Here is a 288358-nt window from a genome sequence, read left to right as displayed (position 1 = left end):
ATGCAGTAAGGCTTACAGGACTAACTGCACAAAACCTGTAGATTTGATCTGCATAAAACTGGTAGAAATTTCTTTGGCTTTTCTTCTTGGCAGACAGTCCAGGCAGAGCTGTACTACTGCACTAACTAGGCATCTGGACATCTCCGGGCAGAAAGAAAGGACACACCTGGGAAGACACGGAAGTATGGAACTCCTAAAACATAGATATCTAAGTTAGATGTATACACACGTGTTGTTAGGAAGCCTCCAGAGCATAACTGAGTGTGCCAACATTACTTCTCTGCATTGGTTGCATAATTGCTTACCTCTGTACACCCTCTGGGTGTCTGCATGAGGAAACTGTACCAAGTTTTTCATTAGCTAACTATATGATGATAATGAGAAAAATATCTACCATGTAGGCAAGCACTTAGGCAAGTAGTTATCTACACTTAAATTAGCCACTAATATTCTGAAATAGGAGTATCTACATAACCTTATATCTTGGTTTAAAATGTCTTTAATTTACATGAGAGTAGCTTTCCCTTGCAGAGAAACCATGAGTTTCATGTTGCTGTGTAGATGAGTTGCTTTGCGCAATCTTTTACTGTCACTGATTTGACCTTTTTTCCTTTTCCAGGACCTGAAAACTGCTGTTATTTCCTGATTTAGATTTTAAGCTCTTTGGGGCAGAAATCATGTTTGTGTGTGTTTGTACACCAGAAGCAGGTCTTGCTGTATACGTGTGGTTTGTAAACATTACCACAATATAAATAGTGCGTTAATCATTAATTATATTGTTGATACATTGCTATGTCTTAAGTGGTGGCACTGTCTATGAGTCTTTGGTTCCTCACAGAGATAAGGTCAAGACGTTTCCATAATCAAAACAGTTGTCAGAGTCATGGTTGACCCAGATTTTCCTGGAACAGATTCAGAAACAGAGATTGACATTGTATTGTAAACTTTAGTTGCCTAAAGTAGCATCCATATCACAGATTGGCAGATTTTGTGAAACTTCAGAAGATTAAAAATTATTAGCTAAGGTATGTGCATTGTCACGTGCATCTATACACAATTTGATGCATCTGAGAATCTCAAACTGCTTTGAAAACGTTATTTGGCTTTCTATAATGTACAAAAATGTTATAATCTCAGTTTAACTCCAGGATAAACCAGCATGTTTGGTCAGCACATTCACAAAATGTAACAAAGTGAGTATACTTGTTTGCTTGAGGTATGTAAGAAATGGGTAAATGCTGGACTCCACAAATTAGGTGCAGGTATATTCCAATTTCTTGTGATAGTCAATGTCTAAAACATTGAGTTCACTGTTATTTGACCTGAATTGATTTGATTGCCAAGGTCATACTGGAAATCTGTGGCAAAGCAAAAAAAATAAACCAGATCTCCTAACTCTCACTAAATTGCAGTTTCTGAATTACAGCAACTGATGGTGTGATCCATAACAGCATTTAACCACATAAGGAGCAATTTAAGACCATTTCCCAGTTACTTGAGGCAAATAACTCAAATCCCATCTAAACTGCCTAGGGACACATAGCTCGGACTGAGAAGCTGAGTTTTACTCTTCTATCCGTAGAATAGATCAGCAATACAAAATACCTAACCAACCGTGGCTTAGGAGACGCAGGTCCCCCCGCCTCCTTCCTGAGTCCCCAGACACTGTGGTGCATACTGTGAGTCTCTCTTGCCCTGTCACTCCTTGCCATGCGAGTTTTGTAGTCCTGGCCCCTTATCCTCAAAAGGAGAGTAGGAGGTGTCCACCAGGAATGGCTAATGCCTGGTGACTGACTGTCCTGCAGAAAGGGAGCCCTGGGTTCAATGCCCCTGAGGCTGAGGAGGGCCAGAAAGTGACTGTGCAAGAAGGAGCCACTGGAACAGGCTGTTCTTCTACCTCATTTGTCTGCGTTCAAGTGCATGACTGAGATGTTGAAGCTCAAGAGCTGGTTTCGGGTTCTGCCTCACAAAAGCACCTAACTCCATAACTGAGTTAAACTACTAAATGGAGGCAAGAGAGAGAACTTCAGACACATCAGCATTTCCTGTTGCCTGGCTGAGTATTCTGAATATTGGGATGTGTGTTGTCAACCTCAACTTTAAACATCTGCCCCTGCTTGCTTGTTGTGTGGGACACCTCAGTCAGCACCAGGGGTTCCCTTCCTGGAGGTGGGCACACACAGTTTAGGTACTGAGTATCACAGCTCTCTAAACCTTTTTAGAGAGGGTCTTCTGAGATTCCTCAGTAACTGGGCACTGTATTTCAGGTGCCCACAATCCTGCTTTGATATAGGCCATGTAAGAAGGACTTAAATACACAGAGAAGATGCAGCACTTAATCATTGGGGGAAGCAGGAAGTTGCTGTGGAAGAAATGGCTGGACTACTGATCAATGACTTGGAAAATCTTGATTCATGTTATTACTTCTTGCACAGTGAAGCTATGTGCAAATGATGTCCCAATGCCTCAGTTCCTCCTCTGCAAAAGGAAGAAGAGTACTGGCATGTCCTACATGAGTGCTGTGAGGGTAAACTGAAGTGTGGAGATGGGATAGGAACAAAGGTCAAAGGCAGAAGTGATTGAGTGATTATAAGTCAAGTTACAAGACCTGCTCACATGCATAGGGAAAAATTACTGTGAACAAGCCCCACCTTGGAAGAGGCTTTTTAATTTGTCCAGGCATTGTCATGGTGCATCAATTTATCTGCTTCTGGGGACACACTTAGCAAAATCGTGAGTAAATTCTTTGAGCTTTACAGGGAATAAGAATCCCCACTCTCGAGCTGTGCCTGCCTGAGCCTTTCCTTTCTGACTGTCATGATCACCTGCTACTATTTGAGTCCCAGTAATCCTACATGTCTTTACATGTAAACTACAGTTCTGACCCACATAACCCTCAGGTTGCCTCCATGTCAGGTGTCTCTAGAGCAGAGAGGTCCAGGCTTTGTCAGGTATAGCCATTTCACAGGCGATGTCAAAATGTCGATCAGCAGAACAGTAGGATCTGTATGAGTGCTTATTTTCTTTTCCACCCTTATCAGGCACATGTTTCCAAGTCTCTTGAAATCAAAGCATAAATGCAATTTCATTATTTGCTCATTATTAGAAATAACACTCATCATTCAGTAGACGTGTTGATGTTTCTCAGAAGAGATCAAGTGCAGCCATGTGTCTGGAAGGGATATACCTAAAGGTTAGATGTCAGACAACCAGTGAAAGCAACAAAGTAAATGAAGGGAAGGGAAAGGTAGGACAAAGGTGACATTTTTCAGCTGGACAGATAGAGAAAGTGAATACCCAAGTACTTTTCTACCAATTTAAAAGCTTGTATTTGGTAGATAATGTTACAGAAACAAGGTTCTGGGAGAGGTCTGGAAGGAGCGACAACAGTCTTAGGAAGCAGAGAGAAGGGGAGGTGTTTCATGGTAGAAAAGGAAACAGAAAGGTGAGATCAGCAGGGACTTTTCACCAGAGAGAATTCATTGACTTCATTCACGGCATGCAGACTACTGGCCTGCTTTTGCTACTCATTTAGAGGAAACCACCAAATTTTTCTTTAATAGCAGTCATCCATTTTATAGGGGTGTCTTAAATTCACATGCTTATCATATCCTACAAATGTACTGGAAGATAATTAACCAACTCTAATGAACCTTGGCACAGTCAAGTAGTCTCTTTCAAGATTCAGCTGGGTAAAGGTCACCAATTCTGAAAAATTAACTGCTTGATCTAATAAGGCCCTGCATCACCTCTCATTTTGAAGTAGAACTTGAGTGATTCTCAGATATTTTTCACCTATCATTTGTGTAAGATCAATTCTACCCTGTTGTTTCTAGCACCCCACTTCAGTTAAGCTCTTTTGCAGCATAGTTTTCTATACAGTATTCACCTTATTCCTCCAGATAAGTATTAAGAATATTCTCTCTTTCTGCCACCATAAAATTGGAACATTCAGCATTGAAGTCATGGAAGAATAAGGTGCTCATGCTTGTTATTATTGGAAATCACAGTGGCATTACAGTAGTAGTAGAGCAGCCGCAGCATGCTGGGTGCCCAAGAGATAATTCCTACTGCTATGGAGGCTGGAATACACCCAAAAGCAGTGTGCTACACTATGCAATCCAATTTCACATGCAGTCTAACTCTCTAGCCAGTACAGAGAGATATAGGATCAAATGGGAGAAGTCTATGGTTTTAGGGCACTTGAAAGAAAGAGAGGATTTAAGCATAGTTGGAATGAAGGGGATGAAGCATGTGATTAGCACATTAATGGCAAAAAACTGGAAGACCAGAATAGCACAGGCACAAAAGAAGTGCATGAAGAGAGAGCAGACTAGGATTAGGTGTATGAGAATAACATGTGTTAACCTGTTTTAAAGATGTTCAGACTTGAATTCTTCATCTGAGCTACTGGTGGACAGTCCAGGGTTCTTTGATACATACCCAGTTGGAAACCCTGATTAGTTCTGCCTGTCCCTGACAGGAGCCCTGAAACCCAGACAGACACAGCAGTTATGGGAGGCCCACAACCACTGGAGTAATCCTACGGGAACTAGAGGCACACCTGCATGAGCTGCAGGGTGTGGCTCAAACGTTTCAAATCATACGATAGTTATCACAGCTAGTGCATATCACTGTCCCTTTAAGGGAATCAATATCAGCAACCCCAAGTATTTCAGCCCACACTCCTATAAATAACAGAAGAATCACTTGCAGATCGCATAGCTTCCTTTATATGTAACTGGTTGCCATAGCATCTCTACTGTAAAACTGTGATAGCTATGGCTACCTAAAAGATGTCTAACCTTTATCAATCATGTTTCTCTCTCTGCTTAGAGAAAAGAAACAAGGATAGGAAATTACGCTTCAAATAATTTTCTTGAAGCATAGCTAAGGCTGTCTGATCAGGTCCTATGCCTTTTTGGAAAGTATCAAGTAAGAAAAATTCAAGTTTATGAACACTAGGAATGAAGAATTAAAGTACATGTTCAGGCAACCTTTACCCTGCCTCACTTGTGCAGCCCCTGCTCTGGGAATAGCTCCCATACTGGAGGGTGTCTTTGAACTGTGCAGGGGGGGTGGCTACACTTGCCCTGCAGCTGAATTCCTGGCACACGTCACTCCCAGAACACCAGATCTCTCACATTTGATAAGCCCTTTGCTTCTTTTTTATAGTCTCTTTGCCTTTACGCACTTGACGCAATCTAACCCTACGCTCACCTGTCATTAAACTCATCATGCACAGACAGCTACAGACAAACTGTTGACATCCTTATTTATAGGACCAATTCAATGCAGTGCTTAAGTGAGGTGTGTAGGAGCTCTTGAAGATACACAAAGTCCTCCTTTGATCAAATGAGGGTCCTGTCATGGAATTGGCTTCCCAGATTCACAGATGGGAATGGTCCATCCAGATCACCTTTTAACATGAATCACACCTCTGTTGAACTGCTGTGACTAATCCTTCTGGCTAATCACACCTCAACAGGCAAGGCAGATAGATGATTTGCACGTAATTCCAGTGATATTGACAGGGAAGGGTGAGTGTCAAGGGTTTCGCAGATATGTCCTATAATCTTTTATTTCCCTTTTTTTTGTCAGATGTGGGAGCTAGACCTGAAACATGCTAGAAGGCCATGAAATGCCAGTGGACAGCTTTAACTCTGCATTAATGATGCTTTCTCCCAGTGAATGTAAAATCTGTCAATGAATTTATGAACATCCCTGATGTGGGAGCTGGCCGAGGATCATGTCTCCCACTCCAGAAGTACTAAAATGAAGCAGAAAGCTGAGCTGAGAGATGCTAAATCATCAAATCTTCATCCTTGTGATGCAAGGATTAGAAGACCAGGGGAACTCAGAACGCTCTTTGAACTAGATGTACACAGAAATTCAAATTAGCATGATCTGAGGTCAGAAAGATTCTTTTCCTGCTATTATTTTTTTAATGAAAAGACTTAATCCCCAATAAGTCTATGGCAAACAATTTCTCAGCACTGTTGTCTGGAAATGACTGTTTAACCATTTGTCTCTTAAAAGTATGCATAGGTTTTTATCTAAAAATGAATCTTTGGATGGGTTTCATGATTCAAAAGAGGATGAAATACAGAAAAGGATGAAATGTACCTCTAGTTATGACAGTCCTTCACTATTTTAGAGCTCACCCTGCTTCAGAAGAAATTGCTTTTAAACCATATGAGTGGTAGTTTGGGTTTCCTCTGTAGTACCTCAGTGAGCACTTTGGAAGCTCTGTGGGTTAAAGAAATTAAAAGTGAAACCAACTGTTCAGAACAATAAGAATAGCCTCTTGCTCTGCTGTGTTTCCATCACCTGGCTGCTTGCTGTAGGCCTCTTTCTTATGAATCACTGTGAGCAGGACAGTTTGCTCCACTGAATAATATACCAGAGCTCAGGCTTTGTTGAGAGCAATGCGTGTTATAAATGAAGTTATAGGCAATGTGATGCAACCAAATATTTGCATACCTCTGAGGTATGTGCTCTATAAATACATAAAAGCAAACAGACACGATGTTTTCCCTGTGGCCACATTGGTTATTTACTGTAGCAGGTGTCAGCCTCTTGAACAATTAAGATACCAACTAAGTTTAGAAATGGCTTGTATTTATTTATGTCTGTCAGGTATGTGGGTAATATTGAGAAGTACCTGCCATTAAAGGGCATTAACCAGCATCGTCTTTTCCAACCTAAGTCTTCTATATGACAGGAATAGTCCTCCTGAGCTGTTCTCCTGATACTTCAGTTTTTTCATTAGCACATAAGAGAACATTCAGGTGCTGTTATTTGTTTTCCAGCTTTTGTGGGCACACAACAAAAAGTGTGAGGAAAACTAAGATTATCATGTGGAAATTGCTAATGAGGTAATATGAATGCCTTTTCAGTAAATATGTAAGTTTGAGGTTAGAACAAAAGACTAAGAGCAAGGCCTCCTGGCCTTTGTTCTCTGGCCTGCTGCTAATGCCGAGCATCTTTGGGCAAACCCCTTGCCAAGCTCCTAGAGTGAGCTCCTGAAAGCACAGCCTGGCATTTACATCCTCCTCTCTTCTGCCACCAAGGGTGCATCTCAGAGACATGGAAAAGATTAGTCCTGGTATAGTGCTATGAGAATATCTGAAGAAAAGGACTGGACAAATGCAGTGTATTGTTAGAAGAGAAATATGCGCATATGCTCACAACTTTGCTTCTTTGCCCACTCCCCCTCCAACACAATGAAGAGGCAACAAACACAACAGAACACTACAGACACTAAAATTATCCAAGGCAACTCTGAACACACTACAGGTTATCAGAACTCACGGTTTCTTTCTATTTATCACATTCCAAAGCAGAATCACATTTTAAAGCACTGCATGGAGTTGGTAAGCAGCTGAAGTACTCCAAATGATTAAGTTCTAATTGCATATTAACTATCTAAAAGACATTTTAATATCATAAAGGCTGACTATGGACTTCATTTTAAGGACCCTCCAGCTAGTATCAGAACAGAAAGTACAGCTGTTCTCCCAGCTCTCTCCATGGTAAGTAGAGGACAGTAAGAGCCTGTTTGACTGCTGTAAACTTTTCATCTGAGACTTTGAGGTCATCTGGATGCCAGGCAATCCAAAACTTTTTTCAAAGCTGGATTGGTCCAACTTCTGTTCAGTCAAACTGACAAAAAAAGGGAGGAAGTGAAAAAAAAAATTGGTCAGTTTGGCTGTTTTGAATTATAATATGTGTTTTCCTCTTTGCTCCCCAGCTAAGCTGCAGAGGTAATGTGCTGCAGAAATAATTCACTACCAGGTTGGATCTGCCCTGGGAAAGATTTAAACTTCTCTTTTCGGAAGGATGCATGCCAGCACTTTGTGTTATTACAGTATAGAAAGAGCTCCATAGGCTTAAGCAGGAGATAAATTGGTTGTGCTAAGATGAAATTCTTCAACTGGATTTTACAGAAGTTAATCAAGGGAATTGTTACAATCTCTTCTGCCATCATTATCTATTAATTTATAAATGTGTATTCCTTAAAACATTTTATCTAACACTTTCCAGCAGCAAACATTTGAATCCAAGGGAAGATGAAGCCTTTTGTGAAGGAAGTGGGCAAAGAGAGATTCAGGCAGCAAAAGGTGTACTGAAATAACTTTCCAGCCCATTAGCTGGAGCACAAAACCTTCATGAATGAGTCAAAAGGGAATAAATGTGGGCTTCCTAACATCTCGCAGTCACATCCCTTCACAAGCTCTGTTGTGGCTGACATCTGTCCCTCTTCCCTCAGGTTTCCTCCTGTACTACTTCATTAGGCCATACACTGATTTCCAAGCTATGATCTACTATTCATGACACTTTGACCAACACTTGGATTATCAGACGTAACTTCAATGATATATAAATTAATTATATCTATTTTGTGTGTTTAATAAAGGGGCATACCTAAACCAAGAAAGATCATCAGTGCCTTTCCATTAATAGTACGTGTTTGATCAAAGGTCACAAAGCCTACATGACAGAGTAAGTGTGGTCTCTGCATTCCCAGTGAGTTGAAGTTCAAAGCAGTCCATCAAGAGCAATATAGTTTGCAGGGTTGCTTTGGGCTCTGCAGTCAGTGGCTTCATCTCTGACTGTGACTTCACTTGCAAACAAATTTTAACTTACCTCAAGCACAGTGGTTTCCTAATCACAGTATAAATTGCACATGGCAGTTTTAGAAAGCTTTACAGAGTAGCTTTCACTTTTAGATATCTTTTAGATCCTCATTCTCTTCCAAAACAGAGGAAAGAGGACAATTATCTTCTTTAACTAGAAGCAAGACAGAGCCTGTGATTAAACTAGGCACGCTCTGGTAGACGGAAAGAGTTAACAAAGCAGGTCCTCATTTCCTACCAAGGCTAACCTGATGCCTGAAGCGATGGTGGTATGTGGGGAAGGGGACTGCTAGGAAGTCTGCAGTGGCGGAGGCAGTGTTGGTGATGCAGGGAGTCTGCAACACAGGAGAAACTTTGGATTTTTTACTACAGATGTGCAGTTTCCAGCTGTGAATGCCATCCATATATGAATGTCAGTATATTGCCTGCATTTCTGCTTCAGAATATTTAAAAAGCTTTTTTCCTTCTGTTTCAAAAATACCTATAAAACTTCCTTCAGCTCCTCTCCGTCTGTGTTGGGCTGGAGCAATATGCTCCTATCCCCGCAGCCCAGAGCTGTGGCTCTGACCGAGATAGGGCTGGAGCTGCCAGACCTACTTCAGAGCTCCAGGATCAGGAGCCAGCAGAGAAGTGTCTGGCAGTGACAGCGCAGCATTCAGCTGTGCAACACTCCTATCCTCCTAATGCATTTCACACTCAGCAGATTGAATTGCTTTGGTCTTCTCGTTTATTTTTCTTCCAGCAAACAAAACAACTTTTTCCCTTCTTTTCCTTGACAAAGAGTTTTGCCATATGCTCCAAATCAATTGCAACCTTTTTGATGCTTTGTTACCGCCCACATCTTGGGCTGCATTCAAAAAAAAAATGGCAGCTTAAGCATTTGTGTTTCTGCTCCAACCAAACTAAAATTGAAACATTCTGTTCATTAATTCAAGGGTTAATGTGTCTTATCACTCCTCTCTTACTCTGTATATGAGCAAATTCTTAACTAGAACTGAACCAATTCCTTGCTGTAAATAATATTCCTATCTGACACATTTTTGTCTTTCCACGTGGATAGTTGTCATGAATAGAAAGGAATTTGCTCATATACATTCACCAATCAACATTATTTATTGACTTAAGATATACTTCCCCGATTATCTTAATTTGATTTAATGCTGCAATTCATGCAGTTTTGTCCCTTCCTATGTGCTGCCATTAGTCCTTTGTGTACCCACACAGTCAGCTGGGCCAGGGGGCTGATCTAGAAAGAAATAAAACTTTTTTATTGGTAAAACTCATGTTGAGCAGGGGCAGTTCCCATGTCTGCCTAGTGAGCACTGCTGTGGCCCAAAGGATGGGCAGAGGTAGGGGTGCCCTCTGCTTTCAGCGGCAGTGGGGTCTTAGATGTGCTTCAGCTTCTGCCTGATTCTGGTGGGCTATGTTATTCTAGGAGTTACTTAGGGCATAAGGCATCCATATACCATACTAACTCCTAGTGAGGACATATTTATAGCAGTAGAACATTCGGATATGGTGAACTAGCTATTAACTAACTGCACTGACAAAAGCACTTTGTTTGGGGAATAATTGGGTCAACCCTAGGATATGTGCTGGCACAGCACATATTGGTGAGGAATCATGCCACTTTCCTCCTCCCCATAAAAGTAAACCTACAGAAATCTGTTGGGTACTTCAGGATGTGATTTATTTAGAGGGATAGGAATAAGGCGGCAAATATTGAGAGCGTGAAAACATCATTGCTTAGGTTTAACCAAAGATTTGTACCTCCACTACCTCACTTCATTCCTTCCCCCCCTTCTTCCAAGGGTACAGGCCACTGGGGAGGTCACTCTGTACCTGGGGATGGGAAGAAGTGATGCCAGTGCAGTCCCCCACACTGTATGTCCAGCCTTGGTGTACCATGGGTATTGCTTTCTGTTCCCCAGCTGAAATGTGTTTTACAGGTACCTGGCTACTACTTTTCTAACTGGTTTCATTGAAATCTTCCAGTTATTTGATACGTTTGGGTTTTTTCAGTCCCTGCATGCAGTTGTTGTTCCAGGAATGGAGAATTGATTTTCAAGTTCTATATTAATTTCTTATTTATCTGATATTTGCTGCAAATTGACTTTGTTTCTATTAAACCGCTTGAATTTGCTGGTGAGAATTTTCATGGAATGACCAAGAGAAGGAATGCAAGTCCAGAAGAAAGAATGAAAGATAAAATCACACCTCTACTGATATAGATGCAGTTAAAACAGAATAAGAAAAAGTAAGGGGAGAAAAAAGAAAATTAATCCTTTGGGTCTTCTAGTTTATTTAATTCAGCTAATTAGTTTACACCCGTAAGGTATGTCTCCATTAGGAAGACTGTCAGTATAGCTATCCTGGTATAATCATATTCATGGACAAAATCAATTTAAATGTTGAAATGAAAAGCCAAAGAACATTTTTCCTCTACTACTCCAGGTCTGCTTTTGCATTATAACAGCATAAGCAGCCAAAGTAACCTAACTTAGTTCAATTTACATCATGTGATAGAAAAGTGTTTCTGTCACCTTTTAAATCACAGAAGTTTTTTAATAGCCTTAGTACTTGCCTTAGGTAAAATACATTAACTACTTTTCTTATGTTAGTCCTCAAAGACACCGTAGGAATGTTATATGACTGCAAATAGAAGAAAGCAGTTCTTCTGAAAGGAAGGAAAAAGTGAGCCATTCACTGGAAAATTAGAGAACAGCTGAATATGATAGATAACACTTCAGGAGGAGATGCAAATTCTCCCCACCTCTTCTCTTCAGCTCAACCCCCATCTTAGCCCAGCTGATCTGGTGGAGCTAAAGCCTATGAAACAGACTCTGATTATCTCTCCCTTGCTATCTGGAGCATTAGGAGTTAAGTTATTGATGTTTGTGTAGAAAATTGGCTTCTGGAGACACAGGCCCCACAGAAGTATTACCACTTCAAAGAGGTCAGCAGCTCAAAAAAGGATGAGCTGAAATGACATGAGGCAGTGGGGTGAATCTGCACTCATTTGGATGAGCAAAGGCAGAGGTTATTTGGATTCACTTCAGATTATTACATTTATAAGGGAGCATTTATGAGGAAGCAAAGCCCCGAGTAGCCATACTCATTCACTTCAGTTCAGTCTTTGTTTCCAACGGCTGTTTCCATAAATTTGTGCTTTACAGAAGCTAAGGACTAAATATTCAACTGGATTACCTGGCTTGAGGTTTAACTCAGTCCTGGAGCTCAGTCTCCTAAGGGCTTTGTTCCACAAATGTCTCAAGAATTCACTATTCCTTAAGGCAATTTACACATTGTAATTACAGATGCACTGCACAAGTGTAAAGAGAGATCTACACCAGTGTTGATCATGCTAGCAACTTTCTAAATTAAAATTTTAAAATTTTGGTCTATGCTAGACAGGTTGTAAATATGTTGATCAGAGGTGCAAGACCTTGTTTTTTACCAGACAAATGCTTATGCCAGTAGAAGCCCTAGATAAAGTTGCCTAACACTAATATAAACTATATTGCTTCTCAAGCCAAAACTAACTGTGCAGCACTTTCAGTTGATATCTTTATATTTGTGATAAAGTGTGGAGAAATGTTCCTTGCTTTGACTATACAAATACAGTAAAATCTCCAAAACTTCCTAGCACTAAGAAGCCTTTGGTCATCGAACCTCCTTTTTCTCAATGCAATGCTTGTTATTCTGGTGAGATTTTTTTTCTTCAGTGTAGATAAGGTCTATCATCCTTCTCTTGAGTGCCAAATGGAGGGGCAGTTGCTATTAACCCTTTGTTGTCTGAAGGCAGCTGCAGGATGTGTCCCTACAATTTCCAATTTTTCATAAGCATCAAAGCCGGAGAAGGAAATGGGTCTCTGCCTGCTCTGTAAGCAATAACAAACATGGAAGAGGAATGCTGTTTATTTGGTGCAGCTGGAAAGAATGAAGATGATCTTCTTCCTTTATCCCTTTCAGGAATTCAGACCACTGTTAGGTAACAAGAAAACTATGCTAATAATTTTCCACCTAAGTAAGCAAGCGTTTCACAACTGATGCTGCAACTGGCTTCTCTACTGCTGCCAAGTTGCACAGGTAGTGGATGAAGCTCCTATAGTGATCCAAGATCCACGGAGAAACTTTTCTGCCTAACTGCACTATAGAGATTAAGGCATTTGAAGATGCTGAGCAGAGGAACAGTCAATTCTCTCTCTTTTTTGTTTTTTTTTTGTTTGTTTGTTTGGTTGTTTTTTAACAGGGCTAACATAATTTAAGTGTTTAGCTTTAGGACAAGATCCATTGCTAGACTGTATTCCTTCCCTTGCTTAGACTACATTCCTTTTTACACCATTAGATATAAAACTTGGGTTTCTCCTCTTCAGGATGTGATTCTCAGAAGTAATGTTTTTAGGTTCTTTACTCAATTCTCCAGTTGCATTGGACTTGGGGTTGGATATTGCTCCCAGTGTCAGGACAGCTGGACATTAGAGTCTGCAGTATGAAGTAGCATTCTGCTTTGTACATTTAGCCCTTGCCTGCTAGTGATGATGAGGGTGTCTCTAGACAGAGAGGTGCAGATAGTCCCAGGGCTGCTCTGCTTGCTCCCCAAGCTGCCTGGACATGAGTCAGTTCTGATACAGAAGTAATGGCCTCAGCGTGGCACTTTCATCTGAGCTCAGATCCTCTGCCTCTCAGCAAGACTTATGTGCTCAGGGGCAGGACCATGGTAACATGACTGCATGGTTTCTGGTTTGGATCTGGCAGCCAGGAGAGACCATGGGGATAGCAGATGTGTGGAGGTTTGCACTGGACTGAAGCTGTGCTTTAGTTTCATCACTAATACTAAAGGATTCAGTTTCAGAGAGACCTGGGAAGACTGACAGAGATCTTTTGGTTTTGGGCAGGTAGTGTTTTACTCCAAACTACAATGTGAAGACCACGTGAAGGAGTGGTGTGGGGTAATGCACTCAGTAGACTAACCCATGAACTAGTCACGTGGGCACCACTATCAGAATACCGAGGCATGGAAGGAAGAGTCATAGTGAGCTATGTGAGTGCCAGTGGAATTTCCAAAGGGATTTTAATGGAGGTCCTGAAGAGAAGGATCATTTTAGGCAGGAAACAGTGCTAATCATGAAAGGTTCTTTGTCACTCCAGAAGATAAAACAGCAATAAAGTTTCAGGAACCTGAGATATTCCTTATAGCTGTGTTGTGAATGGCTAAGGATGGAAGAAAGAAGCTGCAAGGGGAAATGTTGAGGGGCTCTGTCATTCCCTTTAACATGCAAAAAAAGCTTGGTTTGTGGCTAACAACTTTGGTTCAGTACTTCTGCAGTTGCAGGCAGCCCTGTAAGATTTCTCTCCTCCAAGAGACTCCACATGCCATCTGCTCCAGACCTTACCAGAGACCACAAATCTCTCTACTGTACCCTACAGCAAAATTCTGTAGGGAAGGCTACAACACAAACTGTGCCACAGGAAGACATCAGGGTATCAAAGGGTATTACTAGTGCCCTACATTATTGCCCTATAAAGGATATATTAGATAAATAATATGCAGAAGATCTAGGAGTGTGGCGCTACATTACAGGAGAAGACAAAATAGATAGATAGATAGATAGATAGATAGATAGATAGATAGATAGATACATACATACATACATACATACATAGATAAAACAGTTCTTGGCAGGTTGAAATCAGGGAAAGTTCCTTCCAGACCTCACATTTGGTAATTGATAGTCCTTACACACTGGTGGCATTTGTGTTTTCCAGTGCCAGTATCACTGGGAGTAACAGTGCATGCCAGCAGCCATCTGGCCAACCTGGGGGTCACCAGTAGATGCAGAGGCCTCCCCCAGCCAAGTGATAGAAAAGGGGAAAATTCTGAAATGGGAAAACCGAGCTATTATGTTTCATCCTTCAGGAGATGGCTTACCTCTCTGACATATGGGGATAATTAAGGGCAAACATAGTATTTTCCATAATTTCCTGCTGACTTTTGAAGCATTTGAAACAGGGCCCGTCTTACTCTCTGCATATAGCTGTTCGGCAAAATGGCACTCTGCTGTTAGTGCTACTGTAACACAACTCTATCACAGTGCAGCCCATAAAATAAAAGTCATATTTTCCCCTCAGGACCTTTGCCTGATAGATGGTCTCACCACCACAGGAATAGCCCACATCTTTGCCTTTTCTCTCCTGAGTCAGCACAGCCAGCCACTAATTCAGCACGGACCCACCAGACCTCACCTTCAGCTGGGACTGGGGGTTGGTTCACTGGCACTGACTGCCCAGGCTGCACTGCCACGATATGGGGATTTCAGCAATGAACCCATCTGGGGAGCTCCTGCCCCCATCCCATCCATCTCCAGCTGCTCGTTCATACCAGCCCATCCACTGCGTCAACACAACTGTTCATGGGGATGTGCTGGGAACCACAGCACTGAAATGAACCTCAGTAAAAATAGCTCTGGGGGGGAAGGGAGAGATACACCTATTTGCAACTCATCTCCACTCAGTGGTCTAGCTCGTGGCATGGCCCCCACGAATAGTTATGTCAGCATGAGTGAGGGACCAGTCTGCGGCCCCCACGAATAGTTATGTCAGCATGAGTGAGGGACCAGTCTGCGGAGGTGTGGGGATGGTGCTGCCCAAACCATGATAGGGCAGGGCCACCTTCACCTGGCACTGTTGCCAGAGTGCTTATGCTGCTGTATGACAGCCTCTGTTTGTGCTCCCATTTCTTCCAAATACAAGAGGAAGAGGAGGAAGGAAATTGCTAATGGTCATCTTGTCAGCATGTGCAAATTTGTAAGAAAGAGGGAAAGACTTATCAGGGAACTCTTACATGCTGTTAATTACTTCTTTTTGACTGACAATAAATAACCCAAACTCCCATTACCAGGTTGAGAATGATCTTGCATTTTGTTATAAGCGGAATGGCTTTGCTCATAGTTTTATGTGGAGGGTTTCATTAAACATGGGCCGAAGTAGAACACAAGAAAAAATAATTAAGCATATCTGGGTGTGAGAGTGGGAAGGGAATAGCAAGCTCTAAACAGGCAGGTGTGTCAGTTTAACAAATTGTACGATGCTGCACAGATTTAGTTAAACAGTGCAATTCTGCATAAGGACATTCTGACATTGGCTTATATCTTGTTTTCACTGGATGTATGCCACAGAAGACAGATATAAACTAAAACTACATGTGCCAGTACTGGGGGTTGGAATGATCTAAGACACAACATAATAACTTCAATTTAAATACAGCAAAACCTTTGAAAGATCTATGCTTTAATTCTCATGTATATCATGAAACTGTATCTTCTTGCAGGATCTGATTAGTTCTTGATATGGCTAGGACATAGCTTGATCTTTCATGAAATACTTTTAAGAAGTACATTTTAACCAGGTACTTGTATCTTAGCGCAGCCATTGCATAATCTACCTCTATAGAAGTCTGGGAACTTAACTAAAATAAATCTGCAATCTGATTTGTGCTATAACCATGTTTAGTGTGGTGTGTGTGAATTGTATGCCTGTCAGCTGAAGAATGCCAAAAAATAGACCTACAGTATGGTAGATTTCTTGGTCTGTAATTCACAGAGAGAATTCACAATTTGCTTTGTGAATGTAATTCACAAAGTGAAGCAAGACAGAAAGTCACAGCATGCTATTCAGTGGTCAGTTAACATGCAAAATCATTTTGCTTGGTTGATGGCTGCTGACAGCTGTGTGGTCATAATAGCTGGGTGGTCCTTTTTCAACTTATGTAAATAAACACTGCAAATTCTGATATGGCTGGACCAGAGTGTCTGTGAGTATAAATCCCACCCTCACAAGAGAAAATACAGGACACTTGCTTTGCTGGCAGACATTTCTCAGGCTGGGCTTCCCTGAGATGGTAATTCCACATGCAGGGTAGATTGTCATGGATGAAAATCCTTGTGGTTTCAGGATGCAAGGTGCTGAACTAATACTTACTCTCTTTGCTGGCTCAAAGATGTTCACAATGTTTTGAAGGAGTAGCTCGGCAGGTAAGGTCTGCTCCTCTGCAACTAATCTGTGCAAAATAGCATCCTGACTTCATGACTCATCCATATCAAATGTGCACTGCTACATGATCCTGCAGAGCACAGAAACTGGTATTCATGGACAGGGAACTGCAGCCTCCTTGTTCCAGCTCAGCTAGAAGATGGTATAGCACAGAGTTTCCCCTCCTTTTTAGCCCAGAATCCATTTAAATAAATGAAGGAGCATTTTGCAGCACAGTTCAGGGCAGAGTGGGAGCTGAGTAAGCAATCTATTGCTTGTAGCACTGTCCTGGTTTCGGCTGGGATAGAGTTAATTTTCTTCCTAGTAGCAGGCATAGTGATGTGTTTTGGATTTAGGATGAGAAGAATGTTGATAACACGCTGCTGTTTTTAGTTGTTGCTAAGTACTGCTTATGCCAGTCAAGGACTTTTCAGCTTCCCATGCTCTGCCAGGTGCACAAGAAACTGGGAGGGGGCACAGCCAGAGTAGTTGATCCAAACTGACCAAAGGGCTATTCCATACCATATGACATCATGCTCAGTATAGAAACTGGGGGGGGTTGGCTGGGGAGCAGCGATTGCTGCTCGAGAATTGTCTGGGTATCAGTCGGCAGGTGGTGAGCAATCGCATTGTGCATCACTTGCTTTGTATATTGTTATTATCATTATTATATTGTTGTTATTATTTTTTTTTTTTTTTACCTTATTTCAATTATTAAACTGTTCTTATCTCAACCCAGGAGTGTTTTTTCACTCTTACTCCTCTGATTCTCTCCCCCATCCCATCGGGGTAGGGGGAGTGAGCGAGTGGCTGTGTGGTGCTGAGTTGCTGGCTGGAGCTAAACCACGACAAGCACCTCAGAGATAAATGTGGCTCACAGACTAAGAAAAGCTTATGGAAAGGAAGAAAAAAAAAAAAAAAGTCATCAAGGCAGACTAAAAGATTGTCTGTAGTAGGTAGGTATGGGGATAGGCCCCTATCTTAAACATTGTATAATTTCTGAAAATGAAAAACACCTGGAGATGAGGGCTGTCAGGGCTGGTAGTTGGAGTTAGGATTCAGATTCCTGTTTGTTGGCTGATCAGAATTACAAAATAGTTTTACACTCAGGAGCATGGTTCTGCTATTTTGGCAGGCTCTTGGCACAAGAATGAAAGTTATTTCCTTAATATGAAGACAGCATGAGGACAAATGCCTGAGATGGTGGAGGTTTGGCTTCACTGCTTGCTCTGGGGGTATTTGTATCATGTAACATTAAGCACTTCACTGTCTGGGGTCTCTCTATAATCAATGGAGAGAGATAAGGACTCCTGCTCTCCATCACTCTGAAAGAGCTTATCTCTCCCTAGCGACCACAGAGAAAAGCCCAAGAAGATGAGCTAACTGACTTCGGCTGCAGTTTTACATTACAGAGAGTTTCATAGCTATTCTGTGTTAAAGTATCACCTCCTTCCTCTCCTTACAGACCCCTCCCCAGAGATGCCTTCTCTCATTTACACCCCATCCAGTTGTAGTTATCCCTCAGTTGTGCAGCTGTGCTGTGAACAGCCTTGCACAACCATTCCAGTGAGAAAATAACACAAAGAAAATTATTTTTCGGATGGAGTCTTCCAATGTGGTTCACACAGCGACCACACAAGCAGCTCTATCAGCACAACTGGTGCACCCTTGTCAGGGGCAGGATAAAGCAGCAGAGGGAAGAAGAAACAGCACTGGCTTAGGGTAGTTGTAATGTCCCAGAGTGCCTTAATCTGCCTCTGTGCTTCTGGAAAACACATTCATATTCCTGGGGCTGGGACATGTCCCAGCTATGTCCAAGGCCCTTAACAGGGTAAAGCTTGAGTATGCACCAGGCTCTCTCCTCTGTCCTCTTCCCATTGTCCCTGTGTTCATGGGAAAGAAACCCAGAAGCATGGGTGAGACCGGAGCAGTGGTGTGCTCCTGCATAATGGTGCAAGAGCAAGATCCTCTGGCATCTGTTGTTAAATCTACAGGTATCTACCGTGAGCCAAGACAAGTGCCTAAAAATTAAGTTGAGCAATTTCAATCCCTGCACTGGTGTGTCACCTTGGGTAGGCATTCATTTGAGAAACTCCTTTTCCCATATCAAACTGGAACAATAACATTTTTCCAACTTTCCAACTCATAGCAAGAGCTGCTATGAGGACAGAGGCCACCAGATCAGTGAGGTTCAGGCAAGCTCAGAAAATCTAGAAGGAGTCTATAGTTCCTTTGATGCCAAATTTGTTGATAAGAGAATTCAGTGTAAGTGGGAGCCAAATTCTGCTGGCTGCTTATTAAAGGCAGCCTCATGACAGAGCTTTCTTGCAATGTGGCTTTACTCTGAAACTGCTGATTGTCAGCCTCTATTGTAACATCATTCTGCAATAAGGCATCCATTCCTTGGGGGCAAAAGAAGGATGCTTCATACCAGTAATGAAAGTGCCATTGATTTTGCTGAGAGTTGTTATTACAATTATAAAAATGTCCCTTCAGACTTGCACACTGACACATGAGGCAGTGAAATTCAAAATCACCCTCTCAACTGCAAACAAGCAGTGTACTGGAAAGGGAAGCATAGTAGTGGGAGTCAACTAAAACAACTATGCAGTCATATTCTGAGATATTGCCAGAAGCAAAATTTACAGGGGCTTTCAGGAAAAGAAGGGGAGTGATGGCCTGAGTTTGATGGTAGGCTGAAAACCTATCAGAACAAAAGCATCAACTTATAGCAGAATTTTTAACTCACTCAATGGAAAGGAGCAGAAACAGTATTCAGAGGCAAAGTTTTAAACAACAACAACAAAGCCAACCTGGTTAGAGCGTGGTGCTAATAATGCCAAGGTCACGGGTTCAATCCCTGCTCACTGCAGGGGGGTTGGGCTAGATGACCTCTCAAGGTCCCTTCCAACCCAAAGCATTCTATGATTCTATGAAAGCCCCTTGCATTCAAATCAGTCTGCAATTCAACAGCCAGCAAATATGGATGTGGAGTTCTATGATGGGTGGAAAACTCTGGCAACAGAGTTCTTCAGAACGGGTGCTATGATGTGCACCTTCTCTGCTGCTTAAAACGGTCACAGGATAAATAGTCATGTAGCAGGTGCTAGTTCTCACCTCACAACAGCTTATGAAGACGTAGTAAAACGCATATGGAGAGTGGGGGGAAAGGGTGAGTGAGCTGCAATTACCTTTGTGGGTCTGTGTCACTTGACCAGGAACTTGTGTACCAGACTGGACTACGCTTATGGAGAGAGTATGGACCTGCACCCTGCTACAGCTGAACAACTCTCCACCAGTAGACATAAAAGAAGAGCAAACCACTTAAAGCAGTCTCTATTCAATAGCTGGATTTCTATTTTCTAAGGCTGAAAGGTGAGCTAGCACAAATGCATCAAGCACCACTGGTATTGTAAACACACTGGCAGAGAGTACAAGAGTATATCCTGTGTGAACATTGGTTTAGAAGCCATTCACAGTTTGTAGGAATCCTTGATGCAGCAATGCAGAATTGTCCCCCAACATTGGTTGGCCTTTTTTTTTTTTAATGTATATGGGAAGCAAAAGGCAGATCTAGTCACAGAAGCATCAGCATTTAAACAACCCCACTTATTGCTTCTTTTTATTTAGTTCTGAAACACAGCCAAATTTACCCCAGAGAGACAGGTCATTGCCACACTGCTGTGCAGAGCTGCTGCAGATATGCGTTGCCTACCTGGAAGTGACCACCTGAGTGTAGAGGACTGGAAAAGTTATTGCATCCCTGCTGATTTCTCTTTTTTTCCAACTGAACTTCTGCTTATGATGTCTAGCTGCCATTTTAACCTTATTTAATCTTAAGTAATATATTGGATCTTTTGCCTTAATTTCTTATGATACCATTTTCTCATACAGACCTGTAATCTAGACATCATATTCAATGTGATTGTTTATCTCCTTAGGCCAGTTGAGTCTACATCTTGCAGCTTCTCACAAATATCTCCACTTATACAGCTGAAGTTCTCTGCTAGGCTATTGTTATCTCACACCTTGATGACTCCCATTTCCTGTTTTCCTTCCTCCTTTACTCTAAAAGCAATTTTTGTTGAGCCCTGTTTAATTCTACACTACTGGCTTCATCCCTGTTTAACGCTATAAGGGTTTCCTGGCTTCCTACAGCATGGTGCCTCATAAGGAATATATCTTAGGGTAGAAGTGCTCAAAGGACCCATCTCTTACTAGCACTCCAATCCTGAGAGATGAGTTTTGCATATTATTATGTTTGCATCCATCCAAGCCTGTGGACTCTACCTGATTATGGGGCTTGCTGCCAGTGTTAGAGTGCAGACTCAGTGCTTGAGAAGTGACTGTTACAAACAGTATCCACAGTGGTATCAAGGACTGAAAATAATGGTAAGATATGGGAGAGTTTAGAAGGATGATGCATAAGATCTGATGCTTTTGCTTCTTTCAAGATACAAAAGCTCACTGTGAGCTTAAGTGCTCACAGGTTTATGCAAGGAATACAGGCACATACTGTCCAGCACAGCTCCCTTTGCTTATGGCCTTGTTAGAGCACAAGAATGTCCGCACAGAATACTAGCAGAGTTACTGCAGTTGTGTCAGTACGTTGATAAGCAAATAGCAGTATATTTTTGCATAGACAACTCCTACAGTAACCAAATAACAAATGTTCAATCTGGAAAGAACCCCAGACTGTGAATGCCATTGAACACAAGAAATTGCTGCATATATTGTTGCTTCAGCTTCTTGAAAATTTGGCTTTAGTATTGCTTTCTACATCTGTGTCCTCAACTATGTAAGCTGATGTCTTACCTTTTTTTATTAAACCCCATACAGTAGTGTAGAAGAGAGAATCGAGTCAGTCCTTTGGTTGAAAAAGAAGTGCAAGGCTGGAGAGGCTGTCCGTGTGCAATGCACAGCAGGCTGTCAGCTGGAACACTAACAGGGGTGGGACTTGCACTCTCACTCATGAGTAATGAAGCTGTTACCTAGTTATGTAAAGGGTGATGACAGTTTGATATTGATAAATGCCAAGAAGTAGTATGAAGCATTAAAGGTATGTGGGGGAGGAGGAAGAAGAAGTAGTAAGACATGGTATTTTCTATAAATCAAAGGGAAAAAAAAAAAGCTTGCAAAGAATGGGAATTTTTAAGCTGCAGGACATGTAGTGTCAAGGCGACCATCAGAGATGCTGAGGACATTGCAAGTGAACTGACAGGTCTTGTTTGTAGCATGAAGTTAATTACAGAAGGAAGCCTCTGCCCTAAAATGGATGAAACTTTCCTGTTGGCAGATGTACCTGTATGCAAGTATCTCCCTTGAACAGCTTTCTTTTCAGGGCTGCAGGGCATCCCCAGATCAGGTGCATGGCAACGAAGTCACTAAAACTCTGATGACCCAATCGGAGCCAAAGCAGAGATCTCACTGCCATGTGCGAACTTGCAGGTTCAAGGGTCTGTGTAATCAAAGCTGTGCTGCAGCCAGGAGGGGAGGAAACTGGGCTCTGCTCTAGCATTGCACTGCCAGCCAGCTAAGGACAAAGTCCTAAGCAGCTGCTCTTGTGTAAGACATCTGGGTTTTGGCAGCTTTATAAGCAAAAAATGTTTGTAGCTTCTTTCTGGGCCAAGAGATAAGATGAACAAGAAAAAATGGAATTAACCTTTTATTAGAGAGATGAATCATTACTAGTCCATGAGGCTGCTAAAAGGGCTTTTCTGGACTCAAAGTCTGTGTATTAATATAAGGTGGACTACACAGCATCACACCATCAGGCACGCTAGGTGGGGAGGATGCATCAAGCATGAATTAGGGTGTGTCTAAGGGTCTCAAGGGAGGTGCATGGGAGTGGCTTTTAACATGACAGAAAAGAATGACAACATTTTGGGAGCAGATTTTTTCATGGGAAGACATGGGAGCTGAGGCTGCTCAGTGAGGAGTGAATTTGGATTTTTCCAACAGGAGGAAGTTTGGGGTTGTGAAAAATCAGCCTTGCAAGCAGGATGCTGGTGTTCAGACACCACTGAGGAACTGAGGTGAGCTGGCTGCTGCAAGGACTCTGTGTATGGCACTGCTTTGCAGAAGGTGCAGAAGACAGACCTGGCCTGGGACATCACACAGATCTGCCCTGTCGTAACAGAGTGTCCTAAGGCCGTTATTGTGCTTTGCGGAGTGCTAGCTGTGAGTGACACAGGGCATTCAAAACTCTTGGGAATATGCCTGCTGCATGTTCAGTTCACCATTTCCTCCAAGTATGGAAGATGAGCCGAAACACAGGCAAAACTCACGGAGATGCATGAAGGAGTTTGGTCCCATTTCACATTCAGAATAAACAAGATAGTTAGCTTTACCTTCAGATACTCGGGCTGTTTCTAGAGAGGTAACCTCACTTTTGCACTAGCACTGGTGCAAATGTCTGCTGAGGGAATACCTGTGTGGCAACACTTGTGCTGCCCCTGTGTTAACCAGGTTGGTCATCCTAGCTGGAAAACCTGCGACTGTAAATGTGAGACCAAACAGCGTATGAATAACAACCGTTAATGGACTATTTTACACTGTGCATGTGTATGCATGTGTTTGTGTGGGTGGTGAATGCATACAAGATGTTCCTACAGATTCTTGTAGAACGGAAATTTGAAAGTGGAATTGAAAGTGGTGAAATTACTGTGTGCTGCATGAAAGTAATAGAAATGTCGTGCAACCAGATGGTTTTTCCATAAGCCTTTGCTATAGACTGGTATTGGCCTCGCTATATTAGTAAGATTATGCTTGCTGGTAAATGTCCATACCAAACTGATGATGCATTAAGGAGCAGTGTTTTTAATCAATAAGTGTTTTTCTGTCTATCATGTTGATATTATACTCCCCAGCCTATTCACTCTCCTAGTGGAAAGATCCTAAAATGAATGAGCTCCAGCATCAAAAGATGTCAGAGGAATCTTTAGAGGTTAGCATCTTTTATGTGGATTTGGAGTTTTAGACACTTGTTAAATTTAGGAGTTAAAAGAGAACAGCTTTGACTGATGATGCGATGCAATGCAATGTTGGGATTGCAGGAAAAGAAGATCCCAGCAGAAGGCCAGCACACAGATGTGTCAGATGATACTGCATTCCACACACTAGAAGTCACGATCTCCTCACTGAGCTATCAGCAGCATTGCTTCGGACTTCCTTACATTTGAAAGCATTCAGATACACTGGAAGAAATTCCAGTCCTTGCAAATAAATTTAGTGTACTGCTAAAAAAGCCAGAAGATGCCTTGCAAAACACTCTCACTTTTATAGTAAGTGATAGTACCCATGTTCTTCAACTGGAATCATAACCCTCCAAACAACAGTAAGCTAAGAACAGAATAATCTGGTCCATTTAAATAAGTAAGTATTTTACTTTCCTGATTTGTTCTAATGGGGTAAGGGAATTAAAATAATAGACTTAAGTTATATATACTCTCCTGACTGTCTTGTTCTCTTTTACTCTGTGGGAATACACACAGGAAAGAGCCCATGAAAGACTCTCTAGCCCTAACACTTAAGAGTCACAGCACCACAGACTAATTCAGGCTGGAAGGCATCCCTGAGGCCATCTGACCAGACTACACTTCAAAGCTAGGTGAGGTTGCTCAAGGCTTTGACCAGCTGAATTTTGAAAATTTCCCAGGACTGAGACACCACAGCCTCTCTGGGCACCTGTTCCAGCCCACAGTCACTTTCAGGACGAAATTTTCTTTCCTTATATTCAGTCAGAGTTTGCCTTACTGCAAACTGCGTACATTGCCTCTTGTACATTTCCTGGTGCATCTCTGAGAAGAATCTGGCTCTGTCTCCTCTGTAGCCCACCTCTAGGTAGTGTAAGATGGCAATTAGCTTTCCTACTCTCCTTCTCTTTTTGAGGTTAAACAAACCTTGTTGTCTCAGTATCTCCTCCCATGTCATGTGCCTCCAGTCATCCTTGTGGTCCTCGCTGGACTCCCTCCTATGAGCTGGACACAAAATGCAGCCTCATGAATACCAATGTGCGGTAATTGTCCTGCTGGCAAGGTTCTTTCTAAGAAAGATCCTCCTTCTTGCCTTTCTTGGAGGTGGGTGTAACATTTGTCTTTCTTCTTGACATTGGGGACCTCATCCAATTACCATAATCTTTCAAATATGATAGAGCGTGGCCTTGCACAATGACACCAGCCAGCTCCCTCATAACCCTTGGATCCATGCCAACCTGTCCCAAGGACTTGTGCACATCCCCATGTTTATGCTGATGCATTTGTTTACGCAGCCTCTGACTTAATCTTCCCCTACCATTAGCAATATTTGTCTCCTTCAAACTCTGCCACAAGGCACACAGCTCTGGGAGGCTGAAGGCAGACTTTAACGGTGAAGACTGAGGAAAAGAAGGAAATAATGAGATCTTCAGCCTTTTCTGGGTCGCCCATTATCAGGTCTCCTGCTCTATTAGGGATTGTTCTGAGCTGGCAATGCTTTCTCCAGGGGAGGTTTGGGTGTCCAAGTTCTGTGATGAATTTTCACTTTTGAAAATCTGGACTGTTACTGGCATAATTTCAATAAAAAAGTTTTGTGAGAGAAAAGAAAGCAGAAGGCTGTGAACGTGAATGTTTGCAGAAAAAGAGAGCTATGGACCCAAACAGACAGTCTCTTGCTTGGCTGTTACTGGTCAGATTATTCCTCACATAATGGCAAATATTTCCCATTTTTTAAATTCAGTTCATAAAAAAAGTCATTATACAGGGGAAAAAAATACACAAACCCAACAACTCTTAATTCATTCCCCAGACTGTAGCTCAACACAAAAAGAAAACACAGATGTTTCATAACACAGCTGTAGAGTGAGCTTTTCCAGGTTTGTGCATTTGGCACCCTCCTGCTTCTTTGGGACTCAAATTAATGGCTCAGGGCAGATGGCCCTACTCTGGATGTGACAAGCAGGTTTCTCAGTGCAGCCCTGACTGTGCTGCTGCAATAGGGATCTGGAGGTAAGCACAAGCTCCACCAGCACAAGCTCTCAGGACTCAGTGGAGACTGATCCTGAGGTAATTTGTGCCATGGGTTTTAATGTTTAGCTAATCCCACAAAGTTATAAGTCATTTGCAGCTACATAAACAATAAACACTGACTTCACAGCCTTATGCAGGCTACCCAGATTAGAAATACGACATGGGAATTTGTAGGGTTTGCCACCAGTTTAAGCCATTTGTAGAATATATATGGTAGAAAACGGGTGTAGCTTTTGCTCAATCCTTTGTGCATTAGTTGGAGTTGTAATCCAGTTGCCTGAGGGCTGCAGTGACTGTTGTTGGTGTAGCTGTAAATTATTACTTGCTTCAAGTGAAGAGAGGGTGAGAAGGCTACTATTGTCCAAAAGGGTGTTCCTGAGGCACACTGGAGGCAAACTGCCTTGATCGTTCCTGTTAACAGTGATGATAACAGTGCTGTTAACATATATTCCTTGCTGGAGGCAGGTATACCTCGTCACAGTGTGACTGCCCAACAAAGGGTTGCTTCCTACACACATTCAGTGACAAGGCTGAGAATCTCACTACTTCGCACATCATTACTTTCCAAATCTCTGCCATTCCACAACTACATCATGTAACCTCCTTCATTTCCCTGTTCCTGCAGCCAATTCCTTCTGGATGCAAAGCCTGCATTCCCACTTCCCACCTCTCCCAAACCCCATACAGAATCAAACACCTCATTTCAAATTCGCCTGCACTTCAATACACTTTTTCATAGCTAAAAGGACTAGAATTCTATGTCTAATAACAAAAAAAAAAAAAAAAAAAGAAAGAAGACGATGCTTCGATGCTGAGGGGACAAATTATAATTGTTGGAATGAATTCTCTGCAGTCTGATCCTGCAAAGTAATCAGGACTATCAGTTCCCATTGCCCCTGGTGAGAGTGAAGGATCATCAGTGTTTCATGGGTTCAGCTATACTACATTACAGAACCAAAGTACTAATAAGATTACTTGTTGGACTACCGAAAAAAGATTTCATCTGTGAAGAATTAAGATTAATAAGAGAAATGATTTGTAGAAAGGAAGAAACTCTGGGTACCAGGCAGATCCCCTGTTCCATAGTCACTACAGTTTATGCAAGGAAGCACAGCAATGCACTAAGCTTTCTCCCTTTGGGACCACGGAAATGGATCAATCTTATCTTTTTGATGTGTTTTATCCAGATTTGTTTGGCACAGCAGCAAGTGGACACTTATTGATTTCTTCTGAGCTTACAGTTCTGTGATAATAGGGTCAGATTTTTCACAAGGGATTACTTAGTCTCGAGGGACAGAAGGGGACAGGAAAACAACACAACATTTTTAAGAATTAGACATTGCTCTTCTGCTAATAGAGTGCACAATGAAAGCATCTTTGATTTGCTTCTAGAATAAATGGAAAAAAAAAAAAAGGTTTGGATCAAGCAGAAAAGAATGGGATTTGTTGGTAACAAATAGACAGCATTTTTCCCCTCCTGAAATACCTAACATGCTATTTGAAGTAGATATGATAATTATGAGCACTATGTCAGTGCCCATAGAGATAGAAGAAAGGAGTCATACTGTCTCTCACTGGATAATTAACCTTCCATTACCATCCAAGAGGGTGGGGTGAGCTAAGCTGTGTATGTGACAGGTGGGAGGAGCAAAGCAGAGCAAAGAGGATCAGAGATGTGTGAAGGAAAGAAGCTAATCAGTACACAAAAATGAGAAATAAGTGTCCAGTAAGAAGAAGTGCTTCAACTCACTGCCTCCCCTTTTCCCTACGGCAAGAGACACAACATCAGAAACTAGGATGTTGTCAGCTCGCTCAGCTCTACTTAACCTTCTTTAGTAATGCTCACGTTCCAGACCTCTATTCCCTAGCAAAATCTTGTAATTGTCCCCTGGCAAAGAGGCAGCTATGGGGTAACAGAGCCCAAAGATGTAAATGCATTCAGCTACAGAAATCTACTTGCTAGGATTTTTCAAAGCATTAAGCCACCTGACTGTTGTTTGATTCAATACAAGTTAGATATGAAAGGACTTCTGAAACAGCCACTAACCACTTACCTGCCTTTTTAGGCACATATGTGCCTTTAAAAAAGAGACATAAGTGCCTCCTTTCTAAAAATTATATAGAAGCTTAAGGTATGCCTTCTGGTAGGTCTCCAGGGAGACAGGTCATAGGAGTTAGGCTTTAAGCATTCTTAGATACCTGGGTCTTTGTAAACCCTTTGTGGGCCCTGACTTTCAGTTTGCCTGCTAGTTCAAGCTAGTTGCTCAGCAAGAAACCTGAACTTGACTGTTCATAGATGGAAAGAAAAAAATGTCTGGCTGGTATAAGGATGACTGCGTAACACCCTCAACTCAAGGCCCCTGCTTTGTCTAGAGAATGGCTGTGCCACCTCTGACATGGAGTGCACTACCTTCTCAAACTCCTTAAAGGTTTATTAAGTGGAGGACCAAATGTCATTACAAGGCCCAGTTTATAAATAGAAGATGCTACACGCAGGAGGGTTGATTCATTTTTTCTGGCTAACTCTGTGGACCAAGGAGGGAGGCCTTTCACAAGGACTCACTTGGCTTGGTCTCGTGTCTTCAGTTTCCTGGGTCTGCTTCGTAACAATAAATTCAGGGTCTATAAAATAACTCTGGTGCATTCAATATATTAATCTTGTTGAAAGCACAGATGTCCATTTCTTCAATGGAATAATAATAATAATAATAATGGCTTGTCTTCCTTAGAGACTGGAGTGGTGTGAATAAAAGAGCTCTGCTAGACAGCAAAGTATGCCAAATGGGCATATTTTACTAGATGAGAAAAACAGCTTGTCAATTCTAATTGTTCAAATTATGTGTGATTCAGTTCTTCCTGCAGTTATTTTTAAAATGTTGTTAAGAGGGTATAATGTGCAGCTAAGAATAAAAAGGGTGTGAAATTGTTAGCTCCCCTGGTAGGTAGGTGGTAATAACGAACATTTCATAAAGTTCTTGTTAACAGACAAATCTCTCTAGTGCTCAGGAAGTCTCTCATAGCGTTAACAGTCTCTCACTAAAGTAATGGTTTTTAAGGAATACACAAGGGTTTTGATCTGCTGCTTTTCTTTTTTTTCCCCTCTTCTTTTCTTAATTATGACTTACAGAAACGAGCTAAAAACAGAGTGAGGGGTCAGAACTCCAGGATAGCAAGCATTGTGTCAGTGTCCCAAAATGGCATCCGACACTGCTGATTGGGACCCCCAGTGCATGGTCTGCAGCTGGCTCACAAGTTGCATAGTGTGCTCGGCACTGTGCCCGTCTCTCTCCAGGAGAATAGCTGCAGCAGACACTCCTCTGCTTGCATGGCAGATCTTGTAATAGGTCTCACTTTCACAGCACGGCCCACAAGTCCGGCATTTAGGAACTATTGGCTTAGACCTTTTCTGGCCTGTTAACTACTCTTGTCCTTATGCGGATATATAAAAGACCTGCTAAAGTAGCTAGGTTTCTCTGGAAAATCGGAGGAACTCAGCTCACACTGGTAATGAAGACATTGGGCAAGATTATTTCGGTTACTGAGCCACTGCGATTAACAGCCAGATCTCAAGCCCTACACCTCTGCCTAGTGTGGCAAGGCTGGGAGAGCAGTTGTCCCTGCTCCAGGGACCAGATGGCCATGCCAGCAGAAGTCTCTTGTGCTGATGCAGTTTTAGCAGCAGAGCTGTGCTTCACCAGTACTCGTCCCTGTGACTTCACCTGCTGCTGTTTCACCAGGCCATGGCTGCGCCTACAACATCTGCAAACCTACGGGCAGCAACCTATTGCACACGCCTGAGCTGTAGTCACTGAAACTCATGTAGCAGTGCTTGAACTAACTTCAGACTCGTTAACATGGGTGCAGGCAGATACTAGCTTGGATGCCAGCAGTGCAGCTGTGGCATGAAAGAGCTCAGCACGAGCTAGCTGCACTAGCACCTATCCAGCCTCACAGCAAGTGTTACAGCCATTGCTGTCTGCAGGGCTATGGTGACTACAAATGAGGTCTTTCTGTTCTCCAGGGAGAAAGTGCAGGAGCTTCCTTTTAGATGAAATATTTGCTACTCATCTGTTCCTTCTGGGACACGGAAATCACTGTATGGAGCAGAGACTGAAAGCTGGGATATGGAGGGGATAGAGAGACTGAAATGGCAGTCTGGAGCGCAAGAATCAATGGGAACCTCAAATCCCATTCAGGCTGTCCAGGCGGCCTTGGAATAAGACTAACTCATAGCATGGACAGGGAGCAAAAACTGTCACTGCTACAGGGAACATCACATCCTCACACATGCAAGAAATTGCTCACAGGTCTCTCCTGCCTGTACCTCTGACATGGAGGCATTTACAGGCTGGCTGTATCAGTCTCGTAAACATGCCCTAGTCTGACTGACTAAAGGGCTTTTTTTGCTAGGCTCCTGCATGGCCTTATCCTGCTGACCTTTGTTCTTGTTCAATTAACCAATCTGGTGGATAACCAGAGCCCCTTCAGCTTATGCCATAGCTTGCTTTTCTGGCAAGGATCTTGCAAATCTTGTTATTGGCATTTTAAGTGCAAACATCCTGCAGGCACTACAACTTCTGACTGTGGGTCTTGCAAGTGGCAACTTCTCCAGCATCCTGCAAACATAATTTCTTTTCTGACTGTGGGCTCTGGCACTACAGAGTTCACTTCACAGGGTGACCTGCACATTTGTACTTACCTTATCTCGTCAACTTTAGATATTTATGATGTGAATCTCTAAGGTAGTCATGCTAAGCTCACTTTATAGCTAATGGAAATAGATACTTTCATAGTGAGATTTATCTGCTGTCTTTTCACGATCAACTTAGAATTAAATTAATCACGCCCTAGCCACATCTTTTTTCTCTCCATTAATTAAGAGAGGCACTTAGTACCTTGTTCAGATGTGCGTGTCTACATTGGGCGAATCTCACCCCATGCACCTCCCTCTGCCAGGTGTTTGTAACATGACCTGATTGTAATTTAGTTTTCATTGACATAATTGTAACTAAAAATCTCATCAGTTAGGTTTAGTTTGAGGTTAATGAGTTATTTTCTTCCCATGACCAACTAGTCTGGGTATTGGAATTGATCTGACCTACAAAGCAGAATGAAAAGGGTTCCAAAAGCCTGAAAGTAGGCTAACATTTAAAAAAAAAAGTCATATCTCTTTAAAGAATTCTGGATCACATGTGTTTGAAAAACACATTGCTGAGTAAGCAATATTTTAAGACTGGAAGAACTGTCAGACAGACAGGACTTCTGAGTCTACTCCTACCTGTAGCATTGATTTTGTGGCCTTCTGTTCACTTACAGCCTGCCAGTCTCCCAGGAGATAATGTGGACTTGCAGCAGAGACAATAAAGAAATAAAATGAATTCTCAGTATCTTGAAAATTAGTTTAACAATAGTCTCGGACTCAGTGCATAACTGTGATGAAAAACAATTGAGAGAACTGATCTGAGGCTTAATTATCACAGCCATAAAAGGTTCTGTGACCTAGAAGAAGACAAGAAATAGCAACCTCAGTCCTAATCCCACTGATGTCAACAGGATTACAGCTAGTATGATCTGAGTTCCCAGACTTTGTTTTTAACCATTAGTTATTCCAAGCACCCACAAAATGCAAGGCACCTGACAGACAGTTCAATAGATATGTTTCTTTCTTGGAAGAACTTAGCAACCCAATCCATGTGCAATTTTCCATGCTCTGCCAATGCACCATTCAGGAGCAAGTTACCTCCAAAGGATTTTAGCTCTCCATCCTTTTCTGTAGAAGCAGTCCTTCTTGGATGCTGTAATTTTTAATGGTGTAAAACACAAACTCTGGTTGGGAACAGGAAAGGGAGAGGGGGTTTATGAAGACACAAGCTGAACAAATGCTACAGTATCAATCTTCTGCACAACCACTTGGGAGGAATGAGGAAACAACACAATTTCCTTAACTGTCTGGTCATCACTCAGGTTCCTGGTTCACATTCTAGATAAGGGTTAAATTATAATCCAATGGGCAAATGATTTTGAAAAGAGTGATTCATTTACTATGGTGAATAACAGACATTTGTTTCACTGGTCAGATTCCTATCTTGAATTGTTGAGGCCCCTACTTAATGGTGTCAGGAAACAGCAACGTTTGTGGACAGATAAAGGGATTCAGGTGGGTCTTCCTACATTTCAGCCATTCAGCAAAATTGTCATCAACAATCACAGCTTTGCAGCAGGCAAAGTGAGTAACCTCACACACTAGCTGAGAAATTAGGGGCAGCAAAAATGTTAATTTTCAGATATGAAATACTTGGTATTTGCCAGCAATAATTATTGACAAAAAACACACAGTAGTGAGAGTAGTGAATCTTAATCTCTTAACTATTATTGGAGTGTTAAGAAATTTATGGAAGAACAGCAACCCCTGTCCTGCCTTGCCAAGAGATGAGACTCAAAGCAGCACCAGTCATGGATTAGACAGGGTGTGAAAGACTTAACTTTCGCAACACTCAGCTATCACAAAGTCTGAGAGATAAAAGACCTTTATATCAAACCAGTAGATTTCTTTGCTAGTGATTGAAGCCATTCATATTAGATAACACATGTGGGCTACAAATTAGGAAAAGACTCTCTTTGGGGTGGGTCCCAGTCTGATGGGTTTTAGAAGGACTCTGCAGGCTTCCCACCCTGGTGCAGCACCTCTACTGTTCCTGAGAGTGAGAGAGGGCAGGAGAAAGGGAGACAGCTTGGAAATTCCTAGAGCCAGTCACACTGGGACTTTTAACTTTGGTACATGAGTGAGGTACACTGGCCAATAACTGGATGACGAAGGTTGTGTGGCTTGCAGGGAAATGGGAGATTGCTATGTATCTTACAAATAATTTTGGTGCCTACTGTGCTTACCTGGCTCCTGCTTGGATGCAACCAGCAGCTACTGTGTTCCCCTGAAGGGTGGGGATGGTGGTGGTTGTGTGTGGGAGCTCTGGGATACAAATTATTTTAGTCATTAGTTCTTGTCAACCCAAGAATACATAACAAAAAGCATTCTCAGGACTCCACTGATTAGCATCTGGGAATAGCTTGAGCTTTATCTCTTAATCCAATTCACGCAAGCAAGACTTTTGTGCAGACAGTAGTGGGTTTAGGCAAGTGCACAGGCAGGAGCACAGTTCAAGACTGTAATGCAGACATACCCCGAAACCCTGATTCTCTTTACTTGAGTACTTATATCCAGTACAGACTATGAGTGAAACCCAGCAATCTGAATAGACAAGATGAACAAAGAGAGGTCCCACAGTCAAGCAGCAGGTCAAAAGGAAAACAGAGAACAGAATCCAGACTTCTGAACTACCAGCTAACCACCCAGTTCACTGGCTTGCAGTCATCTTCCTACAACTCATCTCTGTGGTTAACGTATGTTCTGCCTCAAGTCATGCAGGCAAAGAAAAAGCTGAGTTTTAGTGTATGAATGCAGACCTTTTTGGTGTAGGTTTACATATAGGCATGTGTGCTTTTACAACAGAAAGTATGATCCAAATTGATATCTGGCTTGCCTGTGCAAGGGTGCATGAGTGACCCAGGAACAATAAACTAACCCATGCATAATTCCATGTTCACAAACAACAGTACAATACAAAATGTCATACCAGCCAGTTCTTGCGGGCAGCTCTGTAATAATGAAAGGGCAGGCATAGCCCAGCATTCACAAATCACCTTAGTAATAAACCCGAATACCTAGTACGTGTGACTTCCCCAACAACAGCAAGACAGCTTGTACAGCTCCTGACTCTCATAAGCACCCCTCTCATCCCAGAGTATCAAGAAATTCCCACCAGAGATGGGGAAAACCCTGGATCAGGTAACCTTTCTGCTGCAAGGCTGTGAAAGATTATATATAAAGAGAGGGGAAAGACAATGATATTGAAGGCAATGGAAAATCGAAAATTCTTTTCCAGATGCCTGCTCTAATGAACAGGGTGTTTTGTCCTTGTTTCAGAGCCGCTGAGACCAGGAACAATAAGCAGTGGGATAACAGCGGGCCTGAGCCTGGCAGCAATAAACAGGGCACTGGGGAAAGAGCAGCATTTTTATGGCTGTTGAATGGAAGCCATTCAAAGGAAAATGAAGGATTTTATAGCCTGGATAACCTACATCATTTAAAGCTGGACAAGGCTGCCACACACCCTCACTTCATATCACTTGTAAATTCTGCAAGAAGACAGGGTGAATTAGATTTCACCACTGCCTCTTCAATGCACTTTGCCACTGGTGTTACTTTGCCTCGCCTCTGACTAGCTGCTCTGCCATTACCAGACTCCCATTACACAAAGCATCCTGGGCACGGCCTTCAGGAGGTCAGCTGCTGTATGGATCTGTAATGGGAGAGGTCTTCCCCCACAAAGCAGAGCATGTGTTGAGTGTGGGAGCTCTCAGCATTTCCCATAGCTGAAATCTCAGGAGAGGGACTGGGACCCATCTCAGGCCCTAGGGAGATCTCTTGTATTTTGGTGGCTGATCAAAAGAAGAGGGCTGGGCCTAAAAACACCACTGCCCATTGTGGTTTAATTTGCATCCCTGCATCCAGCAGCTCGCTCCTTTTGTGCTCTCTTCTGTTCAGGTAACCATGACTTCTGTGCTATGCTCACGTCTCACCCGCTAACCTGCTCATTCATCTGTCTGTCTGCTTCCCAATCTATCCACCTTAAAAATCTCTTAGAAACTAACACAAGAGCATTCACTCAGACACTGATGTTAATTTAAATGAATCAATCTGGATCATCCCCTTGGGTCTGACTCTCATTTATATTTAAAATCACATTTCACAGATCCAGGAAATGGAAAATTAGATCTTTCCAATTAAATTGGCACTTTCCATTAATGCCAGAGGTCTGCTGTTTAGTGTGGCGGCAATCAAACCAGCCCACCATGTTGATTTCTACATTCTCCAACACTGTGAAGAAAATGATCTTTAAAGAAAAAAGACAGAAAACATTTTAGCTGAAGAAATAGAAGAGGCTAAACCATTTAATGCATCTATTAAAAAAAAAAATTAGTCCCTGCAGATGACATTATTTGCTTTTGGTGTCTGATGGTGTTGTCTTTGAGCTGATTCTTTCTCACCTGCTTTCTTCATCTCTGGTGACACTAGAATTGCTATGTCTTTCTTATCCATAGGGAGACATCCAGCAGGCCTTATTCTCCTAAGTCTTGATTATCCTATACAGGAGAAGTCCATGCTCAAAAGATATAGGGTAGTAAAACCTTTCAACAGTGTCTATATGGAACATAGAAAACTAAGAAAGAATCAGAACAGATATATTCCTGTAACTCATATCTCTCCCCTCAGAGAGACTAGAGAAACCAACATTACAAGTCAGGTTTGTCCAGCTTCTTAACAGCTGGGTACTGAATTACATGGTCAGATAAACAGACAATTTAAAACCATGTGATTAAAAAAGAGAAACTGCTCAGGGTACAGATGGACTCATCAATGGCTTGGAAGTGGCTCTTGGACTGCCTACGAGCACCCCTATATTTAGGTTATACTGTGCAAATGAGAATGTGCACATTCCACCAACAACAGCATAGACTGACCAAACTATTTCAAACAGGTAAGTGGTCTTGTCCAGATCCAGTGCCTGCTTTGTGTCACAGGGAGCCTCTTTTGTTTCAAGGGATGTAGCAGCTGCTGCATCCACAAAGGAGAAGGAAAAGTGGGAGTGAAAATCAGAGGTGTCCCTCCTGCACCAGGAACATATAAGACACCACTATTCTTTACTTGGGGCTTAAGTGGAAGGAGCCCAGAGCTCCTACCTGGCCTCCAGTACGAGAAAGACTGGACAACCCTGACTGATCTGCTATCTAAATCTCTTGCGATTATCAGTTAACTTTCCATTCCAGCTAAAAATGTGACTGTGGGCCTACATTCCTGGCTGAGATAAGTTTGCACAAATCTACATTGTTTGAAGATATGTTCCACTGCCTTTAATCACAATATGCTCATTTATCCCATCGAGTATCTGGCGTGTATTTAGTGTTCTTCCATTATCTTGATCTCTCTAGACTTTTATGAGGGGGAGGAAGCATGCAGATTGGATCTGCAGTTTAACTGAGAACTTCTCAATGGGAAAATGGCTGAAGTGAGACTTGGCTTTTATAAACAATTTATTCAGTGCTGGCTTTAAACACTCCCTATGATTCCTCTTTGGAGGCTCCTAAGAACATACTAAGGCTCCTAAGAACAGCACTCTCCACTGAATGGTAATGAAGTGGGTGACAGCAAGGTCAAGTGATGGCTGCTGGTGTGTCTGCATCACACAGCAGAGCATGGACGCAGAGACAGCAGCACCACAGCTAGCAGCACAAGCATGATAGATGCAGTGTAGCACAGCACCTGGGAGGGAGGGTCTTTCCAAGGAAACCTGCTGCTTTTAAACCAAAGTTAGTTTCTCCAAAGACAGCTACTGTGCATCATTCAGATGTACCACCCTAGGCAGGAACAGGTCAGCGTTAGTGCATGTACCTGTGTTGCACAGGGTAGACATGTACGTGCCTTTTCCAGCTCCCGAAATGACTGAGTTGTTAAAGAAGAGCTTTAAAAAAACTTCCACCTCCATCAAAACCCAGCACAGAACCACACAAAAATCTTGGGTCAAGTGTGGAAAGAGGAGATCTTTAAATTTATGAAGGGTACAGGAATAAGTAGTTTGAGCCTGGAGCTTAGATTTTGGCATAGAAAACCAAAAAACTGTTTTACAAAATGTGAGAGTAAAGAAAAATGTTTGAGTTTTTCTTTCTTTGTAAAGAAAATAATTGGCTTGGATTAAGCCCTTCCCTGGGAGTGTTTGCAAACCAAACATTACACAGCTGCCAAGTGCCTGAAAACCAAAATGTGAAACTGGCCTAAAAAAAAAAGCAAAAGTGATTACTTTATTTCCATCAACACAGAGGAAGACTAATCAGAGGCCTAGAGGCAGGGCAAGTAAAGGCCTTTAGGATGCGGTTCATCCGACATCTTAATGTGCTCAATGCCAAGGCTTCCCATACAAGCAACTGAAAGACATACACACTGTTCAGGTGAAATTCATCTTACCCTAAAAGTGGGTCAGAAAAATCATACCCTTGAAGTGCCTTTGATTAAATTATATATAGATGCCTAACATTGGGTGAGATAAGTTCTTTGCCTAATCTTTAACGTAAATCAATCTGCAACATTACAGTAGCCTTTTCAGTCAAACTAAGCATTTTAAAGAACAGTTGAAGCAGAAACAAGAACAAGATTTTAAAGATGGACGAGACAAGGGAAGGCTGGAAGCGCCCTGTGGTATCTGTGCAGTGACAGCAATTCCCCAGGTTTCTTGTACACCAAAAGATTTTACCAAAGCTACCTTTTGCTTGCCATTCTGCACTGCATGCCCACAGCCATATGCGCTAGCTAGAGCTTGGCGTGATGTGCCTGATGTAGCTTCAGGTGCGCTCATACATTTTTTTCCCCACAGAAATGGGAACTAGATTACCTCTGAGAAACTGGCAGCCACGCAGACCATGTCTCATATTCCTCAACAGCTGTGTGGATGCTGCCACCAGCTAGAGGTACCACCTAGTGTAAGGGATTGTGGGGATGCTCACAGCATGCTAACAGCACTCTGCTGCATTAGTGGAGTGCATTAGAGATCTTATTTCTGAAAATATTGTACAAATCTTAAGTAGTGACTTCTCTCAGTATTTCTGGGAGCCACAGAATAAGGATTATTAATTCCATTTTATGATTGGCAAAGTTGATTTACAGAGAAGTGAAAGGCTAAAGAGAGGTCTTACTCCTCCTTCCAAGATTTGCCAGCCTAACTGTGTTGGTCCAGAGAGTGAATACAGCAGTTATTCCAACAAGATAAGCCTTTATTTCCCTGGGGAAAGTAATATGAGCTTTATGCTTGTTAGGAGGGTTTCCTGGTATAGCAATACCAATTGAAGTTAACTGGCAAATACTTCCTTGTGCAGATAAGGTTGGAATTACTCCAGAAACACATGCTCCTACAACATGATCCTATATTTCCCCCCACTGTACTTCACTGTTTCTCATGTACATAACCTATTGTATTCAAAAACCTGTTGCTACCTTATTGTGTACCACTGTGTGTGTCTGTGCACGTTTCAGCATCCCTCATGTCTCAGGTCAGAAGTGCCCTGACTCACAGCAAATTGCTGAACTGTACAGTGAGTTAACAGACATCTAAACCAAGACCTGAAGTAACTCTCCCATGCCTGTCTGAGCAAAGGTACCTAGGGCTGCAAACTTGAAAGTTAGTACCTGTGTTTGTCAGTAAGAGTGAATCAACAGATTGCTATGCAGGTCCCAAAGCAGATGTAAGGTCAGTCACACCAGACCCTGCTTAATCAGCTGGCTTTGCTTGGAAATATGATAAGGGAGGGCAAGGCTGGGAGCTGTAGCTCCTATTGGCAGTTTCTGACAGCTCCCTTTTATTGCAAAGCAAATGGTGTGGAAGATTATAGGTGAGAACCTTGCTCACCCACCCACAGTTTGACTTTCTTTCTGCACGTCATTTATTTGTGTAATGGCATTGCAGTTGTTCCAGCTGTATGTACAGCTACATCCTTTAAAACACATCATTCAGGACTGATGTAACTTAACTGAGCTCAGCAGAGCTTAACCATGCTCTGTAGTTCTGCATTGTAGCTGGTATCCTCAGGGCTCTCCAGTGGCAGTTGCTCTGTAGGTGCCTCAGCCCCCCTATTTAGGGGCTAGTGACCTTCTCAAAATTGCTACTAGCTACTCAGGAGGTGCTCACTTGGGATTTGGGGCCAGGATTTGAAGCCTCTGCCCCTCCTGAACTGGAGCTGCTAGGTACCTTGAGTTGAATCTTTTTCAGCCTCTGCAGGCACACTTCTCCCACTTGGTGTAACTATTTAACATTCACTGGAATGGATCCTAAACATCACATCTTCACATCCCCCATACCTTCACAAGTGAGCTATAGAGTCAACCACTGGCTCTCTCTTTACTATTCCTGCAACAAATATTTAGCTCAGGAGGCTGAGAAAGACTAACTTGTTTAGCCTTGGGCCTTTGCTGCGATACAGATTTAAATCCCTTGATTTTAATCACACAGAAATATGAACCTGCATTGCTTTGACCTAAATGACTTCCCTAACCATTTGGCTGCTGGCTATTTCAAGGTGTCTCTGTTGGGTTTCCACAAGCAGAAAAGTCACATGTAGGTGTCTGTCTCTGCCAAAGGAATCATGGCCAAGTGCTGGGTGGAAACATGTGCCTGTCTGAGCCAGTCAGACACTTCTGCATCTGTCCTTTGCTCTTTACATTTCTGTTTGTTTTTGCAAGCTTACATGGACAATTCCTTGTCAACGAACAAGGGAGGTCTCCCAGTTATGTATCTAAGCATTCCCATACATTATATGGGGAACATGCTTATCTTTCCCTGGCTCCACGGGACAAGTCCATCTAATACCAAGATGTTATAGCGCCTGAGAACCAGCAAGCATCTAGACCCATGAGAACTAACTCGATGACATCTGTGACGGCAATTCTTCACACCACTGGCTACTGCTATCCAAGTACTGGACTATTCTTTCTCTTCTTATTGCAGTCATTCCCTAAAGGCTAAATCCACATCAAGATTTACACATGTAGTGATTCATCAAGCAAGAGAGAGGGTAGGTAATAGTTCCACACCTCATGGCCAAGTCAGTAATTTATGAACAATGAAACAGCTTCAAGAGTGGCTGAGATGGCCTGCCCATGAACCTTAGGTAGATGGTATTCATGTCATACTGCTGGCCTGCCCTACCTGAGTCAGAGTTGAGACTTGAAAATGGGTCCCTCCTTCCCAGATAGGAGCCCCAAGCACTTTATTTCATTTTTTTCAAGACAAAGCACTGGCTTTATATCTAACATCTGGACATAGTCCAGACAAAGGCACTTCACTATGCTTGAGTAAGACAGGTCCTGTCCACCTGTTTGGCATTTTTTGTACTGGCTTGGTTAGCTCCTTTCATTATTTTCTGGATCCACTGAATCCCATTGTTAGCTCATCCATGCACAGCAGGGAATATTGTACTGTTACCCTGAGAATTAGAGGTTATATAGGGGGTCACGCAGATAGAGTGGTAAATATCCTTATTTGTGAAGTCATGCAGAAATTCTGTGGCAGGTCCCAAACTTTCCAAAGTTTTAGTCCAGTGTCATAACAAGAACACTGTACGGTACATTCTTTTGTGGCTACTGGTTGTCATCATTATCTTTTATGTCACATCAAAAGATATGCTCATATTTAATCCTTATGCCTTCAACTCATTACTCAGCTGAAACATTCTGTTCTGAGCTCAAAAGGCAACAGTATCATGGAACAAATAGCAATAACATCCAGGGTTGCTGGATCTCAAGAGAGATCCCCAGGGAAGACTACTCCCTGCTCAGTTCCCTACATCACTCATTGCAGCATGGTGCTTCCTGGATTAGTGCAGTTAATGCTGTCTCAAAAGGAAGACAAACTTGTTGGAAGCCATCACCACCTTCCTTCAGCCTTTTCCTGAAGATCTACAGTGTTGCCAATTCCTTCAAATTCTCTGCAAGCCAAATAAGTTTGGAGCATGGCTGCAGCTGACACCAAAAGCTTCAGCTTTCCAGTGAATTACAACCAACCTAAAAGCAAGCCATCCGAGACTCTGGACCCCCTTGCTCCCCTCATGGTGAAGACCAGCAGATCAGAACTGGTGCAGGTATCAGGGAGATCTCAACAGTCTCCAGAGTTGGGATCTTAAAAGTTAACATCATTAAGAGAAAGTGGGAACAGGAAAAGCAGTCCCTGCAAATTCTCTGCTCCTCCCCCTTCTCTTTGCTTTTTATATAATGCTGGCCCTAGCACAGCAGAGGACTCTGCTGCACACACTTCTTCCTGGCACAGGAGAAGGGTTTGAGCATACAGAGGAAAGCAAGAGCAGCAGAGCTGATTTTGGCCCAGGAGTAGTGAGGGAACTCATGCGAGAGCAAGACTGATGAGGCAGAAGCAAGACCAGAAGAAAGGATGGGAAAGAAATTTTTATGATGAAGAAATCACAAGAGGTTGTTTTATTTGCTGGGAAAGGGGTTGGAGCCATGTGGAGAATGTGCTGTAGGAATTAATGTGACCTTAATATACTTGGAACACTGGCAGCACCATTTCTTTCTCTTTCTTTCACACAAGCACAGAGACACAATCTGTTGCTGTGCATTGCAATAACAGTTCAAAATTCAAAGGGCAAACACTGAAAAGCATGACTCAAGCTTTTTTTGGATCTCTGGGCTTGATAGGGCTGTAAGACTTCAAAAGTCCTCTCATCCAAATGGTGATGATGCTTGAGTCTCCTTATTACGGAAGATCTGAGACGGGGCATTATTTTGGGTGCACCCAAACTAGTTATGTTCCGTTACAGTCTTGAATTATGTTAATTGCTTATTAAGGAGTAATTCTCCATTATTTTGAAGCCTGTAACTAAACTCCTCACTGTGCTTTGTTGACAGCAAAACCATGTAAGACCAAGCTGCCAGGCACCATCTATGATAGTTCCAGTACATCAAGAAGTCATCCACCCCATTTGCCTTCTAGGATTATATTTTTCTGTGCTATACCTTATAGAATTAGTATTTTAACATTTTTACCTAAAGCTTATTGATTTAAACTTGCATTTGGAAGGCATCACGTTTATCTATTTGAGGTGCAGGGGATCTTCAATACCAGGATAATGTTCTAACTGGGAGGATCCAAAAGAGTAGTGGGAAAAGGGATTAACCACAGCATTGATCTGGAGGAGAACTGAAATGCTTTAAAAACACTATCTTGCAACTTCAACCTGTAACAGAATTACACCTAGAGTAATAGCAGTTATGGTACAATCATGCCCTTTTGATCAGTAGTTACCCGAATTAGGTTAATCCTAATTCTTTATTATATTGAAAGCTCCCTCAGTTATCCATTCTTCATTTATCATAGCCAGCTGGGCAAATGCTGCCTCACTGGATTTCTGCTTGCTTCAACTTATCCTTTCTTTTTGACCCTATCCTTACTGTGTGCCTCCCTGTTCTGTTTCCACATCTGTGTTGTCTTCAGTTTTGCCTCTGGTGGCAGATTTGTACAACCCTGACTTTATGCATTGGCCCTTTTTATTCACTCAGATACATGGCTGTCTGAAGTCTTTCCATAATCACTGACTAAATACAGACCGATTCATTTATTTACACATGTTTTTTAAAGGCATTACAAAAAAAAAAAAAAAAAAAAAAAAAAGTATGAACCTAATCAAGTTTGATAAGCAAGTTCCTTAGGAATGAGTAACAAACTCCACAGGCTTCTCTCCTTCTCCACATTTTATTTCTTATTATTTTCCCTCCCTTTCTGTTTTCATCTGTTGTGGCTTGCTTTGGTAAGCATGCTCTTGTTTTAATTTAGAGATTTGGGAAACTTGTGTTACTCAAGAACTAAATCTTATGTTCCAGTGAATTTAAGTCAGTAGCAGGGAACATGGAAGAAACAGGTAACATATTACCATAAAAATTAAAATGGTTTCAAAGCCTTTCTAACTTACACTGCATTGCTTCTGCCCCAAGAGGTAGCTCTAGCACCTAGACTCAAGCACTCTGGATCTATCAATTTTTTACTGGGAACGTCTTCTTGTACAACTTCCCTTAAAAATAAAGGTATCTTACCTCAAAACTTGAAAAGGAATAAAAAGTTTTGGAGACCATATCTGCACATATATTAACATCAGCAGCTTTAGAATACAACAATCCTTTGAAACTTTGTTCAGTGTTGAAGATCTTCAAATAGTTTTCATGTATTTTCTTGAAGTTCATTTTGTCCTATGCCAGTATGCAGTTTCTGGATGCCACATTGCTGATGTCTCCTCCAACAACAGTGACAGCTTTTCAGCAGCTCTTACTGGAACATGCATTGACCTCAGAGATCCCCTCTACCTGCTTAGTGCTAGCTTAAAACACATATATCAGTTTCTCTCTGAAAAAAACCAAACCAAAACAAAACAGCTGTTTGAGTCTCAGTCCTGAGAGATGAGAATTTTTAAGGGCACAGATAGTGTTCCATTGTAATCAGTCATCTTTCTCAGAAACCTCTGTATCTCTGCCCATAACTGTGCGGCATGAAAGATAGTTGCCTAGATATTCAGACTCAACTCCATTTCAACTGTTTCCACATCCTTATATGAGATATTAAAAAAAAAAAAAAAAAGGTTAAAGAAAAAAGAAACCTTCTAAAACCAAAAAGGGGCTCAATAGCAACTGCAAAAATGATCTGCCCTGATGCTACCTTACACACAGCCAGGACTACTGGAAAGGGACACACTACCAAGCACATGGTTCCCTAAGCCATAGTATAACAGTACTGAAAAAGACCATTTTTTTATTGCATTCCCCTCTTCCATTAGCCAGAATATTTATTTACAGAGATGGCAAGTACCAATCTCATATTATAAGGCCTAATTACATTAAAATTTTGCCCTGATTCAACTGGTAAGTAGTCAATTAGTACCAATATAAGCCTCTAATTTAGAAAGGGTAAACTAAAGCGAGGTACAATTTGCCTTAGCTGAAGTGTGTCAGTGATGAAGCGTTGAATCCTTTTGCTGGAACTTGTAGGCAGCTATATAACAACGACAGGAGGCTACACCAAGCTGAACATTACTGCACATTTTTGGAACAGCACAATGCACTCTAAACATCTGGAGGAGACACCCCAACCCCTGCAACTAATTGTATCTCTCTGTATCATCCTTTCTATAAAGCTGTTCTCTGATTGTGAGATCTCTGAAAAAGAATTCATGTCTACAAATTGCCCAGTGCAATGGAACCTAAATCTTGGTTGATATCTGCACAGATAAAGGAACATTCTGTATTTTTTTTTATAAAAAGCATACACAAATAGACCACCCCATTGAGCTCACCCAGACTGGAATGTCTTCTCTGGGAAGAATCATGTCTACCAGGCCTGCTGTGAGTACAAACTGAATGTTTACGGAGATAGTTTGGAGACAGTGGCAGACTGTGGACTATGAGGAGGAGGATGGCTTGACCTTGAAATGCAGAATCATAGAATGGTTGAGGTTGGGAGGGACTTTTGGAGGTCATCTGCTCAAGCAGGGTCACCTAGAGATGACCCTGGACCTAGAGCCCAGGACCATGTCCAAATGGCTTTTGAATACCTCCAAGGATGGAGACTCTACCACCTCTCTGGACAACCTGTGCCAGTGCTTGGTCATCCTCATAGTGAAAAAAGCGTTTCCTGGTGTTTAGAAGGAACCTCTTGTGTTTCAGTTTGTTCTCACTGCCTCTTGTCCTGTCATGGAGCACCACTGAAAAGAGCCTGGCTCTGTCCTCTTTACACCTTCCCTTCAGGTATTTATATACTCTGTCCTCTTTACACCTTCCCTGCAGGTATTTATATACATTGATGAAATCCCCCTGAGCCTTCTCTTCTCTAGGCTAAACAGTCCCAGCTCTAAACTGAGCTGGGATATCAGTTGTAAGATAAGATCTCATCAGCCCACCACTGTGAGAAAAATGGCATCCTGGATTTTTTGACTCGGAGACCACTATGGAAAAAGGGCTTTTTTGTTCTAGCCTAGGGATCTTAAAATACTGTAGTCAACTAGACTATTAAAAACTGTGCAGTTCTGAGCAGTCTGTACTATGTTGCTGTAACATCTTATTACATATTTCTGGACATATCTCTCCCCAAGGGGTAAACATCTCTTTCAGACTAGCTGAAAGAGCCAGCATGAGAAACACTGAGGCTGAAGCCAGGACTTGTCCTTGGAGTAGGGGAGCTAGAGAGAGGCCTATTTTCTTGCTTTAAGGGATTGATTTCCTGGGAAACTGTATAAAGGTCAGAAGCACATTATGCTCTATGCGATTGTGAAAAAGCCTCTGGACACTGGTGTTACATAAATATTTACAACTACCATTACTAACCAAACCTGCTTCCAGCTCCTGCTCCTCCCAAGGAAGAAAATAGGGTAATAGGGAAGAATTGACTTGGAAGAATAATAGCAGTGACAGTCTAACCTGAAATCACTAATGGAAACTGCACGCTTATCTGAACAGGAAGAGACAATATGAAAAAAAAAAAAAAAAATCAAGGAGCATCTGTAATTTTCCAATGCAGATTACAGAAGACTGAAAGTCAGCTGTGACAAGAATGGTAACAGCACCATGCTTTTGTTTTCTTTATTTTACCCTTGAGCAGATAACCTTTCATATTTTGGTGGAGTAGACATATCAGTGATGATGTTTTCGTGATGTTGCAAAACTCCACTTTCTTCTCATCCTTCTGGGAACAAATTCATCCATGTCATTTAACCACAGCACAGCTTTATGAAGAACAGAAAGACTAGAGGCACAGCAGTTTGTGGGGAGACAATAATATCTATTGTCCGTATCAAAAGCTAGCTGAGGAACTGTCAATAAAATGATATTCATAAGTGACAACACACTAATTTGGTGTCAGAGAACCCAAGCAGAAATGGTATTTGACTCACTTATTTCATATGTTTTTAGGTGATCCAGGACGCAAGCAGGCAACTTGCAGCTCTGGGGTTATGTGTGGCTTGCTAGCAGTTCAGATGTGCCTCCTGTAAGTGTGCTGTATCAGACAGTCAGTGGCAGGACTACACTGGTGGTGAACAGCTGGGTAATACAACAGCACAGCTGCAGAAGGAAGTGAATAAGCAAGGATTGCTGGGGCAGATACTGAGTGTCCTTGAGATGCAGCCACATGCTTAGGTTTGTGGCTGAACCCTGACATATGGTGGAAGCACTGAGATCTATGAAGAAATATTGTTTTTTCCTTTTTTGGGGACTACTCCTAGAGTTCCTCTTCCTTTTAGCTCTCAGAAGTGTGTATTAGCTGTCCTAAGGCATGCGACCCTCCACTTCAGTGGGACCAGGGTGCCCAAACCTCTAAGGCACTTTTGAAAAACCTCATCCACAAACTGCAAATACATGGGAGTATGAATTAGTTGTGATTAATATAATAGACATTCAAACTGAAAAGAAGAAACTCTTCTTAAGCCTTCTCATTGAAGAGCAGGGCTTGAAAGAATCCCCAGAGCCTGTGACATTTCAAGTAAAAGTTGAAATAGATTTAGTGTAGTCATTCCCATGCTTTGACAGTAGAAACTCCTACTACCTTCTGGGCTTTCAGATGTTACGATACTGTTATATTTACTGTTTTGCACCTGGAAGAAGGTGCAAAGGATATGCATAAAAGGGTATCACATTTTATGCTGTGGAATTGTGATTCACTTAGGTTTAAAGAAATACACTTTGGTCTTATTGTATTGTAGGCCAGCCCATTATGAACATTAGCAAAACCTACATTGTGTATCCATCAGTGAAAATAAACAAGACAAAACATAGAAGAAACAGAAAAGTTTATGCTAAAGGCCATTAAAGAAATTACCCAATGTTCAAAAAATTGAAATGTATTTATTTTGCATCAGTTTCCCAAGTATGACCTGAGATTTCCACTACGTCCCTTTCTTATCTCTGCTGCCCATTGAAACAGTATTTGAGAGAACATTTATTACTATGGAGTCAGCAAAAGGCCAATGACAAAAAAGCTGACAGAAGGTTGACAGACTAAATTTCATCCAGCAGATTCGTTTCCTGCATTTTCTCCTGTAATCATTTCCACCACACATCAACACTCGGACTGGCCTACTCTGGAAATACTTTTTTCATGATACATGTTCCAGAACTTGTGTTCCTGAAGACTGTAAACTTTTCACTCACTGCATTTCTGTTAATTGAGCTACGGATATTTCTAATTCCTGAGTCCTATACTCCAACAGACTGTTTTCAGTCTTTTCTCCACCATCCATGTGGAATCTTGATTCAATGCAGAAGCTGAAAGGGTCACCCAAATGCTTCGTTCTGGTGTACTGCTATGGTCAAGCTTCCAAAGTTAATGTTCTAGGATGCACATAGCACAACAGAAATAAGAAAATGAGATTAGATATGGGTATATAAATGGCAGCAGGAGTTTGACTCTGTTGGGCCTTTATAAATGGCAAAATTTATCAAAAGATTTCTGAGAATTTAATGGAATTTAAAAAAAAAAAACCAAAACAACAAAACCCAAACCAGTTCTGTTTCATGATTGACACAAAGGCCAAATAAGCAGGTTTGGCATTCCACAGATCAAAAGACAGTTGTGCTTATATAAAAGATGTTAACTAGAACAGGTACACTATTCATTTGTGACATGAGAAGATAATCAGAATAGCATCTCTTGATCACAGTTGAAGATACTTCAGTCTCTTTCTAGATTAAAGCAGCCCTTGTTAACATTGGCCACGGGATAATGTTGGAACCACTGGCACTTAAAAGCGCCTCTAGTCCTCCTTTTCTGGTTTGCAAGATGTGGCAAAATAAAAATCTTTCTAAATGAACTGTCACATTTAGCTGATGACATTTGGTCTACATAATACTTTACAAACGCTGATCCTGTGTAAGTTCTGGAGTAAGGAACAGCCTACCTACCTAGTCTCTTTTTCATATTAGTGGACTTCTGATGTAGAAATTTCTTTTAAAAAAATTGAATGATCTGTTTCTGTTAGGCACCTCTACAAGCTCTGCCTCATTGCCATCCAGGTACTAATAATCAGAGAGCAAAAGTATGTTACCACCTTTGGCAAGCACAAGCATATAGGTGATGGAGCACATTTGCAGTGACTGCCAGGTGTCTTTAAATAGTGCTTTTCATTAAGTCTTTTAGCAACAGGCAATTTGTTTCCTGCATTAAATGGCACTTGCATTTCTAGTTGTCGTATTTGCAAAATGCCATATGTACAATTAGAGGCTACAAGAACTTTGCATGCAAAGAAAAGGACAACAGCTAGTGTGGTGTACGAATGTCGAAGTTTATCTCATATATTGAGGTGGGAGGGTAGATAATATCTCTACAAATCTAATTTTGGCTAAGAATCCTGCTGGTAACTCTTGGTGTTGCTGCAAATGAAACAATTTTGTTGTCATTGCTCAATTCAGAATAGAAGCATTTCAAGCTCAATAAGCTAGCTTTCACCTCACGTGAAGCTCAGGGCAGCTCCATTCCCACATTTCTAAGTGGTGCATCTCCAGTGCACTAAAACCTAAGAAACACCAAGGGTATGCTTCTTCCCTAGAGTGCTTCTGTAGGAGCTGTGTAGGTGTGAGATTCATCCGGTCCTTTTGGTTTTGTGTCTTTGTCATTGCAGATCTCCACCTCGTGAAGTCCCGTCATACTATTTTTGTTGCCATCCATTAGGTCTTCTGCCATCTCTGTGCTGCTCTTGTTGCACTGACAGAAGTCACTGGAGCTCTCTAGAAAGTTGATGCAAAGTTTGATAACCAGTGCTAGCCAGGCCATCCCAAAGAGGATCCACAGAGAGATTACATTCTTGTACCAGCCTGGATATGTGCGGTCTGGGTTCATCCCTACAAAAGAATCGCCCAAAACATTTCTAGACTGGATCAGGAGTGCCTCAAAGGAGACATTACATGTAAAGCAAAGGCAGTGGAAATATGACCTAATATTAGCAATTTCTATATAAAACATGAGTATGCCATCTACTTAGCATGTGAACAGATGTTGTAAGCAAGTACATTTCACGACATGTCAGCAACAGCCTAGAACTCCCTAAGAATTGCAAAGATTACCCATAAGAAAGAAAAATAAATCTCAAATTACATCTATGTCAAAGTGAGATTATTCATATTTAAGCGCACAGTTTCATTTCTCTACTTATCACTCAACATCACAATACTGTAGTAGTATGTAACAGGGGTCCCCTGCAGGCAGAGAGGTAAGCAGATTTTATGTACTGGTGTATGTATCTTGTTAAGCCAGATAAATGAGTCTCTAAGAGCAGATGGGAAGGGGCCTGAGCAGTCCTAAAATCTCTAAGAACAACCAAGACTTAGAAGACACCTTGAAATTATGCTACCTGTCTGGTTGCTCAGCTAGGTACTTTGTGATCCCTTTGGAGCAAAGCCGTATTTTTGATTGTGTTTCCACAATATTTAGAGCAAAGAGGCTGCTACATGCTAAGTTAGTGTCAGTAGTATTTTAATAATAATAATATGGGCAAAACAAAGACATGAGCTCAGCCCTATGAAGTGACTAGGCTGTATCTGTAAAGCAGGCTGGGGTACCCTTACAAACACAGGTAAGGAACAGGATACAAATCAGTGACAGCAAACATTTGCATGGGCTTTTCCTCTACCGCTTCTCAGGTCTCATTATTTTCCTTACCTTAGGAAGGTTTGTCACTTTATAACTGAATACCTACAGCACAGCAGATACTACAGAACACCTGATACTTCCATGACAGTGTGTGAGGAGTTAAGATGTATGAGGTGGTACCTCCATGAACCTGGAGACCACTCTCCATACCACATTCCAATGAAAAGAACACATAGGGCTGGGTTGAAATGGGACATCCACAAAGGCAGGTGTTTAGGTATTTATAACCTGTGACTGGTTGTAGGTAGGAATACTGTCCTGTGATTACCTGCACAGACCAGCAGTTCCCAAATCCTGGTCCATGAACTGTTATCATCTACAAGATTGTGATAAGTAGTAACTGGTCAGTGGAGCCATACTAAACAGCCAACCCTTTACATCCATTTACTTGATATTACTACATATTATATAATACACATTGTATGTGTTTTCAATGTAATGGGACCACAAGACATTTTGAGGTTGTCAGTAAGCCACTGGTGAATGTTTGGGAGCTACCAGCCACTTCTGTGGTAACTACTCTTTGGGCTGGCTTTCTCCATCAAGGTGAACTTCAGCCAGGAAGAGTATTATATTCATCCTTCAAACAAGCACCTTTCTCTGATACTAAATTCAAAGGCTTAAAAATTGTTTACTTCTACACAATAAATGAAAACAAGAGGGAAGGGCTATCTGAGGCTTCCAAGGAGAATGCTTTATCCATATAGACCATCTGATAGATGTAGTCTTGGGGATGAGAAGATCAGAAGCAGTTTAGGACCTACATGGCACCCTGTGTCCAACAGAAGGGCTTAACTGAGTGTATAAATTAACAGATTTCAGGGCCAGTAAGAGAAGCTACATCAATATTACTAAATAAAACTGGCTAGGACCACTCTATGACTTCAAACCCAAGTGCCACAGCCTGGCTTATATTTCCCCCAAAACAGAGTAGCTGTGTCCAAAGTGAACATCGGGCATCACTCCTGGCATGTGGTATCCCCCAGAATTTACCTGGTCCAGAACAGTGCCAGAGATCTCACTAGTGGGCAAACAGAGTGACACTCACTTGAAGCCATGCCCTGGCCCTGCTTATTTTTAAGTTGAGACATAAACTACAAAGACAGGATTGTATTGACAAAATGATTTGTCCTCTACATACCACAGGTCACCAATATATTCAGTTATTCCCATACTGAACCTAGCATACCTTTGGTGGTATGCCAGTTACAAAGGTACCACAGAGGTGAAGGTACGCCTGGAAGTGGGAGGTATACTAGTGAAGAGCTTCAAAATAAGTTATCAGGAACTGAGAGAAGTAAAGCTGCTGCAGCACAGAGTTCAGCATCAACCATAAAATCAGCGTAGGAAAATGCTGAACTAGCTAGCTTTTGTTAAACTCCATCTGGCTACCCTTACCCAAGCTAACTTGCTTCCAACTCATTTAAGTGTACCTACACAAGCTCTAGTCATAACTTTGATGCATTATAGACAAGTCCTAAGGTAACTGCCACCAAGTTGTCTAAGCATCAAGCAAGCACTACGAAGAAAAGAAAACAAAGAATCCGTAATAAGATGTTTTAGTCCTTCTGTCTCCCAGGGATTCAAGGGTGCATGTGTTTCTATAATCAATTTTTTTTTTTAATGAGAAAGTCTTTATCAAAAAGGTGCGTCCTGTGTTTCAGCAAATGCATCGGGCGTGGGTCCAAACCCATTTCCTCTGGCAAAGGGTTTTGGCAACCAAAACTAGGCTGTGCCTGGTGCCTGACAGTCTACACCTAAGTGACTTAAGCTGCCTTTTAGAAAGCAGTTGTCTGGGGTTTTGACAGAGGAAATGGTCACTGTCTGTTAATGGTGATGCAGAATAGCATCTGATTAAAACTAATTGCTGCCGACACACTGGAGTGAACCAAGTGCGCCATCAGTGACTGCTGTGATTAAAAATGTAGCACTCCAGTTTGGTGTTGCAGTCATTCAAGGGACAGACCACCTGAATGCTGGAAGATTACTCATTGACTGGGAAACGATTTCTTTGCTCTTCCACAGGTAGCATTGCTATCTCAGAAATTACATCTTCTCCAACCTGTCAAATGCCTACCACAACATATTTATCATCAGGTCTGTGGATTGCTAGTGGTGTAAAACCGCCAAGTTGGGAGCTTCATAGGCCACATATTTGGCTTTGATGTTTAGTAGGTGAAAGCAATGAAATGTGAACTACTCACCAATCACATAATCTCCAAACCCTATAGTGCTAAGGGTAATGAAGGAATAGTAGAAGCCTTCTTCGTAAGACCATCCTTCTTTGTCAGAGAACAAAAAGGGAGGTAGCAGGAGGAACAATAACAAGCCCGTTACCAGCGCACAGGTCTTAATCAGGAGGGAAGCTTTTTTCTAGCAAAACATAAGAAAAAGAAGAGACTGTCACAAGAAGGGTGGCAGAGAAAGTCCAGCTCAGTTTCTGGTTGAAGATGATGCTGGACTCCATAAAAACACACAAACATTCATGACATTCCACTAGAATAAACAGTGTGGCTCTCCCAGTCAACACAAACTGGGCATCACCTTCATGAGTCCTAAATTCATGCCACTTTAAAGCCTGTTCCACAAATGTTCCCATGTAACTTACACATGCAATTCTAACTATGACTGATGATAAACAGACCAGATATTCTAGGACTGTGCATGGCTCTAAGGCTCTGAATGCTTCTGTTGCTGTAGGGGAAGCCATTCATCACAGAAGTTCCCTCAATTAATAAACAACCTTATCTGACACCTCATAGGGCTGTCATAAACTAAATTTATTTGCTTCCAGTTTTTCCTGAGTATTATTACCTTTTTGGCCAAATAGGTAGGCAGACTGTCCTTGTTAGTCAGAGGATCCCACATACCAGACAATGCTCTTTCTGTCTCTTCTTTCCTGAACTTGAGGGTGAGGCATACCTGTCCACATTGCTTACCTGCCAGTGAAACACCTCCTCTAGGCGATGGGTGCAATTCTGAACCCCCTGCAGCATCAGCTGCCCAATTTCGTTCAGGAGTACAAGGTTCAAGGGGATCCCAAAGAGTGCAAACAAGATGCAGAAGACTCGACCAGCCACAGTGCTGGGGCTCAGGTTCCCATAGCCTAGGCAGGGAAGGAATGAGGTGTTAAATCTAAAATATTCTCTGCTTGCCCTCCTCCCCTGGTGGGGTGAACCTCTGTCTTCTACAAAAGTTAGACAAGAAGGTCACTGCTCCAAAAGGACCTTTTTTTTATAAATAACTGTAAGTTACATCCATTGTTTGTCATATCCTATTGTAGCCTGGAAAATAACATTTCTTTCCCTGCCAATTTTGTTTAGTTCCTTTTCCATTTACCAGTGAGTTTCCTCTCCCCTACCCACTGTCCTGGCTGGGGTCTGACGTAAATGCAAAACTTCCGTTTGGTTCAGTTTTTGTAAGCATTGTTGGCATGGGGTTTGCTGGTAAATGATCCTGCATGGCTGTCAGATGGTCTCTGAATCACAACAATAGTGTTTTAATTATAACAACAACCTTTTTCTACCTTTGTTCCACAGGACTAGTGAACTTAACACTGCCTCCTTGCTTATAATCCTCTTTTGTGCCACAAGCACCAAACACACTGTAAGCTTAAATTGTCAAAATGTTTGCCTAGAGTCAATAAAAAATACATTTAACCTGAGTAAAATACTTCAATTTCAGACCTAAAGAAAAAAAAAATATTTGAAATTTTGTCTTTTTCTTCTAATCATATGAACTGGTCTAATAAAAGTTACTGCCCTGCAAGCACAGCCTTGCTTGTATCCTTAGACCACCATAGCCTCAACATCACTACTGTAATATTTGTCTTTATTCCCCACATTTTCTTTTAAAAATGTCCTGTAAATTTGCACTTCTGTAGTTTCAAGTGGTTTATACTACAGGAAAGTCAGATTTAACTTTGGTTTATTTCACAGGATGCATTTTAAGACAGGGGAAGGACTAGCACACAACAAGCATTTCAACAGTGACTTAGCCAGAAACCTACAGCCTTAACTACGTTTCAAAATCACCTCTGCTTATTAGAGATTTCTGTATGCCCATATACAAGAGTGACATAACCTGGCAAAGCTTATCTTTTCACGACAAATAATGCTATCCCCTCCCAGCGACACCCAACTGTTGGCACAGTGCAAGCACAGAGGTGATCCCGCCACTGACGCCTTGCTACCATGCTTGTAGGTGGTATAGCCCCAGGGCAAGTGCGCAGCCCCCAGGAAAGAGAGAGAGGTCCAAGGGTTGGGCTCTGTACATGAAACAAGTGAGAGTGCAAACATCCACAGTTGACTAGATGGAGTCACTTTCCTTCACTAACCTCTGTCCCACGCCAGCTGCAGTAAGCCACTGACCAACAATGTAGAAAGGTGTGTGACTATGAGCTTGGGATATCTACACGTTCAGTGCCAAGTTCTGTGCTGAAAAAAAATCTCTCACCATGGACAACTCTGCAAACAGTTAATTGTGCACGTGCACTGGCAAACTACCCCCAGAAAAAGGTCTGGCAGCAAACTTCCACAGTATCTATACAGGCTGTCTTTTTTGCTCATTTCTACCCCCCCAAATTCAAAATTTTACTATCTGGAGGACTTCCCTTCTAATAATTTTTAGGCTTCAATGATTTGCGAACCCCTGGGTTTAACACATGCGGTAACACGTAATATACCTCCAAAGCGATGGCCCCAGCAGCCTGCCCCTAGGAAGGGGCAGAGCATCCCCCGGAAAGAATGAGATGCTGTTATGTAACTAGAGGTTGTTTTGAAATACAGTCAAACAAAGGGGCTAAATTAAGACTGTACATCAGCCTTAATTCCAGTACTATGCTCTTTGCTTATGAGCAGCTCTGCGATGTTTATGCACTTTTTTCCCCCACGTGTTATTGCTGACTGCTGCCAGCTTTCACCATTTCTAGACTAAAAGGTGTGATAAATGAGACACACGCAGGCAAGTACATCTGGTAGATGATCCCATCTAAGTAAATGTAAGGGATATGTGCCTGGTGTTATCTGTTTCACTCTGGCTGTGCCACATTTCAGCAGATTGGTTCCAGTTTTTTTCTTTTATGGAATGAGGGTGTTTTGTGGGCTGGTCTGGACCCAGGAGAAAGAGCTGGGGGCATTTACTGTAAGGTTGGAGTCTGAACATGAGTCACATACATTTATGGCTAGCCATTCCCAAGGGTGGGGTTTTTTTCTTCCTTCTTTCCCTTCTATATCAAGTTTAAAAAGACTGTGTCATGGCTTGGGCAGTTCTTTTTACCATAGCTTTCCAAGTTACTCAGTCTCTGGAGAAGGACATCAGATAAGAGAGAAAGAAAGGTCCATGATCTCAGGTCACTATGTGAACCACAGCAGACTTCAGGATTTTGGGGATGCCATATAGTGGTGACTGGAGAGCATCTAAGGTTAAGCTGTACATTACATTTACTTTGGAGCAGCAAATTCAATGATGTAAGAAGGTCCAATGTGTACAGTAAGCCCAGCACACCAAATACCAAATGTGCTTTGCATATGATTTATCTGGCTCCCTTCTCCCTCCAGCTCAGCAGCTCAAGACAGTTTCCTGAAGACTTGGTGAGCAGTTACTGTAAATATGCCAAAAAGCCATGTCCCATTAGCTTTTTATACAGGATACAAAGTTTGATCAAACAGCACAGGACACTTAAGATTATGCAAAAATGGCCAGCAATTTATGTCTGACTGATGACATCTTTGCCTTTGGACTACACAAATAGATGCCAACCTAGTCATGTATAAACCTCAATTGTTATAAAACTCAAGCAGGAATGAGTAAATGGGGCTTACCCGCTTCAGTAAATGGAATGAGGGTAATCAGTCTTACACCGTTGTGGACTATACATTAGAAGATCTGAACCAAGTTCAAAGACTAAAACTACACTGGCAGCTCTATCACATCCCTCATGAACCTGCTACTGGGATGTCACCTGGTACACACATGCACCAAGAGACACTGAGGGATGCTCACCAAAAACTACACAGAGGTAGTTTTTGTGCACAATGCAGTGTGTTTTCACTGAAGCAGCTGGATTAAACACTTGTATACCTTTTCTCATTTTGAAATAAAGTGCAACGTAACTTAATCTTCCTTAGAAGCAGCAAAATTAGAGTGGTTTTGATTCTAAATATTCATACCCACATGCTTTAACTGATGTGCTTGTTACACATATTAAGTAAATTCAGTTTTGTTTTCCTGCTTGCCCATTACATTCCTGTACATAAGGGATTCAGAGGCTCTGCAGACTTGCTAAGAGGAGACTGATGTGTGATTATTATTAAAAGATTAAATAAATATATTAAATATAATAAATATTAACAGATTATTAGTAAAAGACCTCTTCATTTGCAAGACAGTATCCTACTTGCAGTGACCCCGGTTCAGCCCAGGCAACCACGACTTCCTGCTACCCACAATGGGAGGTTTGTTTGGCTCCTGTTCTCATTGCCCAGACATAAAAGAGTATTTTAAGCAAAAAGTGCTTAGAATGAAAAAATGTCTTTCATAGGCTGAAAAACATCTGCAAATTCACCAAATAATTTCAGCTGTAGGAAAACACAGAATTAGATTTTCAAAAGAGCTGGAAGAAGAGTTGCTTCTTTAACCAGTAACTTTATCAGTGGTTTAAGCATTCAAACACATTTTTGGGAAGATTTGGTTTAATTCTTTCTCCTGAGTGGATACAAGCCATCACTTCCCATTGGAATGACCTAATCCCAAATTTACAGAATGTTGTTGACTGTATTTTGTTTTGAACACCCAGACACTCAGCAAAGCCTGGGAGGCCAGGTGTCTCCCCTGAGTGTCTGATGCACAGGGCAGTTCAACAAGGGGTGCCAGCGCTGGAATTACTTTATTTTGCATTACACATTTAAATACTCAGAGAAAGATGCTCCACTTGGCAGTTGGGGTGATATCCAGTGATCCACAATCCTGTTCACCCAGGCACAGGAGGAAATTGCACACTGGTCTCCTACACCCTCAGGGAGTGTTGGAACCACCCGGCTGCTCCCACCACCAGCTCCTCCTATAACACTTTTCAGAAGATCTAAACTTTTCTTTCCCTTGTGCTCCTTACAAATGACCTGAATGTTTTAATCTGAGCTAAATGAAAGTTTTTGTTCATGATGAATTCAAAGGTTGCACTGAGAAAAAAATAAAAATACTCAAATTCAGTTTAGATGGAAAAGATGTCGTCTTATAATTCTGCAGACAAAGTGGGGGAAAAACCCCAAACAAACTTATTGATTACTCACACAGCCTTAAGATATGTTTGTCTGGTTCCTGAAAATGTGAGTATGGCCCCAGCTTAGCTGGAAGGTGTCCCTGATAAAACCCTCAGTAATCTGGTCTGACCTCACAGCTAATTGCTTTAAGCAGAAGGTTGCACTAGAGAGCTTCTGATGTACCAGGAAACCTGAATTATCCTATGATCCTTACAAGCATTAGGATTTTCAAAGGTCACTTGGTACCACCTACATTCAACTGAATATCAGCAAGTCTGGGGTTCCTATGCTCCCTCATACTTTTGAATGTCTCCACAAGCACTAGCTACACAAAACAAATGAATGTACTTGGCTTCTCAAGCTTCTTCTGAGATTTCACATTATATCCACCAAGTCTGCTCTAAGTGCAGGAACACTTGTCAGCTGGACACAGCCACTGAGCTCAGAACATCTGATATGGGAAGTCACAGGTATTTCCAATTCATCCATCCATGGAGGATGACTTAGCTAAGGCCTCCCCATTATGGGGGAGACATAAACAGGACTCAAGCCCCAAGTAGCCCCAGTACTTGCATTGGCATCTCAGTTTTATGATTATACCAAAAAATTAAACAATTTGATTTTAAAAGCTAGCGGTGGCAGAATCTCAGGAACTGTGTCTTATATGGGGAAGCTTATTGAGACCAGGGTGTGTGTGGGAGGTGCCCATCACTACTGATTTTAGCTAGTGCTGTGATGAAGTAGAGACCAATAACTAAGGCTGGGAGGCTAAAACCTGCATTTGAACAGTTATTTAACAGTTCTAGCCCTGTGAAGTTCCAGGCAACAGCAAAATTTAGTTGCACACTCCTTCAGTGAGAGGCTAGAAAAATGCTTGGGATGAGTACTGCAGTCTTCTTCTATTTGTTATATTTGTACTGCGTATACACTGGAAGCTGTATAGGGGGCTTAGTCTCAACAGGACAAGATGGCATGCAGTCAGGAAAGCAGACCAAACTTGCCAGTGCTCAGAAGACAGCCCAGAGGATGTTGCCATGAGTGCTATCCTACATCCACCAGTGACCTCCCACAGACCGCTGTGCCACATCCCACTTGGCCAAGCCTGTAGAGCAGTTCTGCCAGCTGCCACAGGGCAGGGAAAAGACCAACAAAAAGGTGTGTGGCCCTTCAGCAGAGAACTCCCCTACACAAACCTGAGGTTCACAGAGGATTCAAATGTGGAAGTGGCCCTAGGCTGTTATTCCATGTTTTGGCTACTTCGAGACATCAAGTTGCTTCAACTGGATTTCCCAATGGATCTTCAGCCAGTAACAGGCAGAAGCCTGGCCATTTCTCAGGAGCTCCACCACATGCTGGGCAGCACTACAGAGGGTCAAAGTCTTACAGAAACTCTTGCTGGCCCAAAGCCCTACACTGCCAGGACTTCACAGCCCTGAACTGGCTGTTGTTTTTTCCCCATGGGAATCTGTGGCAACATACTAAATGTTCATGACAGTGTACTAAATACCACCCTTCACTGGAAAGCCTGCTCCTTGTCTTTTCACTGCTCCCCAGTCCTCTGGGGGGTTGCCATTAGGAGCTATTATACTGTGTTAACCAGAGAAGGGAAGGACAGGAGGAAGGTCTTCCCCTTCATTTCTTCATGGTGAGTTTGTTTACTTGCCCTATTTTATGTTTAAAAAAGGGCCTTTGAAATTCATACAAATGAGTACTTAGCTTTGCCACGAGAAAATGGTAAGGCAGCACTAGGTAATGGTATCCACCCACACCAAATAAAGGGAGACATTCAGGCTAGAGAGGACAATACTCTTCTTTCTACTCTTAGCCTAGCACAGACCTCAGTCTCATCACAAATCCTTTCCCTAGCACCTTCTCTGAAATTACACCACCCTGTGGTCATTTGACTTCAGGAACTTTCATCTTGTGCCCCTCTCTGAGCTTGGTTTGACCTCTGCTCTGTTAGTCCAAACTAACTAGGAGGAGAGTTAACACAGAAAGTAGAGACTTTGTGTTGGCAAGGGATAAAGATGTCCAAGACAGAAAACCAGCAGCAAGTTACCTTCTCTTTCTTTAATCATGTTTAGTACTACAGCTCTAAAGGAACTCTGAAGATGATTCTTCAAGGCATTGAAGAGAGAAGGTTCCTATGGAAACATCTGCAGAAAGTGAGATAACATACAAGATCTGGGATGACATGACATGTAAAAGACAGCAAAGAAAGCACAGAAGCTTAACAGTTGGGAGAAGGAATCAGCAGAAGGTCAGGGCTGCCCATCCCACAAGATCAAAAGTTCTAAGTGCAGTTCCATTCAAATGATAGGATTGGCCAAAAAACACATAGGTTTTGGGGCACTTTAAACAACAGATTTTGGTTCATACACATCTGTTCTTTAAACCTTTGTGATTAGGGTACCAAGTATGTCTAGCCTGCAGGTTAGAACTTAACTTTGCTTTTTAGGCAAAATTTGCATACTGCTTTTAATCAATAGTGGAAATAGATGAGGCTCCCATTTAAATGGAAGAAGGGTACAACACAGAAGATGCTGGAACAGGATTCAGGTGGCATCAGTGGGGAAGAAGCTAATATCCCTCGGTGTTAATAGGGAAAGAAGCTAACGTCCCTTCCCATATCCCAGTGAGAGAGTGTTCTGGTAAGGACTTGAGAAATACACCAAGCCTTCTGAAGGGGGTTAAAGCACCTAAAGCAGAAAACAGAAGCTGACAGAGTGGAAAGAGCATCTCATAAAGAAGAGTGAAGAAGGTAAGTGATAATGGCTTCAGCAGTGCTGTTTGAGAGGACTAAGGAAAAAATAGCTGATGCAAAAGCCACAAAGACACTATGTCACCTAAGAGGCCAGCAAGGCATGAATAGCATTAGCTGCAGAAAAAGAACATGGGAGACACAAACAGGACAGAAGGACTTGCAGCAGCCTGAACACATGGAGTAGAGTCCACCCAGATTCTTCATCAAAATCTTTATGTAGTACTCCTAAATTCCTGAGAATCTCTCTTCTCCATTACCATTTTAACTCTACCCTTTCTGAACTCATTTGCCAGAATGCCTTGGGTTTTAACTCCTATACATTAGTCTTGTGAAGCCGGACCTGCTTTCAATGGTTCCACAGTCACAGCCTGGGATAAGCTCTTCCTTGCCACGTAAGGACACAAAAACCTCAACAAGCCCTGCTCAGAAAACCTTCTCAACTGTGTCATTTACCCATAGCCATACCTTGTTGTCATGGTTTAGCCTCAGCCAGCAGCTAAGCACCATGCAGCCGCTCGCTCACTCCCCCTACCCCGATGGGATGGGGGAGAGAATCGGAGGAGTAAGAGTGAAAAACACTCCTGGGTTGAGAGAAGAACAGTTTAATAATTGAAATAAAGTAAGATAGTAGTAGTAATAATAACAATATAATAATGATGATAATAATAATAATATACAAAGCAAGTGATGCACAATGCAATTGCTCACCACCCACCAACTGATACCCAGCCAGTTCCCGAGCAGCGACCGCTGCTCCCCAGCCAACCCCCCCAGTTTCTATACTGAGCATGATGCCATATAGTATGGAATAGCCCTTTGGCCAGTTTGGGTCAGCTGTCCTGGCTGTGCCCTCTCCCAGCTTCTTGTGCACCTGGCAGAGCATGGGAAGCTGAAAAGTCCTTGACTAGCACAAGCAGTACTTAGCAACAACTAAAACATCAGTGTGTTATCAACATTATTCTCATGCTAAATCCAAAACACGGCACTGTGCCTGCTAATAGGAAGAAAACTAACTCTATCCCAGCCAAAACCAGGACACTTGTACATGAAGCTTCCTACTGTGAAACACTCCTCTGAACTTAATGCATTGAGTTCTTTGGAAAGGACCTTGTCTCTTTAGTTGACATCATCAATTGTCCTTCTCAGTCATGCAGTGATGTCTGGGTGAATGAGGTTGCACCAGCCACTATCAAAAATTTGCATAAAGAAAGAGGATGGGTAACAGACTCAAGGTGAAGCTCTGTGAGGCCATCTGTATTTTCCTCTTCTACAACATACTGTTATCTACAGAGTGTTAAAACACTAACCTGTATGCAATTAACAATTTAACTTGAAAAAGCAAAATCAGGGGCCTAGTTGTCTAAAGTTCTCTGCATAGAGGTGACGTGTACAGCATTCTCAACTCCACAATTGATAAATCATGAACAAGTCCTTAGAGTCACAGTGTCAGCTTTAAAACAATGATACAGAGTGTAATATTTGGTTCTTTTTATTTGCCAACTGCTATCAAGTGATTCCCTGCCTCCCCAGTGCCCAGCCATCAGGGCAAGGAGTTTACCTAAAGAAAAAAGTAAGAAGAGTAGTTTAGGCTTTCATGGAGTAGTAGCCAGAAATATTTAGTCTAGATCTCTGCCAACATCACAAAACCCCCTTATATTTTAACAGAACAAATGTGATTCTTCCTGAATGTCATTAACTTAAATTGGTTGTGGTAAAACAGAGTCACTCTGACAGCTTAGAAACTCATCAGGATTAAGTACTGAGGCAAGCAAAGCAGCTCTGAGCAGATGCTGCTTTGTACCAAAGGCTGGAAGGAACTGCCCAGGCTCTACACTGGAAACCCACAGCCTGTGTAGCCCTGTCTAATGAGCCTCCACTGCCATCATCTGGTACAACCCGCACCTGGTAGTACAACACACCAAATGTAGTTCCCAACCAGAATAACACATGTGCAAAAGAGCAGGGCAGAAAGATGTACCAAGTCACAGGAAGGTGACATCACCTCCCCCAGTGCAAAAAAAAAAACAACCAACCCTCCCTCTGAGCTCTTGTTTGCAGGCTTATGTTCTGAAGTCAATGTATCTTCAATAATGACCAGAGAAATCAAAAGATGCTCCACCTGGGTGCACAAAAAAATTCTCGATCTAAAAATGTACTTGAAATTGAAGAGGCCTGACAGATTCAACTCAAATCAGGAAACCCATGAGGGTTTTTTTGATATTCAACAACCATCTCTCCACATACTCTTCTGCCATAGTTTTTATAATACTGGGTCACACAGTAAGAAAAAGACATCAGAGCAAGTTACTAATGGTTTTGGGGACTGGGGACATGCACTGACATTAATTGATAGCATCTGCCTTAAGTAACACTGTATCTAAATACATTTTTTTGTTTTCATTCTCTGCCCCCCACCACTCATTTCCATCATTCCTTCATGGCTTTTGTGCTGGTTTTGGCTGGAGTAGAGTTAATTTTCTTCATAGTAGCTAGTATGGGGCTATGTTTTGGATTTGTGCTGAAAACAGTGTTAATAATACAGGGATATTTTCATTACTGCTGAGCAGTGCTTACACAGTCAAGGCCTTCTCTGCTTCTCACCTCACCCCACCAGGGAGTAGGCAGGCTGGGGGTGCAGAAGAAGCTGGGAGGGGAAATGGCCAGGACAGCTGACCCCAACTGACCAAAGGGATATTCCATACCTTATGGCATCATGCTCAGCAGACAAAACTGGGGGAAGAATTACGAAGGGGGCGACATTCAGGGCAATGGCATTTTGTCTTCCCAAGTAACCATTACACATGACAGAGCCCTGCTTTCCTGGAGATGGCTGAACACCTGCCTGCCGATGGGAACTAGTGAATGAATTCCTTGCGCGCACAGCTTTTGCTTTACCTATTAAATTGTCTTTAGCATCTCAACCCACGAGTTCTCACTCTTATCCTTCCAATTCTTTCCCCCATCCCACCAGGGGGAGTGAGCAAGCAGCTGTGTGGTGCTTAGCTGCCAGCTGGGGTTAAGCCACAACAGCTTTGCATTACTCATTTGCTGAAACCTGACTCAACTGAATTGTTTCATTTATCCAGCTATTTGACTTTCACCTAAACAAGCTGGTCCTTACACAATACACGTAGCAATAAGAAAGAATAATTCATAGATATAGCCTCCGAAGATTCAACAGCCAATATTAAGAGTTTTTCAAAATCATTCCCTCTCCTTGTGACAGGAAAAGCTCATTTCGAAGCACAACTTACCTCAGACCTCTCAGAGAGCACCAGGCTTGGGAAAGTACAGGCAGTGCAGCACAATGAAAGTTAAGGCCCCAAAAGTGTGTAACTTAGTAGGGATATGCACAGAACTAATTATCCCTGTATCTAATTAGTTAGAAATCATTACTGTGCTGGCACTGACAAAGCATTTCTAGGGCTAGGTTCATGGGTCCTTACCTATTGCATGACACAGACAAACTAGACAAAGCCCCATAGGGCTGGAGCAGCATCTGATAGTACAGGTCCTCACTTCCACTCCTTTCCCACCTATGAGGCAGCCCTGTGAGCAGGGAACTCTTACCAATGGTTGTTATTGCAGAGATGGAGAAGAAGAAAGACCCACTGAAGTCCCACCTGCCCAGGCTAGTGGTGTTTCCCTGGAGGGTTATGCCACTCTTGTAGGCTTGGACGATACCCTGCAAAGAGACAATAACATGAGATCCCACAACCACCCTTATGGCAAGTTCATGTGACTGGCATTTCCAGTGCTGGCTGGTAAAGTCACAAACTACAACTACTTCCAACTGTTGTTTCCCTCTTAATAGAGGATATCTGGTGCCTTAGAGAGACCAAAGAGCTGGGAGGTCAGAAAAGCCAAAAGCCAGCATATTGGTTCTAAGGAAAGGGCATTTACAGAAAAAAAAATGAAAGTTGCACCTGCACATGGTAGATCATACAGGTAAATGTGGAAGAGATTGGAGGGCAAGAACTACCTAGAGAAAGCCTAGCCAGACAATTAAGACTGTCTTATGACATATTCATAAGGATAAGTGTTTCCAGATGGGATATTCTGACAGCAGAAGTCCCAGAGCAGCAAATATTACATACACATGTAAATGATACAGATCCCTTGCCTATAGTGGGGGGGAATGTATATTGTGTGATGTAGGAGACAGACTACACAGGATGGCCAGTCTACTAGTATTGGGCAATATGTCCCCACATCAGGACTATAAATATGAATAAATGGATTAGATCAGCATGATGCCCAATTCTGTTCGGCCCACCTGGGAAAGACTCAGAAGTCACCATGATGAAACGTGCTGTTATGCCAAAATAAGATTATGAGATGTCTTAACAGTGCCCGCATCTGACTATACCTTCTCATGTCAATAAAGTTAATGACATTGAACTGAGTTGTGTCCAAAACATTAATCACAGCACTAAACACTAAACATTTCACACCCACTGACCAAGAATCCTTGAGAGTTGATTATCCTTGAATGCAAAGTGTAGCCAAGAATACATAAAATTCATCACCCCTGAGAAAGACATGCAGATACCAGATAACACTGTTCCTATCCTAACAATAAAGCTGCTGATAAAGCTTTCACCATTGATAATAAAAGGAATCACTCTCAGGTTAGATTTGCATCAGTTGCGAGTTTTACAAAGAAGTTGTAATTTCTACATCTATCAGGCAAACCAACACTTCAACCCTGCAAAGCAAGGAAGCTTTGACCCGTTTTACTGATGTAACATGCTGTTAATTTATACAGTACTATACAGGGCTGCAAATTAAAAACTGTTTCCAGAGACCCAAGCAGCAGCTTAACTACAATGACCAGTATCTCTCTGCTCCAAAGGTACTAGTTCTCATACTAAGAGCAAGGAGCAGCTCAGAGATCAACACATTTTTCCAAGTAAGAAACACCATTTGATAGTTGCATTCAGACATATCTTCATTTACTCAAGGCAATTTAAACCATTCAGGGTCACATGACAATCTATTAAAGTCTGACAACATGCTTTTCTCTGCACAAGACAGAGCAGGGAGCCCTTGCTCTGAAAAGGGCTAAGTACCAGATGCTGTACTACGTTATGCTTCCTTCTGTGAATTGTTGCCATAACTTGAGTGGGGCAAATCACAGAAAGAATTAGTATACAGCATAAGTGACATGAAAGAATTAAGTGCTCCCCCCCCCGCCCCCCCCCCCCCCCCCAAAAAAAAGAGAGAAAAGGTTGTATCAGGAAGCCTCCATCGGGATTTGTTTTGAATAGTTTGTGTGTAATTTCCCACACACACACTTCTTCCAAAGCTGGTATCTACATTGGGGTCTGTCAGGTTGTATGGGATGCAGGCTCTGACCTTTCTCTGTTCTCCTTGATCTCTGACAATACTTGACCTCAGGATTAAAAAGTGTAAGAAGTTCTGCAGACAATAGCCTAGACAGGAATCACAGTCCCCATGAACATAAAGTAATTCCCAACCTAAACCATATGGCAAGGGAGACACTGGAAATTTATACAGATGACCTGTATTTTCCCTGCCTCCAGAAACTAGTGGTTAAATTTGAAAATAAAAAGCTTGTTATTCTCTCAAACTTTCCTTCTGTAGCCTGTGATCTCTGCAGTTCTAAGTATTTAGTCTTGAACACATATACACCTGCTGGAACGGCAACAGTCCAGCTCTCAGATAAATTTATTATCAGCTTGATCAGATAGACTCAAAAAACCTACTCATGCAGCATGTTTGTTGTCCATTCTCCTGCCTGATATCCTGCTGATGCAAGCTCAGCAGCTGACAACATTACACAGACATCAAGTTTTTAAAGCCAGAAACACTTAAGAACCAGAGAGGATTGTAAGAAACTGTGGCTGAATGGCCCAAAGAAATGGTAATTTCTTCATGCAGAAAAGGGAAATAAGCAGCCTGCACAAGACATCACAGAAGAAGCAGGCAGCAGTAACCAAGTCATTAAAGGTTTAATTTCACATCATTGCACCGCTTCCATTCTGCATGGTTTAGGACCAAGAGACCTAAGTCGGGAGCACCCATGCTAGCTTTGCAGTGATTTGTAACAGTGAAACATCTCAGAGTCGTCGCCTTAACTTTCCCCGAGGTGCTGCTACTGCCAGGAAATACAGCGTTTGTCTTAAGAGTCTGCAGAGAGGCGAAAGTATTTGCACTAAGCGGCATGATCCTGCACTCATCTCACTGGGAAGGAAGATACCATGTAACTATTACTCATTGGCAAAGAGCAAGCTGTTTTCTGTTTCTGGGATTGAGGCATTTAGCATATTTGTGGTAGGTCTTCAAAAGACTTCAGCAGTAAGCCTCTGGCTAAGCATTTCCTTGTTAAGTCTTGTTATCAAACATCCAGATAACATCATTAGGCCCCACTGTGCCTGATATGCAGACCACCAAATACTCAAATCCTTAAAGGGGAGCATTCACAGAGGGTGGAGATACAGATACTGGTTTTTTGTTTTGAAGTAAAAAAAATGTTTTATTATAGTATCTAGAATCAACCTTTGACAAATAGCAACAATGATGATAGAAAATTAAAGATTGATTCTTCTGAGAACAGTAGAACTAGTGGAGCTTGCCTTCCTACAGATGCACCCATAGAGGTGGATTCATGAAGAGAAATCCATAGCTAGCTATTAATACACAGAAATTAGTTCTGGCACAGGAAGATTGGATTGCAAACTCCTGGCGGCTGAGAGAGTATCCAGGAAGGTATCAGTGTATACTCGTCCTAATATAATATGTTCCTCTAGACTTCTGCTTTCGGCTAGTGCTCTTTCATAGAAAAACTGTAAGTGGTTTATCATTGTTCTTAGAATATAGGAAAAACCCAGCTAATAAACACTCTAATAGAACAGCTGAATTCTCCCTGCTTTTCCCATTGAAGAGGCACCGATGTGTCTGCTGCTGATTTTCAAAAAAAACCTGAAGTATATTTTGGCCTGTGGGTTCAAGATTTACTAAAGAGGAATCATACACATTGGATCACATCCACTTGGTTCCCTTAGCCTGCCCCTCTGAGAACTGGAGACATTTGTTTTGCTTTACACCAATTTTGATGTGAAATCTTATGGTTTTTCCTTTTTCTCTTAATCAGGCTAGCAATTTATACAGTGTCTGCTCCAAAACCCGATGCACTAAAAGCCACCTAGTAGAAGTAGCATCTCAAATCCAGTGTTCAAAAGCAGATATCTGCCTTATCTAAGACCCCAGTCAATGCCACCAACTGCTCAAACACAACAAATCTTGAAATTGCAGAGCTTGGGCTTGATGTTTTGGGAACATGAAAGGTCATGTGTGCACCTCAAAGAAGAACAGAAAGGAAACAAGTGGGCAGTTAAAATAATCAGAAAGAAACGGAACTCAGTTCCGCTTTGGTTTCTACTGACAGACAAGCCACGCAACAATTCCACTTCTCTGCACTTCTCCCACTAAAATAATAACTTACAGCTCATGGCAACTACATCTTTACCTGACAATGCTTGTATCATTTTCACCACAGACAAAAGTTTTTATGGAAACTACTGTAACTGCTATAGGATTTATAAATTAGGATCTTTTAGATTCTTAGGTCTTCCTGAGTCAATGAAACTATTTGCAGGCTACCATATTTTCTCATCAAGTAGGCTGTTCTGTTTCTTGATAGCACTGTGCAAAGCCTACTTGCATGGTCGAATATTGTCATAGCCAGTGATCAAAAAACTAGCATGACTTCCATCCAAACTAGTCTGTTTAAATGTAGACATCTGTCCTGTTACCTCTGTGATAAAACATGCCTCAGAATACCCAAATTTGGCCTCCAGCTCTGTTTTGCTCAACCATAAGCTCTTAAGTTTCAGTTAGCAACATCATAAACTAATGCTTGCAAATGCATACTTTGTTAGATCATTATATCCCAGTACAAATCAAAGCCTAGTTTTGTGCATCCTTCTGCATGGAATCCCCTCCTTTAATTCAAGCTCACTGGTAACTAACTCCATGAGGAAGCTGTGGATTTCTGCCAACTCCCTTACCTAATGTATCTCTGACTTATCAGCTTATTTGAGGGCAGCAATACCCCCTTTTTCCTTCTCTTCTACTACCAATTCGCATAATTCTTGCTGGTTCTTCCTGCAGGAGCATCCAAACACAACATTGTCCCAGTTTCCTTACTGGAATTAAAAAGAAGAAGAAAAAAAAAAAATCACTCCTTCAGCCTAACTGCCTTTTAGCCCTTCAACTCTGGGGCTGTACTTCCACAAATGATTGATAATGAGTGCCTTATCTATCCTGGAAAAGTCTCACCAATCAGCACAGCTTTGCACCAACAAACCCAATGCAGTTAACAGTCACACTAGCAAAAATTAAACCACATGACTGAGTTACTCTCTCAAAAGATCTCTTTTGCTCATATTGCTGAGTTTAAAAAAGGAGACACCACAAAAGAAGAAAAAAAAAAGAGTGAGGTTGCTGGTTCTACCAGGACACCCACTTAAGTATTCAGAAGCTCAGTGCAAACTCAGCCTACAGAGTTCAGTTCCCTCTTGACATTTGGGAGTTACATCTTTTTCTTCCCTGCAAAATGTAGGTTTATGCTTTGCTGTGGAGTCACTCTATCCTTCAGTCATACCTGTAAGTCTTTCATTTACCATGTGTGCTGTGTTACCAGTTCTGGGCAACTCCCAGTTTTCTCCACTTACATACTTCCTCTCTTCTAAAACCCTCTTATCACACGTGGACCCCTCCACCATCAGCTTGTGGCTGGAGCACAGCTTCTGACCTCTTTCACACTAACTACAAATGTCTTTCACCTCTGCACCGAGTCACAACTGCATGTGACCAGTGTACAGCTTTCAAAAGAAAGGCATTTAAGATCAGCAATAAGGAATGAATGCATGTGTATATGTAAACTGAGACACTACTTTCCTTGCAATCTCTATCTTCAGAACACTATGCTTCTCTTCTCTAATCTTTACAGCAAAAAACCAAGACTTTATATAATGATTAATCAGACCAATTCTAATCTATCTGCCCCTCCCATAACAGCAAAATATGAAGCGAAAAGGGAGAATTGAAGCCCTGGAAGATTATGACCCTACCAAGGATCTCCATAAGAATTCCTGATTCTCAAGCTCAAAATTACTTATTTCGGGGTGGGGGGTTGGGTGGGAAACAGGGGACAAACCACTTTTCTGGAGGAAAGTATCACGGAAGGAGTCATACAAATGACCCTTTTATAAACCACAGCTGCAGTCACTGCTGTTGCCCTGTGCTTCTGAACTATGGCATTTTGGCCAGAGTTCAATCACTTCCCAAACCCCAATAATACAAGTAACTTGAGAGCTGGTCTGCAACAGAAATAAGTAGGGCCTGTTGAAAGGAACTGCTCTGTAAATTATATAGGAGAGCACAGCAGGTTGCATTGCATCATCCTTGTAAAATTACGAAGTTCTTTCTCTAGTAGTTTTCTTTTTAGTTGCATTTAAAAAAAGATAGCATATGATGAACGAGTACCTGTAAGAGTAACCCACATCAAACAACTGACAAGAATTACCATTTCTCTTTTTAGAAAGCACCCCCCAGTCTTCATATATCCACCACTAGTAGTGTCTCTCAAATGTGCCTGGCTAGACAGGTTGAGACAGTTATTAGTTAATTCCAGCTTGCTACACTTCCTTATTTGTTACTTCCCACCAAGCCTGACCAGCTGTAACTGAGGATTTGATAATATCAAAGAACATCTCTCTTTAGGCAGAGACATATAAATATAATATATTCCTTTTTTTCCCCTTCCTTCTCTTTTTAAACACAGGTACTAGACACTACACCATTGACCAGAAGACCTAGGAGTGAATCAACTAACCAGAAACAACCAAGGGTCCACCAGTAGGTCTTCTCGCCTTCCAAAAAGTCCAACAATACAGTGCTAGCCTATTGCCTTACAGACTACTATATGCCTACTGCCTTAAAGATTTTTTTTTTTAAACAACTTCTGGCAAAAGTATACTATGATATTGTAAGCACAGAACACACACTCTTGGTAAGGTACCCACAGTTCTTTTTAATTAACAGGTCTGGAGAAGAATGAACTGGCTATAACTTAACCAAAGTAGTAGTACATTTTGATAAGAAGGAAATTGGAAAGAACAATTACAGGGAACCAACCCCATTTCATCTGTGACAAGCCAATGGATATTTGACTGAAGCGGGTTCTATAGAGATGTCACTGCTCCACAATACCAAGAGCCAATGCTATTCCTAAAAGTCTGTTATCACAAACAGGTGATCTCTGATGCTCACCACTTAGTAGTCACTCACTGCTGCATCACCTGTGGGCAAGATGATTTTAGTAAACTGTATTTGCTTGGTTGTATTTCCTGACAGCTGGCACAAATCTCTGCTGGTTCAATGTTAGTGCAAGCCAAGGTATTGATGACGATCTTTCAGTCACATGGGATCTCGTTGCTCTTGTAAACATGAACTAAAACTCTCTGTAGAGCTCTAGCTGTTGACTCTGGAGATAACAGTATCTATGATCCACCTGCAGGCTTTTAGCTTATGGCCTGCCTGCCTTTTAGAGTTAGGTTCTTTTCAATACACCTTAAATCTTGCTAGACAAAAAAAATATTTAGCTCAGCTTTCATTTTCTCCTTCCCAGTTTATGTAAGTAACTGGGATTAAATAGCATTACACAGCTACAATAATAGAAAGTGGATAGGATAATATAATATATACAGAAAACACCTGTATTGGGGAAATATGTATATAACAACAAAAATGTTTATAGCAAAAAGGAAGGGTAACATGAAAAGGATGTCATGGTAACTGCCCAACACAGAAAATGCACTCCCCCAAGCTTGGCCATACAAACAATCACCTGACTAAACAGACACTGAAAATTACAGCAGCTATAGCTACACTGGTGGCTGTAACCACTGAAATGATGCAGGAAAAGGAGTGAGTTTGGCGGACAGCTCAGCTGGAGCAGAGCTATATATACTCACCCTAGGCAGTAAAACTGAGAGCCTTACGCACCTGAAGTGCATCACACTGGGTAGTGTGTCTAGGTGTCCCCTGCCCCCAAAAGGTCAGAGGGGGTCTGAGCTCTAAGAGATATGCCAGTACAGAAAGTATACTCTCTGGACACTCCTCAAATCTGAAACCAACATATTTTTTGCCTGGACAGAGAACTCTTACATACCTTTTTTCCCCAGCTGAGTCCAGCTACTGTTCTTCACTGTGCTAAGGGTATATCACCTATAACCTGCCTTATCATTGCATCTGTTCCCCTCTTCTGTGAGTCTCAAGAGCTTCCTTTGATGTCACCTCACAGCAAGTAATTCTGGCATGTGAACACCACCACCATTTCTATAATAAAAAGCCAAATATTGCCCTCTTTGTGTGTTGCCTAATGGCTCTTGAGGAACTGTTTGAATCATAGAATCGTTTAGGTTAGAAAAGACCTTTAAGATCATCAAGTCCAACCATTAACCTAACACTACCAAGTCCACCACTAAACCAATTAAGGGGAGAGTAATAATTAATTTTGTGTCCTAATATCCAGTCTAAACCTCCCCAACACAACATGAAGCCATTTCCTGTCCTCCTATCACTAGTTACTTGGGAGAAGAGACCAACACCCACCTCACTACAGCCTCCTTTCAGGGAGTTGTAGAGAGCGATAAGGTCTCCCCACAGCCTCCTCTTCTGCAGACTAAGCAATCCCAGTTCCCTCAGCTGCTCCTCATAAGACTTGTGCTCCAGACCCTTCAGCAGCTTCGTTTCCCTTCTCTGGGCACTCTCCCGAGCTCTTGCTCTCGATCTTGTTCCTCATGAACACGTGTTCATGTGACAGACTGTGTACAATGTCAGAAAAATAGCCTAGAGCTAGTTGGGTCAACAAAACCAAACTTATGTCGTCCTTGAGTAGGTGTTACTGGATGCACAGTAGAGGGACACATGGCCAGAGTCCCTCTGTTGTCCCCTGTGCTGTCCTTGTTCTAAGCATAAGTAACAAAAGCCAAGAAAAACACAGATCAGTCTTCCCCATATACATACAGACATATATGTATGTATAAACACACAAGCATGCATCTTTTTGTTTGCTCATACATAAAGCATTCACACATGCTACCCTCAACTATTTAGGAAATGTGGAACTGTTCAGCATCCCACTGGGGAAGAGCCAGCCAGTCCTGCCAGGCAAAAAACACAGCTGTGGGAAGCAGGGACCCACCACTAGAGATGTCACACACTTTCTAATACTTTCTCCTCTGCCATTCAGCTTTTGTTGTTGGTCTGCTATTTCCATCTCCTTCTGTCTTTTCTTTTGCTAACTAGAAAATTACTTCTTCCTTAGAAAGGATCTGAGCCATAGAAATTACTGAATGAGAATTCACTGGTCTAGCTACCACAGCATGGTCTGTTTGCCTTTCCTCCTGCCCATCCTCACGCCATGCTCTCCTGCTAGCTCCTCAAAGCAGTAGCTCTCTATTGCTCTCCATCTGTGCGAGGGCTGGAACAGTGGATTTCCACTCCCAGTTGGTAACTAGGAACTAAGCGATAAACAGGTTGTAAAATGATGTTTGTACATTGCTTAGCAAACTGGGATTTTATTCCATATTGGCCCCTATACACTTAAAATAAACAGAGTTTACAATTATCTAGGATGAAAGAGCTGTAAGAAAACAATGAGGAATTGCCAGTAGTGTCAAAGCAATTAGAATTCACACACTGCTTTATGTTTTCACAAACACTTTTTATAGGTCTTTCTTAATTAGCAAATAATCAGCTGTGTATCTAGAATACAAGTTTGTTATCTGAAGAGGGCCAGTGATGACACTGCCTGATAAACGGTGTGCAATTTACTGCAGTAACAATTTACTGCACAGAAAAACGTCTCATTTTTTGAGCACATTTACAATATCCAAGCAATTGCCCCACAGGAAATTAGAAAAGAGCATAGGAGAGAAGGTGTCCTGTGGATTATCTGTTTAAGATTAACTTCTCACTGTGAAAGTTATTAAAAATAACACACAAAGCCATTCAAACTCAGACTATGGTTTCTCAAAGCATAAAGGCATGTGCAGATACTCCGTAAAATGAAACGAAACTGCTTTGTAACTTCCTCACTTCCTCATCTAGGACTTGCTCAGGTCGCAACTAAGTACTTGCACGGTGTACTATAAGAGCATCTGGTCTAAAGGGATTTGGGTGGCTGTCCTATTCCCTTGACTACCTGACAGTATCAAGAATTAGGAGAGGTCACCCTACAGTAAAACAAGCCATCAGAACGACATTAGAAAAACCTTTCTACCTACTCAGTTGTGACCATCTTCTCCCCAGTACTATCACCTCATCATTATCATTCATCAAGTGAAACCTTTCCAACCCCAGGGCAAGAGCCATGCCTAGTGCTCACTGTTCAATGGACCAGTGCTGAATAAAGCTCAGCTCAGACCTGCCTTTATGAAGCGCCAGACTGGTCTTCTCTGACATGTTTCTCGCTTCTCTCTGACTATTTATATTCCACAGCTACACACAGTACACAGCACAATATAAATAACAAGAATAGATACCACAGTAGCTTTCAAGGGCCCAAATTTATATCATATCTTCAGTGTACGACCAACTGCCACAGAGAATTTGCCATCAGTCAAGGGAGAGAGCCTGACATAGGTTATCAGAATAATTTTGTCTGCCAGGGCCTCGCTGAAACTCCTAACAAGATTATCTATTGAATGTTTCTGTGTTTTTCTCCCTGCTGGGAAAAAAAAAATCTGAAAACACTTATCCAAGTCCCTTTTAGGTCCTTACAACTCTGGTAGCCAGCTACTACTGTTTCAGCAACCACCAAACACTGCTTTTACAAGAAAAACAAGGTTTGTTTGGCAACATCTATTTGAGGCAGATAGACCAAAGCAAGCGGTACATATTCAAACACTAGCACCCTCCTGAACTAGAATGGTTTGGGTAAATATTCAAGTCACTCCAATATTGTAGGTTTTTCTTTTTCAGACAAAAATGAAGCAGAAGAGAACCCATTTATCCCACTTATATCTGTATCATAAAATGCATCCACTTGTACTTCAATAAGATTGCATTTGGTCCTGCTTTACATTTTGCAACGATCCTGCAAATATCCTTGGAAGCATTCTGAAAGATGTATCTGAGTTGTGTTACCAGGATTCTTCCCATTTCCCTTTAAATAACAAGCGGGAAAATTGGAAAAGTTGACACTAATATAAAAACCAATTAAACTTACTGCAACAAAGCCTTTGCATTAGAATTCACCCCTTGTAAGATGCCATAGGCTGCCATTCATTCTTCACAAGTTTCAAGAGCCAAGCAAAACCACCTGCAACTCGCCCCAGGGAATTACCGCACACCGGGAAACTCTGCCGCTGCCCGCCTTCTGCCAGGACGTGTCGCTTAAAAACTCACCAACGCCACAACTTGCGGGAGGCCAGCGGAGAACGAGAGAAACTCTTTACCAGTAGAAAGCAAGCACGGCCCGAAACACCCGGCGACAAGCCCGGGAAGGCCCAACCCGCCCGGAGCGCAGAGCAGGCGGGCGCTACACGCTCCCGCTCCGAGGAAGCCGCCCAGGGAGCGGAACACTTTCACACTTTCCCGTCGTGGGCAGCTTCTTCGGGGCAGGGCGACGTGTGCGCACAGACACAGAGAGGAGAAGAGTTTTGTTTAAAAAAGAAAAGAAAGCCTGCCGGCAGGCAGGAGGCCAGGTTGCTGCTGTCACAGCCCCCCGCCCCCCCCTCGGGGGGGTGGCAGCCCCCGGCCGGGGGCTTCGCTCCGCCGCTGCCGCGCCGGCGGGGGGGCCGGCAGAGCGCCGGGCTCACCTCGATGAGCCGCTGCAGGGCGGGCCCCCGCAGGCAGGTGTGGTTGGCGAGCAGCTCCCAGTGCTGCTGGAGGAGGTGCTGGGCCGCCTGCACCTCGGCCGGCCGCTCCAGCGCCTGCAGCACGCCGGCGCCCAGCCCCACATAGCCCACGTAGACCACCAGCAGCACCGGCACCCCCCAGCGCCGCCGCTGCTCCCGCCGCGCCGCCACCATCGGCCCCGCCGCCGCCCCCGGGGCCGAAGAAGCTGCCGCGCCGGGAGCTGGACCGGCCGCGGGGGGAGGGAGGTGCCCGGCCTCCGGCGCCTCCCCCGGGCCTGCCCGTTCCCTCCCACCCACCCTCCCTCCGCGGCGGGGAGCTCCGAGCCGGGCTGCGGCGGGGCCTGCAGCCGCTTCTGCCGCTTGCCCGGCGGCAGCCCGCCCGCCCGCCCTCGCCGCCGCCCTCGCCCTCGCCCTCCTCCTGCACCGCTCCGCTCCCCCCCGCCTTCTCCGCGGCGCAAAACCTGCCCCGGGCTCCCTCCTCCGTGCCGCCCGTGTCCGTGCGAGGACGGGCACCGAGTCACCTTGGTCCCTCGCAGGGATGCTGCTCAGCTCCTCTGCCAGCAAGCCAAATGGCTCATCTAACCCCCTGGTACCAGCTACAGACCGCTACCCCAGCGGCTTGTATAAAACTAGTTTCTCCTTCACTCAGGTGCTAAGTTAATTTAAAAGGCAGTAAACAGGTGTTCCTGATACGGAAAATGTGGTCAAGCATTGGAACAGGCTGCCTAGAGAGGTGGTGGAGTCCCCATCCCTGAAAGTGTTCAAAAAATGGGTAGGTGTGGCACTCTGGGACATGGTTTAGTCTAGTCTACCCTTGATTGGCTTAGAGTAGACTTGGTAGTGTAGGTTAATGGTTGGACTGGATGATCTTAAAGGTCTTTTCCAACCTAAACGATTCTATGATTCTATATAAACAATTGTAAAGGCAGCAAGTTTGTGAGAGTCTTTATTGGCTGTGGTTTTCCTATGAAAGGTAGGAGCACTTGCTTCACATAGATAGTTCCTGAGACCTATTTGATTAATTATTTTCTTGTATGGGATTACATCAAATATTCCCCTTTGTGCTCTCACCAGTAGAAAAAAAGCAACCAAATCACTTTGGGTGTATAAAAAGTTTGCAATTTACCTATTTTGTTACAGAATATGAGATAAAGGGGAATAAACCCACTACGTTTCTGAAGAGGATGCCTTTATACGCTGTCAGATAGCAATGTTTTTTCACACTGGCCTGTGATTTTTTTTTTTTTTTTTTTTTCTCCAGGGGAGTGTTCACGCTATTACAGATGAGGTAGCTTTCAAACAGGTCTTGCACCACTGGAACAGCTCTGGTAATGTGCTAGTGTGTGGTTTTCTGGGAGGTGCTTTAAACTGACTAGCATAAACTCATGTTTTTACTGGCAAGATGCAAAACTTAATATGCAAAGGGTAGACCAATTTCAGTTTAAAGATATCAACCTGAAAACAGTCTTTAAAAAAAGAAGTTATGCTGCTTATTGCTCAGTCCTAACTCTGCCTTTTCAATGTATTCATTACTGAAGAGTGTTTAAAATGGAAAAGAAAAAAAGCCTTCTATAAAAATATATATGAGAAAGAAAAGGTGCAAAGATACTAAAAAGTGTATATATTCAAGTTTCCTCTTTCATTTAAGATCAGGAAATAGATGCACCTGAGCTACATTTTAACTGCATTTAAATCAGATTGTTTCTACAAAGCACACTAAATATAACTGTGCTGAAACATGACAGACTAAACATACAGCATTTAATGTTTATACTAAAGAAATATAAAACAAGTTACTGGTGAGACTCAGGGTTTGTAACTACAAGCAAGACCGTGAAAACCCAGGACATCAAGCATGTGCTTGCTAGAAGGAATTTGGGGAGGAAGAGAAGAGATCAAGATTCATAACAAATCTTCACAGAATCAGGTAATATTTTAACGGCTGATTTTCCTGAGTATTCTCAGAAATGTCCCTTGTGTGTCAGCCTTCTATTTACATCTCCAGAGGGAATGGCTCAAATATTTGCAGATGATATTTTGGTGTTGTCTGGAAGGTACCAATATATCTGAGGATGAGGAAGGGCTTGCTAAGTAAGCTTAAAGGGTAAGTGTAAGCCCGGAAGGACGTTTGCTTCTTGTCCTGTGCTGGACTGCAAGTAGTAGCTGCTCAGGACAACGTGCTACTTTTCCACATCACGGATGAACACTGCCTGGGTCATCGCTTCTGCCACAGGCTGCCGAGCTACCTTCGGAGGCTTCAGAATTGCTGTTTTCCATGCATCTCAGCTGAGCATCTTGTAGCAGGTTGTGTGACCCCCATTCTGTGCAGGATTCCACCACTGGTAAAATGGGTTATTAAAAGAGCAGAAGAGTCCCTTTTGTGCACTCCTCTGACTCCTAGTAAGCCCTTGTGATTGCACAGTTCTTCCACGTTATTTTTCTTAGCTGGTCAGTTGATACTTCTTGACTACCTTTTTGTTAGAGGAAGGGTACTAGAAAGCACTTGATCCATCTGTGCTCAAGAACTGGGCCAGTGCTCCCAGTATGTATCTCAAAGTAGCTTTGATTAGACATGCATGCCCTTTAGCATCTTTTCAGGATCTTGAAAAATTGACAAAGTGAGCAAGAAATTTCTATCACTTGTGTAACACAGGAGACATCATCAGTATCTTTCTCTTTTCTGTTCCAACATGGCCACATGCTTGGTTTAAGTTATCTTCTTGAGTCTGCTGGCAGGCAGCTTGAGATCTGCTGCAGCTACTCATAGCCTTACTAACAGCAGCAGTAGCAAAAAAATTCAGAAGATAGTCTCACCGTGCTGCTGCTTTGCAAAACCAGTATCAGGTACAGGAGCAATTTTCTGGACTGAAGTAAAAGCAATCCAAACTCCCTGCTGTCACATGTCAAGTAAGAATAAAACAATAATAAACACTTTGCCAGTAAGTGGAGCCTGCATGCTTTCTATCTCTGATAAACCTCATTATCATTTTTTATGGCATGCAGCATGGTGGAAAACACTGTATAGGATCACCTTTAGACTAGTGCATGTTTTGTGGCTGGCTGTGGCTAGATAAGGTAAGGAAGGCATGGGAAAAGGCAAGGTGAAGGGAACGGGTCAGATACAAAAGTGAGTAGAACTTCAGTTTTGTGTTTCACACAAACAGGCCAAAAAACATCTTGTAGTATTGACACAAGGCAGGTACACAGTTATGGTGATGGTATTAACAAGTGCGTATGCAAACATTATGTCTGAAGAATAGACAATACTGAGAGAAAGTTTCCTGTGAGATTTGCAAAGATACAAAAAGCCAGACAGGAGACAGTTGGCTGCTCTCAGTGAAAGAGGCTACAAAGAAACCCATTGCACAAATTTATGGGAATAGCTGAGGGCATAGAGGAAGATCAGTGCAAAAACTGAGGAGATAAAATCTGTGAGGTAGGTAGTGGTAAGACATGAGGGAAACCTTAGATGGGATAAGCATTTGAAATTAGTTGAATAAACCATAGCTGGCATTCTTATATGCCAGCATTTCAGATTTGAGCAGCCATGCTGCACTATGCAGGAGTCAGCAACTAGCAAAGAAAACAAGCACCAAGTCAGATGTAAGAACAAGCGTCTGCTGTGACCCTCCTCAGAAGTAAAAATCTAGCACAGAAAGCATGTGGGAAGAGGTTTGTGACCTACACACGTCTCTACATGTTTTATGGACGCTTGCCCAAAATGAAATATCAAAGCAGCTGCTGAAAGGCTGACATTTGATGTTACTGTAGCCTGTCAGTCATAGGCTAGCTTGGGGCTAGTCTACCTGCCCAGTCATATTTCACTCACACTTAACAATAAAGTTCCACTTAGAAATGAGTTTAAAAGGATTAATTGATGGTTAGTATGAATTATAAACATACTGAATAAATGGCAATATATACATAATTACAAGCACACCCACGGAACGTGTTAGTGATGGTTATAAACAATCTAGTATGGTACTCAATGAATGGATAATTGTTTTTTCAAGTTTCTGCAGTTCACTTTAATACAGAGTATGACTGCAGTTTTATATCTCAGTGACTAGCCTATTATAAGGTGCTTATATGTCGCTCCTTGGCTTTTCTGCTTCTTTGGAGATGGCTGCTGCTACGTTTGACTTACAATAACTGTGATAAAATCAAACTCTCTGCTTCTCACAGGTGACACTATGCGCATGACTGAGGATCAAATTTAACACAAGAGCCTATCATCAGCCTTGTTAGAGGTAAATGGACAGCATCCGTTCTCTATGGTGCATGATAGTTCTTCAGTAAACTGGCCGAAAGCAAACGCTGTGCCCTAATAATATTTGTGATCTGTTTGGAAATAAGGAAGTCTGCTTGTATTTAGATTTAGTTTAAAGTGCTGTTTTCAAGTGGCTGTGAAATGAACTGTGATAAGGATAAGGACCCACTTTGAGCTGTCAGTTTGCTCTGAAATGAATTGTAACAGTCCAGGCAGTGCTGGAAAGACACGTAATTTATGCACAATTTAAGAGAAAAGCATTTTAGCCCAGGAACTACAGGAATGTTTTCATTTTATATGAAAGCTGTTAATTACAGACAATATTAAATTAATCTTGATTGGATGTCATTAAGCAGGTAGTCATTCCTGTCGATGTTCCTCTGTGTTTTTGTTTGTTTTCTGATTGGAAACGAAGAAAGGTTTCTGTACCTAACTTTTTCCACTTGAGACTCGTGACATGACTTCTCATTGGAGTTGGGAGGCAGTCACTCTGGATTTTTTTGAAAACGAGTGACCAAAAGAACTGAATTCCACTAGAGAAAGAGAAAGGATAGTAATTGATTACTTTAGGGGAAGTTGCCTTTGAGTAAGAGGTGTAAAATGAATCCTGGGACAGTTGTTTTACCATGCATGCTGCTACTTTGGAGGTTTTAATTGGCTGATGCCTATACAGGGTGTGGAAATTTCAATGCATCTGAAACATCTCCTCCTTAGGAAACAGTCCACAACCTGTGGTTTAGTCCTTTATACACAGGGCTTGCTTAGTGTGAGATACAGATGAAAGATGTGCTTTCAGGACTGCTTTCTGAGTACCTTGCTCAGCTAGGGATGTGGATTCTGGGCTGCTCAGGTTCATCTTCCAATTTGGTGGTGGCTCCTTCTGCCAAGCTTAAGTCAGGCTTGTGCCACTTTAGTTGAAGGAATTTTTCCATCAAGTCAGCTCCCACGTTGAAGACCAGAGCCAGCCAGGCCAAGCCAAAAACAATCCAAATTGCAGTTAGGCTCCTGTACACCGGGATATAGTGCTTGTTGGGGTTTGTGCCTGAAAATTCCAGGAAACTTTGCATATTAATCTTGACAGCTTTGGTCTGCCACATATACATACTCATACTCCCTCTCCACCCCCTGCAAAAGTGTATGTCTAACAAGTTTGTGATCTACAATTATTCTTTTTTTTTCTTTTTTTCTTTTTGTGTTCCAGCTCTCAGGTTAAGTTTAGCACAGTTGGCATCAAATCTCGGAAGCTGAGGCTATATAATAAAAATAACCATATCTAATGTTAATCAGGGATGCATAAAATCAAGTGTTCCTAGCCACCAACAAAGAAAAAAATCATCTTGGAAAACCAATGTTGAATCCATATTAGCCATATTTTACCCAAGAGCCACACAGGGGATCTCAGATGATTTAGAAAGATACGGTTCACTACCTCAGTGATATAGCGATTGCTTTTTGTAGGGTGATATACTTCAGCAACCAGGATTCAAAATCACCTGGAGAATATTATATGGGAAATACAGCCATTTTAAGTGAGTGGTTATGAGAATCTTAATCCCCAGTTTGCTGTTTCCACAGCATGGACAATCCGTGCAGCTGATACAGGCACAGGACAGCACCGCAGTCATCCATTTAGTCTCTGTCATCCAGATCATCATGAAACTCCACAGCGCCCAGATTCAGCATGGGATGGGTTTTCATCTCCTTTTTGGACACAGTTATGACCTCTGGGAGAGGAGAGCTACTACTCATAAAGTAACAGACCCTAGTATTTTTTACAAATAAACACACTATACGTAATCTGCTAAGAGCATTTGTTCAAATAAGTGGGTAGAAAAATAGCATCTCACATGTCTCTACTGCTATGTCTCAGCCTGGATCTCTAGACTATGTAATCTCACTGGGTTTGTTTTCTTTCACAGGCATCCTGTGGTTGTCAGTAATATTATTCCTGTTTTAAGTACTGATCATTTCATATTTGACATGATTTCTTATTGGGAATGGTAGGCATTTGCTGAAACAAATCACTTTTAGGAGAGGGTGGTTCAAAGGCTGAATACTGACAAAGAGATTTCATTTACATTCCACCTGTCACTCATGGATCACGTTTGTACCAGCTTGGACATAGTCACTGTTGAATGGGCATTCAGTGGCATATGTGAAATGAGTTTGGTGACTCTCAACTTAGCTGCCAAGAGAAAAATGCCCATGTCAAATAATACGTTAGCTCATTATTACCAGTCTGGCTCAGCTCATTCTTGTACCAGTTTTATAGTGGAATGGATACCTATGCTCTCTGTAGTTACCTTTGTACTAGAGTAATTAATTTCAACAAAGCTCAATCCAGTTCACTTTCTTTATTACCTACTACATAGTCCCCAAATCCAATGGTGCTCAGGGTGATGAAGGTGAAGTAAAAGCCTTCTCCGTAGCTCCAGCCTTCTACGTAACTGAAGACCAATGGTGGGAACACTAGAAAAAGCAAGGTCCCAGTTGTCAGGAAGATGGCAACTGCCAGTGTTTGAACCACCTGAAAGATAAAAGGAAGATGGCAGCTAAACAGCACTGAGCAGTTGTCTAGTGGAAATTGCTGGGTCTGTTTTGCTCTTGAATCACAAACCCACTCCAGCTGGGAGCAATGTCCAAAAAAAGGAAGGATAAACCAATGCTTCCATGTGCTGCAGGCTGGCCTTACTGTTTACCCTGCACATAGATATTGCACCTAATCATGAATCCAAAAAATCTCAAAATTAGGAAAAAAGGAGGATTTTTTTAAAGCTTTTTGCAATGAGTTTTTAAGTATGCTCAAGTCATATTTTCAAACTTATTATGGCAACCATAGGAATGAAATACTTACTTTACAATTTCAGTTCAAGTGGAGATGCTCTTGTAACCAATTGGCTCCTGTCTTTGAGGAAAATCACCAAGTATTGCGTAACTCATGAAACAAAGATTGGCAAGAACAAATTAGGGCTCTCTTCACCATGACTGCTTCTAAAGATTTATAAAGTGGCTTGCAAGAGCTCAGCCAAAAATATGTTTGGATGAAATCTAAGTGAAGTAAGTTTGCCTGCTTTCATTTTTAACTTAGAAGCATTCAGAGCCAAGCTGTTTTCTGTCAGCACAGGGCAGACCTGTGTGTCTCAGCACAAACGTTGTCTGCCTTCTGGGAGATAAGTTACCGTGTATGTGGCTGCAACAGATAGGTACACAGAATGGTCAGTGGATGGGTCATGACAGGGGATTTTAGGAGTTTAGGACTGAAGATCAGGAACTCATGTATTTCCAGGGAACACACTCTGGTGAACTTTTGACTAGTGATGTGTGGGCTGATGCAAACTCATTGCAATTGTTTAAAAACGCCCTCAAGGGCATTCAAACCAGAGTATGATTTTTTTATGCATGCACTTATTGTGACTGGATGAAAAGCCAAACCACTGTTTATAAAGTAGAAGGTCCAGGTATCATGTTTTTCTTTCTCTCTCTGTATTATCTCACATATAAAATAGTCTACTGAGCTTGAGAAACTTGGCGTGAGCCTACTGGGTGACTTTGACAAATCATTTCTATATTATGTACCATGTCTCTCCAGCTGTATAATAATACTTACCTCATTTGCAAAGCACTTTGAGAATTACTGAGCGACATGGTTATAGCTGATATCTGTTCTCATTTAGTTCATTCCAGAAGTGTGATAGCATTTAATTAGATACTGAAGTTTGCATAAAATTTTATACCAAAATGCACAATACTACTTTTTACCCTGGCTTTTAAGAACTTTCTGGTACAAACCTATAACATAGGGGACAGCAGGTCAGGAATGAAGAAGAACTGATTGTAATTAATTTCCCAAAGCATGACTAAATTGTGTTTAAAAGGAGATGAACAAACTTCCTGGAAGGAGCTTTTCAGAGTGAACAAGCAGATACAGGTCCAAAGTTTTGTCTGATCATAGGAGTTCTGTCAGAAACAAGGTGTTAATTCACGAGTGAAAAGGGGGGAAAAAAAAAAAGCTCACATCCTTGAGGTGCTATTAGAAATCTCAGGAAAGATGCAGCTATACCAGTATGAAAATCCTTCTGGTGGTAGAGCTGCATCTATTTGGGGAACAGACATAGGTTATGCAGCTAAAGAACTTCTTGCTCATATAAACCAAGTCTGCGTCTGACTAGCTTTATAGCTTTCCCAGTGTAGGTAGAGAATGCACTGACTCAGAGATTTTACAATGAAAAAGAGGAAAAAAAAACTTGTGCCAGAACTCTGAAATGTTTCAACATATCTAATATATCTAATCTCCCATTTCCCTAAGTAAAGGGATCAATTCATTGAACCTTTACTTAGAAACATGCACTAACTTTGTCATAAATGACCTTCATGTATTTTCTACTATCAGTGCTTCTCTTATTCCAATACTTCTGGACTAATTCAATGACTCACCAATAAATGATAACTAAGGAGAAGGAGTATTATTTACATTTCAAGAAAAGAAAAGGAAGGAAGTGCTAAATTGGTGGCACAGTCAGGGAAAGTAATTCAAGCCAGATTAACAGACCAATAAAAGTAAGTTGTCTTTGCACAGTGTAGGGCTAGATTCTGGATAGATGCTAGCATAGGCTAGATAATAAGAGCTTGATTCAGCAATGTGTGTATGTGCATGTGTTCTGTTAAGGTCACCAGAGCTTAAGGACCCTGCTCAAAATTGAGGCCATGCTTGCTTAACAGTTTTGCTGAGTCAGGTTTTAAAAAGGCAAATCTAGAGTCCGTCAAGCAAAAGCAAATTGCTTTAAAGCTATCATAAATAAATAGAGTAAACCAATTTTCTGATATAGAGGGCCACGTAATTGCTGTGGTTCAGAAAAATGTAGGCACACACAAGGAAACCCAATCTAGCAGCAGATGTACCTATCTGAGAAGAGAACTTTAATTAGTTTTAAAATAGTGGAAATAAATGATAGGTTGACACTGTACCTGGGCACGGCCTGGCTTTTGCACCCATCTTTCCAGGGTAATCAGATGAGCATTGAGGCCTTTCCCCAACTGATTAAGGAAGGCCAGGTTGAGGGGCACTCCAAATAAGGCATAAAACACACAGAAGATCTGCCCTGCCACTGTGCTGGGGGACAGGTTACCGTAACCTGGAAAAAAAGAAGAAAACAGCTGCATGAAAGGGCTTTATAGTCAGGCTGCAGTCCATCATGGGAAGTTCCTAGGCTTGGAAGCTCAACTACATTAAGCTTCAGGAACCTGTGGACTATGATTTTCTGCAATTAAATATGGTACAGATGATTGCTATAGCTTAGGATGGAGCCCTGTGCATTCACTGCTACTAACAGAAAATTTAACATGAAAAATATTACTCTTGAAGTGGATTGTAATTTTCTATAGGTCTCTGATTTTGTCGTGAGTGCAACCAAGTGCTTCAAAGCAACCTCAGGATGTGCTGTGCATGTACAAAATGATACTGCACATGCCAGGTAGGCACTCAGCTTTTTTTGCAGGTGTACAGGTGTAATATGCTGGATACACAAGAATAACAGGTATAATTGGAAACCAACAGAAAACAGTAACCCACAGTAGTCAATATTGTCTTGCAGGTATATTCTGTCCACCAATTGCACTTTTCTGGCGGCTTTACAGGACAGCTGGAGGAAACCCCAGTTTATAAGGAAAGAGAGTACCTCACCTATAGTGGTGACAACAGTTCCTGCAAAAAAGAAGGAGTTGCTGAAGTCCCAGTTACTGGGATTCGTAGAGTTTCCTTCTGGGTTGACCCCTTTTTCCCATGCTTCCATGAGGACCTGAGGCAGAAGAGGTCAAAGGAGCAAAGATGAGCAACCCGTTAGACCAAATCAGGAAGAATGTCAGGAAAAAAGAGAGAAGTAAATATTGCTTTCCATCTTCAGCAAGCAGAGCAATAAACAGTGTAGATAACAGGGTAGAGTGTGACTAAAATGGCCTTGTGCTGACATGGCAAAACTTGGAAATAGAGCTGGCCAGGAACTTGAACTCTTGTCACTGAGGAACTGGCCATTGAAGTGGGATAGGTTCCATAACTAGTTGAAGGCTAAGGGGAAGGGAGTGGAGGGAGTTCCCCAGAGTGATCAAACTGGGAAAAGAAAGTGAATTTATGCCATAAAAAACAAAGGCAGTTCCTCTTCTCTCTTTCCCTAGTCTAATAATCTCATTCCAGTGGGCACGTGTAAATGCATGGTTGTGTCTGTGGGGAGGGGCGTGGGGAACGTTCTCATTTCTGTTGCCTCCATGTAAGTACTAGTGAGGATGAATTACTATTTTTGGTTATGACTTCCCAATAATTTTCAATGAATATTAGGCTTCTCCTAGTCTGAAAGATTACCTAATGAAATATTCTCTGCTATTCCAGATAGCTCTTACCAGATGACCAAAACTACTATGTGCAAAAGAAATGCTGCTCCTATGTATGCATCAAATATCTTGTTAGCTGCTTTAGTGAAGACTGTGTTCCTTTGCTCTCCCCTGAGGATTTCTCTGAAGGAGACTGGTTACCCTATGCTCAGTGGCTGGGGTTTCAAGAATCCCCATGTTTGTTACATACCAATTTTGAGGTCCAGGTCACAGCCTTCGTCATTTTGCCAAATGTCTGAAGGAATTACTTGTTCATCTCTTCTAGAGATTTTGTATGATGCATGACATGAGCAGGATTCAACAGCAACCACAGCTTTAGTTGGTTCCAGGAGTATGAGACCAAAGAAGATATTCCTTCTTGATTCAAATGTTGACCACTGCCAGAAGGGTTGCTTATCTGATGAACATGCCCACTACAAGGTATCTGATTTTGCATAGGTTCTGCAATATTAGCTGATTTGTGCTGGTGGATTGAGTATCCTAAGTTTAATAGCTAATCTTATGCCTTCAGGAAAAAATCCTACAGCATTGGTCAAGTCCATCAGATAGGGCTGCTAGGCATCCTCATACGTGATCTCGTGATTGAAGTGTCAGCAGAGTTTCTTTTCAATATGACAAAGAACTTTACATTATCCATTAAAAGCCTGTTCTTAGAATGGGAGGAATTTGACACATCCAGTTATCTAGAGTTGACTATTTTATTTGCTGGTTAGAAGGAACACACAGAAGCTACTGAGGTGTGAGTCTTTTGAAATGTCTAAAATAATCACAGGTTTAATTCATCCCTGTAAGGAACACTTGTCAGTTCTATGAATTTCAATGCACAAGTGTTCAGAGAAGCTACATTCACATCATGAAAGCCAATGTGGAAGAGTAAGGCAATGTTGAACACTTAGAATTATAGAATCATTTCGGTTGGAAAAGACCTTTAAGATCATTCAGTCCAACCATTAACCTAACATTACCAAGTCCACCACTAGACCAATTAAGGGTAGAGTAGCAATTTCATGTTTCCTGGCTTGGTGGCTGGATTATTTTTAATGAAAGCAAAAACTAGGAATCATTAAGATTGGAAAGGATCTCTAAGATCATCAGTCCAACCATCAACGCAACACCACCATGTCCACTGACCAATGTCCCAAAGTGCCACATCTACCTGGTTTTTGAACACTTCCAGGGATGGTGACTCCACCACCTCTCTGGGCAGCCTGTTCCAATGCTTGACTACCCTTTCTGTGAAGAAATTTTTCCTAATATCCAATCTAAACCTCCCCTGGTGCAGCTTGAGCCTATTTCCTCTCATCCTATCACTTGTTACTTGGGAGAAGAGACCAACACCCACCTCACTACAACCTCCTTTCAGGTAGTTGTAGGGAGCGATAAGGTCTCCCCTCAGCCTCCTCTTCTCCAGGCTAAACAACCCCAGTTCCCTCAGCCGCTCCTCATAAGGCCTGTGCTCCAGACCCTTCACCAGCTTCGTTGCCCTTCTCTGGACATGCTCCGGCACCTCAATGTCTTTCTTGTATCGAGGACCCCAAAACTGGATACAGTATTCCAGGTACGGCCTCACCAGTGCCGAGCACAGGGGGACAATCACTTCCCTGCTCCTGCTGGACACACCATTCCTGATACAAGCCAGGATGCTGTTGGCCTTCTTCGGCACACTGCTGGCTCATGTTCAGCCGGCTGAACTTCAGACATAGTTTGACAAGGACAGCTTTCTTGGTAAGATTATTGCTTTTAAATACAACCCCATGAAAGAAATGGCATCCTGGTGCCCACGAGAATCTTTCCTGTTTAACAAACCTGTTTGTTTAAACAGGTTCATGTGGGACAGTTATAATGGCTCCTAGCTCCTTTTCATGTACAGCTCAGGTAATGGTTATAGCTGGAGTGTGAACAGAGCAGCTGTTGAATGGTTGGTGAATATTAGCTGTTGCCTTTGGGAGCAGAAGTAGCCAGTAAGTAAAAGCAATGTACTATGATTTACAGTAAGAGTATGAAGCCTACATAAAGCTATAGAAGGATGTGGAGAGAATAAAGACTGCCTGCCATTTCTGCTCCTGTCCCCCTGCCAATGCACATTGCAGCCACTTGTGGTCATAGACAAGGGTTTGGTCCTCTTGGCCTATACTTATCAGTTCCTTTGAGGCTGAAAAAGTATAGACATAATCAAAACAGGGACTTAAAAAAGGTACCTCCTTACTCAGTGAATCTACTTCTCAGTTATGCTGTCAGAATGGCATATTTTCCTGACTAAAGAATGTTTACCAGAGACGCATTAGATTGCAGAGTTTGGATTTGCACTTTCCTAAAGCTCCAGGCTGTTCAGCTTAGGAGCCACAGCTCAGGGTCACCTCTCAGCTAGGCAGTTTTAGCCAACCAGAGCCAATGCAGTTTATGGACATGGAATTGCAAGAATTTGCTTCATGTACAATCAAGTCAAATGTTAATGAATTGTAAGTGGTAACTCTATTATTAGTGATAATGTATATGCAAAAAGGAACCTGGGTTGATTCTCAGATTCCAGGATTTAAGTTTAAAGAACTGGCAATAAGACAAGATACCTTGTACTTGTCAGCTGAACAGACTGAATCTAGTCGCTGTGCCTCACCACAGCCTGAATAGTGTGACATTTCAGACTGGAACTTCTGACACGATGAACAGGCCTCCTTAACCATGTAGTTAAATCGTACAGAGAGATGATTGCTTCCGTGCATTAGTTTTAAAGTTAGACATTTAATATGGAAAGACTTCTATTCCCTACTATTATTGAGAGCTGGACAAATTTCTTAAGAGATCTTATAAACGACAGGTGAGTCAGAGGGCACCTGCACTTACATTTATTTACCTTGAGGATTATCAAGTCTATGTACTCTGAAGCTTGGTGCATTGTAGATGATAATTTGGTGCCCTCAGCCGGTTTTGTCTGGAACAGCTTACAAGTGAAATAGTTGCATCTAATTCAGCAGAGATGCAGCAAAATGTGATTCTCTGAGTGGCACAGCAGTGCTAAGGAAGCTCCAGTGGAGCCAGAGAGAGGAGAATCTGGACATGTGTGAACCCTCCCTAAGGTTTCTAGGGTACTGGAGATTTAATTAAACCTTTAAATCCTATGAAGTATCCCAGTTTATTTTAGAATGAGAATCAGGGTTTTCTCCTCTACAATCATTATCACAGAGATAAGGAAAGGACAAGTAGTATCACCAGCCGGTGAAGCTGAAAAAAGCCAGCATGCAAATTCTTGAAAACTAGTCATCTTCTGGTCAATGCCAAATGTTCCACAAGAAATATATCACAGTATTTGTAATCAGAATATTGTCCTTGTAGACAGAGTTTCAGGCACCTTCTCTTCCCTTTCTGATCTGAACTTCACTGTTTGCTTAAATCGATTTAGAGAATGTTGGCTTTTTGTTGATCAAAATCATATACCTTTGTGGAAGTCCTCTGACTTGGACAGTGCAAACTTGCAGCATGTTTAGAGTTTCTATCAGGTTTAATGACATGGTAGAAAGAGTTCAAACTGTTTAGGCACCCAGCTCTGCAACTGGATAAATTTTGAGCATGAAGAAAGTGGTAGTTCAAAGATTTCTGTCCAGTTCTTTCAATACCAGAATGAGAATACGTTTATAATAATACCAAGAAAGGTCTAGCAATTTATCTCCAGCCAGTTTTAAGGAATAGATTAAAATGGAATTGACGATGTCATTAATTGACAACCCATACTGAACAAGAGCCCTTTATCTCTTATTGTAAGTGATAGATAACACAGTTCATGATGTTTGACTTATCTTTTCTTTAGAGGCCTGGAAGTGCAGGACCAGCTTCAAAGGCACTAGACAATTTCTAGTACAAAAGAAGGGCAGAATTTGCACACGTTTGGACTGGAGAACCTTGGTAGGACAACCTACTTCTTGTAGGTTTGATTCTTGTTTTTTGTCCCCATGCATAATTCCCATGTAACAATTAATGAGGGAGCTGAAAACCATGAAGTTGAAATTATTGCAAGGTAGCAGAAAGGCGCATCAGTTCATGACTGGGGAAAAAAAGAAGTGCAATAGATCAAGATAAAGAGGTATGTGAATGGGCTTGAGAAACCTCTGTCTTTCTCTTGTAGAGTTAGTCCTTTAATGTCACAGACAACAGATCAATTTATGACATGCTTGGCCACAGCAGTATAATTTCTTCTAACCAAAATAATGCTTGAGCCAAAATAATGGGAGCCTGTTCCTCTTACCTGTACAAACTGCTCCAAGGCTTGCCTGTCCAAGCATGTGTAGTTCTGCAGGAACTTGAGCTTCTCCAGCTGGAACTGGTCTCGAAAGTGCGTCTCTGCCTGCTTCTCCAGCAGCTGGAACACCATAGCGCCCAGGAGGAGGTAAAAGAGATACCCCAGTACCAGCAGCGGAGTCCAGCTGATCTGCTGGTTGTGCATGGTGAGGAGGGGCATGCTGCTGTTCTGCTGCTGCCAGTCCCTGCTCAGTACTTAATAGGTTGCTGTCCCAAGACTATGCTACCCAGGATGCCCAGGAATCACACACACATGTTCCCAGCTACTGCCCTGGAGAATTTTTTAACAGAACATACAGGTATCAGGCCTATACAAAATGAGACTAACAGGCAAATTTTATCCCTCCCCATCTTTTCTCTATCCCATATAAAGGGAGAGCATTTATGGCTTAATAAGGATATGAATCATAGTGTTTTTCTCCTATTAAAACAACTTTTACCCAAGGATCTCAATCAAATGAATGAAGCCTGACACCAGCTCTCTGAGATTGGTATTGTTTTCCAGCCTGGGAAGCTGAAGTAAAACTGTGGTTGAATGACTTACCCGGGGTCATATAAATATAGAGTCACGGATAGACTCTTAAAGTCTTGACAAGTAAAGCCTTAAACACTAGACTTCTGTACAAGAAAACACTATAAACTCTCTAATTACAGCAGACTCCCTAGAACAAAGAAGAGTATGGAGCTGAATAAATGGAAAAGTCAATAGCTGCCGTCTGTACCATACGAACATTGTTGGCACCAGTGAAAGCAGCATGATGAAGCTCATAAACATCCTGAATTCAGCCTGGTCACAAGACTGACCTTCTCTTTCTTTTCTAACCCTAATAAGATCAGTCCCCTCACTGCCTGGCCTGCCACTCCTGAGTTCTTTGTCAGATTAATTCACCCCTTAGTCCCCTAGAGTTAGAGAATGAACCACTCATGCCTACTGCTTTCAGTGTCCGTATTGCCCTTTTAATCCAAATGCATAAGGGGGAAGGAGGGCTTAAGGTTAATCGTTAGCTAAAAAAGTATCAGAGGTTCACTCATGGGAGCCTTAATGATTATCATGTGCTGGAAATTAGCTGGGCTTGCATATTTTTCTGTAGGAAGAGCTTTATGGCTAGTGTCATCTCTGCCACTGCTTCTGAAGGAAAACACACACACACAGAGCAAGAAGGCCATGTGGCTAGTGCTGCAATTTTGTTATTAAACTCCCTTCCCATTAAAGTGTTCTGGATACAGATATCCCTCCTTTGCTTAGTATTCAGATTGTTTTTCACCGACCTTCAAACAAGAGTTTGTGCTCAGAGAAAAAGACTGAAAAAATGGTTTCATTCATATCCGTATCTGGGAAAACCCCTGTACTTGCCATTTGAACCATGCTCCTAGCCTAGGGCCAGCCATCTCCATCCAGAAGAGGATGACTGACTGGCAGCACTTGTCACTCTGAAAAGTGAAAAGTATTCGAGAACTCTCAGAAGAACATCTTGGACTTTGTCTGGGACCACTCTGTTGCTGTGAATGGGGGACAGAAAGGTTTCAGTAGAGGAGTGCAGCGTGCAAGGACTCAGAGCCTTGGTGGCCTGGCATTTCTTTTCAGCTGAAGCGAAACATTTGGGAGATACAAGCTATAGTGGCATTGATATTACTGAGCACTGTAATAACATTATGAAGCAAACTGATCTGAAGCAACTGAGATGTCCAACTTATCACTGATGGAAGGCCTTCTCTTGGTCCGTGCTAAGGATGACAATTACTTCCAGAGTATCTAACGAACTACTCTCTTGCATCTGATTTCCATAATTAAAAGGTACAGCTTGTTGTTCTATACCTTGTGAAATGTTACGGGTAGACAAGCCTGGGATGTTGCACAACTGCCTGTTACACTAGCAGGGCTGCCTCTGGTGAGATCCAGATGTTTGTCATGTTGTAATTTATAGCACCTATGTCTACCAGTCCAAGAGAATGCTAGCCTACTGGTTTTCTGGAATGGATGCAAACACATGTGCATAGCTGGGCTGAGACAAATTCCCACAGCTGAACTAGGTTTCACAGTTAAGGGTATGAAACTATTAATTAAGTTATAAATGAACAAATACAGCACTGAACCTCTTCTATGTCCCCTTCTGTTCTGTTCCGCTCAGTTCAACAAAGCATTCCAGATGCCAAACTTGGCAGTCTAAATTATGCCTTAATTAAAAATGTCCACTTAGGCTTACTTTTAGGATCTTAATTTTCTGCGGGTTTTGCGAATTGAGTCACTAAAATTCTCAAGGTGTGTTTACTTCTATACTTTAGATATTTCTCCTTAAAGTACTTCAACATTAAAGGTGTATCCTATTTGGTTGGCCAAGTGAAATGATTTCTAATCAACTTTCAGAGGAGGTGTTATCATCTTTACCATGACTATTATTTGAAAAGCATTTAAAACTAAAAAAGGCAAAAAAAAAGTCAATTAATGGGCAACATAACAAATGGCTGGAGAGAACTTCAAGACACACATGGGATATGTGATGTGTCCTGGGGCTGATGTAGAAAGCAGCGTTTCTGCAGAAAGATGCAAAACATAAAAAAATCTATTGTATGTGCACAAGAAACTGCAGAGTGAATATGCAGTTAGAGGTGAACCACTTTATAGCTGAATGACCTTACAGGTAAATGCAAGGGCAAAATCATGAAGCATACGTTTAAGTTAGTATTTTCATAACCATGCATAGTTCCATACAGGTGAGCAGAGTAGCACACTCTGAAAATGTGAAAGAAAAGAGTCTGTAAGTAGCTGATGCTGCCGTATTGACTCCCATGGAAAAGTTACAGAAATATGTACCTAAGGATTTCAAGTTAGAGAAATCACCAATATTCTGTTTGCAAAGGGGTTTTTTTTTTTTCCCCCTAGTGTCAGGTTGCAACATAGGAATAAAACAAAACAAGATTCTGTACAGTAGCCCAGAAGTTACATCATGCCACAGGAAAAAAGAAACTTAAATATATACATTTGGAACTAAACTGAAGACTTATGATTTCTGAGTGAGTTCTGAATCTGGAAGAGGGAGCTCAGCATGGCTTACCACATTGGAAATGAAATTTGGCTTCCAGGTAAAAAGGCATAATATACAACATGCCATAATAACAATACTAGCAGATCCCTTTTGATGATGGAGTGACAAAGCACACTGTCCAATCTAACTTCTATTGTTGCTCTTTCAATATTTTTCTGATTAAAAAATAAACAAAACCTAAGTTCACGAATATTAGAAATAAAAAATGCTGAAAGCAAAAACTTTTTGAGAGTAGCTGAAGTTGGAAGTTGAGTGTTACTCTGAAGTCCTGCTGTTCCAGTGCTCCCTGAAAACATTAAACATAAGAGTGCATTTTGTCTCAAAGCTAAGGAACAAAGTCTGACAGAACGTATTTTTAATCCAGAGCTGAACATGACCTCCTTGATTATTCCTTCACTTATCATATCTTCCTCCCTCAATGTTGTTGTAATATGTGACTGACCCAGTAGGATCCAGCTTTTCCCAGAGAAAATCTGAGCCGTTCCGGAAAGGACAGATAAAAAAATGACATCCTGGTCTACAATCAAGATAATGGATCACTTTACATTTATTACCTGGAGCAAATCAAAGGATTCAGGGTTCTCCAATTGCTTTGCCTATTGTTGTATAGTCCCTAACAATTCTTAAGCTTGGACAGATGCTAAATAAAAGTTAGGCCAAAAATAACTGACATGGTTTCCTCACTCTGTATTTCAAAAGCCAGAAAAAATACCATTGTGATCAGTAGGAGTATAATTTACATGGACACAAATAAGCTGTTTCTAAAATAAGTAATTAAATGGTTGAAAGATACCCTGGCTGATCCTGTCATCCTCAAACTTCTGATGAAGAGTGAATTTTTGGACTAGTTTTTCTGGAAGAAATGTCTCTGTACAGCACGAGATGACAAACTGGATGCAAAGATCCAGGGACCCATTCTTCCACAGGGTATGCCTTTTAGCCTGAACAGTTTGTAAATGGAAATACTGAATTATTTTGAATTTTCTTTGCTCCTTGAATGACTTTTAAACCCGGCACTTCAGAGAAAAATTGAGGAAATTATTTTAGGACCATGTTAAATATAAATAACAGTAACACTGCCTTTCTTCAGGCATGACACTGCCACGTGGCAATTTTCTACTTCTGATTTTATTCTCACTCCAAATTTAAACCAATTACTTTGACTTCCTGATTTAAAAGCACATAGTTGAAAACATGAAGCATTTTCAGATAAAAGTTATAAAGAGTTCCAAGATTTCAATAGTGTTTTTCTCAGACAGATTCCATGAAATTTAAAAGAGTTCCCTTGAATTCTGTAGTTATTGTATGGGAGGCAGACCTTGTTGCTGTTCTTTATCTGTATAAACGCATTTGGGTAAACCCACTGTTGGCCCACAAATACAACTAATTGTTTAGTTCACTGTTTTTGTCAAATTAAGAACTTCAGCTGCCCTAAAAAATAAACAGAAGATAATCTTTAGAAAAATCTCAGGTGTGGTCCCTGAGCTTTCCCTCAAGGGAAAGGGAAAACAAAGTTTTAGTCAAAAGTGTTCAATTTTATTGTGGTGGTGGTGTCAAATCAAGGCATGGATAGTAACTATTATAAATATCTATTTTACATTGCTTGCCTTATTGGTGAGGTTTCAAAGCAAACATTGCAGGGAGTGAAACAGAAAAAATATTAGAAAAAGAGAATTTAATTTTGATTTAAACAATAATAAAAGTGATTAGTATGAAATCTAAAACCAGAAGTTTGATCGTTGTGGTTATTAAAAGTGGACTTTGAAAACACAAACGAATTCTATATAAAGCTACCAAACATGTTATATGTAACTAGGCATTCCCAGATTTTGATCTTGTTGGCATCCATATTCACCAGCTGGATATTTGTTACAGGCAACATTTACAAGATCTTAACATTTTATTACATTGAAGTGCTCTCAGTTTATACTATTGACATAAAACACTTGCAGCCTACGATTGATTAAACCAGGTAAGAACAATAAAATCTTTTGTTGGGAAGATATTACAATACATACTTACATGGTTACATGTGTGAACCTCATTATTCCATTTCAAAGCCTCTTTCATAAAAAACGCAGGAATGAAAAAGGGAGATTGAATTAGGCATGTCCATATTCCATGCAAGAGAAACTCAGCATAAGGTTATGTCATTTTCTCCTTGGAGCTCTCTGGAAAGCTGCAGTGGCCAGGAAGTGATGAAAATGGAGACAAATGCCCCAGTCAAAAGCTGGTGAGCTCAAGGGTTTCACTAGTGTGGTTCCAGACTGTATGGATCCCTGGCAGATTCAGCATACATGAGAACAGACCCTTTGGCCTTTGTTATAAGTCTGGATCATACCCTGACCCTCCCAGAAGCTGTGTTGCTGTAGGAGACCAGCAGATGTTTATCATCTCCTGAAATAAACTATATAGAAGGATTGCAAATGCCTTGAAATAAGAGATGAGATGATCCACAATGTCCAGCATAAATTTAATCCCGGAAATATCTGTATGATATCTAACACTGTAGAGCTACTTCTCCAAGAAATCTCCACAAAAAAAGATATTTGGATTTATTCTGGTTGGAGATAATAAATAAATTGTATTTACCATAAACTTTTAGCCAACCGACAGCTAGATGTCACGGGGAATAGACAGGAGTCAGATATGCATGAGAATCTCTGTGCTTAGCAATACTGTTTTACAGGTGGCTTAGGAAGGAATCAAGACCATTATAGATGTGGCCATCTGTTTCTTCAGTATGGTAAATGCTTGGGTTATTTCAAATTAATCTAGAAATTATATGAAGGTAGATTATTAAAACAAATAACTTTGTTCATCTGTGGCCAAGCAAACTTTCTTGAAGCAATAAATGCTTTCATGAAGACAAGAAGACTTAAGAGAGGAAACCCAGTAGCCTTCCAACACCTGTGAGAAGGTCATCAAGAAGATGGAGCCAGGCTTTTAACAGGGTGGCTTTGTGAGAGAAAGAGAGACAACAGGCAAAAAGAAAAGTTCAGGCTGGACATAAGGAAAAACTTTTTCACAATAAGGATAGTCAAGCATTGGAGCAGATTGCTTACAAAGGTTATACAGTCGCCATCCTTGGAAGTTTTCAAGACCAGACTGAACAAAGCCTTCAGCATCTTGGTTTGATCTCATTTTTGAGCAGGAGGTGGGATTAAAGACCTGCTGAGGTCCTTTCCAACCTGAATTTTCCTATGAACCCAAGAGGCAACCTTTGAAGAGTGGAGGCAGTTTTTTAGAAAAGTGTAAGCTTTACTTCTTAAGACTATTGTGTACTGAATGAGCAATCTTTTCCGTCCACAGGATATTATGAAAATTTCCAAAAGAAGCAAGAAAGGCTTCATATTTATTTATATGGTTTTATATATTTATATGCTTTTTTATTATTGGATGCACTTTTGTCCAAGCTCTTCTTATGTACTTGGTATAATCTTAATCTCAGACCATTCTGCCACTCAGGTATTACTTTGCTGATAGTGATTGAATTTCACACCAATTTTACAACATTGTAAAAAAAGGCTAGAGAATTTTGAAACAGGAGAGCAAGCAATCTTTTCTCTCGGTGAGTTAGATGTGTGGCAAACTGAGAACAAAACACTGAATATGTAATCATCACGTAGTAGCAGTGTCACATAGATCATACCAGAATAGTGCTGAGATCCTTCTCTTACCCAGTTACTGAAAGCTATTGGAAATGCATTAATGTCAAAAGAAATGAGCTTTTGTGCCAGTAATTCTCTTTTGGCCACCTTCAAATAAATTCACCATAATGGGGATTTTACTGAAAACTGAAAAAGACAGCTGCTTCACCCAGCAACACTTTGGAACCTCTGGTTCTTCTCCAGCTGGCTGGGTTGGATGGAGGCAGGATGGTGGCCCTGCTCTCCTCAATGAAGCTGTATAAACATTAATTCAGTGTATATTTAATACAGTGTTTATATATAACAGAGTAAGAAGAAGAAAAATAAAGACAGACAGATAAAGATGCTGGCAGAAGAAAGACATTTTAATATAATCTCCAACAAAGCAGACATACAAGATGGGGAAGACCTGTGGATTTTTCCACCTCTGACCAAATCCTTGAACTCTCTCTTCGCAAAGCAACAGTAGATCTGGCTTTTATCTCACCTTGTACATCCTAAATCCTGCATAAAGCTTACCAATTTATGTGATAGCTGTGCTGGCTTGTACAGAAAATTAAAATGCAGAAAAAGTTATAACTTTATTATTTCTTAATTGATTGCATCGTAGCTGTTAATTTGATAAACATACATCTTCTGTAGGTTTGAACATACCAATTCACCATGTACTTCTGAATAGTTATGAATTTGCCACAAAATTAAGTATCAACAACTTAAGGAAATATACCTCCTTGAGAATGATATGTGACTTCTGCCAATATATTGCTGTATTTTTATGTGAATAACCCAAACCCTTCCAAATGCATGACTATAAGCTTATTACTCACATGAAAAGTGATGGCTTCAATCTGGAAGTATGTATATCTCAGAGAAATAGACTGTATTTTGCATGGCATTTTTTGATTTGTTTTAGTCTGATGTGTAAAATAAGTTATTGCATAACTTGATATTATGCAATAAAGTCGTATCGAGTCGATAGTGAACTTACATTCTGTATAAGTTATAACTGCATTTAAATTTTCACGTCTCATTTGTCTTTTACAAGTATTTTCCCTGTTTTACTTTAAGCTTATTGAGTGTCATCATTTCTTCTGAAGCCTGTATATTCTGGAAAGGCATGTATTTTGTACAACATTTAAAGTATTCAAATGAAATAACCAGTTGGGAAATTCTGAACAAATTTTTGAACAGATATTTGGGAAACTCCTGATTGGTTGTTTTAGTTTTGCTTAATCTCAATGCAAGCTGAAGATACTGAGGGCAAATAGTCAAACATCCTTGCCCAGAGAAATGGATTTTGCTGTCAAAGACAAATACTTTCTATACTTTACCAACTGAACCTGCACATCTAAAGTACTTATTTGTACCTGTTACTAAACAGAAGAGGAGGGGAAAGAATAGAGGTCTTTAACTATTTCTAAAAGGAAATGCTGGACTCCAACAAGAATTTCATTTGTTCTCCAAGCCTGAAAGGAGATAAAGAATACATTAGACTGTATTTCAGGTTGTGTTGTCAGTTTTAAAATTAACTTCAGAAACATAAAAATGAAAGAAAGGAAAAAAGATCTTTTAATTTAGAACTTTTAAGACAAAAAAATCATTCATCTACCCTTTTGCATTTTCATTTCTCTACCTCGAGACTGAACAAGGCAACAAAAGCATGTTTGCAGAGTAGCCCTTTGTAAAAAGCTTTCCAATGTTGTTATTACAATGCTTTAACAATCCCAGCAAGACCCTGTGAAAGTACCTGCTTTAATTCCGCTCTGTTTAGAAAGCAAATGGTAACGATCTGCAAACCCTGAGGTAACCTTCACTGAGACCTCTCATTCCCTCCCCTGCATTACTGTCATTAAGGATATTGAGCATTCCCATGCTTACTGTTTATGAAACTTATTTTCCACTCCATTGGCTTCTGCACACATTTATCCACGCCCCCCCCACCCCGCTAATGTAAAGCAGGGCCCTCAGTTTGCTTCTAAGATACTGATGTAACAGTTTGAAAGGGTCAGGATCAATAAAGTAAAGAGCAGTAAGTATGTTGACATTTTTTAGGCCTAGCAGACTTTGGTTTGGCTGAACCTATGCTTCTCATGTTGTTTCCTGCAGGGCACTCTGCATGTAGTAATCATGCCGGGAGTGAATACGTTTGTGTGCAAATACAGAAATGCTTATTGAACATCTCAGTTGAAGAGAGTTTGGGAAGGAGACAACAGAGCACTGGACTGGGACTCAGCACACTTAGCTTCTGTATGAAGCTGTCTGACTCAGCTTAGTGGCTCTGGGCAAATAATTTCTCTCTGGTTTTTGTATACGTTTGAAATTTATTGAGGAAAAGTTGTGTGAGACTGATAACATAACTGTTTCCCCAAAAGTATTTAATCAGAATACATTCCTTCTTCTACTACTCTTCCTCTCTGCTTAACTCTACTTTACCTCTGACAGTTTTTCTTTATAAACAAAACTGAATCCCCATCCCCAAAAAGAAAACCCTCCAGTTCTCCTTTGATTTGGATGCAACCATTATCGGAAACTCCATATAGCCAACGATGCACAAACACTGCAGCAGTTACTGTGCCTCTCGTCTCCTTTTAGTCTAGAAAGAAGTCAGGTAAGAGTGAAGTGATGTGCTTACAGGAAAAGGGAACACAAAGCTATCGCAGATATGGGAATAGTGGAGTCTCTCAGCCCATTTTCTTCTCCCAGTTAGAAAGGCTACTACTGCACCTCATAAGTGTCCTCAGGTTTCACTATGGTGCTGAAGCACAAAATACTCCCTTAGTAGCACTAATCCGTAGATTTTACTCTCCTTCATCTTGCTAAATTAGAATTTACAAACTTTTTTTGATCAATGGTTCCTGCTATCAGTGGCTCCATCCTTCAAATCTGGGAGGTTTTCCCTTTCCTCACAAGCAGTCAAGGAAGAAAAGCTGCCTTTTATCTGCCAGGTTGACTCCATATCCTTCTCAGACCTTGCCACTGAGCCATCTCTTATCTATGACACATCAGGTCCCTACACATTTGTAATATGCTGGCCGTACTTATGAAGCCTCTTTACTTTTTGTTCCCCTGCCTATGCTTAGTGATTAGTTGAGTCATCCAGACCTGCACTGCCAGGATGACCAAGTGCTACTGCGTTCCTTTTCAGCTACTTAGGGCAACATGTAGCTCATCTTGTCTAACTGAACTTCAGAAGAATTTTAAAAGTGTTGACTGTCCTTTGTTCTGCAAGAATACCTTTTATAACTTGGGGTCTAATAGTTGTCAATGTTGATAATGCCTAGTCCTTTCTGAAACTGATGGATGATGCTAGGTAACAGCCTGTGGCTGAAAAACAATCAGGATGGAAAAGGCATTTGAGAGAGACATTCTTGATACGGTATGGTTTAGGAGATGATCACATGAAAAGATGTGCCCTTGTTAGATTACTGTACTTCATAGAATGAGTCAGATTTGGACCTTTTAAAGGCCTGAAATGTTTGTTGTAAGACACTTATCTCTAACCTTCTTCTGGTGAGCTGCCTATAAATTCAACTTAATTTCATTTGCAGAAGAAACATGACAACAGCTTTTCTAAATAAAGACAAAAGGGATCCCAAAGCCTAAGAGTGTTAAGTGTTTGCTTTGGATGAGTGTAGGGAGGTGGTTTTTTCAGCCACTGTGTGTTTACCTGACAGTTTTCTGATAAGCAGTGTGATACTGAAACCCCACTTTGTGACAGTGCTAACACCATCTGCCAGGTGCTGATAGCTTGCTGAATAATGCTGTCATCAGCACTCAAGTGCTGATGGAAATTTATTGCTTCAGTAACCACTACCGCTTTCATCTTCCATCTAATTGGTTGCTGCCACTAAAAACTATTATACCAAAAAAAAAAAAAAAAGAAAATCACAGGTCATTTTTCTTTATCATGATGAATTACTTCTGGGCTACCTTGCAGTGCCACCGTTGTGTATTTATTGTTTTCTGCTTCCTGCCAATTTTACTTATCTACGCTGTAGAGTGAATTTTATTGCCTACCTATGATTGCTCTCAGTACCTGATTTGGTGACAAATACCCATAGAAAGTTTCACTAGACCTTGATGTAGTGAAATACCTGTTAAGAGCATATTCTGCTACACACAGTGGGCCAGTCTGCCTCATGAGGTAGGATATAGTGCAATCATTTGCTTAATCTTTATTCAACGTCAATTGTTACAGCTAAATTAGTACCAGCTGAAAACCAGGCCAGATAGTTTAAAGAAAATGTATACAGAAAATTTTGGAAGTATTTTAATCATCAAGAAACCACATCCAAATGCATTTACTTAAGAGTAAAGAAATACACTGCGCAGGCTGCACAGACATGCATGCCCCAGAAAATTCACTGATGGTGGCTGAGAAAAACAGCCTTCATAGTTTTACGCTGCAGCATTGAGCTACTAAAATAAATACATGTGAAGAACCTCAAGTGTTTAGAATGGCTGAGAACATAATGTAATACAACTTAAGCCAGAATCAGTTCTCACTTGCGTCAGTATAAATGTGGACTAAAGCTATTTTGGCTTTAAAATGCTGTACTGGAGATTTTGGTTTGGCTTCCTATTTTTTGGCAGGATTTACCTTTCTTTTGCAGGATGTTCTGTCTTGCTTTAATGAAAGCTAGGATGTCAGCATCAGCCTGGCTGTCTCCAGTCAGAGGAATAGATGTACTTGAACTTGGTGGGGCCCTGAAATAAGAAAGTATACTTGTGGACCCAACTGAGTAAGAAGGTTATTTTTTCTATTCCATTATCTCCTTTCTTTTTTCAGCATGGAGGACTTTGTTCTCCAGATACATTGTTAGAGATGGCAGAGTTCAGAGGAGAATCAAGCTCAGGACTTCTTAATGCTCTTATGTAGATTCTTAGGATTAGCCAGTATCTTCTTAGTTTGGCAGGGCTACATGCTTATCAGCTATAAAACCTCACACAAAGGGTTAAATATATTTTACTGATGAGTCAAAGACATACTGCCAAGCAGAAAAGCCTGCTATACTGAGTTCACCAAAGAAATGAGTACGCCACGTGTGTGTGTTTGCTTCAGGAAAAAATGCTGCTATTTATTTGAACATAGAATCATAGAATCATAGAATGCTTTGGGTTGGAAGGGACCTTTAGAGGTCATCTAGCCCAACCCCCCTGCAGGGACCAGGGACAGCTTTAACCAGATCAGGTTGCTCAGAGCCCCATCCAACCTGACCTTGAATGTTGCCAGGGATGGGGCCTCCACCACCTCTCTGGGCAACCTGTTCCAGTGCTTCACCACCCTCATTGTAAAAATTTCTTTTTTATGTCTAGTCTAAATCTATTCTTCTTTAGTTTAAATCCATTACTCCTTGTCCTGTCACAACAGGCCTCGCTAAAAAGATTGTCCCCATCTTTCCTATAGGCCCCCTTTAAGTATTGAAAGGCCGCAATCAGGTCTCCCCGCAGCCTTCTCTTCTCCAGGCTGAACAACCCCAACTCTCTCAGCCTGGCCTCATAGAAGAGTTGCTCCAGCCCTCGGATCATTTTTGTGGCCCTCCTCTGGACCCGCTCCAACAGGTCCATGTCCTTCTTGTGCTGAGGGCCCCAGAGCTGGACGCAGTACTCCAGGTGGGGTCTCACCAGAGCAGAGCAGAGGGGCAGAATCACCTCCCTCGACCTGCTGGCCATGCTGCTTTTGACACAGCCCAGGATACAGATCAATAGTATTTTTGCCTAATGTAAGGGAATTAAGTTTTCATACATACATAGAAGTAAACAATCACATGACATTCATGACATTTGCTGATAGATGCAACTCCTTTGTGCTCCTGAGTCTCCAGACCCAGCTGAGGTCTTGTATCTATGCAGTTAAATCATTGACTTACCTCTGCTTTCGATAGACCCTCCGGTGGTATAAGATGCTGTAGTACAATGAAGCTATTCTAATCAGCTAAGAAAACTAAGAATTTGGCCCTGTTTCTTTAGCCTTGTTTAAAGATTAAGCACTAATGGTGAAATGAGAAATATAGTGATAAAAATTACAATATGGAAGCACAAGTGGAACTGAAGGGAGAAGCTTTTTTTTACATATCCTACCTTTGTAATTACAGTTATTTCCACTGTTCCTTACTGACTGTTGCAGTAGAATGTAATTGTGCCTGACATAAACAGAAGTCTGATATCCTTGTCTTTGTGCTACTAATTAAGTCCTCAGTTGCTGAATTAGTGAACCAAAATGGAAAAAAAATATAGAAATTACTATGAACTTAATAAAATATCTTTTTATGTAATTTACAATGTCATCTAAGAACACCAGTAAAGGACTATTCCCTTATTGATTTTCATTTTGATTAGCAACAACATAAAAAATAAAAAACACACAATATATTTGAGAAGGTACTGTCTAAATTCCATTTTAGCTTCTCTTTTTCTTCTCTTTTTCTTAAACAGAAATGCAATTTAAAACTTTAGGTTTTGGGGGATGAAATCTTCTATGGTTTTTTGCTGTTCTAGAAATGGATTGTTTTGGAAAATGAAAGAAAAAAACCCTTGCGATTTGTTCTTATTAGTGCAGTAGGAAAAATAGTAACTTAGCAGTATTTTCCTAAGGACCTTAATAGCCAGAACTGTTGAGCACAATAAGAATGTAACTTCTGGAAGTATGCTGACCTGGCATGGTGTTTTGGTGGGAGAAAAGAACATGGAAATGAGCACATTAGAAAAAATAGAGAAGCTGTCAAAAAAAAAAAAAAGTAGTTTCTGTTAACCTGCTAAGCTAGGTTACACAAAGCAGTACCTCTTTTGAGAAAACATGACACATAACCTTTGCCAAGCCTGACACACACGGCCTGCTAGTGTCATTTTATTTTACTAGAATAATTTCTAGGAGGGAGATTAAAAATATTTTAAGGAGAAAATCACAAGAATGAAAAAATGTCTGCGTAGTTCCTACATTCTGCAATACTTAAGTACTCTGATTTCTCTTCCTTTCAAATGTTTTTATTTACTCTTTCAGAGTCCCTTTCTCTTGCTGAGAAGACACAGTCATGAGGATTCATAAGCTCATGGGGAAAAAAGGCCTCAGGCCAAACAAGAAACCACCTCTTTAATGCTGATAATGCAGCTACTTGGTGTAAAGCTATGGGACAGCTTTGGTGTTGTTTTGGAAGTTGGAGGAAAATCTGCAATTTCAGTTTTATTTTTGTTCTTCAAGGAGACTGTTCAAGAGACTTATAGAGGGTTATTTAGGCATTATATTACTTACTGGTTTGCTTTTTCCTCTGAATAGACCAGGTACGCTTCTTACCTTGTTTTTAAGGTAGGGTTACTAGAAGTGATTGAATTGTTTTTCCCAGCTGGATCTTCATTAGGGCTGACTCCTGTGGTCTCTGAGAAACTGGAATGGGAGCAGAAATGAAGGCAAGAATATAGGCCTTGTGGAGGGAATATTAATAGATGCTGAGTAACTACAAAGAAGCTGTTTTTCAAGACTTTTTTTATCTATATAAAGCACTTGTTGTTTACTGGAAGAGGATTTCTAGTAGAATCCATGTGATGATTAGGTTTATGTAGAGAACATGTCTACAGAAGAATGACAAATAAGCTCATAAAGATTATACTTTTAGTATTTGCCTTCTAAGCAAGGCTTGTAAGGCTTCTTGATGTATCTGATGTACAGTTTGTAATGGTATATTTAGTTCCCAAACTGACTGTTAGCCAAGTGAGGCCTTAGCTCATTTTCCATTCTTTCTTTAGTCAGGCAAAACTATTACCGAAATCAGTGGGAGACTGGATAAAAACTCAGTGAGGACTTTGGGATGTGGCTTGTTGATGATAGCCAAATATATTGCAAACAGCTGTTGTACATTCCTGTCCCTGCAGATAATATTATCAAGGACCCTCTCCCCTAGGAAGGCAGATTTCTGCCACGGGACATCTGGGACTCTCTCCGTTCCCCGGGGGTTGCGTATGCTGCTGGATCTGGTACCAATCTTGGACAGAGTGGAAACACTGAATTACTCAGTTTTAGGATTTTTCCAGTAGATGGCAGGATTGGCAAGTTCTTACTTTTCTAACTCTGCCGTAGTTTGTTCATTGTTGGCTGATGAATTGATATTTCTGGCAGAGAACTTGAAAAAGGAAAGAAATTTATTACTAAAATTTTACTGTATTACACTGTGCCAGGTTCAGTTTTGCAGAAGATATTGTGCCCAAGAGTATAAGTCATTTTCAAATGAACAGCTCCAGGTTTACTGAATGTTTCTCTTTAACTCCTCAAGTCCCATACCATTCACACCTGCCTAAATGGATTAAAATAACCTCAAGACTCAGCCTAATTCAACTAAAGCAATATCGTATTTAATGTTAATAATATGCTGTACTTTATTACGCCTACATATTACAAGAGCTAGAAAGGATGTGTGATGTTATTACCTACTATGTGTTTTAACAATATCTGGGAACTCCACATCATAGTTCTACTTTAGGATTTCCTGAACATTTTTTCCATTGATTTGGCAGTTCTTAAAAACTAAGTGATTTAGGGTCTTAAATTCAATTTTCTAAAAGGACTCTGTGTCTGTGCCCTGAGATACCTAGGCATCCAAGCCATGTAACCATGGTTTAATAAATCACTACACATCAGCTGAACCACATCAACTGTCCATGACTCTGTTCCTAACCTGCAACAAATATAAGGTAATGTGACTTAATGTGATCCTTCTTCATTGCTTTCTTTTCATGGAAATAAGTTCTTTGCTTTTTATTTGGCATGAACAGAATGTATAATTTTATGAATACTGTGAGTCAGCTGAAGTAATTTATTTTTAAGCTGCAGTAGTTTATATGTTTGAACTAATTTTTTCCATTGAATTTAAATGAAAATTATTCTCCAAAATTGTTAAAGCCCCAATTTAAAGGGGACTTAGATCCAGATCCATTAAAAAAACTAGACACTACAGGTGTGGCAGGATTTGACCTCTAGGGATCTCACTTTCAAGTGGATACCTGGACCCAGGACAATATGCCAAAACTTGCCCTAGACTGCTCTGGGACAACTGGGCACCTGAGAAAGGTGATATTAAAAAAACCCTTAGACTGAATGAGGTGATGCCCAGAATCAGGAAATTAACATTACCATGCTCAGAGATAGACCTTAAACTCCTACCCTCTGCCTGTGGGTTACAGCCAGACATTTTTGTCTGTGGGATGCAAACTCTTCTCCTGCAAGTTATGAAATTTATAAGGAACCTTATAACTGTTTTTTGTAATGACTCAAGTGCTGCTTCCATATAAGAGGTTAACAATAAGAGTACTAATCTAACAAATGAGTCCCTCAGCTTGGCAGAACTCAAATCCATGTTTTACATATCCCAGAGATTTCTCTAATCCCTAGGCTAGAGGGATGGCCTGTATGGGGATAATTTGCATCCTTCATACTGAGGTTCTGATAATGTTTCTATGGCATTGCAAGATACGCTGAATCATAAGGGGATGAAAGAGTGTAATTTTGCTGTGCAGTGGTTTGTATGCTCAGATGCAACTCGCTCCTAGCCTGTTGTCAGAAGCCTGGACTCTCCTCCTTCATCTGAGTGTTAGGTGCTGTTCCAGTGATGAGAAATGTTGCTAGTACTGCTCTAAATTTAATGGAAAGTCATTATGACAGCATGGGGTGTGGGTAATGATCCCCCTCTCTGTGTCTTAAGCCTGAAGGACTGGATATCTTAGGATGCTTGACAAAGCCAGACAAAACCATAGCTGACCTGATTTAGCACGATGATAGTCCTTCTTCAATCAACAGGTTCATCTAGAGATCTCTAGAGGTGCCTTCCAACCAACATTTCTGTAATGTGTAAATAGGCACTCCTGGATCACAGTTTTGGATTTGGATGGACATACAAGGTGTAGAAGTCCTGTCTCTTTGCCTGGCTCCTAAGCTCTAACATTATTCAGGTTCTTTTGACAATGTATAATTCCCATTTTCATTCTGAATCTCTCTGATTTTTTCTTGAGTTGAATTTAAGAAGTCTCAAAGCTGTGTTTCCTAACAGCTTCAGTAAAATTCCTGCTTTTTCTGGAGATTAAAGATAGTCTGTCAACTTCATATGTCTCAGTTCTTTTTTTTAACCTAGTACCTGAAATTTCACCCAGTGGGTAACTAGCTTTTTTGGGGGGGTCATCTGTTGGGGGTGTACGTCTCAGTCAGGCATGGGGCAGCAGCAAGAGAGATGCTACACAGGGTTGGGGCAGTGTCTCCCTTGCTGCAGGAACCCAAGGGCCAGAGACAACTGTCCCATGGACTGACCAGCTCCATCAAGCACACAGGGTGGAGGAGCTGGAGAGATGATGGGTGTCATGGAATGAATACTTGATTCGCCAGCTGGAAAAAAGTGGAGAATCAGGTAGACTAAAATGGAAAGCATAAAACTTGAAGGTGTGCAACCTCTGCAATATTAAAAAAAACCTCAGCTGCAGTTCTCCAGTCATCTGAGCCTTGGACATGAGGGGAACAGATGGTCTGTGTAAAGGCAGGCAAGATTCAAGCTGTTTAAAATCTGAGCATTTTAGTATTTGGTTACAAAATCAAATTTGGCCTAACCTGCAAATTCATAGATAAATTGTTCAAGTTAAATTGTTACCAACAGAATGTGAAAACCTTTGAAATGTCATTCATCAATGATGTTATTCTCAGATTATATTTTATCATCATGTAACACTGAGGAAAACTGGCAGGAATGAAAAATGATTATGACAGAAAATGCTACAAAATATGTAAACATTTCCCTTGTTTCACATAGTATTAATATAGGGAGTAAATTTTGCAATCCAGCACAATAAATGTTAAAAAATCTGATGCTCAAAGTCATCAGAGAACATGAAGAGTTATCTGAAAATATCTCCACAGGAATCTAAAGTGACAGGAAGATTTTGAAGAAGAAGGTGGAGAGCCAAGGAGTCTGAGATTGAACATACCGTGGGGCTTGCTGGAATAGGACAAAGGAGATTCAGCAAAGGGAATGAGTGAGGTTAAGAAAGCTCTGACTGAATTAAAAAGGAATGTGTTCCTTCTGAGAGAAGGAAAAAAAATCCAAAATTTTTTAGAAAATTTGAATAACTATCCAACATTTGCTTGATTCAAAGGGAATACAAGAACAGTTCAACACTAGTGAAATTAAATATTCAGTGATAGAAGTAACTTCAACAGACAAGGATCTGATAAATTTCTTAAATGAAAGTCAGTGTGGGGGAAGACTATATGAGGATGAACAAAACACTGTGCTTGAACTCTGAAGTGGAGCAGACATGGAGTGCTGAGCCCAACATACATTTTAAGACTTTTTGCAGACTTGGCAGAAACTCATTAAGACATAAATGTACATACAGTACAAGTTGCAGTTAGCACCACAGCTTTATGGTAGAGACAATATGGACAAATAGGGTATTCTCTTTCAAGTCTGAGGAATTTTATTAGGTATTCCTTTTGAATAAAATAACTTCTTGATGATTATTTTAAGTTCCTCTTCCTTTCTCTTTGTACTGTGACTCTGGGATTGCTGATTAGACCCTTTTCTCTCTGAAATATAGAGGTGGGTCATTCTTTCTCTACTTTGCACAGTTGTTCTCCATTTCAAGTAATATGTTCAGATCAGATGAGATTTAATATTTCTGCAAGCTTCATATGAAAGACACATGCAAAGATAAATATAGTCTGGAAACCTTCTGAATCTACTCAACAGGTTAATGAGCATGAGTCTGTAAGCTTCTACAATACACAAACTACTGGTTTCAGCTATTTTAAGTACATCAGATTTGGTAATGTGATTAACCTGTTGAAGAAATTACCTTTCTTATGCAGAAATGTTTTTTCTCATGCCAAACTCACTGATAACTCTTATGTCACCCTTTTCCCCACTTCAGCTCTGTGGTCACTGAAATCAATGTTTTGCTTCTTACTCTAGTGGGAGTAGGATCAAGCCAACAGCTTTCAAACCTTACTGACTAAGGCAGAAATGCTGACTGTTCAACTCTTTTATTAACACAGACTCATTTCGACACTTAACAATTCAGCCCTTTTTTTTTCAATTGAAAAAGGCATGTTTGGCCATGAATCAAAGTGCCTTTTATATGTGTGTATCCTTCTTAAGCCTCAAAAGGATTACCAGCTTCCCTTCTCTGTTATTTTAGTTATAAATTGATTTAATACAGAATACAATTTGAGGCTATCACATTCCCTTCCCAAGGCTTAATTTTCACTGGTAACGTGACTAAGGTGTGTCAAACAGTAACAATCGACGTGAATCATGCACTAGAAGGTGATCAAAAGATTTGTTCAAACACATATATAAATCTCAAGAAAGATTATGGAATATGCCTGTATCCTTTATATGCTGACATAGATAATTTATTACTTCTAAACCTGAAGATTGTATTTATATCCATTCACACTCAGGAGTTTGTCTGAATGGTTTTACTGCATACTTACTCTGTCAACAGCAGTATTAGATTTCTGACATGCAGCCACTAAGTTTTAGATCTTATATCTATTGAACACACCTGTGAACTGAATTCTGTCTTGGAAATAGGTTTTATTTATATAAAATATAATTTATGTCAGTTTCTGCTTTTGTGACCAGTTATTCTGCTGGGTGAAGATAGCAATATCATTTCAGAGAAGGAGATTGTTGATTTCTAGGTAAGTTAGAAACAAAGAGCTATTTGTGTCTCAGGACTATGTAACTGAGAGGAGCAATCGTAGCCTGGACTCATCCTACACAATCATGGGAACTGGTAAGTAAAGTTCCTGTGTCAACTGGGGTCAAAGAAATTCTTGGGAAATAAATATTCTACTGTTTTATACTCTTTATAAAGCCTGTGAAATTGGAAACTTTTACTCTAAAATGTTATTGCCTCAGGTAGGGGGAAAAGTAAATTTTCATGCACAGTGGGATGTTAAGCCTGCAGCTCTTGCCTCACATAAAGCAGAAATAGTGTTTCTACTTCCATATACATCACACTGGAAATGTACCTGTGTAAAATATGTTTAAGCAGCCTAACATAAAATAATATCAACTTTCTGGAACTATAAGGAGGAAAGAGTAGTTAACTTCAAAAGATTATTGCAAGAATATTGATAGAGATGGGAAACCTCCCCCCATATCCATCCTGACTCCCTCTACAATTTAATTTCAAGAAGATGAATGTTCTGTGCCTGTGATATGTATGCAAGGATCATCCAATAAATCCCAGTCAACATGTCCATTACATAGACAGCGAAACTGTTCCTTATAAAGAACATGTGATTTTTCGCAAGAGACCACGTGGGGCAGTACAGGACTCTGAAGTAAGCTTTGCAGGGGAAAGCAACCAGGCACCTTCCCTCATTCTATTCAAAAAGTTAGACACACTTTGCTGAGACCTGTCCTCCAGTAATAAACACAAATGGTAAAGGCACTTGAAAGAAAAGTTTAAAAGAAAATTATAAAGAAACCAGTTATGCAATTTTGCTTCTGAGCTAGGGTTGGGAAAGAGAAATCACCACTCCTGGAGGCCAGTCTCCCATTGCACTGGAAAGTGCCTGAGCATTATTACATGTTACTTTTAATTCTAGCTTAGACTGCAAAAGATATCTCTCTTCTGAGCAATGCATCAGCACACCAGCTGGAAGTTTTGTTCCCAAGAACAACGGGGCAGAGAGGTTGTGCAAGAGGTCCTTTGTTCAATTCAGTACAAAGTTAAAGAGAGTGACAGTCATGGATTGCTTGAGCTAATTTGGCTGACTTTGCGCTAAGCTAGACCAAAACCACTCTCATGTTCTGTTTCATCTGCATTTCTATGGGACAAGTAACCTTCAGCCTAAAACCAGAAATGAACAGCTCAAATTAGGCTTAAAACCTGCCAGCCATTTGCAAAGCAAATAGTGCCTAAGTCTTGAGAGAACACAGAATAAGAATAGAAGCAAAGTAGAGAAGACTAGAGCCAGTTTTCATCAGTTTGAGACATTTGAAAATGCCTTCTCAGACAACTTTAGAGGATTATGTGTTGCGTTCCCTGTATTGATTATGGAGCAGTTACTATAGATATATGAAATTTTACAATAAAAATTAGAATATATTTTACAGTTTTAAGAAAATCCAGTATTCATTATTTAATGGTATGTAGGATATATCATGTTTGCTGGAAACATAATTTATGCAGAATATTGTTACAAAATTGTAGGTAAAGCCACTCATCAGAGAAAGTTTAACTGTATAATAAGAAGGGCGGGGGGGAGAGAGAGGGAGAAAAAGAGAGCAAGAGAGAGGTGGGGAGGGAGAGAGGAAGAGGGAGGGAGAGGGAACACCTCTATTTATTGTCAATGAGTATGGAAACCTGCGCATTCAGGTATGTGTTTTGCTGCACTCTACTCTGCTTGAAGCCTATGAAAGATCTATTACTGCAAATTTAAATTAGAGGTTTTGAAATCAGAAGTGACTGATGATGAAACAACCAAGATGATTACATTTTTCTACTGTAGAGGATGCACCAGTGTTTTACCATATCAGATGCAATATTATTGTGGCATAATATGCTGCATAAACGTAGCACCAGGATGTATTTCAAGATCAAATCTATCTAGGCTATATATTAAATCATATTTTAATCTTTGTTTTGGTTTGCAGCCCCCTGAACACATTCCAAAGGAGATATAGTCTCCTCCTGTAGCAAAATTGACTGATAACAGGCTTGCTTTTCTTAGCTATGTGTCATGGGCACCCTAGCAACAGGTTTCCAGGGTCCCAAGACCTGTTGGGACCTGTCAAAAGAACTGAGTTACGATAAGGTACCTTCAATATGATTGCAAAATAACTGAATTATAAAAATTCATTTTCTACACAGTCATTTCTCTTGTGACTGGAAATGTGGTGTTTGAGCATGATATTTGCAAAAGCATTCTGGTGAACTGCACTTCTAGTAAACCTGCATTTTCTTACAAGTAGGGAAGGAAGATAAAAATGACCAATTTACCTGTTAGTTGATAGATGTTGAGAGGGATTGGTAAAATGGGGATAAACAGCTGCGGTATTTGGTGAGCGAACCAGCTCTGCCTTTTCCTGCTGGGTTTAGATTGAAGAACAAAATTATGTAGGATAGGATTTTTTTAGAGTGCTTAACATTGGCCTACAGGTCTCAGCAATAACAAGGTAGGCAATGACTCATTCAGAAAACACAGAGTCTGAATCACACAGTATTTTCTTCACTTGGACAAACACTTCTGAACAAAGAGAAAAGTGTTTAGGATTGGTTCAAGTATTTTTAAGCTCAAGTTACAGGTTTTTAATATGTAACAGCAAGTGTTTGCCAATTTGAGCTTCTTAGGGAGCTCAGATGTATAGATAGGTCAAGATCCAAGAAATCAATCCCAATTATTTTTTTCAGTTTTCTAATCTTCCACTGATGAATCATGAGAGGCTGAATCCCAGACCTCTCCTGTTAAGGGACAGAGAAAAATGTGCTCCAGTGGATTCAAGAATATTACTTGCAGTGCTTTGAAAAGCCTCAATATTTAGACAGAGGGTGACTAAAACATTATCCTCTTTGCCACTAATATGGTTAGGGATTTTAACCTTAAAAGTATTTTGCAATAATAACTTGAAGTTCAGCTATTTAGGTGGCACTTTTCCTTGTGTTAAGTTCTGTATTTACTTTAGGCTGTTTTCTTAAAAATACAGTTTAAATTTATACTCGTAAGAATTAAACAAAATACCAGCTAAACACTTCTTTGTTTATAACAACTTTTCCCCAAGGAGTAAATCTTCTCTTCCAGTTAATAGTAAATGATATGGGATGGACTGCACTCAGCACTCTTTTTCATTAGGCTGATGTGCATTTCATGGCAGTGCTTTGCTGTGAGATGCCATGTCACTACTTGGAAGACATTAAAAAAGTGCCAGAAGGGGAGCATAAGAAAGCTATGTTGTTGTTTCAGTTCTGGACCCTCTTGAGCTGTCTCCTGTGTTTGTGAAATTGTATAGTTTTCAGACTGACTGTGTTATGAACTTCTAATACACTGTTTAAAATTGCATCTCTTTAGTTACACAAGTCATCAAATTAGAGCACTGTTTCTGCTGGGTTCTTAAACAGGCAATGATGGCAGCGGTGGGCCTCAGCTAGAGAGTGGGGGGACACACGTGCTGTGTTGAGAGCTGCTGACCCTCTGGGAGCTTAGGAAAGCTGAAAGGTCACTGGAGTCTTTGCAGACAAAGGAAGCTAAAAACCAATTATGTTTGCTGGGATTTGTCCATATTACAGCTATGACTACCATCTTCTAATACACACGTCATAAAACTGATGAAATCATAGTTTTGCTAGCAGTAAAAAAGATTTCTTTTTTCAATCTCCTCTGTTTGCTTTATGTTCCTTCAGAGTTTTCGGCATTTTGAGACCATTCCTGGCTTTCAATCAAGTTGTTTGGGGGAATGTCAAAACAGAAAATAGAGCAGAAAGCAAGGGTTGTTTGTGTTAGCTTCATACAAGCATAATTCACATTAGCTTTGTCTGATTTACATTGCCATAAGCACAGGTGAATCAGGCCCCAAATCCCATCCTTCATACTCCTTTCTGTCTAGTCAATTAACTACTTCTTTAAGAAATGATTGAAGATGTTACATTTACATAAAAATGGAAAAAATACAAAGTGATTTCATACCTGTAAATTTGTTGCCTCTTCAGACCACCAGATTTCAAAGTCTTTTTGCAGCTTCATCTTGACTTTTTCCATAAGAAGCTGCAGGTGCTCAATCTCTACCTTCAGTCCTTTCAAGCGATTGAACACTGTTTTATAACTAATGTGAAAAGAATAAAGTGTATTACAGATCTTCCAACACATATCTGAAAAAAGCTTTATCCTACCTAGAATAATTACAGATTTAAACTACAAAAGAATGCATAATAATCAGAAATACAGGGGACATAGACAGAGTGGTGGTAGGAGGAGACATCTCATGTTTTGTAAGAGCTTCACTGGACAGTAAGTACAAGAAACTTATCCCACAAAGCTTTTATTTCACTAAAGAAATTAGTGAAATTCAAGTGGGATCAATATTGATTAACAATTAAAATACAGCTTCAGTCAAATATGTCAATTATTTCTTTTCATTTCTCAGCATGTTACCATTAATAAACAACTGGTCACCAGAGCCCAGATTCAGATAGGAGCTGAGACTGATTCCCCTTTCAGATGGAAGCTTCATTAATGAGGCCTCTCGGCTGACATATAGTTGGAGATTTACCAGTAGTATGAAATAGCCAGAATAACCTCACAGATTGTACGTAACATGAATGCTAGTAAATCACTTAGAACTGATATCCTGGCATCTATTTTCTTTTATCCTCCTAGCTACAGAGACATTAGAGCAAGGACTGGTTAACCAATGTGTATTCTGCATATTATTTACACTTAGTCAATTCTGTATAGCTTAAAGGTTTTCCGTAGGTCAAGGAAGGCAGGACATCTCTGAATCAACCAAAAAGGTTCACAATACATTTGGATTCAAACAGTAAGTTTCTAACACTAACCTCAGAGAGGACATTAACCTATTTTTATTTATTTTTAGCCATTAGCCCAAGCTTAAATTTTCCCCACTCATGTACTGTGGCACCTTACAGACAAACCAACAGCATATACACAAATTTAAAAACTATTAGTGAACTACAAAGCTGACATTTTTAAAACATCAGAGAAAACCCTGAGGGTAGGTGTGTGTGCAGAATTGTAATTCATAGAATCATAGAATCATAGAATCATCTAGGTTGGAAAAGACCTTTAAGATCATCCAGTCCAACCATTAACCTACACTACCAAGCCCACTCTAGACTAATCAAGGGTAGACCAGACTAAACCATATCCCGAAGTGCCACATCTACCCGTTTTTTAAACGCCTCCAGGGATGGGGACTCCACCACCTCTCTGGGCAGCCTGTTCCAATGCCTGACCACCCTTTCCGTAAAGAAATTTTTCCTAATTTCCAGTCTAAACCTCCCCTGGCGCAGCTTGAGCCCATTTCCTCTTGTCCTATCGCTAGCTACTTGGGAGAAGAGACCAACACCCACCTCACTACAACCTCCTTTCAGGTAGTTGTAGAGAGCGATAAGGTCTCCCCTCAGCCTCCTCTTTTCCAGGCTAAACAACCCCAGTTCCCTCAGCCGCTCCTCATAAGACTTGTTCTCCAGACCCTTCACCAGCTTCGTTGCCCGCCTCTGAACACGCTCCAGCACCTCAATGTCTTTCTTGTAGTGAGGGGCCCAAAACTGGACACAGTATTCCAGGTGCGGCCTCACCAGCGCCGAGTACAGGGGCACAATCACCTCCCTGCTCCTGCTGGCCACAGCATTCCTGATACAAGCCAGGATGCTGTTGGCCTTCTTGGCCACCTGGGCACACTGCTGGCTCATGTTCAGCCGGCTATCTACTAACACCCCCAGGTCCTTTTCGGCCAGGCAGCTTTCCAGCCACTCCTCCCCAAGCCTGTAGCGTTGCATGGAGTTGTTGTGTTGCATGGGGTTGTTGCAACATACTATCAGTATAATTTATTTTCTGAAGGATGGTAGAAGTAATACCTTTTTTTTTCTTCTTCAATTTGCATTCGAAGTTTCTCTTCTACTGGATCAAGTGTATTTAGCTCTTCAGAAGGGCTGGAAACAGCTGTAAGAGAAATGATCAGATGTAAGCAATGACTGTATGATGTCAAAAGAAGCAACTTTTAATTAGAATAAAAACTATTTTTTAAGAGGTAGGTAATCAAATATGGTTCATTAACCGTATCTCTCTTCTGGAAATGTTTCTTCAAATTCCTTATTTAGGCCTTACTTATAAGAGACACTTGATAACTAGTGATTTGAATGAAGTTGCTTTTAATTTTTTTTTTTTTCAGTAAAGACTGGAATATTCATTTTAGATATGAATAAAAGTGACTTTGCTAGTCCATTTTAAAATGGCATAAAACCCTAGGAAATGCATTCAACCTGACAGTTTGGCTACAAAGACAAGACCAGAACAGCAAAGTTGTCGCAAAATGAAGATACAACAGTAGCTGTGCTGGTGCCTGGAAATAGAGTAACAGAAAAAAGAGTAAAATACAAATCCTGAAGGAGAAATTAACTTTGGTAAGCAATAAATTCAGCCAATTAGTATAAATAAGGAAAATACCCTGAAACTACATGAGAAATTTTTCAAGGTAAAGGAGAACTGAGGAAATACCTTAAGAGTAGTCTAAGCTAACCTAAGAAAGCATCTTAGGATTTCCCTATATTCTTAACAGAGCTAGTTAGCATGCAATATACAACATGCTTATTCCGAGAGATGGCAAAACAGTCTTTCCATCATGGGTTATATGTTCAGCAGTGAAAGGAAATGTAAAGTTACCTACTAGTATTACAACAGTTTCTATTTCTAGGATGAATGAGAATAGCTTAAGGTTCCCAAGAAAACGTGTTTAACCTTTTTAACTGACGAAAAATGAAAGAAACAGAAGATTTGCTGTACAGTACATGCAAGTTTCCATCCTGACTATTATTTCTGCCAAGAAAATAAATTCTGTGTCATCCTATCATGAGGCCTGAGGAGCGCACCCACTCTTCAAGGAGAGGAATTCTGTCTGGCACAATAGGGCAGTAATGACCCCTCTCCACCTGTCAGTGTGCCAGCTGAAACCATTAATTGTTTGTTGTAGTACCCTGAACCTTAATACAGATGAAGCTGAAAGCATTTTATTTCACTTAGAGTACTTAGGGCAAGCATGTTAATACAGACGGCCAAGGAGGACAAAGCCCGTGCACAATTCTTATTTCATACATCAAAAGGCTTTGCTGGATGTGCAGATTACAAAAGAACAATAGCGTGATGACATTTGTGGTGGAGAGGGTACCCTCAAAAGATTCAAAAATAAACTGCTTGGAATGTTAAAGTGAACGCACAAGCCAGGAGGTGCAAACGTCATGGCAGAGGAGATGCTACAACAGTGGTGTTGTATAACAAGTTATACCTGAACACAATGGGTAATAAGGCGGCCATCATAATCATGCCAGAACCTTTAAGGAAAGCAGTAAACTTTTCAATGATTACAGGGGATCAGGATTTTCAATTTTGTCAGATTTCATCCTTAGGAGAAGATGTAATGTGGGAATGTGCAGAGCTACACAGGGAACTTGTGGGGAGACACTCACTGCAGAGCTCCTGAGGCTCCACGCTTGCTCTGACCTTCATGAATACACAGCATCCAGGCTTGGGAGAATTGTGCTCTTGTGGAACAAGCTGAAACGATTTAGGGAGCTACTGCCTCCCAAGTGAACCATGCTCACAGACCATGTGAGCATCCTTAATATGTTTCTTTGCAAAGCCAGCCAGACTTAGCTTGAGCCGTCTTCAGCAGTGGTTAAACGGGACTCTCCTGAGCACACCAAAGTGCATTTGACCTATTTGCACAATCTGTTACGGGGTCTGAGTTCTGGAGGTAGCAGCTCTAGCCCCTTGTAGTGAAGGGAAATAATAGAGAGTAGAAGACAGCAACATCTTAAAATGTTAATGCTGTTTCTGAAGTGAGGACTTCCCTACATGAAAACATCACCAAATTCTGCTAGTCATTAGAGTGATGCAAGGCCATAGTATTGCAGCTTTCCTTCCCTGATTTATTTAGACATCTAGTACTTGGAAAAATATTTTTGCACTAGCTCTGAAAGGGCAGCCAAACTTAGGCAGAATTTTGTCACATATATAAAAACACCAAGAAAAATGTTTTTTCCTGCTGCTGATTACATGCTGTAGAAGGGATTATTTGGTTGCAAGTTACCTTCAGAAATAATAATAAAGCCTTTTACATGAGATGAGTACCTCTATCACACAAAGGCTCCAGCATCCTCAACCCTGAATACAGCTACATCTAGCAATATGCTGGTGATGAAAGCAAGAAACAAAGCTGTGGGCAAGGTGAGCAGCACAAAGTTTTGTATATGTACAGAATGGAAAGAGATAAGTACACTGCAAGCTGATGGGGAGCAGCAAAAATAGCATTGGATATTTCAACAAGTAAATGGCTAAAACTTAGACATCCATCACTGTGTTCCAGTCATAAAAGCAGAAGAGATCTGATCACAGTGTCAGGTGAAGTCCAGCGGTAAGTCAAGTCCAGGACATGCGTACTTGGGTGCTGCTTTGTAAATTCTCTGGTGTCTTTTCCCATGATGTTGCATTTTCCATTTCAGCTTTTTGTCATGCCTGCTCATTGCAACACCGTGCTTGTGAACTGAATAGCATTCTGCTCTAAAGACTAGACCTTTTGAATCTGCCGACTGTAATACATACAGATGATCACATGGCTCTTTCCTGATGTTCCAAGCAAAAGAGATCTATGGTCTGCTGGAGTGTGTTTCAACCCTTTTGTTTGCTGCTGCTTCTGCCTTCTCTTCATTCCCTGCTACTTCTTTTCTCCTCTCTCCCCTTTACCTTTCCTGAATCCCTGCAGTGGCTTCTTTCTGCCCCTGGGCTCCTGCTGCTGCTGCCTCACACCCCTCTCCTCCCACCAGCCCAGGCAATTTCAGCTACAGCTGAAGCTGGGAAGCTAAGGCAGAGGTTACTGGATCATTGTATCTCATGTCTAATGTTAGCATTCTTCAGTACACAGGCTCAGTTATTTTAAAATAATATGAGAGGGACAACTGAGTGAATAGACAGTAAAACATAGAAAGCATAACATTTACTCACAAATTTAAGATAGATACCTAAGAATAAATACTTTCTTTTTGCCGCAGGTTTTTATTCCTCTGCCTGCTTAGAGAGGAAGGTGAGCTCTGCATGAGCTGACACTCAGTTCATATCATTAAGGTTTGTGGGTTTTGTTTCTTTTTTTCACAAAGAAGATTGTAAGAGGCATTTTAAGGTATAATTAATGATTTTATTCTAATGAAAGGGCCAATTTTGGAGCACAGGAAGTGTGCAATGTACAACACATTCCACATCACCAATCATACAGTACCAAAAAGAAATGATAGCACCTGCTAACTGGATCACTATTTCAAAGCAATACGGCAAGCATGGATGAAAAACACTATTTCTAGCATAAGATACCAAGTGTTATCAACATAGTTTACTGCAAGCTGGCAACAACTTGAAATACTCTGGCAGATTCTTGTCTACAGTCAGAAAATTTTGCAAGAAACTCGCTGTGACCCTGAACTTTATACTCTCTGGGGTGCTCATATATTTCTCGACCTGAGCATATCCTAGAAGTCAAACTCGTAGGGATTTATTGTCTTGTGCCTCAAATAACATTGTGCCCTGCCCTCCAGCTGTACTTTTGCAGTCAAAGATTTTCATTTTTTCACTGGATAGTCTTGTGTTTATCTGCTTAAATTTATAGTCACTTTAAGTAACCAAATTTAGAATTGACTTCAGTATCCAGTTAATATTTTTACTGCTTTATTTATCAGCTTTGCAGCTTTTGGCAAACTCAGGCTTTAGTGCTTTCAAACTGGAGCATATGCTGTCATTTGGGTTTTGTAAAAAGAACTACCCATCCATTGTTATTCAGGATCAGCTTACAAGTAATTCTCCCCTTCTTCTTTCTTATTCCTCCCCTGGGCCATGTCAACCTATGTTTGTCACCAGGCACCATGTGTGTACAAAAGCAAAGATGGGTATCCACAATGAAACCCAAGAGAAGCAGAAAATACCCTAATGTCTCGAAGGGTTTATATTGTAGGTTTTAGAGCGATTTATGACTTTATCCTAATGTAATAGATTTTTAAAAAATTTCAGCCAGTTGGTCATAAGCATACATTGAAACTAACTGTCCTATTTCCAGCACTTTACAAGTTTGTGCATGTGTGGGGGATTAAGGGCATGTGTATTTTGTTGATTTTTATTTTTATTTTAATCACTGTATTTAGTAAAAGGGTGCATCGGTACGCTGCTTTTCTTTGCATCATTATTGTTTTACTGGCTTATTGGCTCAAACTAACTGACTTCCAATGCACACCTGGAAAGTGAGGCTATTTTTTCCAGTCTCTGTGAGCTGTTTTGGCTAAATACAGACTCACACTTCAATTCCCTCAAGTTTCTTCTTTGAAACTAGTCATCTGTATATTTGCTCCTGAAAATACATGGCATATGAAACAGAAGGCGTTGCCTTCACATCAGCTGCACTCAAGCCATGAAAGTTTCTGAAACCATTGTAGCTAAAAGTTCTCTGTTGGTTTCCAAACATACAAGTACAATATATTGGGGGGTAAAATAAAAAAAAAGCAGCTTCAAGTTTAATATGTTCCATACACGCCAGTTGATCTAGTGGAATAGTAACATAGCTGGGTCTTAGTCAGGAAACCCCTACTAACTCAGATTCTTGCCTACACTTAATAAATGCATTTTACCATTCGATTACATGAGATTATTGTTGCATCGTTTATCTTGTTCATAATATTAGGTAAACCCATACCTGATATTTGAATGGTCTTTCTCTGCCTCCCAAGAAGGGGGATGGTTTGTCATCCATAAGTTTTGAGGCTTCGTTAGCATTCATTTCTACATCATCCAAGAGCTTTCAAGGAAAAAAAAAAGTCTCTCTGCTAAGTTTTGTCATGCTTTTCTTGAACGAAAAGGATGGAAAATTCTTCTGAAGTTGGTTGCTTATCATGAAGACTGCAATTGCAGTAAGACAGCACAATAACATAACTTTTGTAAAGCAATGTCTGGTCAAGATAAGAACTTGACTGACAATAATATAGCATAACTTTACTGAGAATAAGAAATATCTAAGGGTGCTAAAGGTGCAGTCACACTGAGTGTCACAGAGCACAGAAGAGATACGGAAGCGTAGTGCATCCATATTTCTTGCTGGGAATTCTCAGATAAGCAGATGTACAGTTCTGAGTTCTGAGAAGTGCCAGCCTTACTGTGCACGAGCAATATACATAGGCATGCAGAGTAAATCCTGTGCTTGCAGGTCACATTTAGGAATGCAATGCACACAGCAACTGTGGGATCAATTGAATAGGACTAATGTTTTCTAAAAATAATGAGTGTTTTACCTGCATTCTGCACGAAACTCTGGCTGTGATTGTCAGTACAAATACTTGTGACAATGCACAAAAGCATTTCTATTGGACTGTACACTGAATTTGTAGCAATGCCATTTGAAAGAACGTTAAGGAAAAATAAGCATATGTGTTTTATACTTAACTGCTTCTGTTTCAGCTGTGTATAGGTATAGGTGGGTCATGCAACTGATGTGTCACTTCAAGTTAGACAATATAAGAGGTTTTGACCTTGATTCAAGAGGTGAATACTAACCAAACAAATGTATATGGTAGTATCAGCCTGAACAACTTTGATCTTTCTGCTACAAGGAATTAGTAAAAGACCTTTCATCTGCAAGAGAGAAGTAGAGGAGATGGAAAACAGAAAGGAAAAATACACCATTGTTGGTGAAATCAATATATTGTGAGTATGGATTTGCACCGTACAGTGTTTAGTTTAACCTTTGCCCCAAATAACACAAAAAGTGCTGGGCCTGAAGCACCTCTATCATGAATCTGATTTTTTTTTCTGTGCAAATATCAGACAATATGTGCTAAGACCCCACCTTGGTTAAGTGTACAATAAAGACCAAAGTGCTACAGAAGTTTTGTTTCCACTCTCCCACCTGGCTACTCCATTAGCCCCCAGTTTCCTGAATGCTTTTCTAAATGTTGGTATGATGTATGAGTTTTCCAGGAAATTTCTGAAGCCACAACCATAGGATTTCATGTCAGCAGGAACGTTATTCTTTAAGAAGATTAATTTTGACGTTGTTCAGTATTCTGGCACATGTGCTAGATCAGGGCCATATACAACTTGGGCAGTTGTGGGGACCAGATTATGTTTTTGGGACCCTCTGTCCCTGCTGATCACACTCATATCCCACACTGAGTGCCACACTTTTGCTGGTCCTCCCATGCACATACCCACTGGCTGCAGCTGCAGAACAGCTAGGCTGTCTGTGTGGGCTACCAAGTCAGGAAGGTGCAAGAAGTGTACAGGTATTTAGACATTTCTCATAAATCAGATAGCTCTTTCCTATGACCTATAAAGGAAAGGACATTAAGCTCGACGTTCTGGCAGCTGCTGTCTGAATTACACTGTACTGTATACTGAGAAGAGACAATCCTGACGTATCCAGAAACAATTACAACATATCCACCAGATTCTTATCTAGAGAAGTATATCCAACCTCTGCACATTTGTGGGATATTATTAGTAGCTACTTGTTCCAAGTCATTATTTTCTTTGATCTTAAACATGCAAAAAATTTTAAGTAAAGAAGTACCATTTCAGCAAAATGTAAAATGGAAGAAATTTTTCGCCAGATTTGCAGCTTGTTCTGAAACATTGGATGTCACATTAGCCATGCTATCTCTCTCTCATTCAGTCCCTGTCCTGTGCTTTACAGGGTCAGATGGAAATTGCTATTCTAGGTCTGAACTTTACCTTGAAAAAAACAACGCAAATACAGAGGTGAAAGACCTCCATTTGTTGTGTATGGTTCATTAGATTACTGAACTTTTGTTTGTTACAAAGAGCTCTCACGGAGGAAACCTTGACTGATACAGAACTAGTCAAGCTGCCCAACACATCCACTGGACATAGCCAGAAGAAAGAAGTTTGCAGCACCTTAAACTGTAAGTTACTCCTAGTTATCCTACAAGCTTTTTAGAGCCAATTGAGAGAGGCTACTCTTGATATATACTGAAGCTGAGGCAAACAAGCTTAGGCCTAGAATCAGGAGACTGTGTGCATAAAACCAAATTTATTTTTTGCTCACTCCACCTCAAGTCCTGTCTTAGAATTACAGAATCACTCTGTTTGGAAGGGACCTTAGAAGGCTGCATGGTCCAACCTACTGCTCAAAGTTGGGTGAAAACTGAATCACACTAGGTTATCCAGACATATTGTGAAAAGCTCCAAGGACAGAGATCCTGCAAACTTCTCTGAGGACCTCTTTCAGTGCGTAACTATCCTCATAGCATCTTTTTCTTAACATCTTAATTTTAGTAGACCAAATTAGAGAATTGAGAGCTTCAACTCCAGATTCTGTCTTGCTTACTTACTAGTCACCAGAAGGAGTCTCTAAAAAATAATATAATTCACACTGAACTTTTCAGTATTCCAGAAGAAATACTTATTGCAAGAAAGCTTACAGAGACTGCAAGATGTTACAACAACAGCGAAATGCTGAAGTCAATGTCAATAAAACTGGGAACTGGATAGCTGTGCTACAAGTTCATGACTCCTAACAAAAATATCACTTGATCCAAAGATGTCTTTGCTCTTTTTTGAGATCTGATAAGCTGGAGTGGGTCACATGGGAAGCTTAATAGGAACACATGAATAATCTCAGAATTTTCTGACAGTTCAGGAGAACATTTTTGCAAAGATTTCCAGTAAAGATGCAGTTCTTACCACACAGTTATAGAGAAAACTTATGGCTGCCTCTATAATTCAGCATTGCACCTAGTAAAACCTGCTAAAAAGAGTAACAGAAAAAACACAGAAACAGATAAAACTACAAAACACCCTAGCAAGACTGCTGAGAAACTTATGGAAAGAAAGGTCTGTGTGGGCTTGAGGCCTGAAGGTACAGGTTTAAGAATTGTTGTCTTAATAGAATATACTCCTACAGTTTTAAACTTCATTCCTACATAATAGAGGGAAAAAACCAAAACGTATTACCTAAGAAGAAACCTCAGATATTGCTGCAAGGGAATCATTGCTGCTTGTCTAGTTGCTGCTTCGAATCCCTGATTCTTTTTCCTGATTGTGATCATCTTTACAGAAGAACTTGGTACATACAAAAATACAAAAGCTCTTCAAGAGCTCAGAGTTTTAGCCATATACTGTGCTGACTTGAAGCACAAAATAGCATGTGAAACCAAGGGAGTAAGTCTGTTATGGTGTGTAACTTCACAGTTACTACAGGCTAAAATCTATGTTTTTTTTCCTCCACAACAAATCTGGAATAACTGCAATGACTTAAATACACTGAAGTAACGAGAAGCTATAAAGATCCTCTAATCTACTTACAATATCCTATATAACTACTTACACATGTTTCCAAAATTAATTTCCATCAGTATTTCAAGCATTTGATTAAAAACTGATTTAGTAACTATTTCTAAAAGTACTTCATATGTTACAATAATTGCACAAAGCAAATTCGAAAGTATCTTTATCTTTGTCAGAGTAAAACTCTTGTTTTAAAAAGGGCAAAGAGGCACTGGCTTCTGAATTTTCAGCCAGTTTTGCTATTGACATCTTTGTCTCAGCAATAGTGAAAAATCATCATCCTTTTTAACAAGCACAATCTTACCAGCTTTCTGTCAGTCTCAGAATTCCAAAAATAAACCTTAATGCAAAGCATTTCTGATTTTTTTTCCTTTGAAATAGAACGAGTGAAGAAATGAAAATCATCACTAAAAAGAGTGGCCTTGATACCACTAGAGGGCACCCTACGAATAAAATCAGTGCCCTGCATGCACGAGAGCAGCGAACTTTTACAAAAACCCCGCTGTTGCTTGAGATTTCAAGCACAAATATATAGAAGAACATAACACAAAGAAACATTGTGCATATCAAAATTGTGAATTTCTAAGAGAAATCTTTCCCTTATTCTGAGGCCATTGCAAACTGATTACATGACTTTTTTTTTTTTTTTTTTTTTTTGGCTAAAAGTAGCATATTTGACAGACTGGAAATACATGAACCCACCTACATTCTGGACTTCAAAGAGATTATTTCTCTGAAGTGCTTTATTTAGCCCATACATAAGATATAATTTTTCAGCACCAGGAATAATGGTCTTAAAACAGGCCATCTATTATTCTCCATGGACTACGTTGGATTTGTGTGGGAAAACACAGACTGCCACTACCCTCAGCTTCTGTCATTTTGTGATTGAAAACACTTGTGTCTCTTCATTTCATGGTATTAGTACAGATCAAGACTCTCCTGCTTCATATGAACAAAGTTGAAAGGCATCTCAGTTACAAGATGTAAAGCAGTGAAAGAAACTGAGCTCATTTTATTTAAATATGGATTTATTTAAATAAGAGATTAACTCTGATGCAAACCAGCAGTTTGGAAGTGCTATGTGCTTTCCATTCACACAGATCATAGCAGATGAGTTCAAGACAGTTATTAACTATTAGCCTAATTAATGTTTTATATGTCTGTAGGACGCTGCTATGGTTGGAGAGAGAACTACCACACACTTCCTAAACATACCTTATATCCTCACCAGATAAAAAACGTGGTGGCCCAGCCTTTCTGGTGGCATCGGCTATATTGGAAGCATTCAAGGTCAGGTTGAACAGGGCTTTCAACAACCTGATCTAGTAAAAGATGTCCCTGCCCATGGCAGGGAGGTTGGACTACGTGATCTTTAAAGGTCCCTTCCAACCCTGTGATATCTCACTCTGGACAAGTGGGAGCAGCAGTTCCCAATTCCACCTCTCCAGATATGCAGAAATGTGTCACACAACATATTTGCATCCTATCAGGTATAGGATACACAGTAGTGGCAGCTTCTCAGAGCACCACAAACCAGTGGATTGGAGGAATAGTTTCTTTGAAATTCTTTCCTAACACTGGCTGGATTATTCCTGCAGTACTACCCTGATGCATTATACAGCACTGTCTGTCCCGGCTTTAGTCTGGTACTGATCACGCTGTTCTTTCGCTTCTAATCAAGGAAAGGTGAGGAAGCAGAATGAAACACTATAAAGAAACACATAGCAGGGCAGGAACAAGGGCATAAAGTGGTACTAATATCTTTATAACAGGTATGTAACTTTGAAACTGTAGGAAAAGATGACGTAGACAAAGCTAGAGAGGGACCAAAGATAAGGGGAAAGCTCCCTAATTTTGCTTAAAACAAATGTGTCTTACAAATCCAAATATAAAAATAACAGATGCCAAAATCCTTGCTCTCAGGCATTTGCCACTCTAACTCAAATGCTGGTGTGCATTTTTGGGGATTCAAATATATCTGTTATTTTTGACTCACCTAGTCATTTTATTTTGCATGAGGAATGGGCCTTTTCAAAGGAAGTTTGCTCCAAAAAAGAACTTGGGAACAGCTCTTTGAATAACAGCAGAAATATAAAATATTATTTCTAGAAGCTAAGTTACAAAATCTGGGAAAATGTTTTTTTTTTTAACAAAATGTTGATACAACTGGGCTTTAATGCTGAAATCCTTACAAAGGATGCAGATTTATTACAAAGACCCGTATTTGCCATCTTTACCCATGTTAGTGTACCTAATTTGTTTGTTTGTTTGTTTCAAATAGCTCTACAGAGACAATGGAGTTCGACAGAAAGACTGAGATTAATTTGGGCCCAACAGAACTTCCCAGAAGTAGAAAGGTCTTGCCATCTCTTGATGTTTTCAGGAGGATCCCAAAAGAACTGATAGGTTGCTTCTAGCCCAGATTTCAAAACTTACAGAAAAAGAGAAGGGAGGCTCACAGAGAACAAGATGAATAAGAAAAATATTTTAAATGGAAAGCTGCAAAACTGCATTTCAACTAAACTGATAAAGTAACTGCAGTTATTGATAATGAGGGGCATGCTGTGCTGAATATGCTGTACCGCTGACTGCAGACTACCATTCATATTAATTTAGAAAACACATTTCATCCTGCACATAATGAATGATCCTTCTGTGTATGAAGCTTTATCAGGAACTGTTTGAAGCTGACTGAATAGCATGGGGGACTTGTAGATTTACTAAACATTTCTGCTGATATGGACAGATCAGCCAGGAGTATGTTCAAGGGTCCTCCCTAGCTGACCCAACAGAAGCATCTACTCGAGATGTAGTTGAACAGGCAAAATTGTGCTACTGTACTCAGTTCAGTTGCTTCTGTTATGGAAAGTTATTACACAAAACATGCCTTTGCTTGCATGACTGCATCCACGTAGTAGTATGTTTGTATTACAATATGTCATAGGATTTCCTATGTCATCAGGCAGGTCCCACTTAGGATTCAGTCTTCCCCCACTACTGGTGAATATTATTACATCAGCCTGATTGTCTGTAATCATGTTCTATCAATGCAAAACTGGAATAAGACAATGAAGAATCAGGTCCTGTATTTTACTGAAACGCTAGTTTAAAGCATCTTAGGATAATGCTTCATTGGAATCATATAAAATATGTATTTTCCTTCTACGACATTGCAAACCCCAAGGAAAGCTTTTGTTTCCAGTCTTTTCTTCCACCTTTTCCACTCAGGAGCATGCTGGTGACCCCATGTTTTTGCTCTGTCAGTATTTCAATAGTGTGCACATTATTTCATTCTAAATACTGCCTAAAAATGCAGTTAAGCACATTACTCTGAAAGATCTTACTGAATAAAAGAAGTTATTTGCATAATAAGGTATTCTTACAATTAATAAAGATGAAAATCACACTGAGAGTGAATCCTTGCAATTTTACACAAAGTATTCGACATTTCTGGCTGTGTACTGAAAAACATGGAGCACTCCCTTGCCTCCAATGAAACCTCCCATCTATTTGTGTCCTTTGTTAACTCCCAGCATATGGTGTTTTAAAAGAGATAGCTAAAAACAATGGGCTAAGTAGTTATTCCTTCAATAAGAAATCCACATCTTAAGCATAGCCATGAGGGAAACAGATCTACACAGTTTAAAATCCAACTAGAATAGCTTGTTAAAGAGTTTTAACCATAAAACGCTTTAAGTTAAGAAAAAAAAAAAAAGGCAGCTGGAAGATGTTAACTTGGTTTCTAATTGAAACAATGGTGTGTTTTATTTCATGTTGGGATTTCAACAGACTTCTAATTAGACTTTTTACCATGCAGTTTTCATTTGAAAATATCTTGATGACATTCTGGTCATCAAGAAGATCCTGGGAGACTTGACACCTGTTACTCCTTGGAAGAACATTCATCCAAAAAGGCAGGCAGGCAAACAATACTCCCCAACTCACAGAACAAATATTAAGTCAAAATATCCACAGTATTTAAAAGAATAATGAAGGAGAAAAGAAGTCTGGAAAATACTTTGTGCGGTCCAGACTTAGTGATGATAAGCAGATAGCAATGCTCAAAACAAAAGCCAAAAACACATGGGCTGCCTGCTATGTTGTGGAATACTAACAGAATATTTACAATGTGAATGTATAGCTGGTAAAGTCACTACTATGTCATTTCCTAAGGACATGAAAAAATTATGCTTACCTATTTTATGAAAAGCAGCTTAGTTATTGAAAACAGCATTTGGAACACAATTTTCTATATAGTAAGAAATCAGTATACAAGACCAGATGTTATCATGCAGATTGAATCATACAGTCAGATTACATCACTTTATTTTTTGAAACACTGAATAAGGAATTCTCATAAAATGCATTGCTATGATTCAACTTGATGTAACTTCTTAAAGTGGCATAAAATTAGTAAATAGTATTAAAACCTGGAGTGAATTAAAGAAAGAATTCCATGTTATACTGAAGATATCACCTTTAGATTGAACTTCAGATACTAGAATAGAATAGAATAGAGTAGGACAGAATAGGACAGGACAGGACAGAACAGAACACTTCGGTTGGACAGGACCTACAATGATCATCTAGTCCAACTACCTGACCACTTCAGGGCTCACCAAGTTAAATCATGTTATTAAGGGCATTTTCCAAATGCTTCTTACATGGCATTGACAACCTCTCTAGTAAGCCTGTTCCAGTGTTTGACCATCTTCTTGGTAAAGGAACTTTTCCTAATATGAAATCTGAACCTCCCCTGATGCAGCTTTGAACCATTCCCACGCATCCAGTCACTGGATACTAGGGAGAAGATATCAGCACCTCCTTCACTTCCTCTTCTCATACTGATCAAAATAAACTGAGTTTGGCTCCTGGGATTTATTGACATGGACAGCATTAATTTTCAGCGCTGATTTTTAAATAAAAATAAAAAAGGATAAAGGTATAAAATAATAACATGATAAACAGAGCTTGAGATGCATGGCTAAATTAGAAAGAGAAAGGGGAAACTGTTTTGCTACTCTGCAGTAGCTTATTTTCCTGACTTTTGGGAGAAAGGAAAGCCCCCAAATTTTCTGTCTTTTATTAAGAGACAAATTTTGCTCGCTGTGTTATGTATACATAGAAATAAAACCATCAGCTGCGATCTGGTCTGAGTTAGCTCCATCTTTTATGTGAAGAAGGTCCATGAAGACACATTTTTTGATTCTTCTATGTATCTAGGTGAGAGGGGCTTAAACTGTTATTGCCCCTACAGTTTTCTGTCACATTTTAGCTGAAGTTTACTGTCCCAAAAGTGGAATTGTGATATGAACACTCCTAGGCTGTTTCAGTACAAAGTTAGTGGAATCAGTTTAAAGCATCTTAAATCAAATTTGGATGACTTTACACTTATGTGAACAACTTACATAGACACTTTTAGCTTCACAGCTGTGTCAACAGAAACTGCAAGAAATAACTTCTCAACTTCTATAACTAGATGTGAAAGAAATGTCCTGTATATGCCTTCAGTCCCTCTTGGAATGAGGAAGATTAAAAAGGATGTTAGACAGATTGTGCCAACATGACTAGAAGCTCAGTCTCAGGACAAATCAATGACTGTTAATAGGAATTCAAATTAGAGTCATCAGAAAGAAAAAACAAAAACAAACTAAAAATGAGGAGAGCTTAGATGTCTCTGTTCTTGCTTTGGTCACCCTGAAAAGAAAGCAAGCCAATACCGAACCCCCAAACCTATAAGACTTCTGCATTATTTTTCTCACCACCCATAAAATCAGATGCTTTCGAGCCAAATCTCTGGCAAATTTCACAGAGTCCATGTTCTTTATGGTATGGACTATTGTAGAAATATTGCAGCAAAAACTGCCATAGAAAATACAACCTGACCCACAAGCAGATTCAGCCCTGTGAGAGAGCTTGTTGCCCCTGTTGTATCCTATTGTATCTGAAATGTTTTACTCTTACCTAGAGCTGCCCTCTGAATGTGCCTCTGGGTTATTTCTCCTTTCAGATGATCTGTAAAAGACACAAAATGCAAATAGTTAGAATCCAAAATGTCAAAAATCAATGAAGTCATTGCTTATTTCCCACCATTTGAAAACCCCTGTGCTGCTGGCTAATTTAAGGGGATTTTTTTGTGATTCACAGAAAAAGTTTTCTGAGCTCTCTCCTTCTCACTACTGCAAGTAAAGAAGTAGGCACAATTTGGCTCTACATATCCTCAGATTTAACTTTGTCCAGTAAGAAAGACTGAAAATGAAGCTATTTACTGTCAAGCACTTTCACAGGATAATGATCTCCTGCTGCTAGATACAAAAGAAGTCCAAGTGAGGCTAGAAGACATACAGAATTCCAAGTATTTGTTCAAACAGACTTACAGGCGCTAGCAGTGGAAATGAGATATTAGGTCATGCAGTCCACCTCTTTGCCAGTGAAGAATTGGTTCCCTACAGTCCCTTTTTTCCTGTTTGTCCATCTCCGTTTTAAATATCCCACATGCTAAAGCTTCTGCAAGTTCTACTGCTCAACAGAACTCACTGTGTAGATGCCATTGGTCTTTGATTGAAATTTTTCTTTAATTTCATTATCTCCTTATTCCTAGTTAGGCTCCCACGTTCCATATAATTCACCTTTACCCTTCTTCTATTAATTTCCTCCTTGACCTATGACACTGTTGCAGTTCACCAATTATTTCAAACAATAATTAGATTACCACATGGGAAGCCATTATTCATAGATATTAATGGAACCAATAAAGGAAATACATAACCCTAAATGTGCAATTTCAGCAGTATGTGTGTTCTGAGGGAGGATGGGATTATGTCTTTCAAGTTTGCAAATTAAAACAATTTTGAAGCAGAGACTTGTTCATAATCTTTACTAAGCTATACATCTGGATACCAGGGAAAGAAAAAAAAAAAAATCCATGATTCACTTTTTTTCCCCAGACCTGTGATTATGTATATTATATTAGCATGAATTATGAATGAAAAATACCCTTTTGCTTATAAATTGAAGACTTATAGAGTAAGCTAATCAGAGCAAATTAAGTCATTAAAAGCTGCCACATGCTTAACTGGAGGATGTGAAAAACCATTTATATTCACAGGTCACGAGAATTAGACTGTTCTATGAGCACCAAAGAACCATGAAAAATTAAGCTGCTTTGGGAATTATGAGAATAATTCTTAAGTGTTTAGTAGCATTGTGAAATAGGTATTATATGCAACACACTGCAGTATAGCAGCCAAGTTATGTTGTTTTGAATGTTTTTAGAAACCAAACCAAACCAAACCAAAAAACCCTACCTACTCCTTGTCCATTAAACAGATATTGCAGATTCGTATTTTTCTGCACAGGAAGTTTTATTCTTTTCAATTATTTCTATTTAAACCAATGAATTCTTCTGTACTTAAAGTTATCTGTAAAGTTGAGAAAAGCCTTCAGCTACCGAGAAACAGGTTAGCTGAAAGAACTAACCTCACCTACCCCAGCTATACCAAATAATTCCTCCACCTCAGCTGTACTAACACTCAACCAAAAAATCATTCAGTTAAGCAAGCTCCTGATTTCTGTAACTAGAGACAAAACCCCCTCAATTAATAATTTTTAGAATAAATGCCCAGTTAAACGATCAACACTCATGCTATTTGTGCTTTGAAATCTTTATATAGCAACTCAGTCGATGTCAATACTCAGTGAAATGTGATTAAACGTACCAGTTTTTTCCTCAAATTGCTTTTTGCTATTCTGGATATTTATATCCTTGTATTCTATCATACTGTGTTGCACAGGGTGATGCTACTCACTCAATATTGAGCCATGAGACAGTTATGAAAATTTGTAGTAATTGTGAGATTCATCTCAGGGGATTACCATTAAATTAGGTGCTTCAGAAAGCCATCTATACATGTATCTTCACGTAAGGGCTCAGAAACTCCCTTCTTTAAGCACTGTGAGCTGCAAAAGGCAATGCCACTGTCATTTGAAAAAGTGGTTCTAGTAGTGAGAATATGCTGATCATCAAGAATCAACTGAAAATGAAGGTGACATACAAGATCTCTATCCTGTCAATACATGTTTTTAGTAGTGTTATTTCTCTTTTTTAACCTTGCTAGAAACAGATCATCAGCAATCAAAGATGTTTTGCATAAATTTCTATCAAGTGGCAATGAGGTCAACAGAAAAACAGCAAGCCAAACAAGTCAATGAAAGTAAGATCGAACAGATAGATAACAGCTTGCAGTCAATACAAATATGTGGAAATGGAAAAATATGCAGACTGGTTTTTAAATGATTATAGCCAAGAGGCTTGACTTCCAATTACCTAGAATTTACTCTCAGTACAGCTGAGGCAGAGAGCACAGAGGCTGCAGAAGCCCTACTTTTATTGCAAGCTTTGTTAGGCCAGCCAGCAGTGTGGAACTGTCCCAAATGCTCCCTTCATTCTAGCATTTGTACACTTCTGCTCCATCCATGAAATAGACCATGATGTTGTAAGAAACCTCGTCCTTCTTCTATTTGGCAGCTTTACGAAAGAATGAGCAGTTGGAACCAGACCACCTGTAATCAGGGGGGAACCAAAGAAAACTTCTTCTGCTAGAAAAATAAAAATCCAGTCTTACCATTCTTATAGTGAAAGACTTTTCTTTTTCGTCTATGAATAGAAATAGAAAGGTGACATTTATCCAATTCACATAGTCCAAACTGCCTTTTCAGTGCAGCAAAAACTGAACTTCATTTGGCAGAAAACTTCCTGAGGAGAAATTGTAATTGTATTACGGGAAAAGTAGCCCAAACAGGAATTCTGGTTCAGAGGACACGAAGGTATCATGAGGCACTTGGCTATAATTACATACCAAGACTTAGCCAGATATGATTTAATCTTTCAATTTGTTTTAATCCAATTTGAAATCTGACAGTTTACTTAGATTTCCTTTGGAAAAAAAAAAATGGTTTTCATGTAGAAACTCTTATTTTTGACAAAACTTTAACATTTTCTGTACATGTTTTTGATTAAAGTAATCTTGTTCTGTTTTCACTACAAATACTTGTGGGGCAGAATGAATGCTTCTGACCTGCTCTACTTTTTTGCCTCTGAGAACACCATCACCCCAATGCAAGGCTTGAAGTTCATAAGTGACAGAGGTAGGGGTTGATTTCAGTACTGTTGTCTGTGCAGACCTTCCCATATAAACAAGTGGAAGATTTCAGTCTTTAGTACTGCCAGTTCTACAACCTTCATAAACACAAATATTTACCCAAAGAAATATGAAGAATCACATTCTCATAAAAAAACCCCCATGTCTTCTGATTCCAACAGTGTAAAGTTGTAGACAAGGTAGTGCTTAAATGTGGTTTGCAAAAATTGAATTTAAAACTTGGCAAACATCTCTCAACATATGGCTAATTATGTTTTCTGAAGTTTCACCAAACAAGAAGCTAAAAATAGGTCTGCAGCTGATACCAAATAATTTTTTCCAGTGGAGTCATTCTTCATTTGGAGATAACAGTCCCAATAAAATGTTGAATGCTGCAACTCCACATGTTTTGGCAAAAAAGTAGTTTTGGGGAATTTAAGAATTCACTCAGCATGCAGCCAGCTGTCATTAAGGCTGTGATAAATCTGTTGGTTTTGGCCTGTGTTTCTGGACACATGTACCATCCTGAGGTATGGAATAGAGATGAACTGGTAACACAGAACTTCGGCTTTGTGACAGGAGACAAAAGCAAGGAGGGAAATGGAGAAGACAAAATGGAATAGAGAAGTCTAATTAAGACTGATGTAAAGCAGAGAAAAGTATCCTATATGCTGACTAAATATGACAGAATCCATAACTTGAACAGTACGGCTGTCCTTTTTGTCTTCGTGTTCTTCCAGACTGTTTCAAGGAGCTGAAATTATTTTCCAATTTATTACAGACAGAATTTGACAATACTGCATATGCTTCAGGGCAATACAAAAAATTAGTATGTTACAATTAAAAAAATATTGATTTAAAAAAGTGTTTTCATTTTGTTTCAGTCCACTTCACAGGTTTTAAAGCTTCCCTTATGTTTTATCAGACCTTCCATATAATACTACTGTAAGATTTCAAAGACTGCTAACTTAAAGGATAAAAATACTGGACAAGCTAACAGTATACATACAACCTTAACTCCCTCCCTTTGAAAACAGTTGTTGTTACTGATGTGGATATACCTTTAACTTGATGCAGGGTCTCTTCTGACTTAATAATTGACAGGCTGGAGCCTTCACCAATAACCTCTCATCTCTTGTTATTTTTTAATACTTTGCTCTTATTTTACTTTTTCCAAGCCTGTGTTTAGCTTAAGAAGTCATTCCAGTCAGGAGATCCTGAAACCTTCACACCTCAACTAGGATGCTGTATCTCCTTCTTTCTCCATCTTTAAATAATTTTTGGTGTTACATAAAATATCTAGCAGAACATCCTCTTATGCATCCAGGGAACCTCCAATTCCTGGAACTCACCCTCCAGGGCATTTTGGGTCCCTAATAATGCTATATGGTCTAAGTGTTATATCTATCTATTTTTTTCTATTTCTCATGCTGCCCCACCAGCAAGTAGGCTGGGGGTGCACAAGAAATTGGGAGGGGACACAGCTGGGACAGCTGACCCTGACTGACCAAAGGGATATCCCATACCATACGATGTTATGCTTAGCAAAAAAAGCTGGGGGAAAGAAGAAGGAAGGAGGGACGTTTGGAGTGATGGTATTTGTCTTCCCAAGTCACTGTTAGGTGTGATGGAGCCCTGCTTTCCTGGGCATGGGTGAACACCTGGCTGCTGATGGGAAGGAGTGAAGGAATTCCTTGTTTTGCTTTGCTTGTGTGCGCAGCTTTTGCTTTACCTATTAAACTGTCTTTATCTCAACGCACGAGTTTTCTCACTCTTATCCTTCCAATTCCGTCCCTCATCCCACTGGGGGGGAGTGATTGAGTGGCTGTGTGGTGCTCAGTTGCCAGCTGGGGTTAAACCATGAACAGGAAATATGCAGGGTTGTTGTTTCTAATGCAATGCCCCTACATATGCATTTGGACCCAGCTATCATCCAACTATGAAGACCTACTCAAGACTCTGGACCTATTAAATTTGATTCATAAAATTGCATGCATCCACTTGAGTCAGATAAGGAGTCCTGCTAAACGAGCACAAATTAAAGCTGTATACTCAGCAAATAATCACTGAGATAGGCTTTTAGAGACAGAGAGGAGGGTAATCACATAACTTTCATGAGCCTTGTAGAGCTGTGTTTTTAACTGAGCTTGAGGTCAGAGTTGTAACAGCTTACAAAGGATTTCTGAAAGTAGGACACATTGAACCCAAATGAAGATATTCAAATGGAGTAATTTCTCAAATGGAGAATATTCAAACAGAGATAGTTATTGGAAATCTTACCAGATGTGTTAGATACTTTTGAAAGTCTGGTGCTGAAATCATATGAAAACACAACGTATGACAAAAAGTGTCTGACAGAAAAAGTCATGGAATAAAAAAAAAGATTCTGTTCTAACTCAAAATCCGACAGCACTAAGAGCAGACAAAGTGTTCAGCCATTGCCTGACCCAGAGAAATATCTGGGGCAAATTCTGACTCTTCTTTGCAACCTTTGTCCTTCTCTAAGGGCAAAAACATTATCAGTTGGCTCTATTAGGACAATGTGCAGGGGCAAAGTAGTCTGCACTAGTAACCTGGCTCAACACTATTTCTGATGCAAATGCTCTATTTTGGAATACATGGTTGGCCAAATCCCCATGTTATCTGACAAGCTCTAATTTTCAGAAAACTGTCAGAGGCATCAGGAAAGAAAAAACACTATTGCAGTACCCAGAGCCTCCTGACTCTAGCATACACATTTTTCAAGGTATGAAATTAAGTCCTCATCAGCATTAAAAATATATTAATGACAGTACTTGAGGTAACATACTGTAAAGTATAACCTGCTGCAGCAGATTTCTACCTTTTATTCACTGAAGAAACATCTGCAGTGGTTTAAGATTTGACTGGCTCTCCTTTCTCCTTTTCCTTCTCCCTTCCCTCCTACCCAAGGTTTGCTGTCAAAGGTTACTGCCCCCACAGCAGAGTGGGTAGAAGCAAATGTCTGCCTGCATTCTGGCCACTCCAGCACAGTTTGGCATCTCAGCACAAGCATACCAGCAATTTAAGCTGTGACACTATCATCAAGTCAACTGGAATGTCTGAAATACTAGTAAACACTTTTTGCCAGCTGTATTGGGAAGAAAGGATTGGAGACAGTGACTGCCAGCAAAGAGATGAGGCAGACCATTGGGAGCAAGGCAGCTGATAGTATTTAGTAGAACTTGTCAGTCAGAGACCCCAGGAAAGATGACAGTTTCAGAATTGGAAGCACAATCCTGACTTCAACACCAAATCCATAGCTGCAAACCACAGCCTAAACTCAGCACACAAACAAACACACTTGGAAATACACAATTTTCCCAACATACTCTCATTCTTTGAAGTTTAAATATCAGAGATTGAAATGCATAGATTTTATTATGATGTAGGATACTGCACATTTTGCAATTATTATTTCAAATATCTGACTGGGGCATGTTCCCTTCCTTGCCATACTCAGCTGAGACAATCAGTTTTTATCGACACATTTAGTACTTTCAAGCATGATCAAACTTACAGACAGAAAGCTTATGAGAGAGCAGTCTCTGTCACTCATTGCTATAGGATGATACTGTATCTGACTTCATTGATTATTCCTTGAGCTACTCAATATATAGTCCTCTAAACTCTGTCCCCATTTCTCTGCATTTATTTCTAACCTCCATATTAAGTCTCTTCCCCATTTCCTACATGTTCTTGTTATTTCTGCCAGATTACATCATACTTTTTTCCTCACAAGATGATTATTTACACTTTCTGACTGATGGGCATTCCTGTAACTGTTCATTGTTCAGCCTACATTTCCACAGCACCCTTTATTCCACATTTTTTTTCCTAATAGCCTTTCATACCTTCTGGCTGGTACAGAAAAAATGCTTTGATAGGGCTATACAGCAAAACTGTACAGAAACTGAAATTATTTTCCTGGTGACAGCATTCTGGATCTCTCTCTTCCTCTAAGTACAGACTGTCATTGGCTGCATAGGCCTTAATTGTTGAGGTGTTCCCCAAGGTCCCATTCATTTAAGTGAGGGAAATGCTAGCATGTAGCACAGCTCCCATTCATCCAAAGGCACAGGACTCCTTTCCACAGAAAGCAGATTATGGGAAGTGGCTAGTGCACATAAATTCTTAACAGTCCCCATACACAGTACTGGGATATCTAGGATAACCAGCAGAAAGCAGTAACGGCTCTGGACTGCAGTTCAACATCTCCTTGAAACTGGAATTCAGAACCTGGGTGCTTTCTGAATTTAGAAACAAATGCTCAGACCTTTATTCTATCATCCCAAGGTTGGCTGTCACTACCCAGCTGGGGTTTTTTCAAGTTGAACTCAGTGCTGCCCAGGCAGTTTTAGCCATGCATGGATGTTTACCAGCAAGCACACTCCAAGACACTTCAGCAGAAGGACACATCATTTCTGGATTCTCAATGGGTAGGAGATAGGCAGCTCAGTCAATAAAGCAGTGCTTCTGTACATACTAGTAAAGGCATTTTGTTGTATTTCAGGAATTATAGTGAATTGTTTTTTTTTTTTCCTAGATAGCTCTCCTGAATTTAGAAGCTAAATTTCATTTAAGCTATACCTTAGATGCCAGAGTGTTATTTTAGGTGTTGTCCAAAGTTAACAAATATTCCATGTATCTATCTTCTTTTCATATGCTGGAAAAGAGACAGAAATGATGCACATCTGGAAACTGTTGCTCTGTTGTTTATCACATCTATTTGTTCATGAATTAAATATTGAGCTGGCCCAAAAAGCATGGCTAAAAAGCAATGCCATATGGATAAGGAATCATAATCTGTGAATTTAGTACTCTGGATGCTCATAGGGCTAAACGCAGCTTATCTCTTCATTATTTCTGAGAAATTAATGTGAAGAGAAAGAGTAAGGAAAATATAAGTCAGAGGAACAGCTGTATACAGCTCCTCTCTCTCTTTTTTTTTTTTTTTTTAATGTCCAAATTTAAAAAGGTTAAAAAATAAATAAAGGGTCTTAAAGCACAAACAAGCAAAGTCAAAGTCAAAGAATTTTACCCCCAACAAGTTTTCTGCTAATAATACATTGGTCTCACTTAATATTTCGAACAGAGAGTGAACATATCAAAATATAAGATGGACATGGATATTTTCTGTTATAATACCACCTTCATGGCTTTGTAATTTCTATGCAACAATTTGATGTCTAGTTTCATTTTGTGATGTTTTTTCTGACCAGGGCTGACCAACAGAAAATTAACTATAGAGTTCCAGGCCTCACTATATACTTCAGTTTCAAAACATTTTAAAATTTTGCTATCTTACCCAAGAAATGGCCCTGGAATTGAGCTCATATTGCTGTGTGACTTCGGGTCAGATGAGACAGACTGATGTTAGGAATCTGGCAGATATGACACAAAATTAAAAATCAAACAAATTAAAAAAAAATATGGTGCTAGAGCTGCTTAGATATGCTACCATGTTTTGAGGGCATGTCACGGTTTCAGGGTGATGGAAACAAGGTCAGAGTGAGAACGGGTGTATGACTTACTTTTTTACTGCTCATTTACTTGGTGTATATACATACACCAAGCCTTTCAGAAATGGCTTTTTGAATGTTAGACACATATTAGCAATGCAGTAAAATCTGAAATAGCTTCCTGTAAAGATGCAGTATATATTTACTGTTGTGGATAAGCCTAAATCTGCTTCTTGGATTGCTCAGCAATTTAAAACACAACCCAATTCTATATAACTGGCATAATGATGTCTTCAGCTCTGAACAGACATCTTCCCTCAGCCTTAACTAAAGTGCATGAGAACATCTTCATAACACAGCTATTCTCTGTTGATTGCACTCCTGCAACATTCACAACCAGCTGTCGTGACATCACTAGTCCTACATGATTTAGGAACTAGTTTGATTAGAAAAAAACAGCTATTGTATTTTAGTACATGTATGTATGCCTATACTGCAAGTCTGCATGAATGCTGTCCAGATGTGCAAATGAACAGCAAGATCTTATGAAAAACAATTTTCTATTTCTGTGCTCATGAAGGGGTATCATTCTTTGACAGTGTTACTCTGAATAAGCTAAGTTCTACTTCTCTAGGGTTTGAAGGTTTGATTCTTCACTCATAAAATCTCAGGCCATCCAGTACTAGACAGACATCATCAAGGAAAACTTTTTGTACAAAAGACCGTGGGGTTTAAAGAAATCCTATAATATAGCATTAATTATCATCTAGCATCTTTTCTTTAAAAGAGCAAATTTAATAGACTGACTTAAGAACATATTAGCCTAATAAAGCTGCAAAATGCAGTGTAGCAATCCAGCAATGACTACCTGTTTTCAGTCTGTAGACAGCCTACAAGCAGAAAATCTGCTATTGAGAGGTATTTTTCCGAGTTTATAGTCATGGCAGTTCATAGCTTGATTAAATCCAATGAGCTTGGTCCATTTGCTTTTAGTTATTCTAGTGAAAACCTTAAGTAAAAAGTGTTTACTTGGTTTCTTCCTGAGCATAACTTTTTCCCCTGAAAATACTTCTGTTTCTAAAGAACAGAACATCATTTGTAATAATTAGAAAATGAAAATGTTTCCTACATATGTAGATTCCAACACAGATCCAAAGAAAACATTAACATCTTAGGCCTGGAGTGACTGTTACACTAATAAGGTTCCTCTGTTTAAAGAATAGCACATCAGGGGAACATAATAGAGCTGTTCAAATTAATTCATTCAGTTTGGTATTTTCTGAATAAGTCATTTGACAAATCGTGTTTTCTCATTCTAAGGACCCATTCAGCCTATGCACTGCCACCCAGGGGCATTGCCTATTGTTTGAAAGTAAAAACAAACATATGTAAGCTACTCTGAAACAATGGACAATATTTAGCATTGGCATAAACATATGCATTGCCCCATGAAGCCAAAAGACTTGTACCTTCCAAAATAAGTTTCCTGAGTGCTGCTGCAAAGATGATTTCATATTACCGAAGATGGTATCCTCTTCTTATAGGGAGGAGCAGAAAAAGGCGAAAGGCTGCCAGAAAGCTGCTAGGGCTCCTTGGTTCTCTTGTCAGTCTCAGCTCTAACAGAGCAGGGAAGACAAATCCTACGCCAACTACGGACTGACAGAGACATAGCAATGACATCTTTCCTTCTGTCTTCTCTGACAATTGCCCAAGCGTGACCGTGCGCTGGAGCAGTAGCAGAACAGACAGCTCTGTTACAGCTGCCATCAGCCTAGGTGTACCTCTGAGGTTAGAAAAGAGTTAGACCTATAATGTTTACATTGCCTACAGTAAGCATAGCAAAGATGGATTGTCTCTCCTGATTTCAGAAAGGCACAGTAATGCTTTACAGGCTATTGTAATAGGGTTTATGTTCTTGTCTGTTTTTTCTCCTTGTTTGCACCTTAAGAGAATCAGGGTGAAAGTTAGTTATATTTCATCATGGAAAGAAGGAAATAAGTTAAAACGGAAGGTGGTGTAACCAAACAGAAAAATAGATGCAGCATCCTTCAAAGCAAAGTAAATTACATTTCTAACAGAGAACAAACAGCAGATAGTGACAAGGTGGTTAAGAAAATAAAATCTGCAGAAACTCAGCTGTTTTTCTGTGTTTTCAATTCCATGCTTCCAAAAATCAAAATGTAACATTTAAAAAATAGATTTCAAAACTGCAGTCATAATGGCATGATGGTTAGCTATTTATCCAAAACAAACACACATAGGAACTATGTTTTTTCAGCATTAGGTTGCAAAACAATCGGTCCAAGAAATTAAGGAGAAAGAAATTAAGGAGAAAGATCTGAATATTGTGTCAGCCATGCTGAATGGCTTTAGCTTTAACAGCTACTGCTATTTTTGGTGGACACACAAACATGCCTCATTTATTACAAAACTGCTTTGAAACTGACCTGGAGATCAGAAACAGACTGGGGCTTCTAGGCACTGGGCCACATTGAATAACATCCCAGCTGGGAAATTACATCTGGGGGACTGTTTGTCCCCATGGCCTGTTTTCTCTGCTGTTTTTCTCACAGATGGCTGCAGGTTTTGCAGAGCTAATGTGCTTTGTTATGTTAGTCATAAGCGACATTCCTCGGGAGTAAACAGCATAGTTAGACCCCTGAGATTAAATATGGTAGAAATACTACTTGTGTTCCTTTCTCTGACAGAACTGTTGTGCCCTGAGACCAAGATTGAGTCTCTGTTAAGTGGCAGAGGACATCTGCAACATGCAGGCAGCTTCCCAGGAGAGAAGAAATCAGTGGAGACTAAGTATATCGAGGCTTTACTTTTATACATATCTCAGTGCTGGAACAGAAGTGGTGAAGCAGCAGGCAGGCAATCTCTTTTTTTCAGAGAGCTTCCAGTCTACACTGACACATACTTGCCAAATCTCCTACTTCTCATGGTAACTACTGTTTCAGCTTGTTCTAGATCGCTGATTTGGCTGTTCTTCTGGAATTTCTCAGGTACTGAGCAGTCCAGCTGCAGTAGCAGCTGCCAGGCAGCCAGAAATCCTGGACACATAAATTACTGTACATGCAGAACGCATGCAGAGTGACACTGAGCAGGCTTTGTAGAATCATCTGGGCACATACAGTACGTTTGACACCTACAGAATGTGCTGGATGGGTTGCACAGCATGTGCCGCACGAGTGCCCAGTTGCACATACTCAGCATATCCCGAGCATGTTAGATTCACCGCACTGCTCAGATTTCTGTCTGTGAAGGAAATCTGGGGCCCTTAGTTTTTTAATGTCAGGCATTGATGGATATGTTAATACTTGGTTCTCAGGCAGCTTTCCACATCAAGAACAGACTTGGATCAAAGAACAAGATAAATAACAAATAGCAAATTCTCTTGCTGTTCTTGCAAGTTATGTCTCTTGTGACACAGAACTCAGTGTAATGTTTAAGGGCAGTATACAACACTTCCATAGGGTGAAACGCTTGTAAAACAAGAAAAAGCACTTGAAAGACCACACGTCATACCTGTTGTATTATTCCTGAAGACCAGAAATGAGAAAACATTTAAAGGTAACCACCTTTTAAAAAGAGGACAGCCCTAAAGTGACTGGCTGAGCGCACAACAATGGATTGCTCTCAACATCAGAAGAAGGCTGAGCAGCCTAAGTGGTATAAAGTTTGGTGAAATAGTGAATGCATTTCAAGCAGGCAGCTTTGGAGACCTCAAAGGTGGACTGTATTGCAATATATCTCACAGTATAAGTGATATTATTTGTCTGTTTAAAACAATTACTACTATATCTAATGCTTGTTGCCCTTTATCAACTAAAACAATAAAGCCAAAATTGTGGAAATCCTTCCAAAATTTTCTTTTCAATCCTTACACAAGTAGAACTCAAAACTGACCTCAGCTAGAGTTTTTCTTGAGTGAGGATTTCAAGATTTCAGGACTTTAAATATCTCTGCTGAGAACAGCAATTCATACTAAACTACCTGAAGAATGAAATGTTGTGGAATGATATTATTAAGTTATCTGTTCATTAGATCTGCATACTGAATTCATTTATTTATGAGTTGTTTGCATCTCATTTGAACCAGATTTGCCTGTGGAATGTAACCTTTTTTCTTGCAGTTTCTCAACTCCTTTTTAAACCCAGTCTTGCCATTTTTCTTCTGCACTAGTCATTTCCAGTAAAATTCACTGAGCACATATATCAGATATAATTCTGCGTAAGTACTTGATACTTTCTGGAATTAAAACAGAACAGTGAATTATACTAATCAGCAGCTATGAAGTATCAATGTTTATTTCCATAAAAGAATAAGTATATCAGAATATTACACTGAAGAATGGAATGCATTTCAAAGCACAGTAATTTCTCCCTTATTATAGCCTCAATTAATTCATGGTTGAAAAAATGTCCAGTAAGCTAATGTCTCTGACTCAGAACATTTATATTAATATAAAATCAATAGATAATACTACAAATAGTATTGAGCTGTAAGAAAGCAACACATTGATTTTGATGAATTTTCTTTTCATATAGCAAATCATCACAGCATTTTGATTTCATTTAGGTTCCATGTAAAGCATGGAATTTTTCTTCAACAGAAAAATTCTATCCTTCCTAAGTTCATATACTTCTTCAGCAAAATTTTAAAAAATGCTTTTTGGTCATGCATGACTTCCCTCAATTCTTTCAGTCCATATGGCCTAAAATATGCATAACATTCCTAATATCATCTTTGGGATTCTAGTTCTTAACTAACTGATTCTCCTTTCTCAAAGTAATTTATTGCCTGCATGTGAAGCTAAAATAATCTAGGTATACAACATAGACAACATAGTGCTCTCAGACTACCTCTGCCTGAAAAACATCACTTCATCTTATTTAATTTCTTATCTATGCAAAAAGGTTGCTATCAGTTCTCTTTATAAAGTTGTGCAGGTATAAAGAAAAACTTTGCACAAAGTATTCTTACTTTGGAGTTTAAAAGTAGGTCTACTTGGCTTATCTCCATGGGGAGGCAGAGTGACCATAACAAAATAATTTTTCATGTATACGTACATAGAGTCTTGTACTCTAAGTGATTATAAATTCAGGTTTTACATCATTTAGGTTCTGATTAGGTTTTACATCTAACCTTGCATTCACAGAAATAACAGTGCGAGGTACAAGGCAGTGAATCAGAATCAATATTATCCTTGAGCACTACTAGGTCTTGTCCTCACTCTCCTCCAGTACTCACCATTTCAGTGTAGCACTCCATTAACTGTGATACATAAGGTCAATTATGTGAATAATTTGCAAGCAAATTAAATGAAGGCTCTTCAAAAATCTTGCTTTGCAATACTAGGACATGCCCTCACTAAAGATTATAATTGGCTTTGGTATCCTAGGATCTTGTGCACTAAAATCAAAGCTTGAAATGAGGCAGAGCAGTGCAACATCTCAGCATTCCTGTGGGTATAGCCGCATCATCAACATCATGTGCACATAATCCACCCACCTACCCCTTTTCATTCCGAGAGTGCCTGTTTCCTTACACAGTTATTACTCCCACATGAGTTTGCCCTTCCTCTCCCAGCTTCAATCATAACGTTAGATGATTTCTGGACAGACTAAAACCAACAGCTGCTTCCCTTTGGGCATTAAATACCATTTAGTACGCTTTTTTTCCTTTAGGAAAAAAACTAAATCTAATAGTGGTATAAATACCCCCAAATAGACAGACATTTATAGGGATGAACTGGAAATCTTTACTAATCTGAAACGCATCTAACACATAGCACATTCTTGTATATAGACAACCTCTCTAGTCACTAAATTCTGAATGAATACATCAGTTTAATTTACACTGAAAACAGTATTTTTAATTCCCCCAACTCTAATTTGCTGTGTGATCAATGTAGTAGCAGTTGGGCCTTTTTTATTGTTATTTAATGCTTTGCAGTTCAGGTGTAGATGACTTCTCCTTACTGTCACAATCCTTTCACACAGAATGTTCTCAGTAATCGTGTAGAACCACCCTGTTGATAACAGTGTCCTAGAAACAAAATTCCTGCTAACCCTGATAAGAAGTTATGACTTCAGAGGTTTTGTCTTTGTTTCTCACCAGCCAGCTCTATTTTAATTGGCAATAAATTAAATTAATTTCCTCCAACTGGGGTCTGTTTTGCCTGTGATGGTAATCGGTAAGTGATCTCCCCATCTTTATCTCGACCCATGAGCTTTTCCTTCTTACTTTCTCCACCTGTTCTGCTGAGGAAGGGGAGTTAGAGAGCGGCTGGAGAGGTGCCTGGCAGCCAGCCAAGGTTGAGCCATCACAATGTGCTAGGCACAATCACTCATTTTTTTTTCAAGAAATTCTATACCTTCACTATTCTGAAATCAAATCCTTGGCTTCAGCATCAAATTTTCTTCACTAAGTCTTTTTCAGTAATACCAGAAGGATCTATAGTTCTTGTTAGTGACCCTAACTCTTTGAAAATGATACAATACAAACACACTTGAAGTGGCACAGCATGGTTTTTTCACAAGAAAATAACCCTTTTTTTCTTTTTTTAGCCAGTGAAATACACATTTTTAAAGCTTGTAATGTTGTACTAGAAAGGCAAAAATGTACTTGTATGTGAGCGCTGGCCCACTTTCCACTTCTCCTACGCTGGTTACAGAGTTCTCATTAGTTCCCTGACCTCTCAGTTATTTCTTTCCAGTTTTACTCATGTTGGTTTTCTGTATTTGTCTTTTAAACTCTAGTCCTTGCGTACATTCTCCAGTCATATGTAAACAATGCTGAATAGCTTATTCATACCAATCCAGACATGTCTACATGTTCAAAATCTATACTTTCTTTCTCTGCCTTTTGATGGTGTATTTATGCAGTATATTGACTTTCAAAAAGAAGTGCCCCTCAATGCTTGCACCAAAGCCCTCTGCTCCTTTATTTGTGCCTATACAGAGGTTTGTGTGATAATGCAGTAAACAGGACCACTAAAATGACCTGACTTAGAAACACTTTTTTCCTTCTTTTTTTTTTTTTAAGAAGTATTAGAACAAGACAATTTTCATCCTACAATAAAATTAATCTTATTTCTAGGAGGTCATTGTGAAAAGTAAGCATTATGAAAAATCTAAGACATACATATTATTTTCCATAAAAATAATTGAAAAATCTGTGCATTCTCTGCAGTGCTATTAAACATAAAATGCGATAGAATCCAGGAATATGTGGTATAGTAGCAAAGAGGCATATTAGCCACAATGTCTCATTTCTGATATTATAGTCACTCTACACTTAAACTCCATCTTACATATAGACATTGTTTTTCTTAATCTTTTTATGTGAGCAATAACACCAGCAAAAGCCTACCATGAAAATCTTACTGCACATTTCTTTTTCCAGCCCTAACTTCCTGATGTTTTTGAAATGCTAGTGTACTTGAGAAGTGGTTGGAGTATTTTGTGTACTTTTTACTGCAAAACACTAATATTACCAAAATTAGAATGAAAGGGTATTTATGACATAAAAGTTACAGCCAACTGCTGTCACTATCTCAAAATATAATCAGATTGCATGAAATGGGCTCTATGGCCTCTGTAGTGCATAGTTTTATATTATTAAGTGTAGCTTAGAAATAGCAGAAACTGATATTGATGGGATCTGTTCTTGATTGTGCGCAACAAGGCAGCTAGGAAAGCTTAAGGAAACTGAAACAACAATAAAAGTAAATTAAAGATCTAGTTGCAGGCCACAGATGACTCTTATTTCTCCTTCCACGTTTTCAGTAAAAATTTGGCAGGTTAGTAACCTTACTTAGCATCTTTAATGGTCTTCTGAGTTTGTATGCTATGATGAAACAGACTTAACTGAAAAATTGTTTCAGGCTGCTAAACTATATAAACTAGTGTAATTGCATTGACTAAGCTGAATAAGCCAGAAAGTGTCACACTGGATGCAAAGATTTAATAATTGTCAGAGAGGTGCTAATAGGTAGATTTATTAACAGCTATGATCAAAAGAAGACTGGATAGGAGAAAAGGACAGATGAATAAAATATAGTATTTTTATAAACCAGAGTGCTAATTTTCACATGTTGCATAAAGTTACACAGAAAGAATTGAATGAAGGACTGTACAGTATGATCACTCTCAAGCCTCAGACAACAGTGTTTAAAAACCATCCACAAGATAGTGTACATCTGCATAACCTGCATAGATCAGCATATGGATAGCTATAAAAGGATATAACATGGACGGAATCGCTTGCTTATACAGTAGGATTACAGTATGAACTAAATGAAAAGGCTATTTTTCCATTTTACTACCAAAATAAAAAAAATGGAGAGTAATGAAATTAATTTTCAATTTGAAAACACTTTACTTGTAACGGCACTTTATATACCAAAACAAAACCAAAATGTGTGATTTTGTGCAATTTTTCTTAGAACTATGGAGACATTTCTAGTTTGATTCTTAAAGGAGCTTTTCAATATTCATGTGGACTACAAGCTATTACAATTTCCTATAGGAGGCATATAAGCATTGTCAAGTTGAGTGCAATACTACTGATTTGTTATACAGCTGCTTGTTTTGTTCAAAGGATCAGTTTGGTTTTTTATGTTACATATACATATGAATATGCACTCAGATTTTTATATTGTTCATGTTCCCCAAATATACTTCACTGTTTCACTTCTAACACTGAAGAACTTAACCAAAAGCAAATTTTAAAACAGATGCTTTTAATTAGAGCAAAATCCATACTCTACTGCACCACAGCTATCAGAAGTTTTGCCTAACTTACTGAGGAAAAATCCACAGCGATTCAGTCCAAACCAAGGATTTCTTTTAGATTTTGCTGGGATCCATGGAAACAGAGTCTTGAGAAGCTACATCTATATTGCTTTGTTACATTATTTGTGAGAGTTGCCACAGCAGACCCCTGCAAATTTCAAGGGACTTGCAGACCACACAAGTCCTGTCCCAACAGGACACTACAAGTGGTACCTTCAGGACTGGCATGTGTCCCACCACTTCTTGTACTGACTCCCACACCCTCCAAACATTTGTTCTCCCCCATTTGCAACAGACATAAGGTAGCTGCTAGGCTCCTGTCTTCAAGCAGCATAGTCGCAGCCCGAGGCACTGAGAAAGATGTGCTTGTGTGTGGCTGCTTATTGCTGGTGTTCACTATATCTGCTCCAAAATCTGCTCCTCAGCGAGAGAAAGAAGTTTTGACACTCATGGCTGACTTTGGCTCTACCTCATTTAGGCCAACAAAACTCTCGGGCTTATCACAGACAAGTAAATCTAGGCGATAGAAGTAAATCAGGACAATGTGGACTACAAGATGGCAGCAGAGAAAAAGAGGCTGTACGCTGATGTGATGGCTCATGTTCACATCTGTGTACACTGCTGCCCAAAAGCTGCAGGCATTACTCACCTTGGAGATGCTTCCTGTTACTTGGAGAATAACATGCATTGTCCTCCACAGTAGGTTTAGCCTGCTTTTCCAAGTTTACCAGGGGAAAAAGCCTACTTGGCAGGATTTAAGTGACCCTATATGGACACTGGAGAGACCCATAGTTGCAAGGTGGATATTGAAATTCTACTTGCATGGGCCAATCTGTGGATATCCATGCACAAGTTCTGTACTGACATTTATGTTCTGGCCAGTCTGAAGGAGACAAATGAGCCTACTGAGAGAAAGCAGGTTGATTCAAGTGTCTTGTCTTATAGAAACAACCCAGTGTTTGGAACACTGCTGCAGCATGGCTCAGCACCTGATGTCTCTGGTTCTGGATCCCTTCCAAACATCCTTTGTGCTGTAGTTTGAAAACACAGTGCCAACATGGCAGAGGCTTTCCTCATAGCTGACATAACTTTAAATATACTGATAATATCTCTGAGGGACTTGTGGTGTACCCGAAGGTGATTGGGAGGGGAATCTGGCAGTAGCTACTATTCATGACCACAGAGAATATAATCATGGTTATGGTGAAAGTACAGAGCACTTGTCAGGAGCACCATGAGATTTTTGTCCTTTCCCAGAAGTCAACTGCTGTTATAAGACAAAAAGCGATGATAATGACTTTATTGTCTGTGCTGGTGCCACCCAAAGAGGAAGGAGATAGAAACCGAGAGCAAGGTTTACACCGTGGTCTACACTGCTGGATTACCTTTAAACCTAGTCCTTCACAGCCTGTATCTGGAAGCTTGAAGAGACTTGGTTCACCTGAACATGTGCATACAGAAGGACACGGACCTGATCTCCAAGGACTTCAGGGATAGAGGACAAAACTGTGTTTCACATCTGACCGAGAGCCTGGATAGCCAATTTTAAGGAAAGAAGCTATGGGCTTGGAATCGACACAACTCAGAAGTCAACTAGAAACATATCAAAGGCTGCTAGGAGGATCAGATAAGGCCTAGCTTAGGGTTGAATGTATCTGTACGTGATTTGTGGCTTTGAAGAATCTGAAACGGGAAGCCAAGCATATGCTGTTGGGACCCTAAAGCAAAAAATGACGAAAACCCCCACCAAGCTGAGGCACTCTTCAGCATTGCTCTAATTAATCTGTACAAAGGAAGTGCAGAGGGGTAATTCAACAATGAAATCTTCTTTTATCAGAAGCTATGTAAATTTATAGCTAAATGCAATCCTTAATCCATAGACATGACAATTTGAAATGATGTTTTTGGATCCTTTTATCCCAAAATAAAATTCAGAAAAATCCAATGTGAATATCTTAACTTCTTCTTTTGATAAATTTCAGACACCCTGACAAGTAAACAAGGGAGCTGTTTTTCACATTATGATATTTGAAATAATCAAAACTGGTACATAAAATTATTACCGCTATCATCAGCTAACAATTTACCTTATTGGAAATCTTAGTAATGCATTGACTCTTTTCTTTTAGAAACTAGAATCTCTTCCCATATCCTCTGAATGCTGTGATTTCATTAGCTAAAAGGTAAAATGAAGCTAAAACATACTCACTTATTTTATTTCTCACTTCATTTAATTTTTTTCCAAGGCATTTAGCTTCAGTAAACCTGTCAATACAAGCATGATACAGAATTATTCTAAAGAACAACTAGTTAAACTAGTTGTTCACAATAAAATACAGAATTACTCAGGACTACTTTTTGATTTGTAAGTAGAACTAGTTGGAAACAATTTTCCATCAGAAAAGATTGTCTGGTCTAAAATAAACAATTTCTGAGAGAAACCATGCAACAAATAGGTTTACTAGACAGACAAAACAAATTTATTTGACTTTCTAAGCCTTAAAAATTATGTTATTTCAATTCTAACAATTGGATTCTCTTATATATTCATATTACACCACAATATTAGTTTTAATATGCTACATTACTTGCAATGTTTTAACATACAGGTCTATAAAAGTAAAAGAAGAAAATCCAAGCAAAGTCAAAACAAAATGTTTGAAAGTATTAGAACTTCTGCTCACCAGGAATTTTCAAATTTCATCCTGTAATTTGCATATTGCTGATGAACACTGTTTGTGCTGTGTGAAAATGTTCATCCCAGTCACTAAGAAACCTCTCAAACAGAAATATAAGAAAGTGTCACAAAACTAAATGATTCTGTTCTTCTACAGGTAGTCCTTATGCGAATGCAGACTTTCAGATGATATTTAGCTACTGCTCAAATACTGATACAAGCCAAAGCTAGCCACATGAAGATATGCAAATAGCAAGCAAGAAGCAGGCTGAGAAGGATGGAAACAAATCAATGAATCAGGCTTTAGAAACTCCCTTTTTGTAGTATGCAAATAGCTTGACCTCATACCAAAAATGGAAATTAGTTTTTTTTAAAATGTGAAATTCCCACCAGGTATGTTTCTAAATTAATTCACTGACCACTTCCTCATTATATTCAAATAATCAAATCTTCACATGGTATGTAAAATTTTCTAATGATCAGAAGTTTCTTTGTTAGCTTGTAACATGGTGTCGCAGTGATGCTCACTTCAGTGTTATTAAGCATCCTGCTCAGTCACCTCTTGCTCCTTAGGAAATGTGTCATATCTAAGTATATCCTTAAAAAACAGCTGCCTACAGAGCCTTACAAATTTATATTCTTTTATATTCTCTACATTCCCTACAGTCTGCTAGAAGTTGATGCCTTCTCCTTTTGTGCTTTTTTCTGTCAGTGTTCTGATCTTTTGCAGCAGTTGCTGTCATAATTATTCTCTTATGCTTTTTTAACTCAGTACTATATAAAACTGTTTAGGACAAATGGCATACATACCAGGCTTTCAAATGCCAAGTGTATTCTGCTGTAAAAATAATGACAGTCAATTCAATGTACAATTGAATGGCGAAGTCTGAAGAGTCTCTGAGAGAATTGAGGCTTGTTCAAGGAAATATCCATTGTAATTGTCTAAATAGTAATAATTTTAAATGTAGAAGGATGATTTGTTGCATTGTGACATTTGTTGTAGGACATTAGGCTTGACATGAAATTCTGAATTGTTACTTGGATGTGTACAAGTTGACCTTGCTGAATGTGGAGGCAGAACTGTAATACTCAGTTGTTAAGCAAGCCTTCAGCTGATCTGGAAGAGTCTTTGTCTAGCCAAAGTAACTGAGGAAACCCACAAACTGTATTTCTGTCTGGCTCAAATAATGGCAAAACAGAGTCAAGAAAAATTACTTTCCCCTGGGGAGGCAGGGTTTGGAAAATTGCCCCTTCTCAATTAGTCCATTTCCCTGTAAAACTGGGACAAGTTAGAATTTCAGGTGCTGGCATTCATATCTGCTCACGAACATTTGCTTTCAAGTCTGAATTCAACATGGGTAAATGGCTGAAGCTGGAGGGTTCCTCAGCACTTACCATTTCTTACATAAAGGAGGCAGAAGCCTTTGAAGCATCTGTGAGAAGTTTACATAAGCTTTTTCCACTGGTGTTAACTTAGAGCACCCAAGCAAGCCTTGAAGATTGTGTAAAGATCAAAGGGAAACACCCCAAAGTACCTCTCGTTCTTTCCCTCAGCTCTCATGAGCCAAATTCTAAGTTCATCATTTACTTAGTAATTCCTGAGGCAAAGCTCCTGTTGACTATTGACTCTGATTCATGTTCACAGAGAGATTTAGTAGTCAAGTTGAAGCCAGCTGTCTACCCAGCCCTTATTCAGAGGTCACTGCCAATAGTCAAATGGGCCTTCCTTCTGTTTCTCAAACACCACAGTTTATAAACTGGCACAATAGCATAAACTGAAATTTGTAATTAATTTACAACAGTCCAACAAATTCCATCTGTGACTATGAATCATAGTCAAACAAAATAAACCAGACAAATACATAAGATTTGACTCTAATTTTGAAAGGGAAAAGGCTATTTCTGATACTTCTCTAATAAAAAGATGATATTATCTAGCATAAAAGGGATATTGCTACGAATAATGATGAGTGAATAATTATATTGTTAGCTGAAAAGAGTTCATATGTACCCTACATGGAGACCATTCCACAGAAAAGCTGAAGTTGCCAAATCATGGCTTCTATTAACTACAAGATAAATACTCCATGATGAAACCCCAAAGTGAATTTAGCTGCTAATTTTAGTGGAACAAGCATTTTTGCAAAGATTTCACTCTTTGAATGCAAATGCCAGTAATTAAAAAATAAACATTTTGAAAACCAAATCTCTAACTAATAATGTAAACCAAGACAAACTCAGAGGCTGTCAATGAGAGAATGGAGACATGTAGTGAATTAAACAAACATTTGCTCATTTTTAGTCATCAGAAACTACAACAGAATTGATCTAAGTGAAACTCATTCTTTCCATGAAACTCATCCATAGGTACTGAAAAAACAAGTTAGCTGCTAAACAGCTGAAACACAGAAAGCAAGGAAAGTAGAAAGTGGAAAAAATTAATGGAGAACAACAAAACGGAAACTAGATTTACATCACATCTGTAAGCTCAGTAGAATTTTACTACTGGAAATATTGACTAGGATGGGATTTAAAAGCTTCATGCAGTATGGACTATTACATTGGAGTGGCTCAGCTGGGAAGATTTCTTGGTAGTATATTTCACCAGAAAATGAGATACATTGTTCTCCTCCTCAGAGAAACAATTCTAAGAGAACATGGATTGAGAAAGAGCATATTATTAAGTTCTCTGCAAGTCAGGTATAGGAAGTCCAATTTCAGAAATCTGATTCTGTCTGGGCATAAACAGAGATTTTTTTTAAGCAAGGCAGCAGTTACTAATGTACAGAAGAAAAATGAAAAAGAATTGCTTTGTATTAACTGCAAACTAAGCTGTAGAAGATCACCTTTTCTATCTTACAAAGCCACTTCTCATAGGCAACTTTTGTCTTTCAGTTGAACAGTAAATCAGTAAATGAGCTTCAGAGAGAAATTATCCTTAACTATATGTTTCCCCACTTTTTAAATCCAGAGATGGTACTGAGTTACAGTACTGAGCTACTGCCCCTGTAAAGAGCCCTGAAGTAGTTGGTGAAAAGTTTTATGTTAAAACCAGTATTTCTTTTACATGTTTTTTCAAACAAGACAAATGCTATTCATATTTGATTTAATGAACTAATTACATATTATTTTTTATACACAGGTAGCCACAGAAGAAATATACGTATATTGTATATGTATGATTACGTCTATTCACATCTATATGAATAATTTCGCAGCCCAAGCAACAGTTGCGACCTTCACAGTCAAACTTTCAACTAGGCTCACTGACAGTTCACCATTCAATTAATATAAGAACGATATAATTAGCAAGCCAAGAAAATCTACCCAAAATACCCAAAGGAAAAAAAAAAGACAGCTAAAAATAAGTAATTTGTGAACCAAATACTGTTTGTGGTATGACAGAAGTGGTTATGCAACTATAAACAAAATTATTAACATGAGAGGTCTACATATAAAGGGAAGTTATGGTAACCTTTAAACATGTGGTGTCCACACACTTCTTCCTGTGCAATTTGAACACTGGCTGGGTAACAGAGCTTTTGTGTAACTGGTAGTTCAGAGGCTGTATTCCAAATTACAGACTGGACTTGATATAAATCCATTTTAATGAACTTGGTAAACTTGGAGCTATAGCCATCTTTGCTAAAAATGACTGCAAATGGCAGGGGAAAACTGTCTTGCCCCAGGGTATCAACATTCACATTAGCACTGATTTCAGCAACCAGCTGATGCGTATTAGGGAGGGGTTTCCCAAGGCATTAGTCTGAATCTCTTTGTTCTTTAGGGAAAGCAAATCTGGTGTCAAACTTTGTGGGTTCTGCCCATCTCTATTATATGTTCTGAAACCAGAAGGAAATACCAGTTTTCTTCATAGTAATAACAAACAGAGAAAATATGGAAGAATTGTGATTAACTAAAGGAAATTCAGGGCATGGCTCAGAACTATATTGCTCCCATTATCATGCTGTGACCATGAAGTGTTCTGCTCAATAGACAGCAATGCCAGAAATGATGGCAGTGTAATCATTTATGCAGTGATGATGCAGTGATGTGGCAACATCTGATATATTAATCAGAAGAAAGGCATTACTAAACATCCCATTTAAATGGATAAATTCTTACATACATGTAATACCTTGGCATTTTTTGTTCCTGTGGCTAAGTTAATAGACCCAGGTAGAAAGCCAGTTCAGAAAAGTGATAAATAGCAAGACCTTGAATAAATCACAGAGATGTGGAGATAATTTCTTGCCTCTATTTCACTGAAGTAAATGAGTATAAGACTCAGTGACCCTAAAAAAAAAGTCTTTTGTGCCTATTGAGTGGGAAAATTGTGTTATTAAGAAAGCAGAAGAAAGCAGGAGAAACCTGGAGAAGGAGAAAACTCCAGGACAAAAGAAAAAAAAAAAAAAGAAAAAAAACCCTGTTAGGTGAAGTGTTAGTTACAAAGGTAGATCGAGAGATCTGCTTTTGGTCTCTCCAATCTCAAAACCTTGTATTTCTCTTTCAGTACAAGGAATGTTAGCACTTGAAAAACTGACACTGAAACAGTACTGTTATCCAATCAACATGGACAAGTGTTGGTGTTTAATTTCTGAGATGATTAAAATCTGCTTTATGAAAATTTGTGTTTTCAATGTTTTGCCATTCTCACCATCTTCACCAGAAGATTTTGAAGTGTTTTGCCAGCATTAACAACAAATGTGGGGGAGGAAAGTATTATTTCTGGTTTTGAGTGCAAAACTGGCAGAGAGAAGCTAAAATCATTTGGCAAACAAGTTAGGAACAACAGACAAAAGCATATGTTAAAGATCTCCTAGCTTACTGTCCAACTCAGTACCGAAGCCAGTAAAACATTTTTGACAATGGAAATTGCAGTAATTGATTCAGTCACATGGATCTTACTTCCTCTAGATAATTCATGATCATGAGTGCCATTTACCAGATTGCTTCAACATGGCTATGAAGATGAATAAAACCAGAGGAAAGGTGCACTAAGATTCCTCATGCCACTTTCATATTCTATCCAGACTCTTATTCTGTCACTACTCAGTGCCTTCTGAATACAAAATATCCCCAGTAAGAAATGGCAAAGTTTCTGTACCAAGTTCTCAATAGAAGCCTGGGAAGTCTGGTGTAAAATTACGCATTCCTACCCAGACTCATAATGAACTCTCACATGTCTGCTTCCGGCTGTATCTTGCTGTGACACTCACCTCTGTTTTAGAAGCTGTTTGTTGTCCTCAATGGTTACACTGTCAGCATGATCCAGCTTGAAAACTTCAAAAGCTTCCCGACATCCAAGTGACATCTTTCCTCCTGCCCCAAGGGAAAAAAAAAAAAGGGAACTACTTCAGAGTCATCACAAGACAGACATTTTGCATTTGTTTAACTCCTATTTAGCCAAATATAGGAAGTCAGCCCAGGGGTCTTAAAGCCCCCAGAAGACTAAGCTCAGTGTTCCACCAACGGGAAAGCATTTTTGACAAAAGATTTCTCTTATCTGACAGATTAATTTCATTTACCTTCACTTCTCTAAAGCCTGAGTGTTTGGGCTGTATAATTTCTCAAGACAACTTAAATATTCATAAGTAAAACCAAACTTCAAAAATTTAAAATATGTGAAATATTCCTAAGCGTGAGCCAGAGGTATTTTCACAACAGCAAACTGCAATTTGCTTCTGTATTTCATCCCTGTTTCATATTGGCCCCTAAACATACCTTGAATATTTTTAATATTCTTGGAAGAAAAAAAAAATTCAGGCTTCTTTTAATTATGTATAAGTTTCATCCCCCTTAGCGAATGTTTTTCATCCTCTTTTAAGTGAAGCAGATATTGTACCTACAAAAATGGTTGGTTCCTGCCTTTTACATTTTCAACATGGTGTTTGTTTCCTTTTGTGGAATAGAAGGTCAAGACCTATTTAGCTTTCAAATCTTTTTAAAAATCACTACGGAAAAGTATTACAGTCTGTATTATTTATCAGTTCACATGGCTAGATGGTCTACAGATCCAAGTAAGAAATCATGCATCTGTATTGTCATTAGCAAAACAATTCAAAGGCTTAAGGAGAATGAAAGATTACACCAGCATCTGTGTTATCACGAATACATATATATCAATAAATAAGCAAAGAGAAAGGATGAGACTTGCACTTAAATAAATTACAGTAACGAAGATAGTTCAGGATATCACACTCAAACTGTGTGAAAAATGCAAAATAACTCCACCTCTAATTCAGCCTCATAGTTGCAACTTAAACCTCAAAATGATATTCCTTAAATTGGAATGTGATTCTCAGGGGTTTTTTGCCTCTAGAGTCTTTCTTCTGTCCTACTCACAAGCCTTCCTTCCTGCTTCAGAGCTATCAAGACCCCCAAATCCGTTGTGCACAAGAGCTATAAAGTTTCCTGGGAGATCTGCCGTGCAAGAGTTTTCTATATATTTTGTGCCAATGGACCAGCATTAGCAATTACATATATATGCCTGTATGCCAGTTATTTTCTGGGCTACCTGCTTTGCAATTTTGTTGTAAGTGGGCATGAGAGATTAACATACCTAAACAGGTTGGGATATGCAATACTGGGATGCTACACCTTACTGGGGTCAAGCTCTGTAAGGTGCATTTTATAGTCAGTCCAAATATGTTCTGCTGCCCCTCATCATACTTATAATATCAGGATTACTCCTCACTGACTTCAGTGGGATTTCTGTAGTGTAAGATACTGTTTACAGTGAAGGCTGGTAACAAAAACTAGCACTCAGAGTTCAATAATCAGTAAAAGTTTGAAAAACTTTATTCAAAGTATAGCAGAAAAATTTGCCCTTTGTTTCAGCCAAAAGAATCAGCACATCTGTCACTAATTTAAAAATTTTGAGTTGAAAATAGAACCGCCAAGAATGTTTGAATGGCAAAGCACACAGAAATGCTCCACCCTTTTTGAATAAGAAAATCAAAGATACAGTGCAGTCTTTACTGCTGTGTGATCCCAAGGAGCAAGAGGATTTAGGAAAATGTATTTTTCTGTGATGATGACCTGAGAATATAATGTTCATGCTTCATGCTTGCCTTGAAGAAAAACAGGCAGCTTTGCAAGCAGAATTTTATAGCACATTCATCCCATCACTAGCACTAATTCTAATACGCAGCCTGAATTGACCCTCTAGAATTGCTTTTATTGCAGAAAAAGTTTGTATTAAGTGCAGAAAGCCTGGATGAAATTAATGGCTGAGCCTAAAATAAACAATGACACACCCTTACTCATACGTAACACTGCAATGTAAAGTATTTAACCCTTCTGGCAATGTGCTGCCTTTGAGAGTAGAAGTAAAAACAGTAGAATTAAGTTTGGAAAACAAAACTATTACAGTGATTATTGCTTCTGCCTGGCAGAAATGCATCAACCAAAATGAAAGGTAATCTGAAAATCATTTTCCAGTGCTACATTAGGAGGCAGCAGATTTGTACAGCCAAACAAAGCACACAAAAATAGATCCCCAGAACTCTTGGAAAGGGGAAATCTTGTGTTTTATACAGTCCATTTTAAGAAAATACAGAAGTATTTGAAATAGTAAATGATCACATTCTGAAAATGGTATCTAAGGAAAAGAGCTTAAAAAGGACCATTAAGGTGGTACCTCAGCATAATATGAGCATAAAACAACTACAGAAGAACGTTGCAGCCTGTGGGTAATGACAAACATTTAGGATGATAATAAAGGAATACAGCAATGTTAATATTAGTTAAAGACTGCAGGGATGTATCTTCAATCATGCTGTTTACATTTCCTTAAATAATCTATAATTTCATAAAGTAGCTTCACGTTCTTTCAAATGGCCTCCAAGTGCAAAGGTGCACTGAAATTATTGACATGCTGTTTCTCCTGGGCCTAATTCAAACAAATAAGCTGTATGTTCTTTTAAAAGAAGGTGCTATTGAATTTCTGTTTTTCTCTAGCTGTAAATTGAAACCTATGTATAGCAATATATACATGATATGAATAAAAGCAAAATTGAGGGAAGAAACCATTGATGATAACACATTTTTGGCAAGGTAGTTGAATAGTTCAGCTAAAACTGCTAGACTTGTAGAAAACACTTTCTTTTACCTTACAGGCCAAACAATTTCTCCTCTCCTCCTTTAATATTGTGGCATAGTGTTACAAAATAAATATTTGAAAATTCTTATCTAAGGAAGAATCATCATATCCTACAGGATGAGAGCCAGGAAACCCATGTCATCAAGTCATTACAATGTGAACTGGAATAATCATTACCATAAAAATAATTCAAATCATCAGAAAAAGCATAAAATTTTCCTGCAATCACATTCATGAAACCCTATTTGACAGGGTTGCATTAAAAAGTGATAAATTTTGTATCAACTTAATTTTAATTACAACTTTCCTGTTAGGTTGTGTAAATTAGCTTTAATATTAAAACACTCACACATATGCCCAATTCACAATGTGAAATTTACAGCAAACCCATCACTATTTACAGCAAATGCAAACAGCTGGAATTTTGGGAAAATTCAGGTTTGATCTGCATCCTAAATTTGAATGTTTAAGAATGTTCTCATTGAAGGTCTGATTTCAGTCTGTACTCCTATCCAGTGCAATCCACCAACTTTCACATTAAATAAAAAGTTTTGGTTCAATAGGCTCCTCTTGTAAAATGTGCAAATTACAGCTGTCCCACTGAACTTGGGTAAGTCAGAATGACAATGATGGCTCACAAGCTCTGAACTAGAACAACAAGATCTGAAAAGAACAAGAAATAGTAAGCTTGCCGTAGTATTGATAAAGGGCTAAGCTCTTGAAATCAGTAATAACTCAAAATACACTCAGCAAAAATGTAATAAGGCTTTTGGATGTGGCTGATCACTTTTTGAGGTGACATGAAAAGATCAAAGCGATTTCAAGACTCAGTTGTACGCATACAGCACGTGGAAGCCTGCATATCAGCAAAGCCCCTGACACATATTATGCACCCTATTCTATCACTGACTAATTTAGAGATCATTTATTCTATGCTGTTACATATACAAATGCTATTTACAGCCATCCTAAATGACAACTGTTTAGTGCCTCACAACTTTAATTCAGAAAAATAAATTACAGTAATGTGTAGGGTATAGCGTGGCACTGGATGCTCAACTGCCAGCACAGAAATCATAGGGCTGAATGCTATTTTTAAGTTAAATAGTATCCACTGGGATTACTCAAGGACTATATCTGAGTAGGTAAGAGCATGCAAGTTTATAAACTTAGACCTTATTTTGTTGCCACAAGTGATCAAACATGGTTGTACATATTTAAATGACCATGCTGATTTTTAAATGTATCCAATGCCCACAAATCCTATTGCAGCTTGCTTTAGTGATCCCAGTTTATAAATAGTGGACAGTTTTTAAGGACTTTATTTTAGTGTTTTCTCATTAAGATTTCAAGAGGGCTCAAATTGGAAATGGCACTTCCAGAGTTCTGAGTCTGGCCACCTTCTCTTTTTTGGTTTGTTTGTTGAAAAAGGGTTTATTGCTCAGAGGGAGAAAACCTTCATAAAGTTTAATGCGTGAAACCGGAGAAAACATTTACATTGCTCTTCAGTTAAGTCTGGAAAAATCTGTCAAACAATAACAAGAAATTGATATCTTCTCTTTCAGAAAGCAGAATCACAGTGTCTCCTCACAATCCCACCTTGTAACCAGATTTTGGTCCTGGTATGAGAGCTCCAAGGGGGCTCCAGCAGCCCTCATGCCAGAGCCTACCAGTTTAACCTACAAAAAGGATTGGAAACAACTCTCCAGGAGAGAAGAATTAAGGCTGCAAGTTGAGCTGTTCTGAGGGAGGAACATTAAGACTGTTAACAAAAGCAAACTCTTGGGATAGCTGTTCAGACCATGTATTCTGATGAGAAATGCGTCTGTCCATGTATCTGCCCACATATCTGTTTTGCAGAAACTACATTTTCACAGTAGAAGACTTTGTCTTTCCATTCCTACTAAGTGCTCTATCAGACAAGAACTGCCAACTCTTCCACTGAAATCAATAGGAGCAAAAAGTCCCTTTGGCTCAAGGAAAGCTCTCATTCAAGTGAGGGTTGTCTGAAGAATTTCAGGATGGCAGCTAGTGTGAATTGTGAGTCCTCATGCTTACAGAGACTGTCAACCTGTTCTTGTTATTATGTATTTCTACTTACTATCAAATAAGAAAAAGGGAACTGTGGACACTTCCAAACTAAACTAAAGACAAATTATTTGGTAAGTCTTTGTAATAGAACTAAGGTATTAGAAGCGTTTGCATGTAAGCATAATTCATTACATCTTTACCAGGATCCCTTAAGATATCATAGACATCTGTTCAGAATGGAAAAAAGTAGATGTAACAGAGCTTGGGAATAATGGATCAACAAAGAATAAATACTTAAAAATAGGAAAACAAACCCAAGACCAATATACAACAAATACTTCCCCACTGTAAAGCTCAGCTAAATTCTTCATGAAAAGCATGTGGCTACCTTCATTAGACTGAAATTCAAAAATGGGAATGACATAAAACAAGGTTGCTCATGGTACCCCTGCAGTGTTGAACTGCAAAACATATTCTTTGGGAAAGCTAAAAGCCTCAAAGGAAAACCAGAATATTCAGACTCAATGAACTAACTAAAGCATTGGCATAATTTAACTTCTCTGGCTCTGGAGTTTCCTTGCTTATTTACAAGGGAGGAAGAGGGTAAAATGAACAGTTTATTGAGATTATGAGCATGGTCTCTTCTCCCAGGTAGCTAGCGATGGGACAAGAGGAAATGGGCTCAAGCTGCGCCAGGGGAGGTTTAGATTGGAAATTAGGAAAAATTTCTTCACAGAAAGGGTAGTCAAGCATTGGAACAGGCTGCCCAGAGAGGTGGTGGAGTCACCATCCCTGGAAAGTGTTCAAAAAATGGGTACATGTGGCACTTTGGGACATGGTTTAGTGGGCATGGTGGTGTTGGGTTGATAGTTAGACTGATGATCTTAGAGGTCCTTTCCAATCTTAATGATTCCTAGTTTTTACTTTCATTATAAATAATCCAGCCACCAAGCCAGGAAACATGAAATTGCTACTCTACCCTGAACTGGTTTAGTGGTGGACTTGGTAATGTTAGGCTAATGGTTGGACTGGACAATCTTAAAGGTCTTTTCCAACCTAACTGATTCTATGATTCTATGTTTGTTGTGGTAGAGAACTTTGATCGAGGTAGGTCAGAATGCACTCCACAAGTGAAAATTTCTACTGCTCAAACCCCTGAGTTAATTGGTGCATGGTCATTTATCTAGGCATCATTTTATCCACATAAAATTAATTGATTGACAAAACAAACTATTCCATATAAGTCAAAATAATTTACAAACAGAAGAGGAATCACCACTAAATTAAACACTGCAAATGCCTAAGAGCAAAGAACAAACTTGTACAGGAGTATGGCAGACACAAATCAAAGACAAGTGCCATTTCTCCTGCAATGAATATTCTTAGAGGATATGTGATCACTAAAACTGGCATTGCTTTAAGATTACTAAAATAAAAGAACAAAAATGAAATATTATATCCAATGCCAACTTTGTAAAAGTCAAATTTTATAAAGTTCAACTGGAATGCTTACAGAAAAAAAACCAAACCAAAACCAAAACCAACCACTTACAAGAATCCCATTAGGATTAGGCTTTTACACTAATTAATACTCTTCTGCAGGAGTAGTAAGGCAAATATTGAACTGTATTTCAAAAACAAAGGTTAAATGAAGTATAAGCTTAATTTAAAACAAGATGAAATGGACTATTTTAAGATTGTCCAAGACCACAGAAAAAACCCAACAAAATACCAAATGGGATATGATAGCTGAATTTAATCATGTTGACTTTCTTCAGTTTCATTATTTTAAGAAATCTCAGGTAACAGTACAGGTAAGAAAAATATTTTTCATATTAGCACAGTTGTATGTTTTTAAAAGCTCTACTTTTGCAACAAAAGCCACTTGACCTTTTATGCCTAACGATAGTCAGAAATGCAATTTTAGGCTCCTTACTGACACGTAGTAAGTCTGATACCAGATTGAACCTTAGAGTGATCTCAGAGTGAAAAGATTGAAACTATTGAAATCCCTTTGCCTCATTTTCCTCTTCTGGAAAGTTAGTATAGTAGTTTGTCTACCTGTCAAATGTTGCAAAACACAATGCTAGTGAGAATTACAGGATAAAAGAAAACTGTTAATAGCACCTTAATATACTGTCATCACCTTCACCTGATAGAGCACATATTTTCCTAGGATGTGTTAGGCTCAGTTAACAGGACCATTTTGGTCTGTCTCTGTTTCTCTTAGCTATGGATTCTAATAATTTCTCAGATTACATGGCATGGCTTCAGGATGCTGTTAAATACCTGCACTAGCATTAATGATTTACAGTGTGCCTACCTTTATGTTACCTAGTGTCCTGGTTTTGGCTGGGATAGAGTTAATTTTCTTCCTAGTAGCTGGCATAGTGCTGTGTTTTGGATTAGTAGGAGAATAATGTTGATAACACGCTGATGGTTTAGTTGTTGCTAAGTACTGCTTAGGCTAGTCAAGGACTTTTCAGCTTCCCATGCTCTGCCAGGTGCACAAGAAACTGGGAGGGGGCACAGCCAGAGTAGTTGATCCAAACTGACCAAAGGTCTATTCCATACCATATGACATCATGCTCAGTATATAAGATGGGGGGGGTTGGCTGGGGAGCAGCGATCGCGGCTCAGGAACTGGCTGGGTATCGGTCGGCAGGTGGTGAGCAATTGCATTGTGCATCACTTGCTTTGTATATTTTTATTATTAACATCATTATTATATTGTTAGCATTATCATTACTATCTTACTTTATTTCAATTATTAAACTGTTCTTATCTCAACCCAGGAGTGTTTCTCACTCTTACTCCTCCAATTCTCTCCCCCATCCCATCGGGGTAGGGGGAGCGAGCGAGTGGCTGCGTGGTGCTTAGTTGCTGGCTGGGGCTCAACCACGACACCTAGTTACACTTTTATATTTTCTTTAAAGAACCAATGGGCAGCAGATTTATCAAATTCAAAGTGGTAGCAGAGGAGCCAAGGGTGCAGTTAGAGGCTACTTAGCATGAACAAAATGTTTGCACATATCAGCAGTGAGGAATGAAGTAGTGTATCTATTGATACAACCAAGTTTTTCTCATGTTCTGATACCAATATCATTGCAGAAGTATTTTACGTTTCATGTATGCCAGCTTGTATGTCTCAAAAGAGAAAAAATAATTTTCAGCTGCTATTTGCAACCATTTAATTCTTTAAAGCTGCCTGTGAGATCATATTTGAATGTATAATACATACACACATTGAAAGTTCTTAATTAGTAGGTACAGAGAGCCTGAAATGAAGCATGGTAGGCTTGGCAGAAGCTCAGAGAGTGGATACAAAGGAAAATATGAACTCAAACCCACAAGAACTTTAGGAGACCCACCCAACGGTGCTGCCACTTCTAAATAAATAAGATTCACTGTTGCCTATGCTGGAATCATACATTTCACATAACTTTTCATAAAACAGGACATATATCTTATACTGCATTGTGCAGTTTACACTAAACACTGGATATTAGAGATAGACTGTGCATTTCCTTCTCTTTGTAGGAGTCTAAATCTGTTCCCTTCAACAGTTCTAAATATTTTACTAAATATATGATTCTATAAGAAAGGGCCAATACATTAGGCACTTGAGTCACCTATCAACTTTAAACTAGACTACTGTGCTTAACATGAAGATCTGAGTTAAGATTCAGTAATTGCGAATTAAATGTATGTTTTGACATTCTTCATGTATTTGCCATGTTGCAGTAGCAACATTTGCCGCTTCTGTTTTAGACCTGAAAAAGGGCTTTTATATTCAAAAACTTGTCTGCTGTTTTCAGCTAGACCAACATGTTTAAAAAAAGATAGAATACTCTCAAAATTTTTTTCCTCATTTACATGTTCTATGCCTTTTTTGAGTGATAGATACAGTATTTAAATTCTCCCTTTCCATATATCTTTCTCAATTTTAGAAAAATGACTCTGAACGGTGGGATAAGAATACTTTAAGAGCTCTACCAAATGACAACCTACATCAATGGAGTCATGACAGCTTGGACCAAATGCAAGTAAAGTTTTTTGTTAGGGACATCTGTAGAGATCTGCCTGTATTTTTGGTGCCTGGAGAATTGCCTCCACCACCAGTACTGCCGGTAACACCATAAACCACAAAAGAGGCATATTTCATTTTCAGAGCAGTTTAGCAGAGGAAAAATGACTTGTTATAAACATCAATCTGGTTTTGGAAACTTACTGTACTTTTAATTTCATATTACATTTTAGCTTTATTCTTTATTAAGATACTGAGGTTTTCTGAAGTAGAAGTCTGTATGCACTAACATCTTAGGTAGACAAGAAACAAATGTCTGTAGTGAGTACACCATCAGTTAGTACCAGCTTGGGGCTATCTTAATATTTCAGGCTATAAAATACAGGAGTGCAGGAGCCGCTTCAAGCAAAATTGGTCTTTTTCTTTTTTTTCCAGCAACAAAAGAATGGGGTATGCTGAGGTAGAGAGCTGAGAGAAGAAACGATGAGATACGTTCCATGGTAAGCGATCTCTTCTCACCAGTCAACAACCTAGGTTAACTAATTTTAATATTTGCTATCTATTTACATTCAAGGTGAATGAGCTTTACCAATCATGTTGCTTATTCCTTTTGGCAGCTGAAAATTAGCAATTAAGAAATGAGTGAAACTTTATTGTAAAAGAATGAACTTTGATTCTTCCTCCTTTGAAGCTTTATTGGAGTTTGCCTCTGAGAATGAACATGGTAGCCTGTTGTGTACTAAGGTCCAGATTTTAAAAAATAATTAGGCATGTTATTCCTCAGCAATGACCACACTAAATCTCAAGCACTCAGCTACTGAAGAACCATTTTCTTCATTCTTGAACAAGTCCTGTAACTGCTACATTACAGACAGCATCCCCTCTTTCTCATGTCATTGCTGATGTTTTAAATAAGTGGCCAAAGCAGTCAATGTATACTAACTGTACTCTAAATATACACACAAAATTGAGCATTCAGGAGTTTTAACTAATCTTCTCAGAACTGATGATTTCTAGGCATGTGATAAGCTCCAGAAGTTCAGCATAGTCAAAATGGAAGTCCTGTGCACATACAACAGCGGAAGTTTAGACAACACTTGTGTAACTTTGCGCAGGTGCTTGCATACTCTTAAACACCTACCTTGACCGTGAATTGTTGAATTCTCTACGGAATTAAGCACATTGTGCCTCTTGTGTTACACAAAGGAGCATTTTACTAAGCCTAAGTAGTCGGCAGTGCATGTAGAAAGAGAGTAGCTATTACCAGTACCTACAATATATTTTTCCCATTTTTATGTAATGGTTTTGAAATAGGAGCCAAAGTAGAAAAGGAGGGGATAACAATGGGACCTGGACTTACACATAAAACCAAATTGGCTAACTTCTCTCCTGAATTTCCACTTCAGCTTTTCAAAACTTCATCAAATTGTTCTCACAAAACTTTTAGCTACCTTTAACTAAAACTTCAGCTCCATTACTTTGGACATTCCTCAGCTGTTAAAGGCTTTTTACTTCTTTTTAAAACTCTTTTGACCACATCTATTTTATTTTGAATGAAAAAAAAAAAATATCTTGAAGGATTGAATTGTAAAGGAAACACTAAATCTTTGTACACCGTAAAAAAAAAGAAAAAAAAATTCTGAATACATCCTTTTTTTAACTAGTTTTGCCAAAAAAAGTGTAAGTGTACTTCTGAATAGTGTTAACATAGTCTAGAAGACTGAGGAGGTTTAAATAAAGCTACAATTTGCATTTTTAATAAAACGTTTTTAATAGAGGCATTCATCAAAATGTTTTATTAAAAAAGCAAATTACAGCTTTATTTAAGTTAGTTTTACCAAAATCCTACTACTCACTACAAAGTAGGATAAAGTAAAACAAATAGCTCAGGATTCAAGTCCATTTTTGCTGACAATAATGACAAATAGCATACATATTACATTTTAAGAACAAAATTAGGCAACATGTTAATACTACTTGCTTCTAATATGCTAAGAATAAAACCTTCAGAAACAGATTTCTTCAGCAGAAAGACAAATTTTAACTTGAACATTCTTAGTATACCATAGAAAGTTCACTTAAGTTCACATGGTTTTGAGTTATAGCCATGAGCAATCATTGTTTGCAACAGGAGAAATCCTGGCTCTGTGGAAATACTGATAAATTAATCAAAATGGACAAAACTTTAAGTAGTAACAGACCTTCTGACAAAAAAAAAAAAAAAATATATATAAACAGCTGATCAAATTTTTAGGATACCAAAATGCACCTATATCAAAACCTTTTGCACTGCTGCTGAAAACTGTTAAAAAGAAAGTAATAGATCATTTCCATTCCTAGTAATTTCATTTTGTAGGGAGAAGCAAAGAATGAGGTATCTTCACTTTGTTTTTATTAAAAGTCTTTTGCCTGCCAAGACTGAAGCCATTGTTTTTTTTTCCAGTGGCACTGGATATTCATGTTGATTTTATGTGAGCTGTATATTAAACATGTATGTACTGATTTTACGTTGATGTTTAACTGTTGTGTTCTTGTACTGGGTTACATGAAGTGCAACATGGGAAAAATGGCTTCATGTCAAAGGCAAAAAGAAGGGCTTTTCTGTAAGTACATAGGTGACAAAAGGAAGGCTAGAGAAAATGTGGGCCCCCTGCTGAATGAGGCGGGGGACCTAGTTACACAGGACATGGAAAAGGCTGTGGTACTGAATGCTGCCTTTGCCTCAGTCTTTACTAGCAAGACCAGCCTTCAGTTATCCCAGGTCCCAGAGACCAGGGGAAAGTCTGTATTAAGGCAGGCATACCCTTCATGGAAGAGGATCAGGTCAGGGAATACTTAAGCAGACGGGATATACATACGTCAATGGGCTGTGATGGGATGCACCCACAAGGGCTGAGGAAGCTGGATGATGTTATTGTAAGGCCACTCTCAATAATCTTTGATCAATCAAGATGACTGGGAGAAGAGTCTGAAGACCAAAGTAAACATCACTCGTATTTTAAGAAGGGCAAGGAGGGCCCAGGGAACTACAGGCCAGTCAGTATCAGCTCGATCTCTGGGAACATGATGAGGCAACTAATCCTGGAAACCATTTCCAGGCACATGAAGGACAAGAAAATCATCAGAAGTAGTCAGCATGTCTTCACCAAGAGGAAGTGGCACTCTGCCAAGCATTCCAACAAATCAAACAGGATAAGATCAATGTAAAAATCATGATCAAGAAACAGTAATAAAATCTTCAACATCCTCTCAGAGACTACAGCAAGTTGAGCCCTAAAATTTTCATACCCACAGGATAATTTCTAACTACAAGATCATTTCTTTCCTACCTTACAATTCTTTTTACAGTTTTATAACAACAAATTTTAATTTCTCACTTCCATATGCTGCTTAGAAAGCTGCTTCCAGATTTCCCACCTGTGATGGTTACAAGCCTTCTAATTTATTGTGTCATGGTACTCATTACCACTTCACATCAATTTGGTATTTTGTAATCATTACTATCATTTACCACATATAATTTCTCTCTGCTTGTATTTACTCCAAATAGTTTCATAATTACATTTCCCTGCAACTTTCATTAAAAAAGGTAAAGGTTTAACCTCCTGTTCTAAAACAACACTTCCATTTTCTTAAAAAGGCTCTTTTCTGGTATTGACTCTGATTTCTTTATTTAATCCAGGGTGCTTAGATGTAAACATGACATTCTAAATGACATCTTACCCATTACTTGTTAATTGCACTAATAAGAAACAGTTCTTTCATTAGATTCTAAACTCATGACTTTGCAGTTAGTACTATTTGATTTCATCTCATTTTGCCTACTGTAATCCACAAAATCATGTATTCCTTCCTGCAGAATGATCCTTTTGGAGGTCTGTGCCACCAAAAAAAAACCCCAAAACAAAACCAAAAAAACCCAAACCCCTGTATTATTTGTCATAACTTTTTAATGCATAGAAATATCCTTGCTACATCGGAACTCCAACCATGGACATATATCACACTTTCATTTTGTGCTTGTTGACAAGTTTTGCTTTTGTGATTTCACAGAAGAAAAGGTTCTGATAAAACTTTTCAGCCATTCACCTCCACTCCTCTGCCACAATGGCTAGCATTGAAAACCTAACTGGTTTCAGTCAAAATTTATCAATTTATTTTAAATAGCAAGTCTTTGCTAATCTAGTAAAGCCCAGATAGGTGGATAGGACAGAAGCAGGAAGTCTGTCTGGCACTTATAAACAGTCAGGGACAGTAACATCAGTTGGAAGAGGAGGTGTATCTATAATAACCTCAAGGAAAGCTGGTAAGAAGGAGCCATGTGTTAGACGTAAGTGGGACTGGATGGTAGAGACATAAACTCCAGCTGCTTGCTTCTTTTGCTGTTCTTCCAATACAGCTCAGGCTCAAGAATTTCTTAGATCTGTGGCTTTCTTTATGTAACAGTTTACAGACAACTTTGAAAAGTGACTTTTTAATAAAAATGCAGTCAGACTCTACTAATATATCAACATATGCAGGGAAACAATCATGTATACTGAATGGAAATACTGCTTTTATCACCAAAAATATAACTGACAACAAACTCTATGACAGCTAAGCCCTTGCAAGGTGATTTTTCTTTCAGGTTATAAATTAATAAGATATTAATTATTGTTACCAAATATCTGCTTACATACTTCTAAGTTTCTAATGTGACAACAGCGTTCCTATCATCTGATTGTATTCACTGTTATCCCTCTTTAGTTACTTTAGGTATGACAGTACTTTTTGCTCTGGCAATTTTGCAATAACAGAGATTAAAAATTGGCATTGTAAAGCCACAGGACAACTGCAGAAGGTTAACTAGGTGGATGTATTCTTTTCTTAGTGTTGATATATAATAAACTGAATACTCAAAATGTATAACTTCCAGTTTCAGTGCAGTTCAAAAACTGAGTTAATTTAAAACAAACACACAAACAAACAAAACCACACAACACCTAAATGTTTGCACATGTTTGAGTGAAGGAGGATGGAAGAAAGCTGGGCTAAAATGTTATCAGGATCAATGAAAGTTAGTATTGCACCATCCAATCCTATATATCAACTAAAGGTCTCTAAAAACTTGTGTGTGATAAATTTGGGACTTCCTATGTATAAGGACAAATGTGTAAACACAAAATGATACAAGCAAAAACCTCATTGCTTATCTCAAGACTAAAAGTAATATGTGGTAACAATTATGTTTTTGTGGTGTCTCTAGCCTAGATTGCTTGAAGGAAATAAAAAATGCTTGAAAAATTTCATTAATATTACAGAATACTTCCGGAATACAAACAAATAGCCTTGTTTGTTCCTCTTGGCACAGGCACTCCTCACAGAAGACTGAGATACACTTGGAAAAAAAACCCAATAGGATTTTAACAACCCATCTGATTTAGAAGCAATACTTAAAACTCTCTATGTTTTAAATTGAAGATGTAATTTAAAACAGGAATGTTAAATTCCCCAACTCGTACTATCGCTTGATGAGCTTGGAAACTTTAATAAGGTTTAATTCAGCACTGGTGCAACTTCAGTCTATCATTTTTCCAAACTTCACTGCTATGCATTTTGAAATGCATCATTACAAAAAAAGATAAAGGAATTTGTATCACACAAAACAAACAAACAAAAAACCTCACCTGAAATACAATCTTTGATTTCCAATCTTATTGTGAAAATATCCACTCAAATATATAGATATCTCTAGGATTTAAATTAATAAGACTAAATGTGAGAGCTCCCCAGTGCCAGTCATGCCATCTTCAAATAGCTAAAAATGGATTATTCTTTACTATATAGTATGTCTAGACCTTTGCAGCCAGATCTCAAAGCCTCTTCCCTTCAATCCAGGGATTCACCTGGACCTTTTCCTCTTTGCACACCCATTTTTGGGGCATGGTACATCCAGTCCAGGATGATGAATGAGGAACACCTTTTATGTCTAACTACAGTACTGCTCCCAGAACCAAGAAGGAACATAAAGGGGAACAAAAGAGGAACATATTCATTAAAAATTAATTCTCTACCTGACAACCTCAGGCCACATACCTCAGGTGCACAACACGTTGGAAGCAGCACAAGGATGACACTGGCCATGAACAGTGCTCTACACTATTGCTGCTGAAAGCAGTTGGAGTGAGGTTTTTTTGTTAAATATATCTTAATGCATTTTAATGAAGAACTACTACTTAATGATAAGAAACTTCTGTATTTTGAGCTTAGAGTTAAAAAGCTATGAGCACTGTAAAATTACTGGACAATTAATTCCCACTATCCCATACTCTGCAGGTGAATTCCCACCGTGGATGTTGGGCCACTAAAATGATTGAGATACCTTCTTTGAGGGCAGGTTTGCTGCAGAGAATCAGTTTCTCTGCCTTACCAAAGGGAGAATAAATAGGCAGAGACAGCTAAGATCTAATAACTGCTGCTAAGTTGACCAAAAGATCTATCCTATTCACATTATTTTCTGTCCTCAGAGAAAACATTAGAAACAATCATGTCAGGGTTTACAAATATCATTTTGAAACAAAAGTGTACATATTAACTCCAAATTTAAGCCCTGAAACTTCACCATGGTAAAATTACTTCAACTTTTTGATGAAGTTTCCATCTTAAATTGTCCCTAGAGGCAGTAAGCGCTTTCTACGCTGTAGTTATGGGTTGGTGTAGTCTATCCCATTAACAGTAAGTCCTGCTGCCGTAACAATAAATATCTACATTTAGCAAAATAATCATTCCTTGTCTTTATGTGCAGCAACCATTCCCCATGAAATAAAAGTCAGAGAGCAATTTGATACTGCACTGTGGTGAAATAAAGCCTAGGATTTGGCAATATCTGTTTGCTTATAATAATTCACAGAATGTTTGTCTTCCAGGAACCTATCTGTGCATCTTTAGCAATTTCTTGACCATTTTTCTTTTTGTCTTATTGGAGGACATTTATAGAAATATGTATTATCTTTTAAATTCCATGAGCCTACAAAAATATTGTAGTAGTTACAGATCACTTACTATTAGATAGATATCTACACTACAGGATTACACATCAACACTGATGATGGAAAGTAAATTACTTTAGAAGCTAAATTCCTGATCCTGCAAATAAACATGCACTGGCATTTTTTCCCCCCAGGTATGTTCACAGAAATCAGAGAGACAGCTAACACATGTACATGCATACATGGATAAGCATGGAGATGCAAAATCTTTCTCTGTCCTGATAATGAACAAGTAAAAAAAAAAACAAAAAAACCACACTAATATTAGAAGGCAACCTTCATTATCTAAAATACAAATTATTTTACTTTTATAAAACTTGTATACAACTGCACAATAACATGCAACACATTTCACATCACTTAAAAATGTTGTCTACAGAGTCTGCTCCTACTAATTTATTGTCAGCTTTAGTTATTCTGACTACAGTCTCTATAGTGCATAAAAAGAGAAAAGAAAAACTGTAGTTATTCTTATGATGCCTAATACATGTCCATTGTATTAAAATTGAGAATTAAAAAAGTTAAGTAATCTGGGTTCTTCTGCATCTTAATTATTGTCTTTTGTTTCCGTGATTTGAAAAATTCTTGGTTTAATCAAAACTGATGGCATTTTTGTCCCAGTGATATTAATGGCAAAACTGATTGCTCACAGAGGCAAGAATCCCCTGTTGTCTCCCTGACTCATCATACGAGGGAGGTTTTCTGGTGAAAATTCAGTGGTCTCAGCAGCTATATTAGGGAACTTCACAAAAAAAAAAGTCATGTCATATAAAGTATTTGAGTGAAATTCCACTTCGTATTGGCACAATTCCCACTGTGAAAAGCTACTTCCTTCAATTCCTTTTTAAGCAAAATTTGTAACCAACTGAACTATATGATTAATATGCAGCAAAGGATCAAAAGATAATTTTTTTGCATCAATAACCTCTGTAGCTCTAGATCTGCTTATGTCAAGACATAGAATTAAGAGTGGTTTTACCCCTTGGAAATCTGTTGAAATAAGTGACTACCACTAGAAAAACAGCATAATTCTTATCGAATGCCAAGTACACTATGTTTATTTGATGGCTTTAAACTGTTTGTTTTCCTTAAGATCAAAACGGGACAATATATTATGGAAATTCCTTGTCATACAAGTTTACTTCAGTATTCAATGTGCTGTATCTTAAGAGCCATGAGCTCTTGTATTAGGCTTTAGTTAATTAAATAAACCTGCTGAAAATCAAAAGGATGTTTGCTCGGAACTCTGACTTTTTCTTCTAATATTCCCTTATGTAAAGTTGTTTTAATGCTCTTGATACAAAACTGAGACATTCTCCTCCTGTTTCCAAACACTGGCTATTATTCAGACTCATGTCACTATCTCTCTGTACACTTAAAGATTAAAGGAAATTTCTGAAATATTTAGAATTATTTCTCCCCAGAGCTAAAGCTGGATGTAAATGGCATAGAGGTGATCAAAGTGGGGAGGTATTGCAGAAGAAAGGATTCTTAATAAAAAAATACAATCATTTTAACACTCAGAACTTTCCCAGCTCACTCTGAGTGCTTTACTCTGCTTTCTTTTACCAAGCAAGTAGAGATGGCTTTGTGTGAAATATATTTGTAAGCAGCTTACTCTTAAGAGTTTACAATAAATATCAAACATACCATAAATGTTCACCCATGCTTGCACAGAATTTTAAGTAGCCAACATAACCCAGATTTTCAACAAAGCTTCACAAACAAATTAGCTATCAATAAAGAGAAGTAATTTAAAGAACTGTGTTGCAACAAGTTATGCTGACTGAAAATGAAGAGTCAAGACTTCCAAGGTTTTATATTGGGCTCTGCTTCTAATTCAGTCTTACTTTCACAAATCATTTCATCTGCTCCTCAATGTTAGAAAAACAAGATTTTGCACTTACAGATGGCCTTTGAACATGAAATCTCAAAGTGATCACGAAAGATAAGCCACTCTATTTTACAGTTGAGGAAACTGGTTCAGAGAGATGAGGTCACTTGTATAAGTTCACAAACTTAGTAAATAATAAAGACTGAAATAAAAAACAGATGCCCTGCATCTCAGTCTGGGATCTTATTCAATGCAATGTATTGCCTCTATAATGCAATGGAAAGCTGAATTGTTTTATTTATAATTTAAATCCACACAGCAGTAGAAGCATGCAAAAAATAGTGAACATGAAGGGAAAATGTGACAAACAACAAAAATAAGATTCCAAGCCAGCTAACAACCTCAGTCAGACAATATACTTTATCACAAGTATTCAGTAAAAAATCCAAAACATACAAAGGCAAATGTTAACAGAAGCTCATACATTATCCAGGGAATATTTTACTAAGGAGTTTCTTTTCTTTAGGAATAACAAGACTGGCACAAGTAGTCAGTGGGCACAACTGCAAACAGGACAACTCTCTGAAGTTTCTCCGCGTTAAGTAATGAAAAAATGAACACTACAAACCCCCAAAAAAAGATGATTACATGAAGAATAAAATATTGAAAGAAGTACCAAAAATAAAAAGGGAAAGGCAAAGTTTCCACCCCAAAACAAATTTACAGCAGCTGCCATTTATGACATGGCAAGCACAGCCTTTGCCATTTGGGAAAGGTATGCAAAATGTTTGCTTATCTTTACTCATTCTTTACTTATTGCACTGAACTGCTTCCAAAGCATTTTTTCTTGTCTCTTCACCCACTAAAAGAACCTTTAATGACTTCCAAAAATTTCTACATAAATCAAAATTTATACTAAGTTGTTTCATATATTGTCTTTCTATTAGTACCCAACTAAATCTATTATTAAAAGACATATTCTGATTTCTCCATTATCTGTGAACTTTGTAGCATTTTTTCTCACACTAAGATTTCATCTGTTGTAAGTATTTACTTTTCTCTCTAAGCTTTAGGATTTTACAATATTATTTATAAGAAATCAGTAATTTTTTCAAGATTCCCATCTGATGCATCACAGTATGATTCATTGCTACTACATTTTTTCAATGTACTGTTTTTCCCTGTTAGCAATTCTGAAATAGTCCCTCATCTGCAATAACCCTTTAAAAAAATATTTGATACAAACCAGCTTTTGAACTACTGCTTTTCAAGCAACTGAAAAAGATCTATGATGTGACCCTAAGATTAAGAGCATAGGAAGATGAAGGCTGTGCTTATATTATAGGCAGCTATCCAGCACTGTGAGGAAGGTTGCAGGCACTGTTACCAAAATATTCGGGATAGTAACCTTAAGAGTAGGAAAAAAAAAAAGAGAAGGAAAAAAATAAAGCATTATTCAAAACCAGTAAGTTAGACTAGGAGAAGATGAATTTGCAATACCATAAAAAATAGCACCTGACCAGCCAGATAAAATGTTCATATTTTTAGCAGAATATGTTTAATGTTACATCAACTCATGTCTCCTTTTTAACTGAAAATTACACCTGACAACATCTATTCTCTTTCTATTTTTTTTTTGTTTTTATGGCACTAAATAGAAGCTTTACTAAACCTCAGGTTGCTAACAGGCCTCTATAACCTGTGTGGTCATACAACACATTCCCTTGTATCTCAACTACTTTATGGCTGCCTTGCCAATAAACACTAAATGCTGTCTCCTTTTTTCCAGACATAAAATGGATCACTGCAAAATGGACCCTGATATAGGTAATAGTTTCAGTAATTATGTACAGTTATGCTCAACTGATTTTTAATATTGTTTTTATTATATAAAGAAACTATCAATTTGAAAAACTACCTTATATGATGCTGTTGTGACTATAGCTAGAAAAAAATGGAGTTTGATAATTTGGCCAAACTTCTTTTCAGAGGCTTTTAGGGATGATCTTTCCTCTACCCCTTAACATCCCTCTTTACACTTTCTTTTCTGAAGTCCACATTTTGCAAAAAAGCAGATTCCAGGAAATGAAGTTACTTGTTTGGATACAACTGCCAAAGCCACTTCCTGTACGCACTTGGCAGAAATGCTTGGGTAAAAAAAGCCTTATGACATTTTTCTATCCAACCAAGATGGGCATTCCATTCAGCCACACAAAAACTCAATTTAGCCCCAGAACCGTATGCCAGTGTTATATATTTGACTGCTCAAAGTATTACAGACCAGTAATAATAAATTCAATTTTACATTTGTCAGGAAAAATAGCACCAAACAGGTTCCAAACAACAAACACACCGACTGCTTCATCCATGACCTGATATTATTCCATTTTTGGTATTCTGCTCTTTTTCCTCTCTTCTCTCTGTACTCCCTAGCACTGTAAAAATCTGCAAAGAGACCGTTGATTGCAACATGGCATAACATAGTCATCATTATATTTGGCATTGACGCTATTTATGCCTCATTCAGTAGCAGACAGAAAAGGAAAAATTTTATGAGAAAGCGCCTGTAACAAACACCTGGGCTGCTGTAACAGAAAAGCTTCAAATACATGATAGTCATCAGATTAACTGAACAGGCTGTCAATGACTGATTCTTATTTTCTTGGACTTTTTGAACAGGTGTTTCACCAGGCCTTGCCCTGCACAATCTCTATTATGACAAAGTTAGGTCTTTGACTGTAACAACGTAATTGTTCTAAACAAGGTGATTAGAAGTATCTATAAAGAAAAAAGTAATCTGCTATTAATCTGGTTGCTTTGACTCCAGACCAACCTGTTTATCTTAAAGACTAAAAAATTTGCCTAAGGGATCAGAATTAGATATGCGGCAGTGTAAAATTGTAACAATTCTTTCTACAGCCCCGCTAATTTAATGAAGCTCCAGCTCACGCCCCTGTCCTTGAGCCTTCAGTTCTTTTTGGGGGTAACAGCTAAATTAAGGGAGACAAGCAGTCACTTCCCAACTACCATTTTGTTTTATTGTACATGTCATTTCAAAATACATATTGCCATCTTTTCTCTCTAGCCATTTTCCCTTCAATAATTCTCTTGGGTTGACATTTTGTTCCATAGTAACCCAGATCTTGCTTCCTTCCAACCTACGGTCTCTCTCATTCCTCATCTCATTCCCAGCTTCATCAGGAATACATCCTAAGCCACATGTCTCTCCGCTCTTTTCCACCCTATTTATCCAAAATAACTCCAATCCATCCCTGTCCTTCCCTGTTTATCCCTTCCACATCAATTTTCTCCTCCCACTGTTTAGATAGTCAAGTGTGAGGCACCAAAACTATTGTAATATCAATTGCTGCCACTGTCTATTCCTACTACAGTTTCCTGGCAGCCACAGTATTTTCACAAGGAAGACAAAAAATAGTATTCAGAAACACATTTGCCATTTGCAACGAGCACATGGTCTCTTAATGTATTCCACCAAACAGATCAAACAGATTCCTGACATTTGAATAAAAAAAAGTCCAAGAACAAAGTGTGAGAGAGAAAATAAAAAGCCTACCATCTTTTTCACTTTTTCCTTTTTTTGAGTCCCCCTCCACTGCTTTAGACATTATCACAGAAATTTAAAATGCAGCATCAAAATAAGTTTACTCAAAAGACCAAGACAAGACCCAATTTACCCAAGCTTTTTTCACCTATATATAAATTCAATGATTTAACATTTAAAACTATAGCTAACAAGTTCACTCATAGGAATATAGAAACATATATCTCCTCTCATAGTTGGCACCCTTCTATCTATTCCTTCCTTCTAAAATCTGGAGAAAAGAAGACTTGGAACAGTGTGGAAAGCTAGTACTAGAAGCTCTGGGGCACCTCATGAGGAGGCCAACAGAGAAGACACTTCTGAAACAATGGCCTGACCACAGATCTTCCCTTTTCTAATAGATGCAACTTCTAGCAGTGTTTCTTAAGGAGGCAGGTCCCAAATGACTGACATTTCTAGGCCAAGGGCTTAATTTCAGAAATATCTGCAAAGAAGGAATACTGTGGAAATGTGTCACGCATATAAGCAGAGACCACTTCTATTTAACAGACAAGCAGTGACTTTTTACACCAGATTCAGCTTCTAAATGGTTTAAAGTTGTAGCTCTATACAGAGTACATTGCAGGAATCCAACCTAGGGCAACAAACGTGGAAGAGTGTAGCAAAATCCTTTCTTTGAAAAAAGCTCTATTTGTTCAGTGATTGTCAGTCATAGATTAAAACATGCTTATTTATAGTATGTACTCAAATGAGCTTGGAGTCTAAAAAACCTACAAAGCTGTATTACAGACTACAGGCAAACTTCCTCTTTAAAAGTGGTATTCTAAGCTCTGAGTAGTTCTTCCCATTGTTCCCATAATGCTGCATAATAATTATCTGAATTGAAGTGGGTATGTTAACTCTCATTTAAATCCCAATCTCAAACAAGCATATGTCAAAATTTTTAATCAAAACAAAACAGGTCATATTCCAATACACAGTCCTAACTGAAATCCATTCTATAAGAACTCAGAAAGTTGAGAAACTGATACCAGAGCTTTTTTACTCTGAAAAAGACCTTAAGGTTTTATATCCAGCTTTATTTAATCTTAAATTCACTCAAAGACATACCAACAACACATGAGAACAACCTGCAATGATTCATGAGGGAAGTTAAGCATGGGAAAGAGATCCTTTTGACTTGACCTTGCTTCTTAAAACAGTTAGGATAAACACATGAAAGTTCTAATTCACAACGTATCAAAACATTAAATGAACGTTCAGTATGTGATTAGGTCCAACTGACATCATAGAGAAATAACAACATGCTTATATGTACATCTTCAGAGACTAAAACAGCAGTAGTGGTTTACAGAAGCCCTGACAATAAATCCTGCTTGGTCATGCAATGATACAATGAATCTTGTGACTGCTTTGGACCTATTCACTTTGTAAGTGCTTATCCTTTTTCCGATTAACCTTCTTAGCTTTATAGGCTATGCCCCCAAACTCTAGACCCCACTACAAGAGTGGGAGATAAGATACTTTGTGCTAGCCTCATTAAGCCATGTGGATGTTTTGATCATCAGGCCTTGACAGGGCAGAAGTTGTTGTGACCAGAAAAGAAGCATGTAAAAGATTTAGCTACAAATGTCAAAGTACTTATCTTTTTAAATATGCACATGGCCCTTCAGAAACCAGAAGGGGATTGGCCACATGCATATATAGAATTATCATAGCAACCAAAAGACAGAGGAAATATTAAATCTTGTGCTTTAGCACTTCAGCTAAACGCTAAGTAATAGACATCAACGAGAAAAAAAAATGAACCACAAGTTATTAAATATCAGTCTATGTTGGGGTTTTATACCTTCCTGTGAAGTATCTGACATTGGAACTGATGCAGGTATTTCCAGCACTTTTATGCCCAGGAGGGTGTGCTGCTGTCTGTTTTGGCAGCGGCACAGGAACTTGTGCTTACAACATCCATGTCTAGGTACTATTTCAATGTACTGCTATGATTGTTTTTATTTATTTATTTCAGGAAAACAAGCCTCACAGGAAAAATGAGTGATTTCAGCAGTTTAGCAGTCAGAAGTGACAAGGACTTCCTATGAAAAAAACCCCAATCAATTCCCTAGCACAGCACAGTTTTCTCTGTTCTGTGTTTTCTAGAATAGAAGGTTTAGAAAGTCTTAAGAAAAAGAAAAGAAAGTATAAAAAAGTTACATAAGCTGTTAAGGCAATTTAAATATAAAGGGCTCCAATGTTATCTCCTGACAATACATGTACAAATTTGCAGAATACATGAGAAAACTCATCAATCAGTACTAACACAAAGCCACAAATAACATCTTAGGGTATGTTCTCTTACCACCTGTCCTCTGGAAGCAAATACATCATAAACGAGGACTGGAAAATACATTTACTTTTATTCTAGGGGAAAGCAGATACACAGACACTTTCAAAAAGAAAAATCTTCTTTTCAAGAAAAGATTTTTATCACTTTGTCACTTGGAGACATCCTGGATAATATCTTCTGTATTAGAAAAGGTTAGTTGCACATTGACTTCATTGTTTTAAAGACAGTGATTTTGAGAAAGAATTAAAGTTACCACTTGAAACTTTATTTTTATATCCCTTTCATTGACATTTTAGAGGCATCTAGTTTTATATGCATTTCATATGATATAGCTTGCAAGTATTTTCTTTTTGAAATGACCACGGGATCCTCATAAATGCAAAAGGAAAAAAAAAGCCTGAAAATGTGAGCTAAACGTAATGCTAGAAAGTATAAACCAATGCAAAGAGAAGATAGCATTACAGTTGAAATGCTCCAGCTCTTCATTAAAAAATCGTGCATGAATGTGCCTTTACTTTAAGGAGAATATAAATCAGATATACACATCCTCTAAAGGTTGCCATGATATCAGTCTCACTTCTACAGTGAAAATTCTCAAAGTCAAAGATTTAACAATCTTCAACTACTGATGTGATAAACCAGACTCTCTATCTTTGTATTCTCTATATTGAGACATAAATACGGAGAAACTGGTTTGATTTCTGTTGAGGAATAAGCAAAAGAGAGACAGTGTCTTCCTAAAATAGTGTGCAAATATATATTACAACTATTAAAAAAGTTAATCTCTCCATTCAGATTCTTGGGGAAGCTTATTGTTAGTTCCAGGATGATAAACTGAGGCTCTTAAAGGCTTTTATCTCTAGGTAATAGAAAGCCTAAAATGGCAGCAGAAAGAAATAATTACATTGTAATAGGCACAATCAAATAAATTGCAGAAGGTTTCAAACATGGTATCCAATATTAACAGCACCAGATTTTCAGATTATTTTTCTATATTAGTTTTGCCTAGAGCTGAACTTCAGAATATAGTTTTTGAGGTGATCATTATTTGAAGGAATTACAGAATTACAATAAACATTAAAAACACTAAGATAGTAAGAAAGTTCAGCAACACAAAGAGGCAGCAGCAGTTCAAGGGCCAGGAGATGACCAAATGGAAAAGGCTTGAAATTACTGCACTCAAGACACAATAAAGTAAGCGTGAGAATACTGATTATAGAAAATGACTGGAAACTAGACTGATGATTAGGAAACTAGAAAAGACTGTAAAAAATGAAATTTAGATTTATGTGAATGAAGGTCTAGTAAATGTATGCTGAAAATCAGGTAGGGGTCTCACACTAGGAGTAGGACTATTTGTACAAGTATTTGGCATAGCATCATTAACAACAACAAGAACAAAATCTTTCAGCAAATGTTTTGCTCAACAGTCACCAAATGAGTCACTTATAGAAATCATATTATCAGGAAAAACTGAAAAACAGGAAAACAGAAAAAATGCTGAGGGGGAGAAGATGAATCTTAAGCACTGTAATACAATACAAAAGCAGACAGTTAAGAACTTTGTCATGACTAGCTTCCACCATTCACTGTATCAGAGTCACATATCAGTGGTTTGAAGAACTGGAATTCCTGCTAAATGTTTACCAATGTTAAATAACTTCTTTAGCCACACCACTTCCGCTACAGGAAAGTGGCCATAATTACCTACATCTCAGGGATCTCTGATTGCACACAAGTTTACAAAGAACCACTTCAATTCTTTGTGTAACTCTGTGTAATCCAACTTTCAAATTTGCCTTAACTTATGGAAGTGTTAGATCAGCTCCTACCTGCCTCTACGAATAAAAAGAATAAAGACTCTTTTCAATGTAGCTCGGTAGATGGTTACAGCCGAGCATCTCAGCCACAGATCTGTAAGACCAGCCCTGCAATGAAAATCAGTAAGAGCTTTTAACTGACCTAGAAGCAAAAGCTACAAAATTTACTGCATAACATCATGGAAAACCAAATATCACCTCAGCTCTAATTGTATAGCTCATCTCCAATAATGTGTTTACTCTTTTCTGTCACACGAAAGTCAGTAACAGTCCAAATTTTCTGAAATTAGCCTCTGTACTACATAACCCCCTGCTAATAAAACATTATTCTTTTAAAAGTAGTTTCTGAACTTACAGCAGTAGCTGCAAATGAACAAAAAAAAGGGCACAGTTACTAAATTCCAGATTTAAAACTGTAAGAGACAAAAAGATGACGTATCAGAGGTAAGTGAACTGTACAATGTTTGATTTTTTCAGCAAAAGCATCCAAAACTTGAGCCCATTCTCACTGAGGCAAAAAGTCACAGCTCCACCAACTTCAGTGGAAAAATTGTACAATAACAGAAGCACAAAATTGGCCTGAAACATTTGTATGAAACTTATCTTTACCTATTAAATGTATTGCAAATATCAGGAAAAAATAGGGGTTTGTGGGATATTTCCAATAATTTCTAGTTTGGTTTTATATAGAAATATGCTGAGAGTAGTCTCTCAAGACAATATCTGTTTCTGTTAGGAATAGGATGTGAAAAGGCATTTTTTAGTTTAAATATACAAACAAAAGCAAAACAGAACTCTAGACTATTCTATTATTTAGCAGAATTAGCAGTATCTGCACAGAAATATCTAAAGATTAAGCTAATAGGAAGAGCTTCTAGTCTTTTGTATTACCCATCTGCATACATAATGTGCATGTAGTGGCTCTATTAAAAGGCACTGTAATCTCTTGGGACTGATGTTCCTAACAATAACAATATGGAAGAAGTTTCACAGATGCATTTGCCAAACCTGACAGTCAATATATAAAGGAATTCAATCACCTTTCAAGTACGCAGAAACTTGCAGAAGCATATTTTACCTCTAAAAGACTCAAGAGTTGAGGAGCTTCAGTCACAAAAAACAAAAACATCTTTAAGGAGTTAGTCTGAAGGATCCAATAGCATTTTTAGACAGCCAAAGTATGGCTAATGAATCAGGAAGCCAAAAAGATTTGAAATAGTAAGAGAACTTCCAGGGAACACTAGGTTATATTTCAGCAGACTAATCTGGATAAGAGAACAGTAAACTGGCATAAAAATACTGGAAAGTTTCCCCATCTAAACAGACTCAAGAGGAAGGCAGTAAAAACTGCCAAAAGCATCTTTAACAAGCTTCCAAACATACGTTCCACATCAGAAGAGATTCCCAGCTGAGAAGTGGAAAGAAAGACATGATGGGCATCTTAGAAAAACCAGAGATCTTTTGTAAAACTAAATAAATGTGGAGAAAGAAAAAGCTGTTGATGGTCATATAAGCACTGAGTGGTTTTACATAATAGCATTTTCAATATATAAGATAATTAAGTTTCAACGTCTCTGAAAAATTAATGAAGTACTGTAATAATCCATTCCCCACTCTCACTAAATCCTTACAACTTACAAAATCTGCCTTTGATGTTGCAAATGGAGACCTAGATCCAAAAAGCAAAATCTGGGCTTCATCTCCTAAAAATAACTCTATGTTCATATTTATAAACACTTAGTTAAGATGACAAAAATCCTAACACACAGGGCTTTATCATGGAATACCAATTGCAAGAGCTCACTTAACTTTAAATCTTATAACATATATTTATATTTCTTTGTAACAAGGAATAGTCATCTGTTGTTGTTTACATAGATGTTTCTACAGAGCCTCAAACTTCTTAACGCATTCGCTTTTTACTCTTCTCTAATCTCAGTGAGTTCAGTTCAAAGTCCTCACTCAAGCAAAACTCAGTGGACTCACTGTGAATTCCAACCAAATAAAGCTCTTGGAAGCAGTACAGATGGAAGAATAGATTTTGAAAAAACACCCAAACTAAAAAACCCAAACCCCAGAAGTTAGTCAAGTCTCCCATAAATTCACAGAGTTAGTCTTCTTGGTATTTATTGCAATCAATGTACTTTTAAAGAGAGTAATTTTGTTGTAGAAACTACTTTGAATTTTAATTTTTACTTTTTGTTCATTTCATGAGATTAAAAAGGGAAATAAAACTGTGATCTTTAAGACAGTCAGAGACAGCAAAATGTATCAAAGCACATGACAAATTCAAAAATTCCCACAATTACATGCTATAAAACATGTGCCTGAAGATAGACATGCGTTTGTATTTATCACATAAATAGGAACCTTAGTAATATTTATAAATATTTATTTACTTTATCTGGTGACTTGAAATACCAGAAAATAACTTTGTTAAACTTATCAGAAGTAACGCCCCATAAAATTGTTCAAAAGCATATGCTGACTGTTAACATTTGCGGAATTTATTTTGAAGGCTTTTTAAAATACCTAAATCTTAAGCAGTGAAGTCTGATACTTCCTGCTTGGTCATTAAACTTGGCAATAATGAACAATTTATTGTAGCAAATAATCACTCTACATTATAGAAAACATTTAATACTTAAGAAATTAGCAAAACGACATGTCTTATTTTAAGAATTAGTTACAAAATTTTAACAGTAGCAATGAAATAGTCACTACATTTTACTAAGAGCTGGTAGAAGTTCAGCTGGAGAGCAACTGGTATATATACTTTTTCCTGGACCTGTAACAGAAAATGTAGCACATACTTTCTTTTCTGACTAATAAGAAAGATCAACAGTAAGTCTGAACAACTCCCTAAATGCATCAGTGAGCTCTTTTGCTGACCAAGTAGCAATAAAATGGGTACATCTGTTTGTTGACAAAAGATCTGTCATGAGCACAGTGCCAAGAGTCTGTCCCCAGATATCCCAAAGCACCACCGGACACAGAAAAGTCTCCAAGAAACATATAGGTTTGCTAAACACTTACTTTTTCTGGAGGGTTGAGACCTGCCTTTTTCTGAACTGAAGGACATAGAAGAGATTCTGATGGAAAATTTCAGTAAATCCTTTCCATTATGGAGCTTTCTGTGGGTTTTCCAACAATAGGAGGAAGCTTTTTCCCCAAATTATTACATAAATATATAAAATAGCCAAGATAAATATTTTGAGAAGTCTTAATACAAGATGAAAATATTTAGCTTTCAGAATTGAGCAGTTGGTGTGTTATCATCACTACTTTCCTGCTATTCATAATCACCATCTGTTTACAGAAACCATCTCGCACCTTTCATTTTAAAGTCAGCTTGTCAGCCCTACAGTAGGAATGCTCTTTTTTGTAAATGCTTGCATAGTGCCTAGCAAAAAGTGATCTTAAACCCTGAAGGGGATACATAGCAGGCAAGTCCTTCATGAAACTCTCAAAAAAACCTCACAACTCAGTGAAAGATAAAGGAAATGGCTAAAAATAGTCAAAACATGACCCTAATACAATCTCTTGTGAGAGCAAAATAATCCCTCTCAAGCCCATCAGCATATACAACTATTTGAAGCTATTACTAAGATTTATTGTGTTCTTTGCATGTCACAATATTCACACTGTTTTCTGGTAACCAAATTGTTTATATTTCAGAAGAAAAACAAATCCGGCAGGAGGAAAAATGGTATCATACATCTCTTGCACTGACAGAACTATGCTAGAAGCAAGCAGCAGTCTGAGACCTATTTCAAAATAAGACTTATCTGTACAGAAGAAGTGATATAACATGATAAAAGTAAAATACAAGAAAATGTTTATCACTCCAGTGGAATGTATGATGAAGTGCGGTTTTTTTCTTGTTTTGCCAGGTTCATTCATACTTTGATTTATCCTGAAACTACTAATTTGTAATAATTGATACCATCTCCTGAGAAAGATTATATGTAGTTCTACATCTGAATTTGGACTTCACATACAGTATCTCTACCAGGTATGAATTATGAATAAAAATAAAGCTGCAGTAGAGACTTTATGATGAACTAAATTATTGTAATAAAAATAAAATTGTTGAAACATTTGTAAAGCTCAGGTTATTATGCTATTAACTTATCTTTGCATTTTCTAGAATGCTCATCTGAAACATAAATTAAATTCAGAGCCAGAGAGTTATGTCTGTTTCAGATTTATGAAAGATATTATGATGCAATAAATAACAGCAGCTACCGAATATGTTAGAGCGTTTTGCTCACTCTTATTCATGTAGTTACTGATTTATAAATTAGAGTGTTCTGTGAGTAAGATCGGTATTGAAAAGCAAGTTCTCCTCTTTCATGGTATAATGCTTGGACTAAGATAAAAAGTCCTGGACTGTTCACTCTAAGCTAACTGCCTTATGCAATCTGTAAAAGCTCCTCAATGATGGGAGCTGGCTTGCCAAAATGTCAGCAGCAGGCAGGCTTCCACTGCTTCCAGGCAGCCTACCTACCACTCCCTCCTAAAAGAAGTCTTTTGGGATCCAAGAAAAACAAATCTGTCAGCATGTGAACTGGTATAATGTGTAGCTGAAGAATTCAATGCTAAGTAACCCAATGTCATCAGCAAAACCTAGGGCACTAGTAGGACGCTGCACTTGTATATTCCTCTGCTCTAATCATCAAGGAGAACACCCTAATACAGACTGTAATATACACTGAAAAAAGCACAATACAAAACAGAGCAACAATCTACAAGTCCAAGTTCAGTTGTTCTTATTAGCTTTTCCACTGGTATCAAACCTTGCGGTTGGCAATATTTTACTAACAACATTATTTTGAATATGAGGCCTGATATTTAAACAAGCAGTTAAAGACATACCTGTTCAGAAAAAATAACATTTAACTTTAAATCAACTGTTTACAACTTAGTATTTATTAGTAGTTGGAAAACATGATACAATGGTGCCCAAAGACCTACTTGGAAATCAAATCTGGGGTGTGAAGCTTTGTTGCTCTTTGTGTTTGTACAGTTACTACCATTAAAAGCTGCTGTTTAGAGTTTCAGGCATACAGGAGGTGGGGAAAAGATACAATGTCTGGGAAGGTAAATATTACAATATGTCAAGCCTTTGAAGATGCATTATATTAATTCAGTTTCTTCTGAAAAAGCATACACATTCAGTGCAGCATGGACTAAAAAAATAATCACAGGCATGCCTACATAGATATGTACAGTTGTAGAAGTCACTTATTCACATTCCAAGTCAGCCTGCCATGGGACAAATTTGGTCCAGGAGTCGTTTTACTGCTGTGATGAGCTCAGGATAATTTTCGTCTTGACACAGATTACTACCTTAAAGTCAGCACTGAAGCAATATGGCTACATTTCTCCTGCTTAAATCAGTGCCTAGATAGGATAGAATAGAAACCTGATTACCTGTATCTTTCCACACAGGCCCTAGATCATATGGGAAAAAATGGTAAAAATAAGTTTTACCTTACAGAGATAGCAGTACTATGAAACAATACATTTTTCATGATACAGAGAAATAAACCTTGCCAATATGTTAAGGCTGCCTGTACTACCATCATTAGCCTACTTTTCAGAAATTTAGCAGCATAAATTACTTTTTCTGATGGGCTGGGTAACAGGTGAGTAAATCTGGAGATTTTATGAAGCAAAAGCAGCAGCAAATCTAGCATGACCAGCTGGGTTAGCTCAGTTGGTTAGAGCATGGTGCTAATAACGCCAAGTTCATAGGTTCAGTCCCTGCTCACTGCAGGGGGGTTGGGCTCGATGATCTCTCAAGGTCCCTTCCAACCCAAAAGCATTCTATGATTCTATGAAAGTAACAGAATGAAATTATTCTATCTTCTGTCACAGAATGGTAAAGATCTGTTTCTGGGCAAACAAATGTTAAAGCTACAGAACTTATCAACTACAAAATAAATAAAAGGTTCTAAGTTAAATAATTTGGCTTTTAAGAAACTAAATATTAGCTAGACTCTCCCACAAGTATTTCACTAAACTAAATATTTTTTTCTGTACTTTCTGCCAATTTCCTAGTTTAGTTGTTTTCAGGATAAGAAAATGAGATAGGAAAATGGAAAACACATTAGAGACGTGATTAGAGACATTAGAGACACCAGAAATACCTCTGTATATTGCATTAAAACAGGCTGATTGTAGAGTTGAGACAACAGAATTAAAAAAAAGAAAGCTTGCAAGCTAACTAAACTGTTAAAGCAGTTAACATATCCATAGCCTACGTGCTGTACATTGAAATCTTCATAAATGATGTAAGGTATAGGAAGTGTTTAAATGATGAAGAATAGCTTTAATATTATTACACTAAAGCTTCTACTTGAGAGTTCTACCTGGCTCAGGCCTGAGCCCTTTCACACATCTTTAGCAAATCCTTAATGCCTTTAGACAGCAAGACATATGTGTATAGTTCAGATAGATTTTGAAAGGAATGGATAACTTTATAATTATGAATACTATTTGCAGATTTGCAACATGAAAAATGAGGCTCTGTGCTCAAGAGAGAATGATGCCTCACTTCCACTTCTATTTGATGAAATGTCAGGACAGAATTCAAAGTCAGGTCATCATCCAAACTTTTTCTGAAATATCAGTCCTTGCCAATGCAGAGTGCAGGAGATAAGGTTCAACAATCCAGTCATTTGAGCTGACATGCTGGTTCCTACTTTATGTTCAAAGAAAGCTCACGTGTGCATACACACACAATTGCTCGCAAAAAGAGAGAGCATAGTATCAAAGCTGAGAATTTGCTAATGCTTCTGAGATTCTTATTTAAAGACTAAAGAATAAGTGGCATTACATAAAAGGTGTAATTATACTAGTCATTTGTTGATAAAATATAGCTACTTTTTGCTAACGTTCCTGAGGTTATCAAAAGCTTTGTGTTATGAGGACATAATTATATTTAGTTAATACTATTATGACACCAAATCAAGCACATTCTTCCTATACAATGAGAAGGAGCATGATAAATAGGAAAAGTAGGAGGCAAAGGGATTTCCTCAGCAGCTGAGTAACTTGGAATGGAAAAAAGCAATATTGAAGTGTATTCTACACAGAAACAGGAAGAGGTATAAGAAAGGAATCACCAAACAAATTCTCAACCTCTCCTTTGTTTTAGGAGACAAATTAAGAACAAATACACATAGGCATTGCTATAAGGGAACAGATGCAAGATCAGTCTAACCTAGTATCCTGTATGCTAAGTAAGTGGCAGGATGGCAGTGTTAGATAATTCTAAAGAATATGCAAAGCACCCACTGTAAAAATCCATTATATAAACTTCTGTAGGATCCATCCTGATTTTCTTAACAATGTACTGGTATACAACACAAAGAAGGAGTTCTAATATTCTCTCTTTCGATAGTATTTAATATTTTTTTAAAGCACTATTTTATGCCTAATTCCTGACTCCTCAGTTTTATCCGTAGCCTCTTGTGCAGGATCTCATCATACCTTTTGATAGTCTGATTATTTTAATGACTTCTTAATTCTCTTCTTGAATCACACGTTTAAAAAACCGCAGAGCTTAAGATGGATATTTCCTTTGCAGAAACCAGGATAACTAGAACTTCTAAGATTTCAATTTCGAATTTTTTCATCATTCTGTTCTTAGACATAGTTCTTGTTCTTTCCCATGTATACAGCTCATGATATACAACTGTTGTACATTCATCTGTTCCTTCTAACTTCTCTCTTGCTTATTGTCTATGGTAATTTCTTTCCCATTCCTGCATGCAATCTCCTGTACAATAATTAATAGAGTCACAATCCTACTAAAGTTTTAGAGTAGTCAAGCAAAATAACAACTGTGACAATTGACTGCTAGTTCAATTACCAAGCAATTTTAGAGGATAACTGGTAACCTTAAGTAGTTTAAGAAATCTGTTCACATTAGGACACTAGCAAAACCTAAGTTTCTACTTGCCAGCTGTCCTGTTTGAATCTCAAGCTGAAGATTCTCTCTCCTTTCAGTTTAAAAAATCCTCATAAATTGCATAAAAAATAGTATACAGAAATATAAGTCATGAACCTGGTAATCTAGGACAAGGCATGTTTTTACTAACGAAAACATAAGCACTTCTAGAACCTACTGACACCAACAAATCTTTTTATTTAAACAATTCAATTAGAAAAAAAGAAAACATGCAACAAAAATCTTCTACAGTTATTGGAAGTTATTTTACACGGGTTTTGAAACTAACAATTTGCAAGAATATTGCTATTTATTGTCGTAAATAACCAGCTCAGATGATGTAAGAAAAGATAACTGCAATGCTTAACAGTTAACCCTTTTCAATCAACCACTATAAAAACTCCCTTAGTAACACAACACATGCTAACTGGTTACTGTAATTTGCATTGTTTGAGTTGCTGTTTCTATAAAGATTTAAGCACATACTTAAATCCTGTGGTATTACTTATATGGATAAAGTGAAACATATCCTTAAAATCTTGTAAAATCAGGTTTTAGGAATGCTTTCAGGTAGTTCTCAAAATTCAGTATGCAGAAGAATACATTTCCCAAAATATTAACAGTAAATATTGCTTGTACCTCTGCATCTTTTAGAACTCACTCTTCCGGAATCTAATGATTCAAATATTTAATCTCATCTTTTAAGGTGCATGATTCAATATTTATAACTTCTGGGGTTGACAATATTAGTTTCTAGAATTTCTTTAATAGCCATATTAATTGAAGAGTGCAAGACGATATTAGAAATAGTTTTGAGTCCTGATGAGGTCTATGGTAATTCCTAACTTTAGAAGAGCATTTCATACGTTGTAATGGTCCCTATCAAATTTCTTTCCCATTATTTCACAAGCCTACCCAGTCAGTTGACAATTTCATCACTGCAGTAGGCCTACAGCTGTCAAAAGCTTACCATGATGAGAAAGTTTTTCAGATCCATACGGAAATTTGAAGGTTAAAGGGAAAACCTTAAGTCAGAATATGCATTCGGTGGATATCAGAGTATTAAAATTACATATTTGTGAATAACTTATTTTGCTATGTAAGTTGACCACTATGCTTTTCACCAGATGGTGTTCTTTCAAGACATTTTTCTTCATTCTTAGATAGAACAAATGGGATTAATAAAGTCTGAAGCACACAAATGTGTCCAGGTCTGAGTCCAATAGGAAAGAGAGCTACATCCTAGCCATTAGCAGACAGAGCTAAGAGGTTTTTGGCTGCCAAGGAATGTACCAATGTATCTTTGCACTGTCATAGCTTTATAATAAAATAGAAAAATAGTAATAACCACTTGAGGTTTTATGGCACTTTGCAGCTAAGGATCTCAAGATAGTAACTTGCCAACAAAGAAAGTGGAATGCTTCATATAGATACAGACTTTTTCTTCATGTGATATTAATCTGTAATGTATAGTTCAATTATTTATTGTTTTTTTTAATCATGGCATAGACTGCTTGTCCTACTACTGGCTTTCTTTTTACTGACTTTGGCTCTCAGAACTTTTTTTTTTTTTTAACTTGAGCCCTCTGGCCTTATTCTATTACTGCATGTTCTTAAATACTTGTTTTATTTTGCCTAAGTTTTCGTTCATATCCATTCTGGTATTTTATATATTATTTTAAAATCTGCACTAAATGTTTAAAATCTCAAATGTAATTTTAAAGACTACAGAAAATCTCTCGTACTTCTAAAAAAATTATTTAAGTTTCATTAAAATTCTTCTCCTGTAGCAAAGCTTTACATCTGATATGATGGCTTTACATATAATATGTAAAAGTACACAGTGAGACCCTTTTCAGCATTTTCTGATGAACTGCCTGCATATGTTTACAAGTGTTACACAGTGAATTTTTCTCAAACATGTTCCTTGGTACCACAGAGAATCAAACTGTGAAAACCCTACAAGGTGATTTGAAAAATATATGTATAATCTCCAGTCTATAAGAACTTTTTAATATAAATGGTAGTTACAATATGAAGATAAATATTGAAGCTTGTTACTTTCAGAACTTTAAGAAATAAAACAAAAGAAAAATAAAGTTATTTATATATTAGGGAGAAAATACTGTTATTTTCAGAGACACAAAAGCATGAAAGAGCCTGGATACTCAGTTATATTCTTGCAAAAACAATTAGTCTCCTGAAGTTGGTTTAATGCATCCTGGCAAAGCTGTATGTGTTGTATTATTAACAGTGGTCCTACTACTTTTTTACGTCTGCCATTCTAAGTATTCCCTGAGAATAATAATGCAAACATTTTAAGAAACAATGTTTTAAGGCATTATCATTATAACAGCTATACATTACAGAAGATTACAAGTCCAAATGCCGCCAACATTACTGGACTAGACTTGTAGCAGAATGTCAGGCCACGCTAAAGGAATGCAGACATATAGGGCCACCTGAAACAGTCTGAAAATAACTTTTTATTTATCTGTAGCCCTGAAGCAATATGACTGGAAAAATAAATTAACTGTAAGTGAACCTAAGGGAGGACTTTCATGTTCACATTTAGCATCTTGGTTGTTGAAGACTTCATTGTTTTCATGTCCATATAGAAATACAGAATACCAGAACCTGACCAAAAACTGATTGAAAAGAGGACTGGAAAGAAGGGAGTAGGTCTCCAGCTACTTTCAGAATGAGAAAATCATATAATGTGCAATCCAATCACATAAAAAAAGTCTCATCTCAAAACATACTACCTTCTCAGTCCAGACAGATGTCCATTTAAAACTCATTATCTGAACAGGATGGGAATCAATTACATTTACTTTTGCTTATTGATTAACCAAAGACAATACTTCATCTTTGTGGCAGATTCCCTGTGCCAACCATCTGTCCCAAATAATTCTTTTTTCGATGAACAGTATTTGATATGCTCACCTATTAAATTTTACAAAACAAACAGCTCAATTGGAATAAAGCATGAATAACAACACACTGGCTTTACTGTAAGAGATAAAAACCTTTTAACAGTTACCTACGGACAAATAGTACTCATCTGCTGATGAAGGCACGGCACATGGTAAAATGGTGTTGTGTGTTAACTATCCTAAATGAATACATTTATGAATTCAGCTCTAATTTGTTTGCAAACTATGTGAATTATTAAACCACTTCAAAAACAAATAAAATAAATATTTTTTAAATAAATCAGCATAAGAATTTTTACTTTGTTCACACTTACTAAAGTCTTGCTCCAGGAAGGTATCGTTTCATGAAAGCTAGTCATATACACAAAAATTGAGCTATTTGTCATTTCTGGAACTAAGGAACTAAGGTCTCAGTTCACTTAATCACTTTTTTTTTTTTTTTTTTTAACAACAGAAATAGTCACAGTGGTTTATTAAAAATAGTAAATAAAGCCCAGATAGCTAAAGTGTATAATGTAAGAAAAAAAAAAAATCTTAAAGATAATCACAAAAAGTTTTATGTTTACAATCTGGTATCAGAGCTAGAAACATAAATAATGAAATTTCTTTTTATTTGAATAAAAGATTTCTCTCCTAGGCTGGAAGATAAAGAAAATAAAAAAAGTGTTTATTGGTGTTTAAGGATACTGTGCAATTAATAATGCTTGCACAAAAATTCTCTCCGTCTCTGCAGTTCCAGTTTAGATTTCTTTTTTGTTAAAAGTCAGTATTTTCAAATCTTCCAGGGGGAAAATATTATTTCCTAGTATTTGTTAATGAATTATGCTCAAAAAATCTTTTTCTGAGAATTCACTCAAAGATTCAAGGGCACACAACTGAATTTACACTCTGGTTTTGCAGGACTGTTCAATAGAGTATTCACATCAGTTTGTCAAAGCCATCAGCACCTTGAGAGGGCTATAAAATTAAATCCCTGCATTTGTGGATACAGAATTAACACAATACAGCTGATACTGAAAATAAAACTTTCCTGTTATGGTACACATTTGAATAATATGCTGTAAATCATATTATAATAATCCAGTAACTGCTCACTGAATTAATTACACTAACCTGTTTGTCTGAAAAGAAAAGGTAGTCTGGGAACTGAAAAGCTTAAATCTTTTGCCTCTTTCAGACTAAAACATCTAGATGGGCTCCAACTTTCTTCCAAGTTTATAGAAAGAGACTGCTCCAAGACTGTAGAACCAGCAGAGGCAGCATTAAGCTGGAAAAGAGCATCTTGTGCTATCTTTTTTTCCTTTTTTAGCATATTTACCAGAATATCTGCAAGATAAATTAAGGAAATCATTAAGGACCTCTTTTTATAAAGCAACAATCATCTTCGTTTATCCCCAAGTGTTTGGTTTTTTTTTTGCCCAAGTGGAACAATTCACATTATGGAAGCCTATATGAGAATGTGAATTTTGAGTTGGGCATATTCTTTGTAATTATAGTTATCCACCTTAGTTTTCCCAAACAGCAGATTATTTTTTACTAAATAGTAACAAATTCACACATTGACCACAATTGTTGATCCCAATAAATCAATGCCTGACAAAAGCATTTACAGCCAAACAGGAATGAAAACTCTAGTATCTTATTGCCATTGTGTGACATTAAAAAAAAAAATTCCAAACAAGAGAAAAAAACTCCTTAACTTACAGGTAGCCTGGCAAATGCATCACATCAGTAAGCTTTTCGCAATAAGAAGGTTTACTAAAATGCAGAACAGGTCTTTAGGAAATGTATTGCAATAACACTATGTATTTACTGGAAGTATATTTGGTATAAATACATTTTGCCTAACAGCTTATAGAGGATTTACAATGAAAATCCTGTGTGCATTCAGCCAAAACCACAGGAGTCTCTGTGATATGTTTTTTGATATGCTGTTCATTTTAATCCTAATTAATCTTCTAAATGAACAGCAGAAAATCTAAGTAGTCTTTGGGGAATTTTATTAACTGGACTAGGTAGCATTAATAAAACACTTTACAATTCAGTTGTTATGATAACTCCTAGCTACCATAGGCAAAAAGGACCTCATAGTTTATTGACTACACAGCTTCCATACTTCCCACCACTTCATCACATTAGACATGTTATTAATTTTCTAACGATGATGTACAATCACTTAGCAGCTGTAGACTCTGTAAATCAGTTTCGTGTTCAAAGTATTACTTTTTATATTCTTCCTATATAACTCTAACATGGATTTACACAAGTTTCTTCCTTGTACTTCTGCAAACAAAGCTGTATGTATCTATCAAGCACAAGTGCATTTCATAGAGATGTTTTGCTTTTTTTATTATTAATGTCATATTAATGAAATAATTTATTTTGAAGAAATGTTTCTGGGAATCCAGACCTTAATATTGACAGCAAAACTGAAGAATTTTTTTAGAGGAATGGTAAGTCAGTGTCATAGTTAAATTTATTTGAAAGTGCACCTTGGAAAATGAACATCATCTGTGACAGAGCAGAAATAGAGAAGCTTTCCTGCCACCTCAATTCAGACTGGAAGCATGCTACACCCTGATGTAAAATGCCATTCTCATTGATATATAGAATCATAGAATCGTCTAGGTTGGAAAAGACCTTTAAGATCATCCAGTCCAACCATTAACCTACACTACCAAGCCCACCTAAACCAATCAAGGGTAGACTAGACTAAACCATATCCCGAAGTGCCACATCTACCCGTTTTTTGAACACTTCCAGGGATGGTGACTCCACCACCTCTCTGGGCAGCCTGGTCCAATTCTTGACCACCCTTTCCGTAAAGAAATTTTTCCTAATTTCCAGTCTAAACCTCCCTGGCGCAGCTTGAGCCCATTTCCTCTCGTCCTATCGCTAGCTACTTGGGAGAAGAGACCAACACCCACCTCACTACAACCTCCTTTCAGGCAGTTGTAGAGAGCAATAAGGTCTCCCCTCAGCCTCCTCTTCTCCAGGCTAAACAACCCCAGTTCCCTCAGCCGCTCCTCATAAGACTTGTTCTCCAGACCCTTCACCAGCCTTGTTGCCCTTCTCTGGACACGCTCCAGCACCTCAATGTCTTTCTTGTATTGAGGGGCCCAAAACTGGACACTGTATTCCAGGTGCGGCCTCACCAGCTCCGAGTACAGGGGGACAATCACCTCCCTGCTCCTGCTGGCCACACTATTCCTGATACAAGCCAGGATGCTGTTGGCCTTCTTGGCCACCTGGGCACACTGCTGGCTCATGTTCAGCCGGCTATCTACCAACACCCCCAGGTCCTTTTCGGCCAGGCAGCTTTCCAGCCACTCCTCCCCAAGCCTGTAGCGTTGCATGGGGTTGTTGTGACCGAAGTGCAGGACCCGGCACTTGGCCTTGTTGAACCTCATACAGTTGGCCACGTCCCATCGGTCCAGCCTGTCCAGGTCCCTCTGCAGGGCCATCCTACCCTCGAGCAGATCGACACTCCCACCCAATTTGGTGTCGTCTGCAAACTTACTGAGGGCACACTCGATCCCCTCATCCAGATCATTGATAAAGATATTGAACAAGACTGGCCCTAAAACAGAGCCCTGGGGAACACCGCTCGTGACCGGCTGCCAACTGGACTTAACACCATTTACCACAACTCTCTGGGCTCGGCCACCCAACCAGTTCTTTACCCAGCGAAGAGTATGCCTGTCCAAGCCGTAAGCTGCCAGCTTCCCGAGGAGGATATTATGCGAGACGGTGTCAAAAGCTTTGCTAAAGTCGAGGTAGATGACATCCACAGCCTTTCCATCATCTACCAGGCGGGTCACCAGGTCATAGAAGGAGATCAGGTTGGTTAAGCAGGACCTGCCTTTCATGAACCCATGCTGGCTGGGTCTGATCCCCTGGTTGACCTGTACTTGCCTGTGGAGTTCGCTCAATATGAACCTCTCCATAATCTTCAAGGTTCATATAAAATTGGTCTGGAATTGTTAAGCACAAAGAATGCAACTGAGTTTGCTTTTTACTAATAACTGTGAAAGAATCTCTGTTACCTATAAACTCAAAACCAGTACAAACCCATTTTTTCAGTTCTCTGCCATATTCAAATTTTACCCATCAACTAGCCACAAAGTTAGGGACACAGTGATGCTGTGGTCTGCCCACAGTTCTGTCAACCTGCTAAAAATAACTCCCATGCATCATGCAACAGTGCAGCTAGTCACGTGTTTTGTGTGAGGCAGTAAATGGACAAAGCATGCCTGAGCAGTTAGTATGTTTATATGCAAAAAGCTTTAGCTTTAATTTAAATTCTAAGTTGCATGTAAAGAGTACAAGTTTCACATTTATTCTAAAGGCAAATAGCCCAATAGTCCCGAAAGTAGCACTTCATTTGGCTAAAAATAATCCTTACAGGAAATTCTATTATTTGTAAGGTAATAAATTGGTCTTTATATAGCATCAGAGTTTCCCATTCTAAAAAATGGTTTAATTTGCGTGAGGAGAGTGTTTTAGGTATGGCCTGATCCACAGTATTTGGACCTTGGCCGGACCATTCTAAAGCTAAGTGGTGCTTGGATCCAGGATTTTGGCTTGGGTCATGACTGAAATAGAAGCAGGTGCAAAGCAGGAGTCCTGCCACATAAAAGTTGGGAACTGAGAAACTGCTTTAACACAGTGGGGCCAGTACAGAGAATTTCCTTCCATACAGCTAATGCCTATCTCACACACACAAAACCCATTGTAGCCAGATCAGCTCAAACATTATTTTGTTCCTCACAAAGGATACGGATTTCATTGTCTCTTTGCTGCAGAAGTTTTTTCAGTTTTTTCAATTCTTCTTCTCTTGCTTCTTTGCTAGTGTCTTTTTCTTCAGAGATGTGTTGTGAGAGCAGTTTTTTATCAGAAATCTTTGAATGATTCATTAGTTGCTATTAGGAGAAACAAAAAAAGCACACTCACTTGACTTTACCTCCAGCTATGTATTTATTCTACTCTGAGACTGCCTATGGCAGAAAACGTAAGGCCTTCCTAGACTCTTGACAGAACATGCCACCAGTTGACTGTCAAGTTATATGCGCTGTGTCAAGTATGGGACAAGTTGTATTTGTTGATCTTCAGTACCAAGAGTACAATTTACTTTACTCTTCCTACACATAAATTCCAGTGTTCTCTAGTGTCACAGAGCTTTCAGTATTAACAATATAACTAAAACCTAATTATTTAAAGACAATAAATTAAGATCAGGAATGTATACATTATTGTATTGGAAAACTATATCCCAAAATACAGAAAAGTATATATTAACTTCCATTGATTTCCCTATTAATTTCACTTGTTCTTCCTAGTTTATGTGTATCCTGTTTGCTTGATGATTTAGAAGGGCTTACAACACCATCAGGAGAGTTAGTGTAACAAATTCAGGTATATGATGTTTTACTCTATTTTTATCTGTTTCAACATAGTTTCTCCAAAATAAAGCCTCCATAGTGCTGGGAATACAGATGGATACACCCATCCATATACCAATAACATGTCTGTGTTGATTCCAGTAACTTCCAGTGCTCTCTTACAATTTTCTGCATGCGGAGACCCTTGCTGAGGTTTCCACAAAATGCTGCTGAATTTTTCCAACTAATTTTCAAAGTTCTATCAGTCCTCTATGCACTTCATAGTTCAATTGTTTTACCCTTTTCCAATGCCTCTCAACTGCATTGCATTTCTTTTGACAACTTTCAACCGTGCATGTCTTCAAGTTGTTTTCAGTGACAGCTGCACTTCCATCTATGTTTAAAAGAAATACCTTCACATGAACGAAGCAATACTTGATCTTGCGCATGTCAGCACCAACATCCAGAGTGCTATCAGGATCATTATCTTCGAGAAATGTTTCAATTAACTCATTCAACCTGAAAATACATAGCATTTTTAAGGGGGAAAAAAAAAAAGTTACAAACAAGCAGACAACTCTATAAAGATTTACCAAGCTGACTGATATTAATAGGCTATTTTTCTTCAACGTCCATGTGATTGTAATGTACTTTTGTTCCTGAAACTAAAACCTAGATTTGATACTGGAGATTCTACAACTCCATATCAGAACATACTTGCACATGCTAAGGAATAGTTCTAGAACTAAAAGCATCTAAGAAATAATCTTTTCTTTTTCTGATTTATTTTATAACCTTCTTCTTCTTCTACCATCTCATAACTGAAAAGATCTAAAGCCTGCCCTCTCAGAAGACTAGATTTTTTAGAGGCTTTGGGCATAGGATTTTTTAATATATATGATTATTTGTGCAAAAGAAAAATCTACTTCCTTTTCTATTACAAAAGTCAGCAGATAGCATGGCTTTCATACATAAAATTACCTGCTTGAATCATCAAGCAAAGGAACATATCTTTCCATGCAGGTATTTATAGATTTCTAAAAGACCTACTGCTCTTCTTCTGACTAATGAAATGTAGTTAGTGTTTTATTCTCTTGCAATTTGTTCTTATTTAACAAATGTCTGACAACATCTTATATAGGGAGGAGCAATTCTGATTTCAGTAATTCAGTCTTCATAAGAAAATCTGGCACACAGAATCATTCTCTTGCTTTTTCAAAACGAAATTAAAATATTCAGACTGGAAACCTACACAGGCATAATATACCATGCCTCTGGGCTGGCTGTCACAGCTATATGGATAGAGTCAGATTTCCTCTTGCATGCTCTCACCAGCCCTCCAGGTCTTGCATTCCAGGATGCATGGCAGATCATCCTCAGGGTAGAAGATTTCTAAACCAAAACTAGCCCTTAGCCCACTTACTAAAGTACATTTCTAGGAAATAGCAAGCGTAAATTCAAACTCCATCAACTGGTTTTAGATTAAAGGCTTCCTGGTTCCTGACAAATGCTAGTACCATTAACTTAGTAGGCAAATGGTGGACAACAATGACAGCCATATGCCCTGTAAAGCATAATTCTATGATTTTCAATGTTTATTTAGGTTATTATCCTCAGAGGATGAACCTAGGTTCTGAACCTGAGTGAGCCAAGGTATCTAAGGTACCGGCATCAAGCACCCAACCGCCAGAGAAGGTCAGGAGTTCAGAACCATCTCTGTGCCTAGTGTTTCTTTTGGACTAGTTCAGCTCCTCACTTAATCTGCAAGCCTTCTGAATCCTCTTCAGTTACAGGACTGGAAACCTTGTTGCCATTTGATTATCTGAATCACTTTCCTGTAACCACATACCAAAATTTTAGGCATTATAATATCACAGTATCTGAAGTTGACCCTAAAGCAGGTGGTTGGGATATTGCCCTGCTTTTGAAGACTTCTCTTACTGAGATTCCTCACATTACTATACTGTAGTAACAATTCCCTGCTGGAGGGTGAAACAATGAGATGTACAACAAACAGGGGGAAACAAACAAAAAAAATCATTATTTTCAGGAGATAAGTATCTGAAAATCAGGAGCTGTAAGACTGGAATGAAAATTGGAAAATGTAACAGATAGGTTTGGTTATTTATCTCCTCCAGAGTTCACCATGGCAAAGTGTCAATTCTTAAAACAGGAGAAAAAGGAGAGAAAAACAGAGAGCAACCCTCAGTTAGTTTCAGACGAACTGTGCTTTCCCATTTTCATTATTTCAGTTAAAGAACAAGAGACAAATATGTTGTCCATACCATTCATCATATGTGCAAAATTCGCAACTTCTGAATTTATAGAACACCCCCTGAAGTCAGTGTGAGCTGTATATGTGGAGGGCTTAAAGGAGAGGATATTTAAAGAGCAATATTAGTTACAGAAGCATTACTGGCATTGACTTGCTTCTCAAGTTATGAGACTACAAAAATTACTGGGTAAGAGAGACCAAAATTTTACTTATTGCTACATGATTTTTTCTGCATGAAGAGTCCAACAGAACAGAGGCCAGTAGTACAAGACGTTATTCATACTCTTCACAGACACACTAAGCACAATGAGCAGGAGAATTAATCCTTTATTCATGGAGGTAGGCATTTGTGTAAGCACTGGGAAGAGAGGCATTTATACTAGCAATGAGATTGCTATAGTGATTACACAGACACAGAGGAAGTCAGTATTTGTCACTATCTTACACACCTTATTGATTTCAGTGAGTAAGAGGAAACAAGTAAAAAATATTTTTTATAACTAGACTGTCTAGACTGACTATATGAAGTCATCTATAAAAATGGACCTTAATCTTGAACTAGAAGTTAGAGAGGAGATATTTCAACCTTATTAAGATTACCTGTTTGCTAGGGATTTACCCATACTCAGATTAACACAGATTTAGGCTATAGGAATCAATCAAAGAAGTGATACTAACTTGCACCATTTCCATTACCAGAATAACACTGCAGAAAGTTAAAATATTTCCAGAGAAAGAAAAAGAATATATCATTCTTGTAAAATAATGCTGTTTTTGAAAATTTTTATTATTTGCCAGTCAAGAGTCAAGGTTAATTTGTCAAGAGTAACAAATTAGACAAACGATAATTATAGATATGAGCTGCCATTTCCTCTTTCTAACATTACCTTTAATGTATTTGGCATTCTTGAAAAAACACAACAGCCCAATTCATTTTTTGTGTCCCAAGGACTACATAGAAGCCAAAACAGATTTGAGCACCAGAAGACTGAGTCAAGTCTGAAATAGCAGAATGTAAAGTGTTATAAAACAATTCAGCCTCTTTGCCAATTTTAGGAAACAACAGAATCTTCAGTGTATTTTTAGATACATTTTTAAAATTTCATCTTCAAGAATTAAAACAAGAACAGACCAACCCAGTCTAAACACTATGGACAAGACCAAAAGAAAAATCAAAAAAAGAAAAGCAACAATGAAAATCTCCATGAATACCAGCAAAAGAAATCACTGCATCCCTCACATTTTTTTTACGTTTCCATGTAAAAATTACCAGAACTCTTTCTAAAATAAACACACAGTCTGACAACACTCTGGATATCCTGGGAGTTCTTCCAGTATATTGAAGTATTAAACAAAGGTGAAAAATAAACTGACAATGTGATGCAGATGCAACTTGGAGTTTCTCTTCTTAATGAATAGATCTTAGTTAATGGAAATAATTTTTTTTTTCCCTCTAAGTGATTTATCAGCTCAAGGATTGTGAAACATTCTGCTATGAATTTATACAATGGAAAGATTTGCAGTTTTACAAATGAAAAACCCATTGCTACTTCCAATTAATCTCCAGAGATATTCACAGAATAAATCAAGGAGACAATAAAGAATCAGAGGAGAAAAAAAAAAAAAAAAAAAAGACAGTGGATAAGAGAAAAAAAAGAACACTGACCATACATTTTCTTTTTCCTAACATATATTAGACAAGGTAGATCTTCTTGCTAGGTGACTTGGAAACAAAGGGCAATATAATTCTACAAGATGAATATTCTTTTCCTTCTCATATTCCTGAATCAAACAGTTTATTACATTTACCTCTATAAATACCCATAACAATAAAATTAAATATATGGAAATATATGAAAACTAGAGCACACAATTATATAAAATGTAAATACAAATGTAAAAGATCTAAGAAATTCATATAGGGCATCTACAGTTACAACTCTGACACATTCTTTCTAGTCAAAACATCATGCACAGGCTGTAGTTCTCCTCCTAATAAAAAAGGCAGAGCGAGAAAACCCTTTTTGTAAGTAAAGGAGAGACAAAATGGCTTTTGGCTTTCATCATTACCTTCAAGAGATGGATAATACCTTTCTCCTTAGCAATAATAATAATATCTTCTGAGATAGTCACCTAATCTCTGATCCTTAGTTCCCTGTCAGAGGAATGCATATTAAAGTCTTCGTCCAACCAAAGACTGTTGCAAGAATATATGTAAGCAAGAATCAGACCAGAAAACCATATAAAATGGTCCATCACTGAACAAAGTTGAGCCTAGATGTTCAAGATGAACAAGAAACCAATAGAGAACAACATATCCAGAGAACTCCCTAGCAAATCTTGCTTTAGTTGCCTACTCAGAGGCCTGCATATGTGGCAGAGCAAAGGTAATATAAAATCATGAGGTAAAATAACAAAGTTCTTTTTCTTAAGGATTTTTTTCACCTCAGTTGTAGTAGAATAACTAAAAAAGCATAGGAAACAAAGTATTTTCGTCCGTTATTGTGGCTCAGCCCTGAGACCATATACCTAGACCTCTCTTAGATAGTCAGTACGTTCTATTTCCCGGAAAAGTTGCTAACTATAGTTTCTTTTCAAAAAGACCTGACCCATCAATCCTTATATTTTCCAATGATCAGCTTCTGCTGTTAGGCCAAGGATAATGGTTAATATTTGCATGCCCTCTCAAAACAAAAAATAGGAAATAAAGCTGCCCAAAGAAGGGAGTTTAGAAAATGAACTTGCAAAAGGATGAGCATGCTTGGCACAGAATACATAACGTATTCGAAGAATTTCTTTTTGCGACTGAGCTTTTCTTCTCCCAAAACACCCCAGGCTGAACGTTAATTTCCCCACTACACCCATTGCCATAGTCAATGGGAAAATAATTTAGAAAAATCAAAGATGTTCATGTACGTAGGTTCTACGACATGGCTGAGTGTGCCAAGGTAATTCATAAACTAGAAGGGAGAAAAAAGCCGAACACACTTTTGTTAAAGCTTACAATGAAAACCAGACAGGATCAAGCAGAAAAAAAGTAAATCAACCAAGAAACATACAAAAAACCCCTTCCATAGTATTTATGAACACTGCTGCATGCAGTATGAGATTTTTTTTTTCCTTTCTTGACTTTATTTATGAAGACTAGCACTACAGCAGTGCTGGACTTTATCGTTCTTATAGAACTAAGTTCCTGTTTTGGTATTCTATTTCTTTATTATCAACTTACAAAATAAGCTTATTACAAGCCCTTTGTAAGACATCCATCAGTATCAAACAGAATAATCCCCCAACTAAAATTAAAATTAATCAATCCAAAGACCTAGTAATGAAATAACAACAAAAAGCCTAGTAACAGATACCTCTCACTGACTTGAGCAGAAACCTGAATACAAGAGACAGTCTCTATACTAGATCAACACCAGGAGTTCTATTTCACACTGGGGAGACCTTTATAAAAAATACTTAGCTCCCAGTCTTCTCTCTGCTCAGCTTAGAAAGTTGAAGTGCACTCAGCCTGATGCGAACAAGCAATGATGGAAACTGTTTAATTAACTGAAATTCAATGAAAACCTAATTATGGGGTCAGCTACACAGAATTGACAATTACTGAATTGCTTACAAGTCACACTTAATTGCTTCAGTGGAAATATGCAGCATGTATCTTTAGTTCAGAATTTGATACTCTTTTAATGTAAGGTCAATTTAAGTTATTTAAATTTGAGATGTTTTTGTTATACTAGTGAGTTACATCAGAAAAGGCTACATTAATATGAAATAGAAGTACCTAGCCACAAGATACTTGCACTGAAAGTACTAAACTAACATAAAAAACCCTAAAAGTGTATTTTAGAAATGCTAAAAATCTCTATTTCTGTGTAGAAACAATTATTAAACTAATAGTCTTTTACTTGTTGTAGTTAATAACATTAGCAAGCCAGCTGCTGCATTCTCCATTAGTTCTAGCTTTCTAAGGCTCTCAGTAATGTTCCCATGCAGAATTTATACTAATCAAATCTGGAGCATGGATAATCACAGCTAATTTCACCTGACAGGAAAAAAATATTTAAAATCAGTGTCAGAGAAAGCTGTCTCTTCTAACTTCTGGAGATCCAAAATGGTTCCCTTTTTTTCCTTTTTTCTTGTATGTTATTAGGTAAAGGAAGTTATAGACCATTAAATATTTATTATTTAGTGTTACTACAGTAGATGAAGCCTAAAAAGAGGATTTTTCATACGTCTCCATTCTTCCTTTTAGGACTGCAAGGTTCTGCCCGAAGAACAGCAGGCCTAACTTACACTAATAAGAGCAAGGGTGTGCTGAAGCCTATTGCCAGAACCCTGCTGTAGCAGGAAGAACAGTTTTCCCAACAGAAATTCCCCAAAGGAGGAAGAATATGAAAGTACCAAACAAAGACCCATTTTCTGTGAAAAACAGCAGTAAACAAAGAATGGGGTTTTCTTTCTCAGTGCTCATCAGAAAAATAAAGAAAAACAGAAAACATGAGTAAAAAATTCCACACACAAAGTCAATGCCAAGGGAACAGTATCACATGACTTACGAGATTAATTTAAAACTCATTTTGATAGTAGTCTTATACATATTAACATAGTACAAAAAGAAAGGTATTACAGTGATGATCCAGGTGAGTTTGAATCATGATTCCAGACTCTGAATGAAAACACAAGCTGTGTCAAGCACAAGTCTGTTCTTACGCTGATGCTGGGAAGAAAACTCACAGAAAAGCAGTCATAAACAGTTGGAATGGAAACGTGTTAAACTAACAGTGCTCTCTGGTTAGTGACTGTGAATCAGTCCTAAATTTTTGGTCTAGCACTTTCCTCTTTATAGGTTTTTTTTTGGAAATAGTGCAAACACACACTGTACTGCAGCTCACAGACAGCTTTTACTTTATCAACTTTATTTGTTTTCTGTTACTTTCCACCCTTCAGGAATTCTTTTTTAATGAAGGCTGCTTACCATTTAAACCACACATAAATCACAAAGCTTTCCATCCACATTACTTTAGATTTAATGCAATTTTTCTGATAGACCAACTCCAGAATTACTGTGAGCACTGTGCTACTTCAGTTTTACCTGTTCATTAAATAACAGACTTGCATCTTACAAAAAAAAAAAAAAATCCACTTCTGAATCAGTCATGTGTTTGCATGAACCAGAATGCAAATTACACAGCTGAAATGCATCAGAAAAGCACTCTTAGCCAACTGAGAGTATGTTTTTAAAGTTTAAAGCTCTCAATAGCATGCAGGACGCAAGGTCTCAAAACACAGATTTGGAAGGACTCACTTTGACCTTGCTTTATGTGCCATGATTCATTTCTGGGAGATCTTGCCTTTTAACCCCTGATCACTGACACTGTATATTATGTATCAAAATTAAGTTCACTTAAAGAACAATTAATTTGGTGTGTCAACTGTGAACTCTGTGACAAGCAAAATGGAAACCCAAGTTTATGAAAAACAGGCTGCAAACAAAGAAGCTCATGAAACACTTGAGGTAATTGGAGAGGTTGCTTCAATTAAAGAAGTTTGCTTACCTAGACTTCTGCAATAGCTTTCCTATTGGTAACATACTCCATATCAATTTGTTTATTTATATATTCATTTTGAAAATTATGATTAAGTTTAATAATGATGTCTATGTTATTAAAAAAGTGATCCAAATCTCCACATATTTTATGAAACTATTTATCTAAAAATGCATGATAGCTGGATCAGAATTGCCATTATATTTAACAAGAGCTAACCACATAAGTTAGCTTCAAGTGTGCATCAGTATGGGAAGACCATGGAGATTCTAAGCAGCAAATTTTATCAGTAATGTTATGGAATAAAGGAGAGAAAAGGGAAGGTATTTCCAGGCATTGTTGCTAATGGCATGACAAAGAAGATAAAGTACACACAACGCATCTGAGCTTGCCCTGAGAAAAGCTGTAATACATTACTGATGGGTAGTGAGCATGACGGCAATTGCTTAACATGTAATTGACAATATACAGAGGATAATGCTGTATTCTGTATCCAGAAATAACTGCTCAGCCTCTAATTTAACAAAAGTCTGTTAAGTCTTGGGTGAAATAATAATAATAAAGGCAATTAAATAGTGGAACTTGCTACCTAAGCCTTTGTACAATTCCCTCAGTAGATATTTGTAAGAATAGTTTTATTAACATAGCCCTGGAATAGGCTGCATTGATTTGGTGCAGTCTTAGAGCAGGGAAGTAAGAGCAATAAATCCTTGAGTGTCTTCTGTTTCTATAGTCTGGAAGATTTTTACACTTTTTTTTTTTCCACTTTAAATATCTATACAGCGCTCTAACAACTGAAAAAGTCTATTACAGGACAATAAAGCAAAGATCTCCTTTCTGCTACTGATTGCAACGGAATGAAAAAGTCTAAACATGATACACTTCATACTGAAGTGTTTACATGTGTATGTATGAGGAAGTCGAGCAATAATAAAGTTGCATACTACAAATTTGCTGTGAGGTTCAGTTTCATCCCATAAACTGAAAATGCATTCTAAGCCAGTCTGTAAATAATGGTATTGAATTATACTAGCAACTGTGTTTTAAGAAACAAAATTATGGGTGAAACTAAATTAATTGCTGCAAGTGGCAGAACTTCTGCTTTTTTTTTTTTTTTTTTAAATCTTCTGAAACTAAAGGCTAGGTTCTGAGGCACTACTTGCTTCTCAGGAGTCATTCTCAATGGCATAATCAGTCAGACAGATGGAAACTGAACTGACACTTCTGCCAGTTTTTCCTCCAGCTAGCCACTACATAATAACTGTAAGAAAAAAAAAAAGAAAAAAACCCAAACAATATTCTTGATGAGGTAAAGTGAAACAGAAGTAGATCTGCATGCACTTTGAGAAAATATGCAAATCTTTATTTTATTGCAGCCTTCCTCCCAAATTATGTATTAAAAAAAAAAACAAACCAAAAAAAACCCAACCTACCTGGGGGCAATTTTCTAGTATTGTCAATTTCTTGTTTTCATAGTTGATTATTCAAAGACAAAAAACAGTCCAGAAGTGATCAGACTGTTTCATATAGCCAGGCAATAGGAAATTGAATGAGAATAAAGACATGTAAACCCTAATACTGTTTTTTTAAATCCACAGGCATTTCAATTCCTTTGTTTGTACCTCAATTTGTGCACCCATGAAATAGGCAATTATATGAAGTTATCTCAGAGATTCACAGAATGTTAGATTATGTGAACTATGTATATACTCTAGAAATCATGCAAAAGTCTAGATTTTTTAATCCAATGGCATTATATATATTGGGACTGATCCTGCAGGATGTTAACTTAAACTCCTTAAAAGCCTAAGATAATGAGTTGGAAAGCCTCAGAAATACCATTGGAAATCAGCTGAAAGCAAAGTACTATAAACCTAAATTATTCTTGAAAACAAATGCATCCAATTTTCAAAATTTTACTGCTGCTGTAATTTGAAGCTCTTAAGGATTATTTTTGAGCTTTCTATTATATATTATAGTTTGGAAAACTTCTGGCCTTTGAGTCAGTATAATGAAGTGAATACGATGATACTTCCACAAGCAAATATTATGACCTTTAAAATGTCAAGTCTCTCTCAAGCCTGCATAGATAGTAATTCTCTTAAATGGTGAAAATAAAGCTTGTGAGTAAGATTTGAATAATGTTATCAATACAGTAATGTTCCTGAAGAGGAAGTCATGATATCTTACAAAATAAAACAAAAACCAACCCAAAACCAAAAAACCACAGACATAGTAAAAGTTTTAAGTTCTCATATTTAGAAATGTAAAAAGAACAGATGAAAATAGAGAACACAGCAATATTACCAATGATTTACATATATGGAGATAAACTGATTTTCATAAATACTGAATGTTGGCTGGTATTTATTGGTCTAATATGAACATGTTTCTTAGACCAAATGGTCTTTCCTAACTTTCTATTCCTAATTATCTAATATTTTCAGCAGGGGCCAACTGCTTATGAAATAACTGATAATGGAGTTAAAGCACACTCTTCCCTACTGATAATGAGTAGAAACAAGTAGATTTTTGAATAACATGTGCATTTTGTTAATACTATAGGCAACAACTAGGATTTATATGCTGCCTTTTTACATAGCCAGTAGGCTGGCATCCAAAGGGATTACCTAAATTCAAGCTGGCATGGAACATTTAGATTTTTTTTCAGTTGTATCAAGTTCAGTTATTTGAGGGTAAAAATTTTGAAAACAGGGCTTCTAATTTTGTAAAGCAATCAAACAAACACTATCACACACACAGATGAATGATTACCATTAAACACACTGCACAGTAGAGAAGCATACACCTCCTATTACAGATATAATCCACTTTTATTTTTTTTTATTAGATATATGGGCAAAGCCATTTTTGCTCCCTCCTTATGTGGGAGATTCTTCTGAATTAGATGGCTACAGTGTGGCAAACAGATGTAAAGTTTCTACACAGTTGAAAATCATTCATTCCAATGATGAAATGCACACAGATCTAAATGTTTGTATCAGTAAGTCAAGGGGAGATTTGTCATGGACTGTAAAAGACCAAGACTGGCTTATACAGGGAAAAAAAATGACTACACTAATACTACTCTGCAAAAACTTTGCATGTGACGAAACATGTCAAGTAGCTTGCAGAGTAGACGATTGCCTTCTTTAGCAGTACTTTATAATTACAAACCAAAAGCACATAGATAAAGAAATGCTACTCACTGCCAGCTAATATTTGTGGCCGTAACAGTAGTCATATTCTAATTACTAGAGCATATCTAAAAGTAGGAAGGGAAAACTAAGCTTCAGTTTATCAAAATTTGAAAAATACAAATATCTCTAAGGAGAAGCTAGCAAGAACTTGAAATAAAAAGAAAGAACATAGGACAAGCATAAAAACCACTCAAGGAAGTCAAAAGGACTCATATGGATGAACACCAAGACATTCCTACAGTACAGGAGAGGCAGTTTTGAAAAAACTGTGTAAAGTGTCACTTACAGGTTATTAATTAGATGTAAAAGCTCAGAAGAAAAAGGTTTTCAAAAAGTATTTAAAGTGCCAAGAGATGCAAATAGGTATTTAGCGGTACTTTCAGAAGGAACTCAGCTGACCAAGCATTCAACGAATTTCAGTGAGATTCAAAAAGCTGCTATGATCAGACACTTTTGAACATATATATTTGGAAATTGGCTCCAAGATTTTTTCAAACATCTAAATAACCAAATTCAGCTATGCTATCTTTTCTCCATACACCTCACTAGGTATGAGTTATACTGTATTCCATTATCTTTCCTGAAACCATGTGACATTAGAGACTGGTATACATTTGAACATTAGAGAACAAGACATAGTATGTAGTCTCCCCCATCCTCATGGTAAAACTCTCAACAGTTTCAACGTAAAAGGTGATCAGTTTAAATTATATAAGAATTTTTTTCTACTTCTTAGGTCAGTGAACTTGCAACAAAATAGCAAGATCAAAGAAAAGTATTTACACTTTAAGCATCCAGATAAGGTACCTGCACTAGGAATCTGAACTTCCTGTGCTGTCACCAAAGATTTTATAACATGTAAGAGGAAAAATGGCCTCTAGAGAAACACATTGATTTAATAGCATTCTAAATCAGGCATCTAAGCTAGATGTTAATGTGAGACATTTTAAGACTACTTTAGAGTTAAGGTAGCTTCTCTTCTCTTGACTATTGCCTACAAAGCTTATGTCGGTCAGTCTGCTAACTTCTACACAAATCCACTGTCTGCAAAGCTGTGCTGACACAAGGCGAGGTAATATGCTTCTCTTTCTTCCACCTTGCAACTGAAATTGAACACTGACATCAGCAAATAAGAACATTTGCTCTACTTTGTAAATGAAACCATTTGTTCAACAGCTTAAGTATGAGTAACTGTTAAAACTCTATATTGTACAACAGTGCAATATTGTTAATACCATGATAGCATACAGATGTCACAATGTTGAAACAGAAAAAAGACAGAAAGAAGTAATGTGAAATCCAGGACCTGAGTAAGATGAACAATGTATGACTGTTGAAGTAAAAAATAGAAGCGTCTGTAATAACATATCTATCTGAAAGAAATAAGGTAAAGTTATTAATAAATTAAAGTGCTAAGCCAGTACTTCCGGTCCTGTTCCTAGAGAATTCCAACTGGCAAAGGCTCTGGAAGCGTGGGTGCTCTGGAACACAGGACCTTGATTTGAAATCCCGACTTTCTGGGCACACATTGTAAATTGCTAGTGAGCTCATTTATAATCAAAAAATAAATAAATAAAAAAATCCCAAATGGTTCAAGCAAAAAGGACTCTCCCTTTTACTTTTGGCATGCTTCTCACAAAAAGGAAAAAAAATTTGAATCTCATTTAATTCTATTCTAAAGCATAATACAGAAGCCTGTGAGAGTACAGTTTCCTTCTATTTGGGATGTATGTTATTTTCTATATCTTTTAAAAATAGTCCAGTGTTCCTTCCCCCCCGCCCCCGCAAAAAAAAAAAAACAAACCAAAACTAATTCTCCAGCGCAACGAAATATTTAGAAATCAGCCCTTTCTTTACAGCTGAGGAAGTAGATGGTAAGATCCAAAGCAAGCAATTCAGATTTTGGAAGCATTTTATGAACTACATTCTGAACCACTTATGTAGTCCAGCTGAATTTTTTATACTGTGCTTTTTAAATAAATAAAATGAGAGCATCAGAATTCATGTCAGTTTAACACTTTGAAGAATAAAATAATGAAATAAAAAATATGACATAGTAATGTAAATGCTTACCATTTAACACAGAATTCTGAAGTAAGAATTCCAGACAGCTGTAGGACTGATTCACAGGACAATAATTTGTGTTGTATTATAATTTAGCATTCACAAGAAAATTCAAGACCATTTGTTTTCCATTTTGTTTTAAACTTAGTGAATGGCAATGTGACATTGTAGTGGTTATGAGGAAAGCCTGTTTGACAGACTTTTTTCCCTTCCATTAAATGAACAATAATAATACAAAAATCCCTGAAGATAGTGCTTTGATTTAAGTGAGAAAAAAAACAATGAAGAATGAACTACAGCTTTTTTACACACTAAATTCAAACATCTAGCAATTTTAACTGCATTGAGTAGTTTACTGATTTCATTTGGAATGTCCTGAAAGTAAACAAGTGGAATGAAGCTCATTATTGTAAGAAATGTTTGGCATTTCTTGACTTAGTAACTCAAGAAACATAAAAAAATATCATTTTAACATAATATTAATACTTATTTCCAGGGCAATCACTAACACTTGTTTCCTGCAACATATGTAGAGAGCAAAAACCCTATGCATTACCATAACCATTTTATTAGACTAAAAAAATATTATTGGATCTACACATATACCACTGGACCCAGTTTCATTTTGGCATCTGTCTTTGACTGAAAAGTGCCTGAGATAAAGATTTGTGCAGAGGTAACAAATATGTACTTATTGCATGGAGTTTTTCTTTAACGTGTTTTGTACCTTTGATCATCTGTGTTCAGAATCAAAGAATAAATTAAAAAAATTGGCACAGAATGCTTTCAGAAGATTCATTTTGCTCTGACCTCCCTCAAAATATGTATGATGAATCTGAATAAGAATTAAAACATCCATATGTTTTAATGACTATATTTAGTAACACTTCTCCTTACTAGTTAATTACCTTATTTGTAATAAAATGAATCACAGTAAGACTTTTGTTAAAGTTGAAGAATTTTGAAAAGACCTATGTAAACTTGGATTATTTATATATATATACAAACATACATATACATGCTGAGATACAGTTTATTTAAGTTTAAACAGAAGATATCCTGACTAAGAAGAAACATCTACATACTGTTTGAACTCCATAATGACCCTAATTATAATTTCCTCTCTGGGCATATTAAAAAAGCATCAGTAAATTAAAAAAAAAAAAAAAAAAAAAAAGATTATTCTGTCTGGAATCCCCTACAGTACCACTCCCCTAAGAGCCATTCTTGGGTGGCGACTACAAATGAAGTGCAACACAGTACGCTGCATTATCACCTATACCACATTTCTTTTCCTGTTCTGCCTGTCATAACAATCTGATCCATATGTCTCCAGATCAAAAATATTATTTAGGTTTCATTACAGAGGCAAAACTAGACGCAAACTGCAACATAGACTTTTTCCACTAACAGTAAATCACGATTTTATCAGCCCTCATCCAGGTCAATACTTCTGTTTGGACTACTTGTATATTTATTCTTTAATGTGAACAAACTCTCCAGATAACGAGTAGCTCCAAACTCAGATGGCCAGTCTCAGTAAACAGAATTGTCATAAAGATTTGCTGTGTTATGTATTGATAGACTCTAACTGGAGACAGAACACTTAGATGCTATGTGTTGATTTTCATAAATGCTCAGGATATTTATGGACAGGAGGCTCAGACAGATGTAAACCAGCATGGTCACAAATACTATCACCATACAAAAGCGAGCTCAAAATGTATATGTGTGCAAAACCACAGAAAGATATTTTCATTGAAGTAGTGGCTTTTTATACTATTGTTTCATTATACTTTCATTTGTGTGTTTAGTCCACATCCGTTGTTTACCTGTGAACACTCCGCTTGCAAGAACACATACAAATGCAACACTCATAAAACCTGACATTTGATATTTTCCCCCACTTGAACTGTTTAAAAAAAAGATTGATTTATCTTTCAACATTCCATTCAACTAGAGCATACAGTATTAATAAGCCAGTCTGACTCATATGACAGTTATTCTCCAGCAGTACCTTATGCTCTCTGTTTGAAACTATACTACCCATGAAAAACTCTGTATATCCAATTATTTTTTCCATTTTAAGTCTATATTAAAAATAATGATCTTTGAACAAGGCCATTATATAGCATTTATGACTGACGAGGTTAACTGTTTGAGGTCCTCCTTGTTTATTATTGATCCTCAGGAAAAGTATTGTATCTCAGCAGTACTTAAGTTTTGTTCTGTATTTTAATTGCAGAGCATTTGTTCCAAGAAAGAACTTATTTCTGAAACAATGGACACACGTACTACATGAGCCTGAGGAAACATAAATAAATGATAAGTTTAAAAAACTTAAAAATTTTGTGTTGTCCTAATATAGCTGAGATCCTTGAAAGTTATTTCTCCTTCTGTGTCTTATTACAGGTAGAAACTCATTAAAGTCTCCTCCCTGCTTCCTTCTGGAGGAATGGGATGCAAAATTCCTTGCTATGATCTCAGACGCAACCTTTTCTGACAACGTAACGCACTATATAGTGCTATATAGACAAAAAGGAAAAATATAAAACTGATACACCTTTTAGTCACGCATTTCTGAAACAAGGGCTCCTAGATGTACACTATAACAGAACTGTATACAAATGCTACATTCCTAGTTTTCCCTTGCACATTCATATTAAAAACTTTCATCAACTGTGAACCCATTTCCATTTGTAAGACGGCCATTTTCTTGGCAAAGAGCCAGGTAGGAAATCTTAGGAAGATTCATGGGTGTGACCTAAAAAACCCAAATGATTTCCAAAAACCCAGTTTCCCTGTACAAATTAAACAGCAAACAAGATCACAGTGGAAAATTAATGTGATAGATTTTTACAATAATGTTAGGAAAGTACATCTTTAAATAAATATACAGATTGTTTAAGTATATCTGAATAAAGTCACTGAGAGTCACTTACCTTCTGAAGGACTAGTTCTGTCAGGTTAAGAAGAAACTAGCTAATAAGGGCATTTAATTTTGCATGCAAAGAAAAAGGGATACTTCTCTGTTCTTGTTGTTTCTTTAATTTTCTTTCTATGGCTTGATTTTTTCACATCCAGTACTACCTTGTAACATTCTTGGTGCATTTGACTCCCATACTTTTGGGCAGAAGGATAAATAAATATTAACCCAGTAGGAAAGGAGGGGACATTTCTGGTTAGAAGATTATACTGGTAACTGCCTATGTTTAAAATGACTCAGATTAATGGTGTAAAAAAATATATATACATAATGCTATCTAGCACCTCATCCTTGATACAGATGTCATTTAGTTTCTGAATTAAAACAAAACAAAACAATCAAAACCAAGAATTAAGAATGACAACAATCTACATGAGAAACTCAAGGTTCAAATTAGCAGCTCGTCCTCATGTCTCCAGAATCTCCTGGATGTCAGGGGAAATTGTCAGCACAATTCTGGACCATTTCCAAAAGAAATTAAAATAGGACTAAAAATTCTCACAGCTTCAACTTAGTTACCATTAATATACTATCCAAACAAAATCTCTAGGCAGTTATGACTTTCTTTATACAGATGAAGCACAGAGATTAAATAAGTCCATCCTACAGAATCAATTAATTTTTCAAAACTGGGAATGGAATTTAGTTATTGTGAACATTTAGACCTAAGTAAATACTTCTACATTATACATAGAAGGTTCTTACGTGCTGTACAGATCTGTTAAAAAAAGCTGCAAGTTTTTACAACACTTATGTGAATTAAGCATGCATATCCAATAGCATGCTCAATAAAAGACTGAATATTTGGCTTTTAAGACATTGATTAATTGTGTATCAGAAATGCAAGATTTCTCTTGGCCTATGTCAAACTAACACTGCAGCAGGATACTTCTCAGCACAAAGAATATTTCTTGAATTCTACTCAGATCGTATATCCAGTTTTGAGAAAGACTGTTTTTTTATTCTGCACTATTATATAACTCTTCTTTTTGCCTGGCATCTGACAGGCATTCCCATCCTTTGCATTTACTCCACTTCACTTCCTCAAAGCTGAGGCTGCAAAAACACAGCCAGCAGCCTCATACAGCTTTTCATGGAAAACTGCCATTCCAACCTGGCACCTAACTTCACTTTATTATTCACTCAGAGGAGTTTAAAACTCTAAGATGAATTAAAATGTTTATGCCAAAAAAGAAACTGATTAAAACTATCCCCACAAAAGAAGAAAATGAAAACAATGTAAGCCATTACTGAAGTAGCTCTTCTTGTGAAAGCTCTGATGTTCTTTGCTTGCCAGTCACCAGCGCCAGCTCATCCTTCAACTCCTGGATCTCCTTTTTCAGCTGGACAATCATCTACAAACAAACAGCAAGGCATAAAGCAAGCATCACCTACAAATTAATAGCTAGTTTATGATTTTTGCATTAGAAGGCTGAGTTTAGAGAAATACTATACTTTGGTTTTCTTTTTTAAACAACATCTCTTTTTTTAAAAAGTCCAAATGCCTTAAATACACCAAGCACTTTTTTTCCTTTTCCATTTATAAAAACAAGAAAAGTCTTCCAAACTGAGTAAATTCTATGTGTTAGAAGACAGGGCTGTACAGAAAGAGTTCAAAAGATGACTTGCAAAAGAGCAGAATAATTTGCCATAGGAATAAAAAGAGCTTTCTGACTCATTAATTTTGCCTGTTAGTAATGAAAACACATTTAAAATAGAACTGATGTCTTTGTCAGAGAAAGGACAACTACACACCAAAACTTCTTTTTTTTAACCTTCCCTTTAGAAACAAAAATTCCAGACCAATACCTTAGTATTTTAATCTTAACTTTTCTTCTTTTTCATGTAACATTCCACTCTATTCCATTATAGCATACTATAATGGTAGGATGTATCAGTTGCTAACAACAAGTGAATAATACAAATAAACATAATGAAACTAAATTGCATTAATGAATAGTAATGATTGAGAAAGTGACTTGGAGAACTGTACTAGATTTTTAAATTCTAATAGCTCATTATTGGAGCCTGTACTTTTGGAAAAGATGTCTGTATAAAACCGTATTTTACAAATCACTAGCCTCCCAAGGCCAAATTCTACAAAGCAGGGACAATATGGAAATCCCTAAACCCAAACCATGAATAAGCAAGTTCTTCGATACTTTATGATTGATCATTTTAATGATACATTGCCTTATAATGGCTCAAATGTATCAAGAGTCCAAAGATATTTTTAGATGGATATGAGCACACTGATTCCATGTGCCAAATAAGTTTCCAAGAGAAGAATGTTTTCAAGGAAAAATGAATCATTCTTGATTGCACGCACCTTCTAGAAAAAAGATTGTTGAAATTGATGACACATTTTCACTGGATGTTAAAATTCCTTGAAACATTTGTATTTATTTTAGTGTTTAAATCTAACCATTACTTCCTAAACTTTGAATGGGTATTTTTACTTTAAAAATCAAAATATTCTAAACATACATATGATTATGTCTTTTAACTCTAAACTTAATGGTAACACATTTGTTACTATTAAGTATGAAAGGCTAACCTACAATATTTTATTTAAGAATCTATCAAGGTGGTGAACTGTAAATTACATATGTTGCAAGAGTGTTTCAAGAATATTGCAGGCCAAACATTTTAACCTGATTTTAGGCTGCCTCACTCTGATGCCACGCTCTGATATAGTCTGTGCTAATTAGTGAGTCAATAAAATAAAATTTGGGACTGGAGTATAAAAAGGCAGGAAGCTGAACTGATAGTACCATCCCTGTTCAATGTTCAAATTTGTTAGCATGATTAACCTCAATTTGACAACAGAAATATAATTTTCAGGATATGGATAACAGATTGATTTTCAAGTATTATTAAGACAAACAAAAATCTACAGAAGCATAATATTTTCATTTTTACTTTTAAATGAATGCCAGAGGAGATGAGATTTAATTCAGGCTCAACAGTATCATTTTCAGTTTAAACCAAATCCTTTGGTTATGAGTGAGAGAGGTTCAAAGCAGACTTGCTTAAAAAGTACAATGCATACAAGTTAATCTTCTTAGTAAGATAGAGTCAGAAAATTTCCATTATGAAGAATAAAGTTTATAGAACAGTCAGACTTAACTCAGGCTATCAAGAGGTATTATGAACTCCCTTTAAAAAGCATGCATTCAACTCGCAGATGATAAATACTGCAAATAAAATGGCATTTGATTTTATGAAATAATCGTAAGTCCAGCACTTTACTGAATAATCATGTTGCACCCTAGGAATATAGTTTAGGTAGTTAAGATGGGTGACAAATTCCACAATGAGCACAGACCCATATAAAGTATAGGCACCTGTGTTCCCCTGCCTTTTCCACAAGAGGGGATGGTTTTCTAACTCTCACAAATCCACTTTTGCTTTACTTGCTAAATGATCCTGCAGAGCGAGACATACCAAACTTGTGCAGTATAGCTCCACAGGATGTAGTAAATGTTCAGCAGCCTGCATGTGTTCAGCCTCAACCAAAGACTTCTGTGGCCATGGAAGAAAAGTTTTGCATGATTTGCTACTATAAAGCCTACATAGGAAAGAATAAAAAGGACAGACAGACAGAAATTAAGTTGTTGTTCAGTGCCTACTGGGGTTTTTTGTTTGTTTAATTTTTGGCTGCTGTTTTTTTTGTGATGCTGTTACTGACAGAAATCATCCGGAAAGAAAAAAGTATAAAATAATAAAAAGAGAAAAACAGCAGAAAACCTGACAAGAATCTCCTATTCCATTTGAACTTCAAGGACAAGAGGAAATAAAAGCACTATCATTAACAGTAACTGAAATATGTTAATTACCATCAAGTAACAATAAATGAAATAATCAACCATCTAATCCCCCAATTTTTAGACAACAAATGCTTCTTATGTTATATAATCTAGCATTCTGCAGTCTAGCTTCCAAGAGGAAAGCATTTCCTAGCCAGTTCAGAAGGTCATATGAGAACAAAATACATAAAAGTTATAGTAACAAATTAGTCATGAGAAATTTAGAAATACAGTAATAATTTTGCCCATTAAAAAGAATGATGATGTGATTAGTATATCATAAAAACATACAGGACCACTGAAATTAGAATATTTCATTCAGATTTTATATTCTCTAGAGGTGAAAAGCTACAGTTCAAATTTATAATTCTGTTGTTAAAAACTATGTTTTAAATATTGTCTGTTTATAGATAATCAGAATAACATAATAGCTTAACCTGAACTTATTTTTCATCTGATGTCTCTGTCACAGAGACAGAGGGTATGCTGAAATGCATCCATAGTTCTTTCTTTATTATATACATATATACAGCTTTGGCATGACCAGTGTAACCTCAGTCAAACATTTCCCATACCAGAAAATATCTTTGATATATAGCATGCAAGCCAGCTGATCCAGTAGCTATCATTATCTGCAATGCTATGTTGAATTAAACAATCCTTAATAGGTGTACTTAATATTTACAAAAGAAATACATTTTCCAGGTAATGCAGAAAAATTACATTAAATAAACTAACAAAGGCCTCTTAATACAGTAGAACTTATATTGCAGAGCACATCTTCAAACAAATCTGGTATGTAACAAGCTAGAGGCATATAAAATCTTTCAAAGGAAAGGCTAACCAAATACTAAAAGAAAAAATAAAGTAAATTTTTGTTATGCACATTAAAAGAAGAAACAGTTTTCTTTATGCGACTATGCTTTGTGCTTTACCAATGTATGCTTCTTAGCTTTTTATTACATGAACTGTTTCAGTGCAGCCTTTAGGGGTTTTTAATTTATTTAAAATTAATTCAATTATAATTATGTCCAGAAGAAAAAAATAAAAATAGTAGTTATGTTATTGAAAAAATTGGAACTTGCACCCAAAAACAATTAAATGGGATGATTCAATATAAAATCCTCAACATCCATTTGACTGCTATTGATTACCAACACTAAAAACAAGCAATCTCCTTCCCTCTGCACCCAGTCAACTCTCACCAATCTGGGGTCAATTTCTTCATTAAGAACTGCTTCATTCTTAATAAGAGCAACTCGCTGTGCAAATCTGCAGGTTGATATAGATTCCTGGCAGGAAAAAAAAAAAAAAAAAAAAAAAAAAGAAAGAGGAAAAAAGAAAAAGATTCAGTTAGCTTTACATCAGGTAAGTAGAACAGACTGCTAATGAAGTCATCAAACCAAGTTTCTGGGTCTTATGTATTTTACAGAACTGATCTACCATTTCATATTCCAAAACAACAATATTCAAGGGAAATTAGGTTAGCATATTAACGACGGTGACATATAAAACTGCCAAATCATAGTATGCATTTTGTTGACCTAGTCAATCCCCTGAGCAACTGTGTTTCAAATGAGACCCCAGCTGGGACTAAAGGATAAGCAAGCCATACTATTCAGAAGGTAAACACTTTTGAATGATGAGAAAAAGAGAAAATTAACTAAAACCAATTTTTTCGTGAAAATGGGGCTAGAGAAGCATATGTAAAAGAAGCTGGGAAAAGAGTGAAGGAGGAAGGGTGGAAGTCCAGGACAAATGAGAAACAAGCTGGGAGACAGAACTAGGAGGCATACAGGAGAACTATAATACCAGATAAAAAACTGTCAGATGACCTAAGATGTACAGGAGGACAAGAAGGGGGGTGGGGGAAGAAGATACAAGACTGAGGTTGTGGAGGAAACTCTGTGACAGCCAGTGCATACTCCCATCTACAGCACAAAATGAAATTGAGGATCCCCAAGTATTGTTCCATCCTTTGAGATGAGCCGATACTTACATGCCAGACCCTGCTAGAGAGCTTATCTACCTAATGAACAGAAAGCCAGCAATTGCTCTCAGTTAGCTCAAAGAATAAAACATCATGCAGTAGTCGTAGAAGTTTCAACGATGCTTGATAAACTGTATGATAAAATTTTCTGAGATGTGCCAGTCTGCATTTAAAATGTAAGAATTTACACATAACTCCTACGTTGAGAGAACTTTACTACTGCTAGAGACTTGTATTTCAGAATCAAAGTAATTCTGCAGTTTTCAGTCCTCCAACATATGAAAGTACCAATTTAAACATATGATCATATACTCCTTTTTCCACAGGACTTCTGTCTCTTTCAGTGCTTGGAGGGGTGGTATCTGAATTAGGGTGCCATGATGAAAGATAGTAATGTTTATTGCCAAAGACATAATATATAAACACAGAATCAAAGAATAGTTTTCAAGGAAAGGAAAGGAAGGCCTTACAATTAAGAGAACTGCACACAGTCTTAGCTGGACTCTGTTTGCCTCTGCTGTACAGTTCCTGTGCTATGATGATTAGCTAATGTGACTTTAATTAAGTTCTATACATATATTAAGTACAATTACATGTACAGTACACATATATACATTTCCACCAGACTTCTTTGCCCTGTTCAGTGTGAAGCATATGTTAAATTAATGAGTAGCTAATCAATTCAGTCTTCAATGTTCAATATGTAAGCTTATGATCTATTTATTCTATGCCATCAAAATGGTAATCAAAGCTGACAGCTACTAATTTCCTAATCATTTTTTCTGCCATGCTTATCTTTACAGTACCTGAGAGCTTCACAAAAATTAATCAATTAACTCTCTAGGTATTGCTTTGTTACAAGTACGTGGAATGACTATACTTAACACAAGAGAAACTGGTCAAAAGTACAAAAAAAAAAAAATTATTATTATATGATCTTTTGTTCAAAACAGCTTCCATTCAACTTCACTTACAGCTATAATAATTAATATATCTACAATTCAGAATTAAATCTTCTTTCAAGCACTCCACAAAACTAGCACAAAAAACGTGATGTAGGTGATGTGAGAAGTTGTATACAAACTTTTCAGTACAAGTAGGAATATAATCCAGTTCTCTGGGATAATAGTCTATTTGGCCTCTTCATGAGAGTGCCCTTTCTTACTTTGAATTCTCTGCTTCATTTCCTTCATTGCAAGAGACAAAGCTAGGTCTTTAAGAAAGTTGCTTTTATTATACAACTTCAATACATACTGGGGAGAAATTCTGTCTTGTCTTTGTGAATGAAATGTATATCCAATGGAAAAATGCAAACAAAAGAGCAAAACAAACATAACTATGCATAACGACTCACAGAATTCCAAATTAAAATTATGCAGCTATCCTAATTGTGATGTTTTCTAATGTTTAGTATGACCTAACATCTGTCTTAATATTACTCGCGCATTGTGTAGATGGTTGTGGTGGTACAGGATTCACAGACCTGCATTCATGACAATGGTATATGTTAAAACAAGAACAAGAAAACTGTCAGTAGCCTACTCTGGATAATTACTTGGGCTAAATACTCCCAAAATAGAAACCTAGTTTGCAACGCAAGATGCATACACCTGATGAACTGATACACTAACGGGTGCCTATATCCCACATGCCTAAAAAAAAATTCATTAACAAACTTACCTAGTTGCATTTGTAACCAGACATCATGCTTGCATAATTATGTGTTTAAAAGTCTGAACAATCTGTTTTCATTTAACAGCAAAGTCCATTTTCTAAAGAAAAAAAAGTCTTCAACTAGATGAAGTACAGGTTTTGTACAATGTTTTCCACTGTATTTCAGAAAACAAGCTTAATAGTTTTTTTTCTTGTTTATTCACATTAGAACCCTTTGATGTTATAGAAAATCAGGAAATAAATAGATTATAAATGGCTTTGAGCTGGGTTCTATGTATTCACATTGCAACATATTTTGGTAAACAAAGAGAAGAAAACATCACTACACACAATTCTAGTGCAGGAAATTGGTGAAGGGAGATAAAGTATTCAAAAAATTTCCAAAAATCCCCAACTGCCCCACCGAATTCCCTCTCTCCCCCTCAATGAACTCTCCAGTTGTCTACCAGACTCAATGAAATCTCAACTCCAAAGTAGTCTACAGAAGTTCTGCGAAGGCTTTCAGTGTGATCCATAATCTACTTAACAGATCTTACCAACATGTCCTGTGGAAAATTCTTTGGAAATTCCTGTTTATAACCAAAAGATTTATTCATCAGCAAAACAGTAAATTTAAAAAAAAACCACAAAAAAACCTTTCATTACTAGATGCAAGTTGTTTCCCAACCACTCCTTGACTTGAGATTACTTAGAGAAAAGCACATTTCCTAAAGGATTTGTCTGCATCTTATTGCAATTTCCACTGATAAAATTATCTCCTGGAAACAAAGTTAAAACATTTTTTTGTAAGGATAAGAATAAAAGCATACACACTTGAATTGCAAATTGTAATAAAAGCCAAAAGAGCAGGATCTTTAGAGAAGTGAATTTTTTTTTGTTGCAAATAGATGGAAATAACATACATCTATGTTTCTTTTGTCTATGGAAAGCGTTGCTATCATGGTAGTCATGCAGTTTCCTCCCAGGCTGTCTCTTAGCACTGAGGTCATCATAGAGTTTCGGTAAGGAACGTGGGACCGGTTTTTCTCTGCAAGGGCAATTATTACCTGAAACAACCGTAAAAATGGAGAAGACTCTTAAATTTACATGTCTATTAATGATCAACACAGAAAGAGAAAAGAGCCAACCTGCTCAGGAACCTAAACTTCTGATACAACAAAACTATGCTCATGCACCCAGTTAGCTGCAAACCCACTGATTTTATTGAAATAATTTCAACTTAAATTTCAGCATGTTTACATGTCTTTGTAGGAGCTGGATCTGAAAGACCAAATAAATTTAATTTTATCATACCCTAGCTTTACAGCCTCTCAGTAACATGGAAACTGAACACAATAAACTAAAAACCACAGACTTTCCTAAGACACAGGAACTTACTGAAAATTTTCCTCCTATTTTTTCTATCATAATAATAAAGCATGGATAGTATTCAAGTAAAAAAATCAGTATTTGCTAAAGCATGCTTTTAAAATTACACATTCTCAAAGCACATGGTTCTTAGAGGGGTCAACACATTTATTTCTGAGAAAATGCCTTGAAAAGTAAACCACAAATAAAACGGTGCATGATTACAATGTACTGCTGGAAAGAAATAATTCCATTTAGAATATATATGCCTTGGCCAAAAAGGAAATGGTACACTTACTATTCTCAGTGTTCCTTCTTAGCTGTTTACATTGTGGGACCTAATTATCATTAAATAAAAAGCTAGATTACTCCACGATCTGTTGTGATATAAAAGATTTGAACTGTTAACTGGAAAAGCACTGTACTGAAAAACTGTAGCTATATAAGTTGTGCAAGCTGTCCTAAATGATTAGGAGTTGGTTTTCTTTTAATAAATGCTACACACCAGCATATATCTTGTTTATGCTGCATTTAAGAAAATTGTTATTTTAGAAAATTTAGTAGCAACTTTTTCGTTGGCACTAATTTCTCTTAAAGGTCTTCAGAAAGTTAAAATTTCTTATTACTATCAACCTTACACTGGCAGCCCTGAGAGGGATGAATGCATAATACGGAAATTACTACTTTAAAGGAATCTGGAAACCCATTCCTGGATCAAGGTTTTCAAATCTTGTATATTACAACTTGTTAGATGGAAATATGTTGTATCTCTGTTAGTTTATAGTATTGCATAGAAACCTCATAGTAGTCTAGCATATACATTAATAAGCAGAATCCCAGTCTCTGCCACACAGAGACTACAATCTGAATAGACGAGATGGGGAAAGAGCCAGAGGGAAGATATGTTTTTTCTATTAGAAATGGGAACTGTGTTACAGAGAAGTTAATTTTTCCTGAAGTTCATGCAGGAAGTCTGTAGCCCAGGTAGAATTTGAACCCTCCCACACTGGCACTGAGAAGCTATGTGACCAGCTCTCATGATGCAGAAGCCACTGTACTGTCATGTGACAGAGTCACATAACACAGAAAATGATGGCTTTAAGTCCCTTTAGTAAAACCTCACCTAAAATCACTAAATCAATCTTTACAATCCAGTCAAGGAATCTGGAATAGAAAGAGGAAAAACCTGAAGGAGAGGGAAATTATGTTCTGTCACAAAGTGACAGAGACCACCTGTACAGGATCTGAACCTGGGTTTTCTAACAGCCAAACAAATGAGATAATCAGAAAATTGTCTCATTTTCACATGGTCAAAAAGAAAGTGTTATTATCCTTTTGATATAAAAAAACGTTTGGGGTTTGGGGTTTTTTTTTGTTTTTTTAAATACTTGTAGGTCTAAGCTTAAAAGGCCTTAACAATATTACTGAACCAGGGCTGCAATATGCTGATTGAAAGCAACATAGTTTATTTAAGGGACAAAGTTTCATTTTGAGTGGGTCAAACAAACACTTTAAGACCTAATTAATTTTTTAAACGTGGAAGCTCTCAGAAATATTGTCACTTTTTGTAAAATTGCGTAAGAATAACAATAGCATAGAGTAGGTACAATCACTCATAAATAACTTCATTGAAACATTTGGAAATATTGTTAAGCATAAAGCAAGGTCTGAGACTCACAAGTGGTTATGATATGATCCAAAATGTGCCCAAGGGTCCCTGTTCCTGTCCGCATCCTTTGTGCAAGCAGTAACTTCATACAGGGAATAGGTTTGCACCAGTACCTCATGCCAACAGGCAGCCAGGATACGTTCTCAGAGCATCCTCAGGAGATGAGGACTTTGGGGTGCATCACTTGCGGGTACAGAGCCATCAGCTACACATATATCTTGCAGTTTAGTGTATCACATGCTCTGAAGCCATATGCCTGCTCCAGAGGTCTCCTTTTTTTCTGCTGTCTGTCTGCAGTCACAAGACCTCTGACATTGCCTTTGATCCATATCCAGAATCCTTCCAGATTCCTGCCCACACCTCCCCACTCTTCAGATTTCTGTCAGTTAAGACTCCCATCCCACCTCCCATGTCTAGTAGAGTTTATCACAGCTTAAGCTCTGGTCCTTACAGCAAAAAATCCAAACTCTACTGCTGGTGTCTTGAAGTTAATTACAAGCATTCTTACTTTTTAGACAACATGTGCTTGTCACCAGTACATACTAGATATCTTACTGGAAATAATTCACACCAAAAAATCAGGATTTGCTAATCAGAAACAAATGTATGTATTTCACTTTAAATTATTTAAAAGTTCCTGGTTTTTCTGTTACTCTAATGTCTGTATATGTTAATTAGGAAACAACAAAAACAGAAAATTACCTTTTCTGTAGGATGTGAATAAATCTAGCATTTCATGGCTGGCAGTGATTTCAAATTTTATTAGCAAAAACTTCAGTAGGTGTGGGTAGCAATCACAAACACACACACACACACACACAAACACCACAGCTGTAATTCCCAAACATGCTACCACATCTTACAGACAACAAAAGCTACCTGGATATGGTAGCAGGGACTTTTAAGAGCACCTATGCATCAAATTGCTGTGGACACTAAAATTGATTTGCCCCTACTGCCACTGTAGATCAGCTGCACGACACTATCTCATCTTCATTTTGCTCTAGACATATAGACCACTTGGAAAAAAAGTGCACTTGATTTATTTAAAGATTTTTTTAACACATTTTGGATATTTAACATGTAGACCAAGTGTGATAACACAGAACTGTGTTCCCCTTGACATCTTGACACAAATCATTTTACATGACTATTTTATTATGCAAGGTGTTTAGAAACGGCATAACTCAACACTAAACCACCAGTAGATAACTAAAGAGCTGAGCATGTAAATAAGCTGATTTTGAGGAATCCTCGTACTTTAATATTAGTCATTGCAAGGTCAGGATTGAATGGCCCAATTCCCACTGAACGAAAAGATATTTTCTACTGTCTTCAGTGATCTTTTATTCAGAATTAGAAAACATTTTTATTTTGATACTCAATCCCAGACAGAACCCAATGTGCTTATCTCCAACTGTATTTATTCTAAAATAGGATTTAAAAGTTGCATGAAAAAGCTAATATTATATGCTTCTATAGCACTTCAAACCTGAGTATCTCAAAACACACTACACAGATTATTAAATTTAACCTTACACAAGCTCATGCAATGTTGCATTATAAATACATAAAAATCATACAGTAAATAAGAAGGATCCTGAGTACAATTTGTGTGATTCTGAAGAGGTCCATTTTAGAATCACTTACCCTTATCACTTCCCATGAGTACAACTAAAATACAGACATTTTTCTTCAAGGTAAAATTTAAACAAATGGGGGGTATGAAAAAAATGCAGTGTAATAGTAAATGACTGACTGCCACCTGCTGTGCCTTAAGCTTCTTCTTTTGACAATGAAATATCTCTGATTGTAGATTAAAAGAAATCTAAGAGATTTGTTCTTGTTAACAGAAAAACACGCAACACAAAAATGAAAAATATTCTTCCCAGTAAGTGGAACAATCAGTTATATTTCCTAATCACAATTTTAAAGAAATTTCACATATAGACACCCACAAAATTTTCTGTTCTAATGGATTTCCTCAACTGTAAATTTTACTAAATAACACATATACTGGAGTATAAATTAAAAGGGACAAATCTAAATTTGAGAGTTAAGCATTTTTTTCTTCTCTCCCCCCGCCCCATTTCTCCCACTAAATGACAGCCTCGCAGACCTGCTGTTGCTGTATATAAAAATTTTTAAAGAATACTTAGGAAGAAATACTGTATTCTCCCACAGAATTCCAAAAAATAACAAATTTCTGGCAACAGGAACTGTCTTTACTGTACTGTGAAAACAATATTATATATTCAATCTTAGAAAGAGCTTCATTTCTTTTACAGGTGTGAGGTCCGAAATCCACACTTGAAAATCTTCAGTGATTGTAAGTTAATGGCACAGCATCCACAAAATAGATTTCATTGATTGCCAAGTGTTTCTTACCCTTGCTTGTTGTTTTAGAGCATTAGAATACAAAACATTACAGCAGATCAAGGAGACAAATGTAATTTGCACTAAGTTTTTATAAATAAGCATAAATGTCTTTTAGCAATGCCACAAATACTAAGCTGAAAAGAAATACCTGAAAGGAAGGAATGCTATGGGATACAGACAATGACTATAAACCTGGTGGAAAGAAAAGAAGAGATACTAGAAAAGAAGATATTAGTGAATGTGAACAGCCTTCACCATCACACTTATCATATTCACAAAAATTACGAGGATCCTAAGATGCAACATCTTATTTTTCTAGTCATGAAGGGAAAATGATTACATCAGATCAGTGGAGGAAAAATAATACCCCCCTAATAATAAAAAATAATAATAATAATATTCTAGGTTTATTAGAAAGGTTAACCAAACCTTTCTTCTGGAATGCTTAATTTTCAAAGTTTCCATTCACCACTGCTATCTAAACTCATTCTTTGTTTCTTCTTAAAAAAGCATTTAGTAAGATTAGTCAGGCTTAATCTACTTTCTGAATATTTGCCTTTTCCAAAGAGGAAAAATAAAATGCAACAGTTAAAGGAGGATAGGGATTTTAGTATACCTTACATCAACAGGCTAAACCTTTTTCAGTAACAACAGGTGAATGATAAATATTTGTGGAGATTTATTACTATTGCAGTTACATCTATGAGTCCTATTGGTATAAAACCAATTATGGTAGTTACTCCATAAATACATTAACAAAGGTAACTCCTGTCTCAAAGAGATCGATGATTCACACTGGTAGAGGAATAAAACAGCACATGAGGGAAGAGCCTCATATTTTACCAAATTACAATGCTTGAACCAAATAAAAGCCAATCACTTTAGTTCAACGATTATTGAGTGACACATCCTAATCCCAGCTGTGGAAGGGGGAGAAGATCACAAAGAACATTTTTAGCAGAAATACAGCTGCAATCTTGTAAATATCTTTAGTATTCCAAATAAAACAAGAAAACTGGTTTTGAAATACTACCCTGTATACCTACTATAACCTTACCGTTTAATTGTTAAGCTTCTCCTAAATTAAAATATGTTATTTCAAATGAAGAGCTATCAACTCAAACATTTTAAAAAACTGCAATATCCTAAGACTAACTGAATATTGGAACCAAGATTTCCAAAACATTGCACATTGCTAACCAGGAATGTAGTAAAGGGAGAAATATTTCACTCTATCCCAATTTTACCTGTTCCAAATAATGTAACGACAGGTTGATATATTTGGCTTCTGTCAATAAATGACCTCCAACTCCAGTCTTTGCAACACGCTCTGATCCAGCAAGGTCTACTAAGTGTAATTTGGAGCGTCGGATAGTTGCAGATCCAGGTTCCTTGCTGGAGATATGAATAGTGAAAATGCAGTGAGATCGGGTTGAGGCTTGATTCATTGGTGTCTACAACGAAAAGAAAGGAAGAGTCCTCAATGTTCATTTAATAAATAAATTTAGCTTTTTATAGCTCAATAATCTGGCAATTGAAATCACCTATCCAATTTTTTAGCTATTGCACCTATCATAAATATGCAAAAACCCAAAAATGATTTACCTGGCACTCACATTCTGGCCAAATACTTGGCTAACTTTCATCTGGACAAATTGTACTGCGAACAACCAAGCAACTATCCTTGTTCCAAGATACTTGAACAGTGAGTACATCAGCAAAGCAGCTGGACTTACTATGCTGAGAAATACTCAGGAACACTAGAGAAGGACACCTTGATTGGAAAGAAAGTTACTAATTCCTGATCTCCAGGAGGTTATCAATTTCCCCATTGGTAAGCCCATTTTAATTTTTTTTTTGGCTAGATAGCTACTAGTGTAACTAAGACTAGGACTGTCTAGAAGGTTTTAGACTTTCACATTTTCATTACTTTTATGAAAAAAATTAACTTGGCAAAATCAGTATCAGAATTTTATGTGGCATAACAAAGTTTTCATAAAAGGTTTGGCTTTAAATATATTTATTTGGAGTAGGTACTGCTGTACTTCCTTAACTAGACACACGGAAATTCTTAGTCAGCTTTTAGAAATGCTCAGCTTTAGGATGACTTTAGTGATGTTCCCAATATATTGGAAATGCAGAACAGAAAATTTTAAACAGCTCTCAGATATTTAATTTTAGATTTCAAATGACCACATGCCATCACACATGCACCTTTCTTTTCTTCACATTTAAAAAAATCTTTAAGCATGTAAAGCCTCTTTCATTTACTTATATCAAGCTGTTGTTGGAAACTTAAACCTAAAATAATTCTTTATTATCCTCATTTTACAAATAGCTAAAGCTTTAGAATGTATATGGAGATTATAGGTTTACCATACAAATATTATTTTTATTTATAAACTATAACAAGTATGACTACATTGTTATCAGGGCATAAATACCTGACTTAAAGAAAAATAGGGTAGTGAAATAAATTAATAAATAAATATTATTAAGTTAGCAACTAAATCTATATAGTTGATTAAAAAGATGATAAAAAAATCCTGGTTAAATTGTATACATTAATCTCTTGTCTATATTATTCTGTTATTCTAGAGTAATTATATATCTAGGCATATCTGTGATTCAGACTAGATATACCAACATATTGCTTTTTTTTTTTTCCCTCATAATCTGCTTTGGTATGAAACATTCTAGATGTTAAAATAGCCTGCCCATTGCAGGCTGTTAATCCAGAAAGGACAGCTCTTAACAGAAAGACTGCAAGCTGAGTATTGCTTTACCAGGAATAATATGAACAGCTATACCTCTTGGTTGAACTGTTTCCCCTTCAATTTCCCAATATTTTTTTCCAGCCTTACAGTTCAGTTGTGCTGGCACTATTTTTTGGGAATTGATCCAGCTTAAAGAGGGGGTGTGTGTGGGGGGGGAAAGTCTGCAAACCATAGATATTTAACCTGGATCAGTTTCCCGATTCAGTCACTGCGCAGCTGTAGACAGCAGTTCTGCTAGAATAATTGCAAATGGCAGCATACAGCGTGTGAACAAGTAGGTGGTGTGCAGGAATAGCGTATGCTTGTAGTTGTTGGTGAAAATTCCGTAATGAAATTACAGCATTAGCACTATTTTATTTTGGGCTGCTTTACCTAATAAAGCCAAGCTCAGAGGGAAAGGGAGAAGAGTTTTGATCATTAGTTTATACAGATGAGGAATTTTGGAATAACATAGGCAAGCCACTGGCTCTGCTTAACTGCCTGGTTTCTAAGGATCATTTCACAATCCTGTGAAATGAGCATCAGAGTGCAGTCACATGCTATGCTGTCTTCAGAGGCAAAGCTGAACAAATGAAGGGGCAGTGAGCTGTAGCATGGAAATGAAAATAAACAGGTTCAGGGAAAGGTGTCAAGCAAGAAAATACTCCCAAACATATTTAAAATTCAGTTATACTAAGAAAAAGTTATATGCTGTCAAAATGTACTTTATTCAGCAATTCTGATTCTATGAATAATCAGAGCCAGCTTCACTTATTTTACTAGGAGAGCTATGAATTTACTACTTGCAGCTCTGTGAAGCAGGACTGGATATTTTATTTTTCCAGTTCAAAAGCCACAACAGAATTAAATATTTAAGGACATTCTCCTCAACAGAATTCATATTTGAGTACCTTTTGCACTATAGTCATGGCATCAGTCACACTACACTGCAGACAAGTCTAAGCCAGATTGAGTATCAATACAGGTCTAGCTGTGGAAGCACAAAGTAAAGGTTGCTACAAAAGAAGAAGAAATCATCATACGTCAGAATAAGCATTCTTAAGCAAACTGAAGTTTCACTATGCAGCAAAACCTCATGTATTTCTAAATGTGCTTTTAGTCACACCTGTTTAACCCCAACAGAGGAAAAAAAAAAGTAAAGCATAAAAGAAAAAAAATTTCAGGACTCTGAGTTCCAAAAGCTCAGGGCAATATTTGGCCTATTTTTATTGTCAATAGCTATATATTAGCCACAACTTGGTTTTGCATATTCCAAGCAGATTCTGCTGGACTGGTCATTAGAAATTCCATTGCTTTTCTCTCCACAACTTCTTTTTTCATGTAAAACGAGTGAAACTGATTTGGAAGTTATTGGCTAGAATCCCAAACTGCCGTTTTTATAAAGTCCTTCTTCAGAGTAGAACCAAGCTTTAATGAATACATCAATATTCCGTTTTACAATATGATTCTAACTCTACTTTAAAGCTCCCGTATATAGAAAGCTCTATTAAAACTCTTGCAGGAAGTGTAAAGCAATAAAAATTTAAACTGTTAAGTGGGATGTGATCATGAAATGTTAATTGCAGTCATAATCCCCCACACTTTGCTACTTTTACCACACAAGTAGATGCAAAGCACACAGCAACAGAAATGACAACTTGTCAGCATCTTCAGTCCAAAAATAAGCCTTTTTGTTTGGTTGGTTTTTTGCTGTCTTACATATGCAACTTCTGAGTATCACCGTTCAGCTGTTCAGAAAGTTTGAAAACTGAAAACAAACAAACAAAATTTTCTGGACAGTGTCTCATAGCCTACTAAAAGGTTCCTTTAGTGGCTTTCAGAGTTCGTTTTGGCTTTGTTAGCAGTATTCAAACCATATGTATATGAAATCATCCTCACACTAATTTCATGTGATGAAGGGAAAAAAGGCGGGGAGTGGCCTGGCTCTCAGCAGATGGTTGCTATTGTGGAAGTTATATATAGAACAACTGATGAGCTGCAGTTACTTACAAAGAAATAATTTTTTCCAGGAATTCTGTGACATCATAAACCACATAAGCAGACTTCAGATGCTTTGTGATATCACATGAACACTACAAAAGAATTAATGCCAGGTCATCTGTTGCTGCCCATTTGTGGCATGGTAAAAGAGGAATTCAATAACATTTCTTTCCAGATCATGATTTGGTAAACCATCAGTGTTTTGTTTGATCTTGGTAAATATGTACAAGACACATTTCAAGCCATACAACCCAGTCTCCTTTTTCTCCAGGACCAGGATATAAGTGTGTTTGCTAAAATTAAATAAGCTGTATAGAAGCTTTGTGACTTTGTCGTGGTTTAGCCCCAGCCAGCAACTCAGCACCACGCAGCTGCTCGCTCTCTCCCCCTGCCCCGGTGGGATGGGGGAGAGAATTGGAGGAGTAAGAGTGAGAAACACTCCTGGGTTGAGATAAGAACAGTTTAATAATTGAAATAAAATAAAGTAAAATAATAATAATAACAATATAATAATAATAATAATAGTAATAATAATATACAAAGCAAGTGATGCACAATGCAATTGCTCACCACCCGCTGACTGATACCCAGACAGTTCCCAAGCAGCGATCGCTGCTCCCCGGACAACCCCCCCCAGTTTCTATACTGAGCACGACGACATATGGTATGGAATAGCCCTTTGGTCAGTTTGGATCAACTATTCTGGCTGTGCCCCCTCCCAGTTTCTTGTGCACCTGGCAAAGCACGGGAAGCTGAAAAGTCCTTGACTAGCATAAGCAGTACTTAGCAACAACTAAAACATCAGCGTGTTATCAACATTCTTCTCCTACTAATTCCAAACCACAGCACTATGCCTGCTACTAGGAAGAAAATTAACTCTATCCCAGCTGAAACCAGGACAGACTTAAACCATTACATCTATTCATACAACTGTTGCAAGAAGGTGGCTTCTACGTAAATGAGAACTTGCAGCACAGCCATATTGCAAGAAGCATACAAGTCAGATGTTTCTATCAAGGAATACAAGGTCATGAAAGGTCCAAAAACTTTCTGGAGCCTAAGTTATCCGTCTTAATCTAATTGTTATCTTAAACCAATAAAACACTGCAGGATTTCCTCCCTATACAAGAATTTATGTATTTCCCAAATCTTTTCTTTGTTGCAGCTCCTATTATAAATGTTTTCACTGAGAAGAATAGCCAGAAATAGGATGCTACTGGTCTAGAGTTCTTAATAATTGAGGACCTAAGAAGGACAAAGTTTCTTAAATAGGAGAAAAACATATGAAAAGCTGTTTGAAAATCACCATTAGACTAACAGAAGCTGCTGCTATCTAGAAAAATAATGTGTTGATGATGGCTGCCAAATACATTCAGACAGAGAAAATACAGAAAAGAGTTCAGGACAGTGGGGACAAAAAGATTTCACAGGTGATAAATGCAGTCGCTCAGCCCATATTGTGAACCATCTCCACTTGGCAGTTTATACAGTTCCAGTGGAATCTTCTTTGAATCAAAATATTTAGACACCAGAAGAACATGATTTTCTTGTATGAGTGACTTATTGACTAGCCAAGGCATAAATGAAGAAAGGCAGATTCTGAATGCAAATTTTGTTTTAAGGAGGGTTTCTTTTTCCTCTGACGATTTTTGCTTTTGAGCTTTTTGAAAAAGGACAAGGGAAAAGAGGAAAGCCCTGATAGCATCCAAGGCTGATATAAAATTGATTTTCTCAAGCTACAATGAGATGGATACCTGCAGGAAGAAGTTCTAACAGCTTCAGTCATTTCACAGTTCAGATGGTAAGAAAAGAGCCATTGTGTCCTACAAGAATGATAATAAAGCAATGTAACACAGTTTGTTTCTCTGGTTGAAACTCAGAATATTCTGGTGTTTTCACATTGTTGGTTTATAGCACAGAACATCATAAGTCTCTGCAAGGTTGAAGGAGCAGAGATTCTTTGCTGAAAAACAGTAGATATATCTGTCTAATTAATATAAACTCCACCAGTTCCAACAGAACCATGCTATATGGAAGAGTATGTAAGTTGAAGAATAGGAGGTTCCTGTCTTTATATCTGGTAGATGAGTAAGACCTTAATATATCTTTAGTTTCCTTTCTGATTACTATGGCACAAGTGAAGGGGCTCTTCAGCTGTACTTAGGTATACTTGACGCAGCCAAACTTGCAAATTTATTTCTATGAAAATATAAGAATCAGAATAGGTGCAATCTGACGCTTCCCTGATTTCTAAAAGCATTACTTTACCTTTCCATATTTACTACAAGTGGAGTTTCACAGTTAGACCATGGTAACTGAGGTAGCTTTTAAAGTAATCAGTATTCCCTAGTGAGGATATTATTAAACTTTACGTTAGACAGTGCCTTTTATCCATATAAATCCCAAAGCACCTTAAGGCCTATTCAAAGTAGTACCTATGACCAGTGACTGTTTTACCACACACAGAAATGAAAGCACCTGTGCTGAAATGATGATGCTGGTTGGTGGTAATGATTCTATAGAAACGGGTTTGACGGAGTGGAAATAAATTAACAATTGACACCAATGAGGAACCTAGGAAAGGAGAAAGTTGTAATTCATTCTGGAATGCAGCTCTAACATGGATAACATGCCTTCCTGGCAGAAGTGTCATTTAATCTTAAATGTTCACATATTCAAATCCTATTTCTCATATTTCATCCAAGAAAAAACGCATTCAAATACTACCAGTGGCTTTCTAAATATAGTCAAGAGAATACTAATGGACAATAAAAATAAATACAAAGGGAATGAGTCCAATTTAGAGGTCACAAGTCAGTCCCCACAACTATCTTTAAATGTTTAAAAGTTTCATTCTTTCTTGAAATAAACATATTTAAACATTGCCAAAAGCTTACTGCTTGCCCCATGTGTACTTCAAACATTTTAAATGATGGAACAAATACCGTGTAATATGCACTGTCTTCCAGATTTAAACAATGGAGTATTATAGGTATAAAACCATACGCTAAAACATTTCCTTCCTCATTAAAATGAAGTAATTTTTCATTAGAGGAAAAACAAATGCTAACTGTACATGCAACCGCAGTGTTCAGACATACCAATCTCACATAAAGATTTTACAGTTTTGAAATTGATGCATGCCCTTGGGAGGCTACTGGGTCTACCTTACTCTGCTATTTTAAGAGAAATACTAAAAAAGTACTAAGAATTCTCTAAATCACAGAGGTTCAGGAATATTATTTCGAAGGACAGTGATCACAAGAGATTCCCATCACAAGAATTTAGAAAAGACCACTTCAGCTGAAGACATATTAATAGTATATCTACCAAAGTAAAATGGTTTGTGAATACTACCTAAATGGCCACTTATTTCTGTACATGAGCTTTTTTAGATGCTGCTGCTACCACCTGTGCTGTATGTGCAAATTAGATTTTGGAATCCTTTGCTTGCATGTATTTGAGATACCTAAATCAGAAGGTTGGCTTAAAAAATTAAAATGTAAAAAATAATGTCAGATTTTTTTTTAATAACCTGTTGCTGAGATTCTTATGCATTCAAGTGTAACAAGAAACTGTGTTTTATGGGAAAAACAAACAAAAAAATATAGCCCTTGCAGTTGGAAGATCTGCCAACAAAAGAATCAGGTTTTTGGGTTTGTTCTCTGCCTATTTCTCCCTGGCAAAATAGAAGAGAGAAAAACTTCTTATTTGGATTTTTACATTATGAAGTGTTTGTGCACATGTCTCCCATCTTACCATTTCCACAACCTGTAGTACCTGTGAAAATTAGAGCAAAGGATTGGTCCTATACTGACCTATAAACCAATCCTGCACAGATTAGATTAGCTTCCTCTTTTTTTCTTCTCATGAGCTATATAGTTACGTGTGGGAAAGAAGTATTAGGTTATAAATGTTCCCTTAGGTTCTGACATTTAATGAATGAATGAATGTAGCCTATCGAATACTTTGAATATTATGATCACTTTCTTTTCAGCACAGTCAGTGGTGAGGGCAAAATGCAGCCCTCAAATCACAAGTTAGACTCCACTAGCAGAGACATTGCAGAAATTAAATTGTCATTCTTATTTTCAAAATGGTCCTGCAACTCTTCAAAGAAGGGTTATCTCAGAGATAAAGCATTAGATTGCAATTTTAGAGGCCACATATTTCATGTGATCCATGACAGTCATCTCAGTTTTTCCATAGCCAACCTTCTCATCATTAAAAAAGATGAATCAAGCATTTGTTTTACCTTCTTTTCAATTTAGGTTTATTCATCTTGTGACTTTAGTGTTAAAGTTTACTTAAATAGGGTCCTAATCTTTTTTGAGGCCAGGAAGTGTTATCATAATTCAACTAAGGTTTAAAAATATGGATCTCTGGAGAAGTTACGGTTGATGCCAGAAGCCCTTTTCCCCAGGCCTCAACATTAATGCCTCATTTCTGCAAATACAATTTTCTTGTTCTGATAAGTCATCATATAAAGTACCACAGTCACCTAAAGCTAAAAATGCCAAATGATAATGGTGATAAATTCTGTAACGCCTAAGAGAAAGCAGCACTCAGTAAGCTCACTGAACTGTACTGCAATGTACCTGTTGTAATTGCTAAGGAACAATGTATGAGATAATTACAAAAATAAAACTTCTGCAATGAAATCCACCTCATTTGAAGTTTTTGGAATCAGATTAGCATTCAGACTAAGCAAAGTAAATATTGCTGCAATGGGTGGCAGTTATTCCAAGCAAGTATTCTCTTCATTAAAGACCAATGAAACAATAACTCTGTAAGTGTTTATATAACAAAACACTCTTGCTGTGGCAAAAACAGCAAAAGTGACAATGGCATAGCATTTGCTAACCCAAGCCACTCAGAACAGAGAATTCTCTGCTACCGGGGTCCCACACATTCTCATGTCTATTCTTATGTTTTCTAGCAAGTACTAGCATGCCCCAAATAAAACTACCAAGTTGTAGATTAAAAAACAAGCTAAAGCAGATTTTTCTTCACACAACACAGTTACGTCATGTAGTTTTGTGTCACATGAGATTTCATGATAAAAATTTGCTGAGGTTAAAAAAAAAAAAAGTATCTGGGCAAATTCATGTAAAAAAAAAAACCCACACAAGTTATTAGCTATAAATAGTCTGAAACACAAACTAATGAAGATTAGGAGATTTTTTTTTTTAAAAGAAGTATCATTAGTTACTTGGTTTATCTTTTACTCTTCTCTATATATTTGCTATTGGCCATTGTTCCAAACAGGAAACTGGAGCAGACATATTTTTGGTCTGACCCATTGAAAATATTCTTAGTTTTACTGAGCATTACTTCATCTTGACCTTTAATGACTTACCATCTTACTTAGTCCTGCTATATGTTCATGAGTTTCAGTGTTTGGGATATATTTTCTCTTTAGGCAACATTTCCCAAATATGTAACACAATTGCCCTTTACAATTGCTGATTTAGGACCCTGTCAGCCAGCAGCACGCCATTCTTTAAATATTCTGTGTCATTTTCATACACAGCTCCTCTGAACTGATCAGAGATTGCCTGAAGATCTTTCTCCATGAAATGAACTTTCTTTTTCTGTTTTCATTACCAACTATCATGATAGGTTTTCAGGCCTCTGAACTCAATGTCATCTTTTTGTCTCCTCTATTACACTTTTTCAAGTTTCTCTCCTCTAAATTGCATCAATTTTTCCATTTCAATATCAAACAGTTCCTTGCCTCAATAGGAATATTTACTAACAACCCTTAAGTACAGCTTGATTATCTCTTGCCTTAACGTCTTTCTGCCTCTCAAAATGTCACTGCTGAAATAGTCTCCCTTGAGAAAGAGGGAACAAATTGAGGTTTTGCCTATTTACATTTTGTAATCAAACGCTTCTTCCCCTGTGCCTAGGTATACATGGTCAACCAGCAGGAACAGAGAGCTTGACTATTTCATATACTTTAAATGTCTTTCTCGTCACTGATTTATTATATATCTTTTTGGACAGACAGAGGAAGAAAACCCATGAATTTCTGAAATAGAATTAGCTGTGTTGTAGTAAAGATGCATTGACAGCGCTCACATTATACAGTACATTTTTTATATTTACATTCCATTTCCAAGTATGAAGATAAGGGAGAAAAAAAACCTACAGATTTTGCATATGGAAACATTTAATTTGAATTTTCCAGAATCAGTAAAAACACCCTTGTCTTTGCATATTGGCAAATATTTATTTTGAATGTGCTTTGCACTACCATTCACTTTTTTACACATAACACCACATGTTCATACAATAAGAAGAAAAAAGAGGGGACTGCTAACTCTTACTGTAACTACTTCAAAGGCAATTTAGTACTTCTGTGGGAATGTTTGACAATGCTTTGTGAGGCCATGTTTTCTAATCTTTAAATGTGTATGTATGTTGATACATGCCACATTCAAAAGACAGTCTATGGTTTACGAGAAAAATTTTTAGCTTACTTATTTTAATTGGAATAAGTTATGACATCAACAACCACCGAGCAGATTCACTAAGGAAAAACAGAAAGCTCTTTGCAAAGTGAAAGCTATTATCAGAGAAATGCTTATTTAATTTCACTGTGGAAATACACTCAGAAAGAAGATAATTACTCATTTAACTCCAAGGACTTCCAAAATATACATCTTACGTGGAGAAGTTTATGACCATTTTAACTCTGATGGTGGTAAGTCAGATTTGTAACAGCAATTCTCACCTCAGCAATCATTCTGTTGGTGTCTCCGAAGAAGAGTAGGTTTAAGGCTTCCTCTTCATTGGTTGCTTGCTGAAGAGACAAGTTTTTCAGATGAATGTTCTGATCAGGGTCTTCCATTATTGTCACTTTTCTACATGGGGGGAGGAAACCACAAAGTGAAAACTAGAATTGTTGTAAGGTGAACTTTATTCCATATTTTCATTTTGATTGTGCCTAAAAGGTGACATTTAAAACCCCAAACCAATCATAACAAAAGAACTAAAACCATGAAGAGTAAATGATGCACATTAAAGGAACTGATTTTTTTTTAACTCTCTGTCACCTCCTTTTTATTCCTTTATTATAAAACTCCAAGGAATACATAAAATCTATAACTATCTATAACTATTAGAGAAAGCTTTGGGATTTTTTTTTTTATGAGATACAGTAAAATCTCAAGAGCAAGAGGTTAGATGAATCATCACTAACAAATAATAAGTAGGGTTTTGTTTGCCATTACTACAGCTATTTAAGCACAAATGATATATAAAGCATACCATAATCTTGATGAACAAATAGGCATGGAATATTTCAGAATCAACACATCTGTAGCCAACATATTTCTAATAACTTTGCATTTGTCAAGATTATTTCTCTTCATTCTTTTCAAATGCTAATAACGACAAATGTAAATGATCTATTTCTTAAATTAAAAGCAAGCAAACAGAATGATTTTATTTCCACTGAGGTTAGAAATGATCTTAGTTGTACTTCTTTAAGACTTGAAGTTCCGAAAAAGGAAGTTAGATAGATGTAGCAAGGGTACGGCAAAAGCTCCAGGAGCACTACGAAATATTACGGAAACTCATTTTCACTTCTTTAAATAGCCCTTTTACATAATAATTTTTTTTTTTTTGATCAGGCTACTGAGAGTTAAAGTTTATTGGCTTTACTGAGTAGCCATTAGGGCCTCCTCAGTTAGGACATTCTATAGTATCCAACATGGAAGCCAAGTAGTTGCATCACAGGATTTGGAAAACTCCCAGAGTGAAGACACTGTTAAAATTGAAGTATGCTAATTCTGAGGATGAATGTCAAGTCCTTCAGGGTGAGTTACATGTTCTGAGACAACTTACAACAAGCAAATTAGAACTTTTTAAAAAATAAGAAGTCTTTTTAAAAAAAAAAAAAAATTCCCTGTAAGTATAGATAGTAATTTTTATATATATGTATATACATATATACACACAAGTATACATATGTGTACGTATATATATATTTTTTTCATATTCTTCAACGTTAACCACAAGAGGGAGTATGGGGCTTGAGTTTTTATCTGTAGATAGTTCTTGCATGTTAATTACTCCAAGCTGCTTCAAAACCACACAGGTTGGGTTTTGTTCTGCTTTGCTTGCCTTTTTTTCCCCAATACTGACAGAATCAAATTGAACTTCTAAGCAGCATTCCATAGTATTACTCTTAAGTATTAGGGAAGTAGTTCATGCTCTGATGGTCAAAACATTGGAATGGATATACAGAAATAATCTGAACACATTGCAATACACTCACTGTTTTCAAGAAAAAAAAATACGTGTAAAAGTACACACAATGCCTCTTTAGTAGTCATAACAATTGTTTTTCCAAGTATGATTGCCTCTCACTTAGAGCCTTATTTTTGTGTGGTAGGCTAAGACAGCACTAGTACAGTCATGGAACTCTGCTTCCCCTGTTCAGAGCATAAACCCAAAAGCATAATACTGCTCTCTCATAACAATGTTTTGATAATGTCAAATTGTATTCTGTCTGCAATTCCATCTGTGCGTACACGGCACGCTAAAGCCCAGAGTGGTTCTGATCACAGTATGATGCTTTGACTAATTTTAATATTTTGAAATTGCATGGTAAGCATCATCTACCTCTTTTTATAATTTAGAAAAACTATGTTGTTTTACTATACACACTTGGCATAGTATTTAAACTTTTAAGGATCTTCTCAGACTACATTTTGATCAGTGGTTATAAATAATTTCTGGACAACAAAGATATTAGTTTGGATGAAAAGCTCTGGAGAATTATTATATCAGAAAGGAGATACTGGGGACATCACAAACCAGTGACAGCCTCCTATACAGTGGCCTTGCAGCTATTAGGATGATTTCCAGATGGAAGTCTAAATTTGCACACCTTGAGAGGCATCTGTCAAAACTTCCTCAGAAAGACATGTTCCAAAATGACAACAAAATTATTTATTTTATAGGGCTATAAAGTTACTGTATAATATGATGATAGATTTCTATACAACATTCTCTATATTAGTGAAATCTTTAAATTTAAAATCTTTAAATTTCATAGCTCTAACTTGGATCTTTGAATGGAAAAGCTATGGTAAGTTATCCATAATGACTGAAAGAAGGCAGAGACAAGGTTTTATTTTCTTTATAAACAAAGAACCTTTTCCATTTGGCTTAATGGATGGAATTTGTAGCTGACTAGGAAACCTGTAGGATGGGATCAGCCTTTTTTATACGATTAACTCAGGCCCTTTCATGCATCAACTGAGCTGCCGTTAATGCAAGAGAGCCTTACACATTGAATGCTTTCATTTTTGAAATTTCTGTTACTGGCAAAAAATGAAGTTAAAGCTTCCTTTGATTAATTAATACTATCTGATTAATTTGTGTAATATAAATAAAAAAAAACCCTTAAGATTTTGGAAAACAAATGACAATTTTAAAAATCAGGTTTCCTATGATTATATCTGTCTCTGGGGTTTAGAATTGAAGAAATATAAAATAATACCAAAATTTCATGAACGTTAAAAAATTAATCACAATAATGTAAACAAATAATATACGAGGATACATACCTTCTATAACAATACATTAGCAGAATATAGTGATACTACTTCAGCATGAGCTGGACAATATACAGCCAATAATAAATTTAGGAAAAGGATAAAAGAGAAAAGCAGCAAGCATGCATCTTGGAGTCTGTCCAGAAGAAAATAATAAATTAATGGTTAACTATAGCTAATCTTTGTATGAGTTGCAAGGAGCTTTAGGTTTTAAGAAAGAATGACCAAGATCATAATCAGAGGACAAAGTCAACGCTGATTCAAGGGGCAAGATTACAAAGTTATTCCACCACCAGCACAGCTTTCAGTAGCACAGAGATTTGATTTTCCATTCAAGTATAGACCTAGAGCATAATCTCCTTAGCTTGTGAGACATGACAGAACTATAAGATGACTCTGAGTATTGGTGCACACTGTTCTCCTGACACATCATATTGTGATAGGAAATCCTTCCCACTGTCTCCAGTGAATTCTACATGTGAGATGAGAAAAAGACCATTTGGTTGTTCTACATTTAATGGACATAGGAATGTGTTGATACTGACTAAGAGACTTGCACATTTAGGAGTTAGTGATCCACATAACAGTTAACCTGAGCAGGCGCAGCCTGCGCTGTGCTGCATGCACAGCGCGGCGTTCAGGACTGCGTGGTGCTGCGCAGACCCCTTGGCTGCAGCATAAATTCAGCCAGGTCATTGTAACAGAAGGGCCTGCAGGTAGCTCCCACCTGGTCATCACACCACCTGCATGGCTTTGCCTCTATCAAAAAACACCACAAGAACTTCTCATGAGAACACCTTTTAGAAACGGAGCTGTTTTCTTGTAAGGAAATTATATAATCGCTCGAATGACCAAAAGGGAGAGCTTCTTTCCACGGACAGGATCTGTGCTGCTCTGTGCAGTGTGCCGTGGGGAAATCCATTCAGGCTCTGTCCGGTGCTGCACGAATGCAGGGTGCCCAGCATCTGATAGGATGTAAGATTTACTTGCCATCTATATTCCTCCTCTTATTCTGTCTTATTAAGGCAGTTATCGTATTAAGCCATTTGTTGTTGGGCCTTTCTTACTGAGATCCAGAAAGAGCCCTGCACCGTCTCTCTCTCCTCCCTCAACCCCACCGAGCAGAACAAGGAGTCAGAACTGAAACAATTAAATTGGTGGTTCACATACAAACAAATATATAAGATCTGTCAGAAGTTGCAGGCAACTGCAATAATCTCACTTACAAAAAAATGTTTGTTAAATAGTACTTTGATATTCAAAAGTAAAGTTGCCTTGAACAGCACAGCCATAATCTGAACTGAATTAATTTACTCATCTGATGCCTTTAGAAAAGTCACCTTAGAAAAGTTTCACTAACTCCTTCCTACCGGTTTTCAGGAAACAAATCAACATAAAATCTGGATGGAAATAAATAATATATAATGTATGCTGAAATTATTTTACACATTTGAAGTGTAAATTCTCTGAACTGTAACAAACAAAACATAATCTTTGAAGAAATTATTCAGAACATTTTTCAGCTGTCTCCTCATTAACAAACAGAAAAGCTTAAGTTTACACACCTTTGTATTCTCCTAATCTTTAGTATTCAGTAGTAACACACTGAACACTCTTAATTTGGAAAGAATGTATTTCATATGAGAAGAGTGAGCTATTATTATTATTAGCCTTAGAAATTTTAAAACACTGGTAATTCTCAGAACACTGAAAATACAGTTCTTGCAGATGTATGGATAGTGGCCAGTTTCTAGATTACATAGTTGGTAGAGCCATTGAAAAGGGGAAGGGCTGACATGAACGCTGTTGAGCCGGGAGATAGGCAACAGGTTTATCTGTATCAAAAAATAAGACTGAATAAGATATATTTCCTATATGTTGAAAATTATTCCTTTAACCTTTTTTTTTTTCTTCTTCTTCTTTGTTAAGCAGCACAGGAATGATTATACTACTTGGTTTAGCTTTGCCTGTCAGTAGTGTGGTAACTCTTAAAGCCCTTGGAGGGCAGTGCAGAAACAGAGGAGTATAAACTCATTTGAGGTAGTTAACCAATATTCAGTTACAGACTTTTTTTTTTAAAAGTGAAACTATTTCACACTGACCCCATGGAACATTACAGTTCTGCATGTTACTAATACATATTGATGTAGGTATCACTATTGAAGTTTGAAGTTAATTGGCTCTTAGTTTAAAGTGTCTTCCTTTTTATGGAATTGAGTTCACTTAATCTACAGTTCAAATAAACTTCATCTTTCTGGACCATAAACTGGGAATGAATTCTCAGAGGACTCAATACAAATTAGCTGTGGGGTTGTTTTTTTTTTTTTTTTTTTTAAGTCAGCCAACATCATACTAAATCTTACACATTTCCCTATCAAAGAGGACTTGACACAAAAATGGGGAATCACTTATGCTAGCTGGAAGTTTAGATTACATTTTCCCCTGGCCACATCACTCCTGATCACATCCCTCTAAAGTAGGTCCTCATCTACTGCAGTTTAAAGACCAATTTAAAGTAAAATAGCATTAATTTTAGTTTGCCTTCACATGCCGAGAATGTCACCTGCTGTAGTTTGGACAGGTAAAGTGGTAACTTATTGGTTAATAATGGTTCTATAACCTCAGTCTTTACCTTCTGTTATTGTTCAGTGCCAACAAAATTTGTATTTCTTAATAAATAATACAAACTAGTTGGGAAGAGTTTGTACTGGTAGGTTATAACTAAAGTGAAATTGGTTTGATTCAGTGTCATGGAGTTACATAAATTACAAATACACTGTGTAACAGAGAACCTGTTAAGAGGAGAAAGACTCTCGCACAACCTCAGAGCAAGAAGAAAGAAGAAAGCAAGAAGATGAGCAAGCTTCAGAAAACTTTTCCGAATTTGAAGAGTCCTGCAAATCTTTTATGAAAACAAGAGAAGGCAGTAAGAATTCACATAGTCCAGCTATATTTTATAGCAATACTCATGCTTTTCACATGTTTGAAAACAATCACAATTTCCTTGTATAAACATGGAAAACTCTACAGCTACAACCAGAATTAGATTGTCAACATTACGTTTTTGCATTCTAACAAGTAAGATTCTTCAAATGTATCTGCATCTGCATATGCTGTGTTTCAGCTACAGTGTCACAAAATTAAAACACTGTCAGCTTTGCATAAGCAAAACAAGTTACAATTGTAAACTAAGGCTTACTGTATATGAAGCATTAAGGTATATTAAATGATATCTTCTATGGGCTACATGTAATATCATTACAACTAAACATCATGAATACTTTTTCTTTTCTGAAAATAAAAGTTCAATGGGATTTCAAAACCAAACTTAGTTAATGTATAATATCTGTACCTGTTAGAAGCATGATACATATTTACGTATACATATATAAATATGTATATGTATACATATCTCTACATATGCATACACAAATAATTACGTACTTCTATATATGAATCTATATATGTATACATAAAGATAGAGATATAGATATATAGATAAATGAACTACATTCACACATTTGTCAGGAATTTGTTTCCAGAAAAGTAGTGATTTTTTGTGAAAGCCTCTTCCATTCTCATCTGACAGAATCTAATGAGTCTAATGATTAAGCAGTATTAAGAGAAAAATGTAATAGTCTACAGAATATACAAAGGATGTCTACACGCAAAACCTTGACTTCAGGAGTTGAGATTCCAAATCTAACCATGCAATGATTAGATGCAATGGGCAACTTTAAAAATTTTTGTTATTCATTTTGCCTTAAACATCAAATAGAATTTTAATGTCTCATTTTTCAAGTACTATCAACAAGTCTGTTGTGCTCTTTTCATAACTTCTATTACCTAAATGCCATCACTCTGTATTTATTCCTTCCATTGAACTGATAACGTAAACTCATAAACATGGATTTTGCTAGGCTAAAGTACATAGCTTTGATTCAAATTGCATCCCCTGCTATTGCAGGAATATGGATAACAATACTGTTCCAAAACAATCTGCATACCTTACGAGGCTAACTAATCTTTTGCTTACTCTTCTAAAATGACACATTTCTTCAACACCTTTTTGTCCGTCTTAAATACTTTGGAGAATATCAGCACAGACTACTAATATTTACCCAAGCACAGGGAAAAAAAAAAAAAGTGCTTAAACCCTTGATGATCCACTATGGACTGGAACAGGAAATTATGCATAATATGACCCTTTTAAAGTACAAAAACCCTAAGCTCTTTTTAATATTCTTATTAAATACATGCTTTCAAATAAACTTGAGGAAGTTAGATTATTCTGTATTTCGCTTACTGCCACTAAAATCTTAAAAGGTCTTAAGCACATAAAATTATCAGAAAAATGAAATACATATTAGGTAATAAACACCTGATACCTTATAAAATATGTGAGTCCTATTTACTTAAGAGTAACTACTACTTAGTCATTTACAAAAATTAACCAAGTAACTAAAATATAGTTAATCTTGCAACTACCCTTTCCTGCAATTTGTACTCTATTTTAGCTCAGAATGACACTATATATTTTTAAATTTTGAATCCCTAGATTACTGTCTTAAAAAATAAACAAAAACCATTTGATTAATTAAATACTTTTATACAATACTAAATATGAGTGGCGAAGGTATAGTTTTAGTGTACAGTACATATTTTTTTTTTTTTGACAAATGATGTACTGGAAACAATGATGACTATGTACAGTAAAACCATTAAGCACTTATTAAGATTATTTACTCTGCAGAGAAAAATTTATTATCTCACTAAAACTCATCCCGCAATAGTATACACTACATAAGTTTACAGGTAATTATGATTATCCCATTGTGCTTTATCCCTAATTCACAACCAAATTATCTGTCAACTTTTACTTTTTTAAAATAGACTAATACATAACAAGGAGTTATTCTTTAGCTTAATTGAATCACCATGTACAAACCAATTTCAAGATTCTAAAATTTATTATTAACAGTAAATAGAACCTAGTTTATAAAAGTGACATATTTTCCAGAGCATATGACCCCTAAATAACTGTTTCAAATAAAATTGCAATTAAATTAATCAAATTCAATTTAGTTCAATTGAATAAATTCAATTTAATAAAATGAATAAATGGAATGAGTTCAAATGAAATATTGCAAATAATAAATGAAATTAATAATTTAATAAACCTGAATAACTTAATAGAATAAACTTTAATAAGCTGAATAAAAGTGTAACAGACTATTTTTTTTAATGCTCAACTGTGAAAAAAATCTGCACCTGTAAAAATGGGCACAAAAATTAAATTATTATCCAAATTAGTCTCCGATTTAAAATTTTTCTCTGCATAGCACAGGAAGCAGGTAATAAATCAAATTAAATTCCTAGACTTTACCATGAAAGACATCAGTAAATACATACGGTCCTTATAGCACCAATGTGTCATAAAATGATAAAATTTAGTTCCACTTTACAGATGAAGGAAGTGAAGCAATGACACCAACTTACAGCCCAGTCTCATACTTTGAGCTTGTCTGCTGCCTTCCTTATCTGTAGACTAGCTTGTTTTATAAAGATCAATCTTGAAAGTTTTTTTGTAGGTCTATGTCCTAGATACCATGTATTGTGTAGAAAACTAAAGCTATATTTTAACACAACTTGGAAGACTTTTTTTAAAATAAACAAAATGTGTTTAATATGTTAATAGCTTAATTAGCTATTTTGATATAAAATTCTATTGATTTTCTGTTATTGCTCCACTGGCAGTTTTCAGTACGTTTTCTGCTCTTGTATCAGCAGTGATTTAATTGCTATTTACATGTTTCAGTCACCATCATGTTGAGTGAGAAAAGTTTGATTCTCAGCATTATTTCAGGGCATTTACAAATCCAAGCAGTCAACAACTCACTCATTCATACATATTTACTGTTTGCTGAGTTATTTTAAGAATAACACAGACTATAAACTATTTTTTCAGAAGAAACTTAGAAACTAGGATTTGGATTTCGTATAAATTATAAGACCTTTAACTTCACCAGGCTTATGTGTTCATGACCTACAAACCTTTATTTACTACCCTTCTCCAAGTATTAGTAGGTGCTAGTGTCTTATCAATGAAAACTAGTATAACAATCATCCATTCTGAAGTAAATCTATTGTCCTTTGGAGTTCCTTGTAGTCTTTCCTACCTGTTACCTGCTTTCATAATTGCTTATTCTAGAAAAATAATTATCCTTAAAGGAAAAGGTCCAAGTAGAAGCAGGGAGTTTTTCTCCCTGCTGTTGAAAGGAAATACTGCCTGTTATATATGTCTCTGCCACACACACACACGTGCGTACCATATAGAGAGACAGGCTGTCATGAGAAAAACAAGTATACCTTCTCTTTTGTTTTCAGTGGCTGAAATAGATCTCTTTTGCGTAATATCAATATACATTTTTAATACTTTCACCTTCAGTTACTCCCATCCAGTTTCCCTAGCCTCTATACATACAAAATAAGAGAATATTTAGACAGTATTGATAAAATTCAGAAAACAAAGTATTCTGAGTTAGTTAACACTGAGATCATTAGTACAGTTTAAAATCCCCAAAACAATGCACCAGGGAATACGAAAATTATTTCTGCTGTTGTTTTTGATGATTCTCTGTAGTTTTCTTACTTACGGCAAATCTTCCAATCTGGAGGCCTCATGTCTTGGGTCCAGCAGATCATAACCACATTCATTGTAGATTTCTAAGTAGGAAACATGAGTTGTATACACTTTACTGCTATCCTGGATAGAAAAAAAAAAAAAAAAAAGGAAGAGCTATAAAGAGAAGTCAGAGATAGATCAGAGGACAAATGTACCACTACAGCTTTCATGTTGCTTCCTCACTTTGTCTCTTTTTCTTTTCCTGGGTATGGTTTACGTTTTCAATTTGTGATACTTTTATGTTTTCTGTCACCATATTATAAAGGCTCAAGAAGAAAAAGGAAAAAACAATAAAAAACCCCAACCAAAACACACACAAAAAAACCCAAAACAAAAATCATCCCTAAACCCCACCATGCCCATGAGTTTAGTCTGGGTTTTTTTTATTGGGTCCTTGTATCTACAAAAGTCTGTATATACTTAGAACATGGCAGCCTGCTTACAGGACCATGCAACATGCCATTTTTCACTTCTGCAACAAAAAAAGAATGTTTTTATAAAGAGGTAAACCCTCATATTATGGATAGAAAGACTATGCTTAAAAAAAAAAAAAAAACAACCAAGGAACAACAACAAAAATAAATCAAAGATTTACTTCATTTAGAAACATCAGTGACATAGTGCTTTTCACTCTCTTTATCATAACATTTAAGCACTGTATATTAAGTTGGCTGTTCTCTGTAATCCTCTTTTCTTTTGTATAATACATTGCCAAAATGTAACTTAACACAACTGGATTTTGCAGACAGAATTTTCTCCTGCCCCAAAGCCAAATCCAAACAACATAAACCTCAAAATAATGGGTTATGGTTTCCAAAATAAAAGAAAATTAGTCACTTCTTTTCAGCAGATGAAGCCACTGTGAAAGCACTCATATCACACTCACAGTAGCAGTTTAATAATCCAATCCGCTACAGTTGTTTTGCAAAATACTTTGAGAGATGAACTTTTCATTTTCATTGAAAAGTAATTTCTCATGCTTTTTTTATTGATAATGACAGTTCACTATTTCAAGGAACTCCATTTAAAAAGATATACTACAGAGGGATGGAAAAAATGTAGTAAGGAACTATTCAAACAGGAAGCTTTTTGAATTTCTGACCAATAAATTATAAGGAGATGTTATTAAAAGCAAAAGACTTGATTAGTTTCTCATTTGGGATAAAAAAAGTTTTGCTTCCTTGTTTTTAAATTGCACTGTCTCAGTGCAAGTAAGAGCTTCAAAATCCTGTATCTTTTGTCCCTGAATTCACTTTCTCCTGTTCCATCCTACTTAGGGTTAGCAGGCAGATGACTCTTCTCCACTATGTCAGCGCTTTCCAAAGCACAGTTGTAGATAAAAAGAAATGAAACAAGGGAAAGGTATGAAAAGAAAGGCAGGTGGAAAGGTAAAACATCAAGAAGAGATGCTTTAAGATGCACCAAGAAAGAAAATGTACGAAACAAACACAAAGGTTTGGAAGCAGGCAGACAGAAATAACCCTATAAGCATAACTAAGTAGAGATTTTGATCCAAAACCAAGTCTGAAAATGGAAACACAAATGTTTTTATTTTTTTAGAAACTATGTGCTGAGAAGGTAGCCAATAAACTATTTTTCATGCTGTTTTGTTTTTATTACATAATCAGGACTAGAAAAGAATGCTGGTGTGTTGACACTATGTTGCTGGCAATTGCAAGATCAACCTGTTCACTTTCCACAACAAAAGTCCTCCATGTGTGAGTGCAGCAGAAGATCTAAGGCGACATGATCACGTGGGGGATTTTTTCATTTCTATTCCCACAAGAGCAAGCTTTTGTACACCTGCAATATGCTGTGTACATTTACCTGCCAAAGCCATACTTAGAAAGAGCCAAGGTAATTACCTAATATTGTTAACCCTTACTCAGACAGGGCATGTTCATGTGACTGAGACATATACCCTTACTAGTACCCTGTACTAGGTGAATGACAGAGTATAAAAGTACAACGTAATGACTGATGTTAACATCAAATAATATTTAAATTTAATTAAATAGTTTTGTTAAAATGTGAATATTAAATGAGTCATAGGCCTGATGGGGTAAATGAAGAGACAAAACATATTACACCAGACTCCTCTCCTCCGCTCTCCACTTTTGCCTCCTATAGTTACAAAAGCAGCAGAATGATTGACTGTGTTCACTCATATCAGTATTAAAGACACTAAAAGAAAATTAAATTTCTCGTAAACATAATGAACAATCATCAGTGTGCTTACTCTGGCACATCCTTTCACTTATTCAGTAATTTGGAAGTAAGCTTCCAAATTAAGTTTCAGGTGTCTTTTTGGGGGGCACAGTAGATCCAGAAGAACCATACAATTAAATTGCAGTCAGTTTTCTCCCTCTCTCAAATTCTGCCAATTCTCTTTCTGCCAGGCATGATGGCTTTTTTTGGAAAGAACGCAGGAAACAACATTGCTTTTTTTTTTTTTATTCAAAGTAAAAGAGTAAAAGACTTCAAATTCAGTGAGGTACAACATGAGGAGAACAATGAGAGAGAGAAACAAACCCCAGGGAAAAACAAGTGATGCAACTGCTCACCACCCACTGACTGATGCCCAGCCAGTCCCTCAGCAGCGATCGCTGTGCCCTGGCCACCTCCCCCCAGTTTCTATACTGAGCATGACATCATATGGTATGAAATATCCCTGTGGTCAGTTTGGATCAACTGTCTTGGCTGTGCTCCCTCCCAGCTTCTTGTGCACCTGGCAGAGCATGGGAAGCTGAAAAAGTCCCTGACTGGTGTAAGCAGTACTTAGCAACAACCAAAATATCACTGTGTTATCAGCATTATTCTCATCCTAAATCCAAAACACAGCACTATGCCAGCTACTAGGAAGAAAATTAACTCTATCCCAGCCAAAACCAGGACAGATCTGTAAATCAGCTTGATAAATTTTTAAGTGCAACAATTACACTCATGATTTCTGCAAAGTATTTTTCTTTCTGTAACTTTGTATTGTTAAGACTTTGTATTGTTTCCCTCCCCACTTCTGCAGGGCACAGCTAAAGTTGTTGAAATACACCATTCATTTTTACATCACTGGATTCACCTAAAAAGTAAGTTTATAGCTCTTTGGTTTAGGTCAGTTACCACACTGGAGTGGTATGTTTTTCCCTACTAGCTATGTCAAATTCAGTATTCAAATAGCAGTTGCATTGAGCTGTCAGTGGCAGGAAAATCTTCTGTGCAGTATTTAAAAAATGAACAGAAAAGCATTAAGAAATAACTGGGACAGAACCGTAAGACTCAGAAATACTACAAGATGAGGAAAAAGGGAAGAGACAGAAATCATACTGGGCAGTATTTATTACTGCCCAAATTTTTGGTGAAGCAAAATCAATATTTACAAGGGTGTAGTGACTATTTCTCCACTAGAGGTTTCAGATGCAAAGCACTTGCAAAACTGTTTTTCCGAATACAGTTTACTACCTTTGAAAGTGGTTTTCTAGTCACTGTTAAGTAGTGTCTAGGTACTGATACTGTTTTAACCACAGACCAAAGGATTTTTTTTTTTCTCTTCTCTTCACCTACATTAGGAATAATTAATAACAGTAATAATAATAATAATAAGCATTTGTGACATTTTACTATTTACATCTTTACCTGTTCATATGTTATACATATGTAATTATGTTAAGAAATGTGCCTAACAATGTTCTTATCCAACTATATTCGATGAATCAGACTTGCATTACTAATACCATATATGCATAAAAACATTCCATACAAGTGCATAATTGGAGTTACAAGGAAAATGAATATGGATATCTATTTTCTTTCAAATACTTAAAGGATTTGCATTACTGACTTTTAAAATTGCTTTTCATCATAATTGGATGTATTTAGCATTATCATTCTATGCTATATTCTAGCTAATAAGTAACATTAGGTAAAATAAAGGCATTAGGCAAAACAAATAGCTGAGTATTTAGAAATGCTTAATATTAATTTTACTATTTTATGGGTTGGGTTTTTTTTTTTTGAGCATCAGTCAAGCACAAAGAAATCAGGTAACTTATGAAGAGTGAAAGTATGTTCCATCTTTTATACAACATTGTCGGTTTACATAGGAATCAGAGCAATTTTTGTACAAGATGCGTGTGATGCAATGCCTACAATACAAAACCAGAGTGGAGCTAATACAAGCGTTAAGACAAGGAAAACCAGTTATGTGACCTGAATGTATGCTGCACCAACTAGAAATAGCATAGTTTTTGAAACTACAAAAAATAAATTGCTCCAGTGATGTCCATTATTTTCAGCCTACTGCAACAAACCAGATAACCAAAACTATTACCAATGTGTTCTTGCATAAGGTATCACGTCAGTTAGATATGTTCTTCAGCATTGATTTTAGGGCTTCCTCTAACACTATTATAAAAACAGGCTTTTGCAATATAATTAAGTATTTGAAAAACAGACATTAAAAATTAACAGAAAACAATGTCCCATACCTTCTGCAATTGATCAAAAATGTATGATAGAGTCCTGGGAATGATGCCTCGCTCACTGTAACGTTCTGCTCCTCCTGTGATGGTAAAAGTTTTGCCGCTGCCTGTCTGACCATATGCAAAGATAGTACCATTATATCCTGCCAAAACACTACAGAAAAAAAAAACCAGGGAGATAATTAATATATAAGGCATAACATATTTTCCATGATCAACTTTGTATAGAATCAAAGTATAATTAACAGTAATTCTTAATTACATAGCAGCTGTCTTCAGTAATACAGGAATACACTTCAAGATATGTATTCTAGATTCAGTGGAATTTAAACTATCTAGAACTGAAGGACTTTTTGATGCCTTCACTTATGCCATTATTCAATATCATCATTAGTCAATCATATTTATTACTATTTGCATTACCTTTGTATACTTTTTTCTTTGGTTGATGTTTTTTTGCAAGGATGATATTTAGTCTCTTAAAAGACTGTAGGTGTCAGGAATTGTGACCAGTGATACATTACAGCTAAAGAATCTAGAAATGTTTCACATGTGACTTCATTAATTGCAAACAGAGAAGACTATATCATGGTTAGAAACTCATGTAAGGATACAGGTTATACCAGGGGTCTTTTTTTATTCTGAGAATACTACTATACTAAACTATCAGATTACTCCTAGCTTGAATAAGGGTATGCAGGAGAACCTGTGCTTGTATCAGTGTAGTAAAATCTTCATTTACTATGAAAACACACAAAACCACATCGGTAAAAGCCAACTGTTCTGTTAGAACTGTGTCTGTACAAGAGGCTTCTGTGGAACAGCAACAGTAGCTATGCAACGGCATAGCTTGAAATGACATTCAGACTCAATCATCTTTTTTCACACCTCCTACTGGCAGAAGTGCAAAAGTCTAGTTCAAATATCTTTCTCTAATTCACCACACTCTCACCATTAACTTCCACCTGATTTCAACTGAACAGTAGATAAGCTTAATGACAGTGGTATAGCTGCACACAGTGGAGGAAACATGGGACTAGGCTGCAGCTGATATACAGCTCAGGAGCCATGGCTGACTAAATGGAATTTTCAAGTTATAACTCAATATATTTTGAGATTTTTGGTCCTGATTTTGTTCTAAACAAGAGGGCTTTTAATGCAACGAAAAAAAGCAGTCCCTAAATTATGGTGATCTAGATTCTGCTACTGACAAGTCAGTACAATTTGAAGGAACTATTTTTACATGCAAATATAGCATTTTTTTTCTAATTAATATATGGCAAAACTTCTTGCACTATTTATGAAGACAGTCGTATTTTTCTGAAGTGAGATCCCTTTGATGGGCTGATATGTGAAATATAAATAAAACATTTCATTTCCCTCTTGATATTAAAAGCAAAATTTCACGTATCCAATGTTTAAAATTTCTATTGATACTCACAGTTGACTATCATGCATTTCCCTTGTACAGCTCTGTCTCAAAAGACAAAAATACTAAAAATCTATTCCCCCATTTCTAATTCCATTTCTTGTTAATTATTGTAAACTGATCTGAACTTGAAAGATATTTTAAGTGCTCCAATATTTTATGCTTCACACTGACCGGCTATAAACAATGAGGTAAAAATGGTGGAGGACACAATTATTTTGAATTTTCACTTGTCTCTAAAAGCAAACAAAAAATGAATAAAATTAACAAAAAATATTAGAATCACAAATTAAGTAGTGATGAAATCAGTTACTGACTGTAATATTCAGATGGCAAATCAAACCAGAACTCATGAGAGTCTATAGTTGACAGGATATATGATAAAGAAATCAGATTAGAGTGTCAAGCTTTTTTCTTTACTTTCAGCAGCTGTCAATTACAAAATGTTTCCTGGATTCACCCATCTCAAAATTGCTCTACCACAATTCCAGCATCTCCTGACAAAATATATGAAGGGAGACTCTGAAAACAAATAAAGTAATCAAGAAAGAATTATTTTCTTAGTAAAACTTACCAGAAGCAAAATCTACTTTGGATTTGATTTACTATGCTTAAGGACCTACTAATTTTGCTAAAGAAAAAGAAAAGCTAAAATTATTCTTCTGCATTTTATTTATTGAAAAAGTGATAAATAAGCTAAGATTTTAAAAAATAAAAAGGGGGCAAACAACTGTTGCGTAAGAGGAAAAGAACCATGTATAGATAGCTGCTGGTCTGGCGCCACAAGAGATGCAACTTATTAAAGTTTATTTAAAGGCCTGAGTAGGTGCCAAATTGCTTATTTTAATCCATTACAGTAGGATGTCAGAGAGAAAAACAGAAACATGTTGAAAGGAACTACAGTGAACATCTGCTCCCAAAGACCAAAATGTCCAAAGACAGAGTATATATAGATTTTAGATTCCAGATGTTAAAAATCAAAACAATTATTATTCTAAAACACCTCATTCATCTATCTTAGGAATTTGCAGTGCCCACAGCCACAGTATCTGAATGCTGAGGACAGTAATGAGTTGTCAGAAGGTAGGGGGTATCAAAAGAAGCTCAGAGATGGCAGATTCAAAACAAGCAAGGGGAGATGATTCTTCATGCAAAATGTAGTTAAGCTGTGAAACTCCTTGCAATGGGATGTTTTGGATGCTAAAAGTTCACACATACTTCAGTAGGGACCGGACCAATTAATGAAAAAAAACTTCTCTCAGAACTACTAGCCACAGAGAAATCAGAAAGCCCCTAAACTACAAACAACCAGAGGCTAACAGAATACTTGGGGGAAGTAGCTCTACATGCTTACACTGCTGTTTCTGGGTTGTTTTTTTTTTTCCCCGCCTGAGCACTGACTGTTAGTCCATGTGAGAGATAATGTACTGGGCTAGATGGAACTTTGGTCTGACCCAATACAGTTGCTCTGCTGTTTTTACAGCTCTGCTCTTTGGCTCTTCTAGATCTAGCACTTTGGGCTATTAATTTTTCTTACTCCTTCTCTTCTTTAAAATTGTTAAAGGTATATATTGTCAATTACTGTGACATGGCTCCTGCAGAAATGTGTGTTTTGCAATGTGTCTAAAAAAGTGGTAAAGGTGTAGCTGCAAACTATTAACTTGAGGTTCCTGTACTTCACAAAAAGCTGTTGATTAGGGTCACCACACATGTAAATGCAGGATAAAATGTCAGATACCATACACTGTCAAAACAGCTGCAAAAGTCAGTGCATTTTCTTTGTGTTATTTGATTCATATATTTCTTATATTTATTGCAGTGCATCAGCACAGCTCTGAAGTTTTCCAGAAAACATTGAAAGTTCAGAAAATGTCAACATGTGTCAATAATGTATCCTCCAATGTAATTATAGGTAATAGTAATATTGCATTGCATAGATGCACTATGAAAGTGCTGGTTATGATTCCACAGTTGAGTTCCACTTTAAAATCCAAGATCATAGAACCATAGAATGCTTTGGGTTGGAAGGGACCTTTAGAGGTCATCTAGCCCAACCCCCCTGCAGGGACCAGGGACAGCTTTAACCAGATCAGGTTGCTCAGAGCCCCGTCCAACCTGACCTTGAATGTTGCCAGGGATGGGGCCTCCACTACCTCTCTGGGCAACCCGTGCCAGTGCTTCATCACCCTCATTGTAAAAAACTTCTTTTTTATGTCTAGTCTAAATCTATTCTTCTTTAGTTTAAAACCATTACTCCTTGTCTTGTCACAACAGGCCTTGCTAAAAAGATTGTCCCCATCTTTCCTATAGGCCCCCTTTAAGTACTGAAAGGCCGCAATAAGGTCTCCCCACAGCCTTTTCTTCTCTAGGCTAAACAACCCTGGAGAGGAGAAGGCTGTGGGAAGACCTTATTGCGGCCTTTCAGTACTTGAAGGGGACTTACAGGAAAGATGGGGACAATCTTTTTATCTATTTTTTTTAAGATGAAAGTCAATCTTCTTTTTAATATATGTGTGTATAATTATGTATATAATTGCATCCTGTCCATATTTACAGAACTCATTTCTTTCATTCAGAGTGTATTAAAACTTACCACCAAGTTAATTTAAGAAAAGCCTGCCTGAGGTACTAAGGAAGCCTGTAAGGAAAGAGGACCAGCAATAGTATCAGTGAAACTGCTGGCAAAGCCTTCTAAGAGTGAAGTGCAACCCCATGAAGACAGGATGGAGAATAAACTCCCCTTCCAAGTCTAAGGAAGAAAACCACCTTTACAAAACACAAGGGACTAGGAGTTCAAACAGGACTGACAGAGCTCCTTTGACTTAGAAGCAAGCTGAAGACTATGATCTCACCAGTAGACAGGAAGACACACTGAAAAGGAAAAGTGTCTACTCCATCAGCTTGTTCACAAAGAATTAAACTTATGAACTAAACAGAACTAAAGCTTATGCACACATGTATGCATACACATATGTTTATGAAAGAAACAAATTTCAAAACTGATGTGTAAATATCAATCTGGGTATAATATTCTGAATATTAGTCAATGTCAGTTTTGAAGGTCTGTATGTGATAAAGTCTACATGGATTAAGTCATACAAAATCCATGCCTGATGTTACTAATTCACACTTCTCTTCAGGAACTTCTCTTGAAATCAATGGGAATACAGGATATTTTAGCAATGAGGCTTGTGGAGAAATTATTGTCATAGCAAATACCTGCTAAAGATCTACTTTGCTCTTTTTCCACTTCTAAGAGCTTCAAGTCAAAGATAAATACCAAACTTAACCAATCTAATTTTAGTTCATTGTCCCAAGGAGTTTTACACTGAAATGGTAACAATACATGTAGGTGGACCAGCACCTAATCAATCAATAAATCAATGAAACCAGTATCTATTTACTAAATACTCAGGAAGTTTAAGATATGTAGTTAGTGTTTTCAATCTAAGATGCACAATCCCTTTAGGAAAGTAAAAACATAGAAAGTTTCAGAACCCTTTAGCCACTCGTAAAATGTTATTTAAAAATCAACAACAAACTACACTGCAGAAGTACCCTTGACAAAGTGAAGGGTTTCTCAGATGCTAAGAACTAGTATAGGGAGCAGAAAATATACACATTCTCCCTTTCATCACGAAATGTAATCGCAACAGGTACCTAAAAAAGTTGGCAACACCAATTATGAGATGACAAGAACAGAGTGTATTTTCTAAACAGTGTCCACCAAAAGGATCCCTGAAGATTCTCACCTGCAAATTAAAGCTGTCCCTAACAGTAGTGGACCTGATTCTCTGCTGGGAAAGGTGGTAGAGAATCAGCAGCTCTTTGCTGCCTATTCTGCAAAATCTACTTTTCAAGATGTCAGTTCACCCAGGAAAAGTCTGCACCTTTGCTCTTCAAATTCTCTGAACAAAAATCCCAAACCTTTGTTAAAGTTAGTATTTGAAAGTACACAGGTTGACATGGTTATTGATGGTAGTCTTGTGAAGACTTTAAAATATGCATACATAAAGATCATACACTAAAAGGACATTTTCAGTCATGCCCCCTCGGTGTTATCAGAATATCCGGAACTTTGCATTGGTTTTTTTCTCCCAGGAAGCTGAGTTTTGGCATGTTTAAGGAGACACTGTTGAATAAATTGTCTCTTTACTACTTCAAACAAAACACATCAAAGACACATAATCCAAGGAGAGGTTTTGCTGAAAAGATCTTTTCATGAACTTACACAATGTTGTATAGCTCCCTGTTCAGAAGTTCATGGACTACTTCCAGACAAATTAGCTAAAACGTTGCTGAAGAAATCTGTCTCCAGTATATTTTAGCAAAGTTACTCCTGTTATGATTGTCAGAGTTCCTGGAGGGCTTTCTTTTTTTAATAATACCAAACTGTCACGAATGCCGTGACTCTGCAAACTCAGAACTATAAAGCCTATTACAGAGAAAAATAAGTTTTTAAAATACGATGACTAAAACTTGTCCAAATTGGTACACTTGTTTCACTGTGTTAGGAAATTCAGACAGTTCATTTTCGTTACAGCTAAAACATGCAGGCATATATTTGTAACACTTTGTGATAGATTTAGCTTTTATAAAAAGGAGAGAGCCACAAGCCACGTAAATCAATCTTTACATAGCAAAATGTGTATCAATTTTACCTACAAAAATATTTAGGGTTAGCTTTAAACCAAACAAATACAGAAAAATAGATACAAAAAAGTCAGTTTCTAACAAATAATTTTTTGTTTCTACTGCTTTACAACCAGGTATGCCATGTTCCTATCTGGAAAATATGGACCAACTTAAATGTGTAAAGGAAAAACATAAGCTGTCATGTGCATGAGCAGTAAGTCTGACATGTTGGACTTTGTACCTGTGAATGACAAAATCCACTGAATACGGACAAGTGTCATTGGCCCAAATTTCTACATGTAAAGAAGTCTCAAAAAAATTGCCCAAGGTCTCAAATTCTGTGAAGACAAGCTTTCCAGGAAAAGATGACATTTCAGGGAAAACACAGAAATATAGTAGTTCTGCAAACAATCATATTTCAATCTCATTTAATATACTGAGCTGTCTTCATATCTTGTTATTAACGTGTAAGAGATCTTGGTTACATGACTGCCAAGAAATGCCCAAAAAGTTCACACTCTGCAATTCAAATGGATCAGAAGAACTAAACAAATTTAGTCTTAATATTTTAGATCTAACTCATGATGTCAGAATATTAGGATTTCCCAGATTTTGAGCATAATTAATAATTGTGCCAGTACTTGGTATACATACATTTTTAAATTGTATTATCTATTTTTGTGTTTCAGTGAAAACACATCTGGTCAAACCATATGAAGACTCACATATCACAAAGCTGTATACAGTGAAAAAATTGTAATGTTTGCTGGATATAGTAATTTGAAATTGAAACTTGTATGTCTATGTGACAATATATTTACAAATGTATGCTGTATATAAAGGTGTGTTGGATGATAAATTTAGTCTTGTTTTTAATCACTGGAAGAAAAGTCAATTTAAAGCAAAATATTGGTGAAGAAACATCATGATTACCTGCTAAATATCCTGAATTCATCAACAAGTATTTATGTAATAATCGGCTCTGTTTAGCAAAGTTAGTATGACTAAACAACCTAAAATTATAAAACAAACGTTTCCCTTGGTGGAAGTCAGAATAAGATAGAGGGAAAACAAACCCCATCAAATCCAGGAAATATTCATAAACTAACAATAAAATGGTAACAGCAGCTATATCAATTTTAATGAAATAATAACATTAATTGCTGGCAAACAACTCCTAATCTATGAATAAGTATTGTTTTATTACAGTCCTAAATCTTCTTTATCCTTTTATGCTGCAGTATAATTTCTAATCTAATTATACGCCCACTTCAAGATGGTTACAACATAGAAAAAGGTTAGATCTGTTCTTATATTTTTACTCAAAGAACTGAATGCTGCTTTTCTCGTGAAGCACTGAAAAAATATTGCTGGTTTTTAGAAACATAACAGCTTGTGCTTGACCTTACAAAGCTAATCAGCAATATTTTTTTAAACGGAAAGAAAGTATTGAATAGTCCTCTATATTGCATACAATTGAAAGCACACATTTTCCAAGTGATACGTAATTTGTGCACACAACTGACTAAAGAGATTAATTTGATCACATTGCTATATGAACCTAACCATATATTATGACAGCAACATAACTTAGCATGATGTGATGGGAAAAACCAAAAATTTCCAAGTTTTACCTCCAAGCTATGACACAGACTACCAAGAAATCTCCACAATGACAATCTTTGAGACAGAAACTACAATACTTTCAGTATTTTTCTAACCAGAATATTGAAATAACCAGCAGAGGTTTGGAAACACACTGAGAAAGAGTTCTCCACCTGCAAAGTATCATTAAGTAAGACCATGATCCAAAGCTCATTCAAGTCAATGACCACCTTTCCAATAATCTCACAGAGTTATAGGTGGGATCCAAAGCATGGGACAATTTGCTGCAGATTTTTTGCTGGTGTAAACGCTTAAACACACTACAGTATCTAAACATATCTGCATGTATCAAAAGTACTTCTAATACTTTACGAACTCCCAGCATACATTCTACAAATTATATTTTTCCAATTAAGTTGGAATACTCTTAATCTTAATACTCCTCTTGTTTTGGAGAACAGACATAGTAAAAAAAGCAGCAAGCTGAAGTAAATGTTCCTTAATTAGCCCACTTTTAGCACAACCTTAAAATTGCTTCATAACCCAAGTACTGTTATACAAAAGTGTACATAATGATGCTTGCTCAAGCAAGTTTCGGCTTTACGAAAAATGAATTATAACACACTATCTCTTCTGCCTTTTGGAGTTTGAGAAGCTGATTAAAAAAAATCAATCATTGATTAAAATAGCAAGGGTTCAATATAGAATCATAGAATTGTTTAGATTGGAAAAGATCTTTAAGATTATCCAGTCCAACCATTAACCTAGCACTACCAAGTCCACCACTAAGCCAATTATTTTAAAACCAAATTATTTAAACCAAATTATTTAAACCAAATTATTTAAAGAGTTCTCTTACCAGTGGTAAGACAGTCATGAAAACAATCCTCAGAGTCCAGAGACAAAAAATTGTTAATAAGAAATGGTCATTACATGTAAGGACTTATCCATAACACTAAGGAAGAATAAACAAATGCTGTAACACTGTAGCTGCAACTATGATGGTCCAAAAGTGTAAGAAAAAACAGGTATTTACAGAAAGGTAGCATGTTTTATTAGACTCACTATTATAATTGGGAGAAAACAAGACTAGGCTCAGGGCTTCAGTGGATTATTGCTTTTTTGGTTATGTTAGAAAGACCCTGCCTCTTCCCTTACAATTTTGCTAAGCAAAAGCTGTCAGTACAACTTTGTGGCAATTATCAGGCACAGGACAATTCCTTCTAGTGTAGAGTCACAGATGAATGTAGCTAAAGGAGAGCAAGACCATGGATTTTTTTCCCCCTCAAATTTTCTTACTCAGTTATCAGTTAACTTGCACTTTCTAACTTACTCATAATTAGTGGTGATTTAAAAACATGCACAGTGAGAAATTGATTTTTCATTTAAAAATTCATTTTAGATCCCTATTTAAATAAATGGCTATTACAGAGTTGTGTACGGGCATTTTCAGTCACTCAACTGACTTGCCTCAAAAGATGCCCAATTCCTAAATAAAGGGTGTGATACCGAAGTCTAACTCATTCAAGCGATTCCATTTAAATTGATAGATAAGTTATGTTTACAACTGCTTAACATTCCTCAAGTGAGAAATTCCTCAAGTGAGAGCTAGACAATTTATGGGTAGTTACTACAGTTTAAAATACCATTCAGTACTTTGTCCTTGAATATCTGAGACAATATAAATAGTGGTGTAAAGCCCAGTGACAGTAGACAGAGGTTGAAAGCAGACTGAGGTTGTTCTATTGTGGTTGTTTTTTCTGACTACATTTTGTTTTAATTTCCAGTGAAGATCATTTGTTCTATTTAAAGTTTATGGACACAGAACTTTTCATTTGTTTCTGTGCTCATTGTTAATGTGACTTCAGGCAGGCTTGTGCCTAAGTATAACAAAGAACTCTACTTCCTCTGCTGCTATACTGGTTTTGCTGAATCAAACAGAACAGTTACCATCAAAATTTGAAAAAAACCCCAAACTCTACCCTTTGAGTTCTGTGTCCAGTTTTGGACTCCCCAGTAGAAGAAGGATGCTATAAAGAAACTGGAGTGATCCTGACAGAACCAAGTTAGTTCGGGCTGGAGTACATCACACACAAGAGGAAGCCAAGGGAGCTGTTTTCTATCAACCTGGAGAAAACAAAGCTATACATGTACCTAAATACCACCTTCCCTTATGCAATGGATTGTTGCAGAGGTGGACTCAGACTATTCGCAGAGGCTTACAGTGGTAAGATAAGAGGCAGTGGTCACAAGTTGCAAGAGGGGAAATTCCAAGTGGGTATAAGGAAAATGTTCTTCAGAGTGAGAGTAGTTAAAGCGCAGGAACAGATGCCTAGGTGGGTTGTGGGATCCCCATCTTCCGACATTTTCAAAGCTCTGCTGGACAAGGGCCTGAGCAACCTGATCTAACCTTGAAGCTGGACCTGCTGTGCTCAGGAGGCTGGACCAGATGACCTACAGAGATCCCTTCTGACCTAATTACTCTAATTTGTTAGCAGTAGGCATAATTCACACAATCATCAGCAGCAGAAGAAAAAAGTAAACAGTCCTTATTAGTCCCTGAAAACATGCCACAAACTGCTACAAAATCTGGTTTTTTTCTAACTAGTCTCAGTGCATCAGTTTTATAACCACCAATATGACAATATTCCTCAGGGAAGTCAGAGTGCTCTGGTTCCTTTTGTGTTACTCCAAATTTCATTATGAAAAAGACAAAGAAATAGTAACAACCTTATTCTCAAGTTTTTGACATCAGCAGGTATTACAGACAAATGTGGAATTCTTGTCTCAGCAATTGGTAAATGAAGCCTACCCAGATCAACAAAAGCCATCACAGCAATGATGAATATGAAGTCTAAGCAAAAATATTTGCTTGCTCTGACACTTAATTCCTATTTCAAGACATACTTCTCAGTCTTCAAAAGGACTAAAAAGATCATTTAAGTAGATGCATTTAAGCCATCTGTAATTTTTATTATTGTTTTATTTTAAAATGAAAAAGTTCAAAGTGAAAGGTTTTTACTAAGCTTATAATGAAAAAAAAAGTCTTATTAAGTAAGGACTAAATTCTGTGAGTGTTTATATGTAGATAAGAGAAAATCCTGGGAACAAGAAACAATTTTAATCTTTAAAAATTTAATACTTTGATTTTATTAGTTTATTTCAGCTTCATATTATTATTATTTTAACTTGAGCTCCAACATCTTCATTTTAAATGACTGGTAACATAAAGGCATGTGGTTGGAACAAATATTCAATAACTATTAAAATACTAGACTAATGAAAAAAGCAGAAAACACCAATATCTTTGATCTTGGGATACTGTCAGCCCTCTCCTCATCTCAGTTCTTGCTGACCTGATATATTTTACCAATGCCCCTCACTTTCCTTTTTTCTATCTCAGAAAACCTCAAATCATAGTTATTTTATTAAACAAACAAACAAACAAACAAAAATTCAACAGTCCTGGCAAAACCATCCCCCAGACATGACATTTAAGATAAAAAGAAGGAAGAACTTCATTTGCAGGATCTGGAAAACAAGTTTTCAGGGAAGATTTGTCTTTACAGAGACTCAGTATTTAGGTATCTTCTATCACTTGGAGCTCAGATTAAAGTTTCTTTTAATTAAAATAAATAAAGTATCTCGGTATGACATTTTTTCTTTATGCCTTTGCCAGATTTATGGAACAAATATAATTTGGTAATGCCTCATCTTTCAAAAACAACACCAGTTTCCAAATGTGCATGTAACTCTGTTTTTGAGAGCTTAGTGCAAGCAAGTTTCCTTAGAAATTTCAAAAGGGCTTTCCTAAAAAAAAAAAAAGTGTAATACAATTTCTTATTTTAACTAAAATATCTAAATATATTTAGAATTCCACCATAAGCACTGCAGAAGATGTGACACAAAGATACTCTGAATCAAAGCTATCAAACTGTAACCTATAATAAGCAGCCTTCTTGAACAACTCTAAACAGTGCAATTTAAGTCAAAATAAACATGAGGAACTAATAATCATTTGAGATGAAACATTAATGAAGCTTTTTGCTTTTTATTGCCTTATAGTTGTACACATTTTCAGGAAAAACTGCTAGCATTACTGCTCCAATTTCTCAATTTAGGCAAAATTTCAAGCTACATTTGTTTCAAGCTGACATCCAAAAAAATAAGTGTCCTTTACTATATATAGATTCTACAGGTCTTTTGTACCTAAATCACCCACATTAGTAATAATACACCTGTGATGCAAGGTTGCCTGAAGGTGAGCCAAGCCACTATTTCCCGCACTGTGTCAAAAATATATACAGGTCAGAATGGATAATTGTTCATATAAGCCTATCATTTAATTAGTTAACAAGGACTATTGTCTAGAAAATCCACATGCTTACAGGCCTGATGCTTACACCTTAACAAAACTCCAGAAAAAGACCCCTCCACTACTAGAGCATAGTTGTTTTATTAGGCATTCTTCATTTTTTAATCATATTAGCATGAAGATTTAACAAGTCTTTATAGAAAGACTAGCTTTGATCATGGTAGCAAATATTCCGTCATGCTAATGATACCAAGAGATTTTAACCTGATTGGGCAGTCACTGTGCCAGGGCTATAAAAAGCAAGTAATGGACTTGTATCACAATGGTCTCACAACATTTTAATCATTCAATCCTTTTGTATTACAACTTAATTGAGCTGGCATTTATATTGACATTGCAGTACCAAAACTGTACAAGTCTTCACTGAGCTCACTGCGTTGGAAACCACCCTTCCAATTAGGGCACACAGCAACCTGCTGTACCAGCCAACAATGTCTACAAACACAGAGGCAACATGCTGCAGTTCCACTCAACAAGCCTAAAAAGAAAGGAGGGGCAGAGGGGAAGGGAATGTGGGTAAAAAGGGTGGAAAACCAGCTTCCTATATGTGACACATGTATAGGCAGATACATAGATATAAGCAAGATTTTTGGAATACCGAGGTAAGATGAGTCCAAATAAGAATGAAAGTTTAGTGCATCTTCTAAGAAACTTAATTCAGATTATTTCCTCACTGAAGCAGAGAGATACAGGTAAGGAACCTGTACCTGTTTCATGTCTCCTCATTAGAAAAGCTGCTTTATTCGACCCCTCAAAAGGATGAGTTCTGTACACTTCTTTTGAGATATAATTTTAGAGTGGAAAATAGCTCTTAATAACCAGTTTAATGGTGGGTTCTGGCTATTACGTAGTGAATAAAGAATCACGACTGACTTACTTGTCTGTTCTCCTGCCCCATATATTTCCTGCTGATTTAGTTTGAAATTTTCCTGAAGACAGTTTGTACTCTTACAACTAATGTTATTAAAACTATTTTAAACATCTAACATGTTGCACATGTATAATTATGCCTTTAAATACTCAAAAAAAAGACCTTGTATTTCAAATTATACAAAAGTAAAGTGAACTAAAAAAAAAATCTGGAATTCCAGTTGCACAATAATGATCTCTTCCCCAAAAGCCAAATGTTTGCATGAAGCCAAAGTTTGCATAATAACTTCATACAACAATTGAAATTAAGGAGGTTCTGAAAGACCCATGACAAAGCTAAAAGAGCTATATATTTCCCTACATAAAATCAAATTACTGTAAGATTTCAGATATGTGGATGTTATTTTTCTTTTTTCACAATTTAAGGTCTACATCACAAGGGAAATACAAATTGCATCACTTTTTGAAGCATGACAAAGTCTGCAGATTAAGTACTATCAAAGGAATAGTCCCACTAATTCCACATTCTTCTTGCTAGGAGAAATTTATACTAAGGTATTGTATATGGTAAGGGCTTCCAACAAAAGAAAAAAGAAAATGTTCCTTTTGCTGTAAAAAGATGTAAAGGGATGACTTTTATCTGTCCCTAAGAATCATCTTTAAAAGTAGTGAAGAACCAAAAAAAAAACCAAACCAGAAATAAGAATCTAAAGTTTTTTAAGAATCTCTCCATTTCTTTTACTCTATGATGTTCAAAAATAGAGGTCATAATTTATTTGGAACCTTTTATTTGTCATAAATAAAATAATTTATTTATTATAAAACCATGTAAACTAAGTCAGATTTCATGTTTCAAGCAATTTCTTATCAAATGGTTCAAATTTCAGAGCGATTATTAATCCACAATCCTATCGAAGTCAGTGAAAGTAAAGCACATTCAGCATTACTCTAGCTTAGATGGTCAAAAGGAGAGCACAATTCGAGAGAAAATTAGCAACCCTTTACAAACTACTAAAATTTCATTTGTTTGAAGAAACTTGTAGCTTTTTTATTTTCCTTGAATACAGAGTAAAACACAAATCCTTGAGTTGTTAGTGAGAGAGAAATCCCTCCTCCCCCACAAAACCCAAACAAACCACAAAACAGCAGGTCCAAACACATTTATTATATCATCTTAGTCACAGACTTAAACAGGAAAAAAAAAAAATAATAGCAGAAAAGCAAAGGATGGTCACTGGATTTCTATGAGCATATTCAGTAAAGCTAGAAATGTCCTATTAGGATGTTTAGTCTATGTCCTGTGGCTTTATATTACAAGGCAATCTAATGATGTAAATATGTTTTCCAAATATTTTCCATTACTGGTGAAATATTTTCTAAAACTGGAAAAAGGGACATTACAAATTATAGTCAACATTATAATGATGCTGTTTTGCAAAATATTTTGACTGTAAGAATATTTTGTGTAAGAATAAGCCACAGAAAGAAACAGAAACAGTGAAGGGAAGTAGTTTGTATATTACAGATGCTAATTCTTAGGATAAACACAGCACACGAGAAGAAACTAAAATCTGTGGCAATGGGGGCATTATCCTGGAGGCTATCAGATCTTTCAAAAAACCATAGGTGATTGCTGTTAGGTTTATGAACAGCTGAGCTGTTTCTTATTTGCATGATACATCTGAAGAGAAAATATTTTCAATGTTATTCTTTAATAAATCAAGACAAAACATTGGTCATATTAGAACTGAAACCAAAACTAATTCCAACGCACTAAGATTTTCTACTTAATTTCTGATTGCATTCATCATCATAATACTAATATTTGAAGCATTATAAGAGTAACCTTGTTCTGTTGTTAGACTAAAGCAATGTTTAATTGTTAGCAAACTGTAAAAGAAGGATGTTATTTATTTTCTCCATTTTTTGATAGAGTAATAGAATTAGTGCTGCTTCTTAAAGATCAAGTTGGCTCTCCACACAAAAATATCAAGACTACATATTTAAAATGAAAAGAGGAAAACACAAACGAATAATAAAAAGAAACCAAGTAAGAGATGACTCAAGCATTAACAAAATAATAATTAAAAAAAAATCAAGAAATCACATGCTTGTAATGGTTTGCAGAGGCTGACACTTTTGACTGAAGAGACCAATTAAATGATCTAATGTCTGGTGCCTCTGAAACCACAGGCAAGATGACAATGTAACTGGACTTAAAGAGAGAAAAGTAGTGGCCCAACATCAAAGAAAGCACACTTAAAAAGAAAAAAAAAAAAAGAAAAAAGAAAGTTGCATCCAATTTCCATTCATCCAAGAACAAACTAGAAAGATTTTAAAATCCTGAACACTGCATTGCTGGTTTTTGTTTAAACAACGCCCAAGATTTTTTTTCTGAGCCTTCAAGTCTAACTGAATTTTCTCATGACTGTAAGTATGCATGGCAAAGAGCCTCCAAATGTTACCGAACTATTTCATGTATACTTTCCTGCTACTTTCTTTTCCCTGGCAATACACAGACAAAAACTGTTCCCTTAGTAAAGTGACTCCAACATCAGAAGTGAGTGCATTTTCAACAGTTTTTCCCTGCAAGAGAACATTGACTTAAAAAGAAATAGTGAAGAACATTTTTCTATGAAAGACTGTGGTCTTTCACAGTAACAGGGCAATTCTTATTATCCCACAATGGAAAGGAAAATTGAGTCACTAACTATAGGGTGAAATAAATTTCAGGCCCAGTTAAAGACTCCATTAGCCAAGAACCCTCATGACTATGAAGACATTTTGAAATACATACTTTTGCCTAAGAAAAGGTAAAAATGAAGTAAGAGGATGAGAAACAGGAACATACTTCAGGTATTGCCTACTACTACAAAAACAAAATTATCCTTCAATATTATCAGTAACAATAAAAAAATCAATTAGAATACAAGCTTTAACACATTATAACACTCAGAGTGAAAGTAGTCTTGATTCAGTTAAGAATGATTTTATAAATCAATTTTAGCGTTAAAGACTCAGCTATTTTGAGATAATTGTATGCTTAAACACCACTGATTTTAATAGCATTTAAGTACTTAAAAATCTCTAAAAATCAAAACTAAACTCCACATAATGGAGCAAATCAATGTATAAAAATCTTCCATCAGCCAACACTGAAACAAAGTGAAACAATACCACTTCCTGTTTATTAGAGCACTGTATAGGTAAATTATTCAACTGGAAAACCTTTCCATATTCTAGCAAAACACTCCAAGGGAAAAAAATCAGTCAGTCTGTTGCTAGTTAGCTTTGATACTCTGAGTTTTTATTGAGGATAATTCAATCCATAGCATGTAACAACGAGAGTTTTAACCCTTCTCTTTCCAAGCACAGTCAGATAAGATACAAAAGTTTTCGTCTGCAGTCACCATTAAACTCAGAAATATTTAAAGTTAAGTAAATGAGTTAACCTGAAGCTATATGTTATAAAAGTCAGATAAGCAAAGAAATCCCTTCTGGGTGAAAGAAGAATATAACAAAAGTTTTTTAAAGCATATTTAACTTATTCTAGTGAAGTTTCAAATTCACTAGCTCCTCATTTTCACTGTCAATTACCCTCCTGCTTTATGTGGGACTTTTAAGAAGAAAACAGAGGGGAAAAATCAAGAAAATGAAAGTGTATTTTTACTTCCAAGTAATGATTTGAGAAAGACTAAGTGTCCAGCTGAGGACGTCTGTTTTCCTACAGTGCAAAACACGTGGCAGTGCAATAGGCTGAAGAATAGCTTGCAGAATCATGGCTTAAACCAATGGATGGGTCAGAAAATGAATGAGAAAAGTTGGTACCTAAAGTAATACTTCCCAACTCACTACAAGTTTGGATTCTGAGCAGTAAGTTTGATAAACAAACAAACATTATGCAGAAATTGTGCTTCCTCCACTGTGGAATTTCCTCCCCCACTAAAACCATTACTAACTTCAGCAATGTGGGCATAAGCTGAGCAAAGAGAACGGCATTTTGGAAAATCCACCTGGTTCAGAGTGGCATTCAATCCACACAATGAATGAAGAGGGCTTTTGCATCAGTCTTAAATGCTTGCCTTTGCAAACTCTAAAATATGAGCATTGTTTGCTTATTATATGGAGGAAAAAACCAAAAACAGTGCCAAAATCACTGCCCTACACATTAAGACAAAAATAACAAGGGCAAAATTTGAGAATATCTCCACAAGTATTAATTCATGAGTGCCTCTAACTTAATGAAAACTAAACAGGGGGAATAAGATTTTCATTAGGTTTACTCCTTCATGGAACTATATAGGGAATACTTTTCTAATGCAATGAAGTGAGCTTATATTATAGACAAAAAACTAATTAGACATGAATTTCTATGCCTATGCAACAAAAGGGGCAACAGCAGCAGTGCTATTTTAGGAGTTAATAATGAAACCTTACCATACATAAAATTCTCAGGGGGTTGTTGCATATCTCCTAGGTTCAGACATGTCAGTATTTAGAAAACTAAAACATCATTCCACTTTTACAAGTGAGACAAACACTTGCCAGCTCTCCTCCAACTAATACAATGAAAGCTATTTTTGACCCTGTGTTACCCCGATTACTCGCAAGATCAACAACGTACCATTCTGCTACTGGTTTGGCAATGCTGTCAAAAACCACATCTTGTTTTGCCTCTTGATCAAAAATTTTCTGAAATCTGAAAATATTAAGCAAATAATAATTGCTCAGAATCTTAAAACACTACTTGATTCATACACTTTGGTTTGTGTTTGTAATAGTCAATGTTTACATCATTAGGCTTACATAACTTAGTACAATGTTTTCCCTGTAGTCTTAACCACAGCGTGCTGTTGTGCTATTGTACGTAAATAGGCTGTACACAGTGCTGCTTTGACAAGATCTGTACAATAAAATCCTCTGATAAAATGATGTGGCTTAGAAAAAAATAAACCGTATTTTAAATCTATCAAGAGAATCAGTGTTTGTAACTGGCACCACACTGAAACCTGGATAAATAGATTACACTATAACCAAATACAGCATCCCACCAGTATAGCTAGGCTCACATTTTTTCGTAACTACTTCCTTCATTCTGGTGCAGTTACTGTTAAGTCACAAGGAGATATTTAATTCAATCTTTGTCACTTCCTATATAAAATATCTGCAGTTGTCTTACAGAATCGAAGAATACTTCAGGTTGGAAGGGACCATCTGCTCCGATTCCCCTGCTCAAAGGAGGGTCAGCTAGAGCACGGGTCTGTACAGTCAGGTTTTGAGTATCTTCACATATGGAGGCTCCACAACCTCTCTGGGCAACCTGTTCCAGTATTTGATCACCCCACAGTAAAAAAGATTTTTTGATTCTTCCCATATTTCAATTTGTGCGCATTAACTTTTGTCCTGTCACTGGGCACCACTGAGAAGTATCTGGCTCCATCTTCTTTATTCCCTCCCTCCCCATCAGGTGTTTATACACGTTGATAAGATCCCCTTGAGCCTTCTCTTCTCCAGGATAAACAGTCCCAGGTCCCTCAGCCTCTCCTCTCGTCAGATGCTTCAGTCCTTTAATCATCTTTGTGTCCCTTTGCTGGAGCCCAGAACTGGACACAGAACTCCGGGTGTGATCTCACTGGTGGTGACTAGAAGGGAAGGATCAACTTCCTCGACCTGCTGGCAACACTGCCTAATGCAGCCCAGAGGCTGTTGGCCTTCTGTGCTGCAAATGGCGTATTGCTGACTCATGTTCAACTTTCTGTCTACCAGGACTCCAGGTCCTTTTCTGCAAACCTGCTTTCAGTCAACCCTGAACCTGTCCTGGTTATTCCTCACCAGGAGCAGGACTGGCATTTCACTTAGTTGAACTTCAGGAGATTCCTGTTGGCCAATTTCTCCAGCCTCTTGAGGTCCCTCTGAATGGCAGCACAACTGTCTGGTGTGCCAACCATCCCCCCAAGTTTCATATTGTCTGTGAACTTGCTGAAGCTTCACTCAGTCCCATCACCCAGGTCATTAATGCTAAACAGTATTGGATCGCAGTATTGATTACACCACTAGTGACTAGCCTCCAGCCGGACTTTGTAGCCCTGATGACAACCCTCTGAGCCCAGCAGCTCAGGTCATTTTCAACATCCCTCACTGATCCCATTCCTCAGACAGCCTTCCTGGGTCACTTGACCCTGCTCCCACCTCTTGTATGCTTCCTTTTTATGTTTGCGTTTAGTCAGGAGCTGCTTGCTCATCCATGCAGGCCCCTTGCTGCCTTGTTGTCATTTCCCGCTCATCAGGATGGACTGTTCTTGAGCCTGGAGGAGGTGATCCTTGAAAATCAGCCAGCTCTCCTGGACTTCTCTGCAGGTCTGTGTCTTACGGGATTCTTTCAATCAGATCCCTGAACAGGCCAAAGTCTATTCTCCTAAGTCCAGGGTTGTGATCCTGCTTTTTGCCTTGCTCCCTTCTCTCAGGATCCTCAACTTCACTATCTCATGGCCACTGCAGCCAAGACTACCCCCAGGTATCACATCCCTGGTCAGTTCTTCCATGTTTGCAAATATGAAGTGCAGCAGAGCTGCTCCCCTTACCAGCTCTTTAACCATATGCAAGGAAGTTGTCATTAATACACTCCAGAAATCTCCTGGACTGCTTGGACTCTGCTGTGCTGTCCCTCCTATCTGGAACCATATACTCAAATAGAACTTCACAGGGTATATAGAAAGGCACTATAGACACCAGGTATATAGAAAGGCACCATGGACTGCAAGGGATTATGCGGTGTGTACAACATCCCAGACAAATGCGATACACAAAGTAGAGAGGCATATATTCTATCCTGCTAACCCTTAATCAGTCAAGTAATTAAAACAATTGTGTTTGATTCCAATACAAGAAAATAAGAACAAAGGAGAACAATATTTGAGGTGACCAGGACAGACAGACTGCATGAAAGTATGATTTTTATGGAGGAAAAAGAAATGCTTGCTCCATAGCATTATTTTTGCATTGTCTTAAGCATAATAAGGCATAGTGTTTCTCAAAATCCATCTCTACAGACTTTTTAATAAATAATAAAGTCAGGAAAAAATATCAGCATTCGTTACAGCTGGCTGGGGCATTTGCAACCTAAGCTAGTTTCGCATATTAATCTAGTTGGAGAGGGCAGCTCCTCTCTTCCCAATCAGAACAGATTTCCTTAGCTGATGTAAAATGACATCAGTCTGAGCTGCAGATGTTTATCTGGGGCTCTCTTTTTTAATAGCATAGAGCAACAAATTTACTTCATTTTGTATTATAAAAAAAAAACATTATTCAACTTGGAAAAAGACAATCTCAACCTAGTCATCAGAGGTGGTTATAAATCTAGCTTTCTTCGTCATAAAAATTTTAAAATGTTGCCTCCAAGTTTTCTGTTGAAGAGATAAAAATATTTGATTAATATTGCTGGCGCTTATTTTTAGTTTCTAAAAACTGTTTACATTCTACAACTATGGTTTTGTTTCTTTCAACAACCTCTGGTTTTCTTTACTGTGTTTTGGTTATGCCTGAAACACAGTTTCTAAACAGAGTGTTTTACATCAAGACATCTTTAGCCAGCCTATGCCAACTCATTAGATCACAAAAGAATACACAGTCCTGCATTCAATTTTCATACACAAATTCCAAACAAGCTGTAAAGATAGAAGAACTGATAAATGAAAATGCAGTCTTTGGGATGAGACTCAGAAATGTATGATGACTTGCAATGGATAGACAAAACCCCCACAACTTTACTAAATCCTATCAAACTTGCTTGGGTGCAGAGCATAATATGCTGGAGTATTCTTCTTGTTAATGGAGTTGTACAAAAATAAACCTATCTATACTACAGCTTGATTTTAAGAATAGGCTCTTCCAGGTTCTATAGATATGCATCACTACACAGTGATATCCATCACTAAAGGCAGAAGATATAAAGATAAGGATTTTACTTACTTGAACTTGTAGTTCTCTCTTTTATTATTGACGAACCCATCTGCTAAATCACGTGGCACGATAATCTCCAGACTAGACAGAGATTTCTCATCGTCATCAACTGAATAAATCTAATAAGCATGGATATGAATTAACAAAACAATTTTACCAATAGAACAGCATAGCCCTTAGGTATAACACTTACGTAAGCTTAGTACCTGTAACTGCCTTAAGAAAAACTCCACACAAATTTCAGAATTGCTTTGTGTACCATGGCTAATCAGTATGTCAAAACAACATAGCAAACCAGAATAGTTCTGTCTCTTCAAAAGCCCTTAATACATGAGCAGATCCTTCTTCGGCTATTATACAACAAAACAAGCACATACTAACACTATCCCATTTGTTACCATGTAAACACTGCAATAAGATTTGAAACAGAAACATAGCCTCTTTGACATGATTTGCTTACTAAACTGCTTTAATATCTGAGCTGTTATAAAAAACAAAGTGCAGCCCCCATTGCAACCCCCTCAAAAAAAAAAAAAATGGAAGAACATATCAAGAAAGACTACAACAGAATGAGTAGAGCTGATTTAAAAGGACGAGACAATGAAGAGACCTACATGCACGATTTCTGAGGAACGCTTTCATTATCTTTATTATCCCTTGCAAGGACAGCTAAACACTGGGAGTTACACGTTCCCCTCCAGTGTTCAGAACAGTGTTGAACTGCATAAACGCACCGACCAGCCTCAAATGTTTTTCCTGTGGAGCCTCTCTCTAACAACTAGGCAGGAAAGAAGTTCCTCGCCCCCTCCCCCAACAGTTACAGCCTAAGCTCCTGTACTTCGTGATTTTATTAACTTCTTAACGCTTCGGAGAACAGTACAGGGCTGTGGCTTTCCGCTCCGCACCCCACCACGTACAAACCCCTCAGCTCTGGCAAGCCGGCGGGCGCGGCGGGGCCTCTTGCGGCGGGGGGGGCCGCGCCCACCGCCCGCTCCCTCCCGCCTTCAGGCGGCCCCGCCGCACGCAGGCCCAGGGGACGCCCTTTGGCTCGCCCCGGCCGCCCCTCTCCATCCCCCGGCCGCCCAGCAGCTGGCTCCCCGTCCTACCCCCGCCTGCTGCCGCCTGCCCAGCGGCTTCACCCGGGCGTACACCCGGATGGTTTCCTTCACCATCGCTGCCCGCCGGGCGCGGGGCAGCCGGCGGCGCCGCCCGCCTAGCAACGGTAACCACTGCACGCTACCCAGCGCGCACCGCGGCGGGCGGGAAGCGGCGGCGGCGGCCGCGGGCCCCGGTGGGGCGGGACCCGCTCCCGCCCAGTCACCTCACGCCGTCGGGTGGCTTTGGCCGGGGGCCTGTTTGCTCCCTGGCGAGGGAAGGAGGAGGAGGAGAAGGAGAAGAAGGAGGAGGAGAAGGAGAAGGAGGAGGAGGAGGAGAAGGAGAAGGAGGAGGAGGAGGAGAAGGAGAAGGAGAAGGAGAAGGAGGAGGAGGAGGAGGAGGAGAAGGAGAAGGAGAAGGAGAAGGAGAAGGAGAAGGAGAAGGAGAAGGAGGAGGAGGAGGGGGCATCCGGGCTCCATCTGCGAGGGGTGGCTGCCTGCGTGGCCGTTAATAGTAATTCCCCGCCAGCTGTTTTCCCCAAGGCCGAAGTGTCACGGCTGTGAGAAAAGAGAGCTTGTAAACACGGCCGGACCGAGGGGTGCGGTGTTCATATGGCGTGCTCCATTGGCACACCAGAAGTTCCCCACCAGACCTGTGGGGTTGTGTGTTACCTGCATGTCCACAGGGCCCTCCTCCATTTGAAACCACCTGTGTAAGGCCACTTGGTTCAAGAGAAGTGTTTGTTATTAACCAGTTGAAAGATCTGGGAGGGAAACTGGGGGGAAAATGCCTAGATTACATGCAATGAAGACATCAATTTTTTTTTAATTCTAATATAAAAAAGGTTCTCAAAAAAATGCTAGTGGGAAATAGCAGGTGTTGTTATGAGAGCTGAACTTACACAGAAGTAATGGTAGGACCCCATTCTTTGAAGTGGTTACTAAAGAGTCACACAAACAACATGATTTTGGCCTTAGTTTTGGTAAGACATATTGGTAAAGATCAGATTACAGTGATTGCAAGTCCACTAATTTAAATTAAGTGGAAAATCAGGGACTTGATTACGGAGGAGGATAGAAATTTCTTTAACTCGGATATGGTGAAAGTATGTTGAACTTTTATTCCAAATTAAGAAAAACAGTAGGGGAAAGGTTTTGTGTCCCAACTGAACAAACAACTGTCTCAGAATGCATATGAGGCATAAGTAGTGAGCCTTCAGGGAATGAAATGGAAAAGGGCTAATCACCAACTAAAATCGAGTGCAAAAGTCAAAAGGGTAAAAATGAAAACAAATGGAAAATATTACTTGGTGATTAAATAGAGAGTGAAGGAAAACCAGGACATTGGAATGGGATAATGGAATAAATACGGAGTATCATCTCAGCATTGCTCCAAAACTACAAAAAAATTTTATACCCTGTCAGTAGGGAAGGGGACGTTGAAGGTGATGTTAGAGGCAGAAGTGACTAACAGGAAGGAAGTGTGAGAGGGAAATAACTGCAGCCAAGAGGGAAGCAGAACCCTCGGAGTTCAATGAATTTAGACTGGGAGATGAGGATTTGCGAGGGAAGAGTAGATAATTTCAGTCCCAGAATTCTGTAAGAATTGCACTGTTTAATTGAAGGTCCAGGAACTGGGTTTGTTTGTCCGTTGGTTTGTTTTTGTATTGAAATAGATTCAGGGGAGTACAGTATTCTTGGAACACGGCAAACGTAATAGTCAACTGTGTTTATTCAGCAGCTTAGCTGGATTGTGAATTAACTGGGCAGTGGACATTGAAACACTGCAATTAGCTGTTTGGAAAGCCATTTTGTGTCTGCTGGGGTACAGTAGCTGGAATATGGAGTTGGGTGAATGAGACTATATTGCTTTTGGGACAAAGTGTGATCTGCAAAGGGTTTAGATGCCCTTCTTTGACACGAAGTCTGAGCTGTAAACTCTGAACCAATGGCACAGTGGAGAGACACCCGACTAGGTTTGCATAGGACTAGTCTGAATATGATATGGCCTGCACAGAGAAGCCAATGAGCCATCTCAGACTCAAGCTGCTTCCAGCATAAGAGCACAGTCTGAATTTCTGAAAGGCGAGAGGGAATCCTGGGCCACCTGCAGCATGGTCACTTGCACGGCAAGAGAAGAGCAAAGATAATGGAAAGGACTCACAGGTACATTCTGAAATACCCCTTTTATTACACAGCTGTCCTTGCAGAAGTGCTAGAGAGCTTCTGTGTTGTGCTCCACAATATATTGTCTTCAAGAACAGATTGTTAGCCCAGTGGCACCCAGCTCAGAATTAGCACTGTCTAGGCTTACTGGTCCTTCTGCAAAACAAAAGCTGCATCATTAATTTGAGGACAGAAATTATCCAGTTTTTCTTTTTGAGTGGAGTATATGGTATGTTGACTGCAGAAGACTGGAGATCAGTTGAAGAATTATAAGATGGGTGAGAACCTGGTTAAAGGTGATCTATTATAATTTGTTAAGAAAAAGGGTATTCTTGGGCTGATGACATGGCTGAGAGTCATATGTGCTGAAGAGGATGAAGATATCTAGGAGAAGATGAATGACTGTGAGGTTTAGAGGAATAGTAATGGATGACCATTAAATGTAGCGTAAGTTGCAAAATCAGGTAGGCATGTAAGACTGAGGACTAATGACAGCACATTTTGTTACATTCTGGAATCCATTAAGCCAGAAGTGTCAGAAGATTTTCTGGTTGTGGAAGTCCAGATGACAGCTGCCAGTCAAAAAAGGCAGCTGTGGTTCTTCAATGAATTGAGAATATGTCCTACAAAGGAAACAGAGTATTCACACTATTGTACAGGGTCCTGGTGAGACCTTCAGCATACTTACTGTGTGTTTATGGTCAGTTCTTTTTATTTCTCCATGTTTTTGAATAAAAGGGCTACTAGAATGATTAGGCTGATGGAGATTTTGCTGTAAGAGAACAGACCAGTAGGACTTGATTTATTTAGCAAAGGCTAAATACGAGAGGCTGTATGTGTGTGTATGAATACGCTAAAGGGAATTAATGTGGAAGCAAAAGAATCTTCTAAAACAGACATAGGAAAAAATGGAAATAATTTAATGCAAATAAATGCACACTGGAAATCAGAGGAAAATTAAAAGCATTAGGTGCTTGATTGGTCCCTTGGGATACTGGAGAAAACATGAGAAAAGTTCTGAAAGAGGACTGCATGATCACTTATGTAAGCAGAGGTTTGTCCCAGAAGGTGAAATCAAGAACCTCTATTCCAAAAAGTCTTTTTTAAGAACATTGAAACATCTTTTTAGAATCATACTGGGAATGAGAAGGCAAAGACAGTGTGAGTACTTTCTCTTCCCCCAAGCCACTTGATGGAACTCAACTTCACCTTATTTTGTTGTCTTAACTATGCCAATATCTCCATGCCTGGGTGTAATGTATATCTATCTTCTGTATAAGGTCACTGTCAACGGATAATGTGGAGTTCGCTAAAAAACATGTGCTCTCAGTTGTAATTTTATAGGCTGTAGGGAACCTTCAGTCGGCTTCATTATTTGAAAAGCTACAAGGCATGCGCTACTCCTAATTAGATCAGTCAACAGTTGCACTTTTCCCAGAAAATATAAAATAAAAATCTCCAAGTCAAAGAACTTCCTGTCGTGGTTTAGCCCCAGCCACCAACTAAGCGCCACGCAGCCACTTGCTCACTCCCCCTGTTCCGGTGGGATGGGGGAGAGAATCGGAGGAGTAAGAGTGAGAAGACTCCTGTGTTGAGATAAGAACAGTTTAATATTTGAAATAAAGTAAAATAGTAATGATAATAATAACATAATAAATAATAATAATAATAATATACAAAGCAAGTGATGCACAATGCAATTGCTCACCACCCGCCGACCGATACCCAGACAGTTCCCAAGCAGCAATCGCTGTCCCCTGGCCAACTCCCCCAGTTTATATACTGAGCATGACATCATATGGTATGGAATAGCCCTTTGGTCAGTTTGGGTCAGCTGTCCTAGCTGTGCCCCTCCCAGTTTTCTTGTGCACCTGTCAGAGCATGGGAAGCTGAAAAGTCCTTGACTAGCATAAGCAGTACTTAGCAACAACTAAAACAGCAGCGTGTTATCAGCATTATTCTCATACTAAATCCAAAACACAGCACTATGCCCGCTACTAGGAAGAAAATTAACTCTATCCCAGCCAAAACCAGGACACTTCCACAGCTTCATTATTTATCTCATTGTTCTTCATTTCAGTTGTAGGAAATCAACCTTTCTCATTTTACTGACTGTCATTTTCCTAGTCTCTAAGGTATTTGTCTACTTCAGCTTGTCCAGTACAGAAGATAGTAAGAAACTGAATGTGTTTCTTCTAAATCTCATCACCGTGGTTTCCATTTTCATGTAGAGCTCCTGAGGTATTTGGATCCACAGTTCAAAGTAACATAGCAGTGGCAGCAAAGAAAGTTGTTTGCTGCTTCAAAGAGAATGGTAGCACTACTGCTCACCAGAAGTCTGAGATGCTTCGAGTTTAAGAGCTGGTAGAGCATTTTATGTCATCCTTTTAAGGCAAACCCATACACTCACATATGGTCAAGAAAGAAAAGAAATGACAAAACTTTTCCTCACTGGTTGAATCATTCCCTCAACCTAAGAAAAAAGTCAGGTGTTGTCTGCACTTATTTCAGTAGGTTGAATGCAGCTTCTCTTGTGCTTAGGAGAAAGAAGTGCTGATAAGTACTGTATGGGATTCAAGGCAGTTTCGAAAGAGTTAATTTTGTCCTTGAGAGAGGTTCTAATTCAGTAAGAAATTATTGATTTGCTTTAGGAATCAATGGACAAAGTTTTATGTTGTGTGTATACAAAAGGTCAGATTTCATAGTTTTAAAGATAGTTCCAATTTCAAGCTAGATAACCTCTAGTTTTTTGTATCCTTGAGTGAGTATTTTTGTATAGGATTTGAAAAGTGTCAAGTAAGGGAAAATTTGTGCCATTGTGGAAGATAAAATTGTAGCAGGCTCCCATTTTTGCAACTGTTGAGAGAGATGCATTTAAGAATGAAGACATATGGAGACCTATTAAAATACCTAATCTCCTAATATCTTATAATACTATCTCCTAGTATCTTATTTGCTGAAGTAATGTGGGTATTAATATGACTGCTACATTTTCATTGGCATTAGGCCCAGGGAAATTTTCTCTAAATTAGTGTTCTTTTTCCAGAAAAGTTATATGAATGATCAAAGTAGTATATACAGGTATATATGAGGACAGAAACTATTCTGTACATTTAAAAGCTAATTAAAGGATTAATTAAACTAATGCTTTTGTTTGAAGCTGTAAAAATAATACAAGTAACAAAATAATAACAAAAAACCCCAAAATAACACAAAACTTCCATTAGCCAAGAGGTTAAGACATCTGTCTCAATCTCTTCACTGTTCTATGATATAACTTAATTTTCATATGAATGAGGATTTGATTAGAGTCCCCACTGTGATGAGAATACACACGATGTCTGGTGCTTGCCAGAGGCAAGAATCTTCACACTTAAAAAAAAAACAAAGAAAAAGAACAAAAAAAACAAAAGAAAAAGAAAAAAAACACAAAAGAAAAAGAAAAAAAAAGGGAACAACAGGTGTCCAACCTGTAAGATAAAATAGGGTAGAAAGATACAAGAGGGATATGATGAACAAAAGACATTTTTTTTAATCCACAATTACATAGTTGCTGATTAACAGAAATCTTCTCTTGAGGCCTAGCTAAAGAACTAGATTGGCTTTTAAAATTTTCCTTGGATTTGAAAAGAGGCCTGTTATTAGAGGTAAAGAGCTAATGACAAAGATGCAGGAACTGTAGGGCATCTTTCTGTTATTACCAAACAAAAAGAGCTGTTTTCAGCATTTGCATTTCCTAGAGATTTGAAGGAAATCTTGGAAAATGGAGCCTGAAGGTGACAGCTAACCATTTCAGATAATGTACTGGTCTAGAGATTGCATCTTATGCTGGAGGCCTGAAAAGTTTTGGTTTGCTTTGAATTTACTGTAAGATCTTCTTTCTGTCTTCCCTGGGAAATTACCTTGTACTTGAAGAATTTTCAGCATTTGCATTTATGCTAAACCTCTGAGATGAGTGTCAAACTTTCTTCAGCTCCAGTATTTGTGAAAGTGCACCACAGAACCCGAGCAACCTATAGGCTTGAAACGATTATGTGACTGTATGACTTACAGGATCTGGCAATTGCATGTTTTAAAAAGGTCAGCCATTGCATTCTGAATTAATAGTTACAACATCACAACTAATTGTCTGCCTTTACTGTTGTAGTTTTCCTCCAATTAAAAAAATAATATGGGTCATGTTATATACTGGAGCTGGCAGTTCAAGGTCTTGTGCTCCATTATGTCACCTAGCAACTTAATATGCTTCCAAATAAACAGCCTTGTAAGTTTTATAATAGCCCAAACTTTCAAGTCCTTTCTTTTTTTTCCAAAGTTTTACTTTTCATAGACTTTACTTATTCTTGGCAACTGTCATGGCATTTGGCTGAGATAATGATTAGAAGCTAGAACATTAAAATCTTTCCATAGATCAACTGGACAGGATGAAGGGCCAAAACTCTTGCCAAAGTCTGAGTCTCATCATCCAGTTCCTGGAAGCATTAGTGCCAAATGTGTATCTTCTACATGACCAGAAATCCTTCTTAAATGACCAGAACTTAAGATCTGAAACTTGGCCTAAATTTATGTATAATATCTGTTGAGTATGTTGTATGAGCTCTGCCAGAAAGAGTACAACCTTTATTTGTAAAAGGTGCGGTAATATAGAAACTTATGTTTCTATATTTGAATGGAATGTGAAAAAGTTGTGGCAATATTTTTTAATATTTCTGGTATCATCCCAAAGCCCTATAACCTTTGTTTTCTCTGCTTATGTATTCAGTATTAAAATGTAAATTCATGTAAACTGCTGTGGTCAGCTTTTAATAGTCCAGCCCTGTGAGAAGAGTAGGGATGTTTCTGTCTTTTAGGCTACTGTTACAGTCTGTTTCTTAGAAAACAGTGCTACATCTTCACGTATGTTAGAGTCACATTTGGAAAGTACCTTAAAATTTCACTGCTGTTCTGACATTCTTACTAAACACATTTATGTGTTTCCTAAAAATGTATGTCTTGGTAGACTCAGCCAAGACAGATAATCTTAAAATATCCTCCTAAGTTCTTATGTATATGCATACATGTATACATATATGTGTGTGTGTGTTTGTTGTAGAGTAAACCAAAATTCCATGGAGAAATTTAGGGATCCTTAGGACTCTTGACTGCAACAGGCACCAAATCTTTTTTCTAAGTTGGGTTTTTTCCTTTTTTTTTTTTTTCATCTTCTAAATGGTAAACTGCATCCTTTGTTGTAAACTACAATGTAAGAAGTGTTAGCAGGAGACATTAACATAATGCAATGTTGATGTTATTTGCACAATTTTGTCTACCTCCCTCCCACATTTATCTTCAGCATTATAGTTTTTCTTATTCGTTATTTTGTCATGAAACCTTCAAAAGCCCATTATTGATTTGTCTCTGACCAACAGACAGATAAAATGCTAGGTGACCATGAGTAAAAAAAGGTGTGGGGTTTGGGTTTTTTTGATATGAAAACTGGTGAGAAATTTAGATTCTTGTGTTCAGTTCTTCTCAACAAATAATTCCTTTTATAGTCATTGTATAACTAGTTTGTGTATGCTCTTGTTTGAGGAGGATTACAATCCTCATCAGCTTCAACAGAACATTATGAAACATAATTATTAGTCATTTGTGATTTATAATAAATCTTAGAAATTGAAGCCATGGATTAGAAGTTTTGTTGGGCACTGTATAAATTTAGAGTGAAAAAAAAAAAAAAAAAAGAGAAATATCCCTCTACCAAACAGTTCTTGCTGTCCAAGTTTAGGACAGGAGTCAATGCAGGAAAAGTGGAAAATAAAAGGAAATAACGTGGATAATATTAGCACAATAGTCAGATGCTAGGATTCTCCTATCAAGCTGTTGTACAGACATTGCGTAAAGAGGATTTAAAGAAAGACAGTTATGTAGTTTTACAGATTTTTGTGAAGATCTCTTTTTGGTAATGAAAACTAGCATAGCAGAAAGCAGGGAAAGATTTGTTTGAAAGTGTAACATGAAGCTGATACTATCAGTTGATCATAGACAAAGACCTCTCTGCATCTTGGTCATGAATAAGGTATTACAGAATGGACAAGGACCTTAAAGACAAACAAAGTAATGTAATAAAGAAGGGAGAGTTACTGGAGGAGGCACAATTACCTGCAGCATAATCAGAGTGATAATGGAAAGGATGATATTAGCAACAGCATTTTGAGAATCTGTGTGTGGGGTAGGTGGGTTAGGTAGGAAGAAAATACAACAATGTGATGGAAGGTGATTACGGCCATGGAGTAAAATGAAGTTTTGTAGTTCAGAAGGGTAAGGATAAAGGCCTGGATCTCAGTTTCACAATTATCGGTAAGTGAAAATAGGGGGCACAGTACAGGGAGGTATATTGAAGGAAGGTCTAGAACATAAGTATAAAGGAGAACTCCAGCCAGTAAAAATAAGCGGCATGTTTTAGGTAATGTAAAAATTAAAAGGAGAGAGTAAAATGAAGTATTACTTTGGAGGCAAAGGGAAACAAAGGTAGCAGACCACTTGAGGGCTTTTTGTTCTACCTGTTTATTTGGATGGAAAAGACTGAAGTATGGTGTTAGTGTGGGGAGAGTGAAGAGACACAGGAGAGTGAGTAATTAAGAAAAATACAGAAGGATAATAGTTGATCTAATGAGAAGGTGGATTAGGATGGGGTGACTAGTACTTGAGTAGGTGAGCAGATGAGAAACTTTTGTATGTACAGTGAGATGAAGGGAGTTGTACAAGAAGAGAAGGCCATCTATAAGGAAGCAAAATTTGCATCATAATCCAAGTAGTATAGCATAGCTAAAACTAAGGGAAATTATACTTCCTGGGTACACTAATCTCAAGAAGCTGCCATACTGAGCATACATAAGTACTTACACAGGCTTACTGGTGCTTCAGTGTGGGTATAATAATACGCTCCAGCCAGGCATGCCAGACATTAACACGTTTAGCTGCAGAGTTGGTACATGCCTTTCTCTTAGAGGAGAAAATTAAGACATGGAGAAATTGAGCAATGTGTCCAATTGTGCAAGCACGGCGTGCAGTGAAGCCAGAGAAAATGCTGACTTCAGTACCAAGCCATTAAATACCTAAAAAGACCAAGACCAACCTTCCCACTAAACTTTCCATGTATTTGCGTACTGTTGTAAACAAGGGACAAACAGGACAACGCACAATTCAGTGCAGCTGTGTTCATGTGCCGTCATTCGCAAAGTAGCTGGTTTTCCCAGACTGGTTTTGAATACTGTTTTCCCCCCATATAATTCTGTGAATAGGTTAGCCCTTATTTAGGCACATTGCAACAGTATTTACAGTCTTTTTTTTCTTTTTGTTTTTGCAAGACTACTTATTTTCAAGTAATGAAGGAAGAAGTTTTAGTTTGTTTGTTTTTTTTTTTTCAACATCCAGGTTTTGATTTAAAATAAGACAACTACTATTGCTCATTCAACTCTCAAATGCCAGATGCATTTAAGGCTGGGCAATTTTGTCACATGCTGATGTTGTGCGTCTACAGCTGAGAAATCTTATAAACGGTTGGTATCCAGGGACTGCAGACATCAGTTATTTGCCAATGTGAAGAGGCAGACTTCCTGTCTGAGTCACTATATTAAAATACAAAATGTTCATTTACCCAATGTTGATCTTATATCTTTATCTTGGCCATGGATTATGTATTTAATTGTTTTTTAGGCTTTGCTAGCATCTTTCACTTAAGAATCCACAAGCATGTAATGAATTAGTGAGTTTCAATTCTCTTGCATTTGGAATTAAATCCTCTTCAAATTAAGACTGAATCTAGGACTCTAAGATTACAAGCACAAGCAACAATATGTGTTTTACCTGTTTCTCCTGTATGACTGAAGAACATGGAGGTAAAGTATTGAAATTTGAAAAAAGAATAAATTTGAAAATAGAATAAATCCTCTTTTCTAAGTTAATAACTGTACTGCACTTCATCTCCATTATTTCTTCACTGAATCAAAGTCTTATGGTAAGCACTGTCAAGAATTTTGATCTTTCACATATAGTTTATAACCAAGATGGTAAGTTACAAATTCGACAACACTCTATATGCTGTCAATCCTTGTTTCAGAAAGTGAGGATTCTAAAGACTTTGGAGGTAATTTGACAGACAAATATATACCAGCAGCATTTGTTCATGTTAAGTTATTATTAATCTATTAGTATATCTTTTACTGGAGATACTGTGACAAAATCAGGAGCTCTGTAGTTTTTGCTCAAGTTTGCATTGTTCTGTGACCCCCAGGAGAGGGCAGTGGTTTGTACATACTCCAGTCAGATTTTTCCAAAGCTAATAAACATCAAGTACTAGATATGATATTTGAAAACATAGGTCAATACATATATTCAGATTGCCTCTGTGAATAATGAGTTTCATCAGTACATAAATTAATTTTTGAGGTTTTCTTCAGAACATAATTTTTCTTGCAAATGACTGGCGCAAAGATACTTGCTTTTAACACAACAGATAAGGTTGTTAACAGTTGCTGTCATTGAAGAAGCTATAATTTTGTGAACTAAGAAAAAAATAATTTTCCAATTGTATAAATCTAGTAAGATGTGTAAGGACTCCCTACAAAAGTTTTTGTATTTACAGAGGTCAAGTCTGATCCACTGAGATGCAGGAACAAGAAACGCTACTTGAAAAAGAAAAGAAACAAAACCAGATCCCTGCCTACTGCCTACTTTCAGGTAAATAATACCTTTTTCGCTAATGAACAGAAATCATAGAATCATAGAATCACAGAATGCTTTGGGTTGGAAGGGACCTTTAGAGGTCATCTAGCCCAAACCCCCTGCAGCGAGCAGGGACAGCTTTAACCAGATCAGGTTGCTCAGAGCCCCATCCAACCTGACCTTGAATGTTGCCAGGGATGGGGCCTCTACCACCTCTCTGGGCAACCTGTTCCAGTGCTTCACCACCCTCATTGTAAAAAAATTCTTTCTTATGTCTAGTCTAAATCTATTCTTCTTTAGTTTAAATCCGTTATTCCTTGTCCTGTCACAATAGGCCTTGCTAAAAAGATTCTCCCCATCTTTCCTGTAGGCCCCCTTTAAGTACTGGAAGGTCGCAATAAGCTCTCCTCACAGCCTTCTCTTCTCTAGGCTGAACAATCCCAACTCTCTCAGCCTGGCCTCAGGAGAGGTCTTCTAGCCCTCGGATCATTTTTGTGGCCCTCTTCTGGACTCGCTCCAACAGGTCCATGTCCTTCTTGTGCTGAGGGCCCCAGAACTGGACGCAGTACTCCAGGTGAAGTCTCACCAGAGCAGAGCAGAGAGGCAGAATCACCTCCCTCGACCTGCTGGCCATGCTTCTTTTGATGCAGCCCAGGATACGGTTGGCTTTCTGGGCTGCAAGCGCACATTGCCGGCTCATGCCCAGCTTTTCATCCACCAGTACCCCCAAGTCCTTCTCCACAGGGCTGCTCTCAATCTCTTCATCCCCCAACCTGTACTGATACTGGGGGTTGCCCCGTCCCAGGTGCAGGACCTTGCACTTGGCCTTGTTGAATCTCATGAGGTTCACACAGGCCCACCTCTCCAGCTTGTCCAGGTCCCTCTGGATGACATCTCGTCCTCCTGCTGTGTCAACCGCACCACTCAGCTTGGTGTCATCTGCAAACTTGCTGAGGGTGCACTTGATCCCACTGTCTATGTCATTGATGAAGATGTTAAATAGCACCAGTCCCAGTACGGACCCCTGAGGGACCCCACTTGTCACCGGTCTCCATGTGGACATCGAGTCATTGACCACAACCCTCTGGATGCGACCATCCAACCAATTCCTTATCCACTGAACAGTCCACCCATCAAACCCATATCTCTCCAATTTAGAGAGAAGGATGTTGTGGGGGACTGTGTCGAACGCTTTACAGAAATCCAAGTAGATGACATCCATTGCTTCTCCCTTGTCCACTGAATCCGGATATGTGGAGTAGGATCAGTTGTTGTCAAATGGGATACTCCAGTAGTCTTGCTTGAGAGAATGATTTGAGTGATCTAAAGAGAAAGAAACTGTCCTTCCAAGGTGAGTTACATGGCTAGTTTAACAAACTAAATTGTTACTAGGAATATAACATATACCATTCAATGGAGCTCGTATTATTTGCAGTTTATCAGAAAAGTTGCGTAAGTAAAACATACAGTTTTTTTGCAAATCGCAAGCCACCATAGGAATTAACTGTCTTACCTTGGAAGGGGGTAGTGGTATTTTGGCTCAGTTTAAATAGTTTAAGAACAGACATGAATTTAATCCATAAGGGCAGTTTAAGTACACTGGGTTTTAGCTTCTTTTATTATTAGTTATTGAACATTTTAAATTCTTATTTTACAGTTGTGATGTTTTTGCATGCCCTCATAGGCCTTACCTAGGCCTTAGTGTATGCTAAAGCACCTCCAGAAGCCTAATCCCACATTGTTGAAGTGAATGTGATTTGGATGTAGTCCAAATGGTGGCTGCAAGAGAAAAAATGGTAGAAAGCCTTGTATAACATCTCAGAAAACAGCTAGACTGTCTGATAAGCAATTCTTTAGATTACTTACTGGAGTTTCAGAATAACACTGAGTAAAACTGAATCATGTTGGCATGAGGCACCTTAGAAATAATTGTTTTGTATCACAATTGTTAACCAATTTGTACAGTTATTTAAATATTTTTCATAACATTTTAAAGTTTCCAGGTGCCAAGTGTGTATCATAATTTTCTTCCACTGCACATAAAATTACTTAATGAATATTGGCTTGCAGGATTATTATCCTTCCAGCTAATTCCCAGTCCAACTCAACTTGCCTTTTCCTGGGCTTCTTGCCACATTCCATTTGTTCCCTACGCTGTTGATGTTATGTAGGACTGAAGTGTGGAATTATCTACAGTTCAGAAAGCAATCAAATACCTTAGGCTGTTGTGTTCATTAATTATTAATGGACAGTAAATGCAAACATGAGCTAACAAAAGGCAAAAGATAAACACATTTAAGCCAGACCAGTTCCCAGAGAAATAATTTAAAAACTTGTCAAACAATTCTTGAAACATGGAAGAATGATGATTTACCATAGATTCATTGTATATATTCTGGCACTGTAACTTTTGCTTTATATAATATTTTTTTAAAACTTGAATAGTAAATAAGTGTAGTCTCTGGAAAGCAACATCTTACATTTTGTGCATCCATTTGACTGTTTTGGCCTTTCTGACACTTACCTTGAGTATGCATCTTTCCTGTCCTAAGAAACAATACAGTTGGCATTCCAAATCAGAAAAGTGTACGAAGACTTAAGTAATTACGTCCATACCAGTGATTTTCTCACTTCTAGAAGCTAATTCCATGTAACTTACATTAGTTTACCATGACATGGCACGCACACAGAAAAGTATTAGCTATTTCCTTGTATTACTTAAAAGAATTTTCCTTCTATCAAAGTATTCAGGAAGACAAGCACAATCATCAGAAATAATTGCTTGATAGCCCATATGAAACAAATTATCTGAAACCCTGTTAAATCAGGTACTCCAAAAACAGAGAAGGATAAAGCAAGGAGCGTCTTCATGTAAGATTATTCTTCAACATGTCATACACATCTGTGTATCAGAGACACAAGCACTGAATAAATTTGTTGTTCTTCAGTTTTTCCAGTCTGAGGAGCTCAGATCTTTACAAAGAGGAGTGAGGTTAGCCTCACAGCATCCATGTCAAGCACTCAATTCTGTAATTTCCATTTTGCAGATGAAGGAAGAGGCCCAGAGAAATGAAGAATTGTGTCAAAGAGACTAAAACATATGTATGTATTTTACATACACTGCCACTTTCATGTCTTGACTAAGTTGATCCAAATGTAATTAAATTGTTACACTTTCCTGGATCTGCCAAATTAATTTGGAACAAAAAAAAAGTGCAGGACCAAAACTTCTTGGTTTTAGATAATTCCTGTACCTAATCAGGACAAGAATCTTCTAGTAATGATTTTTATGATATAAATTTCATGAAATGACACAAAAAGTTACAAGAGTGTTTGTTTAAGCCTGTCACCTTTCTGTCTATACTTGAAATAATCAAAGGAAATGACAAGTCAAAGATACATAGCCTTTTCTTGTGACACTGGTTAACAAAGTTTTATCTGAGCTGGTTCACCACTGCCAATTTTCATCACTGGTCCGTCATCTTCTATAAATGGGTATATCAGAACAAAATGGATAATTTAGAGCACATTTGACAGTCTGTTTTATCTTGGTCTTAGAATATGCTGAGCATCCCAATTTTCTTTATTTCAGACTGCTTTGGGATCCTAAGGAGCACATTCGGGGATTCAGGAGATGGTGGGCTTAAACATATGAAAATTGTTATTCTCGTTTATTTTTTAGAATTTTCAGTTCATCCGGTTTTAGTAAAGTTTTGGATGGGTTTTTATTGTGTGAAACACAATAGCCATCTCATTACATAATATAACCCTGCACTTACCCTAGTGAGGTACCTCTTTTCCTTCTTGTGCTCCAGGGTCGATTTTAAGCCTGCCCTGGTTTTATTCAGTACAGTTCGGGTTATTTTAAGCTTCCTCTGCTCAGTTCTGGTCTCTGCATCTGCTGCTGTTTAAAGACGATGAGACAAAAGAGTCCATACTCAGATTAATCCAGTAAGCTGTGGGCCCTTTCCTTTGACACACTCCCACTCTCAGCATCTTCAGCAAAAGTCAGTATTTGTAGCTGCCTGCAAGATAGTTCTTCACAGCTGTCTCCTCTCTTAAAGACACTGCAAAACTCATTTGCCAATCTTTGTATTCATGGGACTTGAGTCCCAATTCTGCATAGTGTTTGTGAAAATAATATGGAAGTAGAATTTGTCTCCTCTTCTAAGGACAGTCATAGCTGTTCAGTTTCTCAGTGTTTTGTTTGCTCTGCTTCAGACACAAAAATCTGGTACTGTGGGATATTGAATATCTTGAACCATGGCTAAATCAACAGTGACTAAGACACTGGAGAGTCAGTATGCTCTTAGAATAAGTTTCTAAAGCTGTTGTTCTTGCCTGTCTTCACCAGAAGTCTGATTATACTGCTGTCATATGTCACCCTTCCCCAAGTCCAGTACAAAACTGGATTCTTCAAATGAGTATTCTATCTTCAAATTTTCATTCATTTATAAGACCAGGGTTTATTCTACCTGGAAAGAAAAAAAAAAAAATATCTGGGGTTCAGTGGCTTTCTGTTTAATTCTGTGAGTTCACTCATTTCTGTAGATTATTAGGCAGGTGATAGAAACATATGTTCACAATAAATGTATGTGTCATGTGAGAATTATTTCTTCACTTTCAGTATTTAGTAAGTACAAAGGAGACAGAATACCTAAATGTTATGGTTTCATTTTGTTCTGTTTGCTTGTTTTATTTCTTACATTATAAAACATTATGAAATGCTTCTTGGTATTATCAGTCAAGATCCTGTGCTCTTATCCAATAGGCAGGCTGTCTTAATTCCTTCTTCTGCAGGTGAGGTAACCAAGGATACACAAGGACACTTTTGGCTGGTCTGGTAATAAAACTCGGGGCTCAAGCATAGCCCGCTCTACAGTTCATATAGCTTTCAAGAATAATTGTGCCAAGTCTTTGTGCCTATGTCCATAATACTATACCATGCTTGAGAAGCAGAACTCAAGAACTTTCTTATATTTTCCTGCCCGAAAAGACACTTGCATATGTCATGGTGAAACTGCATTATGTCTTGAAATAGCAACTTCACAAGAGGAGAGCAGTATAGCGACATGACAGCAGTAGAGTAAAACTCCTGTATTCAGGATACTTCAGGAATTATGCTGATATCTCATAAATTCAGTAGGATTACATGTGCAAAAGTTTTGGAACTGGTACTTTTTTTGTCTTTAATATAGAAAGGACAACAGTAAGAGCATAAGCATTGCTAAAAGTGTGGAAGTGCCAAAATTACAGCACCAGCTCTGACTGTGTGCTTACATTTTATAGATACTTGCTTCATCCTGTGCATCAAACTCATATCAGCTGTGGCAAGAGCTGCAAGGAGAAAGAGAATTGTTTTGAGCTAAATGTCTTGAACTAAA

The 288358-nt window shown here is 38.1% G+C and overlaps 3 protein-coding genes and 1 pseudogene across 3 annotated transcripts; 1 reads left to right on the top strand and 3 right to left on the bottom strand.

Annotated features, from left to right (window-relative positions):
- Nucleotides 1–47865: 47865 nt before the first annotated feature.
- Nucleotides 47866–74060, bottom strand: LOC104029476 (potassium channel subfamily K member 17). The gene is made up of 5 exons (XM_075708154.1): nt 73848–74060; nt 62563–62677; nt 51909–52075; nt 51174–51342; nt 47866–48161 (listed from the first exon to the last, which is right to left on the bottom strand). The coding sequence occupies exons 1-5, from the start codon at nt 74058–74060 to the stop codon at nt 47866–47868; spliced, it is 960 nt and encodes a 319-aa protein (XP_075564269.1).
- A 4914-nt stretch (nt 74061–78974) lies between these two features.
- LOC104027014 (potassium channel, subfamily K, member 16) lies at nt 78975–88987 on the bottom strand. The gene is made up of 5 exons (XM_009477624.2): nt 88775–88987; nt 83837–83951; nt 83122–83288; nt 80518–80683; nt 78975–79198 (listed from the first exon to the last, which is right to left on the bottom strand). The coding sequence occupies exons 1-5, from the start codon at nt 88985–88987 to the stop codon at nt 78975–78977; spliced, it is 885 nt and encodes a 294-aa protein (XP_009475899.1).
- Nucleotides 88988–96938: 7951 nt separating this feature from the next.
- Nucleotides 96939–272180, bottom strand: KIF6 (kinesin family member 6). The gene is made up of 23 exons (XM_075707136.1): nt 272115–272180; nt 271018–271127; nt 267674–267748; nt 250142–250289; nt 245632–245741; nt 236143–236272; nt 225894–226100; nt 220154–220297; nt 216793–216879; nt 213030–213133; nt 196115–196220; nt 195101–195242; nt 191434–191646; nt 153897–153999; nt 148210–148265; nt 128541–128591; nt 114101–114185; nt 112191–112326; nt 110510–110598; nt 102813–102902; nt 100122–100228; nt 97736–97743; nt 96939–97007 (listed from the first exon to the last, which is right to left on the bottom strand). Exons 1-23 carry the CDS (start codon nt 272178–272180, stop codon nt 96939–96941), a joined length of 2436 nt encoding a protein of 811 aa, XP_075563251.1.
- LOC104027015 (adenylosuccinate lyase pseudogene) lies at nt 146450–147340 on the top strand (annotated as a pseudogene).
- Nucleotides 272181–288358: the final 16178 nt, after the last annotated feature.

The sequence above is a fragment of the Pelecanus crispus genome, chromosome 3 (genome assembly GCF_030463565.1).
Source record: "Pelecanus crispus isolate bPelCri1 chromosome 3, bPelCri1.pri, whole genome shotgun sequence".
Taxonomy (NCBI): domain Eukaryota; kingdom Metazoa; phylum Chordata; class Aves; order Pelecaniformes; family Pelecanidae; genus Pelecanus; species Pelecanus crispus.
This window is presented reverse-complemented; position numbering and strand designations above follow the sequence as displayed.

Coding starts and splice junctions, on each gene's coding strand:
- LOC104029476 (XM_075708154.1), bottom strand. CDS start 74,060: ATGGTGGCGGCGCGGCGGGAGCAGCGGCGGCGCTGGGGGGTGCCGGTG. Junction 52,076..62,562: donor CTCTGCAATAACAACCATTG/GTAAGAGTTCCC, acceptor TTCCCTGCCTAG/GCTATGGGAACCTGAGCCCC. Junction 51,343..51,908: donor AGGAGGTGTTTCACTGGCAG/GTAAGCAATGTG, acceptor ATGTTTTGCTAG/AAAAAAGCTTCCCTCCTGAT.
- LOC104027014 (XM_009477624.2), bottom strand. CDS start 88,987: ATGCCCCTCCTCACCATGCACAACCAGCAGATCAGCTGGACTCCGCTG. Junction 83,289..83,836: donor AACTGTTGTCACCACTATAG/GTGAGGTACTCT, acceptor CTTTTTTTCCAG/GTTACGGTAACCTGTCCCCC. Junction 79,199..80,517: donor ATTTGGGGACTATGTAGTAG/GTAATAAAGAAA, acceptor TGGAATTTTCAG/GCACAAACCCCAACAAGCAC.
- KIF6 (XM_075707136.1), bottom strand. CDS start 272,180: ATGGTGAAGGAAACCATCCGGGTGTACGCCCGGGTGAAGCCGCTGGGC. Junction 216,880..220,153: donor TAGACAAAAGAAACATAGAT/GTATGTTATTTC, acceptor TTTTCCTGCCAG/GAATCTATATCAACCTGCAG. Junction 114,186..128,540: donor CATTCAGAGGGCAGCTCTAG/GTAAGAGTAAAA, acceptor TTTCTCTTACAG/CTGTTTCCAGCCCTTCTGAA.